The sequence below is a fragment of the Thunnus thynnus genome, chromosome 10, assembly GCF_963924715.1.
Source record: "Thunnus thynnus chromosome 10, fThuThy2.1, whole genome shotgun sequence".
NCBI lineage: Eukaryota > Metazoa > Chordata > Actinopteri > Scombriformes > Scombridae > Thunnus > Thunnus thynnus.
The window spans coordinates 19,751,740-20,040,097 of record NC_089526.1 but is presented as its reverse complement, the minus strand read 5'-3'; the positions used below and the strand labels follow the sequence as shown (position 1 = coordinate 20,040,097).

The 288,358-nt window shown below is 40.0% G+C and overlaps 7 protein-coding genes across 11 annotated transcripts; 1 reads left to right on the top strand and 6 right to left on the bottom strand.

Annotated features, from left to right (window-relative positions):
* Positions 1 to 61,768: 61,768 nt before the first annotated feature.
* ptprub (protein tyrosine phosphatase receptor type Ub) lies at positions 61,769 to 229,341 on the bottom strand. Of its 2 annotated transcripts, XM_067601967.1 has the most exons (30): positions 229,020 to 229,341; positions 184,085 to 184,216; positions 140,854 to 141,125; positions 130,870 to 130,951; positions 123,138 to 123,253; positions 119,532 to 119,706; positions 116,554 to 116,847; positions 110,599 to 110,916; positions 107,938 to 108,047; positions 104,953 to 105,154; positions 103,228 to 103,330; positions 102,866 to 103,139; positions 97,354 to 97,390; positions 93,911 to 94,049; positions 92,905 to 92,928; positions 92,465 to 92,619; positions 91,540 to 91,727; positions 85,077 to 85,149; positions 84,897 to 84,973; positions 80,408 to 80,444; positions 79,391 to 79,488; positions 76,860 to 76,976; positions 75,701 to 75,855; positions 74,467 to 74,602; positions 73,671 to 73,820; positions 71,630 to 71,944; positions 68,369 to 68,494; positions 66,271 to 66,428; positions 64,123 to 64,258; positions 61,769 to 64,005 (listed from the first exon to the last, which is right to left on the bottom strand). In XM_067601967.1, the coding sequence occupies exons 1-30, from the start codon at positions 229,087 to 229,089 to the stop codon at positions 63,943 to 63,945; spliced, it is 4,332 nt and encodes a 1,443-aa protein (XP_067458068.1). In that variant the 5' UTR covers positions 229,090 to 229,341; the 3' UTR covers positions 61,769 to 63,942. The 2 variants fall into 2 exon arrangements, with proteins under 2 accessions (XP_067458068.1, XP_067458069.1); XM_067601968.1 differs by lacking the exon at positions 92,905 to 92,928.
* A 2,925-nt stretch (positions 229,342 to 232,266) lies between these two features.
* LOC137191674 (glucocorticoid modulatory element-binding protein 1-like) lies at positions 232,267 to 240,578 on the bottom strand. Of its 2 annotated transcripts, none has more exons than XM_067601966.1 (10): positions 239,625 to 239,731; positions 238,545 to 238,686; positions 238,230 to 238,288; positions 237,706 to 237,827; positions 237,449 to 237,552; positions 236,693 to 236,877; positions 236,265 to 236,405; positions 234,249 to 234,386; positions 233,872 to 233,988; positions 232,267 to 233,787 (listed from the first exon to the last, which is right to left on the bottom strand). In XM_067601966.1, the coding sequence occupies exons 2-10, from the start codon at positions 238,667 to 238,669 to the stop codon at positions 233,243 to 233,245; spliced, it is 1,536 nt and encodes a 511-aa protein (XP_067458067.1). In that variant the 5' UTR covers positions 238,670 to 238,686; positions 239,625 to 239,731; the 3' UTR covers positions 232,267 to 233,242. The 2 variants fall into 2 exon arrangements, with proteins under 2 accessions (XP_067458067.1, XP_067458066.1); XM_067601965.1 differs by lacking the exon at positions 239,625 to 239,731 and adding an exon at positions 239,894 to 240,578 and having other exon boundaries at positions 232,268 to 233,787.
* Positions 240,579 to 240,725: 147 nt separating this feature from the next.
* On the top strand, positions 240,726 to 251,728 carry si:dkey-34d22.1 (discoidin, CUB and LCCL domain-containing protein 1). 2 transcript variants are annotated; one of them, XM_067601962.1, is made up of 15 exons: positions 240,726 to 240,908; positions 243,647 to 243,868; positions 244,449 to 244,586; positions 245,672 to 245,723; positions 245,813 to 245,885; positions 245,984 to 246,117; positions 246,210 to 246,247; positions 246,423 to 246,614; positions 246,794 to 246,906; positions 247,066 to 247,240; positions 247,340 to 247,432; positions 247,634 to 247,724; positions 247,933 to 247,970; positions 248,056 to 248,163; positions 249,959 to 251,728. In XM_067601962.1, exons 1-15 carry the CDS (start codon positions 240,803 to 240,805, stop codon positions 250,381 to 250,383), a joined length of 1,998 nt encoding a protein of 665 aa, XP_067458063.1. In that variant the 5' UTR covers positions 240,726 to 240,802; the 3' UTR covers positions 250,384 to 251,728. The 2 variants fall into 2 exon arrangements, with proteins under 2 accessions (XP_067458063.1, XP_067458064.1); XM_067601963.1 differs by lacking the exon at positions 247,340 to 247,432.
* Positions 250,700 to 254,421, bottom strand: si:ch211-79k12.2 (uncharacterized protein LOC568844 homolog). The gene is made up of 3 exons (XM_067601964.1): positions 254,088 to 254,421; positions 253,657 to 253,912; positions 250,700 to 253,573 (listed from the first exon to the last, which is right to left on the bottom strand). The coding sequence occupies exons 1-3, from the start codon at positions 254,112 to 254,114 to the stop codon at positions 252,135 to 252,137; spliced, it is 1,722 nt and encodes a 573-aa protein (XP_067458065.1). The 5' UTR covers positions 254,115 to 254,421; the 3' UTR covers positions 250,700 to 252,134.
* A 1,148-nt stretch (positions 254,422 to 255,569) lies between these two features.
* On the bottom strand, positions 255,570 to 262,418 carry wu:fe05a04 (zinc finger protein 572). Its single transcript, XM_067601961.1, has 4 exons — positions 262,036 to 262,418; positions 260,528 to 261,107; positions 259,035 to 259,990; positions 255,570 to 257,191 (listed from the first exon to the last, which is right to left on the bottom strand). The coding sequence occupies exons 2-4, from the start codon at positions 261,096 to 261,098 to the stop codon at positions 256,436 to 256,438; spliced, it is 2,283 nt and encodes a 760-aa protein (XP_067458062.1). The 5' UTR covers positions 261,099 to 261,107; positions 262,036 to 262,418; the 3' UTR covers positions 255,570 to 256,435.
* Positions 262,419 to 265,198: 2,780 nt separating this feature from the next.
* Positions 265,199 to 270,403, bottom strand: LOC137191670 (zinc finger protein 90-like). Its single transcript, XM_067601960.1, has 5 exons — positions 270,268 to 270,403; positions 269,367 to 269,555; positions 267,919 to 268,034; positions 267,282 to 267,425; positions 265,199 to 267,064 (listed from the first exon to the last, which is right to left on the bottom strand). The coding sequence occupies exons 2-5, from the start codon at positions 269,509 to 269,511 to the stop codon at positions 266,222 to 266,224; spliced, it is 1,248 nt and encodes a 415-aa protein (XP_067458061.1). The 5' UTR covers positions 269,512 to 269,555; positions 270,268 to 270,403; the 3' UTR covers positions 265,199 to 266,221.
* A 1,282-nt stretch (positions 270,404 to 271,685) lies between these two features.
* LOC137191669 (uncharacterized) lies at positions 271,686 to 283,193 on the bottom strand. Of its 2 annotated transcripts, none has more exons than XM_067601958.1 (10): positions 283,069 to 283,193; positions 281,957 to 282,480; positions 280,273 to 280,785; positions 276,504 to 280,126; positions 276,149 to 276,419; positions 275,240 to 275,428; positions 275,063 to 275,152; positions 274,362 to 274,548; positions 273,540 to 273,747; positions 271,686 to 273,450 (listed from the first exon to the last, which is right to left on the bottom strand). In XM_067601958.1, the coding sequence occupies exons 2-10, from the start codon at positions 282,441 to 282,443 to the stop codon at positions 272,161 to 272,163; spliced, it is 6,858 nt and encodes a 2,285-aa protein (XP_067458059.1). In that variant the 5' UTR covers positions 282,444 to 282,480; positions 283,069 to 283,193; the 3' UTR covers positions 271,686 to 272,160. The 2 variants fall into 2 exon arrangements, with proteins under 2 accessions (XP_067458059.1, XP_067458060.1); XM_067601959.1 differs by lacking the exon at positions 283,069 to 283,193 and adding an exon at positions 282,664 to 283,022.
* Positions 283,194 to 288,358: the final 5,165 nt, after the last annotated feature.

The following is a 288,358-nucleotide window of genomic DNA, read 5'->3' as shown; positions in this document are numbered from 1 at the left end:
CTATGCAGACCCAAGGGTATAAAAGACTACGCCCTGAGGCTAGAATCCTCAGAGCGACCTGGTGCGTCTTGTATACACTGTTTGCTCTACTTTTTTGCCGGCATTAAAGAACACTTTGCTGCTTGGAACTCTGACCTCTTTTTTTTTTTTTTTTACATCAAAGAGTAGTTTTTGACCTTGTGTTTCTCCAACTGCAACCCATCAATCTGACACGATAGCATCTGAGGTGTGGATGAGAGGTCCTTCAACTCATTCCTGCTTGTTATATTATCACTGGTCAAGTTGACTTTTCACAGCAGGCCAAAGCGACCCCCAGGCCACCGGGAAATGTCCCAGTGCTGTCCGTGTGTGAGTAACTTAACATGACTCCTATATGACTGAAAGCAAACAGGAAACAGTAAAATAAAGCAGATATCTGAAAGTACAAACAGGGACGCAGGAGAAAAACTAACAAACCACAGAGATTCAGTTAGAAGCTACAAAAGTACTGAGAGCTGAGAACATGGAGACTTTTAAAAACATCTTTCTCTCTCTCATCTTTCTCTCTCTCCAGCACAGACATGTATTGTGTTAAAGCTCACTTAAAAAAGAGAAAGAGTAACAGATGTGAAAGAGAGATTGAATAGTATTGGAGAGTGTGGTAGTCATCGCCATTTTGAGTGGTATCAGGTGTCTTGAAAGTGCAGACACTATTTGATCTTCTTCTTAGAGAGCCAAGAAAACATAAAAATTTGGATAACAATACCACCTGTTGTTGAGTCTACAAGGTGATGAAATTGGCTCATGTCAGGCAAGACTTTTTCAGGCTCAATCAAGTTGGAGTTGGAGGTCAGATCTGCAAAAAGATCAGTGTTTACACCTCAGGGCTCCAGGAGTGCTCGGCTTTTACTGAGGCCACAGTGATAGTCAAACCTGCCACTAACTGTAGTATATTGGATAGTCACCATGTGGTCAATTGCTATGTTTACATGGACCCTAATATTCCACTAATTATTGGAATAATAGCCCAATCAGGATCAAAATGCCTCATGTAACCACCTCAATCGGAAGAGACTGGCTTGATCGGCTTGATCGGAAGGAATTTGAGAGGGGTCGTGTAAACCTTTGATAATCCGTTCAATAGGAATATATTAGCGCCAAATAACCATGTAAACCCATAATCTGATTGTTTCTCTCTGGTTGGAATAAATATATTCTTTCTTTCTACATGGGGGTAACATTAGGTGACATGATGGTAGAGAGAGTGTGTGTGTTTGTGTGACAGTGAGCATGAAGTTTATCAGTATACCTTTGAATGTAGCAGTGCAGTGTGTGTACAGTTTAGGCTATTTGTCAGTGAATAAATGCTACAACTCCTCAAGACCCAGGCCAAATTCCTGTGTCCTGCTTGCCACCTGCTGATTAAAGTGAAGGGGGCTACCCCTGAAGTTAATGACAATGGGTTAGCCTAACCTGATCTGACTTAAGGTGGACCAGATATTCTCAGTGCAGTGACAATAAGTGTAGTGACAATAAGCTCCTAAACAGGAGAACGAGAGCAGACAAATGTTTGGCTGCTGATTCTCTGCCTAGTTTTGCTCAGCCCCCCTGTTGTTGGACTGATGGTGGCTGGTGGGAACATTTTGACATATCGCCCTGATGTATTCATCACTTTTGCACATATCACACAGCTGTTCCGTTTAAATGTGTTGGCGCATGTAAACACATGTATGCCTGTAAATGTATTGGAGGACATCACATGTGAAGAGTTGACCTGAAATCTTCAATCGGGAATGATTTCAATCAGAATCGCAGCTACTGCAAAAGCAAAAGCAGGTCATAGTAGACTGCTGTGATGGCTTTCAGTGACTATTACATATCTGCAACAGGAAGTATTGGTTACGATGGATGAATGAAGAGAAAGTATCTCTTACCAACAATGCAACAAAGAGATTTTTTTTTCTTGTTTCAGGAGTAAAACGCCTTGTTTAAATGAATCACTGTGGACTGAAGAACTCTTGACAAGCAGATGATTCACTGCAGCATATAAAGTATGAGGCAGCCAGTCCAATGGTGAACTAGGTTGGTGTAGTTTCTGATTCTGAACATTTTACCTGCAGGTAAGGCGGGGATCTCTGTTGAATCACTTTCTCCAAACCACATCCATAAAACAGTAGCACTCATTAGAAAATACTCAAGAGCCCAGATGCAAGCACTATGATAACTTCATATTACTGTGGTTGACATGTTGTTGAAGTTCTGAAGGGAAACATTAGCTGCTTACTGTCTACTGCATTTCCTGCTGTTTTTCCATGTACCATGATTTTTATCCCAACTCTCCATTCAGTGCAAATATTTAAGGGTTTATCTTTCCAGTCTCTGATCATAAAGCAATCATGCATTGCCTTAAACAAATAAATCATTGTTGTTTGCTAATGAGTCCATCAGAATGCAACAGTAAAGGCAGTAACACCCGGGGCCATGTGTGTTAGAAAGGATGATTAGTACCTCTTCTGATTTTGTACTGTGCTAAAGAGGAAGCCACACCAGCAGTGCTCTGCCTTCAATATAATTAAGGGATAATGGTACAACAGTAATGTCTTACAAGCCAATAATGGAGGCCTTCAGTCGATAAGAATTGATCTGGGAGTCATCTCATTAATGACTGGCACTAAACCTTATGTTGGTTTTGTCTTAGTGAGTCAAAGCAGCCGACTGTTGTCAGAAAGAGAATTATGTTGATACTGTATATTGTTTTTCGCTATAAACAGACAGGAGTGAATCCTTTGTTGCTGCCCTACATGCCAATAAGCATAAAAGGTATTAAGTAAGTAAGTACTGTATATTGTTTGGCCTGGAGATTCAACTTGCACAGTAAATTTAACTGTGTGTTCAAGGGTCTGTTCACCCATTTAGCCACCACCACAATACAGGGGAAGCTAATTAAATTTTTCTCGTGGTGCTCAAAGCATAAAAAATAATCAGTTTCGGATAAACTGTCGCTTTGAAGGGATACTTCGACATTTGTCAGGGTTCTATTACTACTTCCTTATGGTTAGGAGACCTTTGTTGTCATGGTTACAATAACACCCAAATTGTTAAGGTTAGAGGACAAACGTGGTCATGGTAAAAAAAACAAAAAAACAATGTCGACTCATCATTAGAAACAGGAAACAAACAGTGACCCCATATAGAAGTCCTCCCTACACGGACTTTGTTGCTCTATAATAATGTCACTTGATTTCCTCCTTTGCTCCTGTAATAATTCCTACGGCCACTAGAGGACTTTGTTATTTGATCGTAAACATATGTCATAGCTAACCAGCTGCGAGTGCTAGCTCATATTTATAGTAAGAGTTTTACTATCTCAAATTTTTTTTGGCTTATCATGTATGCATTAGTAAACAGGTTTATTATGCAGATGCAGTCTTTATTATGTATGTGCAGTTTTTGAGGATTATTAATGTATTGTGTGGGTGTGTTCTCTTCTCCCAGGGAAACAAATGCTGTAAATTCTTGGACCATGATATCAAAAAATTACATTTCAACCACAGATGGAAATTATGCCAGAAGCAGGACTACAACTAACCTGCATTTGCATACAAATGCACCATGCCATTTTGGCAGAGGCGACCAAGAAGAACCATCATTTAATGATTGCTGTTTGACATATTGTGTGCTTCTATACAACTCACTAATCCTCTGTATTGTAGCTATTGGAGGGTTGTCAGAGCATGGAAAGGCACTGATTAGCTCTCACCTTACACCATTCATAGGTATTTCACAGTGCTTTTAGTATAGCCTTCTTATTAGTTACACAGGAGACCCAAGGTGGTACCTCTCCATGTAAGCTGGTTATTTAACTTGGGGACAAACACCACGACTGCTCTCAAACAAAAACTAAGAACTTGCAAATATAAAAAGACAGACCAATTCACTGCACAGGTTGAACACTCAATCACGTAAACACAAAAAACACAAGAGCCTCAGTCTAAAATTAAACTGTCATAAGGGTAGGTAGAATCACACTCTGCCTACCCGCTTGTATTAAACCTTTAGTCGAGCCTGCAAAATTGGCATTTGGGAGTCACACTGTTAATAACAGTGGGAGTAAAAGAATACGTGAACTTTGACCTGTAACCCAGCTTTTTTTCTAAGTTTTTTCCTATGAATTCCATCAATACAAATGTACATTTAAGTTTTTCTTTGGTAAGTATTCATGTTTTAACAAAATGTTAATAGGTGCATTACATATCTTTATTTCTGTTGGAAAAGAAGTTGCAATGCCAAGGACATAAACACATAATTAAAAAGTAATATTTTTTTACTGAATTAAATCAGAATCATCTTGAGGTTCAAAGTTCATTCTTCACCTTGGAAAGAGTAGTTGAGAAAACAATCTAACCACAAGGTGATAAGCTTTTGACTTTAAGGACTTCTCACCCATTTCATGTGAAAAGCTATCTATGAAAACATCTATACTTCCATGACAACTGGGCAAACACCATCTGCTGATGATCATGTGATCAGCTACTAAATAGACCTTGTGGTGAGTGTTTTCTCAGCTAGAACTGTCTTCTTGTAAAGGATTTGAACATCTAGGCCAAAAAGAGAAAATGTAAATACAGAATAGATAAAAGTATGCTGCATGATGGAAAGAGGAGTTCTGAGTTACATAATTTTATTTATTTTATGTCTTTGCTTGATATTTGCTTTTTGATTCTATGGTTGCTTGTTTGCTTATTTTTGCTGGTTCATTTTACTGTGCAAAAAAAAGTTCTACAGGAAAACTTTCCATGTCTGACCTCATATGCAAGCAATTGTCAGAATTAATAGTCTAAACTACTATAAAACAAACTACAAATTAAAAATGCTATTGCTGACCTTTCTAACTTGTGGGTGCTGCCGCAAAGAGCTTTTGTGACTCACCACACAATCATCTGTACTGTGAGCCTCATCCATGATGAGTGTGCGACTTCTCCCGACTCCGAAAGTGCCCCTGCTTGTCAGCCTAAATGGTCAGGAAATATAAGGCCGCCGATTGAGGCCTGAGAACGTTTCCTCTGAATGGTCACATTAACGCAATGAACCCACAGACACATATTAGAGCAGACAGTAGAACTGCATCGCATCCTCTGTATTATCAGCGAAAGGGCAGCCATCTCTGTCTTCTCAATGTCTTTATCACATGAAATAATAATGTCACTAGAGCAGCGAATAGAATAGAAATATCCAGAGGGCGCAGATGGAGTTGTCACATGGCTAAACAACTCTAACTATGCTACTGACAACACAGAACAACAGGGAGAAGAGATTTAGCCAGACCACTGACTGTTCTTGCGTATAGATTAACAACCGGATATAAATGTCATGAAAAAAATTCTGCTTAGGTGGTGGGGTTGAGATTTTTATATTTTCTTTTGAAGCAGGGGCAGGCTTTAAATCATAAGACTATGACAGAATCTTGGAGTCAGTGATTTCCAGCCATCAGAAGGCCTTTGACTATTCAATAATAGATAAGGCTTAATGGCTTCTGTGCTGCTGCTTCTGGCTGTGTTTGACACATAGTGAGATAATGAATGTAAAAGGGTGCTGGGGACAGGGGTCACATGGTTAACATCCTATTTTGTTGGTGAAAATGTTCCCTTGTTTCCTGGTATCCTGTGACCACCACCTGTCTGTGTTTTCATCTTTCATCTTCTCATCACATGTTCAAAAGAGCTCTATAAAATATTCAATAAGCAAACAATCAATGCTTTAACATTTAAAGTACTAGAGCACCATTTAAACACACAGAATCGAACAATATTCACAAATAAGTAAGCGAGCACTCATAAATTCTCTTCTTGCGTTTTTCTTTTTAGTATTAAATCAATAGCAACAGTCCACTCTCATAAATAAATGTTTCAGGCTGTATCTTTCCCTGCATATGTTCCTTTATTCGTTTTATTTACCAAATACATTTATCATAATATAATATGAGTCTGTACACTAGTCAAGACTGTCTGTATTTCATGGGGAGGCTCTATGCTACAACAAGCAGCAGCAGGAAAGTCTCCTTTCAGCATGAAGAGCTCTGTTCATTTCCTCCTCCAGGTCTAACGGAAAGACTTTGAAAATGGGCAAGATCAGTTTTGGAACCAGCAAAAGTGCAAGTTTCATCACTATAGCTAAGCCTAGTGTCTAGGGCATTTAGAATGAATTTGAGCACAAACTCAGGTAAGTTAGCGTGGTTCCAGACCTCTGCATTGCATTCAAATTGGTCTGGTTTCTGGCGGCTGGTGTTATTGACAATCGGAGGATCGCAGGTTGCATCAAGAATGGGTACATCATCTTCCTGTCTTTCTGAAAAATTGTGACATAAATATAGCGATAAGTCCACACACAGAAATAACAGCAAAACAAAACTAAATCTGATGCAGTTTATATTCACTGATTACTCAGTGTTTGAATAAATATGCAGTACTTTTCACTTACTAAACTTTAACAGGATTTCTGGTTTGGTTGTCTTGTGGATGCTCTTCATGTGGTTTAAAGTTTACATTTACTGGCTTCATGGTTCCTCCTTCAACATAGCCATCAGGTAATTATAATTCAATCTGAGGCTGCACCTCAGCTGGCCAATCAGAGGTGACCCTCACCAGTGTGGGTACCACATGCTTACACATCACCCTCAACATGTAGAATTTGTGTGGATAAATATAATCTGTCTGTCGAGTATTTACACGTAAAACTGTATGTAGGCATGTCATACTATGATAAGTACATGCAGTAGATAGGTCTGTCAATAAATGAAGTCGTCCTTTAAATGTAGTAGGTCACTCCTTTGCGAACAGGTGGTTTTGATGAAACAGTCATCCATTGTCAAATAACCCAAACCTTCTAGATTCACTTGGTTGTGTCACATTTGAACATCTCTTATTTCCAATCTTCTGCTGCAATTGACACAAGTTCTGTGGTTGACTGATTTCACTGCTGGTGCCTTCTGTCTGTGTGTACATGTGATAAGGCAGGTGGTTGTTAAACATGGCTGACATTAGTCAGGAGGTATGTGCTGAGATTGAGGTGAGACAGTATAAACAGATCTCTGTTAATGGGTCCGTCCCTCTGGGTCCACTGTGCACTGAGGCAGAGAGATAGCCACAGACCCTCCTGTCCTCCTGGAACAACAGTGCAGGAAAATTAGAGGCAGATTATTGATGAGCAGCTTTCCTGGCTGTCAGCTCATCCACTGTGACGATTGGGCACATTCTTTATTGAAATTTCATCAAATCTATCTTGCTTTAGTTTTTTAGGTTTCTGTTATCATAGATTGGAATATATAGTGTCAAGAACAGCCAGAGGCACCAACACAAGAGCTTTATAACCAAACATATCTACTAAAACTAAACTACAAATAAAGCCACTCTCTAGCTAACCCTTTGGATTAAAACTGTCTAGTTTTATTTTTCAAAGGGTATTAGAGGCTACTGACAATGTTTGCAAATATCACAAAACTAATTTCCTCAGCACTAATTAGAAAAAATGGGAACCCAAACCATATGTTAAAAGATAACTGCAGCTTTTTTGAACCTGAGCCTTATGTTCCAGTTTTCCTTCCATCATGGCAACTATGATAATAATAATAATACATTTAATTGGTATCACACTTTTCATTTGTAGTGAATCTCAAAGTGCTACAGCATTAAAAACATACAACACACAGCATAAAGAAAATAATAAGAGTTAAGATGAAAAAGTTTTCCTGAATAGAAAGGTGATTGTGTTCAAAACTCCATCAGCTCAAAGTAAAGCAAGCTCCAGTACAGCAGCACCTAAAAAAAGGTTATTAATACAAGACTTTTCAACAACAGAACTCACACACTGCAGCAACATATTTTTAAATGGCTGTGATCAGACAATTAGCATGTTGGCTGTCAATTTCATGCGACACTGAGGTCAAGAAATAGTAAAGTGAAGGAGTTAATTTCTTTAGAATGGCTTTTGTATCAATGTAAGCATTAATGTTGATCTTGAATGCCTTTGAATGCCATCTTTGGTGGATAAAACGTGTTGTGACAAACTTATGCAATTTGTGATGCTTTCCAGAGACAACAGAGCCTGCAGAAAACCTCACAATGCAACTTGTAATTGTCACTGTGAAGTTGATGTGAAATAGATTTCCCAGTTGGTTGTAGCTTGTATTACAACATCTGACATGACATGAGCATGATCTCGGACACAGATAAAACATTAAACATCAACATCATACTGGACACTAAATACTGTATGTTTCATGTGATTAATGATCAAAAACAGAATGAAGGCAGAATCCAGTTCAGAGTGTGTTTTACTGCATTGAAATGATGTGTTCTGATCATACTTTGGTTTCTGTCATCATCAAAATCAAGGATATGGAGGACCTGTATAAATTCAACCAAAATTGTCCTTTTAGAAAAAATTAGTTATGTGGTGTAATTTCATGAAGACTTATGACACCTGTCATGACCACCCTGTGCCATTAGGATCTTTTCCATTTTGCATCTCATAAGTAATAAGTAGTAGTGTGTTAATTTGTCATTATAATAAATATATAACCTCACAGACCACATACAATCAATGAAAGGGCACATAATGTTAAAAGAATCTCACTTAATGCACTGGATAAACTAGAGGGCATGTTTATGTTAAACTTCACTTTAAATGTGTGTTAAACTTCACTTTAAGTGTGTGTGTAACTTCACTTTGAATACTTTGTATACATTAAACTTCTTTTTTTTTTTTTTTTAAATGATCTCTGAGGAGGATCACGAAATAAGGGTATAAAATGACAAGATTGAGCTGTAAAAAAAATAGAGCTAGGGGAAGATCTGGCAGTAATGGTGTAATATGATCCTTAGCAGTTACAAAAAAAAATAAAAAGAGCATAACTGGATGGAACTGGTCATGCCAGATATGACCAGTTCAGGCCAAAACATATTTTAGAGATTTTGGGCCAACAACAGATGATGTAAAGAAATGATAATAGTGTAATTGGCCAAGAACAAAGAGGATGGACACTAGGCGTGACCTATGCCGACCCATGGGTATTTAAGACAACGCCCTGAGTTGCGAAACTCGGAGCATTAGGGTGGTCGATATATGAGCACTGTATTGCTCTCCTTTATTGTCGGGCAGTAACGTACATTTTTGCTGCTCAGTACTCTGACTCCTGATTTTTTTGAACAACAAAGAGAAGTTTGGCCTTGAGTTTTTTCAACTGCGATCCAGCATAATTAGCACGACAGTTACCATCCATTATTACCATTATTTTTTCTTCTGCTCTTTAGCCTTTGTAAATAACAAAGTTACTCTGATCTTCTCTTGACAAATCGTTTACTATTAAACATACTGATGTAAACATGTCATTACAATACATCTAAAAGCATGTTTACTCATGTATGTCATAACAGGTTTTCTGATTACCTGTAATTACTGACTGCTTATTTACCAAGAAGACATTAACCCATCTGCCTATCCTACATCCAAAACCCCCTGATCCATGCTACACACACAACTCCAGATCAATTATGTCATTTACTGTATACTTAAGTCTGGTTGCAAGTACAACCTCTGATAGAGGCAACAGACCCTGGACCTGATGGATCCATAGACCTGCTTACAGTTAGCGAGCGCTCCCATCAATTATTTTAGGCCAGCCCTGTAGGCAGAGCAAATTGAACAGGGGGGCAGTCAGTTTTCACAGGGGAACCGGACTTGAAACATGGTTGGAAACCATATACTTTCACAGGGTAAAAATGCCAAGATCACCATGTGACAAGAGAACCTCTCATATCAAGAATCCTGTGCTTTAATACAAAAACACATTACAAACTTGTTAATTACACAGTCTTAACAGAAAAAGGGTGCACTCAATGTCTGCTTCAGAGTGCATCACAGCATAGCACAAGTATTTTCTAATAATGATGAACAAAAACAAGAAACTGATTCATTAAACCAAAATGCCACAACATAACAAGCCTCAGTTTAAATGGGTTTGTAATCTGTCCTGAGCAGTGTGAGCTAGTGATATGACCAAAATCTTATATCCTGATATAGGTAATTTTATATCCCGATAATGATACGTAACACGATATAGCACACTTTCTGTTAATTCAATGAATAAATAGTTTCTGTTCGGTGTCCCCCAATGCCCCCTGCCCCAGCAACAGGCCCATTTTAGGCACAACAGGTCAACTGTGCAAAGGTGGGAGGGAACGTGGAAGGGAAATTACTGGAGTGTAAAAAAGATATATAAAATATCGGGAAGTTAGGGAAAATTAAAAGCTTCGACTACTGCCAACTAGCCCAGTATACAGACAGTCTCCGTGGACGTTCCACCGACAGCTGAACACGTCTGATAAGAAGTGAGCCAAGGAACAGTGGCGGAGAGAGAGGTACCAAGACTTAAAGAGAGATGAGAGAGGGAGGGAGAGAAATAAGGAGCCTGATGCTTCTTACTTGATAGAACAGCTTGAATAAGCACTCTCACTGCTGTGATAAACAAGTAGAACTTTGACTATAACGCAATATTGTCCTCTTGTTGCCGAGAGGAAACATTTTATAATAGAGATATGGTAAAATAAGTTAGAGATGTCTTCTTGGTTTAATTAACTTAATGAAAGGCAGAATGAGCAGGATTTGTCAGTTGCAGTTTGTAAAAACATTCAAAGTTGGCCCCTCCTTCCCAGCTCAGTGACACCAGAAGTGCTATGCTGCAGTGCAGTGCCGTGTTTTCTTTACGTTTTTATAGAGTTCCGCCCTCACAACATGCGCGCTGATATTGGGTGGGGGCTACACACCCACGGCCCAAAGGTTGATGCCCAGAAACGAACACAAAATAATAAGAACATAAGAAAATACAGGCAGAGGGCAGGGTCTCTGTAGATAGATACACTACCACACACCTCTAGTGGGTCATAAATGATGATTGAGAGGGATAATTTTTGTATGAGTCTATACATTATTTTTTAGGAAAATCCTGGTCATTCTGCCTTTAAGAGGAAGATATGTTGTCTGACTGCGGACGGTGGAGGAGCATTTATACTTTATAAAATATCCAAACACATAAGATCTTAAATATTTGCAATTCTTATTTATATCGATAGCGCCCTGTGGTACAATGTCAGTGTCTGTCTCTAGCACAGATGGCCAGAATGAGAGTCAAATTGCGATCAATGTCAGCTAGTGCCGTGTATTGCTCAATAAAGAATACAGTCCCTGTACTTGTACTCATATCAAATTCAGCCATCAGGGTTTTAACAGAGATCACATTAATACACTCCTGGCTTCCCTGGTGACGTGTTAGCTACAGAATTAATTTCAAGATTTTAAAATTCATACATATCTGGTACCCATCTCAACAGAACTTTTAACCCTGTACTGCTACTGTATTTTAATAATAATTCTAATCATAATACATACAGTAATATTATAATTGAATTATTGTACTGCACAGAATAGCATAACTCTTCATCCATACATATTTGTGGTTCACAAAATGAAATGTTTTATTACGTCTATCAGAAGTCAGAATAACCAATATCCACAAAGTCAGCCCATGGGCCCTCAATGTGGCTGTGGAGATTAGAATGCAAATTAATTAGAGCATTTTTGTTTTGTTTAGTTTAGTTTAGTTTTGTTTTGTTTTGTTTTTTTCACCCTCAGTCTTCACCTGGAAAACTCAGGTTAGCAGAGGTCTGCTTCGTCTTTCCCCCAGTCCCTCTGCAGCTGAGCAAACAAAAGAGTTTTCATTTTAATCAACTAAGTGAATTGTTAAATTCAGCACATGGAAGGGTAAAACTCTGCGGGTAGAATTTGAATATTTTCAATTGGGCTCCCACAGAAATATTTGTGAGCATAGGTGACACACATTACCAAGCTGAACACCCATTATACTCCCTTTTGGGTCGGCACAGCAGGCAAGTGCATTTCAACGTTCAGCACTGAAATAAACAAGAGAAGAAAGAATGAGTTAGGATGGGGTACTCACATCTAAGACAGAGCAGATGATGTTGCCCACTAGTGTTCACGTCTGACTGAGGGTGTTTTGATCTTCATTCTTCCTGAACTGTTTTGTTTTTATTAACCATTTCCCTTTGTGGGTTGTTTTCACAGCTGCACTGTTTTCTTCCTGTCTCCTCTGTTTTCCTGCTGCACTGTGGCCGACATGGAAGAGTGAGCAGTCTCAAAGAAATTACCTTGGATTGCCTCCATGCAAAGAAACCCCTCTTTGCAAGTTTTTGTCTCTGAACAAAAAGGTTCTCACAATTTACTTTACACCAGATATCATCTTTACGTGCCAGAGTTGAGTTGAGTTATTCTGTTGTTTCACAACAAAACCTTTTCTCTTCTTGTGCAGCATTACCTGGTGTTAATGAAGGTTAATTTTCAGCAATTCAAACCTGTTTCCAAACAACAGCTGATTTGACTGTCTCCATGCAGTTCTGGTTATCTCACAGTCTTTTTGTGTACCTGCCAATATCCAGTCTCCTGGTGCCACTGTAAACTTTGCACAGTGCCCTGTACATACTCAGCAATCCATGGTCATCAACCCTGTCCACCTTATTCCTTTGATCTATTGTCTACCTAAATAAACTGTGTCCTGCGACAGCAGAGCTTGTCAATAAGACCAGCAGGCAGGTAAAACGGCACTATTTCTGGTAGACCGGTCTCATAAGGCCACAAATTGAATGAAAGTTAGATCAATTTTTGTGCCACCTTGGGCCCTTACATGTCAACACGTCTAGGAGAGGGGCTTACGAGTCAGCAATATTACAGTGTGTTTCTTACTCAAGGTTATGATCTTATAGTTTTGTAAGTTAGAAAACATTCAGAAAGACCAATCTATCTTGTAGTTTGTGGACAAAAGTAAGTGAAACAAAGCAGTGTGTGAATATCATGCAGGTCACAGCTGCTGTAGGTCTGCAGGTTGCTTTCTTTTGAACCATGCAGTTTGTCCACATTTAGATTGGGTACATCTCAAGTCTCTTATTTCATCTTTCCTTGCTCCTAACTCCTCGCACGAACCGTTCTGGTCCACCATTTTGAAGGTCGTCTCAAAGCTCTTATTTCTGCTTTGAGGAGTGAGGATCAAGGAGGGATCTCTAAGAAGCCATGACCAGGATACATGAGAGGAGTCTTAACGGAAGTCAACACACCTCATTATTGGAAAGCAATTGTTGATTATACTCTGCAGCTGATTGGACTGATCAGATACATCACAACATCACTGCAGTTTAATAAAGGAGTGGAGACAGATAACATTTCAGCTCAAGTGTATCAATCAAGTTTTATACAGTTTATTTGTTTACTGATTTACCATCTAGTCAAAAATCTGTGTTAATTGTCGGTCTGAACAACAAAAGAACCATAAACAACCACCCTGACTCTTATGAAGACACAGTAGTGTTGAAACGTTAGCCTGTTTGCACAATTAAAGGCTGCAAATTAATCAGTGTGCTCCAGTCTCTTCTGTTTTTAGAACCATAAACAACTTTCTCCATTTATTAGAAAGATTTTATTTTCATGATCTGTTATTCCCCCATGAACTTTTATATGGATAAAATTAAAGTAAAGGAGAGTCTGTCTGTCAGCAAGAAACACTTTTCAAACACATTTATATTTTACATAATTTATCGTCATTCCCATTCAGTCACATGTGTGGCTGAAAATTCCTCAGTGTCAGGTTTGATATGAGTTACATCATTTAAATTTTCCCTGAAACATTTAGCCTAATAAATAATTTCTAGTGTTCAAAAGACACTCTAATCATATTCTGGGTTGTTAAATAATGAATTCACAATCAGAATATCAATAAATACAGACGCAAATAATGAATAAGTAATATAAACCCATTCTGCCAGTAGAAAGACACAGTACACAGTATAAATACAGAATGCAAGTTTTTATTCATGTGCAGGTGTTTGTTAAACAGGTAACGGGCTAAGGAGAGAAAACACTGCTGTTCTGACAGTGATAACTGTGCACCTTTATTAGTATCAGCACAGTGCACATGTGTGGACAAACCCCATCAAAAGTTGCTACAGCTTTTAAAGCTGACTGACAGGTGATCCAGCTGAGATCAGCTGCTGCCATCAGCCAAAACGGACGTCATTTCACATGACAATTCAGAAGACATTAATTTCTCTAAAAAAACATTTCCTCGTTTCCTCTCTCCTCGTATGGTTTTTTTTGCATCTCTCCATGCATCCTCGGTGGGAGGGACTAAGACGTAAGGAAAAGATGCAAGTGAGAGAAATGTAGATGCAATTAAGAGACTTGAAATGTACCCATTGTTTTCAGGGCTTGACATTGGCACCCACCTGCTTGCCAAATGGCAGTGGTGTGTAACACAGTCACAGTTACTAGCCACTTTGGCAGGTGGCATTCAGTCATCTATCTATCTATCTATCTATATCTATGTGTGTGTATATATATATATTAGTATCAGGTGCACGGTTGTGGCATGGATGAAACAAGAATGAAACAAACAAAACAAACATGTTGATGATGGCTTCTGGCTGAAACACGTCCGTTTCTGTCCACAATAAATAACAAGAAGATAGATCCATGAGCATCAGTGTTTTGTTTGTTGCATCTGAAATAATAAGCTCATTGCAGTGTGACACTACAACCCTACAACTCCCATGAGCACTACCTACACACAGTGTTTGCTCATTCTATTGGTCCATTCGTGTTTGGCCTATTGCCTTGCGCTTGTGCGACAGTGACCGACAACCTGAATAAGAAGCCCCTGTGGAGAAGCATAGGCTATGATGTGGTGGCACATAACAGACAACACACAAGAGAAAACCTGACAATGAAACCAAAAAGGAAAAAGAGACAAAGAAAGAGAAAAGACTGTTCAACAATAAGTGGAGGTCAGGTCGAGAATGGCTGGTAAATGATCCAGCCAAGAAAATCATGCACTGCACCAATTGTAGGACGTACAGCAGTGAAAAAGTGAAGGGGGTCTCTTGTGGTTGGGACAAGTAATTTAAGAGTTGAAACCATAAAGGACTATGAAGTTTCCATTTGTCATATCTGAAGCATTGCAACAGAATGGGTGAAGACGGCTGGTTCACCACAAGACCGTGTTGCAGTGAAGTCCCTGGTCCTCATGAAGTTGGCCGAGCTTGAGAAGATAGGAAGGCTGTTTCACAACGTACACTCAATAGGCAAGAAAGGTTGACCCTTCACATACCAAGAGTAGATGTGCAGTTGTATTAAACATATATTATTAAACATTGTGCTTGTTAATTAGCTAGCATAAACTCATAAAGTTACCATTAGTCAATTTGTGTTTTCTCAATTTGTGGATGAGAAAAAAAGGCCTGAAAGTTGGAAGTACTTATAGGAACCCAAATAGAGCTAAGAAGTTCATGTTTTTTAATGCTGAGACCGAAAAAATAAACTGAAAAAAGCTTTAGTCACCACAAAGTTCCTGTCAGTAATGAGTAACAGTTCAACAAACAGTGCAGTGAAGAAAGATGAGCTGGTGTATGTCAGGTGGGCAACAGCAAGATGGGCAAGATGGAGGTGTATTTTGTGGGGGTCAAGAAAGGGCTAGACAACCAGTTGCACGGAGACAGATTGCATATTCTAGGCATACATTGCATGTCCCATCAGCTGGAGTTAGCATACTTCGATGCCGTGTCCCACAACAGTCTTGCAAAGGAAAGTTGATGAGTGGCCTCTACTCTTTCTACCACAAGAGCTGCGTGAATAGGTCAAACTTGAGGAGAAGCTTTGAGGAGATTGGCATGAAGTAGCTGATGTCTACAAGGATAGGGGGAACTCGGTGGGTTTCACATTTCCTGCAAGCCCTTGACAACTTTTCTAAAGACTACAAGGGACTCGTGCACCACCTAGACCAGGTATAGTGGGCTAGTAGGAACCAAACAGTTATGGTAATAATATTTCCTATCCACAAATGTAGAAATTTGTCTGTGCTTGACAGGTTGGAGTCTGATGGTAAAGGAGGGTGTTAGTTTAGTGTACTTTACATGTTTATTCATTCATTCTAATAATTCCTTTATATTTTAAAACGTTATTTGTACTAATTACATTCTTTGCATTTATTATGTCAGGCACAGTCACCTGAAGGAGCAGAGGAATGAAACACAGAAGGCAAAGGCCAGAGGACTCTTCCATATTGTGAAGGATGGGGCCATCATCAAATTCTCCTGCGTCCTTCATGACTTGCTGACTCAGCTCAGCAGTCTGTCCCTTATCTCTCTCTCTCTCTTTGTAGACCTGGGCCTATGCTGAAGAAAGTGCTGGGAACAAACTAGTATGAGGATGTCGGCCTAAAGCCATGTGACGACCACTCCCTGAATCAGTCCAAAGACCACCTCATAGACCTGCTCGAAGACAATGGACAGCAGGTTCGGAGAGCCAAGGGCTCCTGCATGTCATGTGGATTACCAACTTCTGATACTGGCCAGAGGTAGACAGAAATGCTGCTGAGTTGGGCTTTTTTTTTGTATACAAAATGACCAGATCACACAAAACTACACTGACTACACTGATCATTTTTATTCTAAGACAGCTTCTACATTTTATTTCTCTGTTGTTGGAGATTTTGGTGACTCTGACGTGCAGGAGCTCATCATGCACTTTGAACCTGCTGTTAAGATCTGGAGTAAAGGTGGTTGAAGTCCTGGACCAGTGGACTGTTCTTAAGTCGAGGCTGTACCAGGACCCCACTGTTCGACAAAACATCTCCTGGCTTGAGGTCAAACAGCAGCTTGGCCAGGACTGCCTGGACATACTCCATCTGGTTGAACTCATCCTTTGTATCCCAGCTTCAACAACCGATTGTGAGCGGGGATTCAGTACCATGAAACTGTTCGTGGACCTGTTGTCACTGACATGTTGATGTGTATGTTTGAATACTGCTGCTAGACCAAATTGTATTTATTTTATTTTATTTATTTGAACTGGATAGGCTGTGAAAGTGAATTGCTCTCTGTGATAAATAAGGTCATCTGAATCTGCAGAGCTCTCTATAAGTTGGTCTCATGTCTGTGGCCCCTTTTGTTGCTTAATTATAAGCCTTCAAACATGCATCAAGGTCAAGGTTCCAAGGTCAGTATTTGAAATCAGGAGCCATGTAGAATCTTCATACTGACATATTTCACTCTCCAGGGTTAGGGAGTCTATTCCATTGCAGGCTGATCAATAGAATTTAGTGTTCAGTGAAATATCGGGATCATACCATTTTCGATGTGCAAGAATGTTTGTTGCTTTGCATCTATGACACTTTGTGTCCTTGTTCTGTTTCATTTACTTAAATAGATTAAACATGACAATTAACTTTTGTCTTTGTTGTTATTTGATAACTAATAAATAAAACAAATTGTATAAGGACAAGTAAAAATTGACTTTGGGCAAGTAGATTCCTGACCCACTTGCCAGAGCAGGCAAGTGAAAAAAAACATTAACATTGAATCCTGTTGGAAATATAAAATTAATATATATATAAAATTAAAATTAAATTAGCAACTTTACATTACACAATCACAGGTTATAAAACACCTTTTCTTAACAGAGATAGTGGCATTTGGATTCTGGTTACGGCAGACCAGTGGCAATCAAAATGGAATGAAGCCCACTGACGCCAGACAGCTGTCTGTCGAACAGTCGAACAGTCAAGTTACACACAACACAATGCTCTTCTGTAGCCTTCCACTATCAAAAACTGACAAAAAAAATCGTTTACTTCCCAGAATCGAAGAAGAAATAATTAAAACTGATGGCCTTAACATTAACCTGTTACCATATTGTTGAGTTATCAAGGAGACTTTTGTGTTTTGTGTTGAGAAATGTTAAAGATATCATTAAAAGAAAACCTTAACATGATAACAGTTAGGAAAATACTTCCAGGTGGGTCCTCCGGTTAGCTAATTGCAAAGCTTCAAATTCTGGATTTCAAATTCAATTCACCCCTGGGGTCCTCTAAAATCTACATTTATATTGAAAGAACATCATCAAACAGTAACATAAAACACAACACAAAGACAAAGACAATGATTCAAACACCATGCGTGTTCAAAATCCATTCGTACCATGCAACTACGTGGTTTCAGTGTCTATAGCAGCGTCTATAGCAACCACCATGGCAACAAAAGAAAGCCTGAAAAAATCTTTGTAATAACTGACAAACTAAACATCATATACATTCACTGAAAGAAGATTATGAAAATAAAATGCACATTTCTTGCTAGAAATATTGTCAAAATGCATTTTAATGCCAATATTATCACAAATATTGCATTTTCCACTGACAACAAAAGGAATGGCAGCCTTTTTTTTGTTTTGTTTTATTTTTTTGTTTGTTTGTTTGTTGAAGCAGACAGAAACTTGACAGTCACATGACGTGAACGCAGGCCAATAGAAAAGAATAGGCCAAAAAAATATAGTCATCTCACAATTTTAGAGATGTTATTGTGACACTAATACGTATTGTGCTGTTGACCAACGTAGCTGTACAAATGTGTAAATGTGCTTTATACAAATTGATGTGAGACTGGGTTGTTAAAGGGGCACATGGCCTGATGTCTATCTATTTAGACTAGGAATATAAACTCTTGATTTAGTTATTTCAAGGTTCAAAATGCTTTTTCCCTTCCTCTTATTTTGTATATTACGTGTGCATGACAGTTATTTGTCCTCTACACAATGAAATCACAGGGGGAACATTAATCATGATAGTGTTGAACATGATGTCTCAGGTGCTAGAGTATCTCAGACCTCAGAGGTCTGATTTTGATTAAATTTGGCCAGATGATGCATTCTGGCACTGTTGTGGAAATTAAAAAGTGACACAAACTGGCTTAATGGGAACAATAAAAATTTTCATTGTGAAATGGCCTTGCTCCACCACGATGCTGCAGGTCAGATTGATATGTTTCTTGCCACACACTCAATTACTCTTAAAGTGACTGGTCCTGTAATTTTTATTCAGTAAACCAATTTTTGGTACAATTTTAATTAGAAATAGAAACAGACTGTGGAACTGTTTCCTCAACCCATCTATCTATTTTCTGTTGTGTTTTTATGTTTATTTCTATTTAGAGTCATGGGTGGCTGAAGTCAGTCCTTAAATGCCTTGAGCAAAATGTGAGGAAAAGCCCCATGTATGTCAGTAATCTATTACAGGACAGTTTTTTCTGATTTTCTTTATGGGGACACTTTAATTAAATGAAATTTTAATTAAACCTGAAGGTCAATCAGTGAGACTAGGTCAAACTACAGAAAGAAGTGGGTATTTTCTGAGTCACTTCAGTATTGCAGTGTTTGAATCAACAGAGTACCACCATATGTGACAACATCTACAGTGTTTGCCATTGCAACTGCCACCATATGAGGGGAAGCGCTGTGAAAACGATGAATAATAAAAGGATTAATTATTTCTCACCCATAGCACCAAGGGAGAATCCCCATATGGAGTTTTCAGTGAATGAATTAAACACACAGATGTTTCAGCATCTGGTTGATCCTTTTGGCATTTGCCAAGGTAGAATACATCACCAAGGGGGACTGTACATGCTCTTTCCCCCTATTTTTCCGTGCACAATTAAGCACTAAAGATCTAGCACTTAGTCGATGCATAAGCAAAGCAAATGCCTGATGAACCCGACCACAGCTCATGTTGGTCTGAATTCTGAATACCGTTGTCTAGACTGTATATAAAGATGGACATAGCAAGGTGTCACACCACCCATTGGTTTGCACTGGAGCCACGTTGAGGCCCACAGTTGCTGCAGTGCTGTTGGCACCATTTTCACTTTGGAGCCAGGACCTTCCAAATAAGGAGTGTGGGATGTTGGATTTCACATTCAGGAAACATGTCTTGCTACATCAGACCGAAGTGAACGCTAGCTTACTGAGAACACCGAGTGGTGCACACTTAGGCTAACATTGAGCTACTTCAGCTAAATTGTGCTAACAGGGCAGGTAATTAAGTAACATTAAACTTACTGAAATACTGCAACAATAGTCCAACTCAGTGCAAGTCCCAGAGCCGGGAAGAGCAGCAGGTGAGCAAGCTGTCGATCACAGCGGCAGACATCAAAGTCTATGTCTTCAAATCTTATTAATGAAGCGATAATTTCCAAAATGACCACCAGCATATTTATGACAGGGCCTGAATTTAGCGATTTAGACCATAATGACTCGTTGGAAAAAATGATTACCTAATATTTTTGAGAGAAGTTGAGACTTTTTGAATGGGAGTCCATTGGAGCCAGGGATTTTTTAGAGGCAGCATCTAGCAGTTGTCAGTGGCATTGCACTTTTAGGTGCGTCTGCATTGGCTTCAGCCTGAAGTCATGGTGGTTGCCACTTGGTTTCACTCAGACATTAGCTTCAAAACAGCTAATTTTTACCACCTGATTTAATTTTCATTGTATTTTCACAAAGTGCGTGACACTATTTATCCTTAGATTTGTTTACTTGAAGCGTAGTGCCAGACAGGCCAATGAGTGAGCTTGAGCGGAGCACTTCTCCTGACCAATGGAAAATTGGTCAGGAGGAAACAAACGTGCATACAAATTTGTAAGCTAGACAGGGTAGTGCATTGGAATTGAGAAGCAGTGTATTCATATTTTGACATATTGAGTTTATAACATAATGAGCTCACAGAGTGACAGTAGAGAAGTAGATTATCTTGCAGGAGTGGATTGTGAAGTTTCTATGGATGTTTTGATACTTTATTTCCACCATGAAAATGGGTCCCTATTGGAATCAATTGCAGCTACTGTACATCCAAGCAGACTACATCCTCAATTCTTCATGAGGGAGCAAACTTTTTACTGTCAGTTTCATCCCCTTTGAAGTTCGAAGGGGGTAAGTGTTTCATGCTTTAAAGATAGATTTTGGATGAAGTATCACTTTAATGTAAAATAACAACAGAACTAATACGCTTACACAAACAAACAGATGCACATACAAGTTGTGCATTTCACAGTACTTCACATGTGTGTGAATCTGTCTGAGAAGGTTCAAAAATGATTCTCACAAACCTCTCCATCTTACTGACTTAAACAAAACTCTCCCAGAGAAAGGCTGTGTCAGTAAATGGGCATGTACAACTTCAACAACAAGATGGCACATTACAAATCTAAGGATTCAGTGCATGACTGCTGAGATGTATGGTGGATTCAAGAAATCTGACATGCCATGTAGAACTGATAGATGAAGGTACAAAAAGACAAGAATGGCATGGTATGATGCTTTAAAGGGAGACAAATTGTTTCCTTTCTTGTCTCTCTTTTGCTAGGAGACATCTCACAGCGACAAAAATTTTGTGAGTGCAGTATGAGAACGATAGCTCGATAGCCTCCGGTATTTGGTTAATGTCCCACACTTGGTCAATGAGGCCCATTTGAGTGAATCATTTATTATAAATGAGATTTGTTTTGTCTCTGTGGTAGTTTTTATAATGTGTAAATTTATGCATTTTTATCTACATACAGCAGTTATCGAAATGTTATACTATACTTTATTTCACAACCTCTGGTGCCAGATGAAATACAGGGGCAGTTGAAGTAGCCCAAACATATACTATTCCCCCTGAAATGTAGTCATTGTCATAATGTGAATTTTTTGATGTTACGACTAACTGTAGCTACAAAGACCTGCCTGGATTAGAAAGAAGTCACTCTTCTATTGCATCGTTTAGACTTAATCTGAATCAATTTTCTCACACCAGTCACATCTTGTGCTCAGCAGACCATGACTTCCTTTAGCTTTTGCAAATGAATTTCTCGATCACTTCAAAGGCGGTTTGCCACAGCAAGAGCAGTACTTTGCAATAGTTGTAGCCTGCCAGCATCAACAACTTCTGTTACAGGCTTACTCACACCCCGTGGTGATACTCTGGAGAAAGTTCTAAGTATTTTAAACTGTTTTGCTCTCTATGTCTCTGAAATACAAAGACAGTTTAAGTGACTGGAAAGAGATTTGCCAATGTACATCTAAGTCAATCCACTGTTTTCAACAGAAATGTGTTTGCATACTTGTAGTACACACTAGTGAACCACATCCATACACAAAACAGTAGCTGTATGAAGAACAACACTGATCTTCTAAAAGCTTCATATGACTCTCTGAGCACGTTTTGCAACGGAAAGTCTGTTAATACTGTATGCATCAGTAGTAGTGATTAGATGCAGAATTATAATTACATAAAATTACTTCTCTGTGATTTCATTTGGTTTAGTCAATATTTTTCAAAATCAATAACCATCTTTTAAAGCAAAAAAGCCAGAGAGCCGAGGCTGTCGGACCTAATCAGAGAGAACGAAGCTTGTAGATGCTGAAGAGACTACAGGGGTGACAATGTTTTTAAAGATTTAAAATAAAAATATGGACTCTGTGAACCTAGTATCTTGCCAGTTTTCTTGGAGATGATTTTTCTCTGCATCCTTACTTTGTCCAGGCCTCCACCATTACAGAAAGCACATTTATTTTTCATTCTATTGTTGACATACTGTCTGGTGATGAGCCATTTTATCTGTTGAGAGATCCTTGAAAAGGAAAAGAAAAGAAAATACACACCCTCAGCATTAGAGAAGTGGTCTTTTCCAGCTGTTCTGTGTTTGGCATCAAGAGATTTTGTTCTTTATGGATTTATTTCATTGTGAGGAAAGGGGCAAAGTTTACTTTCATCTTCAGTACACCATCTCTTCAAAGCACCCACAGCTCTTCAACAGGTCAGATGATTGGCAGGGGACCTGTTTGTTCTCCAACCATAATGTTAGGCTTTGCATTCTTGCAAACACATACATATATGCAGTTTACACTGATAACAGTGGCAGACTGACGATTGAAATTCTTAGTATTTTTTCACATAATGGGTTCTTGATTTCAGACAGTGGTGGACAAAAGCAGACCTCTCATTTCTAGTCGATGACTGTCGATTTTGCCATCTGAAATGTCACTGGCAGATTTTATCAGCAGTAACTAGCTAGCTGATAACGTTAGCTGCATGAGTTACAGTAGTTGAAAACGGTGTATCTGGCTAAGTTTCTATTGGACTTTTAAAACAAGAGCCTGGTAAAATGGGTCTTAAATATCCACTTGGTGGCTAGATACATGATATTGTCCCAGATTAAAGTTTAGGGTACTTACTAGTTGCTCAATACAGGAGACAAGGAAATAAAGAAACAGCATTGTTCCTGTACTGCAGTATAGAGCTAGTTAGCCCCAGTGTTATGATGAAGAACGTAAGATAAACATAGTCCTTGGTTGCTTAGCTCATATATGTGTATATTTTCAAGAGCAGCGTGTCATACCCGTAACACTGAGAGTGTCTGTAACCCACTCCTGGGTAAGTACACCTCGCTCTAGGTTCGGAAAGGAGCTAAGTTTTGAGTGCAATAACCATGAACACAACACAAGTGAATTCAGTTAACTGCAACTTTAGTTTGCCTATGGATAGCAAAACAATGCAACTTGCGTCACATTTACATGGATATGAAAAATAAAACTGGGCCCTTCAAACCAAAGAAAATTGTTTCTATTATGTCGTACATCATACTAGATCATAACAACATTAAAGTAAGCACTGACTGAATGCAAATACTTAAATTGAAAGATATTTCTTACTCGCTAGTTCAACTTCCAAATTCTTAAATGATATTAGAATTATTTTGTTCTAACAAAATATGCTTAGCATATATTGACACAATACAAATACCAGGCATGAAAATAGGATTAAACCGTTTCAGCTTAGCCAATATTTGAGCAAGCAATAAACCACATACAGTATATCTTACACATTAAACATTAAACCTACAAACCTTACTTACTCAGAGAAGCAAAATTGTATTTTTCTGTAGAAACACAGTACCTGTTCCACCAATTGAGTAAACATAACAATTCTGACAAATGCTCTTAGCAGCAACAGTAAAACTAAATTTCGTAGTTCACTTTTTCTTATCAAAAATACTGCTTGACAAACATGAGGAGTAAGTAATTAAGAACTCCACAATAGAAGAAATTCCTGTTTTTTTTCTTAACGTGTTGAATATTACTATGAAACTTACACTTTAAGCTCAAATACATTTCCCTTCAGACACCTGATATTCAGAAACCACAGTTAAGTGCTAGAATGGTGCTTTACGGGTCCAGGTATCATCGGATAATTCGTAATTCATTTGTAATTCAAAAACCAAAAAACGGTAAATCTGTTATTTGTTTCAAAACAAAAAACAAAAAAAACGTTTTTGGTGTCAGAATCAAATAACGTAAAACCAATCAAACCCGCCCATTTTTGGTTTTTGCCAATTCGTTTTATCATTATTCCTTTTTGGATTGAATATTGCACAGGTCTGCGGACATTCAGCCAATTCGTTTTTGCGTTTTTGCGTGAAACCAAAAACGGAAGTCACATAGTTTTTTCCTTTTTTCACTTTAAACATAAAACGAAACACGAAACCACGTGATCTATTCCTTTTTTGTTTCCCAACGAAAATCCAGAAAACCAATTTCAAAAGACCGTGCAATTTTGATTTAGAAATCAAGTATTTTTGTCAGTTTTGTACGATAGCGGAAGCAGCTACATTAGCCTCCCCATGATCCACAGCGACCGTTGCTATGGTGAAGACGCCAGCGACAGCCTTAACATATAGTCAGTATAACATTACGTAGTACGGCAGATTATTGGTTATGATCGGGATCAACGTACTTTACTGTACATTGAACTGTAAAGAAAATAATGTGTGCTATGGCCCGTTTACACACACACACACGGCTGTCGCTGGCGTCTTCACCATAGCAACGGTCGCTGAGGACCATGGGTAGGCTAATGTAGTCGCTTCCGCTAAGATTCACCATGGATGTATTATAAGAGCTGGATAGGGTTCCGCCGTTGAGCCTTGCAGCCAATTTTTCCCAGTGGCCACTCACATTATTGCAGCGAAAAATCCCCTTGCAGCCCAAAAGGCATTTTCCCCATAGACCACCATTGTAAAAGAGATGTCTGTAAAACTGTTGACAGGAAATCTCGAACTGCAAATGATGTCAATTATTAATCTTTCTGTTATGAATTTTTGATCCATGGAGGTGTTATATTTTTTGAAAAACTTTCCTCAAGCCATGAAAAGTGCTTTTAAAAAAAGCGTGACATCATCACAATGATGTCTATGGGCCGAGTGAGAAATCTCAGGCAGGGCCAGCAGGGGGAACACTACTGCTCATATTCAGTGGGCCACACAATGCGGAAGCAGAAATTAGTTAGTTAATAATGTGCTCCTTGGCCATCTTATCTACGGATGTGTTGATACACCAATAAATGCATTTCTTACACTTTTGCTGATGTTTTTAGTTTTGGAAAGGCTAAACAAAAGACACCACCCGCCAAACCCCATGAACACCACTTCCTATTTTCATATTTGAATATTTGCTTGTATAGTCAGCAAATAGTACATTCTAGTTATGGTTAGGTATATCTATATTCATTTATTCTATTTATTTTTATATTTGAGTTAGTCTGCTTACTTACTGTATATAAATCAGCCTTTAATTGTATTTGTTTGTTTTACCTACCTCATAGTTTTTTGTATTTTGTGATTTATGTTAGCCTGGTTGTTTTAACAATGTTATTTCCTTTTCTTGATCTATATGTGGGTGTAGAATTTGAAAGCTTGACAGGCCTGCCCTGCTATGTAGTTACAGTTGGTAAGCTATGATTGGACATTCACTTTGGGGGAGGGGTTTAGCAAACAGCTAATTAATCACAAGTTCAAAACACACTAGTGTCCCATTCATGATTGACATATAATATCGGACTGCTTCATTATTATATAGGAAGATCGGTTACTTTAGTTCTCCCAGGATGATACATCTTTTACCATCCTGATAAACAGCAATACACCATCCCCAGTACATGAATGTGTATCCAGTAAATATTCACCAGTATCAGAATAGAGACATTTGGTTAACAACATGTGTATCACTGATTATCTTTTATTACTGTGTACAAAATGAGTGTTGTAATTTTAAGTGTCTACTCTTTTGTTGGGCAGAAAAGGGTTTATATTTTATTGCAATACATCCAAAAATTAACAAACACATAAAATAAGCCTGAGTAGACAAATTACATGGTTTTCATCAGAACTGCTTCCCCACAGGCATCAGTAAAATCTGCGAGGGAAACTGGATTTGTGCAGTGTAATGTAATTGCCACAATTACCACGTGTTCCTTTGTGTTTTTTGTTGTGTTCAGCAAAAGTGCTTTACCCAGCCATCTGTTTGCTGTTTGTCTGTCTTTCTCTCATTCATACTCTATGTCACCAAGAGTGGCTAATCAGAAAGCTGAAATGTGAACTGAAAAAAATATATCATGTAATTTAACAAAATAAACACTTTTTTTCTAAAATCAGAAAGAGTCTTGCTTAGTGTGAAATGCTGTAGGAGGTAGGCTCTTTGTCGTTGTATGTTTTTTTTTTCTGAATTCCCAATATTCATGAAGATTAACTGAGTAGGAGGTTGTGTCCAGCTACTGTAGAGGCTGTTCAAGGTGAGTAGAAGTTTTTCTCACAGGTTTACCTGAAACAACTTCACAGTACTTTACACCTTTATATAGAGCTGTAAATACTCAATACAAAAACAACATTAAACCCCTTTTTTACAATATATGTCTTTATGATACTATTGGAAAAGACCAATCCTACTGTTGTTGCTTCTTCATGTTGGAGAGAAAAAGTTAGAAAAAAAACATACACATAATAATATCAAACATAGCCAAAATTTATCCTAGCCTTAAGGAAGACCACAACATGTCTAACCCCAATTCTGTCCTTCACCTTAAGACTGAACTCTAATTAAAAAAGAACTTTTAAAAGCAGTTTTTTGTCTCCTCCATGGAAGGTGAGTTTCCACAGTGTGAATGTGTAAACAAGTGCATGCATGTATTATAAGAGCTCGATACCGGATAAAAACAGTGCCCATTCGGTCCTATAAGAATTGTTCGGCTGGCACATACACCAAAAAAAAGTTTCTAGCCTCCAGGTTTCTGTGACCCACTGAATATGCACAGTAGTGTTTCCCCTGCTGGCCCTGCCCACAAGTTCCTGCATGGCCCATAGACTTTACATTGTGCTGATGTCATGGATTTTTAAATCGCTTTTTTCGAGTTTTACAAATATAAAACCTCCAAGGATCGAAAAAGTCATAATAGAAATCACAGTCATAGTCATAACTGACATTGTTTGCAGTTTGAGGTGTCCTATCAACAGTTTTACAGACGTCTCTTTTACTGTGGTGGTCTATAGGGAAAATGCTTTTTGGGCCACAGGGGGATTTTTCATTGCGATACCATGAATGACCATTGGGAAAAATTGGCTGCAAGGCTGATTGGTGGAGCCCTATCCAGCTCTTATTATATATATATAGTGCATCCACACATTTAAGGGACCAGTGGGTAGGATTATAGGAGATCTATTGGCAGGAATGGAATATGATATTAATAATTATGATTTCATTAGTGTATAATCACCTGAAACTAAGAATCGTTGTTTTTGTTACCTTAGAATGAGCCCTTTATATCTACACAGGGAGCGGGTCCTCTTCTATGGAGGCCACCATGTTGTAACGCCATGATTCTACAGTAGCCCTGAACGGACAAACCAAACACTGGCTCTAGAGAGGGCCTTTTGTGTTTTTCGTGGGTTTTGCAGCCACCATAGGTTTTCCTACATGCTTGGAAGGGGAGGGGGAAGGGTATTCAGTTGGTTGCAGTCTGCAGCCTCACCGCTAGATGCCACTAAATCCTACACACTGGTCCTTTAAAACAAGACTGTGTAACTTGCTAAACAAAAGCTAGTTGCACTAATGGAGAAGAGTCATGAAGTAATGTCATATACACAACAATATTTAAAGTTAGCTATAGCCACTGTAAGCTACTGTACTGGTCATACCATATATACTATAGCAGCAAAACATTTGAGTGCACTGAATTGAGTTAAGCGTGCATTTTATTGCTTGTGAATTCTTTTGAATTGCGAATTCAACGTTTATTTTCTAAAGGGAGGGTTGTGTTATTTCTTATTTCAAAACAGTCACACGTTAAACCAGACAAATTAACAATAGTTTAAGGGGGAGTGACTGAAGCAGTGGATTGTTTGTTTATCACATTGTCTGCCCAAACATTTGGTATTCTCCATTTTGTTCATTTTTTGTATTGATAAAATCCAACAGCTCAAATTCTAAAAGGTAATCACTTGATATCAGAGAATATTACCTCTTTGAGGGAACCCTCCTACACCAACCCTGTCACCTAGAAATTATGTTTATACAGAGACAATTTGCAACAGCAAATATGTTTTGAAGCATTATGTTTGCTAATAACATAATGAGGAAATGTTGTTAATTAACATATCTGGCAACTTGCAAAAATGTCAGTACAATGTTCACTGACAACATATTTTATTTGTTTCACCCACACAAGACTCCTAATAATATTTCCACATAACACTACATGGTGTCAGAATATGTCAAAGGAAGTTTTCACCTCCCGAAAACATTGGTTTCTCTCACCCAGAACAATGGGAAAAATGGCACCAGAGGTTTCATTGTTACATGATAGCAATAAAACTAAACAAGGAAGATGGAGAGGTATAGGTGTGTGCACTGCTCTACCTGCTGGGGAAAGAAGCTGAGCAAGTTTATAAAGCGTTGACATTTTTGGAAGAGGATGAGGAAGATCCAAATGATTATGGGACTGTTGTGGCAAAACTGCATAATTATTTTGTGCCAAAGATGAATACAGTTCACGAAAGAGCCCATTTCCAACAGTGCACTCAGAAGCCAGGGGAAATGGCAGAGTACATCAGAAGCCTGCATTAGTTAGCTGAAACCTGTGACCCTGGGCTGGACAAGGCTGTGAAGAAGGAGAAATATGTTCTACCCACTACAGATGACTTCTTACCCAAACTCGCAGGTACAGAGGTGTTTTCTCTTTTGGACGCAGCAAGTGGTTTCTGGCAGATACCAATAGACAATGAGAGTGCCAAACTTATGACATTCATAACCCCCTTTGGTTGGTACTACTTCAACAGACTGCCACTCAGTATCACAAGTGTGCCTGAAATTTTCAACATGAAATGACAGAGCTCCTGAAGGATCATGAAAATGTGGCCATTTACATGGACGATATCCTCATTCAGACACTCCAGAGGAGCATGAGGTGAGGCTCCAGAAAACCCTAGACACTCTCAAGAATGCGGGTTTAAAGTTAAACCATGAGAAATGTCTCCTGTGTCAGCGACGACTCAGCTACCTCGGACATTGCATCAATAGGCATGGCATTCATCCAGATGAGGCCATGGTCAAAGCCATCACTGAGCTGGCGCCACCAAGCAGCGTTACCAACCTGAGAAGAATCCTGGGAATGGTCTACTACCTAGGCAGGTACAAACAGATGAGGATGGACAAAGACAGCTTCCATCATTAAACAGTATGACTCACCAAGGTCATAGAAGTACTACGCAGGAACGTCACCACCTGACACCCGTCCTCGGCACTCCAGAGGCTTCTGGGAAGTGTGGAGAGGGACACATTGAGCATGATGGAGAATCGCCCTCACCTGTTCTTGACACTGATCCACCTCGTGTTACACTTCCAGTCACACCATTGACTCCATCATGCATGACTTCCAGAGGCAGATTTGTTAAGCCACCAGACAGATACAGATAGTACTGTATGTGAAGTAGTTAGTAGTAGTAGTAGACATAACCAGCATCAAGTGGCAGAATAATCCACTGCAGCTATGTTGGTGACTGGTAGTCTACCCAGATCACCTTAGTTTAGGAGGAATTCATGTTAAGAGACTATTTCATCAAAGACTGTTTAAAGTGAAACAACTGTCTTGATAAAGAAAGAACCCAAGAGACTGTTCTGTTTAAAGAAAAACGATACAGAAAGTGTTCTGTTGACAAATGTGTTAGTGGTCAGCCTAATTTGAAAAAAAGGTTTCATACCTGAAGATATAGGTGTAGGTGTAGATATAGGTGAATTCATGTTTTATGGAAACAAGGTTTTGTTTATGGACAGTTTGACTATAAACAGTAACTCATACAGACATGCATACAGCATATAATACATTTTGTAAACATGTCTTAAATGGACTCAAAGAAAGGTTGATGTATTGTAATGGTACTATTTTGTATAGTGCAAGGCGTAGGGATACTAAATGCGTAGGGATACGTCAGCATAACAAGTAACTGGATCTTGCGATTCCAGAATGGTTGTGTGTGTGTGTGTGTGTGTGTGTGTGTGTGTGTGTGTGTGTGTGTGTGTGTGTGTGTGTGTGTGTGTGTGTGCATGTGCAGGTGTAATTGTGTGTGTGCACATATCTTTAATTGCTGTACTTGTGCATCCTGCCTGAAAATGTGTGTGTGTGTGTGTGTTTGTGTGTGTTTATTTTACTGATCATTCAAGATGGTGTGTGTGTGCTGTAGGAATATAATGATTGCATGGGCAGGAGAGATAATATTATCTAGGATGTCCAAAAGACCAGGCAATGTCACTTGGTAGGATAAGTGTGAGCCAGCAATTGAATAGAGGTCCATTATTGCCAGCAGAGGATTTCTGATGATGTTTGTGAAAGCTATTATAACGCAGAAATTGAAAGAGCTGAGAGCTCAATACAGAGTGCTCTCTACCAGCTCCGGCTGTTTATGTAAAGCACTCCCCCACGGTTAGAAAGCGTCCAGTGGTGTCTTACTTTGAAGAGGGGAAGGCGGAAAGAGATAGAGGTAGTGAGAAAGAAAGAATGAAAAAAAGAAAGAAAGAAAGAAAGAAGTGAAAGAGACGTGCGTTTTAGTTTGCAAAGTGCAAATCCAATAACTACAACCTCTCCCAACCTGGCATTAGACTATTGTACTAAACACTCCTAATCAAAGTGAGACATGACCTGTTACTGGCTGCTGTCAGCAGCTCTGTCAGCTCTAGTCCTCTTAAACTTAAGTGGAGCTTTCATTTCTATTGGTCATGGCATTCTGAAAATCTTTTCGCTTTCCTGGTTTCGTTTACACCATTTGAAAAAAATCTCAACCGCAACAACTCATTTAGGCTGTTTTGGGTTCCTGCTAAAAATTTTGGACCCTCTGAACGGCTCACAGAGTCCAGCCTAAACATAGATTTTGCTTCAGGACAAGTGACATGAATAATTTAAAAGGAATTCTTTCATTTACAAAACTAAACAGGAACAGGGGGGGGAAAGTATGTGCATGGGCTCCTTTTTCCTGATACTTGAATAAAAACATTTTGAGGAGTGTGAAACAGTATCCATAAGGAATGGGATAATATATTCCTGGGGGATTTAAGCGACTGCTGGGGGTTTGTATGTACCTGATAAAAGCTACCATGTGGTTGTTTGGTTTCATCTCAAATCTCAGCAGATTCAATTCTCATTTGCTATTCATTCCTGTGTACAGAAACACCTTATGTTTCACCATATTCTCCATTGTGGGTTGTTTATTCTTGATGTCCTGTACTCACTCTCATACACACGTGTATATATATCAACTGCACCTATATGTATATTTGAACCTATAGAGTAAAGATAATGAAAGTATAAGAAAAATAAAGCTGAAACGCTCAGATAAGTGAATTGCCCCTTTTACAGTCCAAGGACATGATCCCTCAACAGCTTCTCACCCACCTAGAAACACTACCAGTTTTATTCAATAGGGCCAAACATTGCTGCCAGGCATTGAACCCAGGTCTTTGTATTGCTTTTGCCCCAGCGCCACCCAGGTGCCGCTGTACTACCTTTACTGACTTTAACTGGAGCTTTAGTTCAGGTTGAATTGAAACGCATACCTTAGAAATTATTTCATACTTCTACAATTTATCAGAGGGTACTGTATGTCTGAGACACATTATGTGCCTGTTATGGTACAGTACATCTGTGAAAAATGTAAATGCTTGAATATGTGCAGGTTGACGGCTTGACTTGAGTACTGATGAAGCAAAAAGCTTCTCTTTTCTTCTCTTCTCTCCTGACATTTATTACACATCAGAAATGTCAAACCTGTGTGTGGTTTTACATTAGACAAATAAGCATCATGGCATGTTGCTGGTAGTCAGGTCCTTCTGTTGCTGTGAGGGAAAATGTGTGGCTTTCACATGATAGGGGTCATATGCAGAACACACACATACAGGACCAGCCTAAAGTTTGGACACACCTTCCCATTCACTTGAATGAGAAAGTCTTCCCAAACCTGGTACTGTATATTGTAAGCACATACACACAATTTTTTTTGTTTTGTTTTGTTTTACTTAAATTCCCACAAGAGCTCATACTCATGCATATTCCTACAACCTCTTGGAGGAAGGGTATTAGTCTCTAGGACACTGAAAGGTATGAATATATACAGCTATGGGTGAATGGGTCCAAGGTCAAAGAAACAGACTGGCTAAATACAGTTGACAGTTTTACATCTCTCTCACTTGAGTCAGGGTGGTGCACTAGGTTGCATGGTGTGACACCCTTTAGTGTGAGGCATGTTATAATCTATATTTCTGTTTTGTATTTTTTCATCTCAACCTCTGCTGCTTTGAGAGATTAAATGTCTTGGCCACGTCCTGCTGTGTGTAGGAATGATATGAATCTGAGAGTTGAATGCAACGACCTGGTGTTGGCTGGCCAGAAGAAACGGACAGCTGACAAAGGAGACTATTTTTAAAAGAGAGCATGGTAGCATCATTACTCCTCAGCCTGTATCTGCCGATTTCTCTTTGAAAGAGTATAATTTCACCCTTGAAACAGTATCCCATGAAACACAAAATGGGAGGCACTCAGGCATGAAGGATGCGCGCATGCAGAGAATACATACAAGTGTGTGTATAGATGAGCACACACATAAAAACACGCGCTTAATCAAGTTTCACCATTTACACAGTACTTGTATAGGCACAGTGCAGAGTAAAGGTCACCTTTATGCTCATTGTGTAGTCTTAAGGCCATGGGTCATTGTCTCTGGGAATGTCATTTGGCAGAGCATTTTATGACACTGTCAGTTGACCTCATAAGCCCCAGGGATGAGACTGAGAGGAAGAACTCATCTTTGTAAAGAAGCTATAAATAAAATCATTGGACTTGTGATATTGTTTCAAACCTCTAGGCTCCTTGCTCACTCTGCTGCTGTGAAGGACAATTTTCTGGCTGTGACAGGTGTTAGAGGATTGTTGCGTACCTTCTAGCAGTCTCAAAGAAGCTCTCAGACCAGCAGGATGCTGTGACTGAGACATTGGCCCCTGATCAGGGTTTTTATCTCATCAGGTAGGGCACAGAGTCTGTTGTACTAATATTCACAACCCCAGCCGTGTGTGCATAATACAATAACTGGGCAGAGTTCCTCCTGATACAGAGGCAGGCAGCTTAAGGTCAGCTAGCAGTTGCTTTCTAGCAACTGCTAGCTGACCTTAATGCTAGCATTAAACTTCATCCCCACATCCAGTTGTTTTTTTCCTTCAATTTGAAAAATTCTTTGGGTTACTGAAACATGGTATATTATTATGTACATGCTTAAAGAATATAGCCTAGTTTGGCTATTTGGAAAATACGCCTACCTGCTTCCATGTCGAGTTAGATGATTAGATTGACACCAGTCTCATGTCTGTACGGTAAATATGCAGCTACTGTACTGCCAACAGACACTTAGCTCAAAGTGACTACACTCATAGTCCCCCATAACACTGTAATGTGTCATTTTTACACTTTGGTTTTTGTATGGATTAAAAGCAACACCCTCTTTAGCACTGTTTACGCAAGCCTCCAGGAAGCAGAAGGCAGCAAAAGTAGGAAATGTTGGGTTTTCATCAGTGTAACTTAATACGACAGCAGACAATAAAGGCAAATATTTTAAAGTACAAACAGGACTGCAGAGAGAAACTAAACTTCAAACCACAGATATTCAGTTAGTTGCTATAAAAGTACTGAGAGCTGAACACAGATAGGAAGTAATGAGCAGGTAATGAGCGTTACCAAACAGATATGCCCTGCTGTAATCTTTGTTGTTGCAGATGTTCATGCTGTCCCCTCACATATTTCAGATCGGATTTTGGCTCTAATATGTACAGATGTATTTGAGAAGTTTATGTTTTGAGTAAAGAACAAGAACAAGAAGCAAAATCTGACTATTATAGTGGGTTGACGTAGCTTCCAGAGCTCAAGGAAGCTTTCTGAAGCTGGCCAATCAGAACAGAGTGGGCTTTAAGGGAGGGGGCAGAGGGGAGAGGAGCTAAAAAGGCCTGTTTCAAATAGAGGCTGAACTGAGGGTAGGGCTGGGCAATATGGCAAAAAATATGATCACGATAATTTTTACATATTGATCAATATCAATATTTATCACAATATACATAATTTGATAATGCTGCCATTTGAAGGGTATCCTGATCATCACTGATGCCTGAAGAAACCAGAGGGTTCATTAGTTAAACTTTAGAATATAGTTTATTAACATAAAAAATAGAGTAACACTGTGTAAACATTTAACTGTGCAAACATGGTTTGGTTTAGAATATATTTTGTGATAAAAAGAATACATTGAATAACATCTAAATGTAAACATTTAACTTTGCAAATATGCTTTATCTGCCTTAACAAAACAGTAAAAGTTAGCCTGCTTGTAACTTATTAAAATAATGTAACTAAAACTAAAAGCTGCATCAAAGGAACTGCATTAAGCTGGTGTAAGTCCTATTTATCAAATCGATTTCAATTTGTACATGTTAACAATGAATCATCCATGAAGGCAAAAGTTAGACACGGAGTTCCACAAGGTTCTGTACTTGGACCAATACTGTTCACCTTGTATATGCTTCCTTTAGGCAATATTATTCGGAAACACAATTTTCATTGCTATGCAGATGATACCCAGGCTGGATTATTGCAATTCCTTATTATCAGGCTGCCCTAACAAGTCTCTAAAGACACTCCAGCTGGTCCAGAATGCAGCTGCACGTGTACTGACAAAAAACAGAAAAAGAGATCATATTTCTACCATCTTAGCTTCACTGCATTGGCTTCCAGTAAAATCCAGAATTGAATTTAAAATCCTTCTCCTCACCTACAAATCTTTTGATGGTGAGGCACCATCATATCTCAAAGAGCTCAAAGTACCCTATTACCCCACTAGAACACTGCACTCCCAGAATGCAGGCTTACTTGTGGTTCCTGTAGTCTCCAAAAGCAGAACGGGAGGCAAAGCCCTCAGCTATCAGGCTCCTCTCCTGTGGAACCATCTTCCAGATTCGGTCCGGGGGACAGACACCCTCTTTACATTTAAGAGTAGGCTTAAAACTTTCCTTTTTGATAAGGCGTATAGTTAGGGCCAACCAAGCTCGCCTTAGACCAGCCCTTAGTTATGCTGCTATGGGCCTACACTGCCAGGGGACTTCCCTTGATGCACTGAGCTCCTCTCTCCTCCTCTCCATATGTATGTATTCAAATACCATTACTGCATGTTACTAACTTGACTTCTTCCCTGGAGTTTGTTGTGCTTTCTCATCCACAGGAAACCCCAGAGACCAGGCTCTGGCCTGTGGCCGTGGGGATGTCCTTCTCCAGCTGTCACTGCTGTTTGTTGTTGCTAGTCATGTATCTATTGTTGTTGTTGTTGTTGTTGTTGTTCTGCTTCTCTGTCCCCTCCCCTTTCTTTCTCTCTCAACCCAACCGGTCAAAGCAGATTGCCACCCACATTCTGCTTGAGGTTTCTTCCCGTTGAAGGGGAGTTTTTCTTTACCACTGTCGCCAAGTGCTTGCTCATGGGGGAATTGTTGGGTCTCTTAATTAAAGAGTACGGTCTAGATCTGCTCTATATGAAAAGTGCCCTGAGATGACTTTTGTTGTGATTTGGCGCTATATAGAATTGAATTGAACTGAATTGAATTGAATTGAATTGTATTGAATTGAATTGAATTACTATCACATCAAATTCCTTTGGCAGGGCAGCAAACCCTCAACAACCCTTCATACACTCAACAATAAGATATTAATTATGTACTGGTTTAACATCTCTCAAATGTTTTAGTGGAAGAAATCTTAGTAAAAAGTGAAAAAATGTAATCCAGTCATTATGCTAAATCTTTTATATATATACAGTATATATTTTGCTGTAACCTCTTCATTTATCGACTACGTTATTTTCTGTATTTAGTTCACATTAGATTTGCTAGTTTTATTTATGAAACAACTCTAGTATTAGTGGGTAACTAGCCTTTTGTTGCTACTCTGTATTCTGCGCGTACTTTGATGTGCAGGCCAAAAACTGCAGACTAACTGGTTGTTGTCACATTCATTTCTGCTGTGTGATATGCTGTTAGATCTATTCATATCCAGTAAAAAATGTCCATTCCAGTCCATATCATCATTATCAACATAAATTTTATTGTGATCCCATAGTGAGGTCATTTTATCGCCCAGCCCTAACTGAGGGGCTGCATAAAGGGTCAGTATTAGATAATTAAGGATTTTTTTAAATTGTAAACCATGCAAAGCTACCTAGTGGGGTCCCAGAATCAAAATATAGAGCTGGAAATGAGCATAATAGGTCCCCTTTAAGTAGTTTAGAGGTGCTGGTAGAGGGACTTATTACCTCTGGACAGAGCTAGGTTAGCTGTTTCCCCTTGTTTCTAGTCTTTGTTCTAAGCTAAGCTGCCAGCAGTTGCTTCATACTCATCACGCGAATGAGCTTATTTAATATCAAACAATTCTGTATTTTTAGCTTCTACAGCTCCATTTGGTTGATGGTACTGTACAATAATGTTCCTTTGAGCATTCACATGAGTACATACATGTCATAAAATGCTACTTTGTGATTACAAATATATTGATGTATTGAGTCTGATTCCATTGTCACCATGATCAGGGTTAATCAAGGTTATGCCATTTTAGGTGTTCGCTCAAAATGGATAATTTATTCACACAAATATTGACATTATAAAAGCATTTTGAATATTAATCCTTTGGCCCTATTTGTTGATGTGTGTGTCTCACTTATGAATTTAGAGCTAGTTTAGAATACAAACCTCTTCTGAATGAAAATATTCTAACACAACCATAAAGTCCATTATGAAACCCAAGTTATAGGTGACAACTGGAGTGAAAAGAGTCAGGCTTTCAGTAGTGTCACACATAGCAATACAACCCACCCTCTTTGACTTTGCAGTTGGTTATGGATATGAGGGTCTGGTGGATGGATCAGGGGTCATTTTGTGTAATAACATCACACTCACATCACAGACCAGACTTTGACAGCAGACGAAATTATGGGGGTTGTCTGTCTCTCACACACTCTTGGCATCAGAACACTCTCCCATTTCCAGAACAGGTCTTCTCAAAAGACTGTTTTTCAGGTAAGCTGTGCTTCAGAGAGTGGTTGAGCCAAAATCACTGTACCTCTCATCTCTGTCAGCTCCACTTGCAGTTGAGAAATATGAGCCTGACTGTTGTTTTTTCAGTTTGTTTGTTTTTTCAATAAATTTTTACAGCATGGTTTTAATTCTGAAACACATTGGAGAAGTAGCGTTAACATATGCTTTAGAAATTCAGGTATTATAAATGTATATAGTCCATACTTGGAGCCATTTGTCCTTCTAAAAATGACTAGGAACACCTGGGTACTCAAGACCAGACTGCTTGAGGATGAGGAAACTCATATTCAACAGATGGATAGCCTCTCTTCCCACAGCATCCAAAGCAGATGGTACAGCAGTGTCAACTCAAGGATTTCAACTTAGGTAGAAAACCAAAGCAGCTGGATTTCATTTGATTATATTTTTCCTAGAAAATCTTTCCTGGCTATTTGGTTGTTTAAACTTGTCTCTCATTCTCATTTATATCACAATTTCTGACATAACCATGCTTCAGTGCTTAGAGATTCATTTCCTAGAGTCGCTGAACTGCTATTTTTTTATAATGCTTTAGTCAGAGAACTAATAAGGCCCCCCTCGTGTTGGCTTTAGCCTACAGGGTACACAAGAACAGCCAGCTGTGGCTGGTAAAATTGGAAGATCAATGGATTTTAACATTTATGCTGCTCCTGTTAATTATTTCCCGATCGTGATGGAGATTTTGTTGGCACAGTTGCAACGAGAGTTGTTTATGTCTTTGGTGAAGAGTCATTATATAGAGGCTCTGGTTAAAGATCTATCTCTTTTTAATTATCTCTCCATTTGTACAGCTCTGGTCACGTAACTACTGCATCATACTGTCAGCTGAGGATGGAGCAAGGTTAATTATGTTTTTACTGCAAGGATATAATATACTGAACTAATTTAAATATGAAATCAAAATAAACTTCAATACTGTACCTTTTGTAATGTGTATTTTTTCTCAATTAAAACGGTAATAACTGGCACTTTGGATATCAATTAATGTCATCTTGTTTTTGTATTACCAATTTTTAGGACACTGCACATATCCAAGAGACAATATCCTCACACTGCCAATGCAGAAAGGCTTTGCTGGTGGTTTTAGTAGCATGTGTGCAAAGACTGTTAGATATGCTGCTTCTGGAGCAGATTTACATGCGTTTAGACCTACTCCATCTGTCCTTGATGGAGTAGGACTAGAGGCTGCCAGAACGTTCTCTCCTGTGTGTGACAATTACTTTCTCCCTTGCTGCATTCCAATAATAAAAAAAAATAACTTGTCAATACTTGTTGACTGGGTTTTATTTTAAAATAATAAAAGTTGTGTTTTATACACAGACTGTAATTGCCACTTTTCAGGACTCTTTAATGGGATTTGATTTGGAGGTCTCGATAACCAAAATCCAAGCTCACACTATTCTTCCAAAAGTAAATGAAAGCTTTGTCACATGAATAGCCAATTAAATATGTGTGATCAAAATAATAGATTGTCGTGGTAGTTGGCCTGAAATTAAAGCATTAATGTTAATATCCCTTCAGATTTCTCCAAAAATACAAAAGAGCAACTACCAGTCATGCTGAGAGATGATGCTAGAATAAAGCTAAAAGCTCCCCTGTTAGTAGCACATAGCACCGTGTGGTGCTAAGTGCCTCTGACTGAGTACATTAAAATCATTTGAGCCTTAATTATCAGGACAAAAATTCTCAAAAGTTACTTTAGCCATAGACACCAGACAAATGTTTATATGTTGTACTGTTTTGCCATTACTGACACATCATGCATCATGGTGGTTAATAGATATTAAATAACTAAAATGCGAACATGTCCAAATATAGGGCATTTGGCTATGACAGAGCAAGAAATCACAGGTGTAATTAATAGTATTAATTAATGGTTTTGTGCATTTTGGCTCAGTTGCATGGCTTACTTGGACATCTAAATAGAACAGAGCCATCATTAATTAATATTATTATAGTATTATATAGTTACAGAGTCAAAATGTGTGCCATAAAGAAAATCTATTGGACAAGAAAATGTTTATCGGATCACTGAGAATACTACACTCTGTAATTTATGTCTTCAGCAATTTGTAGGCAAATAGGCTTACAATATGTCAGGTGCCGAATGCAGCAACAGAGCAAATGTGTAAAACACTTAACTAATTAGGCAGATTCACAATTTTTGTAATAATCTCATGTTAGAAATGAGTGCATCATGAAACATCAGCTTTTTCTTTGGAATGCCATTCTTTATATCTCACTTTAAGATACATCACAGTAAATTTTATCTACTGTCCAATATCAGAAAGTGATCGTAATGTTTATGGAGAGTTTTAAAAACTTTGATAGGTAGGTTTGGTTTCTGGCGGTCAAAAATCATGTTTTAACCTCAGTCCAACCCAATATTTTTAACTGTTTAAAAATGGAAGATGCAACTAAATGTGACAAGTATAACAAAACATTTTTTTCTGAAACCATTACCTGCCTCTATCACTTGCCTTTATTACCAAACTGTGATTTTACTGTGTGTGACAGTTACAGGCAACAAGGTTGTCCAGAGTCAATGTTGTTGTACTTCCTTCAGTGATACAAAAATGATTTCATTTTTCTCTTGTAGTGTTGTTGCTTTATCATCCCACTAAATTAAAATACATGTACATGTAAAATAGCAGCACTCACTCACTTGCTTTTGCTTGGAATAGATTTCTGCTGCTACACTGGGAAGCATTGTTGTGCTTTCGAAACGCTCTGAAAGGTTATGTACTGCACTTTTCTTTTGAGGGCACACCCTCACTTGCCACTCTCCTGTCATGTCTAGTCTGAAATTACAAACAAGGTAGTAATAATAGCTAGAGTTTCCTGTTGTTCACCCCTCTCCCCTGGGGATAACAGTGTAACTGTGTAGCAATTTCCTATGCTAGGACTCTACAATGTCTCTCTCTCATGGTCTGTGCAGAGGCAATGCTTTTCTGTAGCGCAGATTGAGTTCAAGCCCTTAGACTACTAGCAATGATTCAGGCCATCTCTTTATATTTTTCTCTGAAATGAGGAGTCTGCGTGATCGACAGGGTGTTAATAGTAAATGGATCAAACCAGAAATGCTGTCTGTTCAGACTAAAGGAACCAGCAGCTCTACCAGTATATATCCTGACAGCAAAGACACACCTACTCCTTGGCCTTCAACACAAGCTCATAATTCAAGCTGCTGTGGCAGCATTTCTCATCCAGTGAAGCTAAAGAGTGGCAGAGATGAAGCTGTTTAATAATAGTTAAGCTATGAATGATAACAACATTTCCTATATGGATATCATTTAAATGTTTTGGATGCAACATTGACTGTCAGTAGCAATCCTCAGTCTATCACTCTGAATTACTTTTTTGACAGAATTGTGAGCAAAAGATGGGGGAGTACATTAACAATTTGTACTGCATGCACTAACTATACAAACAACACAAACACCAAAATGTAAGCAATCATTGATTTGGGCCAATTGTTTCCATGAAAATATTAAAAATCCCCTCCAGACATGTTTTAAGATGTTTCAAGCTCTATTTTGTATCATAATTTGTGTCTGATATGGTTTTTCCACAAAAAAAGTGTAATTATCTTGTCAAAATCCTTAAAATGACATCTACTTCACCATCATTAAAAATTCCAGAGTCTATGAATATTCAACTAATTAAAAAGTTAAATGCTAGATACAAGATGTCTCCTACTTCACTATAAAGCCTATTCTCAGTGTATGTGCACTGGAGGCTTCAAGTTTTCACATTACACTTGTGTAAGATGAATAATTGGCCACAAATGGCTCCAAACTAGTTGTGATGTCATAAATCATGCTTCTAGGTATAGGTATAGGTATAGGTATAGGTATAGGTATAGGTATAGGTATAAGTATAGGTATAGGTATAGGTATAAGTATAGGTATAGGTTAAGGCTGGTAGCTGGGAACAAGGAGCTAAGGCAGGCTGGGGAAAGCGGAGCAGATCGGAAGTGGAATCTTTGGAGGCTGGGTAAAGCGGGGGACCTGGGCAGGGAAGCAGAGCTGATGAGATGAGGGACAGGAGACAGGAACCGGAGACATGGCAGACGGCACTGCAGGGAACAGGAGAAAACATAAGAACAGGATACAGGTAACAACAAAATCACTAAAGTGAAGTCAGGTGAAAAAAAAGGCTTGAAGCATAGACTAACAAGGTGAGGCTATGATCTGGCAGTGTGGATCTGGCAGGGCTGAGTATAAGTAGAGGTCTTGATTATGCAACTGGTTGCTGCTAGTGGGGCTCTGCTCTGACTTCAGCACACCTGTCTTCACTTACACAGTCACACACACAGGGTGAGAGCCACTGGGACAGTGGCAACAAGTAGAGAGACATGGGAATCTTGACAATCACTATAGTTACCAGCTAATTCCTGTCACTTCTAACATAATTATAACCTTTAATGACTGTTACACACTTATGTATATTATGTGGGCCTAAAATAGTCTTTCAGGCCCACATAATATTCAGGGAATGTGTTAAATCTCAATAATAGGATAATAGGATCTCTGTATTTTTTTTGATGAGGAAAAAAACACAAGCAGCAATTATGGATTTATAAATCATGAAAATGTAATTATTGAGTTGTTTTATTTTCCAATAATCTATAGATGACTTTTATTTATTTATTTATTTTATTCATTTTTATTCATTTATTTATTAGATTAAGTTGATAGGAGTGGCAGTAGTTTTACTGAATTTGCAGTGGTCACAATATAGAAATACTGGTACAAATTGTGACAGAGGGGTGAAATAAAAATCGATTTAGTCACTAAATCTGTAGCTATTTCTTTATTTTCTACTTAATATACTATAAATTAGCATTTTATACCCAAACTGAATACCATTGCATTAGATATAAATATAATATATATTTATATATATTATATATAATAGAATATAAATAAATGTATTTGTAAAAGACTAATTTCAAAGAATATCTTACATGCTATTATAACGTGCACATTTTACTCATAAGGATTTATGTCCATAAATGCAGTTGCACGCTGCAATTTGCAATCTAGAGCAGATAACAGACATCGACTATGTACATTATATCAATGAAACTGTGCAAGTGAATGATTATGTGGGTGCAGATTCGACACAAAATTTTAACAGGAGACTATGTGACTGACAAAAAATCACTAGATAAACGAACCTGGCAATGTTTCAGAATCCATGTGCGAAATCGACTTAAGATCACACTCTCAAGAACACCATTAACATCATGAAGAATTGTGCTCACCAGTACTTCACCCTGAGGAGACACTGGTGCTGTCACACCTCACAGCGAGATTTATCGGCAGCTCCGTGAGAGGGTGTATGATTCCCTCACACCTCTCCCCTGACTCAGGGGTCATTGACAGTGACTTACGTGAGAGGAGACAGAAGTGTCACGGGGAAAATATGTGTGTCAGCTCGCATCAGTTCTGTTCTGCTCCCAATCAAGTCTGAAACAGTAAGAAATCCCTGACAGTGATGCTATGATACCTCCAAAAATCTGCAGGGCTACCACAGATATATATTTTTAAAGATACATGTGTCCATAACAAAGGAAGAATATGCACTTATACTTACTTTATACACTTGCAGAATCTGTTAAATACTAAATAATTAAAAAAGACACTGTATATTGTATAAAGTGTATATACAGATTATTAAATTGATTTGGACATTAGAATATCAAAGACACAGAGGTTTGTTTTTTTAAATATCTAAGCAGTAATTGCATATAACAAAGCACAGTCTGAAGATATTTCAATATGAGAGGATACTTTCAAGATGTTCACAAACACTTTTTCTTTTACCTTTTGCCTTTTGACATGTTTCAGTGTAAATGATGTGATAAAGGATTACCACTCCTTCATGTCAGAACAAGTAACTATGGACATAATTCATTTGCTAAGGCAGACACGTTTGTGGAAATAAATACTACAGCCTTGTGATCCTGCTGTGCTTTATAGTATATTGATCTCTCTGGATATCCAAATATGTTGTCTGCTGTTGCAGTAGTGATTTACACTACCTGTGCATAGTAGGCCATGACAGGATTATTATTGCTGCATAGTCATATATCCAGTTTACCACTTTATACACACATTTACACATTAGTATTGTGGTTGTGCTGACCACTAGCTCTGCAGTGCATCTTAAATGCCATGTCTATATCTGTGTGGCTATTCCATTATTACAAAAGCTTTTGTTGTTGGAATTGTGCAGCATGATAACCTCTTCCGTGACCTCTGTGTTGACAAAGACAATGGTGGACACAGAATACATGGCTGGCATCAGGAGGGTGTAGGTTGACTGACAATTGAAGCTGACTTGGGATCAGCTTAAACTATCTTGCATTGCTTTTGTAGAAAAATGTAGACATTACCTTAACAAAATTTTGGTGCATTTTTACATGTTCATATTCAGTGCACTAACAACCCCCTAATGACAAAAACAACAATAGGCAATAATGATGTCATCTTTCAAAGTCTATGTTTGTCTTAAAGCTTAAAGCAATGTGTACTACACAACCTTTGAAACCCATCACTGAGGTCCCTATAAATGCATCCAGTGCAAGAGAGCTACCCAGACACTAGGTCAGAGATAAATCCTACTCATTTCCTGTGTTGACAGTCTGAGGCTGCTTCCTTGACTTGGTCAAATTAACGGTCCAGAACGTTATTTTCCCATCCAATATGCTGCCATCAATCATTCTGTGTGGCTTCATCACTTTCAAAAATTATGTGTCACTGTTTTCTACAAAGGCAAAGCAACAAATTTAGTCATCAGGCAAAGGCATGATGATAAAATGTATAAGTTTGAGGTTAGAATGAGTGGGAAGTAAAACTTCTAGGTGACAGGTTTGAATCTCTGCCCAAACAGGAATGAAGATGTACTGCACAAAAATCAGTTCTAGGTAGTTAAGGTGTTTTAATGAGAGTGTCAGGAGGTGATCACTGTAGTTCAAAAATAAACTAGGACCTGACCCACATTAAGAAGTCACATCTACAGGTTCCCTCTGATCAACTGACTGACGTGAGTAATTGATGCAGTGTAGCTCAGAGTGCTCTGTGATGTGCAAGCTTACCAAGAAAAGACCTAAATGTTAACCTCACAAAACTGATGAAGTACTTGTAAAGAGAATGCTATTTACATCATCTGTTATATAAAGTGTCACAGGCAAAGTATTAATAGTTTTGGAAAACAGCATCTTGGCAAAAGACTCCAAAAGCTGCTCATCTCTTAAAATACAGGCATAAACAAAAATGAAATTAATTTTGGTTGCAGGAACATTGAGGGTACATTTTACAGGTTTGTTCCCACTACTCAATTATTTTAATTGCAGTATAAAAAAACAAATAAAAATGGCTTTGTATATGAGATATTTGTCAAAGTCGCACTTTATTGGAGAGCATCTTGCATTTGAGATAATAAAAATAGTTTGAATTGAGTGTATTTGTCATAGAATGACATCTAGTCTCATGTAGCATGATAGACAGAGGAGAGGGTATATTATAACTGTAGGCTGACTACTCCTGCGTGAAGTATGAAGTTCCATTGCAAGGCGGGAAATTGCAAGTGCCAGGGAACAGAAGTGAATGACATCAAGGAGGATAGTATGGTAAGGGAGCATGTAAAGCGCATCCTCATTTCACTTCTACGCTGATGCTCTCTCACTGCCTGATCACAGAACAGCAAGGGCAGATGGGAAAGCGGATGGGTGGGGGAATGTGATTTGAGGGCATCAAGAAGCGGAACTGACAGAGACGGATTCACTGCGGCCCAAGCATGGAATTGCTTTTCCTTTCCCCTGGAACTGAGCTGGAAGTGTCTGCGGCTGCAAACAATCTCTAAGCAGCAGCTTTCACAAAGCCCAAGAGCCAGAACCATGAAAGCTTAGAGGCAGGTGAGAAAAAGCTGAACTATTTGGAACAAGAAAAAGCAGGTGGTGAGGAATAACTAAAAGTCAGCTCAGGTCCTCAGAAACTGTTGTGTCAACAGAAAACCTTAATTTGAACATATTGTATTGTTAATTACAATACAATCATTTCCTTATACTATGTAAGGTGAAAAGTGTGCTTTTGTAAATGTGCGTGTATAGAAAGTATATGTATGTTACTGTGCACACAAACTACTGTGTTTATGTGAGAGTGAAAGCCACAGAGGTTTTGTGTTTGTGTTGTTTTTCTGGCAAGTTGCACAGCTAATTACGTAGGTGTTACAGAGCTCCAGGTTGGAAAATTAAGAAGACAGGGGAGTGTTTCACTCTCTCAGTTTGACACAAGGATGAAGGTGTACTATTCAATTTACACCTTAACCTGAGAGAAGGTCCATGTGGAGTTCTGCTGAGTTTCAATCAGGAAAACGGTTACCTCAAAAAGAAAGTTCACAGACATTTTTATTCAGAGCAAAAGACTTACCCTATATATAACAGTCATTGTTATTAATATTATCATTATGAACATTATGAATGAACAGCCCATCAATATTCTATGCCACAATGAGCCACAAGAGAGTGACGTTACAATGAGAAACATCATTAAAACCTATATGCATAAATTGAAATAATACAGATTATTCTCCTAGAATTCAATGTGACAAATAGCTTTTCTTAATGGCCCGAACTCTTGGAGTTAACATTTGTTCTAAGGAGATCACACATGAGCCCCTGTTGTTTCACTCGTAATGGTGCATGTCTGTGAGGAGATGAGGCATTGTCAGGCTGAGAGCTTTGTCCTCACACAACCCACATTTCAGAACTTGATTTTTTTTTTTTTTAATGTGTGTGTGTTTTCAACACTCAGTCACTCCTCATACTGAAAATATACAATCTTTCACGTTGGCTTACCAATGTCAAAATCTTTGACAAGGTAAAAGCAGGTTGGAGTAATTGAACAGCATATTGAGCCATGGCCAGTCTGAACCGCTGAGCACGTCAGAGACTTTTACAGAAGCTGAACCGAGTTTGCCCATAGTCAGGCTGTGGACAGGCATTCATGTGTGAAAGAAAGACACGCAGAGCATTATCCTGTGCCTCTTCTGCCTCTGTTGTCTGACAGGATTCGATGTGTTTGTGTAGAGTGAACCTTCCTCATTTGTCTGTGTGCATTTAATCTGCATCTGAAGCAGCTCCATTGGTGAGGGCTATTACATCCCACTGACAAGACCAAAAGTGAAACTGAGATAAACATCAGCGATGAACTAGTAGTAAATAAATTTGCAAGCCTGTTTTCCCTCTAACATGTTGCATGGACAGTACAGGATTGCCACAATGGATGTCCTCCTCCCACTGACCTAAAGACATGGAATATTCTTTATGGGTAAAATTACTCTGAGACAACAAGAGAAGAAGAATAGCTTTCATCAGGGAGCGATGATAAGAGGATCCCGTATCTCGATATTCTTCCATCCATAATGTATGCATGCATGTGGCCATTCATGATAATTACAGTCAGTTGTTGCCACTTTAGAGACACATGTCAAGCTCAATGCAATATGCAACATGGTTCAATGTTTTCCTATTTTTCAACTCATTCCAGCAGATTAACATCAAACATGCAGTTAGGAATGTCACAGTGCATCAATGAACCGAGCCTTTAGATAGCAATGCTTAGCAATGGACTCAAAGTCCAGTTATTGTTCACACCTGGGAGAGTGTGACTTTCCCTTTCTATTTTTGTGAGTGCACTCACACTCTCACACTGTTTTCTTCTCTTGCATAACTCTCTGTCCCCTCTCATGCTCTCTTCAACCACTCTACAGCCAAACGTATAAGTGAAGCAGCGGTTCTTCAAGTAACAGTGACAACACAAAATAAATATCTATTATACAGGCAATATGGTTGATTTGAATCTATATTGGAGTCCTCTGCATTACTGCTAAAGTCTAAAGTGGCACTGTGACAGGACAGACAGCAGGCTGCCTGTAACAGTATGTAGTGTGAAGGTGGCCTCCAGTGAGGATGCTGTTCTCTCTACTCTGAGTGACACGACAACATCAAAAACATGTCTCCGCAAAGCATGTCATGACCCTGTCACCCAGGTCACACGACACAGCAGACAGCTGACAAGGAGGCGGGCAGGAGCTCCACTCCTCAGACGCTCCAGCAGCTGTCAGAGACTTCCATCTCCATCAGAAGTAGCCTTCTTCTCAACTGACAGAGAACAGGTGAAATATAGTGAGAGAAAAGAAAAGGACAAGGAGGCTAAAAAGGAAAGGGGGAGGTGGGATGATAAAGAGGAAGACAGGAAGTTTACAAAAGGGGAAATAGGTACAGATGGTGGAAGAGAGAGGTGAGGAGACATGAAATGGAAATTGTATGAGCGAGAGTGAAATTGATAAAAGGCAGCAGAGAAAAAAAAGGTAGCAAGACAGTCAAATGCAGGGAAAACATGGCCATGAATTATTCTGTTGTTATCCTGTCTGACAGCAGTCTCCAAAGGCTTTCGTTTTTTACTTTTTTTTTCACAAGGAGGTATTCTTCCGGTACAAGCGAGCAGTCAGACCTGTGGAATGAAATATTAAAGAGTTCATATCTGCATGTGTGTAGATCCGAGGGCTCAGCCTACATGACACGACAGCATAATCCCCAGTGCTCTGTGGTCCAAGAACAGTATTAAATGGAAAAGCCATGGGGAGAGATGAAGAGAAATAGTTCTTTCCTCCCTCTAATTAGGTTTGAAGGTTGTGAAAGACCAGAACATGAGACTGACAGTTGCTCTCTGTAGGCAAGAGACAAGACTCTTAAACCTAGAGACCAATTTGTAGCCAAGTCAGTCAGTCCCACTGTCTCACTGACCTGCAGGGGGATGGGAACACTAAGACCGCTATGTCTCACACGGTTTAGGTACAATCAGAATGAGTGAAAAGACACAGAGTTTTATCAGTTTCATTGAGAAGAACTTCTTAAATTGCAAAAGATAAGGATAAATGTATTATACCAACACAAGTTTTTCTAAAAAAGACAGTACACTACCTGTCCAGCAGACAGCTAACAGACAAAGTTAGCAACTAGCTGGTGAACATAGTGGAGAATTTAGTAGCTAAGGAGCTAGATATTTCCCTCAGTAGTTGGTGGAGACTAAAACAGAGCTAAAAAGAGAGTTTATTGTTAAATATTATTGGCCTTACATTCATAGGTGGCCAGAAACACAACTCCAAATGAATGCTAATGTTGCTCCATATCTGCTGGATGTGTGAATAGGCTAACTGCTTGCTGGGTGATAATATGTCAATGTTGTGTTCAATTCAATTCAATTTCAATTGAATTTTATTTATATAGTGCCAAATCACAACAAAAGTCATCCCAGGTCACTTTTCACATAGAGCAGGTCTAGACCATACTCTTTAATTTACAGAGGTCCAACAATTCCCCCATGAGCAAGCACTTGGCGACAGCAGTAAGGAAAAACTCCCCTTTAAAGGGAAGAAACCTCAAGCAGAACCTGGCTCTAGGTGGGCGTCCATCTGCTTTGACCAGTTGGGTGTTCACAACATGGATGTATAAGAACTGGATACCACACTCCAAAATGGTGCCCATTCACTTGAATGAAAATTGCTCACTGAACGCATAAGCCAAAGAGGTTTTCTAGCTTCTGCGTTGTGCAGCCCGCTGCACAAGTGCATTAGAGTTTCTAGGTTCTGGGAAAGTTGTGTCAATTGACACACATCAATTGATGCCCATAATACACGTCAAGATACAGTTACAGGTGTGAGCCAAGAAGCCAGGAGATTTTACAAGTAAATGGGTCTTGGTCACTGTAACAATTCCTACTGCACTGGTCTCTCGGAAGGAGACTACACTGTAAGAAATGGGGAATAAAATCCACAGCTCTCATTCTGTACAGACATTCGAGTCGAATCGATCAGTCACCCAAAACTGACCCATAGCTATGTTTGAGTAACAGATGCCATCTAGTGGCCGTAGAAATTACCTCCTTGAGACAAGGGCAAGATGGCAGGCTGAGTAGACCCCCTACGGTAACAAGCTTAAAACAGAAAATTCAATTTTAAACCAAGATTTACCCAACAGAACTTTTCAAAACTATATCTGACAACTATCTCTCAATTTTCTGTTGTGTTTTGTAACTTTATGGCATCTAAGTCACCAAAGAAACACGTAAAAGAAACTAAACATCCATGCCATTTAGTCTTTGATTGATTGCTTTGACAAACAAGACCAAAAGCTTGAAGAAATAACGGCCAAAAAAAAAGAAAACTGTGACAGCATTGGATTTAATATGGCGGCGATTGGGGACTGCGAAAAGTCAGTGGAGGACATAACCAAAACCTTGTCATCACTGTCAAAGGAGAATGAGGTACTGAGAGAGAGAACCCAAGAGTTTGAGAGATATAAAAGGCGAATCAACGGATTTAATGAGAGGGAAGGAGAAGACATAAAAGAGGATATCATCCACCTCCTTTGCCAAACAGTACCACATCTGGTGCCAAAAATGGAGGAAGTTGTGGACACTATTTACAGGCTTGGCTGGAGATTGGAGAACAAAACCCATCAAGTCATCATGCAGTTCACAAAACGCATTCACTGCAACAACATCTGGAGAGGATAATTTGAACATTTGTGAGAGGAGCTGCAGATCCACTTTGTGGAAGATCTGACCACTGAAGACAAACTTACACTGTAGCCCATATTTGAGAAGGCAAGAAAAGCAAGGAAGAATGCTGGCTTCAGGGGTCCACTCATCTTTGTGCATGGCAAATGAATTTCTGCAATGACAAGAGAAGGCTGAAAGGACTAAATGATTCTTTGCAATGGGTAAACGCTCGGAACTGTGAAACACTGTTGAAAATTGGTTTGCTATGGCATGGCACTCTACTTTAGCATTTTTTTCACATAGCCAAAATTTCCAGTTCTATTTTTATATCTGAAGTCATTCTAAATTAGATTAAACATCTTTATCCAATGGAGAACATTATGACAGGTGGTGGTATTAATTGATGGATAAATTATCAATAGGCTGAGGTTTGTTGAAGTCAAGCGTCTCTTTAATTCAAACAGAACATATGTTACAGGCACAGAGAGTCTGCAGAGTCTCTGTGGAGAATTCTGAAGAAGAGAAGAATTTCACTGGTATACATTGATGGCCTTGATGCCCTTGGGAGGCACCTTTAGTTGTTTGCAGATTCCTACCAAACAGAGCTCTCCCTTCCACGTGATATCCATATGACTTTGTCCTGCTTTTACCCTCGTGATCCTGCAATCTAATATATATATATATAACCATATATGGTACACAATGTACAGATTTTTCTATCATTTCCCCCCTGTTTATACAATGTGAAACAAATGAATAATATTCAAAAAATAGAAAAATGTGTCATAAGGACTAAAGTAAGTAAGTAGGATTTATGCATACACCACATACACAAGAGTATACCAAATCATTATCAAAACCAACATAAATGAACAGGATTATTAAAGGGTGGTTAATAGTGACTATATGGCTAAATACTACAATCATTATGAAATCAACTTATGGTAGATACTTCTAAATAAAGAATGCACACACTAATGATTATGATTTTGATTATAACAACATAATTGTAATACAAGATTAAATGCAACACATTAGTAAGTTACAACGTTTCCATCAATGTTATCAGTTAATATCACTTCTCACGATCTTCAATCTTAACTTCATATAGAATCCTCCTTTTGTCAACTTACATCACATGTTTAAGAGTAGGATTTGCTCCTGATATCTGGCCTCCTGATACATGATCTCACCCACAGTCCTTCTAATCAGTGCTTTAATGATGGGAATGATGCAATGAGCAATAGCAAGGATTAGAATCAGGAATGGAGTAATTGGAGCCAATAACTTGAGAAAGACAGCATACCATGGACCAGTTACGAACCAGGATCTGTCAAATTTTGAATCATGATCAACAGCGAATTGTCCTTCCGTTTTCATCATTGGCAGGAATGTATGTGCAGCATGAGGCACCTACAAGTGCACACACACCTCCAGTTGCCGCAGTGAGCTGATCCATACAATGCGGTTCTGGAGGGCTACTGCCCTGAGGCCTCGTAACTCCTCTCGTTCAGCCCGCCACTTAGCCAGCGTGGTATTCACAAACCCAGAGAATCTATAGTTCATAGTCTCCATCCTCAGCATTACTTTACCCACCCCTAGAGATCGGAAAAGAGACAGCATGACTTTTTCACCCATGGACCATAATTTATGGTCTTCTGGAACGTTCAAGCCCAGACGATTGGTTAGATCGATTCCCAAGTAAATATAATGACCATCACTATAATGGAAATGTCTCAGCCTTTTGCAATGAATTCAAATTAGGAGATGTTTGGAGAGAAAAGAATGATGATGTACAACAGTTTTCTTGGTTTAAGCCAAATGGTTGTTCAAGATCTAGAATAGATTTCTGATTAGTAAGTAACAGCATTTCCACTAATGTATCAAAAGTATCCATTGATAAGGCCCCTCTATATCTTTAGAACTAAAAACATCAGATATTTTTAAGAGAAATAAGGGATATTTTTATGATCTATATTCGATCAAATAAAAAAGGACAGTAACCTCTTTAACCCTTTATATTCGTCCATATGGAGATTTTTCAAATATAAAATAACAATAATAACATTATTCTATATTTAATCATTTAGCAAAAAATTGCCAATGAGAAGAAAAAAAAGCAGAAAAGAATTAATTAAAGATTTAAATGAGTATTATAATATAACTAATCCACCAAATGAAGAAAAACAAAAAATCATAGAGCTACATAATAAATTAGATTGCATCTTCCAGGCTAAAGCAGAAGGAGCTTGTATCAGATCAAAAGACAAATGGATAGAGGAAGGAGAAAAACACTTCTTACTTGTAAATTAGAAAAAAGAAGATAGGAAAAAATTGAATTACAGCACTACACATCAACAACAAAGAATGCTCTGAACCCAGTATGATAACCAAATAAGTTTTTCACCAATTGAATGACCAAATGAATTCTTTAATATAGAAGAAAGCAATATCCCACAGGTTAATAAAGAATCTATGTAAGTCTCACATATTGATAGAAGAACTGAACAAAGCTATAAGTAAATTAAACTTGAACAAGTCCATAGGCTCAGCTGGCAATTTTTACAAACATGTTTGGAATGATTGAAGGGAACTTTTGTTACAGGTGTTCAAGCTGTTGAAAATCGTGAAACAAGGAGTTATTGTCCTTATTCCAAAACCAGAAAAAGATACAAGACTAGTTGACAACCTTAAGCCTAGTACCCTCCTGAATAATGACTAACTCATGGCTCATATTTTTTCTGTGAGACTGAAGACAATTCTACCCCAAGTTATTAGTACAACTCAGTCTGGGTTTATGAATGAGAGATCAATTCATGACAACATACACCTTATTTTCACCTAGATTGTGAATATTTTATAGAAGATAGTGGTTACATTCTATTTCTAGACTTCAAGAAAGCATTCAATATGATAGAACATCGATTAATAACCCAGACGCTACAGCATTAATGTATGGCCCAAAATGTATAGATATAATACACACTTTCTGTAATAATAGAACTAGTTTGGTTGCCTCACCTTTCTGTACAACAAGCTGTTTTGACTTCAACAAAGGCATAATCCAAGGCTGTCCAATTAGTCCTGGTTTATTTATTTTGTCAACAGAAATGCTAGCTATTTTGCTAAAAATAAAAAATAAAAAAGTCAAAATCTTGGTCATGGTATCAAGATGTTTGAAAAATAATTGAGCCAGTATGCAGATGACACGACAGTTTTTCTAAAAAATGAACATCAAATTCCTACTGCTATACAAACAGTTAGTGTTTTCTCCAAAGCCTCTGGATGCCTCTTAATTTGAATAAATGTGAACTGTTACCAATTAAAAGTGTAATTTTTCCATGTACTCTAAAAACAAGGTACATATATTGTGTGTTAGCAAGTTATGTAACATTACTGTTATGTCTTTAATTTGGCTAGAAATGTATTTTTATCTGCGCTAATGACATTAACTGTTCTTAACTGTGCTAGCCCGCTAGCTAGCGAGTGAACAACATAACAGTAATGGGGACACTTCACCCCTTATGAGTTGGCTGTTTTACCGATAAAGATTAAAAAAAAACCTTTATGAGTGGGACATTTGGACACTTGCTAAGGGAATAGGATAATTTTGTACATTTAATGATAGTTATACACAACAGAATAAGCACTTTGGAAACATTTTGATTTGGGCAATTTAAATTGATATGGTTTTTATTCATATTTATGATATAGAACTGGATGCTATTTTTTAAAATTGCAATCATGGTGCAATGCCTATCCTTAATCATTCTTCAGTTGACAATTGAACTGTTGGTACTTAGACAATTGGTTCTCAAACCTTTTTATGTCAAGGACCCCAAAATTGATACGTAACAAGCTGTGGACTCCCATTTGATAAGATTTTTGTCCAAGGGACCTCTATCTGAGAAGATAGTTGTTAGATATGATTTAGAAGAGAATTCCATAACTGGCTGTACTGTATGTGGGGAGATAACCATGGAGAGTATGAAACCTCTGATCAGAATAGTCATTCTTATACATTGTGCTCACCTCTAGTGAATAGAATATGGTAAAATTGTAATACTCCCCATTTTTATGGGGATAGCCTCAAGGACCCCTGGTGGTCCCTGGACCCCACTTTGAGAACCAATGATCTAAATCACCCCTGAGGCCAATCAGCTCATTTTTGTTTGCTTAATATTCCAGAGGGAAGTTCAACATTTGACTTGTGGGTCCAATAATTCCATCCTAGAGGTGTAAACCACATCAGTGAAGGAGGAGGCCATGTAAGGTTAATAAGCTTTGTTTATTTATTTAATGAATACAATATTTAAGTACCAGCAACTATGACTGAATGATGCTGTCTTATTTCACAGAGGGCAGAATGAGACCTTCACACTGTTGGGGAGAAATTCAAACCTGATCAGCTCTGTGTAGGTAAGGTCTTATAAAGTATGACCCAAGCTATCCAAGCATATTGTAGCAGTGAGCTAAACTTGATTTTGTTGGCAGATGAAAATATTCTTATTTTCTCAGAAAGAAAATAAGAATGTGTTGTTTGTCTTACCTAATGAATACTTTTATGCGAAACACAGTAATGATTGTACAACATGCAGTGCATTAAAAAGACCCAATTTTAGCTCAGTCTCTCAATACATTATAATTGTGCTTCCCACTTTAAGTAGTGGATTTTTGCCTTCCCTTTGTTTGCTGTGATATGCAATATAAGATTAGAGCTGATTAGAGTAGAATCATTTCATTTAAATGAATCATTCTTTCTCTTGATAAAATCAATTTGGTGTGCACAACTCCAAGCTCACCTAAAGGTTCCATTGTTGGGCAAGTAACTGAACCTCATCAGATGAGGACATGACAAGTTTACAGCTTTTCAGTATTGTGTCAGAGTTGTACCTATAGTTTTGGAGGACATAATCAGACATTTACACACCCTGATTAATTTCACAGCATGCAATCTCTTGTAGACAAGATATTACATAATTAAACCAAAGTCTGTTTAATAACAGGTCAGTTCCATATTGGTAATGCCAGCCAAACAGAAAGCTGAAGACTTAAAATACCCCTATCATCAGTATATAAATAAATGTTTTACAAAGACATTTCTTTGATAGAAAAATATTTCCACTCAGTTCAGCTTTTTCGCATGCACCACCCAGTGGTTTCTGCCATGACGTCTGTGGTCACCATGCATCCTCATAGTTGAATTTAGAGAAGATTAAGATATTCCACATGCATCATCTATTTACTGCTCCAGAATTAATGGCACCCATGGCGAATAAAATATCAAGGAAGTATGCTTTATAATACCACTTACCACTACCGATCATCTGAGCATAAACCATAGTTCATTACTGGATCCATCTTTCAGGCGTTTTCACTTCATCCTAAGCAAGAGTGCCTATGATTTTGAAAACACTGTAAGTGGTTGGCGCTTCACAATCCTACCAGCCCATGACTTAACACAGGGATGTTTTCAGTATACAAGAGTTCATTTTTATCTGAAATATCTGTTGCTCAACCTAATGCTCACGGTCAAATAATTTGTCATATGAAGATATTTGCCATTTGGTTTGTATACAAAATGGTTTGTATTTTTTCATTTGCAGCACATACCATAACCACTTTTTAAAATGTTTTTGCTGTTTCCCATGTTGCAGTGATCCCACATCCCTTAAATGTCCCTAGTTTCATTTCTTATCTTTGTTGATGAATTGTATATTGTATTTTGTTTTATTACAATTAAATGTTGCTGAATTTAAATTTTTATAAAATTCTGATATACTGAAAAGCTTGTGTAATAAATTAATAAACATGTATAACAATACATATTAATTTGTCTGTTAATTTGACTATATGTTTCAAATCTAAACTTTAGATGTTGAAGTGCAAGTGCTTATAATATGCAGTATTGTATGTATGTTTTTTGTTAACCTGAATGTTGCAATAAGTGTTTGCCGGAAAAATGTAAAAAAAAAAAAAAAAAATGCTACAAACAAAAACTGGCACCAAACAATAGAAACAGGTGCCACACTTTTTACCACACATTGCTACAACTGTTAGCCAGAATGCTACAAGCAAAATTACAAATTACAAAACTAATTTGCATATGAAATTAAGAGTTTGCTGCTACAACACCAGAGGCTTGTCACAACTGTTTGCCAGGAGGCCTATACTTTTGTAAATGAGGCTTTCTGACAACTGATTCACCAATAAGAAGGTTGTCTTATGCTACCAATAAAGATGCTAATGGATGCTTTCAGACTGAGACACTGAAAATGTGCTTCTTTTTAAGGCTGTTTCATTGTGAATGTACGGTCCTTAAAGACTTAGTATAAAGATTCAGTCAGAAAAAAGATTATTGTGGATTATTGTTAGTCAGGAGTGTCATTTTTTACAGCTTCAGATGTATCATTTGATTTGTTATAAATGTGTAATGCTCCCTCTCTGAGCACAGCCAACTCTGACTGTGTTGAGTGGGCTTGGCCTTCTGTTAATTGAGAGAGATGTCAAGTTAGTATCATAATACATGAAGCTTTCAAATGTAAACAAATTCACAGGACCAGTGTGATTGGTTGCTATGGGAGATTAAAATTGGCGAATCAGTGCTAGCAGCTGATGAATAAATTGTCACAGTTGCTTTGGATGTTTTTGAACCAGTAAAATTAACTAAATTGTAGCAAACAACTCTCATTACTTGTTTGTGGGCTAACTAGCTGATGTCCTTTACAACTGCTGACAACTGACTAATGGGCCAATCGGTAGTTTTCATCTGGCAAAATATTTTCTTTCCACCTGTTTCACAGATGAAAAAACAATTAAGGAACTTAGAAAGATTATCCTGGCAAAACTTTTTTTCACCTGTTCTTAAGTCATAAACACAGAGGAGATCAGACATAGCAAATGGATCACCAGAATTTTTTTTCTCACTTGCCTTTCAAGGCTTCCAAAACGTATTCATAATTATTTGTATGTTTTTTTTTGTTATATACTTTTAATATTCATACACACTGTAATTACTATTAGTATTGTTATTTTCTATACAGACACAATGTTTTGGTGTTCTTGTAGTTGGGGCCCTCTTTGAAGCCCCAGGGGATATCCTTGTCATAACAAAAATGGGAAATATTTTGTTATTTTACACTTCTGCCCTCTGTTTTCGTATCCCCAATAAAAAAGATTAAAAAAACAAAACAAAACAGTGATTTGTGAGTGTTTTGGAAAGCACAGACAAATAATGTTGTCCTGCCGATCACTGCCGATGGTAGCGCCAGATTAGAAACAATCCTATCTGTCATTCTGGAGTGGATGATCAAACAACATATTTGGTTGTTTAATTTGGAGGACTTGTTGGGCTGAGGTGCTAAATGAGGACACTAAAAAGGTGTGAAAGACAAAATGTCGAGAAGTAGTAGTGTTGTGGGCCGTGCTTTCATTGAGGATGCAGAGTACAGTTCTTTCAACTAGCGTGGCATTACTCAGCCGTGGCAGAAGCAAGATAGGTTGCAGATATGGGACTGCATGAACCACAGCATTTAGGGCTCCAGGGACGTCAGGGAGGACTGGGGTTATAGCATGCTGCACTCGGGGGTGTCTGGTGTGGAAGAGAGATGAGGGAGTAGAGGACGACTGTTGTTCTCCCCGAGGTTAATGTAGTACTATCAGTTGCACAGCTGTCCTCTCGTGGCTGCATCTATTTCAATAACAGCTGGAGGAGAAAAGTGAAAATAAGAATGAGAGAATGAGTGAGATAGAAGGATAAGAGAGAGGTAGATCAAGGGAGAAGAGAAGGGCAAACAGAGACAGAGCGAGTACGAAGCTAGAAAGCAATCATGGAAATAAATACTGTGCAGACGAGACAGGACGTCTTACCTTTGTTGTCTTTAAGTGCCTTGAAAGTTGATAGCAGGTTTCATTTTAACCTGAGTCCTGTCTTTGAATTAACAATTTAAAAAAGACAAAGTGCAACATGTGTATTCAGTTGTCACAAATACAGAGGTAGAAATCAACTCATTACAGACTGAACTGTGGACATGTAATTATCTAGTGACTCTGACACAAGTGTTAACAGCTAACAACAGGCTTACAATTTAGTTTATTTACTCCTTTGAATAATAGGTTGTAGCTGCTGTACGCCTGCATTATTGTGTTACTTTTAAAGCAATTAAGAAAAGTGTTTACTTTACTTTACTTTATTGACTACAGTATATTCCTAATGTTTGTATATATTTGTATAGTGTTTGTATATGTATTTTTCTGTACACTAACCTTAAAGGAAATCAAAAAAGACATCTGCTCTTGTTGAAGTTTGTCAAGGATCACAATGAAGTGTGATTGATGTTAGTCATCGCTAGTGGCCCCATTTTTCTGCTCTAAATAAACTGAAGGATAAATCCAGTTGCTAAGCCAGTCCCTCAAAGGGCTGACCTTTTGATAAGCTCATCTCTCAAATTTATGACAGCTTGAAGATGCTTTATTGCCAAAACCTAGAAATGGCTCATGTTGACATAAGATCATTTAGAAGCTTCTCCCCAGAACCCTCAAGGCTCAACATCTCTATGTGCACTAACAACGAGAGATTATCCGTAGAGCAAAATAACTTCAGCCTGTACTTCACCTGAGCTTGTATTGTTATCAAGAGAGGGGTGACAGGCAGAGACATTTTTTTTGTGTGCCTTGATATTTCAACATGGTAACTTCAAAAACTTTATCCTTTGCTTTCCTTGGATTTCACAGCTCCCCTCTGCCCTGTTTTATTTTATGGTGGTCACTTCATACCAACCCTTTTGTTTCTCTCCAGTGGCTTAATTCAGCTGTTGAATTCAAGGCCACAAATTACCATAGGTCAAAGCATTCCAAGTTAAAGGTGTCTGGTGTCTGCGGCGGAGACAAACTACTCGAGTTTGTAACAGCGAAGGGTGAGTGAGATAAAGAGGAAAGGGAAGGTTGAGTCACTCATGTGTCCTTTGAATCTGGTTATCTGTGTCGGGCTCCTTGTTTGCCTGAGTGATCCAGGCTGGAACCATCGCGAGCTCTCTCTCTTTCCCCCCTCATTCATGTGAACCATGACTTTCACTGAACTGAGAGAGCACACTGCTGAGATAAGGGCTCTAGTCAGACCAACTGTGGCAATGGAGCCAGTGAGAAAACATGGTGGACAGAGCCATCTGGCCAGCTCCTCTCTGTCCTTGCTCTACTGAGCACAAAGCTGGAGCCACCTGTCTTGTCTGCTACACTATCCAGCAGAAGTTGAGTACCACCAGGATGGTAAGACAAGATAATGTGTGTCTGTTTGTGTGTTCACATTTCACCTTGTGCGTCTTATAGGGGAAAAAAATGCACAGATGGAGGAAAAGTATTTCTCCTCAGAGGATAGCAGTCTATTTACAAGTCAAGTATCGTTTCTATGAAATCATATAATCTGTCTTTCTCCTCTTTTCTAAAAGGCTCTAAAACTATTTTCATAAAAGGATACGCATCTTGTGTTTCTACTTATCGACTGAGGCTTGGGCAAGGTCATCTGCAAAAGCTTTTGTGACAATATCCTCTCTGAGAATATTGGATGTTATCTGCATCTATTAGCAAAGCATTTGGCATGAAAGAGGAAACATTTAACATTTACTAAGATACACAACTGTGCTTTGAAGCAAAACATTTTGCCAATGTAAAGCTGCCTTCAGCTAGTTATGGTGCAGAACATAGTGCAGACACTTGGCACAGAGGAAAAGCCCAGCGCTGGTATACGTCATTAAAAAGTGCGCAAGGTAGGCAACAAGGATGCTACCAGGGTATGTGAAAAACACTGCTGCCAGTTTCTCCAGATGCCATCAGTTGCAGTCGCAGACCGTTTTGTGTACGATGCATTTGAGTTTATTTCAAATGAAGGCCCCGGCAATTGCATTACTTTTTAGATCATGGTATGTTTTTAATGTTGTGTTAGAGACTTCCAGAATATGAGTTTTTCACCCATCACTCTCTACTTTCCCTGCTTGCATGTGTCGCTTCTGGTTACATCGCATACAGCTGTTACCTCATTGGTTGTGCTTTGAAAGATCAGCAGCAACCGAGTTTAAGTTGAAATAAATTGAACTTTGAGCACAATGTTCGGTGGCAATTTCGAGCGGTGCACCATGCCAAGGATAGCACTTCCACCTAGTTGGGTGCCACCGCCATTGTTTTAAACACAGGCACAGCCAGCACAGAGTGGTTTTACCACTGATCATGAGTGGGCACCTGAAGACCTCCAGGAGTTTTTCAGCCTGTATAAAGTTTCTGTAGCTGTTTGGCAACAACTGAGCAGACTTTCCAGTGCAGTTAACAGCTTTATCTCCCCCTTGTTCACTCCCTGACATCAGCTGACACTACTATAGCTGTTGGACCTCACTGCCATTTTACAGACTCATCAGGGAGACTGGGGCAGAGGCCAACATCCATCGAGCCCGTCAGTGGCAAGACACGAAGCCCTGGGAGAGAAGACAAAACCGGATCTTGGACCAGTGATAAGTTACCTTGCACAGGACAGTCATCACTCCATCAGAATCAAATGATAAGAGTCCAATTACCGGCTAATTTAAACCACCAGTCAAATATGAGCAGTAGAGGATGATGGAGCCTGCCGCAGAGGATTTCATGTTTTAATAGTGTTCTGCAAGTGAAAAAGGAAATTGAAAAATCTTGTATTATTATTAAATAGGGCAGTGTAAATGACCTTATCCATGTCACATTAAATCCATGATGCATTCTTGCTCCTTGCTACTAAAATGACAAATGAATAATCTCATCTGAAGAACACTTACCCACAGACTCTTTCACTTTTCTTCTTATGTTTTTTTGGTGTTGTTTTTTTGAAGGCTAATCAATCTCTCACTCCAAATAATCTATATGGCCTACATTGTACTCAATCCAACAGCAGGGGGTCTTGTCCTCTAATTAATGTGACTTGTCCCTCTGCTAAACACTGGATCGGTTTGCAAGACTGCTGCATTATTCAGCATAGCCGTGGGTGAGAGAGGAAGTCTGTGGTCGGGAGTCACCTTTCTCCAGGCAGAGTGGCAAAGAAGGAGAAATGGAGAAGGATGAAAGAGAAATGAAAGTAATGGAAGAGCAGTTGAGGGGAGGAGGTAGAAAGAAGTTGGGGGCAGGATGTGATGAAAAGGGGATAGGAAAAGAAATAAGGCGAGAGATTAAAAAGAGGGGAGAGATCAAATGGTCGATGTGGTTCAAGGCGAAGGAAACTGTTAACAGACCACATCCGTGTGAGAAACCGCGGGAGGGTCAGAGGCTTATAGACAGGAAGCCCATGTCCACTTGTCAGTTTTCTGCTACTGCTGACAAACCAATCATAAAACCACACAGATTTTTTTTTTTTTGTGCTGTGTATGCATTTTTGACCGAGCATCCAGTGATAAACTGACAACGACACACCTATTTTTTCCCCCTTGTTCTTTTATTGTTGATCGTTGAACAAACCCCTTCCCGACCCAAAATAAATCTTTCTTCTTCCATCTCCCTCATTAAATACACACCTTGCCCCACAAATACAATGGTCAAAAACACAGTAGTCATGTACCATTGGTTCTTACAGAAACACGCAAGCGAAATCAACGGTACTCTCATGGCTGTGGCCACCACTCCGAGAGCAGTCATGAGAAAAAGCTTTGGAATGGTAAAAGTACAATGCACTCGCACAATCGCGGCTGCTGGAAAACACAGTGGCTGAAATAAATGATGTGGATCAGAATATTTTGAAATGAACTAAATGATATGCAAAGCCAAGACAATGAATTCACACATGCTTTGACAGACCTGTTTTACTCAAGAGAGCGCTGGGAAAAACACTCAGGGACACGTTCATACTCTGTTGTTAAAATTTCTGGCAATAAACTCACAAAATGGTCATTTACAGCACATTCAGATTCGTGGTTATGTAGTGGTTACTTACTGTACGTCTTTACTCTGGGCAAACATATAGTATATTATTCACATAGTATTCACATAACATTAATATACATCTGTATGTACACATTCCTTCCACCCTCGAGAAAAAATGTCCAGGCACTTCCTGTTGTACTCCAGCGATCACGTGTCAGATCACCCGACTACACTGTAGCTACTTCATTCTTCATCCTCATCATAAACAAGCTGCTCTAACAGTGAACATGTGGGAGCCTGATGATGTGCGTATACTGTTAGATTCCTCACATTCTGGTGATCCCACATGAACCAGTGAACTGCAAACTCGCAGCACAGTTCGCCTAGCTGCCATTTCTCAGCTTCTGCAGGTTTCAAGGTGTCTCTTCATGTTTATTAGGGCAGACATTGAAGTGATGCCTTTACCGCCCTCCTTGAAAACCTGCATTTTATGGAGTTTCAGGAGATATGATGGAGTATAACATATTTTAAAGGGTAATAATGGAGTGTAGAATAGATATATTTTGCTTCCTGTGTGTGTGTTGGGGTCTTTTTTATGGATGTTTCAAAGCTGACACAGATCATTATGTGTATCACACATGCCAACCTGCCTGAGCGTCTCCCATGGATTCAGGCATTAACAGTTGCAGTGGTCTCCAGGCATTGGCCAGTAGGTGAAAAATAGTGTTTGTCCATAAAGTATGTGATCAATGGATCTGTTGGCAAAAAATTACCACCAATGTGAAAAGCCCAATATGTTCAGTAAGGAGTGGTGATGTAAAATAGCATTGTTTTCCCTTTGCACAATGTTAATTCCCCCTTTCTTTATTTAGATTTATTTTACACCACTAGGAACAACAACTAACCTTCATGTCAAAGTTGTGAAAATGAACCCCCTACCTAAAAGGGTTATAATAAAATTCAAACTGGCATTTCTTGGATCAACAATTTACAGGACAACCAAATTCAGAGGTTTTAAAACAACAAAAGAGTAAAATAGACTAAAACCTGTAACGCAGCACTGGTTTAGACACTTCACTACAGCATTAATGGAACATCATTTTTCACACCACCACGATGGCATGTCAGTACAGTTTTCCCGCTCCTTTTTCTTTCCCACTGGGTATAAAATACAAACAATCACTTTGGAGTGAGAACATTAGCTGATGCAGTACATATTGTATGTTTGTAGCCATATATCAAGATGAAGCAGTAGAACAAAGTAAAGAGAGGATTCAAGTCAGTCAGTGGGATTGGCACTGAGACAGTAATGGGACAGGAATCTCCCGTGGTGGCGCCCACTGCTGTGGTCCCTGGAAACGTCCACCTATAGCACACGTGGTAATCCAACACAAAATATTATGGCAAAATACAACACATTGCACTACTGTACAATTTCTGCATCAAAACTGTTGAGGACTGGGCTGGTCTCTTCTATGCTGTAGGCCTGTTAAAATCTCTTGTTGCTGTTTGTATACCAGTATGACAACCATTTTGATTTATTCAGTGATTTGAATAAATCTATCCTATCGTCAGAGAATAAGGCAGTTTATGGTATGGTAGATAAGTCATGCCACAACCACAGTGGACTGCTGTTGTATGTAGCTCTTAGAGAGAAGAAAATGCTTCCACATATAGATAATGCTGCTGTGACTCTGGAATTTCATCCAGGGCCCTTGCTGTTTGAATGAAACGATGAAACACAGCCAAGGTGAGCCTTCTTCAGAATAGAGTAGGTCCATTTTGTAGCTCATGATATTGTTTTGCTGCTACAGAAACCCTTAGCACAAAAAAGCTTTAGTCCAGAGGCAAAGAGGACCAAGAAAAGCACAAAAAATATCAAAAGAGATAAACATCACCAACAAGGAGGAAATCACAGCTGTACATTAAAGGTTAAAAGTTAGAACCTTGACCATATTTTTTTTCCTTCCATTCCTTTGCAGTCCTTTCAATGCCAAGTCCACAGGTTCGAACATTAAAGTAGAAGGGCCACTAGGTGGCCTTAAATCAAATCTCCAGCGCGTGGGATACCTCCGCCGTGGTAAACATTTAGTTGCTATCTTCCTTCAAAGCAGTCCAAGTACTCCAGGACAAGGTCATAGCAGAATCGATACTGGTCCTGGGGAAAAATACAATACTTCTTAAATTTAAAAAAAAGTGTAAACACAGCAATAATAACAGAAATATTCTTGCCACTTTGAAACACATTGCCTTATATATTTACAGACTCTCTCACCAGGGACTCCACCATGTTGGGTTTGCAGTTGCGTAGTGTTTTGACAGCATAGAAGATGTCCACCATGTTCTGGTACTGGATCATCTCAAGGAGAATGTTGCAGGCACAGAAGGTCCCACTGCGACCACCACCGTTACTGTGGAGGAGAAGAAGTGTTATTTTAAAAAAAACATCTTAGACATACAGTACCAGTAAAAAGTTTGGACACACCTTCCCATTCATTTGTATGAGAAAGTGTGTCCAAACCTTTGACTGGTACTGTATGTCTTATCTTTTTAATTTAATTTCCAATTTGTTTTTTATTGCTGAATGCTGTCTTTTAGTCACACTAGCAACATGCCTCTGGGGATGGCAATGTCAGTCAGTTGCTCAGTTGGTCCACCACTTTGGTCCAGACAGAAACATATATACTATTGGCTGGATTTTAATTGCGATCATGTTGGCATACTGATGTCAGCATTTAGCTCAGTACAGCCCCACAGAGCTGCTAGCGTGGCTATAGACTCTAAGGGGGATGTTTACTGATTAAAATAAATAAATATATAATGATAAATAATAATTACTGTCGGGGGCGCCTTTGCACTTTTTAAATTTTGCAGGGTATTTACTAAGACTTGAAATGTAAATTATATACTGGTTGAAGAGAAGATACTTTTGGATCTGCAAGTATGTGTTCATCCCACAAGAGGAACACTATATGTGAGGAAATATGAGTTAAATATCCTGATGTTGCCAGCTCAACAACAACATCAGTGTTTGAATGAATTATGAAAAATCACTGGGATATATTTGGTAAAACTTTTAAAATACATGTTCTATGAGCCCAAACAAGCAATTTTGATTGGTGCTGTTTTTCTTCAATGTTACCAGCGCAAAATCTCCATGCAGCCCTTAAGTAAACAAGGAGAAACGCAACTCAGCTGTTTAGTGCCTAAAAAGGGGCCGCAAATCCTTAGTAAATATCCCCCTCAGTCTTGTTTATTAAATGTTTTTAATGCATTATGTTATTTAAGCACATTGAAATCACCTTTGTGTTTGAAATGTGCAACATAAATAACCATGCCCTGTTAGACATATAGTAGGTTTAGACCAGTTTTTATTGGTTGAAATTCTATTACACTGCACATACAGCAGTATGTACCACACATGTAATGTATATGTAATAGCAATATATACAGATATGTCTGTTTGTATGATGAATGAATGAGCCTCCTGTTAAAGTGGGTTCTGGAAGGAAACAATACAGTATAAATAGGACAGAATAAGTGTAATCTGATAACCTTGTTCTTATGTTCATGCTACCTTGTTAAAAAACGACATTTGATACCGTTCATATAGCAACATGTGGAACGCTGTAAGGAAGAGAAAATTGAGAAATAACGGCACATCCTGGCATCTCCTCTGAAATATTGTCCCGGTCATCATAAATGAGAGACAATATCAATAAACTACTAGAGGACACTCCACTTCCTCTCCTGAGACGAACCTGGGGAAGGTGGGCGTGGAAGCCTTCACAGCCAATACAAGCAATATTAAGGTAATCTATCGTCGTCAGTGCTTTGGCAGTCCTGGATTTACTGTAGTGAGAACCATCGCATTCTGTATTAAGCCATAATTGATTTGATCTCCATAATCTCTTTCCTGGTTGTCGTGGATAACACTGTATGACAGCACTGAGTGATGTGCTTTTGGATGGGGGCGGTGGGGATGAACGTGTGATGGGTTGGCAACGAGCCGGACGGCCCATTCATATTCATCAGCGAGCGTGCGCTCAGGGGGCTTAGGACAACAGAGGAGTTAGAGCACACAATTTCCATCCAGTGCACTACACCACAACAAAGCACATTAATTTACAATTTGCTATAAGACATTACAAAATACTACCAAGGAAAAGTACTTTTCACTGCATTACATTGTAGCAAACACCACAGAGAAGAGACACACTCACAGTAACTGCTCCGGTGGATAACACCGGTGGTGATGACTGGTCATGATTTAATAAGACTTTAGGTTAAAATGCACCTTTAAATGTCTGTCTTCAACAATTTTAATGTCTAGCCAAGGACTTTTCAGAGAGAGATTAAATGTATTTCTGCCTTGCCTCCGTGTCTTTTAGTTTATCATACATGTTGTTAACAGATTACTCACAGGCAGTGGACAACAGTGCGTCCTTCTCCACACTCCCTTTGCCACTTGTGCACTTGAGCCAGCAGGTTGAGGAAAGCCTTCTTAGAGTCAGGAACGTCACGATATGCCGACCAGCGCAGGAATTGGAACTGACACACCACCAGCTGGCCCTCTTGGAGCTTCAGATGAGACATAAAACATAAAGCACATGGATGAGGAGTGTAGTTAACTGTCATGTGTGGGTGTCACATGCCTGTGCACTCTCTTGTCTGTCATTGTGTGACATTTTCTGGTTGTTTCAGTGTTTCTGTGTGGGCCGCTTAACACCCATGTTTGAGTGCTCCCCGGGCTGCATGCTAGCACTCTCAGCTTTGCTCACTCAGCGGAGTGACTTTGAGAAATATGGGTCTGCAGGTGTAAGTGGGGCCCAAGCTGTGTGTGAGAGGGGTCCCTGTGTGTTCATAACCTTGTCCTGTAGCATCTCACCTAATACGTAGGGACCAGTGGAGAACTATAAGTCATGCAAATTGGGCTGGCAAAGACACCAACGATGCATGGAGGAATTGCCTCAGCAGATGTGGGATTTACAAAATGTACTTTTTTTTTGTACTACTCTCTTACCCACACATACATATGCTTACAATGCACTTCCTTTGACTTTTACTCCCTTCCCTTGTATATCATTGTCACACACAGGAAACGTACACACTAATGCACTGAGAAAAGGGCAGATATAGGGAGAGGTGTGTGTTATTTCTGTGTGATTTGATTTCTCCCATGCTGTGTTAAGCTGCCCTCTCTCCTTGACAGTGTTGTGCACCAAGTAGAAAAAAAGGCGCCATAGGTAGAGAGGGGAATGACAAGGGCAGTCGACAGAGGACGTTAGGATGCCAATCAAGAAAGGAAGTTCTGTCATGCTGCTTACAATGGCAGCAGGGAAATGCCTTGCATACAGATTTCTTCAATAATTGGTTGACAGTGATCCTGAGCAGAATGCATGCATGCGCTTATGCAAATTCCTGGGTGTAAAAACCATACCTGCATACACACACAGCCAACACAATGAAGTGTCTGAAGTCAAAATGAGTGAAGTTTGTGAAGTCAAAATGAAAGAAAAGTCTCCACAGATTTGGAGACTTTTCTTTTTTTTCAGTTGAGAAAAGACCACACTGACATCCCCTGCGCTCCCTCTACCATGACAGAACTGTCAGTGCCTTTATTTAGCCTATTTCACGAGTTGTGCCTAATTCTCAACTTTTTATGAAATACGTGACATGATTTCTGAACAAATCAAAGGTGAAAGAGTATCCTGCAACGGAAAATATGGCATGCACTATGATGATGAAAGGCCTTTCTTTAGTATGCCAACTGGCACTTAAGAGAGGGAAGACGCCTATGTAATGACAAGAAGAAATTGAAAAAGGGATAGACTGACCTTTATTGCATGCATGTCAATGGGCTTCTCTTGCATGTTTTCCATAGAAATGGAAGTTCTTAGAATGTGTATCACTCTTATGGGAACGTCTTACAGAAACACTGGTGGCTCCAGCTCAATTTTCTGGACAGCTGAATATCAAAACAATGTGCTTTGTACCATGCATAATATAGTCTATGAATATGTTTTTTCACTGATCTGCAATTGTGCTCAGTACAAATCTCCAGGCTATATTTTAGTGTATTTATTTTTTGTTTGATAACCTCCTTTCTCCCATGAGGCATACACTCGAGAAGGGCTGCTGTGTATGCATAAGAAAGCAATATAGACAGATAATAATGCAAAGGCACACACTGCGTAGAAATCCAGCATTAAGTGAAGTATTCAGCCTTTGAGTTTGCACATTAACACAAGTTGCATAGAAATTCAAATCATCATCTTAAGATTTCAAGTGATTTTTTTGCAGCCAAGCCTATAGTGCTTTGACTTTGAGGACTTGTATTAGGCTTTTAGATGCACATTACAGGTGGCAGCTCTAAATGTACTGTAGGTAAAATGTCACATCTGAATTAACAGCGAGGACCACAGCTAATGCATTTCTAATGAGGTTCAAGTTATCATTTGTGAAATACCACTGAGTGGAACAACATGTCCTGTGCCGGCTTTGATACCATAATGACTCACCCTTGTGACGTTCTTGACCCGAAACAGACGAGTAATGACATCCTCGTCTGCTGACATGGACAGAAACTCCACTTCCATGGGCCCGTACTGCTGTAAACCAGGCTCCGGCCAGTACTGAACACATGGCTACAGGTAGAATTCAGAGAGAGAGGAGAGATTGTTTTATAAGTGATGAAATGTGGCACGTACAGAACTTGAACTAATGCATTCTTCACCATTGTGACCAGGGAAAATGCCATTTCTCTTCAAACTTGGGATTTTCAAGGACGAGAGGACTTTAAGAAGATAAAATGGTGAAATTATGCAAGAAAATAAGTGTGTGTGTGTGTGTGTGTGTGTGTGTGTGTGTGTGTGTGTGTGTGTGTGTGTGTGTGTTGGGTGGTCTGCATGCATGCACTGTTCTTAAAAAACAGAGCAAAGTCTAGCAGATATGCAGATGCATAGCTATAAAACCAGCAATGGTAAGAGTGGTATCAGTGTAAGCCTTCACTGAACAGGAGGTGTTAGGATGCCACAGCAGTGTTAATAAGGAGAGAGAAGCAGCATGAGGAGGGAGAGAATTAATGTGCTTTGAGAGATTGCAACAAGAGGGAGACAGAGTACTCCAGCGCCGTGAATGAACTCCACAACAGAGTTCATAACAAGATCTTGCAATGAACAACCTAAAGTGGCAATAACTCAATTCTCAGGCGAGACCCAAAAGTGCTGCATTACACTGAAAGAAACAAGATGAAAAACATTTAAAGGGGAGCAGATGAAAAGTTGGGTTGAACAGGGGTACCTGCAATCTGTTTTCTCTTTCTTTTAACCTCCCTCAACAGGGTGTTAGAGCACAAAAACTAATTCGATGAGCACATCATACACAGTGATTAAAGATTAAGAGTATTTATTGACATCCACAGTAACAAACTTGTCAAGGCCATAAACAGTTGTGTTAGTGGTTTTCTGATTTGGACAAACATCTTTTGGTAGGATACTTTCACATTGGTAGGGGTAGACATACTGTGAAAACCGTCAACACTGCTCAACTGTCTGTACCCACGCAGCACATATTTTAGTCATATTTTAGAATAAATAAATGAGAGTAATCAGTCTGGAACAATCATAGATTGGATCACTTTCTATTAGTCAAAACAAATGTCTAGAACATGTCTTGGACCATTTCAGTACATGTTATCACTCAGATTTCAACAATACATCTCTTTTGCTTTTATGCCGATGACTCACAATTGTACCTTTTGTCAAACAAAGTGACTTCAACAAGCTGTCCACCCTACATAATGTTTTAATGTTCTATTTTTTGTAGTAGTGTGTGAAATTGTGGTTCCACTGTTACTAGTTATACTGTATCTCCACCAAAGACACATTTTCCAAGGAACACTGTAAGAATCTTAAGGACAGATTTTACAACAAACTAAGGCAGACCTCGGACAGAAAAAAAGATTAATAATTTAAAGTGAGCACTTGCTTTTCCAGGGCTATGATACGATGCAATACATATTTCACATGCTTAATGATTAAAGTTTGATCATACAAAGCTTGTAAATGTTGCATTTATACCTCAAAACCAACAAAAAGAAACCTAAGATGTGGAGGGAGGGTGATGCAAGCCAGAGACTTTGAGACTCCAGAGATGTTGCATAAGCCATTATCTTAAACATTCATTATCTTCAAGTTTTACAGATGATTTCTGTGATTCATCCATACATGTATTAATTATATAGATATACATGGGATGATATAGAAGTACTTGGACGTGCTCTTGTAAGAGTTGTTAATGATATGTTGATGAAAGCTGAAGTTAGTGAATGCCCTGTGGTGATATGTCTGATCTAAATCCAGTGGTCAACACACTGAAATAAAGTATTCTTATTATTAAATCCCTAGGACTGGAATCAATTGGTTTTCTTTGTCTACCAGGAATTTTCTTGTGTCTATTGATAGGCGCAGGCAGTGTCTCTATGTGGTGTCCCACAAGGATTAATTTTGGGACAAATCCTATTCTCTCATTTCAAGTTTTCCTCAGGCTTCATTATTAACGAGCATTTATTATTTAGACATTTATTTCCATTAAGATGCCAATGATACCCAGTTGTATCTATCCCACATAATTCAGCAACGCTGTCATCTCTACACAACTGTTCATCTGCCATTAAGGGATGGATGTCTGCCAATCTCGTTCAGCTTAATTCCAACAAAACGGAGATCTTAATTATTGGCTACACACGTCGGTAGACAAGTTGTGCCAGCTTTTGGCTCTTTCACATGTATGATGTCCTATCTGCTAAAAATCAGGAAGTTACACTTGATTAGAGTCTGAGTCTGGAGGCTTACAGTATGTTACTCCTGTAGGCTTGTGAAGTCCTGTTTCTCCCAGCTGAGAAATACTTCAAGAATGAAATCATTCCTTTCTTTTACTGACACTGTTTTACATAGTTTAATTTAATCTGCACTTGGATAGTCACAATGTGACCACCAATTACCAACCAGCCTCTTGACAAAATACTCTGAGATGATTATTTTTTTCCATGCCTATACATTTTAAAAGAGACTTTAAGATCTATTGCTGAGTTTTATGGCCCCCTACAGTATGGCACCTGAGCCACTAAGTCCTTTCACCAGCCAAGGCTTTGCCATTGGGACTCCAACCAAATGGAATAGCTTTATGAGAGGAGCTATAACTACTTCAAAATCTCTCCTTAAAATTAATTTTCATTTATGGCATGCATTTAATTATTTGTTTCATTATGTTTTTAATTCAATCTAGATCTCAGTCTTGTGTGATGTTTCTGTTCATTCCATTGCTATAATTAAAGTATTAAAAAAAGGAACAGGGAATATTGCAGTACGGAGAAAGACATATGCTCATGAGAAAAAGTGGGGCGCCAACAAAAAGAACCCTGAGATGTGGCTGGAGGGTAATGCAAGCCTATTCTCCAGAGATGCAACTTGAGGAAGGGAAGGAAAAACTGGGGCGGGTGTTATCTGTTGCCTTGAGATCAATGTGGTCAGGGATCAAAGCCCAACAAAATGGCATGAAGGAACTAATCCCAAGCACAGTAAGATACAGAAACAGTGAGGGGAGGGTATGTCAGGAAAAGTTTCAAGTAAAGTTCAGATAACCTCAAGACTGAAAGTAAAAACTTTCACTGCAATCAGCTGCGCCTGTGTAAGCGAACTCAACATTTTGCTACATCTCTTTTTCCTTATGGTGTCAACAAATCAATGGCAATAAAATAGTACATAACACTTCGACCTTACCCAGGCAGAGTTTGACTGGTTCAGTTGGTTGAGCATGACCACTGCTGTGCAGCCGTAGTCAAAGACCAGCCTCCAAAAGTCTGCCGTGGTGCCCGGAAGAGGGTGAGGGGTCACAATAAAAGCAGCTTGTCGGTGGAAGCTGTCAGCGAGAGCAGCGTTGATGTAATTGTTGCTTTCCCCTTCTGTTGTTACCAGGAAGGCCAGGGCGCGATCAGGTGGCAGCACATCCATGCTGCGGTTCTTCTCTCGGTTTCTGGGCAACAGAGCAATGCTGCATTCTTCTACATCCAGGTGGGGAGTCACCGAGTTTAGCGTCTGCAAATGGAAATATTAAAGAGGTGAGATGAGAGTGAAAGGAGTATTAAATGGAATTGAAGTGAGTGTTGACAAGATGGAAGGCGTGAGGAACGGTGAGACAGCAGAGATGTTGGAGAGGAGGAGGAGGAGGTGGGAAAAAAAGTGAATAATACAGAAGGAAGGAGGACTGGGAGACAGAGAATGCCAAGAATCCAATAATGTTAATTGAAAGAATCTTTAATACTCTGAACATCACGTTGACAAACCGATTTCAAAGAATAAAGAATAAATTAGGCCAACTGCATAATAAAAGGGAGTGTAATGAAGTTTTAGAAGAAAAAAAAAACTCAAAAGGAAATATTGCATACCAATTTTCTTCAATGAACTCTCTGTTCATTTAGCCGTAATCACATTAGACAACATGAAAAAATATTTGGATCATTAATACACAGCATCAATAATAGATCTGTGACTGTGCTGATTGCAGTACTACCGGTTGGCTGTTTGCTGTCTACAGGATGACGGAATATATATAGGCAGAGAGCTCATTGGGCAGTGGGAAGGGTTTCAACAACGATGTCAGACAGATAAGTTTACAAGATCAAAGCAAGGCAAGTAACATTTTCCTTTATGAAGAACTAACAGTTTGTAATCAGAGTGTTGCACCATCTAAAGTACTGTTCCCTAATCATAAACAATACATTCATCATCATTCCTATGTAGTGTATAAGAATAAAACTGTATAAAATTAAAGGAGGAGCTTAAGCCTTTCCAGTATTACTTTGAAATGCTAAACCTGGAATCAATGTGGCTGCTGGTTGAGCACTGCAGCAGGGGGATGGGGGGTGGATGAGGCAGGTAAAGCATGTGGGAACACAGCTGGCTCTTTTCTCCTAATCAACATCTAATAAAATGTTCAGAGACCGCATTCCTACAAACCAGGAGGAGGATTTTTCAATGACAGTCACACAGAATCAAAAGTGAAAGGAAACCTGCAATACACACACACACACACACATACATTTATGGATGCAAACATGGCACACACACATTCATTAGTCTATTCCTTTCTGCACTCTCTGTTGATTTTAAAATGTCTGTGCTTTCAAGTATATTTCCACAACAAAGCAGATGTAGTTACTGTCTATTGTTTATGTAACTCTCTGAATACTAAACAAATATGCAGCAACAACAGAAAATATGCAATTCACATGTATTTGTATATAATGGATCATCAATATGGTGGCCTCCAGGCACGACTTTCATCTGTCTCACTATGCAAAGCATCAGCTTTCAAACATCAAGATCCATTAGCACTATTATCAATAGTAGTATTAGTAGTAGTAAAATCAATTGACAATGTAGTAGAACTAGTAGTAATAGTGGTAGTAATTTACTGTAGATACATGCAAGGGATGTAATCCTTTATCTGTACAGTTTACTTAGTAGTTCTATAGTAGTATTAGTAGTGGTATGAGTGGTAGTATTAGTATTATGTTGTTACTAAAAAAAACTGTAGCAGTAGAAAGTAATAGTAGGCTCTGTTAAGGTAACTGAAGCAATTTTTTGATGATATTTAATAAACTGCATTAAAAATGCAAATGACTGTGTGTGTGTGGGCAGTGTAATTCAGAATACATGGTTGCAAGTTTCATGTTTTAATGGATGCATAATTCAACAAAATGAAACTGCGCTTAAAAATTGATTGAGGTCAGGCTGTTGTACCACCCTGCATGAGACTGACCTGAAACTCTTCCCGTAGTTGGGAGGAATTACTCTGGGAATCAACTCGCAGCATCTCTTTGTACGTGACGGCAAACTCGTTCACTAAGATGGCTGTCTCTCCGCACAAACAGGCCTCCAGAATGGCATCGTGGATGAAGATATACTGCTCCTGCAAGAATAATAGACATGAAGCGTATATGTGAGGGCTGTTGTGGGTTTCAATTAACATGTGAAAGTATGTTATAGAGTTGCAAACAGCTTAACAAAGAACACATATAGATATAAATAAAACAAAAGACAATATGAAGAATGGCTAATTTTCATAACCTGCCTTCTGAATTAAACATGTGCTATAAGGTTGGTAGTGTATCAAAGCTCTTAGAGAATAAATAAATATTTCTAAGTAAACAAACACACACAGTGTGCATTTAATTAAAGCACCCCTGCAAATAACTACAAATGTAATAAACAGCTAAGTCAATGTAGGATTTACATAATAAGGGGTGAATATGCAAATTATCTTCACATCTAAAGAACAGCACGTGCCTACGCAGCATACTGAGAGACAATGTAAGTCTTTTCTCTAAAACTATTGCAATGACCTTTACATGAGTCCCAGAGGGGGAGTATGATAATACACCCCCGTCGCTCTCTGAATTGCCAAACAACAGGAAACAAATGTTAAAAACCTGACTCTTCAGAACTTTTTCAGTGGAAAGAGGTTACCATATTATGGCCAGTGATGTAACCTTCTGAATAATATGAAAAATTCGATTGAATGTGAAGTGGCTTCCATGCTGTGCAGTTGATCTGACCTCTGTCTGGATCATGTTGATGCGTCTTGAGCAGAGGGTTTTGACACAGTTGTAGATATCCACCACGCCTTCACACTCAGCCATATCCAACATGACATCCAGCACGATGTAGCAGCCGGTGCGACCTGCCCCCACACTGGCACACAAACAACATCTTTCATTAGGAATTATGCACTTAAAGTTCACTTAAAGCATTAAATAATCTTGTGTCTGCTCAGGAGCACAAGTTATTGCAATCTATTAGCAGTACATGATTTAAAAGAGTCTCAAGGGAGTGTTAAAGGGAGTGCTACAATGTGTAAGACGAGGGTTATGTAAGTGTGGATTTTGCCCAAGTAGCACTAGTGCTAGTGGCCAAAAGAGAGAGCGCTAACTTACAAGCTGTTCGACTCTACTTTTGTGCATTTTCATGGAAAATTGTATGAGACTGATACATTTTGGAATTAAATGACTAAAAATTAGGTTTATTAATATATACTGCACTGTGTTTGGGCAGCAACTTCTTTAACTGATACTCTCATGAAGCATTTTGAATTCTGAGTTAATGGAAGCTACACTAGCAGCAAAGGAGAAGTTAGAAAATTCTGTTACTGTAGTAGCACAGTAATTAATAAAATGAAGTATCTTGTGAGCTACGTGCAAATAATTACGTTTGGTTTCAAAATCTGAAGAAATAGTTATATTTGCATGTATAGTACCAGTCAAAAGTTTGGACACATTTTCTCATTTAAGTGAATGGGAAGGTGTGTCCAAACTTTTGACTGGTACTATATATCCATAAAGGGTTTAAAACAAGCCAAGTCTTAATTTTGTCCAGGTAGTTTCTCTCATGATCAGCGTTTTTACATTTGACATTTTTGAACTGAGAATTACATTTGAATAATGACATACTGTATTGCTTTCTATATAAAACCTAAAGGGAAAAGAAGAGAAAAAAAACATGTCAGGTTGCTTTTCAAACCTTACACTAGTTTCCCCATGGCTGGGAAAAGTAGTTAGCGTAGCCTAGCATGTAAGGCTACTGAAAAACAGCCTACCAATGCTTCTGGCTGCCTCAGTTAGTCACACAATTCTTACCTTTCATGTCATAGTGGTCCCACGTCTCTAAAACTATTACTATTCTATTACAATATGTTAAATATACTGATTATACTCTATGAATGATTTGTAATAAAACATTTGTTGGTTTGGTTTTGTAACAACAGTTTACAGCAGTTAGTAGGGAACACATTACCTGCAGTGGACCACCACAGGGCCAGCATCAGGAGGTGTAGAGGCTTTCACTCTTCGTATAAAGGCCAACAGTCCAGTAGCGTGATAGGGCACCCCATGCTCAGGCCAGGATGTGAAGTGGAACTGACGGACCTCGTGCTTGGTTGAATATCCTCTCTGTCAACAGAAACACAGCACACATTAGCATTACATGTGAAACGCTACGTTTTTATGGCTTGCATCCTAACCATGGTAGCCTACAGGCCCTTTTCTCATCCAAGACATGCTTCCACCCATTCAGAGATGGCCCCCCTCCGTGATAGATGTGACAGATTTTTCGGTTCAGTGTGAGGACAACCAGGACATTATTTACGTGGGGTGTTAGGTCTTCTAGGACAGTTAGGCCTCTGGGCATCACATGCTTGTAGCAGCTGTAGTGTGACAGACACGCGGAAAGGAATTACTGAGGCTCTCGGAGCTCAGGGAGGGCTGGGAGGTTTCTCCTCTCTACTGGGAGGCTGCTGCAGTCACACAGCAATTTCTTCCTCTGTACAGAGATGACAAAGTAAAGCGCGCAAAGCAAAGATTTGTTGAAGACAGAAATCCAAAAAAAGAAAACAGCTATGAAAAACAAGCTGTCACCAGCTCCCAAATTCTTGCCGATTTGAATAAGCAGCAGCGTGCGTGCCCATGGAGAGCGAATGTGACAGGGTGATGATAATGCTGTGTTTGTGCCACTGTCACTCCAGCGTTGCTCTGAGCCCTTCCAATGAGAGATCCCCCGGGAGATTGACAGCGAGGAGGCCATCAGGGGCAAAACACTGTAACAGCTATGTTGGAAAGACGGCAGGGGCATTCAAATAGCTACTGGTGTTAATTCCTCTCAATTTAACATGTGGCCCTAATGCCCATCAGCAGTAAGTCCTGTCAAGTATCTAATCCCTTCTATTAATATACCATTTCTAATTTTAATTCATACTTTACCAGGTAACAGAAAAACACGGCCATTTATTTGTTTACATCATTGAGTCACAGAAATGTAGGGAACAGAAATAAAGGACGTGCGGTTAGCAGCATCGATTCCTTTGTACCCATTACATTTTTAAAACGAGAGTGTTATGACTTGCATTACCAAATGCAAGAGACAGTAGGCAAAATTTAAATCTTTAAGCTACACTCACCCTCTCCAAGGCAAAGGTGCGAACTGTGTATTCAGCCAGTGTCTCTGTCTTAAGCAGAGTGATCTTGATGTCACCATACATCTCGCTGTCATCAGGCCAGTATTTACAGCACTTCACCTGTTTAAAAATAGTGACACAACCAAGTTAAACCTTGTGTTGACATTTTTGGAAATGCTCCTTCAAAACTGTGAAAGCATGCTGAAGATGCAACATGAAACTACGTAGTCTACTACCATGCTAGCAGCTCCTTGAGGATGTAATATACATGTAATGTACAGCGGTGCTTTAACCTAAATGCTAACGTCAGCATGCTAACATGCTCACAGTGACATCCTGATTGTTTAGCCCATATAATGTTTACCATGTTCACTATTTTAGTAATAAACACAAAGTACAGCTAAGGCTGATGGGAATGCCATTAGTTTTGCAGGTATTTGGTCAAAAATCTAAGCACATTTGGCCTAACTAATGCAGTGTATGGAAAGTTAAGGGATCACCAAAGTCATCACTATTCATCCTGAAGGGGACAAGAATGTCCGTACAGAATTCTGACAATTCATTCAATTTTAGATATTTCAGTCTGGACCAAAGTGGTGGGCCAACTAATCAACATCCCTAGAGCCAAGCGTGTCTAAAAAGTCTGTTTTCAAGTCTGTTCTGACTTGAAATCTTTACAGTTTTTATTTAATGAGTATATAATTATTTTATTAATCTGTTGTTAAACATGAACATCCTGTTCATTTTCTGCTATTAAACAGTGCATGCAGGTGGCTCCGTTCCAGTAGAAATCAGTCAGATCCAGTCAGTGTGGTCTAAGGTCATCACTTAAGTACATAACATAATCATAGCAACAATCAACCAGCTATTTCACAACCCAACTAGATGCTCTGTCATGTTTGCTGATGAACTTGCAAAGAGTTACAGATTAAGTTAAGGTTTGCTGGATAAATCAAGTGTCACCGTTATACCCTTGCTTTGGCCAGTTTTGGATTTCCAAGGATTAAAGGTCCTTTCCATTATCAGAAGTTTAAGCACTGAATTCTGAGTGAAAGCATAATAATCTTACAGGATTAATTCTAAAAATTCATCTGACAGCTAAAGAGATAAGATCATACCTGCGTCATTGTAATTTAGAATTAAGTGGTTATAATAAAAAATATTAAGTACCTCATTTGTTGGTTTAACTAGAACAGATATCCGTGTGAACTTGAAAATGTACAGAGGTAACACTTCAAATGCTGAGGAAGAACAAAAGCAGCATGTTCCTCTGCAGATATTTCATCTCAGAGGGCAAAGAAAAGAAAAGCACAATAATCACATAATGGCGGGAAGCATAATGAGCAGGAGGGTAGCAATCTTTTTCACCAACACCAGGCACAAAAGAGGCAATTTTTTTATTTAATAGAGGTGTTATTTGGATTCAGACACACAGACCAGTCCTCATTTGTTGACTGTTCCCAGAATTGTTGGGATGGAGAACTAAATTGGATGTAGGGCTAGAGCTAGAAAAATGGTGTCATTTTAACCATCCGCTGAGGTAATACGCTTCTCTTGCCTAGACTGAAAAGGATGGGGCACTTTTCGTCAGAACTCATACACTACAGGTATTTATGTGAGGTGGAAAATAAGAATACTACAGTATAGCCATTAAACTTTTGTAGCCATGCAGTGTATATACAAGGACAGCAGCCCTTGATACAGTATATGGCTCAGAATAGTTTTTATAGCACGTTTTATGGACTCTATAATCATTATAATCTTGACATAAATTTCTATAACACGCCATAGCAATTTTGTGATGCTATCATGACAGAAATAAGGGATAATCCATGTAACAATCCTTTAAAATGTTCAAAGAAGAATTTACAACTGAACAATAATGTTGTTTATTTAATCTGTACTAAAATGGTGCAAGTAGGCAGATTTTTTTCACGTTTGGGCAGAGCCAGGGCAGACGTTTCCCCCTTTTCCAGTCTTTGTGCTAAGCTAAGCTGCTAGTGTTAGCTTTATATTCATCATACAGACACGAGAGTGGTATGGTCTTGTCATCTAACTCCCACAGGTAAGCGAACAATCTGATGTCATTATGAGGAGGAAGTAGAGGTAACACTGAAAATGAAGCAATCAGAGCCAGCTGAAGCCCTGGCTTTTGACATTCAGGAGCATTTTTACATATGTTCACCTCGAGTTTTGGACCTTTAACCATGTAAAAAATAGACATTTAATATCATAACAGTATAAAAGTAACAGAAAATCACAAAAAGCATATGTCCTCTTTAAGGTCTCTACTGCAAAAGCATCATGTGATTTGTAGGTTTCAAATACAGTAAATGCGGGACATCTTCCACTGAATGAACAGCTTTTTGGCTGCCATTTAGATGCACAGTAAGATCTTCTGCGATCAACACTTATCAAACACATGAAAGCCTTTCACACACCAAATGTTTCGTTATGGTGAATGTGGGATGTTTCTGAGCACAGGGTGGAGACACGAGAGGGAGAAAGGGGGGTGGGAGGTTCACATCACTTACCCTGCCAACCTCCACCAGCTTAGTGATCATGACGATGCTGAAACAATTTTCCTGCCACACCATCCTCCAAAAATCATAAAGCGTCTCCTGCTTGGGTCCTAGTAGGAGGGAGGGAAGAAATAACAGAGAAAGAGACAAAAAACGACTGCATCAAAGCCTGCCCTCTCAAAAAGGGAGTTCTGTTGTGAAATCTCGTATTATTGTGACCTAAGTGTCCTTCCTCAGACGGCAGGGTACTGATCTCTCAAGATTGTGCTGTCAATAAAGCTATTGGGAATTCCAGGCAGAGGGAAGGGGCGATGGGTAACAAAACAACAGCAGCTGATGATGAAAGCCCGGAGGACCACTCATTGTCATCTGAGGAGGAGATGCTTAGGAAGCAAGATACAACTTTAAAACGAGGATCACGTAGGAGAGAAATGCAGAGAGACAAAAACACTGCTGACATTTTTTTTTCTTTTTTACAAGTTTCATCTGCCTCTCCCTGTCTCGCTTTTGCAGGAGGAAGAGGAGGTGCTGGTGCAAGATAAGCAGAGCAGACCTTGAGTGACTTTGTGATGGGAACTCCCTAGAAACAGATGCTCCTTTGGGTTTAGAAATTTTATACTCACAGAGTCCAACTGTCCATCAGAACCAACTTTGTATTTGAGCAACGGAGGGTGAACTAAAGGCTCTCCCTCCAACAATGAATATAACGCTCCACATGTCACAAAGATTGAGTAGCTATAATTAATGTGTTTAATTATTCACCTCCTCTCATGATTAATTCATTGACATCACTAACACATCCTTCACGGGTTGGTAGTCCTACTATCACCTTTGGATTTGCCAAAGAGATGGTTTTGGCAACGGGCTGTGCATGAGTAGGATAATTGGCTGGATCATCTTCAATTTATTACACCCCAGCAAAAGGTATCATCCAGAATGCACACACACACACACACACACACACAAGACAACTCATACATACACTATAGCCTTGCTATAGTGTGTGTGTGTGTGTGTGTGGATACTCACCCTGAGTGGCGATGAAGTGGTTGGATCGATGGTAGCCCTAAAAAAGAGAAGAAGGATGACATGCTGAGTAAGCCATCTGCACCTCAGGAACAGCTGTATGGGACGGTGTCTCTCTGTCTCACCCTTTTCCTCCCGTCTTCTTTGCATTTCTGCTCTCCCACTGACCCACTCTCTCGGCAACTGTGAGACGTGTTTCCTGTATAATTTTCCACTGCTATCTGACCTATCACTGATTCCAGGCTACATCTGTGCCCTCAAAGACTCCACAGAGAGTTTGGAGGAGTTGAGGCAACACATTGTAAATACTGCATCTTGACAAACCGGTGTTAAATCTATGAAAAAGTGATTCCTTCAGCACTGTTTTTTTTTGTTTTTTTTTTCAGTGGCAAGTCAGGTTAGGTAACTGAACAATGTCTGAATCCCTGTGACAGTCTAATACAGAGATATGATAAAGAAACTAAAGGTGTAGGCTTCTCAATTTCAGGTGTCTGATTTATTTATCAAACTCAACCTCAGAGTGCTGTCCCATAAAAACAAATCAATTTTCATTGAAGATACAATATGTACTACATCCCAGATGATGAAGTTCACAAACCAAAACCACTGAATTCTTCCTGTAGTGCGTCTTCAAAACAAGTCAAACGAGTGGAGGAATATCTTACATAGGTTTCCCATAAATGCATGAAATCATCACCAACATAAAGAATCTTAAAGAGGCAAAATCTGATATGTACAGTATTCTAAGATCTTTAATATCAAAGGATGTGACAGCCTTTGATATTGATGACATATATTTTTTTTATATGGTGGATATGGGGTGAATATGGATGAACAATGAAATGTCACCTCTACAGCCTTAAGGGGAATAAACACATCAGAGACCACCTGGAGGACTTTGAAGGATGGACACTTAAAGGACGAGCAAACTGTTCAAAGGAAGTCCTCCTGAAAATAGGCAGTGCTTACTTTATCTAACCTTGCAGAGCTGAGTGAGACACTCGTTTCAGAGACATCCCTTTATGAAGACATCACCCTGAAAACCACACAGGCATTGTGGTTCACATGTTTTTTTGTCATTTCGAAAGGAGCAGCTGGAAAAGATAACTGATGCCCCAATTACCTTACACGGCTCTGCGGACTGGAGAAGGCAGGGCGGGAATAATCTGAATAAACTCCCAAGCCCACCGGCTCTCATCAAATCAGTGTGATGGGGCAATCCATGCTGATAACAGTTTTTATCTTTTTGCAGAGGGCATCTTCCTAATATGCTGAGTCTGTCCACGCTGCTGATGGATTGCTAAACTGAATTGCACCCAGTCAGATAAATGGGGACATGTTTGAAATGGAGATGGATGACCAGTGCTGTGAGGCCTACTATCCACAATTCCTCTGGCCCCGGCCAAACACTATCAGCATGTATGCTACCACTCCTCCACTTAAGACGGTCGCCATAGCAACTAAACTTCCTGAGTCTTGGCCACTTATGAGAACTAACAAAGACAGCAGGGTCCTCTATCCGGAGAGGACACATCTCCTTGTGTTCATTTAAAATCATTAGCTAAAAGGGCATGTTTTTCTTTTTCCTTTTTTTGTCAAATGTGCACGAACCTGAAACACACTGACCTTTGAGCATTTGTGGATAGAGGATAGTGGAAAGAGAAGAGGGAAGTGGCAAGAGAACAGGGGGGATGAAAGGGTTGCGGGGGGAGGGGAGGGGGATTTAGCGATGGCAGGCAAAAGAACGAGCAGTGAAGTACTTACTTCCCTGTTAATCCGAATCTACAGGGTCCAAGGTCGAGGAAGTGGGGAGGGGAGTAGAAAAAGAAGACATATAGGCTAGTTAATGAAAGACGCTTTTGGTAAATAGCAGTTTTTGGTTACAGACAGGTGGGAGGAGGTGTGTGTGTATATGCATGCGTTTTTTTGTAAGTGCAGCAGTACTGAGGGTTATGTGTTTGAGCGCTCATTGTTCACGGTAACTCATAACTTAGGGGTCAATGTTTCTCAAATGAAAATTACTTTTACTTTCATTTCATGCTTTTTAATTTGTGCCAGGGAATTTTTATCTTAAAGTAAGTAGAAAAAAAAGAAAAATCCTGCTATGTCTCACACAGATATCACGCTGTTAATTGGAAAATGAGACTAACAGCAATAGTCTCTGTATTTTATTGCATGTTGGATTATAGCACAATTGGCAGGACAAATAATTTCACAAGGGCATGTTTATGAAGTAAGTAACAAATGTAATGTGTCGGACTACAGCACTTTTAAAAAGGAGTTGCAATGCATGTAAGTAGTTAATCTTTAAAGCCCCTGAAAACTTGGATCCTGATCTGACGTATTTCTCTATAGCATTAAATATTCATGACTAGGACCACATCAATCAAAGTTAAAGATAAAGGTATTATTTATTAGAGGTTTAACACTCAGCTATTCAGCTTCATTAGGACTGTGTGGGTGTGGTTTGATCATATTTGATTGACAATAGCCTGTCAACATAAGTAAACAACTCCACAACTGTTATTACATTGTTTCAAATGTTGCTCTCTATGATTGTTGCACCAAAATACTGTATATTATATATATTTCCAACTGAACCCTGCCCACTTCAAACCAATGAGAAAAGCAGAGGAAGAAATTGAAATGCCAAAAAATCTCTCATGTGAAATCATCAAAACTTTGGCAGAAAATGTGTTTTTATATAACCCAATTGCTCACAGTACGAGGGTGATTAAGACTCCTTTGAAATAAGTGAGATATTAAAACTACTTTTTTTTTTTTTTTTTACATTAACTACATTTACAGAGGACTAAACTAATTAACAGCATGACGGTGTATGTGTCTGTCTATACATGCATGTGATTTGGGTTTTGTGGCCGTGCTACACCTGTCAGTAAGACCCTGTTACTCTTTAAATGCAGAGGAAATGTAAATTACAAACAGCCATGACGCACTGGACGGCTCTTCATTTGCAACAAACGCAGGGAGCTGTCAAACATATGCAAAGTTCTGCACCTCTTCAACCAAAACACACCGCAGCCAAACAAAGACTCAGGCATTAAGTGACAGAGAAAGAGGAAATGGAGAGCTTGCACTTTCTCACCTCTGTTTTAAAAGTGCAGCAATGTTTCAGAGGGAGGAAAAACTTTTCTATTTAACCTCTAGTGAAATAATCGCATGTTGTCCAAAATATGCTCCACTGTGGTTAAGTAGTTACTATTCAGCTTTCCGGGTTGGCCTACCATGGAGTCACATCACTGACACTGACATCGTAGTGGCTGCTGAGTGGTGTTTTCCCTCTAATGCCTGCACCTCCGTGCCCTAAGTGCTAATGGAGACCCTCACAATAACTACAGTCCTAACAGCAGGCCAGGTTTTTAATGCTCTCTCATTGTAATGAACCCTCTAAAAGCATCTCACCACTGGCTATTCTCTACAGAGAAATAAAAGAGACGAAAAAAGCCCTGTAGTGTCAACATTTTGATGATACAATTTGTCCAAAAAAGGAGGAATCCAAATGAAATCAAATGAGGGCTTATGCACCTAGTAATTTTATCCTCCTAAAAAAATATCTTTCAAATCTATAACTAAATCTATAAAGTTTTTGACAGAAACAGAATCTTTCCACTTCTTATCAACCTCAAACAGGAGTGGGAGTGCATCAGCATGCCTAAAATTCGTACAGCGAACCATATTTACTTTAAAGTAGTCCCAATGAGAGGAGTGCAAAAAAAAATCTTGTAAGATAAAGAAATTGTATCAGATTGGCAGACTTCCCTCGACATAACTCAAATGAGTAGCAAAAGCTGACAACCCCGCTATAGCAAATTCACAACGGGGAGACAAATGCAAACATCTATCTGCAGTATATCTGGCAGCTAAAACTGTATTTACCAACATCTGGTTTGACTTCTTCAATACTACCATCTAAATATGCACTTCTACTGACCGAATAAACACAGCCTCCTCTAGCTTTTATGAATGGGAACACGTATGAATGAGACCTTGTGTGACACATTAGCAACATGTACATGTATTTCATATGATCAGTGAGAATGTTACTGTGGCACTGCATGTGTGGCAGATAGTTAAGGTGAACAGTGGAAAGGATCATCTCCTCCCGGCCCATCCAGAGATTGAATAACATCAATCACGTCTGTTTAATTTAGGGGGATTTGCAGCATCTTACAGAAAGGTTCATCTCCTCTGCAAGGCATTAAATGCATTTAATAAAAGTGATAGCAGAGTAAGTCTGGGTCAGGGATGCAGGGCAGCAATTGACAACCATGACATCTGGCAAAACACTGCTAAGAAGGGTGTTTGATTGGATGAAAGCGTCCAGGTGAAAGTGGGCCAGCAGACTGGTGAGCTTACAGGAATGAGAGAGATGGACTGTGGCTTTGTAGGGTGTGAGAGATTGAGACTCGGTAAAGGTTGACAATTTGTATCCCATGTAGAACAGTGGCAGACAAAAGAGAATTAGACTTACATCGATGTAGTTAGCGTTAATGTAGTCAGAGTTGGGGTCTCCCAAGAGGGGGTGGAGCTTGACTCTGTGACGGTCATCTGAGATGGATAAAAATAAAAGGACAGAGTGTTGAAATAGAAACTTTTCACAATATTTTCTGTTATTTTTTTATACAGGATATAATGCATTCTGATGACTTACATCCCGACAAGGTGTCATGTCTCCCTTTCGTTTTCTCCTTCTTCTTTGTGCAGTCCCAGCCATCAAAGAAGCTCTACAGAGATGAAAAGGACACTTGTTGCAGATTATAGATACTGGGTCCGTCTACATTAAGCACTCAAACATCTTAGATAAACACTAATCACGGTTTCAACACATCTTTTATTTTGTTTTAAGGTTGATAAGGAACATTGTGTTTCATGGCTAGCGTGATAAAAGCCTGTTCTCTCAAGCACGGCTGAGGCTTAGATCAAGAGCCGCTGTATCCAAAGGAGAGGTTTGGTGCTTCATGCATGATATGTAATTAAACAAAACAGTGCCATGAGCATTGTATAGTCCTCATCTGATCCCGAAGCCCTCATGAGTCATGGGCCGTCATTGCACCTATTCTTGTAAGAGCCCTCAGCATTAAAGGTTAGAGTCAAAATATTAACCCAGTGGTTGTATTTCAATTTCTGGGTTAAAATTGTGTCTACACAATCACTGAGAGTATCAATGAGATACATCAAAATAAACCCTGAATTTATTTCCATCACAGCTGAGGCTCATGGAGGTAATGACATAACTCTGAAATCGACCATCTGCTAAACCCCTCTCCCAAACAGTTATTGTCTGATTATAGCTTAGACTCTCATGGCCAGACCTATCTCCACACTTAGTTTTAGCGCTGTGCCAGCGCTAGAGAAAGGTCTGGCGTCTGGCTGCAGCCATTATCATTCTGCTATTTGGGAAAAAAATGCTCTGGCTCGTTTGTATTTCTTTAAACCAATCACAATCATCTTGGGCGGCGCTAAGCCCAGGATGCAGTGACAGTGCCCTTGCAAAATAGTATTGGGGGGGGACTCTCCGCAAAAGAAAACGCCACATAAAACCATAAAAGACATATGTCGACTATGTGATATGACTTGTGGTTGTGCGTGTGGTTGCATGTAGTAGTGTGTAGTTGCGTATAGGTTACTAGCTCGGAGGTTTTTGTTGTTGTTTCCTGTAGCGACGGGGATTTTGAAAACCCTAACACACAGATAGCGGAAGGGGAGGAGAATTCCAACTGAAATAGTCAGCCAATGGCAGGCTTAAACCCACAATCTACATCAGGTGAGTCCGATTATTATAGCTTAGCAACCATATGCATGGCAGGCCTGTCAAGCTTTGGATTTCTCCAAATGCTGAAATGGTTGTTAAATGGGGCTCTAGTGAGAGTCGTACGAATTAAGAATTTGGAGAATGTCATCTTTTTTAGACATTCCAACACACAAAGGCACCTTGCAAACACTCGCACATATGCCACACGTATTGCGACTCCACCTATCTGTTGCATTATCGTTGATTCTAAAAAAAGCAAGTGGGAGAATCAAGCATAAAAGCCTTTTTTAAACTCTGGCCCACAATCCTGGGCCAGAGTTTAAAAATGTAAGCTAAGAATCAATGCCCCCCCTGATCAGTAACTTTTTCAATGCTGCTATATCCAGTATACCAATCCCTGTATGGATATATGACATCTAATTGTATCTGCTCAGGCAGGCTGTTCAGCTGTATTATATCACACATCATACTGAGCAACACATCTTCTCATTCCTCATCATCCACCTGCCTGCACGGATGCACGGGCGAGCACTTACTCTCACACATCGTCATAAGCCACTTTTAAGCGTCCACTGTGGGGCCAAATTAAGCCTGCAAATAGCCCCTTCAGATCCATGAACAAAAACACACACACACACACACGTCTATACCAGTCTTCCCCCTGGGGTTTTCAGCCACTGGGGGAATTTGGTGAAACTCTGCCCAAGTCTGCATGCTGAGCAGAGGATTACAACGCAGTTCTCCCCACAGAGAGCCAAGAACCAGCCAAATCCTGCATGGGATTACACCCTCCTCCTCACTTTTTCCTCCTCTTTCCGTGTGCTCTCTCCTGGGATATATTTCCCGCTCTCTCTCTGAATCCCTCTTTCTCTTTACCTCTATCTACCTCTCTACATCATTTTCTCTCCCTGTCCACCCCTTCCTACTTTTTCCTCCTCCCCCCCCCTTATACTTTTGACACTAGACCTCTGAGCTCTCTTTGTTTCTCTGCACACCTCACACCTCTGCTCAGCCCTCTAGAGAAATGAGAGAAGCAGGGAGAGGAGAAACACAGGAAGAAAAACTGAGAGAGAGTAGCAGTATATTGAAGGGAAACAACACAAGCCTGTGAAAGATTGATTAGAAACCCTCATTGGCAGGGATCAATGAGGTGGGTTTGTTAAGAGGATCACATAAAATGAGTCAAAGGAGATGAAAGAAATTATGACACAGTCAAGTGCAGTGTTGGCCTACTACACTCAGGTGGCACTAACTAATCATGAGGCATTTCCTTTTTCAAAAATTTTAATTACTTGATTTGCAATCAACGTCATATTTTATTATGTGCGTCATTTGTTTCCCTTCAATAACAAGACAACTGTGGACATGCTGTCCTCCAAAAATGTCCCTTTTTAGACCATTGAGTAACTTTTCTGTCACCTTCCTTTGACCTGTAACTTTTGCAATCCAATGAGATTCATTTCTAATTTCAAAAAAGCTAAAAAACAATGATGGGATTAATCTCGCCATGTTAAATCAAAATCCAATCAGAGATATCATACATGATTTATGATAAAAGAATCGAGCAGAATAATCTCCAGAATTATAATAATCCAGAAATAGAATAAACAAGCCTGTTTCAAGCTACCAAAAAGGTGCCATGAGTTAGCTGTTGTTATTTAGAATGAGCGCAGTAATTCAGTAGCCTTTGCAGCAAGTAAACTTTGAATCGATGAGTCCATCATCCTTCCTAACCTCAGCCTCAGGGTGCAAAGTGGTATAATGAAAGTTTCAAGTTCTCCGGTAAAGCTCTGCTGTTGTTTTGTTGCTGTAAGCTTCTGCAGTGGGGATATGACAGTGGTGACAGCAGCTGCCACACGTACAAGCCCCTTTACAACTCATTGTAAATTCTTGATCAATGTTTTTACAAAACTTAGGTATTCTTTGGGGAAATAAACACCTATACTTGCCAGGGGAGGGTAATATTATACTCCTCATCATTGTCCTTCATGATGGAGAGAGAGACTGCATTAAAAAACATACTTCAGCATTGAGAGGGAAAAAAAAAAACACAAAGAGGTGTGTATTGATTTTTTGAGTGGAGTGTGTTTTGCCCGTGAGGGACAGTTTAATGAGTCTACAAGCAGAGTTCCAGAGGGGGAAACTATGAACCAGAGACAAAAGATTCTTTTTCATGAATGCCATTGGCTGTGGGGTGACAGGAATGGACTTCTCCCCAGGATGTGATCTCCACTCTCAGCCACAATTGTTTCACTGGGGAGAGGTAGCAGCAGGGGGATAAGCAATGTTCTGTGAAAGAAATATTTTTGTATTTATGGTTCAATTTGGGACTAACACTCCACCTGCTCATTCTTTTGCAACCCCCCGAAAAGAAAAAAAAAGGCTGATTTGGACCATTTCCATACCAAGTTCCTGGACAATGGGCTGGCCAATTAGAAGTTTGAATTAATGGTAATTTTGTTCCTTATGACTGCCAAGCCAGCAATGCCAAATACTCACTAGAAGATGAGTTTTAAGGATCTGAGCATAAGCAGGATCATTATGGAGCACTGTCAGACCTCTGCTATGAGAGGGCTCCAACTTCTGACCTCCAAATCCAACATGATTGATATTTTTTGATATTTTTACAGTAATATTATGTGACTGTGGCCAACATCAAGAAGGACAGGATACCTTGTAATGTGAGATGTCTTCCTACTAACCAACATCTAGCATGTGCCATTCTTGGCAGTTGCTCTATGCATCAGATTGATGGTTACCTTTGTGAATTATAGAGCATTTATGTTGCCCTATGTACTGCAGAGGGAGGTAAATACTAACATTGCTTCTTAGAAGAGGTTATTTGGAGGTTATAGGGCATGGGAGATCTCTTTCCTCACATTTCTTCTTCCGTACTGTTTTATCTCTCTTCCCTACCCACTCAAGTCTCCCGGGCTCCCCCGCCCTCTTCTCTCTGCTACCCTACAATCTGTTAGCAGTGGACAGGGACTCACTAGCTAGAGCACCTCCTGAGACGTTTAACCTCATCAGGCCTGCCGTCATGACAGAGGTCTTCTATGGACCCAAATGAGGATGATTTATTCATACTTTCAGCAGCAGTGTGATCCAGATGCCTTTTTAACCCTGCTAATTAATTTCAGGGGGTGGTGAGGAGGGTTCATGGATGAAGTCAGAGGAGGATTGATGGGCTCCCACACCACACCACTCTCTGCTCACAAGAACCATTCCATGTTAGCAGTTAGCAGATATTTATTCAACATGTAGTAATTGCACATAATTCTTCTAACTACTAAGGGTGTTTTCACACTTGCATTTTTTAGTCTGGTTAAATTGAACTCTGGTTCGTTTTCCCCCTTGGTGTTATTTGTTTGGGCAGGTGTGAACGCAGTAATTGCACTCAGGTGTGGACCAAAACAACCTCACCAAGACCCTTTAGAGGAGGTGGTCTCGGTTCGGTCTCAAACAAATTCTGGAGCGGTTCATTTGTTGTGGGAACGTGATCTGACCTTGATCAAACCTGGCTGCTATGTGTACTCAGCAAGTTTGAGCGAAACGGCTCCCGTAGCCAGGTGAGCTTTGCATAGTGGGATGCAGATGAGCAAATTTAACAGTTGCTAACAACTACTCAGAGAATGAATTGAGGTCAGGCCTAGACTAGCGCCATGTAGTATGTTGTATTTGGCCAGTGGACCTCCTTCAGGGCCTTCTTCCTGTGTTTATGTTCTTGATCCCACCCCAGACACATCTGACCAATGAGTGAACATTCTCACATGGCTTGTGGTGCTGCATTTTGGCTCCCTTGGATTTTTCTCTGTGTGAACAGACACTGATCCAAAGGGAAAACGCACAAAGTTCACCAACTCATCCACCGATTTGCACCAGAGCTAAGGAACTATAGGTGTGAAAACATCCTAAGAGTTCCCTGAACTACTGGCATCACACAGTTGCAAAATCTTTTTTAGTCATTTTCACCTGCTTTCTTGAGTCCATCTAGAACAATGCTTTCTACCCCAGCAGCCTTTTAACTTGCAAGTTTTCTGTTAATAAGAGTGCCCCTGTTAAAAAGGCATTGAAGTGCAGTATAGTTGTACTGGACTTTATAGTGAAGAGGGAGATAACCTACAAAGTATAGCTTTGTCTTTTGTCTTTGCTACAACCTCCCCTATGGCAACACGCTCTGAGCAGTAAATGAAAGAATGAGATCATGGATACAAGAGGCCAAAATAAGTAGTTTCGACATGGTGGCTGGCCTCACTAGGACAAGGAGCTCAACAAACTTGGGGGACTTTGATGTCCAGATGCTGCTCTTCCATTATGCCATACTGGCATAAAGGAGTAAAATGACACTTAAGGATAGAACCAGGAAATCTTGAGGAGGTTATACCTTCCAGCTGCTATAAAAGCACTTGGACAACCCACAGAAGAAGAATCTTTCCGCTGTAACTTTAACTCAGTTAAGGTGCTATAAAATGGACACATGGATTAACAGTAGGTTATAGGCTTTTGATTATATAATAATTTAATTGATTAATATATTAATACAGTCATTGATTGATTGATTTATTAATATAATATACATATTAATATGATTGATTTGTGAAGCCGGCTATTGTATAACAATGAAAGTCCTATTATTCATACACAGTAACCAGCTGTTTCAGTGAAGATACGGACAATGACCTTGTCCATCATTGAGCAAAATAGCTGGAGCTGCTTTATGTTTAAAAGTCTCTGACTCTATTTCAGTGACATTTCTCAGGTGCTCAAAGGTGTTTCTGCCATAACAGTGTCAGCATGACACTTGTGTTTCCACAGATACTGCACTGAACACAAAAAACCCTCCGTACAGCAAACATTCTTTTCCCCATGGGAACCAAAATGCTAAAACATCACTGACAACCAAGTGTGGAAACAATTTAAACTTAAAATAAGTTACATATACATGATGGTAACTCAATCACTCATTTTCAACATGAATATTTGAGAAAAAGTGAAAAGGCCTCCAACTGTGATATTGGATTATGTATATCAGGGCTTTTTGAATATTCTTGTTCTCTCGCTTGCTGTATTTTGGGAACAAAAGGACCAGTTACAGTCATGCTGTTGAATTTACAGTGAAGGTTGGTTGCTGAAGTCACAGTGTGAATACAGAGATTTTACATTAAACTGTCCTATAGAATAATGGAGTCATAAAAACTCTCTCTTACAATTGTCCAGAGTACTTGACACTGGTGCACCACCAGCAGTACTTTGTATCGCTCTTAATTTCATGTAGTCAGAGTGTAAGGCTGAGGTGTAATAGCTGTCTCTGTTGCCTTATCTTGTAAGCGTGTAGGAGCAGAGTGTAATAGCGCCCTTTCACCTCATACTCCTGTTTAAAGCCATAGCCCTCGGCAGTCTTCATCTGGTTGATGTGCTGGAGAAGGTCAGCCACTCGGACGGCAGGGTGGAGCTGCCCTGTGTGGTAGGGGGAGCCTTTACGTCCACACTGGTGCCTTGGGGAGCCTCCCAGCAGGCTACTGGCCTCGTTCACTGTACTACGAGCATCACCTGCACCAGACACAGTCACATTTGCAATTTTAGTGCGACTGCAGCTGAAAAGTCTTGTATAAGAGAGATTATGATGTAAAACATTAGATAGTTTTTTAAACACTTTGTGCTTAGTTTGGGATGACACGCTTGTGTTATGTGCCAAAATATGCTATCATCACATAATGACTCACTGAATGGTGACACTGACACATACAGTAAACTGCATACTGTAAAGATTACACTTTGATACGGTTTTCTTGGCAAAGATGTCTTCATAATAGATCTTATGTAGATGTGACAGCATCTCTGTCTTGAATGATGTGTGAAGCCAACTAAGATCTGCACCACCTTAAGAGTAAACACATCTGTCTTTTCTTCTCTGTGAGACTGACAATATTAGAAAGAAGATCAAGATGAGAGGTACTGACAAGAATCACAAATCATTTCTTTTGATTTATTCAGATGGGTTAGTTCACTTGTGCAATTCTCATTTTTTTGCAATCTTATGAGATTCCTTGTGTAACACCTGCAGCTGGTGAATAGCGGAGGGTAAGTTGTACTGAAGAATATTTTTCACACCAGATGATAATTATCTCTCAGAATGATTCAGACATTTATGGAGTGAATGAGTGACGGTCAACAAGATTACAAAGTGAGGGATGATAAACGATAAGCTTGAAATTGTAGTGCGCAGTTGTGGTAAGCCGGTAGGTTTACCTACCGACTTACCAGCTTACTGAGTACATTTTTCTTACTGCGTGTGCCGCAGGTGTGTGCATCCATGAAGGAAAGGGCCATTCTTTCATCTTCTTGTAGGGTGCTCTGGTCTGTAAAACTGCGCTCCATGGAGCCCATATGGCTCTTCTCCTGGCGGTAGGTGATGGGCGTTTTATTCATGTTCACTGGCTTCCTATTAATGGATAAAGAAGAGTAGGAAGGAAAAGAATGAGATACACAAAAGATAGACAGACAGAGACAGAGAGAGAGGAAAAAAAACAACTTTATGTTGAGTAAGAAATAACATTGAGATACAGCAGACAAAAAAGAATATGTAAAGATTGAGAGAAACAAAGAGAAAAAAGACAATAAAGCACGGAAAGAGTAAAAAAAACCACTTATGATTGACAGCCAGAGCACAAGCATGTATATGATGGATCACAAAACAATTGAACAGAAAAGAGGTGGAGTCACTTACGGATAGTAAGAGTAGTAGTCCCTTCTGGCAAGAGTGCAGGAGAAGGAGAAAAAAAAATCAAGAGAAAGAAGAGATGTAATATGAAAGCAATGTCAGCTGAAGGCAGAATGCATTGATTACGGTGAAAATGTGAACCATCCTCTTCTGAGCTCGGCTGTGCAGGCGGCCACATGACACAAGCAAGTGTACCAAGCATTTGCTGACAGACCAAACCACAGTGATGCAGAAAATGTGTGTTTCCTTCAATCGAATATGTCTCAGTGTTACACTTCAAGGACCTAACCACGTGGTTTCCTGTCACAGCAAATTTAGCAATCAATTCTCTAGGCGCAAACTTCATGGTAGCTTAGTAGAGCAACACGGCCTAATGTGCAGAGTAGTGGTGACTTCCAAAATCAACATTATTCAATATGACCCAGTATGCTATGTCAGCCATTTAATAATGATTACTGGAGCTCTGAGTAACTTTCCATTTGGCGTGGCAGGTTCTTTAGATTTCAATACATCTTATTTAAGTAAGATGGGTTAAGCATTATTGGAGACTCAGGCAGAGCTACATCTGCAGCTGAAATAAATGCCGAGCAGGAGGTGTAGATGATCTACTGTAGACCTGTGGGATCATTGGCTAATAATCTCTAAAAGCACACCTTTTCCCACCCAATTACCATCTCATTTAAGGGTCAGGCCTCTGCTTGGTGTGCGTAATTAAGTGGCTAATTGAATTGCAACCGCCTTTAATTAAATACTTCACACCTAGATAGGCTCTGCAGATCAGAGTTGTTTGGTCCCTCTGGTACACCATAAGGGAATGAAAACAATGCAGCGCTGACTGTTGGTCCAGCATCTTCCCCAAACAAGCATGACCTTTTAGAAAGTTCAGCAAGTATGAAAAAATAATTACTGAGATGTTCCAAAAGAAAACATGAAGGAAAAACAATGAGGGAGATGCGGTGCGATTTTGCATAATGAGGCATGTTTGTATTCAGGGTTATCAGCGGCCGTTTACCCTTTCTTAATGATGATGATGACGGCACCCAGCAGGAGGATGAGGACTACCAGACCTCCAGCGCACACCCCAAGAATCAGCCCCATCTCCTCCGAGTGTTGGGACACCTCCAGAGCCTTGCGGTGATCTTTGCAGGCCGCTAGAAGCAGGAAAACAGATGCACATTAAAAAAGTATTTCAGTGCTGAAGAAAGGATTAAAGGGAAAGTTTAAAGCAAAGAGTGTGAAAAACTGAATATAGAGATGGGAAAGCAGAAAATCCATAGCTTTGAAGAACTGTTGACTCATACACACAAAACTTCTTTTCTCACAAGTGTAGACGTTTCACATGACAATACAGACATTCACACTTATCCTGACAATTGAGAGGGGATCTGCTGAATCATAATGGTCTTAACGCCAAAGCTACATTTCTATAGCAGTGGTATTTTCAAGAGGTATTTTCAGATAGCTGGCAAAAATGAAAGAGACACACAAATAAAGCGGTGACAGTGACTGTCCGTGTTGCCAGCCCAACAAACCTGCTGTATTCAGTGATACATAACGACAACTTGCGCTTGACAAACAAAATGATTGTCTTGCGAGCAGAATACAAGTTTGATTGTCTGAGAGGTTTTCAATCAGCCTTTTAGACTTCTCAAGATTTATACTGGTGTTTACACAAGAGGAAAATAAGCATTTCGCTACAAAGACTGTAGATTTAGAAGAAAACTTTTTTGAGGCAGTTGCAAATATGCCTGAGTAAGAGTCACATTCATTAGTTACATACAAAAAAGGTTTGTAACATATTGTTCTTTAATCTATTGTTAATCCTGAAATGTTACAATGACACTGCAATGCTAAATTGTTACCTTTTCATATTGCAACTGCACATTTTTATGATATGATACATGCACTAAACTTTGGCCCTTGCAATACTGAATTAGATATTATATTTTTTCGACTAACAAGTCATCCATACGGCCCTACAGTATAATCTCAAGGTGCCCTGGTGTCTGTGAGCCACTGGAAAGGTCGTTATTACAATAGAAGGTTATTCATTTCTCTGGCATAAAGCTTCATACTTATGTAAATGGTGCTGAGAAGTAGATATTTCTTTGCCTTGTTCTAGGGGCCCACTGATCTAGTTTTTTCCTGTGTGTGTCAGCCTGTCCTCCAGGCCTTGACAGCCCTGAAACTAGCCCTTCTGAGCTCATTGGAACAGTACAACCTCATCTCGAGAGCGGTAGAAAGTCAGAGCAGGCCTGGGGATAGAGCTCTATCTTACAGCCTGCTGGGGAGGAATCAGATCTGGGGCAGGGAAAATGAAAACAGAGCCATGTTTTAGCCCAACTATCTGCAGCCGTGGGCACTTTACGGGCGCTTTATAACCCTCATCCCAAATAAAGCTGAAAGTAGGACAATATCGGTTTATTGTTTGGCAGGATTTTTTAATCAATGATGGGTAATATTAGAAAGGAACTACTCTTTCTCAAACTGCTCACGACAGTGGCTTTTTAAGCTGCTATCCCGATGTAACATACTATTCCAAAAATGTGACATTTCTGCGTGTGCTTTTAACTGTATAGAGCATCTGACAGGTCTATTTTATTTTGCAGTTGTGTTGGCAGAGGGTTTAGTCAGACTGTGAATCAAATATGATTTTTATTTATACTTATTTCTTATTTTAGGTGATTCTATTCACACACACAGGGATACACTATCATCCAAAGGACACCTTTGTGTCTGTGAGTTACTGTAACTGAAAATAACAGAAGATTTCCGCCCGTCTGGAGGTGCACTGTTCAAAAACAGCTGCTGCAACAAACTCAGAAGTTGCTATTTATTTTATGCTGTGACTTCATTTCAAATCACATGTACAAGTGAAATACACAGATACTTTATACTGCCTAAAAATGTAGATGAGGAGGTGGAAAATCAATTTTAGTTTTCTGACATTTTGGACAGATAAGGCGGTTTTGCCACATTTAGCCCCGAAATTTCTATTAAGCCAAACATGAGCATGAAATAGATTTCCACATGAATCCATGCACCTGCCAGCTGCCCGATGGTGGAAATTGGCACTTAGAGGAGAAATGGAAGTCTATTGTTGTGTTGAGGCTGCCAGAGGATCCTTAATTAAACTGTCACCTGGGAGTTGAAATGTAATCTCCAGCTTTGTTATCCAAGCCAGAATCATTTGCCTCCACTTTGCTTGTGATGGGCTGCTTGATAATAACGGCTTAGGACCCGATGATGCAGAAGCTATGTTAATGGTAGAGGGATCACCGAGATCACAAACAGCAACAAAAAAAAAAAAAAAACTCTGACCTGTTGCACCTTGAAATTGGAAATAACCCCTGATTTTTTTTCTTATCAATTTGCCTTTCATGGGCTTTTTACATCACCCTGCATTTGGATGATGTAATGCTGGCAATTTTTTAAGCCCTTACTTTCCATTGTAAAGTTTTCTCTCCTCCTTCTTTTGTCTTATCTTTTCTCACTTTTTTTTTTTTTACATATATTATATTCACATTGTATTTTTTTTAAGTTCCCATGTGTATTTCTTTCTGTCTTTCTTTCTTCCTTTCTTCCTTCCTTTCTTTCTTTCACTCCTCTCTTTCTGCTGTGAGAAAGCATAATTAATCAATGCCCAACCGGGTGTTTATGTGGGGCAGATGGAGTGAAACGCTGAGCTGAAATGGCTGGCCTTGCCTTTTGGCTTTATGCTTGAGGAGAGCCTCATCTCTTTTATTTTTCACTTACAAAAAAGGGCCTTCACCAAGAAAAAAAAGACAACCCGCCAAGTCAATTTACTTGCAAGGCTCTGCTTACTGTTACGGTGCTATGATAACTCTAAATACATGATTTTTATTCACCCTGATCTGATAGTGTACTGTGGCAGAGGGACTCTCCTGCCATCAGGGTTTGGAGTCAATTTCCCTGCCCTTTTCATGTCCCTTTGAGTCCAAAAGCTGAGGTACAGAAGTAAGGGGGGGGGGGGATGACAGGGTTTTCTCATATTGATAGGCCAAGGTAGCTCCATCTGCAAGTTTTGATCTGGAGGACCCTTCTGGACCGCACTGAGGTCAGAACCCTTTAGATGTAGCCGTCTAGTGGGCTGCTGATGAGAACAAAGAGACTGCTTTTGATATAGTGTGTCCCAGCGCCTTGCCCCCAACAAACAGGATGAAAGCCTGACCTCTAATCCCTCCCTGCTTGTTGCCCTTTTCTCTGAGGCCCACTGCTAAACAACCAAGACTGTCAGAGAAAATTTGTCCAGATCCCCACCTTTGTACTCGAGGAAGAGGTGAATAACAGTGCAGCACTGTTGAAATTACATTCTTAATTTTTCATCTAACAAATCAGAAAATAGACAATATTGCAAAACACTCAAAAGCTATGATTTACAATTCATTCAAGGTCATGCTGTTTGTAGGAGGAGAAATATTCATGTTAAATTACCTTTGCGAGCGATGCGGATGCAGTTTATTCTGGATTCCTGAAAGAGAAAGACAGCACAGACATCAGAGGGGAGGGTGTCACATCTCTTTGCATAAAAGCGTGCATAAAAAAAGACATGAATACTGAGATGAGACACACATATACCGTATATCACATCGAAAATATGACCACTGCAGATAAAAACACATCATGAGTGACTATTAAAATATGTTTACTCCCCAGATATGGAATGAACACATGAGGTGCACCACATCTGGAACCAGAGTGCTGTCTCGTCTGCACCGCTCTCTATCATTTCTTCCCAATGATTAAAGATTCAAATGTCTAAATGCGAGTGGGCTCTACTACTCTTCTCTAAAACACATAATTTATGTTTGCAAGGGTCAAAAATAAACTACAGGAAGAAGGATTTTCAGTAAAAGGACAAATTACCTCTGAGTTAAGAGTCCTATTGACAACATGAGACTACAAAATATGTCAAATCTGAGAGCTGTTGGTGATGTGTTTGAGAAAGAGATTAGAGATTCATGCTGAGGAAGAAAAGATGAGAATTGAAAGGGGGAGAGCATAATTAAGAGAAGGGTTTCAGACCAGTGCACCACTATGAAAGGGAATTAATTTTATTCAAATTTCAGCTGATGACATCTCAGTGTTATGAAAAGGACCTTTGTCAAACAACACTAATGAGATCCAAGACTCTAATCCAATTCCATCCTGCCACCTCTTGGAGGAGATGCATTATCAAATTAAGATTTACAGATGGTAATTCAGGCATTATGGGACAATTATGCAAATTTGCCCATTCAGAAATGAGCAAAAAGCGCTCTCCTCAAACTCCTGTTAAATTGCTTTTTTAAATTGAAAATCCATTTCAAGCTGACAGACTCTTAAACAAGTTCTTAACCCAATGGTTTGATCTGAAAATACAGACATGAACTGTAGACAAACATGTTTTCTGTCAAACTGTCATTTCCACAAACCAGTGACAAATATTCACTGACTGTTTTTCATTAGAAAATGCTATTTCAGACTTATTTTGTTCTCTTCATTTATATCCCTGTGGTGTATACCATACCAGCATTAAGGACAATTAAGGTTTGTTAAGATTATTATTTCCATCACCTGACATTATGGTTCTCCATTGAAGAGAATGTAATGAAACACAATAAAATGTGATGGAGGTGCCCTTGAACTCCAGAAAGTTGTGTTTTTGTCTAATTTTGCTCAGAATGTGCCCTCAGACCATCATTTCTTTTTACTGTACCTACAGTATGAAACTTAAAGAGGATATATCATGCACATTTCCACGTCTATATTTATATTCTAGGGCTCTACCGGAATATATTTGCATGATTTACCATTCAAAAACTCCTTATTTATCTTATACTGGGCCTTTGTGCAGCCTCTCAGTTCAGCCTCTGTGTGAAACAGGCCTTTTAAGCTCCTGTCTTTTTAAGGCCCCCCTCCTGATGAGCCCACTCTGTTGTGATTGGTTAGCTACTGGAAGCTAATCAATCAGCAACTTCTAGCTGCCTGGGACGCTACGTCAACAAACTATGAAACAAACTATAGTAGTAGGATTTCACTACTTTTTCTTCTTGAGCTGACCGAAATATGCGAGTGGACAAAGCAAGCAACACATGAAAAAACCTTTGCAACAATCATAACAACCAAAGCTATGGAACAGACGGATGTTTATGGGCATGTGCAACAAACTGACATCAGCTCGTCAGCAAGATATAAAAAACCATTGTAAACAGAGCATTCAGGGCAGGTTGAAGCCCTGGCTTTTCACTTGCAGGGAGCATTTCTACATACATTTTCCCTCAATTTTTGTAACGTTGGTCAAGTTTAACATAGATATCCAACATTATAACAATACATTAATAACAGAAAATCACAAAAAGCATATAAGGGCCCCTTTAAATCAGACTGTTGTTTCTTTGTGTGTTGGAGAGTTGAAGTTAAAATAAAGTCATTTTTACAAGCTCAGTATTGAATCCATGTTGAATATGTTGCTTTTTCATCTAAATTTACCTTTCAATGTTCTGAAATTGTGACCATTTTTATGGTGTAATGTGTTCTGAATGTGGTTGAGAACGTGCACTTTAAGTCTCTATCAGGAAAAATATCACCAATTGCATGACTTGATTTTTATTGGTGCTTTAAAATAGAATCTCTCATGATCCTCTACTGTATTCACTCATTTTTAATTAAAAATAATTTATCAACTTATTAATCTACAGTAAGTAAGTTTAAGTCTATCACCAGTTCACATCTACTGCATCTATAGAAATACTGACTGGTGACTTTGAGTTTCTGCGGCACTGACTCATTTATAGGAAATCATCAGAAAAAGCAGATTCATCTAAATACCCCACCCTTTGTAGAAAAAGTGCACATTCAATCATTACAAGATTTGAAAAAATTAGGACACAATACATTTACATCTATTTACAGTAAATGATTTGTTTAAAAAGGCTTGTGTGATGGATAGAAGCTCATTGTATAACATACACATTTGAATCATTGTGTGCCGGCTCAGCACAAGAGTTAATTGGCAAGCTCCAGATTGTGGGACACACATCACACGTCTGGCCGTGTTGTGCCAGTCATGCCAGAGGGGCTGGTGAGTCCTGGCAGCTCTAAACATAAAACACAAATGCCAACATGCAACACAGGGCTCCACAGCACATACTCAAGGTCTTGTATTGTGTGTATGTTTGAAGTTGGGAGATGCAAGTGTAGAGAGTATATATATGACTATGCTGTGGTGGCCTGCAAAGCTACAGTCTGTATCCATAGTTTTTCAAGTACCTATTTAGATGGATCAATCAAAGCAATTACAGAGGCCTGACAGCCACTCTCTAGATAATTAGCATGAGTAAATGTCAAATATTATGGGTCCCCATATACTGTTCAAACTATTCCCACTGCTGCCAGTGTTATAGAGGACGAGATGCAATGTTGTCCCTCCACAAAGACAAACTTAAACAGACCACACAGACCCTGACTTAATGAACCATACAATTAAATGATAAAATGAGCAAGCCAACAACATAGTTTACATTTTAATAAGACATTCAAGGTGCAAATATCTGAAATGACTGCCCGACATGCAAACTTGAAAGGAGATAATAAAGCAGTCTACAACTACCTGTAGTCTTTATCACCACTGCCATATGCAGAAACCCTTATCAGCAACTGTTTTATGCTAGAAATATGTGACTGCTTTCAGAACTGCTTTCCCTGCCAGCTAGCCTTTCGGTTCAAGAGCAGGTACTGTTTTTTTTTTCTTCTAAAATGAGTGGGCATAAGGTAATTATTTTTCCCTTTTCTGTATACAATACAACAACTATAATAAAAATATCCCACAGTACATGCATGTGCTGAATGCATATATGTTTCCGTACAAAATCTAATATAAAATGCTAAAATTCTCTCCTTTTTTTTGGCCTGCATTTTTGTGACAAAGTGAGCTGAGTGCAAAAATGTAAAAGCCCTGAAATGCATAATTGCACTTGGAGGATAAGCAGGAAGACAAAATACAAAGGGAAATACAAAATAGCACAAAACACAGACATTAGACATTGGTGAAACATTTCTGTCAATGCAGGCTGCATGAGCCAAACCTGAACATCTGTTTTGTGTCTTTCATAGACTGTCATTAACACTTGGATGTGACTGCTGACAAAAGACTATAAAGTGAAAAATAATAACTCTGTAATGTTAATAATATCATTCACAGGTAAAAGAGAGCATCAGCATCATAATGTATTATTTATTGGTCTGTTAGTGCTGTGATTGCTGCCATCTCATGCTTTTTTTAAATTTACTTTCTATTTACTTCATGTAATTAGCATTTCTTTTTTTTTTGCTACAGTATTCATGTGTCAGTTCGTGTTGTCATAACCCTGTTGTGACATGTCCTCTGTGCCCTGCTACTGATTGGTTGGATGCCCAGCAACCAGCTGCCCTTCCACCACGCTGATCTGAATTGAACTGAGCAAAACCGCAGCTTTCTATCTGACACCCTGAGCAAATACACTTGCACTGACAAAAGTCTGATGTTTGAAATAAAGCCGAGTCTGTAATTGCGTGTGTGCAGGCGTGAGGGTTTTTTTCTAGAATGTCTTGTGCTGCCATGAAAACTAAGTTGCTGCCCTCCTTGCACACTGGAATTGTGCCCATTTCGACAGTGACTGCTACTGTAAGTATTTTTAGGCAACAGCGGCAGTGTTTGAAAGACCAGGACAGTGTTCGCTGTGTGATTTGGCACTGTGCTCCACTCATTGTGGGTCATGGATGCTGGCCCCCTGCCAGACAAAACAAAACCTAATCCCATCCGCCGGTAAAGCCAGGCCTCCCCTATCTAATCCCATGCTTAGTAGCCTAGTTGTGTGAAGTGCTCACACTGCACTCCCTCCGTGTGTTTCTCCACTGGGTCGGAAAAAGATGCCACTGGTAAGGGTGAGCCACCCAGCTCTGTTCATGGGACTTTATAATACACAGACGACGGGGGAAAAAAAAAAAGTGACGTGATCACAAAGTAGCCAGCAACTGACAGGACCCCAATCAGACCAGTGACCCAGCTTGCATGTATTTATTCCCTGCTGAAGGCTGCGTTACCTACAGCAATGTTTTTCAGTTACATTGCCACAGCATGTGAATATTAAAGCAGCAGCTTTCTACCTCTGATCATATGCACCTGTGCCCAATTATCGTTAAGTAATTGCCTCACCCAGGTAGCAGCTCTTCCTGTAATGGAATTTGGAAAGGTAATGTGGTGTCCTCGGGGTATGACTAGAGACTGGATGGCTTTGTGTGCTCAAGAGCAGCAGCATGAATTGAAACACAACAATGTGGAATAACAAACTGTTTCTCAACACACAGGATCTAAAACCAAGATTCATGAAAAAATAAATGAAAACCCTATTTTTATGTTACCTTGGTCTACACTCACTGCATATTTCCAAAGATACTCAAATGACTGGGTAGAAAGACAGAAGTAAATAAGGACAATAATCAAAGGACAATTGAATGAAGGACATGAGGTAACAGAAATGAATAGGACAGAATAGGAAAAAAGATAGAAAATAAAAGATGAATGAAGAGAAGTGAAGTGCACTGTTGACTCTGAGTAATTCCAGCTAATCACAGCTTTGCTAGCTCTAAGTAATGCATGCAAGTAATTCCCTGTTTCAGACATGCTTTGTTTGCGAAGAATCAAAGTGGTGGGATATAAACATAAATAATTTCCAAGTAGTTACACTGCCAGCTCTAAATGTTTTCATCCAACATCCCCTTTCACAGCATTAATACTGTTTCAAGGGTTGTGAGCCCAGACAATGCCAACTGTCCTACAGCATCAACTATAGCATTAGCAAATACAGATACTCATTAACACCACTCCTCACTGGCTCGGATTTACTTTGAATACTAATGCCTTCAGATAGATGATGAAGTGTTGCCAGGTCTGCTGCACCACTGGCGGGTGTTCACTATCACTCACCCCTCTGAAGTTGCTCATAGCCTGGAAGTAGACAAGGTAGCTTTTGCGGGGGTCCAAAGGGCTGTTCCAATAGCCATTGTAAGTGTGATTGTCACCCACGGTGAAGGGGCTAGCCTCTGGCAAGCTGCTGGGTGGCAGCTCAGCTGTGTAGTAGTGTGGTGTGCCCCGGGCCTGCGCCTCGCCATGGGACATAGGCAGTGGGAAACAATCCTGGAGCCCCAGCTCCCTCTTCACTTTCTTCCCAGTCTCCTCCTCAACCACCACCTGGTATGTACTGGACACAGGGCAGATGTGCACTTTTAATAAGCCATTTTAGGTATAAAACCAGACTGAGATATATACATCTGAAATAATTTTCTCACCTGACAGGTGCTCCTCTCCCTTGGGCAGGGCGCAGCAGCACAGTAATTGTGCTCTCTGTCTCACTCAGGGGGGACGGCATGTCTCCATAATCAAATGTGGGAGCTGAGGACAAGTGAACACATGTAGAAAGTTGAGTTTACATGTCAAAAATCATCAAGGAACACATACACACACACTCTCTGCCTCACCCAGTGCTCATTTAGGCCACCTTAATTCAGTTTAAACACAGTGTCTCCTTTCTCTTTCCACGTAAATATGCTCAGCCCCTTAACATCTCGTGAAACTGACAGACCGTTTTATGTTAACCATCCCTTCCTCCACATGAAATGGGTAACAGTACTAAAACACCCAACACTCATATCCTCATGTTCAGTACACTGTTTGAATTTCTCTCTCTAGTTGTCTTAGATACAAGTCCAATTAAAAGTCATGGGAGTGAGGCTAAATGAATGGGTTTCTCATTTAAAAGGATTTGGCTTAAGTCGTGCTCCTCCCTGGAGATGTGGCAACACATTTCTCTTCAATTAGTGAGGGGAAGGAGAGCAAACTATTCATGAGGAGTCGATGATTATCATATTAAAAAGTGGTTTGTTAATACCACAGCAGAAAGAGAGCTGACATCAATTAAGGTGAGGCATTAAGGAAAACTGAATGTGCATTTGCTGCCATTAAAGGTCTGTTGCGGTTTTGTAGAACTAAAACAGGGTTTGATGGCAGCTGCCAGGTGGAGTCTGTTTGAAGGATGATTGTGTATCAGCCAGGACAGCATACGCATCTGAATGCATATGCGCGTGTGTATGTGTGTGCGTAAATGAGAAAATGTGTGTAGCTGGATACTCTGCGGTGGGTATTGCTTGAAGATGCTGACAGTAGTAGCTGTTGAAGGTGTTCAGTGTTTGCTATCTGTCAGTGCCGATTTGAGAGACGCTCAGTGTAAGTGAATGTTCTGCACTGTGGGCCAGTGGAAGGGGTTGAGGATGATCTGCAAAGACTTTTGGACTCTATCTGCGGTCTGGCTTTTTGCCAGTGTTCTGTCTGACACACAGCCAGCAAGCAGTGATTGTGCACTCAGTCTATAATTAAACAACCTGGGCCCCTCTGTAAAGGGATACAGGCAAAAGGAGTGAAAGAGAGTAAATGTGTGAGCGAGACGAAGGTGGGAGTGGCTGTGTTGTGTGTTCTAAGAGGTGTAATCCCATCCCTTAACAAGCACAAATGCATCATTAAAAGGAAATAGAAACACCAAGGCTGGATTTCTATCACCAGTAATAAGCTGCGAGACTCTCAGAAGTGACATTATGGTCCCAAGGATATACAGCATCTTTCTTTATACACACACAGCAGTGTCCCCTCAGTGGTGTTCCTTTGCTTCCTATGAGTTAATTTATGTCTTGAGGTCTGTGAGATGACAGTGTGTCTCCAGTTTGGAGAGGCAATGGAAAATAGCTCTTACACTCCGGGAGCAGTAGTTTTGCCTCTGCGAGGGAAGAAAGATACCGAGGTCAAAAGAGAGAAAACCCAGATCCTAATTATAGCACACAGTGGGTGAAGTCTAGAGTTGTACCTGCATGCTGCATCTGTGATAGGCAGCGATGGCACAGAGAGCAACTTCTGCAATCAAAGGCTGCCTGTTTCCATTCCTATTTTACGGTTCTAAAGCAGCTTTCACACAGACACGCATGTTCACACCCAAAACTGTAGAGTCAGTCAGTGATTGCTAATACCTGAGATGTTAGTGGTAATTTCAGTGAGAGCAGTCTGGCCAAAGCCCTTGGCTGTACGGGCTCGGACGGAGATTAAGTAAGTAGTTCCTGGGTGGAGGTTGGAGAACATGTGATAGGTCTCATTCTTCAACTTGGACACAGTTCTTCTAGGTCCTGGGACATTGATCCCTGGATCAGACGACTCAATACTCTGGTAACTGATCTGTTGTTGGGGGAGAAGAGAAATGGTTAACAGGTAATAAAAGTCATAAAAACCAGAGTCACCTTAGAGCTGGTTTGTCTTACCACAGAGGTCATTAGATATGTGCACAAATGGCTTTGTCACAAGTAGTAATTCTAATGTTCGATTGATCTGATTCAATGCAAATTAATTTGCTTATCTAAATCAATGCTCTAATTGCTCAATTGGGTTTATAGTTTTAGATGAAAGGGACTTGATTAGTATTGGCGCTGATAAGTCAAAGTCATACAAGCAACCTGGAGTTTTTCTAAAATTATTGTGAGTGATAAATTACTTTCTGACTGAGAAACACATTATTAAGGCCATAGACTGAGGACACAATGCAGGGAAAAGTATATACAAGAGTTTAGATCAATATTCTTAAGTGTTAATGAGTTCGAATAACTCTTATAAACACTCTAAAAATGCTGTTTATAAGTGTCCTTTAGAAGTGAAATCTTTTATAAATTTTTCCTCCAGGGGTGATTTGGCTTGCTTACACAGTGCTCTCATGTGAATTTCCACTTATATTCTTCAGAAAAAGTGGAGAGCTAAATGAGATGACCTTGCTACAATCAGACAAGGGTGTGCATATTAGAATATACATTAGAGTTGTTAGAGATCCACTTCATTTAAGGAATTAACACACACACAATGCTCAATAGCATCTATCACACAGACGCCCAGGCGTGCACGCGTACACCATGCATACTAAAGATGCCACTCAAGCCAAACCAAAGGCACTGCTGATTATCATAAGAGGAGCTTAATGCCTGCTCATGCCTCCTTAGTGTGAAGATAGAATTATGAGCCATCCAGTGTCTAAATACAGACAGACCTCCGTGTTTCCTCTACAAAGGCAGACATAAAAGATGCCCGACAGTGCACAGAGCAGCGAGGAGGGTTTGCAGGACAGCATGGCAGTCGATGGGCTCATGCAGAGTGGTCAATGGTTTAATCTGAGAGAAATGAAGAGGATACAGCTCTGTATAAAGCTTTCTCCGTCAGCTGAGGGAGATCAACACACTACAGAAAAAAAATCCTGTGCTGCCTCCACTTTATATGTCAAACCACAAATCCTATTTAATAATATCCTTGAGGCGACATTGCAAGAGAGGCCAAGGGAAAGAAGGCTTGAGGATGAGTTGGCAGGCCTACTGATGATTTACCACAGACAGAAGGTATACAATAGATACAAAATAATTATCCAGCTAGACAGAGGGCCTACAGTGCAACAGATGCATGCGAGTTATCTATTAATGATGTAGGGCTCTATGGCCTGGAACAAAGGATCAGGGTCATTTTAATGTAAGGCTAATGGTAAAATTCTATGTTGCTTGAGCTTGAATGTTTGTGGTGTCATAAAAATTCAAGTACAAGCAGATCTACTGGCTGTGTGCTGTTTGTGTGGTATTAGAATTAGGGCTAGAGTTAAACAAGTTCACAAGGTGCCAAAACAACACACTGCACCTACAGCTGCTGAAGAACAAAAATGCTGACAAAAGCAATCTCACCACAAGGTCAATTTAGCAGCTGTTCTGAAGCTTTTGATTGTATCGCACCATCTTCCTCAGCAGATGGAGTTTGCCCCCGTTGTCATGGAATTGCAGATGTTAAAATTTCCATTTTTCAGAGCACTTTCAGGACCTCTCATCCATGTTGGCTTATAGTTCAGATAGGGTTTTTTTTTAAATTGAAAAGAAGAAATTTGAATTTCTTTAGCTGACAGTTCGCTAAACCCCACTCCCAAACAGCAACTGTCCAATCATAGCTTAGCAACCATAACTAGGCACAGCAGGCCTGTCAAGCTTTGGATTTCTCCACATGAGACGGTGTACACATGGATGTATTAGAGAGGTGTACATGGGAGAGATACTGGGTATAGAAAGAGTTTGTAGGGTCGTGTTTGTTTGTTATAGCATTCCCCAAATCAAAAACACAAGGTGGGATGTGTAAGGAATCGATTAAAAAGGTGGCTAGTGTGTTTATCTTCTGCAACATAAGCTGCAAACATTAGCATTAGTAGCATTTCTCCAGAGCAAGGCTAAGGGGTAGCATCATTTGCACATTTTGTGGGGTTACAAGTTATATAAAAATGTTGTGTTAGCTGAGCATCTAAATAGGGTTGTGTTACAATTGAGCCTGATCTGACATTTTTCCTCATTATACCTTGTAATACTAAAACTAAATAGCTCTAAACTACAATACATAATGTTTCTTTATTTCAATGTTTTCTACATGGACTATCAGCATGGTGACAATTTCATTTCAACTGGCAAAATCAATGGTTACCAGCCAGAAATGTGAAGTCTGTTTTTGAATCAAGGACTGACTGCTTCAAAAATTACCACAAATTTCAAGAGGTTAATCAGCCACTGTTATCATTATTAACTGCATATGTGCTGCTTGAGAACTGAAAGCTTGACAGGTGTAGCAACAATAACTATGGAGGTCTGGGGCTAGCAAATGGTCAATTCCATGACAACTAGGTAAACTATCTGCAAAGAAAGGTTGTATGAAAAAATAAGAAGACAAATCAAACAGCTACTACATAGACTTTGTGGTCAAGGTCAAGAATGCACTTTCAATCTCAACCTAAGCACTCTGTTCATGTGTTAACTTCTACTGTAATATGATATTAAAACAACTGTATGATAGATGACAAATGTTTAGTTATAGTCAAAATCATATACCGTTCTTGAAATCTTTAACAACTGGCAATTGACAGGACATAGAAATTTAATGAAATGTCTCTCTGTGCTCACCTCATATTGGGTAATAAGGCCGTTGGGCTCGACAGGCTCCTCCCACTTCAGGAAGATCATGTCATCCAGCGGGGTGAAGGTGAGCGACTCTGGTGCTATGCCTCCGGGAACTGTAAGAAATTGTCAGAACAAACATTTGTCGGGGAAATTGAAGTGCTAATCCCATGGTGAACCTCTCCTGTCAATATCACAGAACTGAATGTCACAGTGGCTCAGAACAACGCACCGCATGAGACACTCAGACAGCCAGAGAGCAGGCAGAGAACATCAGATAAGGACACAGTTAATTTATGAACTGCATCAATTATGTAACCACAACACAGACAAAAGAAAGAAAACATAAGAACATTATTATAATTTCATATCAGCCCTCTGTCAAAGTTTGAGGCATATTGATGAATATGTCAGATGCTTGCTGGTAAACTTGTGTCTGAATGGCAGCGAGAGGACTGTGAATGCCTGAACATTCAACTACACTCACTGTGTTAACAGTTTTTTGAGCCATTTGGTTGCAGCCCCAGTCCCCACGGTCTGCGTGAGCGCTGTACAGAGGAAGACTGTTATGTGAGATTCAGGCCTGAGGCTAAAGCATGAGCCAAACAGCTGAGTCGGCTGTTATTTTTGAATTGAGTTAGTCTGGAGGACAGAGTTGCTTATTAAGGCTTTTGGAAAAAGGCTTCATAATTGACGTGTACTGTATGTATATATGCATATATTTATCTCCTATCACTTCAGAAAAACCCTTTCTCTTGTTTTCTCCCTCTCTGATGATCTTTCCCCATCTTTCTCTCTACATATCTCTTTATGAAGAATCTTGTTTGTTTTGATTTTTTCATGGTAGAATTGATTCCTCCCTCAGCTGCCATGCAGACGATGTGCTACGGCACAAAGGAATAATAGGAGATAAGAAATAAGCACAAAATCCTATCTCAGGGTTGCTGGAGTCTCAGATACAATTTTTTTCTCCTTTATGTTATTTTTGTCTTAAAATGAAAAGGATCTTTTGTAATGCTGATCCAGCTTCAGTCAGATGGTCATCCTGTTTGTTTTAATGCATTAGAGGAAGACAGCGGAGCTGGCAAAACTACGCAACACTTAGAAGTGTTAATATAATGATATATTAAGCAAATTCACCACATCTGAAGCAAATCTGATTAAAACATGGATTTGTATATTTTAACCACATATCGTGGCCTCAATATCTGTTGACAAAAATCTTGAAGTGTTAAAAATAACCGTTACAATAGAAGATAGTGTGACAATAAGCTCTGGTTGCGGGCAGGCCTGGATAGTCTCCTTTCTGACATTTCAAATGAGAATAGTTAAACAAGCTGAGGCGAGCTGAGTTTCAAATGACAGTATAGGTGTAAAATTCAGGCCGGCAAAAACAACCTATAGTGACGTTTCATCTAGCAGCTGAAGTAATTATGACCCGGGGAAGTCACAAAGTTCAGATGATGTCAATATAAGGTGACTTAATAAAACATAATTACTTTTTTACAGTGATTTGTAATGGTTTTGGAAGTTGATTTGGTTTGGTTTGGGAGTGCATTGCTACAGCTGCTAGATGACGTAAACTTAACTATAGGTCGTTCCTGCCAGCCTGAATTTTAGACCTATACTGACGGTTTTTCTTTTAATGAGGATGTGTTGTATATTTTAGATGTGCACATGAAGCTGGAGGGCAGCCACATCATTTTTCCAGACTCTTAACTGCAATTTAAAACAGTAAAGTATTGTACATTCTGCATTTAGTAGACATCACACATTGTTGTTACCACTGAAATTCTATATATTGTGGGAGTCAGTACAGTAGTGGAAGTATTTAGATCCTTGACTTGAGTAAATGCTCAAATGCCACAATATATTATATTCCTTTACAAGTAAATGCAAATGCAAAAAGTACTCGTTCTGCAGCAAAATGTCCCCTGTCACTGATATATTGTTATATATTATGCTATTAGATTATTACTGATGCATCTGTTTGTACTGTAAGTAGATTTTTACTGTTGGAGTTGGTCAAGGTGCAGCTAGTTTTGACTATTTCATATACTGTACAGTTAGGTATAGCCCAGTGGTTCCAAACATGGAGGTCATCCCTCCTTCAAAGGCTTACATTATAAATATGAGGGGTTGTGAGATGATTAATGGGTGGGAAAGAAGAAGGACAAAGTTCTGCTACACAAATCTGTATTAATGTTTTTGTACTATACCTCTTTGGGCCTTGAACAATTATGTAAATAACATCAATTCAGACATTTAGAGGGGGTATCACCCTTCTAATAACTCACAGACATCTGACAAGGGGCCCCGAGTAGACACTTTATTTAATCCTTAACAATGTATTGCATTGCACTGCATGTTTTATGTAAAAGCTCAATATGGAAAGTAACTAGTAACTATAGCTGAAAATAAATGTAGTATGGGGTAAAATATACAATATTTTACTCTAGAATTAAGTGGTATAGAAGTTTAGCAAGAAGTGATTGATTCAGTATACAGAAAATCTAACTAAAAAGCATTTTTCTATGTAGGCGAGTAAATGTATTAATGTTCAGGTGATGGTTTCTCATACCATTTTGTAATGCCACTTTTCATTCTTTGTTTTTTCTGTCTTTTCTTTCTACACTATCTTTTCTGTAACCTCCTCCTGGGACTTACTGTCCTCCTCAGTCTGGAAGTTGACCTCTCTGCCCTCTTTCTTCCCCTCTGGGTTGGCCAGTGACAGGCGGACATGGATGCCATGGTAGGGTGGCAGATCACGCAGTGTGAAGCGTGAGGCGTTGTGTTCCACTGCCAGGCACTCTCTCACGGTGGTGTTGTGGCCTCCGCCGCCTCCCGCCGTGGTGTAGCGGTAACACAGGGACACTGAGTAGGTGTGGCAGCGCGTCAGATTGAACGCCAAATTCTCCCACTGCAGGGACAACTGCCTGGGCTGGATATCTGTGGCTGTGAGGCCCCGTAACGCACGCATGGGCTCTGGGAGGGAGGAAGATTGAAGAAAAGGAAGAAAAAAAAGAGATCACTGAGTAATAAAGAAAGAGATGCAGTGATAAAATTTAAAGAAAAATAATGTAATTATCCATTGTAGCAATGTACTTAGAAAAGACCTGAAGGCACTATAGTGAATTTTAGAAAATGAAAACACGGGTAACTTGTTTTACTGTGAAATATTTGATTTCAGACAGAGCACCCAGCAAATGACAAATGTCAGTGATGTCCCAGGACTACCCTGGCAGTTTTTCAGTTGTTCCCCTCCTACATGTCGCCATATTGCCCCGTCACAACATGGAGGTCGTCAGTTTGCTGCCAGCACAACACACACACATCCCCAACGGCAGAGTGGGGACTCATGCCAATTGCGCTAATTAATCGGACAGGCTGTGGGTTGCCGTTGCTCTCCCACCAGTCCCCGCCTCCGTGTCGACTAGCAAATAGACTATCCAGTAGTTCTACTTCTTTGCCCTGAAGTTTAATCTACACACAAAAATGCCAGTGCTACACAAGGGCACTCACTTCCGCTGGTTACTTTTACTGCTGGGTCATTGCAATGGCCTGACGCATATTTTTAGAAGGGACCAAGTTAATTCTGGTCATTGCCGGGTTAACCCTGTCTTTCTCTGACTCAATCTAAAAGAACAACAGCGCTGTCTTTGATATCCCCCTCAAATGTAATGACTAGCTGAGAGATACAGAGAGCCTCTATACACAGAGACACAGACCAGCCAGTGTTCAGGAGGACGTCCGAACTGAAGAGAGCCAGAGTTAAGCCAAGGACATCCTCAGTATCAATGGAGGCATTTATCAGTGGCCATTATTAATATAATCAATGCCTTTTTGTCAAGCAATATGCTACATAATGTATTGTATTGCTTTATGCTTTTAATAGGGCATGTTGAGTAATGGGCCAGGGAGACGGGGAATGACAGCAGAGATATGGGGTACAGGGAGAGATCAGTGGAGTTTGAGGTTACTGGCCAAGGTCTTCATTCCTTCACTGACTCGCACACTCAGTGGGATTCTCACTGCAGCACAGATTAGTGCAGGGAACTTAAATAAGGTGGCTAATGCATCACCGAGCAGGGGCTAATGCACTAAAACAAGAATTATCTAAGAAAATGGATTTGAAGAGTGCTCTCTAGTTCTGCAAGGACACACATATATGCACACATTCACTGTATAAAATAGTCTTATTCACCCTTATCTCTGTATCACTCTCTTTTTATCTCTTTACCTGTCCCACCTACCTATTTTATGTGTATACATGCTCAAGCACTTATATGTAACCATGCAACCATTATCAGATACAACAGCCCTATGCCCACTTTCTTATGCATCTATTACTGCCTGGTGGTAGCAATTCTTTTGAAGTGAAATTTTATGACACTTCCAATCTATACTGAAGGCCTATGCAGTCACCAGCTTTCTCTTTTAATTTGCTGTCTGGCATCTCATACTAGATGGAAATATGACCAGAGCATTGATCTGAACCTCATCCAGACTAATGTGACGGCAGATAAATGGGTGGGCACAGTAATCTCAGTAGAGAAGTAGACTGCACCCAGCAAGAAATGTTAATGTTCCATTGTTCAGTGTGACTGAAGATTGTCTTAATGGTGCAATTGATAGTCTGCACAGTCTGAGAGCTAAATAAAGGGAGGCATTTAACTGCTGAGTTGATGAAAGCACCGCCAAAGAGGCCACAGTGTGCTCATTGTGGGTTTTCTCAAAGTGGACATTTGTGCCAGCCCCTTCCCCTTGCCTCGTCTTATTTGTCTGTGTGCCACGGGCACCCATTCTCTGGCACCCTGTGGCATGAAAACTGCAGTCTCCCCAACATGGCCAAAAGCCCAGAGCACCATGTTGATCCTTGGAGATTGGAAGTTAGAGTGGATGTGACAGGTTCTGCTTTATTAGCTCCCCTAAAACTGTGACATGGGACAGCAGCAGGACAGAGCAGCCGTGGAGGGGATCTGGACTGACTGTGTCAGACAGGAACATCTAAATTTATACAGACATGCACGCCTTTACTCATGTGCAAGCAATAACACAAGCGCACATAAATCCAAACATACCAAATGTGCACATATAGGGAATTCTGGCTCACAGAGTGGAAGACATGATGAACGACATGCCAAGAAAGGCAAAGCACTTGTATTTCTAATGTTCCTAATTTTAGTCAGGCTCCAGTGTTGGCTCCCTCTAACAGACCAAGAGCATTATGGGCAAGGCTTTCCAGAAGGTTCAGTGACCCAGCAGCAGGTGGAAGCCCATTAACGTAGTTTGGGGACCACCTGCAGTACAAATGCTCGCCTCTCCTCTGTGATTCACTTGAGGGTCTTCAAGCTGTGCTAATGCACCGTGCTGATAATCACAGCAATGCCTCATCAAGCACACCTGGATGGCCATCAGAGCCAGGCGGAGACCATGTTCACATTCACGGCCATTAGTTTTACAGCACGTCGGCAAGGCACAGCTTCTGGAGAGGAAATTCACTTTCCTCCTAAATTCCTCTTAAAAGAGGGTCCAAATATCCCTTCTGTTCACTGCATAATTACCACCTCCCTGAAATTACCACAACAACCCCACCATCTATTTTCTCCTGCTTAAACTTAATCAGGCCAACAGCAAGGGGGACGATCAGGATTCAGCGGTGGAATGAGGGGTCAGGAGGAGTAGTGTATAACAGATGGTTTGAAGGTTGGGTCAGGGGAGCTCTGGGAACCAGGTGGTGATTAGAGTCTCCTGGTGGGTCAAGAAGGTGAGATACACCCGGTGGAGAAGGTTTACATTGTTGCAGCTTACTGTAAGTTTATAACACATAGACACACCCAGGTAAGAACTGAGAACATTAAAGAAGCCACACAGGAGTCAATCAGACGCAGCTGCACTACAAAAAAACATCAAATTCAGCTATTTGTCACTCACAGTTTTGCAGCTACTGAGGGAAAAAAATACAAGACACAACAACTGGCAAAATTAATTTCACCTATACTTCTACTGTATTGAACTAGTACTGCATCTAAATGCCCTGTTTAACAGCTCAGCAAACACAGCAGCATTACTTATCCCACACATGGTTGAACAAGCTAATGTCACAGTGGTTGAAATGTAAATACATCATTAAAGGCTGAGTTTCATGACTTTCACAAACACCGATAGCAGCAACTGTGAAAGCAATTTCCGTACGTTGTGAATCCTCTCTCGCTTCAGTTCTCGCACATTTTTTACAGTTTCACTCTCTCTCTCTCTTTGAAAAACTACCTTCTCCCACACACACATCCCACTCCACACCCCCCACCCCCCGGTATTGACTTTCCTGGTTTTTATTGTGATTTTCTGTGTCTCATGAGTTGTGTGAGGGGTGTGCAGGGATTTGGGCAGGCGAAGGGGGGCCTGCGAGCTCACTCATGGTGCCTGATGAATGAGGGATGTCTTTGGCTGTTGGGAGAGGAGAGTGGCTTTAATATGTCATTGGAGAGGGGGCCAGGGAGGCTCTACTGGAGCAGGGTAGGGAGATATGTGAGGGATGGTGCATGGCAGGAAGCGACCGTTGGGCATAGAAAAGAGTGATGACCATGGAAGACACAAATCCACAGACTGCCTTTGGGTAACACAAAGCTCTCCATTTCACCTACCTGTGACTACTACGCACACATTACAGATGCAGGCAGCAGTAATGACTGCCATCTCTGTGTGCATCCGCATTAACACAGCACTCTTTGTGCTCTATATGTGTATATTATATTTAATGGCAAGAATGGGTGTGACCTCCTGGTATCCTGCTTATCTCTCTGGGTGTTCTGTGTCTGCACAGTGACAGATGACAGGGGTGCACAGATGTGAGCAGGCAGTACAAAATGTTCAATTAAATAAATCCTGATGGGAGGCAAACCTTCACCTTGAATGAGTGATTCGAATTGTAAATAATCCATATTTAAATATGTGTGCTGTGACACTTTTTCTGATTGAGTAGAAAAGATAAACAGGGAGAGGGGAGTGAAGTGAAACAGAAAGCAAACTAATATAACTGAAATAATTAGCCACTAATCACCATCTATTTTGATAAATGAATAATTGTTTAAGTCATTTTTTAAGGAAATCTGCTAAACATCTGCTGGTTCTTGGTTCTCACTTGTGAGTATTTGATTTTCTTTGTCATTTATGACAACGAACTGAGTTTCTACCAGTACGATAAAATAAACAATTTGAACTTTCCAAATTCAACTTGAATTTCCACTATTTTCTGACATTTTATAGATGAAAAATTAATGGAAAAAATAACTGTCAGATTAATGCAAAATAATCATTAATTACAGCCCTATAAGTGAATTATGTATGTACAGAGTTTACTGTCTATACTCTGTCCTTCAAATGTTAACTATCCTTCACTGCATACTTGTGTATACTATGATTGATACGTCTCCACCACTGTCACCTACAAATTCTTGTACATTTATTGTACTTGTCGTATGAAATTTCTATCTTCTTTAGTGGATACAGTGCCAAAGATGGCTGCTTTAGGCTAGCCACTATAGTCAGCCAGTTGTTATCTTTTAAATAACCGTCAAAATAATATTGCCATGCTGGCAGCAGAAAGTCTCCCCTTCAGTCTCCTCATCTCCAGAGTTCAGAGAACCCCAGTGATAGCAAAATGTGCCTTTTCTTATGAGATAAGTATATGCAGTGACTAAGTCAGAACTTGTCTATCAGCTCCTCTCTGATTGAATTTTAGCAGATTATCGTGACAGATGCAGCCCCATAATGCAAGACTCTTTGAAGTTACAGTGTGTGGCTGTTGGGCATCAGTACTTTGAGCAGTGGGAAAAATTATCTTTCATGAAATTACTTCATTAATTGCAAAGGAGATATAGTTATAGGTATTATTACTTTTTTTAATCTAGATTGAATGTATAAGCCTTTGCAATTTAGAAAATCACTGTGCAGCGTCCTTTTAGTGAATGAGTACAGATTGAATTAAACACCTATTGCCCCATGCTTGTGATTTCTACTGAACAGCCAAGTGTTCAACACAGTGCACATCCCTTACCCAGGGCTCTAGGGCACTGCATCACCTAAACAGTGTACACCGAAATTTCTCTAAGAACTACACGTTGCAAAATAGCTCCTTTCAGAGCAACATCTATGCCCAGTCAAAAACTGCCATCTCATATTTGGCAAAACAAACATAAAACCCCAAATGGGAATAGAGTGAATTGAGCCAAAGTATAACACTGTTGTAGACAGGGTATCTGTACAAACATGACAACATACTACAAGATTGAGATACAGATACAAATTCCTGGCCTGAAAAGATGTGAGTAATAAGATAAACAATCCTCCATGATCCTGCTTGAAACAAATAACATATAGATAAAGGCTGCATGGTGGGTAGTGTGTTTTCAGCTTGCAGTGCAGCAGCTACTGGCCAGTAAATAAATTGCTCAGCTATATGAAGTGAGTGTGTAGTTCATGATGATGATGATTGAGCGTTGCTACACTCTGAGCTCTACTATCTAACATAGCCTCCAATCATATGATACTATATGAAGACAGTACACTTTCATACCTTAGGGGACTCAACCCAATCCAATGTGTTAGGATCTGGAAGCTCACCTGCACACTTGGTCCTGCTCACTAGGGGAGGTCCAGGAGGACCAGTGCCTCCTTCTCCAGGGCGAGTCAAAAGCACACTGATGTGGTACTCTGTGTCTGGATCCAGATGCCACAGCTTATAGGTGACCATGTTGACTCCATGCACCTCTGACCACGGGGACTGGCTGGCGCGGTACTCAATCTCCTTCCTGATAATGGGGCCATCTCCCAGGATAGAGTTGGTGTTGAGCTGAATGATCAGGTAAGTGGAGCCGGCGCGCAGCAGCTGGGGCGGTGCAATGGGGGATGGAGGTACTGTCAGAGGAAAAGAAAAGTGTTTTTCATTCTCCTGCACAAACACATGTTTGTATTGGTAAAAGCATTTGCTTGCTTGCGGGCCCATAGTGCTGCTGCACAGTCAGGAGGTAAAGTTGTGGTATTAATTTCACTAATCAGTTCTAAGCAAAAAGATTTCTCACTATGCTAAAGCCCACTGAGTCTTAAATGAGTCCCTAGAGACTGCGAGATGTGAGCAGGTCAAACTGCGTTCAAATAGCAGATTAGTCATACCCATTAACAAGGCATTCCGAGCCTTTCATACATTTTAGCAAAGTAGTGAGTGAAAAAACAGGTGTGCACACGGTGCATTGAATGTGTATGATCTTTGTAACTGAGATATTAGGTGCTGCACATCTTTTTCTTCTACTGAGTGTTCTGTCCTCACAGTTGGTCACCACTCCGAAAGAGGAGACTCTGAATCACTGTCGGTAAAGATTGCCAAAGCAAGGATTAATTTCAGTGCCCACCGGTCAAATGTCACTTACTGGCAGATCCAAGCCACTGAACAATTACACGGGCAACAGTGTGAGGGAGGGAAGGGAATGCAAAAGAAATGAGAACAAAGCATGAGAAAAGATCAGAGTTAGATCTGTGGCTGTGACTAATCTGTCATTCCTGCAAAGGCGCCTCTGTCTTTTATGGCCCTCTTCTCTAAGGGATTTCGACATTACCAGCACCTCACCTCTTCTCGCTGCTGCTTCCCTTTGCCTTTCCTTAGCCTGCAGCAGCTCATCTTTGTGCTGTCAATGACTGCATCCATAATGAAAGGCCAAATTTAGGCCACAGGCAAGAAGCCAGTGGGGTGAAATTTAAAACAACTCACTCATGTCCTACACAGTTTAGGTTCACAGTTCTGGAAACTATGCTAGAGGTTTTCCTTCTATTCATTTATTTTGTTTATTTTACACTATTTTTCCTCTCGGTATATTATTAGTATTCTTTTTCATTGTTTTTCTCCAAACACAGAGCTATTCTGAAACTAAACATTGCTCTCAGTGCTACTTTCTGTTTAATTAAGGATTTCTGTGCACTGAGACTTATGCTTTAACAGGCTGTAAATCCCTGAAAACACATCTTCAAATGTGCTCATGCAGGATCAAAATATAACAACTAGAGGGCCACAACAAAAGCCAGAGATGTGCAGTACCTTAAGTAGAAAGATGAAAATGATTTATTCATTGTGTGGACATGTTGCGGTTTTCTATGGGGCAATAAGAGACTTCCATTCTGATTCCTGCATGCAATCTACAGTCCTGAAATGAGTGGATCCAACTCATTAAGGGGATGATTAGGCTCTTCGAGCAGGGCAGTAGGGGGAAAAGGGATTTATGAAAGTCTTGTTAAGGACTCGCTGTCAGCTCCTGTGAAATAGATTGCAGAGTTACAGCCAGTTGACTCGAATATGACTGCCATCACATCATCTACTCATGGCAGAGAATGAGCTGTGCCAAAAATAACGTCTTTGTCCTGATTATAAAAAGTAAGGAACGCCACTACCGCATGAACACAATAATACTTATTTGCTGAGAGTATGAGTACAATAAATGGGATTTCATGGCCTTCTGTCAGAGCATTCACTGACTCCTGGTTTACTGGCAGCTGCTGGTAAAAGGGTTTATTAGCAATTTGGCAAAAGAGCTCCATTGCATTAAGTACCAATCAGTCTGTATCACAATACTCCTCCTAATCGATACTTCTACATCTATGAAAGGGATTAACTTTGTGCCTTAACAAAAGAAAACACTTTCTGCAATCTTCTTTTCTTTTGCCCTTGCATGAGTCTTGTAAAAAGTATTAATATGAGCAGCATACATTACAGTAGAGGACAAGGACAATGAGAATCTTGCTCTTCCTTATTTCTCATTCTCATCTTTCCCTTTGCTGTGGGCTGGAGATTGTTATGCCATCAAACCACCCTACAGCCATATCATTACTATGCTGTCAAAGTGGTGTCAGGCTGTGGGGTTGGAGTGAGTAATGGGAGTAAGGTCACCATCTGTGGTACATGATATGACAGGGGCTGCAGGAGTCCAAGTCAAGTGAACAGCTTTTTGACAGAGAGCTGAAGAGCTGAGTATTGCAGCATGTTTGACAATTCCAGCTCAGAAAAACAACATGTCAGGAAGATTGTACGCGCCGTCCAAAGAGCTTTCATGTGTGTCGCGCGCCATACAATTTGCGATTAAGAAGTTTTGTGGAAATCAATTTGCAAGAGCTGTCTATGATTTCCACCATCATGCTCAAATGTTGTCCTATGGGTAATTTGAAATGTGTTCACACTAGTGACTATCACCATTTGTCATGATCAATTTCATTTTTAATTTCTACTTTGAATCACACGCAGTGATCAACTGTCACCAAAAGGAGCAGAAAATCATACATTATCATAGAAACAGATGGTTGGGATGACAGAAATAGTAGGGGAAGAAAGACAGAAAAAGCACATTAAAGGTGCAGTCTGTAGGATTTAGTGGTGTCAAGTGATGTCGTTGAAGATTGCAACCAACTGATAACCCCCTCCCTCACCCTCCTCTTCCAAGCTTGTAGGAGAACCTACAGTGGCCATGATTATACATTAATGGAGATATAAAGTTCTATATGAATATCCCCCTAAATCTTACACACTGGTCCTTTAAGGGACAAGGAAAACAGAGCTTTACCTTTGACGACGAGTTCAGCAAAGTTTGAAACCCCAGAGCCCTTGGGGGACTGGGTGACACAGCGGTAAAGGTCTTGATCCACTCGCTGGACATTGTCTAGCTGGAAAGATACCACAAAGCGCCGGTGACTCAGGTGCTTGACCGACGCCGTTGTTAAAATGTCCCCATTGTGTCTCTGAAAAGCAGGAAAAGACAGGGTCAGAGAAGACAGCATGGGTTATCATCTCCCTCTCTCTCTCTCTCTCTGTCTGTCTCTCTCTCACACACACACACACACATACACACACTCACACACACACACACACACAGGTACATGTCATCTCAAGCAGTGAATCACGTGCAATAGCTAAATACACAAAAATAGGCTACTAATACCCACACAATTATAGCTGTCTTGTGTACCGGTATGTGCAGTAAATTAAATACAAGCACACGATCATTTTTAAAGTGGTACTCCAGGTATTTATTATTGCACTTCCATAAATTTTGGAGACAAATTAAAAAAACAAATGGTCAAAATCAATGAAGCAGAGGCCAAAATGCCCTGACCTTAAGTCCTTAATTTGAGTCAAGCTCCTGAAACCTTGGATTCTACATTTCCCATATGCAACTCGATATAGTCTCTTTGTTAGACCTTTTTTGCTGGTAAATGCGTGCCTTTCAAATTCCATGCTCCCACTTTGAAATGAAGGCTTCCTGTGAAAAATGTGTATTCTTCCAGCCCCAGCTGAGCCTTTCAGAGCCACAGAAAACATTATACAACCATTTTCACAGGTTGAGACGTTCTCACTACAGCAACAGCAGTAAACTATGCTTTATATATAAAATTAGTGTTCTGTGTTCTGAGGACTTCTAGACTTCTGCGTAACCCTCTTTCAAAGTATGACTACATTCATTAACTGCAAAATTGAGTTAAGAGCGTGGATCTTCCATGAAAGATCACTGCATGTTTGTATAGTTAGTGTGGCTTTTTCATGTTATGCTGACAATAGAGTCAATAACAATTTTTATTTGTATTGTTATTAAAGATTTTTATTTCATTCTTGTCTTTTTTCTTTCCCTTCCGTCCTTCCTTTTTATTGTTTTTGTACTGTATTATGTTAATTAAATCAATGTTAAAGTAATAATTTAGTATGTTGTATATATTGATGTATTTGCTATTTAAAACATCCACTTACACCCACCGCCCACACCTCCCATAAACACACACACACACACACACACACACACACACACACGCACCCGAGCACTCATTACCTAAAGTATTACCTAGCCCTCATATGCAGTTATTGCCCAGTGAACTCCCAAGACACTAAACTAATACTGTAACAAAACACACTTAAATTATTGCTATCTGGGTCAGTTCTTATTAGAGCTCTGTGATTAAAAAGGAGGACTGTCCAATTGTGTGCCATTTAATTAGAATGGCAGGACCATCTCTCTGATTTAATCACACAATATGACATCACAATATGAATCAGACATGCTTTAATAAAAACAAATGAAATCTTGTTAAAATAATAGTGATTATGGGGATATTACATGTCATAATCGTCGTCCCTTGATGCAGCACATCTAAAACCTCACTTGTCCTCGGTGTGCAAGGTTATTGAACCAAAACATTTAACTGCTCAGCCATTAGAATTAGGAGGCCGATGGGCTTAAATGCATTAAGGTTTAATCAGTTTAGTACATAAGCTGGATGAATAGCAGGATGTAGACTTTGTGTTTGGGTGTAATACAGTAGGAAAAGCTATGACACAACTGCATGTTTTAGCATGAAGCACCTGAGAAAGAAGATAAACAAAAGTTTAGGAGTTAGAACAGGAAGTGAGAAAAAAAGGGAGAATGAATGAATGTTGCATGATGCACCTTGCTGTTGCACCGTAAGAGGCATATCTTACATTGTTCCACACCATTAAAACCACTAGCATCCGTCAAGTCCGCATAGTCTCAACAAAATACACTGAATATGACATTTTTTTCTCATGTTTTCAGGCCATTCTCTTTGTGTGAAATGGTGGACATGAATCCTGATACTTGATCTGCCAGTTATAACAGAATCCAATGTATGTGAACATGCTGGGATTAACAAGGAGACCTTTGGGTTATGCTAGGCCATCCCTGCTTCTCTTGTGATTTGGGGCCTTAAAAACCCACAGGCCACACAAAGCTCTGGCCGAGCCTTTGCAAAAACAAACACATAAACACACACCCGCTGATCAGGGTTAAGCAGGCAACAAATCTTGAGACTGCAGAAAAAACTCTCAGTCATACACTCCTGCAGCCTCACTGCATCTCTAATATCTCCTTTTCGCTACCTTCTGTGTGGATTATGGAACAGAGGCAAGGGAAATCAGGATAAATCAAATAAACGTGAGATCACTTCATGTTACGTAAACAATCTGGCTGTAACTAATTGGCGAAGAAATGACAAAACGATCTGTTAATCTGGCAGGCCTGTGCAGCCAAGACTGTGCTGCAGCTGGTACGGCAGACACAATGAACACGAAAGGGCACAACAACAGAAAACAACAATGATGTGAGTTCATATGGAGAAAACACACATGTGGAACAGACAGAACAGACAATGAGACGGTGAGGAGGACAGGAAGAGGTAGAGGAGAGGCAGGGAAATAACATTCCAGAGGCCTGGAGCTCTCATTACAGCAGGCGCCTGTATGGTTATGCCAGCTAATTACCCAAAGCATTTGTCTTCATCCTTGTGTTGTGACCAAATGGGTAGTTTGATAAAGTGCTCAGAGAGGTGGGAATGAGGACACTTCAATTACATAAATCACAGATATCCCAGTGTCAAACAATACAGTCTGTTTGCCTAAGGTCAACCATGATTAACACTGGCTGTGGTGGGTGGTAAGATGTTGGCAAAAGAAGTGAATGTGTGGCTGCGCAGTAATTGCAGAGTGAGATGAAAAAAGAATGGAGCCCTTCAGCACAATGACGTTTACAGCGCTTTTATCAGGGCTACATAAAGACCACAGGGCTATTCCCACCAGAGGTAAGGACTGTATGGTCTATCTGACCTTCACAGAGCAAACCATTCTAGATGAAAAGACAGATAACTAAAACACATTGCATGATTTGAAGAAAAACAGGAGGTGGTAAAGAAAGTTAAGAACACTATGATCCTACTGTATAAGCAATGTCACTTTTCAAAGGCAGTGAAGTGAGGAGGCTTCCAGGCCTTCATGGCCTTCACAGAATTAGAGCATTGTCTACAATCTTTATTTAAACACAAAGACATCTGGGACATTTAATGATTAAAAAACAAAGAAAACTTTGTAGCTGTGGTTATTTATGGTAACTCCGTCTACTTACACATGCAGTTGTGTATGTAGAGTTCAGTTATACAACGTGATTTGTAATGAAGCTGTTAACTTAATGATTTACCTTAAGGGCCCCTAAAATATAAAGGAAGGGTCCATACAAGTGTGAAAACAACCACAACTTGTTTTTCTGTTGTACTGTGTACTGTTGACTGTTTTGGTAAAAAAAAAATGTGAAGGCCTTATTTTGGAGAAAAAATCACACATCTAAGTCAGAGACACAGGTTCCTCTAACTATAAACACCATTAAACCACTGACCTCCAGCAGGAAGTTCTCAGCCTCTGATGCCCTTCCAGCAGCAACACACTGGAAAGTGGCATTTTGCCCAGCATTGACCTCCTCATCGCCTAGCCTGGAGAAGTGCGGCGCCTTATCTAAAGAGACAGACAGGGAGAGAGAAACACAGTGAGATCAAAAGACTCCATTACCTTTCAGCCATGCACAATACCAGTCAGCTACAGTACATATGACAGAAGGCTTTTTGTTGGGTTTTTTTCTTTTTTTTCAAAAATATAAACAGGGATTTCAGTCATTTCTGCTTAAGAGAACGACTAGCTTTGTCCAGTGTTTGATCATTATTAACTGCATATCATTCACCAAGGACATGAAGCATTCATACATGTTCAGTTTGAAATGGCTTTTAACTTGAGGACTTCAATTCATTCATATTCAATTCACTGTGAGTTGTTTTCATGAAAGTTAATGAATAACAATTCAAGATAAGATTGCACTTAGGTCATAATGATGCATGTAACTTTTAGCTTTTGTGCATGTTTGTGTATTTGTAATAACAGTGAGGGATCTGAGTCATTGGTTTCCATTTCCAGAACCTCCATAAGACAACAGTAGTTGTGTGGATATAGTCCATCAATACAATTAAAATATGGAACAAACAAAAGTATTGGATTTTTTTTAATGAGATGAAAATATGTAGCAAAGTGTGTATTAGTGTGTAAATGTATGTTTAGAGGGGTCACTCAGTGTCCATTACCAAAATAACTTGCTAATAGACAACATCAGATTAGAGGCAATCTATAGATGAGCAGAATGTGGGAATGAGTCTGCAGAAGAAAAGCCACAGAGCAAGCATCAGTCCTCCACATTTTGACTAATAATGTCCCAATATGCTGTGCGGAGCTGCCAATGAGTCAGTGTGTGGGAGTAGCCTTCTCTATGGGCAGAAATATGTGTCACTAGAAACTGAATTTGAATCATTTATATTTGAATTTTAATTGCTCAATTTAAATAATTGCATTAAAAAACTGAATTTGAATCACATAATTTGAATTTGCATTGTTTAACTTGAATAACTGCATTGAAAAATTGAATCTGAATAGTATAATTTGAAATTGAATTTATTAGTTTGGAGGATCAGTGAGGTTCAAATACAGTTTCAGAACAACTGAATTCAATTTCATAATATTACATTCAGTTTCAAGTTTATTGGAATTCAGTGCCAAACTAATAAATTCAATTTCAAATTACGCTATTCAGATTCAGTTTTCTTTTTTTTTATTATTAATATCTTTATTAAAAAGTATGGCACATGAGAAGAGGAAACTATATCAGCCTAACAATGACAATCACAGAGCATAGGAACATAACAACAATGTATAATCAAAGTACAGTGCATCTCAATGGATCAAAGAAAAAAAAATTGTCACAACCCAGCTTTAGGAAAATGAATCCTCAACAGTACCTTCAACTGTATGAGTGTGAGACGAGCACAAACTGAGCATGTGAATTTTGTTAAGAGCAACATCTCACCAGTCATCCTCCAGGTTCAAACCCAGTTCATGCTTTCAGGCAGCCTTGAATTTGGTAGCTGGTAAACTGTCATAAGACAGGAGTTTGTGATAAACCTTCAAAATGAGTGACTTTTGAAGGGGATCAGAGCTAAGAAACTCGTCCCACAGTGGACTCGGAGGTGAGGAGGGAAAAGCTGGAAACAAAGATTTAATGCAGTGTCAATTTGAAAGTATTGAAAGAGATTAGAGGATGGGAGATTAAATTTGCTTGATAGTTCTGCAAAGCTATGCAAAAATACCACCCTTATACAGGTCTTCAAAAACTTTTAGGCCTTTATCATGCCATGCAGAGAAGGTGGAGTCTGTAAATGTAAGTTGAAATAAATTATTCCTCAGTGAAGGAGCTAAAGTAGATGTTGAAATAAATTTGAAATGCCTGCTAAATTGGCACCAGATTTTGAGAGTGGAACTTACCACTTGATTATTTGTAAAGCCAGAAGGGTTGGTTGGAATAGAAGAGGCAAGTGAGCCATTAGGGAAGATAACACACATGACTGCGCCTCAACTTACACCATGGCAGATCCGTTGATTTAAACCAAAACAAAATTTTGTGGATGGATGCTGCCCAATAGTTAAGTTGGAAAATTGGCAGAGACAATCCTGCAATGAATTTGCATCTCTGAAGTACTGATTTACAGATTCCGGGTGCCTTTCCGCACCATAAAAAGCCAGAAGTAGCTTGATCAATTGTCTTAAAAAAACGTTTTGACAGGAATAGGGGGAGACATTGGAACATAAACAGGAATTTATGCAAAGAGTCAATTTTAATTCTTCAATCAATGTCAGAGGTAAACTTCCCCAACTTTGAAGGTCAGATTTAATTTTGGACACTAAAGGGGAGAAATTGGTAGAAAAAGGGAGGTAAACATTCTGGTTACATTGATCCCCAGGTACTTCAAGCCAGAGGGGCTCAATTTAAAAGGGATATCAGACTGTTTAAGTTGTAATGCCGGGGCATTGATAGGATAGCATTCACTCTAGGAGATATTTATTTTATAAGCTGACAATGACCCGAATCTTTGAAGGATGGATAAAATTGCTGGTACAGAATGGTTTGGGTCTGAGACATACAACAGTAAATCATCAACGTAAAGTGATAGCTTAAATTCCATGCTCATTGTGATATCCAAGTAAAAATGGAAGAGGACCTCAGAAAGATTGACAAGGGCTCTATTGGTAGTGCAAACAATAAGGTGGATAAAGTACATCCCTGTCACATGCCATCACACAAAGTGAAAAAAACTGGACTGAATGCCCCATACTAGCTTGGGGGGATGTATGTATATCCATGAAATAAATACATTTCCCAGCCCAAATTTACTTAGTACAGTAAGGAAGTAGTCTAATTCAACCTTGTCAAACTCTTTTTCAGCCTGAGATAACTATTTTGGGGGTTGTTGTTGTAGTTTTAGAGTAAATAGAATATTTAAGAGGGTACTGACATTATAGCACAGCTGGTGCCCCTTTATAAATCCAGTTTGTTCATCTGAAACAATAGTTGGGAGAATATTTTCCAAGCGGATGGACGAGAGCCTTAGCAAGGATCTTAGCATCCACATTTTTTAAGGAGAGAGGTCTGTAAGAGCGGCAGAGATTTGGGTCCTTGTCTTTTTTTAGAAGCAGACTTATGAAGGCTTGTCTTAAAGTAGGAGAGAGAGATCCATGCTGCAGTGATTTCTTATGCAATAGTGGGGCCAGTTTAGCCTGAAATCTTTTAAAAATTCAACTGGAAATCCGTCGGGGCCAGGAGCTTTATTATTTTGCATACTTTTCATAGCAAGGGTGATTTCCTCTACAGTTAATGGTGAATCGAGTTCTTTAACAACATCTGGGTTTATCACACGGACATTGAGACCAAGAATTCATTTCAGTGGTGTCAGATGGAGATTCAAACTTACATGAAGAATAAAAAGAGCAAAAGACAGTTAATGGTGGTAGGGTCCCTATGCAATGTGCCTAGTCAATCTTTTATCTGAGGGATCATATGTGAGGCTGCTTGGCGATGTAGTTAGTGAGCCAGGAGTCGGCTTGCCTTACCGCCATGCTGTTAGTATGTGGAGCACAAACATAAAAAAAGGCACTCTGCATCAGTAGTTGAGATGAGATCGAATTCAGTCTGCAAATCAACACAGCCTTTAAGTAAACTGGGGGAGAAGCAAGCAGCAAGTTGTTGGCTAAATTTTCTAATGTTAATAGAGAGCTTTTGCATTTTGGCTTTACAGGTTTTATTCAAAAGTGCAGAGTAGGAGATAATTTGACCATGTAGATACGCTTTTAGTGATTCCCACAGCAGTGAGCAAGAGACAGGTTCAGTCTCATTCTGATTACTAGTAATAAAGTCATCAATTGAGGCAGCAATAAATTTATTGAATTTATCATCTGAGTAAAGCAAGGTATTGAACCTCCATGATGCTGAATACTGGAGTTGTGGGAAAAACTGAATATCTAAAGAAAGAGGGGCATGGTCATAAATAACAGTAGGATAGTAATTAATGGTCATCACTTTGGACATCAGTCTGACATCAATGAAATGATAATCAATCCAAGAGAAAGACTGATGCATCTGTGAAAAGAAGGCATATTCCTTGATGTGGGGGTTGTAGAATCTCCAAGGATCAATGCAACTATTCTGGGACATGAAATCAGAAACTGACAATGGCGGTCAAGGTTCGTGGATTAGGGATTTAGTCTGACCTGGCCCTTGGTATACATATAGGTTTCCTGCAGAAACACTAGGTCAGCTTTGAGTAGTTTCAAATGAGCAAATATCCTTGATCTCTTAATTGGGCGCCCCATACATTAAATATTCCAGCTCACAAACCTCACAGAAGAGCCAATATGTGGAATGAACATGGAGCCCCACCTCTACCCCTCAAAAAAGGAGGGAAAGAAAAGATAACAAAAAGGGAAAACCAACATAAACCACTAGCTGACAGAACAGTCCGAATACCAAAGAACCAAGTCCCCTCCCCCCATAGGACTGGCATCGACCCTATTCCCAAACGATGGAGAACCCAGGGCTAACCCCACAGGGAGTCAGATACCTATCATACATGCTTACGGCTTTTTACCTAATGGTAATAGTTAGGCTTAGGTTTGGGCCCCTGCAAACTTAATGATGAACAGCAAGGCACAAATCAACAAATCCACGTAAAAGTAAAAACCACAGACCGTATATAGAGGTAAAAGTAAAAACCTCAGACTGTATATAAAGAGGTAAAGTAAACCACACACTGTGTATGGAGTAAAGAATTAATAATTGTCTATACTAAATGAGAGGTAACGTGACATCATCAGCATATTTCTTTCTCAGTTCTCTTACTTGCTCAGTGTCCTAATGAATGCTCTGGCATCTTCTGGTGATTTAAACTCCTTCTCAACACTGTTATGTGTAACACTGAGGTGCGCCGGGTACAGCAGTCCAAATTTCATGGAGCTGGCACCGGATGTCAATGAAGCCAGCTCGAGTGTGGGCCATCTTCGCGGTGAGATCGGGAAAGACAGAATGACCATGTCCCCAATCTTGACCCATTGTTGGGCTCAAACTCACCACAGGATATCAACACAGTCCATATGATAATGTAGTCGAGCAATTATGGGGCAATGGTGCTCACCAGGTTTCGGCTTTGGCTGGAGAGTACAATGAGCGTGGTCCATGAGGGGCTCTTTCTCAAGCTTAAAAGCCTCCTTGAGCAGAGTAGAGATAGCCGCTGCAGTGGAGGAGTTGGGTAAATCCTTGGGAATTCCCACCATCCTTATATTGTTGCACCGTGATCTTGCCTCAAGATCACCTACGGTATTCTTCAGAGCATGTACATTGGACTGGATCTTCATAATACTGACAGATAACTCTGATTTCACTGCCTGTAGCTCTGTCTTGATGAATGATAAGTTCTCGCTCAAGGCCACTTGAAGCTTAGTCTTGAAAATAACCACCATCTCATTGCAAAGGGAAGACAGCAGGTCGGCCTTGAAATCGGAGGAGGCTATACCACCTGTTGGTACAGCAGCTCTGTCGCAGAGTCCCGGAGGAGTCGCTACGAAGCGGGGATGCGGCGTGTAGAGCAGGCCACTGTGGTTGTACAGATGAAGTGATGAAGTGAAGTATTGGCTTTTGCAGGCATTTTGGTCAGCAAGAAGTTGAAGTTAAAGTACTGGGTAAAAGTTACACCAAAAAAGTACAAAGCTGTGCCTAGAGTATGATTTTTTAAAGGTTATTGCAGGAGCCCCAAAAATCATTTCCTAATCCATTGATCACTACACTGGAATTCCCAGGCTCAGTTTTTCAATGCAAATTCAAGTTATGTGCTTCAAATTCAGTTTTTTAATGCAATTATTCAAATTGAGCAATTCAAATTCAAATATAAATGATTCCAATTCAGTTTCTAGTGACACATATTTCTGCCCATACCTCTCACCCAACTCCGTGATTAACAATAGAGCAGTGAGAACCAGACCCCTGTAGAGCCAAATCACTGGGTAAACCCCAGCAGCACTGCCTGCCATCTCTGAGAAATGGGGAAGGACACGTCAACATGTCACTCCAGATGACTGACAGGGAGAGATGGCAGAGCAACAGTGAAGCTGAAGCATTAGGGAGAGGCAAATGTTTGGGTCTCACTCATCTCCTGCTTGGTTTTGCACAACACTGTTTTGCTATCTAGCAGAGGGGTAAGATGACAATTTGTTGATCCTGTTTGTGTACAGTAAGTAAGTGCTTGCATTTGTATCCTTTGAGGGACTCTCCCTCCTAAGGTTAATTCATAATTCGTGCCTGAAAGCCAAACAGAAACAAACACCGAAATGAGTGTGAATAGAGAAAAAACAGACCCTACTGTTGGCAAGAACAACGGTGTTATACAGCTAAATGTGTCAGATCTTATCCTCAGGACTCTTTAACATGATAAATATTTCATTGGACTGCAACACTGGCTCCAGAGTCAAAGACTACGACTCGGGAGAATACAACAGAAATGTCAACCAAGCTTTAACCAGAATTCACAAAAAAGAACTTGTTGAACTTTTATTTTATTTATTTTTTTACTATGCGACACTTCCCTTTGCTTTCTTACTCCTTCCCTCGCACTGTTTGCTGGCAAGGAATGGAGGCTGGCCATGTGCCACATCATAAGGCACGCTCAGGTCTTGATGAGAGTCTTAATTATTTAATAGCCACAGTGGGAGCATTCAGAAGATGCCATCTGCTGTCTCAGGGAGAAACAGGGTGGCTGACTGAGTATACATACAGTAGGGGCATGAACCAAACTCACAGCCGGTGTTCATCTAATGAAATCACTGGTGGTATCCTCTGTAACATGACATCCCTGGAAAGTCCATCTCAACTAGGATCCAAACACTCCTGTGTTAACAACGGGGGATATATAAATATTAATGGGGAGATAACGCTGAATCCCCTTGAGAGAAAAATATCCTTCAAGCTTGTGTCAGTTATATAAGTCACTTGAAAGCAGTGTGAACCACGGGTGTTAAATGTGCTATGAGCTGACAAGAGCCCTTGTGTTCAGCAGTGGGTTGTACAGCGAGTGTGTAAGTGACACTGAAAGACTTTGTCCAGGTATTAAGCTCAGGGGTCTTAGTGAATATGTTTTACACGGGGTCCTCCGGGGCTGACAACACACCAAACTGCTACCCTTACTTTTCCATCACTGACACAAAAAGCCCTCCGCTGCAGGGAGCCATTGGTTGCAAAAAACAAGCCCTGAAGAGAAGGCATTTTCATAGAGGCTTTGAAATGTAGTGCTCTTTGTACCTGATGGAAAAACCCCTGTGCACAGAGTGACTTATGACAAAAAGCTACACTACACTTCCAGTCAGGCCAGAGATCATGAAAGCGTAAGAGTCATGAGACAGAGTGTCTGAGATTTCCCTGATTAACAAACATTTTTGGCTGTCAAACTAGGCTGGAGGCGGGTGTGTTTTCGGGTGGAAGAGAGCATTGGCATTTGGGTATCACAGTGTTTTAATAGCACTCCTGTTGTCGCAGGATGCCTCAGGACAACCTGCAGTACTAATATAAAAGGTCAATCAGCCATTGCTCTTCCCCTCATTCTATTTATGTTTCATGCTGCTTTGAAATACATTTTTTCTCAAACCACTAAATCTTTTTTTTCCTCCATCAGCACCTTCTGTAATTGCAATTCATTGTCAAAAGTGGCACTTACAGCAGGGATAGTTGAGCACCATGATGTCATCTATGGCAATGTAGCCCCGCCGCTCCCTGGAAACTGTTGCCTCGATCAGTACCTGCAGAAGTGAAGTGAATATATTATGAGCAGATTTAATTCATAACCAGAGTATCTAAAGTATACACATGTGACTAACCTAATGCACTCAAAGCTGAAGTGAAAGAGCAATTTTCAGAAGAACACTGAGGGCTGAGTGAATTCTATTGCTCTTGTCCCCTTTCAGTGACAGACGCATTAATTACAAACAACCCCATTACCACATCGTTGACATCTGCTGACCCAAAACAAAAGCTTGCAGAAAGACAATAAGAGAAAAACAGAAGCATAAAAATAGAGAGATGGATAAGTTTTGCCTCAGTCCGTGGGGCCAAGAGAAATAATAGCTTTATCAGGAAGCACACAGTGTGGTGCTTGAGTCATGAGCCATTCTACATTCTGGGCGCAGGCTGCTGTGAAGCCATAACAGCAGATAAAACAGCTTGCACAGGGCCATGAGACTCAAGGGAGGACAGACCTCCATACTATCCTATGGAACAATAAGCTGGATGAGTGGTGGGCTCTCATGAAACCTAATCAATATCAAATCACCATCCTCAATAATAGTGAGAGAGTTATGAGAGACAGGGGTGATGTTTGTTTTCGCAGCACCAAGGACAGTCTTTCATCCACTCGTTTGATCGAAGGCCAGCTTTGAGTTATTGTTTCTCATAATCCTCTGACCAAATGATTACAACATGGTTCCTATCACTGGGTCTTGATTTTTACTGAGGCTGCCACACACACACACACACACAGACACTTAAACTATCTTATATCTTCCAAACTACTTTATGAGTGTGTGTCTAATGTCTGTGTTTACACACAGCTGTGGCTGAAATGTGTTATGCAAGATTGGAGCTCATTCTTCTCAAAGTCATATTAAGATGGCTTGTAGTTCCCTCTCCAATGATTTTTGTTGTTGTGACATCACACTAGGGCTGGGCATTTTCTGCATCAGTGCTGATACTAAAACAACTTTTTTGTTTGAGCATTCAAGTTCATTCTCGACCTTGGATACAGCAGTTTGACAAAAAATAAAGGAATAGTGTGACATTATGGGACATACACTTGGTTTCTTGACAAGAGTTAAATGCAGAGTTCTTTCATGTCTGTACGCTAAATGTGAAGCTATCCTCAGCAGCTGATTAGTTTAGCTTAGCACAAAGACTGGAAACAAGGGCAAACATCTAGCCTGGCTCTGTCCAAAGGTAACAAAATCCACCTTTTGTTTAATCTGAACAAAAACCGAGGTGTAAAAACAACCTTTTGATTTTTGTACGGATTCCACTTATTGTCTTTTTCTGAAGATTTCGACCACATCTCAGTCTTCGTCAGTAGATGGATTTTTGAAAAATTATCTATCAAATCTACCAATTCATCTACCAATGAAGCTCCAGAAAAAGCTACTAAGTGAACTTTGAGTTTTGCTACAAAAACATTTTCTTTTTATCAAAAAAAGCCAAACCTTTCAAATGCATCACTCATATTACTAAATTACATCAAGATAGACAATAGTACCTTCTAATCAATTATTTTCTGTGTTGTACAGCCAAATCATGACATTAGGGTAAATTTTTGATACCAGTACCAATATGATACCTGTGCTTATGGTATCATATTAAAACAATAGTTCCCAACACCTCAGTTTGATGTTTTTCTGCAAAACCCTTTTGCTTTTTTAAAAGCAAAGCCAAACTTCTCCAAAGCATCAGCCTTTAAATTTGTCTTAACAAAAAGCAGTCGTACAAGAACTTTGCCCACATGAAGTAGGCTACAATTAGCAACATTATTTAAATCATGAAATATCTCATCAAAAATTAAGTGAGCAAGACTAAAAATACGGACAGACATTAAATGCCAAGTTTCGATATAACAGTTTTTGTGTTGTTTTTTCTTGTTGTTTTGTTTTGTTTTGTTTTGTTTTTTGCTGGGGACACATTTTAGATAGTTTAGTTCAAAACCCAATCCAATTTGACACTTTGATCATCAACACTAGAATCCGCTTGTGTTTGCACATGTAATTTAAGAAGCACAACAACATCTCCAGGACCTCTGGCCCAAATTCCATCCTTCCACAGTCAGCAGGACAGAGATAGTCCACCTCTCCGGACTTAGAAAGGAAGATTACAGCAACAATTGCTGTGAACAACAACCCTGGCCATGCATGACCCCCCAAAGGCACCTACACAGACACATTGTGATGGGATGTGAAGAGATTGGGGTCAGCTGCAAAACTCCAGACAAAATGAGACACAGAAAGCCAGGCATGCGGGGAGGAGAGAGGGGAGGCTAGAAGCTGACAGAAGGAAAGGTGAAGTAGAGAGGGGAGGTGAAAGGGAAGGCAGGAGGAAAGGTCTTGGGCGCTGGGTGTCAGAGCTTGAGAGTGACCCTGCTCTGGCTAGAGCTGGCAACTCTCCTCTGATTCTGAGAGGAACACTAAGGCTAATCTCCTGCCAGAGTCAATTTTCCTGTTTGTTCCAAGATGGTGCTGAAACCTGAGCTGGAACCTGCCACTGCTTTTTAAAAAGGATATTAACATTTCCTGTATTCCTCATGTCCTATTTTTCCCATTTTTTCAGGTGGTCTATTATCTTAAAAGTGTGCACAGGATCATCTTCTCTCACTTCATTCTTTCCATCTTTCATTTTCTCATTGTCTTTCTTTTGCTGTCCATTTATTTTTTTCTTGCTTACTTCTCTCCACCCTCCATCAGTGCACCTGTTTAAACAAACAATATTTATAGCGATGAATATAGCACAATATGCTTCAATACGTGGACCTGAATTAGCTTTTTAAGCACATACTGCCATGCCATTACATCAACATCAAAATTAGCCAGAAACACTGATTGGGCTTAATGGTTTACAAGGAAAAGAAAGAAAAATGTCTTTAAAGTCTAATTGAAGGTGTTATTACTCTCTGCTAAGCTAAAGCACTCAATAAAAGATTGATTGCTTGTTAATCCTCAGTCTTCTTGGCCATTAGGATAGCATTAGCATTTGTTTCAATAAACAACCGTTCCAGATTTTTATTGAAAGCCACTTTCCCAATGAAACTTTCCATATGTGCTTTATTCTAATGAGTGGTTACTTTACTTTCAAAAGATAAAAATGCAGGAATCATCTTCTGAAGAAAAAAATAAAAGTGTGGCAGGCAGTGATTTACGACTGATATAAAATGCACATCACGAGAACATATTACATTATCTGTATTATTGGCTCTTAGAGGCAGTTGTAATGTATACAAATCAAGACAGGATTTATCTGGCCCTATAAACCAGCTTCTACCTTCTACACTCCAGTCAGGAGACAGCATTAGAAACCAAGGGCTTTCACTCGCCACTAGACGCAGTCGTAGATAAATAACACCCTAAATATTCACAGACAAAAGGTCACATGCAAAGTAAATCTGCTAAGGTGGAAAATGCCAAAGGACAGCTGTCTGTGTCTGAGAATATTGTCTAAGTGTAAGGAATTTCAATTTGCTCTATTTCATGAAACCCTTTTCCAAAACCATGGGCTCAGCTTGGAGGACTGTCAGCAGGCTGTACATGGAAAAAGTAGTAGATACTATAAGACAAAGCTGAAACAGGTGCTTTCTCATTTACAAGTCTTTGACGTGCCTCTCACTCGCCAACTTGGGAAAAATCACGAAATAGGTGGTCTTGTTTAAGAGCTAAAGAGGCTAGACTATTATAGTGACTGAAATTATCACGGTTATCAGTATTATCGGTTATCAGTATTATCGCATTATTGTTAAAATATGCTGAAAATGTTCAAAAAGTACTGATACACACCAAAATCATTTCACCAAGTTTTATATTGAAAACCACAAATAAAATTAGCAGCACTAACGTTATGCACTTTTTGTTTGCATAAACATTAAAATAATAACATAGCCAATACCTCATGTAAACATATGAAAACCATATGAAATGTGTATTAACATTAAAGATGGCTCCATGTGGCCATGAGAGGAAACTGCACTTTGCACTGCAGCAAACAGGAATGCTTGTCTCATCTAATGTATGTAAATACTGTATTCCGATTCTCATTAAGCTGCTGCTTTTCATTTTTCGACTTTTCTTGTTGTTCAGCAATGTACAGGAACTCCTCAGCTGCATTAAGACTGAAAGTAGGCCTGTGTAAAACATTAAGGGGCTGTGTTGGTGTGGGCATGTTGTTTAAAGTGTCAGTGAGACAATGAATTACAATCCAGCAAGTCCAGTTGGAGTAACAGATTATTGCATTTAAAGACTGGTCAGAAAAACACTGCACAGCGGTTAATTGTAGTACTCACAGAGTGGGTTTTACAACTCTGGAAAGTTATCACACAGCAACCCTGTTTACTAGCAGGCACATGTGCATTTAGGGTGTTTCCAAATCCACTTTTGCTATTTAAACGGCGGAAAAAATGGTTGATTCACAAGGCGCATGGTTCAAAGGGGTTGTCCATAGTCTCCTAATTAATCATGGATGTGTTTTTGGCGCAACATGCAATAAACCAATCAGAGTGTCATCTCTCATTCCCTTTAAAAGCTGGGTGCGCTTTTACCTTGCAGATTGCTATTATAATGCCGCATTTGCCAAGTAATAAGAAGGAGCGCCTCTCTGCAGAGGAAACGGATCTGCTTGTGCACGAAGTGAAAGTGCACGATCCATAACGAGCTAACTGGCCCCTGCTGCTTCTGGACCCTCCTGTGGCCCCAGACCAGCAGTTTCAGGTCCTGTTCATTCATTTGTTTAGAATGTATTATCGTTTGGTTTTTGAAAAGGTTTATTTTTTTTAATTACAGCTTTGGTTTCTTTAAAATCATTTTGTTCAGTCATGGAGTAACAGGTCAGATCAGCAGGGTTTTAATTGCTGAAAGTATGGAAACCTGATCACTGTACTCTAAAAAATGTTAAAGAATATTTGTGAAATATTGTTCAGAAATTAAATCATTCATTTTAATCATGTAAAGAATCATTAACACAATTATCAGGACTTGATCAGCTCTCCAAGGTGCTGATCCTGCTGCTGGCAGCAGTCTGATCTGTTATTGTCCGTCTGTTTAAATACCTACATGTAATTCCACGATTTGGTCAAATAATTAGACAATTTTATCCATCATTACTGCGATTAGTTAATTTTGATAAATATTATGACTAAGCATTATGACATGTGTTTTTTAAATATGTTGATGTACACAATAATAATCTTTCACATTGTAATCCTTTTATTTGACACACTGCTGCGCGTCCTATGTGTGTAACAAGTGGACGTGTACATGTTGTGCACCCGCCTATGTAGGCGCATATTACTATCTTGATAATGCGCCCTTATAATAACAGTGAAACACTGCGCCATTGACTTCAGACCAGGTTTTTGTTGATCAATAGTGCAATCGCTCTCTGCTGCCTCAAGATAGCAATGCACCAACAATGCGCCTGACCACGCCTCATTTTAAGACCAACACACCCATGGGCGCAAGTGCATTTGCTAAATAAACAACGTGGGCGCTGGACGGGAAAATGACAACAGCGCTGGTCTTAAAATAGCAAAGACACTTGCATTGAGCTTGGTGCCGCTTTGCGCCGGGCGTAAGATAGGGCCCATAATCTTTTTAGTGCAAAATCCCTTGTTATGTTACACCTTGATAGTCTTATGTGGGTTTGTTGCTGGGACACAACTAGCAACAAAACTATAGATAGTAACTAGACAAAGACTCAAGCTAACAGGGGCTGAAGCTTCATATTATCTATGGCTGAAAAAAAGCAGACCGTGGATTTTACAGTGACGAATAACTAAGTGGGGATAAATAATACAAGTAATATCAACATGTGGAAAGGAGGAAAGAAACACAAGAAAAGCCAGTTTGAGGAAGGTTGTTGCAAGTGAGAGACAGTAAAGAGGGGAGGGGGACATGTAGGGCTGGATAACATCTTTAATATTTGATAACAAGGTTCTCCTGGTATTGCAAACACTTCTACCAATACGAGGCAGAGAGAAATATGGCAGTGTACACCAGACACACAAGATCTTCAATCGAGACATCTCAAGGTGATCTTACTCCCTTAGATTTCCACACCAAAATCCATTGAACTCAAAATCCCAATTTCACAACTCTGATAGGAGGAAGTGGTGTGTGTAATCCTTGTCACCCCCTGACATTAATATCAATGGTAACCTGATCAGAGAACATAAGTGAACTCTGGACATGTTGAGAGAAAGACATTAAGTCCTGTATGAATGATGTAATCTTGAAAACTACTCAAGCTATAACTAATCAAGAAAATAATTTTTCAAATCATCAGGCAGGTGAACACATAAGACTGGGTTATTTTGGTTTTCAGCATATTAATCCTCTTAGTTTTGGTGATTATCAGAGAATTGCTCTGACTGATTTTAATTACATCCCACAATGACATTTACAAGACATAAACAGTGACTGTGTATGCTGTAAACAGGGTATTTCATTACACCCAAAATGGTGAGATGAGCAACCTTGAGCGTTATCTCACATCTGTATCTGTGCAGTGCAAAAGGCTGCTGCGCTGACATTTTGTATCCCTGTGCTGTAGGCAAGGAACTGCGAGCTCTAATATGACCTGAAATCTAATAAGGCGGAAAGACCTGCGGATTTGAAAACTGTCTCCAAAATAATGTGTATTCTCCTGGGATTTATTTTACTCCGAGACAATGATAAGAAGGGCCTATTCTCCACCTCTGCTTCAAAAGAGTGCTTTGCTAGTTTAATGACAGGGTAAATCTGCCTGCCTATCACTTAAAATCCAAAGTGATTGTATTAGACTTGCTATGGAGCCAAACCCAAACCTTTTAGTATTTAGAGTCACACAAGCTGCAGCTAACGTGCTTTAGAGCTAAAATTCTCTGCTGAATTTCATGAGAAATGTGCTGCAGCAAACCAGGCTCCAGCTGGTTCCCATTTTTCTCCTTTTTTTTTTTTGTGTTTACCTATCTGTTTTCATTGCACTGTTGCTGGTTAACAACAGAGGATAGCTAGCATTAAGATACTTTAAAAAAAACATTCAGCCTCACACCTCCCCATTCACCCTTTTTCTGTTTTATCTTTGTAACAGAGAGCAGCGACTTGTTGCAAGACAAGACCCTCTGTTATTCCACAATGATGAGGTTTTTGACTGCAGAGGGATGAGCAATGTAAGCCGTGGTATATGTGACTTTGCGGCAGCAGTTTGTTTAGCTTTCTTTACACTGAGAGGCAGTGTGAGGTCATCTGAGTTAAAGATATATGTGGGAGGAAGTGAAGAAAAAAAGCATTGCTTTAATTTCTTGCATGCTGTAGTTAGATACATTTTCTCTCATAGTGCCAGTACCTGGTGACCAAATCCCTAATATTAAAAAATTTAATCCAATTAATTTGAATGCTGTGTTTTCCTCCACATGAGACAAAAGCTAGGCCATTAGCAGTTTAAGCTGTTCTATTAAAAGGCTGTACTCTCAATACTAATTTAAGTGTTAGCCCCATCTCTTTCTCCTGTACTGTTTGTCCTGTCTCCAGTCATCTACTCCTCCTCATAAGCTCATCATAAGCCTCCTTCTCTTAACTGGAGGCTCTTGTTGGCAGCAACAGCACAATTCTGACTCACCTATGAGCCATCAGTGTTTACTGGGATGCTTACAGGAATGTGAGACAAGAAAGTATGCATCTCCACTGGGGAAGAGGAAGGGATGACGTGGAGAACAGACCAGCTAAGCACACAGGCAAATTTAATAGTTCTTGATCAAAGACAGGAAAAGAAAAGGCTGGATAATGCATGTTATTACTGTATTCATGACTTATCTGTCCAGATCTGGTGATACAGCAGAATACTGGTTAGAGAGTCTGTTTTATAACAGAGAGATCACAGCTCAGCTCTAACTGTGTCCATCAGCAGTGAAGCGCTCTTTAGCAAGACACTCAACCATTTTCAGCTCACTCATTTTTAAACATTCAGCATAAGAGCAAAAGCTATTTAATATATTTAATAAGGGTTTTGTAAAAGTAATGACTCACAGTGGAAATGCAATGAAAAGAAAATAATCCAACAGTGAAAACCTCATTATTTGTTGTAAAACTGAACTGATGAACAGTTTCAATGACAGGAGTCCTTGCTAACCTGTTTATGACAGGCAAAGCCTAAGAGAAGGTGTGAATGGCAGTGGCAATACTTAGTACCTATAGTTGCAATACTCTTGTATACTGATTTGTAGCGACTGAAAATACACCCAATTAAGAGCCAAAGTCCGTAGACTCTGTTTCACAAGCATATGTAAAGCAATTTGTTTTCCTCACAGAGGGTTTCTTTCAAAGATCTTTCTAAAAATCGGAAACATGTTCCTTTGGTTTCCTGTCTGTGTGTCATCTAAATAGAGATCTGCTAGACAAAATGAGGATTAGTTTGCCAACAGTTAAAGGAATAGTTCAATATTTTGGAAATTACACTTATTCACATTCTTGCCAAGTTCAATACCACTCTTGTGTCTGTAAGTAGATATGAAGCTAAAGCCAGCAGCCGATCCGTTTAGCTTATCATAAAGACTGGAAGCATGGGGAAACAGCTCGCCTGACTCTGTCGAAAGGTAAAACACATCTGCCTACCAGATCCTCTAAATCTCATTAAATATCACGTATTATCTTCTATGTTTAAACAGTACGAATACCTCTGCCAGGTGACCTCACAGTGAAAACATTCAGGAAGTCACTGCACCAGGACAAGTAATAGTCCAGCACATAATACCTTGTAAAACCACCACTTGTTTTTACATTCAGTCAATATATAAGGTTTTAATTAGTATGTTTTACCATTGCAGCTGTTTCTCCCTGTCTTATGCTAAGTTAAGCATACTGTTTCCTGGATTTAGATTCATGTATTTAACGTACAGATAAAAGAGTGGCAAGAATCCTCTTGTCTAAATCATCATATCATCAAGAAAGCAAATAAGCACATTTCCCAGAATGTCGAACTATTCCTTCCACAACAATATCCCATGAGACTTTGCTAGTGTGCTATAGTGGCTGAGAAATATGGGATACTGTGTCCTTTTGAATTAAACAAAATAATCATCATTTTGGTTAAAATTATTGACAAGGGGTTCAAATATTAGCTGGAAGCATAACAGATACCTATTTATCTTAAAATAATATTTATCTTTACTAAGAATAAAGCTTATAATACTTTATGTCAGTATCAAGCTCATTATGCTTTTGAAGGAAAGCAACAAAACTCTCTAAGTTGTTTTTCTATCAAACCAAGATAGTTTACCTCATTGTCAGATCATTCAATGGTAGAACAGTGTCACCCTACATCTAGCCCCCTGTTTGTACAAAGGACTATTATTTATATAGTGAAGGTCAGATCTTGCAGGGCTGAATAGAATTTAATTAAGTCGGGGGGATTGACAGTTCTTGATAAAATGCACACTACTCAACTTAATTGCTTTCTGACAGCTCTGCAGAGTTAGCAGGAAAAAAGAAATTGGATTAATAGATGGATATCCCTTGTGCTCACCTGACTGTGCCATCTACAGACCAACAGCAGATAGATGCCAGTCAGTGTTTGAATACTGTAAGTAGGCAATAGCATGCAATGCAAATTGTTGGGAGTAAACAGGGCCCAGTGGGTAAAGACCTAGTTAGGCTGGCTACATTCACAAGGGAATCACTGTTAATTCAATTGCAAATGCAAGTAATTAACACAAGATTCACCTCGAGGCTAAAATGAGTGGTGATCAACAGAGCCTTACTGTGTATCATTTTTCAGCTTTACAAGATGGGTCTGCAGATCTTCATCATAAAAATGAAATCTCTTAGCTTGTAAAAACACAACAAGCCTGATGAAGGGGAATAAGGTAAAAAGAAACATCAGTTACATCATCAAATGTAAGAAATTGATTTAAGAGATAAATCTGAGTTTGTACCTGGTATTCATTAGGCCAGAAGGTGCTGACAGCCAACTCCACCTGATGCCACTGCTTCCCATGAGTCCCTGATGTGTTCCACACGGGGCTGCCGAGTGGACCACCGTTGACTCGCACATATGCCCGTAGGGCCCCTGGACTGTGGCCATCGCGACTGTACAGGAAGTAGCTGAATTGGACACAGTGTGTGTCATTTTCACTCAGTGTCTGCAGCAGCAGCTGAGCACGATGACCCACGGCATGTTGGGAGGAGTTCACCAACATATAGGATCCTGAAAGGAGGAGAAGAAGTTATTTATAGTATTCTAACTTTATAGGACACCCTCACAGTTAATTCAATTGCAAATGTAAGTAATTAACACCAGATTCACCTCGAGGCTAAAACAGATCAACAGAGCCTTACTGTGTAGCATTTTTCAGCTTTTCTCTATCTCAAGATAGATGGGTCTATCTATCACTTTTTATCAGTTTGTGACCATTTTCGTATACAGTATGTTACATTTAAGCCAAATAGATAATGTTCTAAAGGTCAGGATGATTTAAAGACAATGAAAGTATATCTTAACTGGTAAGTATCAGCCATTTTAAATCTGAAAATGTAGTAAATTGTGTTTCCTCTGCACCCGCTGCATCATAAACTGACGTCATCTACAAGTCGTGGCAGTGCAGCATGCATTTTAAAAAGTTAACCAACAGCTAAAATGTACAGAGCCTGGGAGGTTACATGGAGAAAAAAAAAATTTTGTATGCATCAATAATTCGTGCACCCAATGTACTTCATGCTACATAGGAGGAAAACACAAAGCCATTCCTAAATGAAACATATACTAAAGCTGTACAGGTTAACAAGGCATCCTCAAAAGTTGGAACTACGGGTTCCTGCTCTAAAATTTACAAATTAACTAATTCATGTGCACAAATTATTAATTTGAGAGCACAAATGATTAAATTGTGTGCGCTAATTTGTTTTTTTCTCCCTGACACTTTCCAGTCTCCATAAAAATGCCTACAGCATTGAATCAAGTTAAATTGGAAAATGAAATAAGTAATTGTGTTCCAATTCCTATTCTTATTAAGTTAAGAAAAATTTCAAATTGGAAAATAATTACTGAGAAAAATATCTATACCCAACATAAGTATGCACCTGCAATTTTGTCACATTTTGGTTAGCTTGAATGGGCAGATATATGGGGCATAGTTTACTTTAATCAGTCTTTATAATGTGATATGTCTAAAGCACAGTTTTTGACTTGTTACTAGATTCATAGATAACTGGTGGAGGTTTGCATGAGCCACTGAGGGATTTGTCTTAACCTCATTCATATGAACCAAAGCAAACATGTCAAAAAAGAACAAATCCGCTTTTAACCATTTTTTATTAAGGAGAATCCACACAAAGAAAAAAGAAAGTATTCTCCAGCAACTCACTGCTGTGTGTGTAACAGTTGATAACACCACAAAAAGTGCCGTGTTGAATAAAAAGACAGAATCGGTGCTGGTGAGGCAGTAGTTCTTGTGAATAGTCTAGAGAGACACGGAGAACGAGTGAGATAGAAAAAATCCACCAGACTGCGAGAGAAACAACCAATGGCAGTTTTCCCTCTGCAAGGTGACGCCTAGGTAGGAAACGAGATTCACAAAACCCCCCAAAGCCTCCTCTAATCAGGATAACATAACCCCATTGCCCTTTGTCTAGCATCTGTCCTGCCTTGAGTCGGTGCCCACTAACGTGATTAGCACAACAATGTTGGGAGACCTTCCTGTGTACTCACATAATCAAGCCTCTTGTCTTTGTACTCCAAGGTCTTTCTGTTCTCAGTCAGAAATGATCCTAGGAGACCAGACAGTCACAGCCTTGGCGCCAGGTGTCCTGAAGACATTTATTCTCCACTCAGATGTAATAGCATGTGAACGCTGAATTGCCAGAGAGAAAGAATTCTTAACATCCCACATAGTCTGCACCTCTAAATTGGAAAACATCCCTGACAAAAGAACACACACTCTGGTCCTCAACATTTCCACACCTTCTAAAAAACTGACTACAAAAACACAAGTACCACAGGTCATAAGTGCAAAACTTATTTGTCCTTCAGGCACAGAGAAAAATAGCTTTTGTGTGTCACTCTATGGACTGCTTGCCAAATAAGACACCTGATGGAGTCATCTGGTTCTTCACCGCCCAGCTACTGAGAAAACACTAATTACCTCTTTAAGTGCAAATAAGACAAAACTCCTAAATTCACAGGCTGATGTTTTACATAATGAGATTGAGATTCACAACCCTTAACCTCAAGCTATAAAGAAAGTTAATCACAGAGGACCACAGACAAGTAGCGATGGTCATTATCTGAAGGGTAGATTGCGGCCTTTACTGCAAGGGCCCGTTGCCCCGCAGCCTACTGTCAACAGTCCCTGATTTGTGTCTTGTCCTGGGCTAGGGATCTCTGCACTCTCATTTCACTTTGCTTAATTAGATCTTTCAGAATCAGTCTCCTCTCCTGCACCCTCCAGGCCCACAAAGGACTCATAAATAGCAAGGGCTGAAGTGCTGCACCCCTACCGTCCTCACTGGTGGTTACATCCTGGATGTGGAAACCTTATTTTATATATAGACATAATTAACACCTTTCTATTGACTCTGCAAGGTGCTCTAATGTCACATGGGGATACATACTTCAGTCACTCTGTTGCCCTTTAACCTCCTTTGAGATTCAAATCAAAGATTGGTGAAGTCATATATATAATAATGTACTATATGTGAGTGCATATGCTGTATGAAAACGTCTATGAATTAAACATTGTGGCAAATTAAATGGAAGTCCTGGACACATTCTGTGCTGTAATCCTGATATACTGTGAGATAATCCCATTCAATATGGACAATGCATTATGCATAATATTAGTTCATGCAATTTGGCAAAATTTCAAAGACGTGCCTCTTTGTGAAGCCAGCAACATGGTTCTTAAGAAAATGTTTGAATCAAAGGGGTGAAAATAATTTTTTTTAAAAAACAAAAAAGAACAAAAAAATGAGAAAGATGTATTTATACTCTACAACGTTTCTAGTTTACTACTACAGAACAACCATTCAGTGGATAGAAAGTATGCCCTTATGTGCTTGATTTCAATGCAGACATAATGTAGAAAAAGAAGATTAAGGGATATTTTCTGTTGTGAAAAAATGTAAATGTAAACTACTTATTTTTGATTATCAATTTATTATTTTTTTACTATAAAATGCCAGAAAATAGTGGAAAATGCCAATAGTAATTGACCAGAGCCCAAGGTATTGTAACCCAACAGACTAAAACCCAGAAAAATTATATTTTTTGTCATTTCTGTGGTAGAAAATGTTTGTTTGTATTTTTTTGTTTAACTTACATAATTTATCGATTATTAAAACTGTTGGCAATTGATTTTCTGATGATCAACTACTTACTTAATCAGCTAATTGTTTCAGTACTAGTTATTTTTCTGCTGTGAACTTTTACTGCCTTTCCCAACAAAATACATACCAAAACAAAACATATAAGAGTAAAAAAAAATATTTGTATCATCCAGGCTTTGATAATATACAACTTTCCCCATATATAATTACATCTGAGCAGGCATGAAGGAGGACATCAGAAGAAAGAAAATCTCTACAGTATGCATTGATTGATTTCAGCATGTTCACTCTCTGACAGGGTGACATGACAGTGTATTTTGGGGGATGATACAAGTCTTTCAGCACTACCACAAGGGGAACTGAAAACCAAATTAGAACCAAATCCAAAATGCCAAGAACCAGGTACTCATTAAGAAATATGAATTTTGGTTCTGCTTATTGGTTCCTAAACATGATAACCTTTTATTATTGCAAACAAAGGCTACATATCTGCAAGAACATGGCTATCTGCCAGGACATGTCTACATCATGCATCAACACAACAGTGTGTCAGTTTGTTTACATGTAGATACAAGCATGCTTGGCTAACATCACATCAATAGTGAAAGACAGACCATGATAAACGCTCAAAAATGTGGCCTCATATTATTGAAGAAAATGATGAGGCAGTGCAATGTGCAATGCATGTGGGAAGCTAATTAGCTGTAAGTAAGGTTGAACATCAAATTTGACCAAACATTTAAGGCGGCACGGCATCAATCTAAAAGAATGTCCAGTGTTTGATTTCTTGCAGTCTCCTAGCCTTAGTGTGTCATCAGTGCACCTAGCACCTCATTAGTACCTCCAGTAGGGCCAGCCACGACACACCTTGTATGCATGTACTGTATTCCTGTTGTCATTAAGCTGTCTCTTTTCTTTTTCAACTTTTTCTTGTTGTTCAGCAACATACAGGAGCTCCTCAGTTGCATTCAGACTAAAAAACAGCCCTGTGTTGGTGTGGGTGTGCCAGTGAGACAATAAAATACAATCCAGCAAGTCCGGTTGGAGTAACAGATTGTTACGTTTAAAGATTTATCAGAAAAACACTGCACAGTAGTTTGTAATAATCACAGACTGGATTTTACAACTATGGAAAGTTATCACACTGCATGCATGTTTACTAGTGCAAAATGCGGAACATGTCTGTGTCTGTGGACCTCTGAAAAAAGTAGGTATGGAACCACGTACGCAAGACCATAGCTATCCGCAGAACGTTGAAAGTGTGAATTTGGCCTTTACAGTGACAGCACACTATGTCATTGAGGGAAAGATAAGACAGCAGGTACTCAAAACAAAAGCAGAATGTTCAGTTAAAAATACTTTGAATTTATTTATTTTAATGAAACAATAAAAATCAAAGTAATTGCTTAAAAGGATAAATATATTTTTGTTATCTCAACATCTGACCTCTTTTTTTTTTTACCACATTGGAATTGAAACTGGGAATTGATAAGAATCAGAATCGATAAGAAGAATCAATAAACAATACCCAACCCTAACTACCACTCAATTTCCTCTCAATCAATATGTCAAGACAAAACATGGATTTCTGATAGTAGAGCAAAAGACAGAAGACCTTGCTTGGGTCAAAGGATCAGCTGTGAAGGGATCTAACACATGGAGAGTGTACTGTATGGTGACAGACTAGTTAATATTAACCAGTCAATTTAGCTTTACCTTGAGATGGGGACACTAACTGACTAACATCTTCAGAAGAAGCTGGGCAGATGAAGAACTTGTTACCTTCCACCAAGTCATTATTGGAAAGTAAATAGGTCAGAGTGACTGTCACTGCCTTGCCCACACAAAGTAACACCATTCTGCCACCCATGAACCCTTTTTACACTAAAATTAACACACATATGCAGGCTTTTTAAACGTGGGTAAACCCGCAAAAATAGGTGATCAACTCCTTTCCAGTAGACGAGTCTGCCTTTCTGTTTTTTTTTCTGGTGTGTCATGTTCAATGTCATGGCTAGCGGCTAATTAGCAAGACTAGCATCATTAGCATAGCTGTGCTGTGTGTAGCCCATAGACTGTATAAAAATAAGGGGTAGCCATGGTGGACGAGACCATATGTTTACAGACATCCATAGATAGAAACAGATGGAAGAGCAGCCAGAAAAGGAGCAAAAATTAGCGTGTCTACCCCGGGTATCATGTTTCCATCACTGCCTATCGGGGCTGGAGCCGATAAACACATGTGACTGCTGCAGAGTCATTTGACCCAGGAATGAATGCTGAGTCTACCCTTTCCCAGTGAAGACAAAAGCCAGATGTTAGTGGGTGTTGGTGGGGTTTTTTGTCCAGTGTGAAAGGCGCTATAGAAATCCTTGGATTTATTTGAAAAGTAATCCTGAACTGAAAGCTGTCAGCCTCTATTATCATCAAGTCTGTGATTGTGCACTTTGAGGAGACTTCTTGTTGTACACAGGAGAGTTCTCCTTGTTCTTCTACCTGCAGTCATTTCAGCTGTGGTCCAGTGACACTTAGGCCTGCATTGTTCAGTTACCTTCCTCTATAAAAGGCCCATCAGGCTTCATTTGAAAACTGCATACTGTCAATGTAATACATCATGAACTTTAGCTCTGATGACAAAATACTGCTTTTTAATACACTGTTGTCACAGAACAAATGCTGTATATTCCTGTATCTTGATCAATTTTGTTATCTGCATTCAGCCTTAATCACATGAAGACATGTGTCATTAGAAAAGTAGAAATGTTTGCTCAGATTTTTAAAACAAGAGTATATTTTTAAGCTCTTAAATGCCAACCTGAACACAAAGTGTAAAATAAAGGATGCTTTGCAGCAGCTGAAGGACATTTAAGTCAATTACAGGAGATTTCTTATCAGATTTCCTTAATATTATTATCTAAGAGATGTTCAGATCTGTCCTGACCTGTGACCTTGTTCTTATTATATATTGATGAACTTTAAGAATCTGGTACTTGTCACTGTAGAATTTAAAACTCTATAATTTAAACTTTAAAAGTTATTTTTTATAAAACATTTTGAAGAAGAATGTTACCACCCAAAATGATTCCCTCCATCTTCAAAAACTTAGACATTCTATTGCTTTTACTGCTTTACTGCTTGAACCCCACCTTTGATATGGGGACTACTCTATTTCAGTTGACTCTCTAGAAAATTAGCTTGTTGTTAAGGTGTTATCTCTGAGCTAGGTTCACTATTGTGCTGGCAGAAGCTTTTCTTTTGTTCTTCGAGAGTTTTTTTCCATATATACCTCGTTCACATGTGGCATTCCCCAAGGGTTATCATTGGGACCACTATTATTTGAGTGTATATGCTGCAAATGCACATGGTATAGTCATGTTTCCTACAGTGGAGGTTCATAACCAAAATGAAATGTTTTTTAACACTCACAGATGTACATAAAGTCCTCCATGTTTTCAACTCCTTGTGCAACTTATCTAGGCTTCACCCAGAGGTAACCTGCTCACCTGCTCAAAATACATTAACCAATCCTTGCCTCCCTTCACAAACTGTAGGTTTTAAAATTGATTTTAAGATTTGACGGATAAACTTCATGGTTCTACATGGTCTGGCTCCCAGCTATATTCTAGATGTACCGTCCCTCATGAGCTACAGCACAATCTAATATTCTCAGGCAGGAGTCTCCTGGTTGTACCAACAAATTGCCTGATTATCAAGAGCCTTTGAAATGTATGCACCTATGCTTTGAAACTCATGCACATCTCAGGCTACAACTTAACTAGTGTGGCCTTTTGAATCACTTTCTAAATCTCACTTTAATCTGACGGTTCTCAGAGTTTTATCAGGTTTCCTTATAAATTCCCAGATTACACCTATCGTGGTATACCAAGCTTTTATTTTGTTGTTTGTTTATTTTATTTTACTTTATTGTTCATTATATTTTTTATCATTTCTTTGATTATCTTGCTTTTTCATCTCATATTATTGTTTTACTGCTAACCTCTTTTTTTCACGTAAGATTTTTTAATATTTATCAAAAAGTAAATGCTTGAAAATAAATAAAGCTAATCAGATCAAACTGTAGTGTTAGTGCTACCATGCATGTCACACACACACACACACAACACGGTACCTTTCATGAATTACACTCCAAAGCACCATGAAATCTGATAAAGTTCCATCCATCCATTGATGCCCCTCCCAAGGGCAAAAGAACATCCATAACAAGATTAGGACTGATCCAACACATCATAATTCATATGGAGCACTGCTGGACTACAACCTGGTCACAGGCTGTAGGTGACATTATCTGTGGCAAGCCACAACGGATGAAGAAAGTAAAGAAGGACAATAAACAGAGGATGGGGCTGGGTTTGTGCAGCACTGATACATTAGGTGGGGTCGCAAACAGCGAGTCAATAAAACACAAACAAGGAAACTGCAAATTAGAGACAGCAGAGTTATTAATATGGAAGATGGTAAAAATAAAATAAGGGAAACAACGCAAAAGCAGAACAGAAAGTGAAAGCATTACTTTTCTATTTATTCTCCCCTGCATAAAATGTACCAAGTCTTTCTCTGTACGACCCATTCAACAAAGCTTTGTTCCTCTGACATCCAAGGCCAGAGTCTAAGTACTCTCAAATAAACAAGAAACAAGAAGGACCAAAGGTCTGAATATAATGGGATCAATGGCTGTGTTAGGGTTTAAGAAGTGTCCTTGATGCTTCTTGCTGTGCCATTACTGTTAGTCTGAGCCCTGGCCAGCTCTCAGCACATTGGCCTCATCTTTTCACCAGGTGCCTTCATTCTGTCCTGTACTCTCTTCTGAGAAGGTCATGTGGGATTTCAGACTCAATCTCTGAGGGTCCTTGTCCCCCAACTGTCTGTTCATTTGCTGCTGTCCGCAATAACCTTCAGCACAAATAAATAAGTTAATAAATAAATAATGGGGAAAGAATGGGGATATGGCCATTGGCCTAAAACGAACATTAATGTTGTCATTTCCCTGATGTTTGGCCTCACTCTGAGAAAACCAGCACACAAATGTAAAATTGCCTCCTCATGTGGTGAAGTTGTTCACAGAGCAATAAGCTCCAGCTTTCACTGGAAGACACTTCAATCACAGACATAAATGCCTTAACGCAAACGCAAGACGTTAATGTGTTTAATAACCATTGTGGTACAAAGTAAATGACAAATAAATATATTTTTTGAACCACACTGGTGTTTTTGCCTGTCTGATTTTATCGATAATTTGAGGGCAGCCTGGAGTTTAGTAAAAAAAAACATCGATGGAGGCTTTGATAAAAGGGAACCCGTTGAGAGGATGGACAAGTTCCCTTCCTAATGGAAGATCTCATACTGGGACAGAGCCATAATAAGACATCACACAGACTTAATCAACTTATCACAATGACACACAATGACAACGTTCATACTAGGAGACTGAGCAGCAGAGTTTCCTGTAAACAGCAGTGATTTTGCCAAGACATCGTCATTCTTTGTCATTACCCATGTCAGCATCCATGTTCATAATGTGTGGGGAATCATTTGCAATACCCTATTTTGAGTTTTCAAAGAATGTTTCCTCTATTTACTACTACAATCATGAAATGCCTGGGTCTAATTTACATTTTGCTCAATTGTGTTCGAGGAATTATTATTCTTACATCTTAAAGCTGCAATAAACGATGTTTTTCTGGGAACAAAGGATCAAATTACTGTGTTTTTATCAACAACAGCAGGCAGCCCTTTTCAGTGAAAAAGCACTTATACACTACCAGCCCAGTGCCAAATGGCAGACAGACAAAGATAGTAACTAGTGAACACTGTGAAGCATTTAGGAGCTAAAGAGACAGATATTTAGCTCAGGAGTTGGTGGAGGCCAAACCAGAGCTAAAAGGAAATTCAATATATTCATCAGGTGGCCTGAAACATGACTACAAATTAATACTAATGTTGATTTGTGTCTGCTGGTGTATAAATATGTTTTGATTGTTTGCTAAGTGTGCCAGATAAGCTTAAAGCAGAAGTTCATTAAATATTAAGCTACAGCTGATAAGCTAAAATGTACATGTAAACTCGACAAGTGTTACAGGAAGTTATGTGTATCCAAGAAGTCACTGTGCCCCAGCAGAAATAGTGCGGCGCGGCACAATACCCCCCATAAAACCACAACGTGCTGTTTTTATACTTTGGTCTTTGTATGCATTAAACAAAAATACATATAATGTGTTTATTTGTGAGCTTTAGAGGTGCTGGTAGGCAGATATTTTTTTTTACCTTTGGACAGAGCTTGCTATTTTCCCCTCTTTGTCAGTCTCTATGCAAAATTAAGCTGCTGGCTGAAGCTTTATATTCACCGTACAGATATAAGAGTCGTATCAATCTTTTCATCTAACTTTCATCAAGAATGCAAATAAGGGTATTTCCAAAAAAGCAGAACAATTTAAAAGGTGACGTCACGTCAGTGTTGTGTTTACAGCTTGTCCAATAATGAATATTACAAGTGTCCATAACACAAACTGTTATACAAGTTTAAAATCCTTTACATTTTGCAAACTCACCACTGTGTTAGACAAAACAAAACAATTCAAAACAGCACTGTTGGCTGCATAGGAGCCTTCTCTATTGCAGCCAGATCAAGCAGCCTACCAGCTTTGCACCAGGCCAAGAAGGACTGACAGGTTTTCCATTCCCAAAGCTGACACACCACCTGAAGTTCGGAACCTAATCCCATTTTCATCCCCTGCTCATTCTATCATGCGCACCTCTGTGATACTCATTCTCTCCCATTCATATCATTTTTCATTATTACCATTGTCATCCATCAAGCCGCTTCTCTCCCACCATTTTCAAATATTCAAAGCAGTATACAGTAGGTATTGACATTTTCTGTTCTTTGAAACAATCCACCCTCTGGCTGTGGTATTTTTCATTGACCAAAGATCAATTTCAAATGACATCTCCTCTGTCATTCATGTCTAAATGTTTATAATGGAACAGTATTCACTTCATCAACTTATCGTTTTTCATTTGCTCACAATCTATCCTATCTGGGGGACTTTAAAGCATTTGAGTTATCTATACCCCGTGTCTTTATTTTAAGGCTTCAGTCTTCTCCAAAGCCCTAATTTAAAATGCAAAAACAGACCAAAAGGTGACAGAATGGAGAGTATTGAATTAGGCTGTATGGTGCCACAGGGCACACTTAACCTTTTTTCCAGTGCTTTTCCTTTGACTATACTCTTAACAACTCATCCTCAATTTCTGCTCTTAACTTTATCTCATTCTACGCAAGAGCTGTGACTGGTTTCTCTGCAGGTCTTTATCGCCTAAAGTAGAAGGCAAGTAGACCATTACATGTGCCTCTGGGGACAGAGTGCTGCATGATGGGTAGAAATGGAGAGTGAGAGAGTAGGGGATGGCTGAGGACTGATGTTCGGGCAGAAAATAAATTAAATAAAAGTGGTGCTTTTGTCAAAGTAGCCTGTGCCTTCCAGCATTTGACAAAGATAAGGCCACGTCAGCATGTGATGTTGTCTTCTTTCCAAGGAGAGGTGGGGAGGGGGAGGGGAGGGCAGAAAGGTGCATTTTCTCAACAGTCTGCTTGCACTGACCTTTTGAATTGTCCTCCAGGCAGTTCAGGATCAACTGCCTGTTTTTCCCAGGAGAGAGGCGGATGAGTGGACACGGAAAAAAAAGAGGGAGGAAGGAAGACGTACACTTTTTGTATGTCTCAGTCTGTTTTTCTTAATATATTCTAACTCTTCAGTCATCCTGTGACTGTACTGAGGAAGAGGAAACAAGGTGTACACACACACACACACACACACACACACACACACACACACACACACACACACACACACACACACACAGGTGTTTCATATGATAATTAGCAATCATCACCTCATACAACTTCCATAAAACACACAAAGGCTGTCTCCAAAATAACTTCCTTGATTACCCTACACTGAGCAGTAAATTGAGATTTTAGACACTTATGAATCATCGTTATTTTTGCATCACCATTGACAGGTGTTATGTTACACAACTGTAATTTCTGCATCTGAGAAATACAGAGCACTGCATTCTGGGATTGTTAGTGGAAGTATACATGTAATGGGCACTACCTTTTTGTTCCTGTTGTTCTTTTGTGAATTTCTGAAGGCACTATATAGAGCATAAATATCACACTTCTCACAATTCCGACAGTAAATATATTGCTCTCTATAGTAAATGTGATTCCAGACACAGTCACAGAGTCTCCACAGTTGTGCTTCTTCTTCATCTCACAAAAAAATTGCTGCACACAAAAAGAATACCTCTAATTATGTGAGACACTTTTCTGAGTAGCTAAACAAAAATTCAACTCCCTGGTGCCTCGGTGACCTAGGGGTTACAGTGATGACCATGAACCACAACGTCCCTGGTTCACATCCAGTCAGGAATCCTAGTTGCATGTCATTCCCCCTCTCTTTCTTATTTCCTGCCATCTCTCTACTGATGGCTGTCAAAACAAAAAACAAATTAGAGAATGTCACTTTCACAACAACTGTCTGTTCTTTCTTTCTGATTGGGAGTGAAAAATGGTTCTTTGTTGTAACAAAGAATCAAAAAAGCACAATCTCTAGTGTCATCTAGTACTATATTTTGGGACCAAAAGTACTCAAATCTTGAGTTAGTCATAATTTTGACTTCCTAAGTCCTACTATAAGCGGGATGTTCCAAGAGCACTTGAAAGCAATAGACCCTCAAAATACCACACCATGTGAGTTCACTGATTAATTCCTCCTCAATGCTTCCAAGTGTGCTAATCAGTAAAATTAGCCATATAGTCCTGCATGTTCTAAACTAAACCATATGCAAATAAGGAAAAAGCATTTCAGAAGTTATAGTGGAACTATGAGTATTTTTGAGTTCAAGCAAAATCAACACAGGAATCACTCCGGATGAGCAAAAACATTTCCTGTAGGTATGGTCACACTGGCAGTCCATCCCAACCACAGACAGACAGACAGACAGACAGACAGAGGTGGTTTCTGCTTAAAAAAAAAACAAAAAAAAAATCTTTCACATACTTGCACAGATCTTGACCATATGACAGAAATTAGTAACTCATTAAAAGAGATTAGTATAGCTTTAACTGCCAAAAATGCAAATGAATAGAATAATTGCACATTTGCCTTTTAATGTAGTCTGGACTTAAAATTCACAAGATCCCCTCAAAACTGAGCAGTTAGCGGATGACAAAGGGGAGCTTCAGCTTTGCTGTTCAGAGAGTGATTGCATGGCAAGATTGTGCAGAAAATAGACCATATGTACTTCAATTAGGTGTGATGCTTAAAAGTTTAACAAATACAACAGGGAGCTCAGGCGTACAGGAAGAGTATCCATGTAGATCCAGACACCTTTTGTTCGCTCTATGACAGTGTGTGTTAGTGTGTACACATGACAACAAGGATAAGGTCAACCCCTCGGGCACTAAGGGTGGTCAGGGATGTAATCAACCATGTGGTCAGGCTATAACCTCTATCACCGATAGACAAACTAGATAACCAAGAGGTCCTGATTCATTTTGTCTCCATTCGATCTGCAAAAAAAAGTTGCACACCAATGAGCCATGCATCACCATAGCAGCCTGGTCAAAGTGCAAGCCCACACTGCTGTTCTGCAGAATGAACATGTTAAAGGACCCTCCAGGCCAGCAAGAAACTGCATTTAGCAGATGGAGAGTGGTGTCATAAATTAACTGCCTGGTGATCAAACAGAAAGAGTTTGTAGTTAAGATATAGAAGGAGTGTTGAAGATAGGATGTTAATGTTCATGTTTATTGCTCCAAAGGTGTTTAATAGCATTTGCTATAAGGGAATTTGATGTACTATGGTTCACATTTGGTAATGTATGCAGGTGACAGACGAGTGTGATATGCCAGACTGTTCTGCTATCTCCCTCTGGAACATAGTGAAGGCCATGAAGCTGAAAAAGACACAGTCTGAACATGTGAAGAAAGAGGCTGGGACCTTGTTGTTGTCCTGCTCGGCTTGGGCTCCAAGGGTGTTGCAGAAATCTATAAACCTCACCCCCAAGTACTCAGCAGCACTTTATCAGCCAGTCATCACCCTCAGAGAAAAACATCACACAGCCCTGACATGCTTTCTCCTCATTGCACAATTAACCAAGAGCCTAACAACAAGAGCCTAGTAACAGCAAATACAATATTGATAAGTGCTGTGCTTGGTTTCACAGGTTTTCTTATATCAGCATCAATCATAATCAATAAAAATGGTATTTTCTTAATTAGCTAAGTGAAATAACTGATAGCTAAAAATTATGTCCATTGACAATTCACTGTTAATGACTTTGCATTACATCTAATTTCTTAAAAGCCATCTACCTTCACAGAATCACATATTCCGTGTATAAAAACATATTCCACTTGTACCTTTTCTGCTGTCTGTCCTCACAGAACACTTCACACAAATTCAGGTACAAAAACAGAATGTGCATGCTCAAATGTTTGTAGAGACACTCATAAGCTAACATTTAACCATATATGTAAGATTCACTGATGAGTATATGTTCAAATGTAATTCAGGTGCAACTCTCAACCAACATTACAGCTCAAGACAATACACATATGGCTTTGTGTCCCTGTCCTACATTTAACGCCTACAGGGTGCTCACACATTCCTCTGTAAAGCCCATTTAGTTTCACTGCAGCATCCAGGCCTCAGGGGCTTCCTCTTAGTTTGTTGTTCCCCTGAGCTATACTGCCTGGACAAAGAACACATTGTCCCCCCTTCATCAAAGTGCAACTATATGCATAAATTAATTTTCAATATTTCCTCAACTGCTGAATGAGTATAACTTTAATTCTCTATGTACAGAACCATTTGACCTTCTCTACCGGGATACTTAAAACATAATCTTGGCCTCAGCCTTGACCTACTCTTTGTCCTGCCTGTCAGCACCCCAGGAGGAAGAAGATAAAATTGAATGAATTAATGGGGCTCCATTAAATTCATTTCCTGTGCGCCCTGTCTCACTCAGAAAGCTAAATTTAACAGTGCTGCAATGGAAAGGCAACCAATCCAAAGCGCTTCCCTGTCTTTATCTGACATAATCTGGGATAGTTTCAAGCCCCAAAAGCACTGAAAATGATTAAATAAGTAAATAAAATGGATGGGTGAATAAATAAATAAATGAATATTACATTTTTCCAGGATGACACTGCAAATCATACCGGTTAATGAGACCTGAGATGGAAATTTTTCTCACTGGACGCAGAGGAGAGGCAGAGATTAGACAATCCACCGACAGGGCTAGTTTTCTGATTAGATTTTCATTAGCTCCTTGTTATCAATGACTGATCCCATTAACATGTCAGCATGGCAACATGCCCCTACGGTAAACCAAGAGACTTACAGCAATGGAGGGAGCAGGCACATAATAACGCACGCCATGGTTTGGTCATCTGTCTTGACACAAAGCTAATGAGCTAGTCACGAGAGGCAATGAATGGCAGCTGGCAAATGCTGTCTTTTCCCAAGCACTTACTGGGAATTATTTATTTAAAAAAAAACATAATTGTCATATTACATGTATGTGAAAGATATTTGTTGTTTCTAAAGCTCCATTCAACGTCGACATTGTTGTGATTTAATTGTATTGCTCTTGGCATACTTCATCCCAGGATATTAGAGTCATCAGTGATAAATCAGCATAAGCCATTCAAGCAACCCTATATACAATCTGCTCGTTTTCCCACACTCTCCGCACGCAAACACACAGTTTGCTCACACACACACATATACAGTGAATGTTAGCATTCGTGTCACAGTGGTGTCAACAGATACAGCTTCAATGGCCTTCAGCATGCTTTTTAGTAATTACTCGGCTTGTTTAAAAGAGCCTTCACCAGTGCCATCAGCAAAGTTGTCCACCCACACTATCCCTCCCAAAACACTTAAGTCCCAATAAACTCTGCCAGCTTTTTCCCTGGCGGATGTTAACACAGTCACAGCTCCAACAATGACAAAACGTCTCTCTGGCTCTCCAGATTTGTATTGTAGGGCCACATCGATGCGTTCGCTAACATTGTGTAGTATTTATTAAGTAGCACTCACTGAATGAGCCATGTGAACAATGGCATTGCCATGTGGCGGCAAGGTGTTGTATAGAAAGAGAGATTGTGTCCACTGCGTCACAGGGAGACTTTCGAGGCTGATGGATGGACAGGTGCCAGGCTTAGCCCAAGACGAGGCCACAGTCTAGTGCCAGATAGATAAATCTGAGGCAGTCACTGATAGGGCGCAGAGTCATCATAATGACAGGCAGGCTGGAGCCAAAGGCAGGAGGCTGCAGTTCTGCCCATCCCAGAGGTGTAATGTGCTTGTGATTAACTGTCAATCCCCCCTGTTTGGTGGGCAGACGTTCTATCTCAGTAAGAACCACTCATCATTGTGACAGCTACTGTATCCCTGACCTTGGCCTCTGAACAAACTGCCGCAGACAATTTATTAGGGATTTCCGGAGATGTAAATAATTAATACAGAACCATTAGAAATTACTTTTATCTGAAACACATATACATAGGGTTGGGAATCGAGAACTGGTTCCAAGTCAGAACCGGTTCCAAAATTCCGATTCTAAACAAATCATTAAGAAATTTTAATTTCGATTCTGCTATCAGTTCCTAAATGTGATATAACCCTTTAATATTGCAAACAAAGGCTACATATCTGCAAGGACATGGTTATCTGCCAGAATCTGTCTATGTCACACATCAACGCAACAGCATGCAGATACCCGTAGCAGGGTAAAAAAAGAAAAGACACCTGTAGCAGGCAGGTGGAGTGTGTCCCACCCGCAGCTCAGTGGCAGGCTGGGTAAGGTGCACTGTCATTGGGCCACTGCAGGCAGCAGAGCCTGTGGTTGCGACTGGAGACTGCATCGCTGCCCTCCCGACTCAAACAGCCACTAGTTTAAGTGCATACAAGCTAGCACGTCACATCAGTAGTGAAAGATGGATTGCGGTAAACATTCAAAAATGTGGCTTCACTTTATTAAAGAAAACCACGACAAGGCAAAGTGTAATGCATGTGGGAAGCTAAGTAGCTGTAAGTTAGGTTGCACTACAGATATTTTAAGCTGTTGCTTTTCTTTTTTGACTTTTTCTTGTTGTCCAGCAACATACAACTCTTCAGCTGCATTCAGACTAAAAACAGCCCTATGTAAAACAACAAGGGGTTGTGTTGGTGTGGTTGTGTTGTTTAAAGTGCTGGTGAGACAATGAAATATGATCCAGCCAGTCCGGTTGTAGTGATAAATTATTGCATTTAAAGGCTTATCAGAAAAACACAGCACAGCAGTTTGTAATAATCACAGAATGGATTTTACAACTCTGGAAAGTTATCATGTTGCAACCCTGTTTACTAGTGCACATGTGAAATGCTTCTGTGTGAATTGGCCTTTACAGTGACAGCACACTATGTCATTGAGGGAAAGATGAGACAGAAAGTACTCAAAACACAAGCAGAGTGTTCAGTAAAGTTTACTTATCTTAATGAAACAATAAAAGTCAAAGGAAAGCTTAAAATAATAGAGATATTTTTATTATCTAAACTTTTGACCTGTTTTTTTTTCCATATTGGAATCGAAACTGGGAATTGATAAGCAGAATCGGAATCAGTATCAGAATCGATAAAATTCAAACAATACCCAGCTCTACATATACTGTACGTGCATTCAATCACAGTAATAGAGATGCAGGAACAGTACAGTCCATCATAGCACCCAGGAGGAGGCAGGATAATCTACCCTGTCCTTTTTCGTGGAGGACCATTTGACATGTCACAGTAGGAAAAGCACAGGTGTAAATGATAAAATTAACGATGGCTGAATTCCATTTAGCTGCTTCAGTTTCAGGGTCCTGATATTGCTCTCACACTGTCATTGTTTACTAGGACACTTAAATAAAATGCAGTCCATTTTTAATGTTAATAGTAACATCTGTGCTTTTCTTACTGTGAAAAGTCAAAATGTCTGCTGAGAGAAATGCCTGTTAATTGATTTTTTATCAAGTATGAATCCCATACAGCCCCTTCAATCTACAGACTACCTAGCTACGTTTAGCTTACATCTCGCTCCAAAACAATGTCAACGTTACATGGTCCCTATGAAAATTTAAAAACATGTTGCTCGTAAACATTTAAAATTGTTTTTTCATTGATGTGAGTCCCACAAATAGAATGTCATTCATCTTTATTGTACTGAGGTGAAGGCAAAATGTCAGGGACAGGTATCTTGAAAATTGGGCAAGTAAAATTAAAACATCCAATCCACATGGCTAGAAACCACTAAAAGTACACTTTTTAACTGTGTTCCATTGAAGTGTCCCAGTAAGCCATGTATGATACCATAAATGTGATGCATTCATTAATAATAATACCTGAGATTTTCTTGCATTTGACATGTCAAAATGTTTGTTGAGTGTTAAGTGTTACTTGATTAATCCTCATGGGGAAATGTATCCTATACATTTGACCAATCTTAAACACCGCGCATGAGCTTTACTCCTCACACCCGACATGCAGTTGTTTTGGTGTGGGATGAAGCCCACTGGGATAAAATCAAAACACACAAAAAAAGAGAAGAGTTATGAACTCTGGGCCTTCTTACAGTGATAGAACAGCACTTACCACTGAGCTGCAGTGCTGCCAGTTAACAGAAGCCAAGGACAGCCATTTAGGAAATATGTTCCTGCATATGCAAAGCCAGAGGAACTCAGTATTCATACTGTAGTATTCTCAAGATATTTTATGCAAATTAATGAATGCAGCAAAGTGCCATAAGCACTGCTCAGTGACTGTGGTTGTCGCTCGATGAGAAATGCCTGTTGTTTGAAAACAAACACCTGCTGTGTGTCTCGATGGTTGTGTGGCAACGTAATGGAAGACAATGGAAGCAGTGACTACTAATTACACAACATGTTTAAAACGATAATAAGGGTTTAAATTTGCATGTATAAAACCAAACAGTATAGAATATAAACATGATTTAGCTGCTTTTGTGATAATGTTACTCATCTATGGAAATAAATGAGCATACACTCACTGAGCCTTTATTTTCAGCACACAGCCTTGGGTACGCAACTATGCGCACCAAATACAATGAGGAGTGATTAAAACAGACACAGGGCAAACAAATGTGGACTCAATATTCCTCCCGACTTTTTCCTCCCTTCACTGCATGTAATCTGTTGCCCTTTACCTACCAGTTCCTTTTTTAATATTCCTCTCCCAAGATTAAATTCTGTTTTTAAGTCTTACTCTGTTACTCTCTCTTCTTTCTATGTACCTTGAGGGAATTAATTAGAGCTGGTCACAGATGAGGGGCTAGGCAGGGTCAAGTAGTGGGATGTGTGCCCTCCAGCATGGTGCTAGCCTCTCAAACTGAACTGATCCAGAGCAAGTTACAACCAGGCTGAATAGTACATTCAATGCATGGTGAAACAGTTATTTACTTTATCTGCATTTTGATGATAAAGTGTGTTCTTGTAAATGGAGAAATATAAAAAGAAAACAATCACTGCTGAACATTGCATTCCTCTTGGTATTCTGTGGATCCGTTTTCTGTTGTCAGCAAACCACAAGGGAATGTCATACACGCAAAGTTTTCAAAGTGATAAATGTACAGAATGACGGTGTAGCCATCTCCAGAATTATTGAAAAGGCGCTGTAGTTTTTCCAAAGCTCACTTTAAGATAATCAATAAATCACAGCACACCAAACCTTTTTTTTTTTGTTTTTTTTTTCCAAAACTCTCCTAGTTTTCAAATCTCAACAGACAACTCAGACTCCACTTCTCGTTGCCAGGGCTTTTATCTGCACCTCTTGCTTAAAAAGGATCAGAAACTGTCAACTGCCAAACTCTGAAGAGCAGCAGCATGGCCATTAGGCAACCATGGAGACTGCTGTGCTCGCTTTCAGAGGGTTTGCGAGAGAGCAGCTCTGAAAAGCACTGCCAAGCCCCAGCCTAAGGGAGCTCCTGCAAGCTCAGGGCCCTATTTCTGCCTCTACATCCAGGCTGCATTCATCAGCCAGTCTGTCTGCAATCAACAATAGAGCCAAATGGACAGAAACCGAAGGACCCATCAGCTGGCTCTACAGTGTATATGCAGCCAAGAAGTACAGTGCTCAGAAATAACTTTGTTAAGCCATGAAGACCTTAATTTCACAGTTTTGAACAGGTGCACAGGCGGAGATCTACCTACTAGCTGCTAGTGGTTTGTTTTTAATGTATTTTTATCCAGAGAAGGTTTGCTGACCATAATGTGCTTTTTTGAAGTACATTCACACACACATACCATATGTACTTATTTACTTTCACACCATGACCCTTATTCACACATGCACAGCACAACCACTGTCTACTATTGACCAAATTCTCACATGGTCCAGCTGAGGAGAGTTGTTTTGCCTCTTCAGTCGGGAGACTTTCTTACCACAAGAACATTTCCAGGACTTCTCAAGGACATTTAACAAACTACATTCTATACTCTTTCATGTAGTCAATCAATTTAAAGAGAGCAGTTCATGCTCAAGAAACAGTATTTCATGATCGTATAATGTGGCAATATTTGTATAATTTTGCAAATGTCATTCAGGTTTTCATTGTTTTAACATCTTCAAACTTTATACAGTACCGGTCAAAAGTTTGGACACATCATCAAGTATGTCCAAGAGATGAGCGAGGCAGAGTAAATCTGATCTGTTTCTGATTACCATGGTGAAACATGCATGAGTCTGTTTTGTCAGTGTACCTGACAAGCACAAAGAGAGCTGAGAATATGCCCACTTATGTCATGTAGACGTGTTTTCTGAACAATTAATGTGGTTAATTTAAGGACAGTGAGGCGAAGATTTGGCACACATGCTTGTGATTTGCCCATCAACTTTTGTGGGTCATAATGACAGCAGATTTATATTTCCTCAAGGGTCTTACCATATGCTCAGGTGCATAATAAGCTACAATTGTATGCAAAAGTTTGGGGACCCCTTGACAAATAACATATTTTGGTCATTTTTTTAATTGAAAAGATGTAAACACAGTCTGTCTTGGATATGGAAAAAATATATATTCAACAAACATAAATGCATAGTTACTTTTATGTCATAAATTGAACAAAAAATGTAAAAATAAAAATATTATTGTGGCATGTGAATGGGCACCCTTTTTACAAGGTCTCAGACCATAACCAGCTCGTCAGGCCTGAGGCATGTCAACAGATGTCATTAGGAAGTGTCAGCTGGTGCCAATTTCAAAGCTTTACAAATACTCTGATTCTTCAAACCTTGTGCAAACACTCAGCAACCATGGGTTCCTCTAAACAGCTGTGTAAGACTCTGAAAATGAAAGTTATTGATGCCCACAATGCAGGGGAAGGCTACAAAAAACCTGCAGGAAGATTCAGCAGACTCAGGAGTGGTGGTGCATCGTTCCACTGTGCACAATGCTTGCACAAACAAGACCTTCAAATGAAAGAGTCAGTAGAAGAAAACCTTACCTGCGTCCCCATCATAAAATCCAACATCAGAAGTATGCAACGGAACATCTACAGAAGCCTGATGTGTTTTGGAAACAAGTGCTGTGGACTGATGAAGTTAAAATAGAACTCTTTGGCCACAATGAGTAAAGGTATGTTTAGAGAAAAAGTGGAGCAGCATTTCATGAAAAGAACACCTTGTCAACTGTTAAGCATGGGGGTGGATCTATCATGCTTTGGGGCTGTGTTGCAGCCAGCGGCACAGGAGACATTGCACGGGTGGAGAGAAGAATGGATTCCACTAAATACCAGGAAATTCTGGAAGCAAACATTAAACCATCTGTAAAAAAAGCTGAAGCTGAAAAGAGGATAGCTTCTACAACAGAATAATGATCCTAAACATACCTCGAAATCCACCATGGCCTACCGCAAGAGACGCAAACTGAAGGTTTTGAAATGGCCATCACATTCCCTGACTTAAACATAATTGAAAATCTGTGGGTAGATCTTAAACGAGCTGTGCATGCAAGACAGCCCCAGAATATTGCAGAACTAGAAGCCTTCTGCGAGGATGAATGGAAGAAAATCCCAAATACAAGAAATGAAAGACTTTTATCTGGCTACAAAAAGCTGTGATATCTGCCAGAGGGGGTATTACTAAGTACTGACTATGTAGGGTGCCCAAACTTTTGCACATATCACAATGATGTTTTTAGTTTTAGTTTCATTTTTTAGTTTTAGATTTTATTTTTTTAATTCTTTCAATTTATAACATAAGGACTAACTATGCATTAATATTGGCTGAAAATATTTTTTTTTTTTCCATATCCTAGAGAGGCTGTGTTTACATCTTTTCAATTAAGAAATCACCAAAATATGTTGTTTGTCAAGGGGTGCCCACAGGGCCCTGACAAACACAAACACCCTCAGTTAACTGCTTTTTATCACGATTTGACCACAGATTCTGCTGACATACTGCGCTTTCCAGCGATCCTTCAGCTGAATTCAGCTATAGCCTTTTGCTCGACTTTAAAATAGCGCCAGTCCCAAGGTAGATGGCTTAGTAATAACCAAAACAAAGATTCTCAGCCATCTGCTTGCTGCTGGTGTGCGTTGCGCTTAAAGAGCTGGAGGTCTTATGAGACCAAATGCCAAGCGTGCCTGGGAACAAAGAGAGCAGACAGTACATTTCTTTTTTTAAGGTTTTTTTGGGGGGCATTTATGTCTTTATTAGATAATGGGCAGTGAAGAGGCAGACAGGAAACATGGGGAGAGAGAGATGTGTATGACATGCAACAAAGGTCCCTGGCTGGAATCGAACCAGGCACGTTGCAGTTATTTGGCATGCGCAGTAACCATTCGGCTATCAGGGCGCTGCAGACTGTACATTTCTGTGTTGCTGCGACCTACCAAGCCTCCCAGGGTGCGAGGTCTGTGTGAGATGAAGGCGAGCAGAGCTGCAGGAAAGGAGGAAAAAAAGGAGGAGCCCGAAGCCAGCAGCATTAGAGAAGAGCCTTTGAACTGGGGAGTGGGCTAAACCTTCACGCTTAAGACGTCAGAGGGAGGATTTACAGCTGCACCCTGCCACTGTAAACAACCAGGCCTGGACCATGTGGCCATCAACACACACACACACATACACACAAAAACACAGACATATATGCATATATGCAGGGTTCTACTATTCTAACAGACACACACACACTGTATATACAGATACTCGTGCATGCACAAACAACAGACACAGTAATTACACTGTGCCAACACACACGCTGAAATGTGGGAGCTGACTTAAGCCTTTCCTCATTCGCTACGTCTTTGAAGTGCTCCTCTGCTCTTCTTGGTAGTGTAAGGAGGTTCGACCCACTAAAGCCCGTGGAAACAGGATTAGTCTAGCCCCGCTTTCTAATTAATTGTCGGGATGTTTGGCTAATAAATCTTGGTTATCTGGTCCTCTAATCGTAGCGGGAGATAGCATGACTCTGACCCAGCCGCTGGAATTTTGAACAGTCTGTGCTTTCTGTAATCAAGCTCCGAGAAATGCGTAGGGAATATGTGCTTCATTTTGCTCCTCTCCTAATTCAATTAAAAAAGATAGACCAGCGCATTGTGGAAATTGTTGTGCATCGTTAGATTAGGCTCTAATTGGCTAGCTGTATTCTTCAGCAACTTTTGGCTGTGTGTGTGTTTTTTTGTTGTTGTTTTTTTTTTTTTTAACTTTTCTTGACACAGTTTAAGAGAGGACAGAATTATGAGGGTGAGCAGTAACTCTCCAAAAAATGTTTGTCTCACTGCAGAGCACCTGAGGTTCAACTGTGTAGATACACACTGTAGCATACTGTAGATGGAATGTCTTGAGGCTGACATACTAGCAGACATTTGAGTAAGAAAAGACGCCCTCACACCCAGAGGCGCATATGCCAACAGCAATGAGCACAAGTTGTGATAACAGTAGCCAGTGTTGGGCTGCTCATGCCCTGCCACAGACAGCTTGCCTCTCCAGAGAATTGCAGCCAAGATCTTAGTCTAGCACTCCGAGTGTCTGCATCTACAATGTACCAACCAGAGCTCAGGAACAGAACTGCCATGTCATCTCATTCTCAATATCCTGCTACAGCTGGGTGTGAAATAAAACTAAAAGAAGTAGGCAGGGATGGAATATTAGAATAATTAAAAAGTTGTGGGGAAAAAAGCAGAGTGAGCAAATGAGTTACTTATAAGCTGCAAGGAGCAGAGATAAAGGTGCAAATGTTTAGTTTGAGGACAGGCTTGATTCCACCGGGTGCATCTTCGTCATGTCCCGGCTCCAATGTGGCCGCTGGAGCTGATCGCGGCCGCTGCCTGTGATCCCACCAGATGTGTTGCAGCGCATTTCAGAAGCGTCCGAGAAGCGTCTCTCCATTCCGCTAAACATACGCGCCTAGTCTATTTTTGACAGAAGCCGCGTCATGCTGCACGGAGCAGATGAGCAGGAGCAGGAAGTCAGATCCAGGAACGGCATAGAGCATCTGGTCAATTTTCAAAATATTTATATATCATTACTACATCAAAATTACATTATAACCGGTGGCACCAGGCTAGAAGTCAACCAGTCAGAGGATATTTGTCACCATGGACGACGAGAGGTTCATCTTGGAAGTGGAAAATCACAAGATTTTATGACACCACTGCTGCCATCACTGCCCCGGTCCCTGACTTCCTCTCCAGGTAACATCAGTGGGGTGGCTCTCTTCTTTCTGTCTCTGTCGGAGCAAAACACTCCGCTCCTGAAACGCTCCTGCCGGTGGGGTATGACGCCGTGCAGAGCACAAAACTGCGTCGCAGACTGAACGCGACGCAGCTGTGCCCAGTGGAACCGAGGCATGAGAGCGATGAAAGAGAAAATGCATGTGAGTCTGTGAGTGTGTGTAAAAATAGGTGCATGTGATCCTGGGCTGGGATGACTCCTCTGCTCCCAAAGAGGCCTCAAATAAGGTTAAGTGATGAGCAAATCCCCCAGCTGTTTGTTGGAGCCGTGTAAGGGGCATCCAGCTGCGAATCACAGACTGTCCCTGCCACCTCAAAGAGAACACATCAGAAGATGAGAGAAGTGCCTTTTGCCATGTTCATCAGAAAGACTTTGAAACATTATGTTTCCCACAAGCTGGATTTTGAAATTCCCTGTTTTCTCAGCAATGAAAAACATTACAAGCTAAGCTTATAAAAGAATATGAGTTTCCACTGAAGTTATGATTATGGCTTTTTCTATTGCTCCCTTTAGAGAGCATGGCCCTTAGCAAGGTGACAAGGAAGCAGCCCACATAGCAGTGGGAGCTGGAACTTCATAATTGTACTGTCACAATAAAACTGATGCAGCGCTTCCAGATTCCAGTTTATGGCATCGCCTCAAAACTCACATAAACTGACAGAAAAGCGGCTGATTCTCCAAGCATGGCTGCCTCGTGTTTCCTTACATAAATCAATTACTCTACATTCAAAACAGACTGTATGCATTCATGATGGAGTGGCTGTGCATTCATGCACCCATGCCAATTTCATTCACGCATGTGTTGCGTTTGTGTGGCGCCAATTTACAGCGCATGCCATCGTCCTCCTTCCTATCGTCTGATATTAATATCTAAGCAAATGCTGTCAGACAGCTCCTAGTAGAGAACCCCCAGCAGTCATTAGCTGTAACAACCTGGGAGTGTTCCTTGGAGGGACATGCTCTTCAAGGCGATTACAAACAACACAGAGAATGCTGGGTGCATGATGCCACAATCGAGCTACCTCGCCGGCGTTTCTGATGTTTTTGCTATGCTATAAATATTCTGAGCTTTTTTTTTCTTCCAGAGCAATTGTGAGGCTTCAAGCTGTGGCTAGTGGAGGCATCTGCAGCCACATTTTGATCATGATCGCACAAGACAGTCGCTGTTTTATGCCATTCACACTCTATAATTGCAGTCAATATTTCTGAAGGTTGGAGGTACCGAGCAGATTTGATGGAGGCAGTAAAAACAGTAATGACTGAGGCTGTGAAAGAGGAATCGAATGTAGTAATCCTACAGATGCCACAAAAGCACACACAGGGCACTTCTCAAAATGAGTATCTCTCATTTCAGATGCTGCTGTAACCCCTATCCTCTTTATCCCCAAACTCTCCATCTAGCCTGACATTTACAGTCATGACTGAAAAATGTTCTATCTGCTCCACATCCCATGTTAGAGCGGCTCCTTTGTTTTTTGCCAATATAATCTCAGACATATTACCATCCTCCAGTTACACTCTCCAATGACAGTGAGGAATCCCCATGTAAGAAAAGCCTTCCCGGTCTAATTCTTCTGTTCTGTGTTTGGAGGAGATGAAGACAAAAAGTAGGGTCTACATCTCAAGAATAGCTTGTCAAAATATGTCAAAAGAGGTTGAATTATCACTACAATGGAGAACATTTACTTATCTTTTCAATTAAGTAAAATGGTGTTCCTGACATCACTATTTTTTTTAAGTGCTTGCAGGCTGTGAATTATAAAAGAAAGCGGAGAATTTGAAAGATTGGTCCATTTATCAGCTTGGCTACATGATGAAACTGGATACCAAAATCATCCAAGTGTCAGTGGTCGATTATGCGCTCCATTGCCTCATGTTAACTCTTTTGCATAGTGGACATTTTGTTAAGTGATCAAATGGAGCTAGCATGAGCCACAGGAAGGAGACACTTTTTCAGCACAATGTTGGCTAGTAGGTTTATATTTTTTTTAAATAAAGCAAAATTATGCAGAGTGGATATATATAGTTTACAGTAGGTTTAAGATTATATCAGGCAGGAATTATCATATGATATTCACTTTACACTCATAAAAATGTATTTCATTGGTTTCTGACTTTGAGGGAGAACAAGATATTTTCTTGACATTTGTCTTTGTGTAACCTGAATAAAGGTACAATTTCTACTGAGAGCAGCAACCAGAGGATGAAAACAAGTCAACGCATTGTGATACTTAAAATAGTATATACAGTATATATATACTGTATATATAAAATAGTTGTCATTCAACTATTTGAGGAATACAAAATTGTGGAAAGTAACTCAACACTGTACCTACGTACACTTTTGAGGTACTTGTACTTTACTTGAATGCTAACATTGCGTGCTACTTTATACTTTTACTTTTGTAGTTACTGTTCTTTAAAGAAAATTTAACATACAAAATATATGATCAGTGTATAAAATAGGATATACTGTTATAGATAAACTACCCAACAGAATATAAAGTAGATGCAATTAGCTCCACCTCAACCAGATAAATGTTTAAATGATGATGATGCATCAGCCATAATAGTCCAGTTATGCCATCTGATTTGTGTAAATTATGAATGGAGGACTTTTACTTATAATGGAGTATTTTTTTGTGTGGCATTGCTACTTTTACTTAAGGAAAATATCTCAATATTTTTTCCACCACTGGGAATACATACAGTGCATGCTAAAATATAATCTTAAAATAATTTCAATCACGTTATTTCAACATTTTTATATTTCAGCCTACTGTAAGTTGATACTTACCCTGTGCAAATATTCAAATTAATTTTTATGGCCATCTCAAATAACACGTTTTACTGACTGACCATGACTTTGGTAAAAGTAAGAAGTCACTTATACACATAAGTCTATACAAACAGGACAGGATGAGGCACAAAACAATTTATTTTAAATAAAAAGTCAATGGCTCCACTGCAGCTCATTCGTCTTTGTTTTTAGTCGACTGTGGTGTCTCCTCTTCATCCAAGCCCTTCATACACTAATAACTCATTTGAGAAGCAATAAGCTTTTCATATAGTATGTGTTAATGGAGAATAATAAAGTCTGGTGAAGCTTGAGAAGGTAATTATCGACAGTCTGGTTAAAAGCACAGAGATGGACAGCATACTAAACAGATTGGCACATAAGAAACAGAGACAGAACAGACATTTTATGTCACTCCAAACATTTTGAGATCAATACAGTTTAAAATATCCTTTTTTACAGGATCTCAGAGTATGTTTTATTTAGTCCTATTCTCACATATTCCTCCTTTCCTCCTTAGGAGAAGAATAGTAAAGAGAATCATTAAGAATAGGAAGGATAAAAGATGTAATACAGACTATTTATATCCAGGCAGCCCAGGCCAATCCGCGTAAAAGACAGGCAACAAATGCAGGGAGAGCCATGGACCCCTGAGACCTAATATAATATATTACTTATTGTGTATAATTCAAATAGCCATCCATCCCCAGTTAGTCATTCTGCTTGCATCAGGCCTTTCACATTCATTATCATATCAGTTAACACAATTTAATGCAAATGGCTCCACCCAGAAGCAGTGCCTACATATCAATTACTGACAGTGTGGTGCACGACAAGAGTTATTATGGTAACACTGCTGAATTAAATTGCACCTGAGAGGAAGTATGTGAATGAGAATGGCAGGACGCAATGAAACATTAAGAGGGAATGTGAGAAAGAGGAATAAAATGTTTTGTCCCCACTCCTTCATTCTCTGAAGGACCCTCTTGGCACTTCATGAGTCTCTAACCAGATGCCGACTCGAGAGGATCCTACATCTCAAATCAATGTTATTCCAACAAATGGAGATGAAATAATCTACACTGAGAGCCCCTCCTGGCAACTGCCACCCACTGCGTCTACAGAGAAAATACACCGAAATCATTAAGTCTCACAGCAGAGGATCAATGACTGCATACAAATTCTGCTCATGCCATTTGCAGGGATGTTTATCTCTGCCATTATCTATCTTTTTTCACCCTGATTATGATAAAGATACTTAAAGCATATACCGAAGTTTCACTCCTAAATGATATATCCATCATCTACACAGCCAAAGTGACTGCTGATATAAATATGGAGCAAATAGTTCCATTTTAAAAGGATTTAATACTCAAACAATGTGGGTTTCAAAGCTGAAATAAATATTTTCAGTTGTTATCAGATGTTTTATGGTTGTGCAATTTATAGGGTGAGGGTGCATGGTTACGTAGATGCTTTGTAATTGCTGTTGCATTTTGTGAATTCTTCAAGGTGCAACCAGTTGTCCCGGTGGGACCTATGAAGTATGAACTAGGGTCCCCAAGGGACACAGGGCACTGCATTTATAAGCAGATGGTGATGGCTTCACATTCCCACACAAGAACACCACAACATTTTATTTCCCCTTAGAAAAGCTGTCAACCTCACAATGAAAATAAAGCACACACTGAAGAATAATGCCATTCAAATAGCAAGTCAGCATAATAATAAGTGCAACATTTTGATCCTGTAGCAAAATGAGTTTAGTGTTATGAGGGTGTGTTTCTGTCTAGAATTTTAATAAACCAGGGTGACTCAAGTTTTGAACTTACTTTTTTCATTAAAGAGCTGCTGCACTTTGACATAGGTTACATAAACATTAGCTTTGGTCTATGTAGGATTTTTCTTTGGTGGCACACTTTGAGCTAAAACCTATCTGCTGATAATGCATATAATAAGGGACAGTAGCTTCCTCTCTTATTATTCTTTCTAGAGCTGCAACGATTAGTTGATTAATCAATTAATCAATAAGTTGACCAACATAAAATTAATTGGCAAATATTCTCATAATCAATTAATTGTTTTGAGTCATTTTTTATTTTTTTTAAAAAAAGTCAAATTCTCTAGTTCCAGCCTCTATGACAGTAAACTGAATACCTTTGGTTTTCAGTTTGTGGACTGTTGGTTGGGACAAAACAAGACATTTTACATTGCATCTTGGGCTTTGGAAATCAGTGATCGACATTTTTCATCTTATTCTGACATTTTTTAAACCAAACAACTAATCGATTAATCAAGAAAATAATCAACATAATCGAATAATTGTTAGTTGCAGCTCTAATTCTTCCTAAAACATGCAATTGATGCAGTATTCTGCTATGCACCTATCTGGCAAGCTGTTTTTCACTTCCATGCCTTTTTTCTATTTTATTTTTTCTGCTCAGAGGGGTGTTTTCATCTTGATAAAGCCAACATGTCATCATTCTCAACAAAATTTGGTGTGTCCTATTCAGTCCTGCAGCATCATTATTAACAGGCGTCACTGGCAGTTAGTTTTATCCATACTTACTAGGGATGGGGGGCCTCCTCTGAATTTGTGCTATTGGTTAGCTGTATGATTACTGTTGGGACGGGCAGTAGTGCGTTTGGTTATTAGCAATAATTCATAATTATCTATGATAATTATGAATTATCACAGATAATTATTAATTATTTTAATAATTAATAATTATAATAATAATAACAACTGTTGGATCTGTGAGGAGCACAGTTAGTTATTAACAATTATCAGTGATAATTGATTAATTATAAAATTAATAGAATTATTAATATGTATTAACAAATACGGGGCACCACCTGGAAACCGGGACCAATAACCAAACAAGGTAGTCTCATAAATGGGAGTTCACCTAGAATGTTAATATCTGAGAGATAAACATTCAAGGGTGAACAAAGAAGGTTGAATTCGAGCTGACTCCTTCAATCAGCCACTTTTAACAATATGTTAGACACAATAATGACAAAAGAACTTCTCTTTAAAGATATAACAGTGTTTATTAACTTAGCAAAATTAACAAAGTTAACAAATGCTTCATTCAATAAACAACTATTCTAAAATCTAACTCTACCAAACAAAACACAAACAGCTATGTACAGGGTTGGACACATGCAGGGGAATGCATGTGTGTGTGAGTGGGTGTGAGAGTGTGTGTGTCAAGATGGCGACTTGGCCTGACGTGATGACGTCGTTGGTCTGCGACACGGACGTGACTATGGGAGGAAAAACACACGTGTCTGATGGCGGATAAGGGAAGACAAAGCAAAGTTTTGTCCAACGTTATCTGACCATCAGATTTGCAAAAAGATGTCGGTGCATGTGTTACTTGCAAGAGAGGGAGAAGAAGGAGGGAAAGCGATTGTGAGGGGAAGAGAAGCGGTTCCTTTGTCCACAGACAGCATGCTTATGGACGGCAGTCTGTAACGCACGTTGTCTGGTTTCTGATCGACAAAGCAACTTACTTTCTCACTCACGATGGCACAAACACAGCGGTAGTCCCGAGTGGGACAAACACAAAACAGTTTAGCGTGGTGAACACAACTAAACAGGCAGCAGACTTAAAATACTCCTGAGGGTAAAGCAGAGAAAAATGGACTCAGCGGTCCGTCAACTCACACAACAAAACAATAGCAATAAAGCTAAAAAGCTAAATGCTAAACAACAGCAACTGATGCTGAAAAGAACACACAACTAACACTGCCTCTGCCCAGACTTATGCCTCTTACTTGGTCGCTTCAGAAAGCGAGCAGGGTGTGTGTGAAGTCCGTCTTTCTGTCCAGTTCTGTCCTTGGCTCGGATGCAGACAGTGGCTGTTCTCGCGCTGTGGCGAATCTCCGGCGAGCTGGCTGATTCTTGGCGGCGTGGCAGAGAAAACAGCAGAGTCGACTCGGTGAAGAAGAGCGGGGCAGAGAAGTTCCATGTCTTCCTGAAGAAACTCCGTTTCTTCCTTCTCGAGGGAATTTGAGGACGCTGGTTGCAGCAGCGGTCTCTCTTGGATCCAGGAATGTTTTCGGGTGAACACGGGCGAAGTCTCGTCTCGTCCAGCGAGGGGAGACTTCAATGAGGGGAAAACACGTGCGTGGGGTACCCCCTTTAGTCAAACTGACTCACAGAGGAACAGAAGTTACCCCTAGCTCAGCGACATGGGAAAGGGCGTGTTCTTCAGGGCACGTTCAGTTTTTAAAGGTGCGGTGATGTCGTGGCTGCGTCATCAGGACGCTCCGCTGTGCAGGAGCGTCTCCGCCAATGAGGGACTGTATGTTGATTGTTCCCTGCTGAGGTGTGAAAATCCCAAAGCATCCTTGGAAATGGAGTTTGCAATGGACTCCCATTGTCTGTAAGCAGCATTTTGGCGCTATTCCTTTGTCTCGGGGGAAACAAAGGAAAAAGCACCTCGTGGTCAGTCCTCACAGGTTACATGTAGGCCTTCTCTGTGTGACCTCGTGGTTTGAGGCCCAACATTACGGTATGTAATTATATCAAGAAACAGGACAGAACATTGATACTGGAGAACTCTACAAAGCCCTGGACTGTGTTAAATGAAAATGCTTTTCAGTTTTGCAAGTACTTGTTTGAGTTTGGGGTGAAAGTGTCGTCATGGCTACAAAAGCCTCAACTAATTTTTGGTTTTGAATCCCAATCTTTGGCATAAAAGTTCAACAGGAATCAATCCCATCCACCGCCGTGACTGCCAAATACTTACCATGTTACGTAAATTACAGACTGCATCCTGCATTGGCCCTGAATGTTGGACACTGGACATGAACTGTGCACTGCAGAATTAAAAAAGGTGCACCAAGGCTAACAACTGCAGAGATGCACGCTATTTATCTGCTTAATGTCCTGCTGGTCATCAGTTCAAGTACAAGTTCCTTACTTACAGCAAAACATAAATACAGACAGGCAACAAGAAGCAACATTTCAGCAGATCTGACCGATGCTCTTGCTCTGCTTTTATGCATTTCAAATTATTTATTTTGACCAAACCTCTGGCAGTGATATTGACCTTGTGGCCAATAGTCACATCCAGCCCACAGTTGTTCATGAAGTAATTCACAAAGTATACGTTCTAGCTCCAGTATTTTTGTCCACATAGAAACAGCAGACATAAAGGTCTATTTTTACTCAAAAAATATATCAGTCACACAGGGTAGATTAGATACCACATGCTCATAGATTGCTGATGTTTAGACGAAACTGTTTTCAAGATACAGTAGTCATCAATCAATGTTATTCTTTATTCCAAACTGTTTAGTTTATAATTAATTGCAAAAGAGAAAAGTTTCTCGTATAAAAGTAAGTAAGACTTGGGGCTGCCTTCCTTAACTGTTCAGCTTTGAGCTGTCAAAAATTTGAACATTCTATAAATTAATGAAATCTCATCAAAGTAACAAATCTGGATGCATCTTGTTCAAACATTTCATAAGTCTGTGTTCAAGTACTTGCAAAAGATAACTGACACTTTTCCCTCCACTAAAACTGATGCAGCCCCGAATGGTCCATGAATGAGTTGCTGTGGATATTCTGCAAATTTTCTCTTCCATTCCTAATTTATATGTATTGAGAAGCCTAAAGGCAAGCCTACATGTATATACAAACAGAATTTTAAGAAATACTTGGAATCTATCTGCTGTGGTTTCAAACACTTGCCAAGGCCCACATGCCTGTGATCTGTGAGCATTCAGAAAGAGCTGTGGAGCAAAGTGTGGGCACAGAGGAGAAGAGGAGTGTGCAGATGTTGGGAAATATCCAAATACACATATTCAAACTATCCACACCAAGTATAAAGCTTACTCCAATCTCCACATCACCAAATTTGTCAGAAGCAATGAAATACATTCTTGTTTTGGTTCTAGGGATGTCAGTCAGTTGGTCAGTCCCCCCTTTTGTTCAAGAGTGAAATATCCCAACAATTATTGGATTGATTGCCATGAAATTTTGTACAGATATTCATGGTCCCCAAAGGATGACTCCAACTGATTTTGATCATCCCTTGACTTTTTGCCACTGTAGCACCACTATAAGTTGGATGGATGACCATAAAATTTGGTACAGATATCCATGCTCCCCTAAGGTTGAATTATTATAACTTTGGTGTTCTCTTAACTTTTTATCTAGTGCCATCATCAGGTCAAAATAGTTCAATGGTTTATGACAAAATACCAGCAAAGAAACCTTCAGGCATTGATAATGATTTGATCTTGCCATGAATTGTGGATGTAATGACATCATGTAACTAATTATGTATCTATATACGCCTTGCCCTTTGTCACATTGACCATATGCCTAATGAAGACCCAGTAGGGTCAAACATTGCCTTTTTCAGCCCAATAAAATGTATATCTATAATTCAGTGTGTGTGCAGACACTCCCTACTTTTTCCTTCAAAATACCTGCAAAAATAATGACATTTCCATTGCCTTTGTGTTTAATGCTAAATAACTGATGGTTAGCTGATTGTGCCTGAGTGCTGCCTCACAGAGCTGTGAACATGGTCGTAGACTCTAAAGGCCCTATTTTAACTTGCTTGGCGCTGTTTAATTTGGATCAACCTCCCACCTGTTTGCGTCTCTTCTCCCATCTGTGTGCACCATGCATGTAGTGCTGGGCACCAGCACTACATGCATGGTACAACACAGACAGGCAAAATTTTACATTTCAGAAAATACCAAACCGTCGGAGCGCTGCTTTCGCTGGCCGTTCTGATACCACAAAAATGGGGCCATTAGTCTTGTCAGATTACATATTTCACAATGATTTGATAAAACCAAGGACTGTGGAATTTTCTCAATCAACATAAGAGAATCTAATTATTTAAATCAAGTAAGAATACAAAACAGTGACACTGTATTTAAGTAACAAAGTTTTTTTTCCCCAACAGAAAATATGCACAACACTGCTCACATGCGAATGTTTTAACCCCTCCAGTTTAGTTTGCTTTACTGATTAAAGAGCAACATAAGCAATAAAGCAGCCACAATAAATCTAGCTCCTCCAGTCTGTCAAATACAGCCAATTATATGTGAGCAAAATCTCCCAATTTATGCTACAAAGATCCTACAGCTTCATTGCAGTTATCACCCACATGATCCCTTTTCATGAGCTGAACCATTATGATTCGAGTGACCGGCCACTTCATCTCACCTGAGTTAAGATGATTCACCTAGAAAGTCTATTTGGCTGCTATCCTGAGTGTGCTTCCTGAGCCTCAATTATGTTGTTAAACCAGCAACCTTAAACATAAAAGCCCTCTAGCCATCCCTCTAAAGCGACACTAATTAGACGGCAACTACAGCCAAAGGGGAGCTGCATTACCATACCTACCTATCACTTGGGTGTCTGTGTGTGTGGGTGAGCAAAATATAAAGAACAAAAGAACTGGTCTCAGAGTATACTCCAGTAAGACTGCAGGCTTCAGTGACTGGCACAACTTCCTACTCTGGAAGCTGCTCCCAAATGTGTCTCTATCATTCACGTTAATTATTCCTCTTACCTTGTTGAGAAGGGAGCTCATGACTTCTTCCCTGAATAACAATTCAATTAATTTGTTATACTTAACGGCTTAGGTGTAGTGACCGGCAAGGAGACTGAGCTTTAAGACATTTATATAAAACACTGATGATCAATAAATATGATATTTGCTTTGAGGTAATGAGCCGGAAGATATTATCCCTGGGAACCACTGGTGTCCAGTCCTGAGCCATGGAAAACTCTGTAGGTTTTCATTCCAACCAAATTCTACAGCTGCTGATTTCACTAATTAGTTCCTCCCTCTCTGACTGAAGGTGTGTTAATTAGTTAAATCAGCTGGTGGAACGTTTGGTTAGAATGAAAGCTTGGAGACTCTGCAAAGACACCTGATATGACTCTCTTCAAGGGAACAATTGTGCTCTGTAACCCAAGTCAAATGATAAATATATCTCTCTAGCAAGAAGTTAAAAGATTCCGCCTCTCTTCGTGAACAAAAGATGCACCATCCCTGGAAAATAAACAACAGTCCACTTTATCTCATGTCTTATTTCATTTATCATTGCATGGCTTCAACCTTGAAACCAAACTTTCCCATAAAGCTGATACTTACATTACTTAAGCCATTGCATGACATTTTATTAAGGTTTGTTCAACCATGACTTCAAGCTACAATTATTTGGTCGCCCTTTCAGCTCTCAATAATGTTTTTTTTCAAAAACATGAACAGAAGAATAGTTTCTCACTAGAGAGAAACTGTATCAAACAGGTGAGGAAAGGTCTAGCTTTCTGAAAAACAAGTTCATCAGCTACAGTCATGTGACAAGCAATGACATAGAAATGAGATAGAGCTGAATGATTCATTCTTGTTATATCGAAATCGCGATTTGAACTGCAATTTTAAAATCACAAGAGCCGTGATTTTACTTATGACTAACAAAATTAACAGTGTCTAAATAAGCTGTAACAAGCTTAATTACTCTCGTAATAACAATTTAATTGTTGCCATTCAATTTACTCAGTGAGTTGGCAAAACAACAAACAAGAAATCTCGGCATTTGCCTGGATAATATGCTCTCACCATACGACTGTTTCTCCATTTTGGTCAAAGATTGTTTTGCGGGGGAAGAAATACCCCTCTGTGTAATTTGGGATGTGTCTTTTTGCTGTTCATGACAGATGCTGTGGTAATCCTTTTTTGTACATAAAAAATCTAGGTACTTGTCCAGCGTCTTAGCTAGCAGGAAGCTCAGCAGTTGTCAAGGGTAAATGACAGACACCTGGTGAAGAGAGTTGTCAGAATCTCTCAGTTTAACTTTTTGATACATTATATAATCACATAAGTTTAACACATAAAAAGCTCTGAACTGAGAACCTCAAATTTAAGAGCTGTGAAGTAGTCAGTCTGTGAAGCTAACATTAACATTAACCTAAATGGCTACAGTGCAACGCTGTCAACTCCATCATTGGGGGTGATTTATTTATTTACCAGCAGCTTGTCATTGCTAGCTATGCAGTTCCTATTATTTAAATATTATTAAGTAATGTCAAGTATAACACTAATGCAATATTTAATAAAATGTGAGCTAAATCTGTCAATGTTTCTTCAGAAAACTAGGCAATCTTACTTAGAAGTGACTTTTGTCTGACCGACTGATTTAAAAAAAGAAAAGAAATAAAAAAGAAACCTGAGATAAGTTTGTGTGATCCTGTTTGGTACAATCATGTAAACCACATGGCCTGTAGTTTAATAGAAAATAAATGCAATTTAAATCACAATTGCAATATTGGTCAGAAAAATTGCAATTATTTCCTTACACTGTTTGCAAAAAGGTTCCACCATCTTGTTTTAATCTTATATAATCTGACAGATACTGAGAGACTGGTACAGTATTTAAAAAATAATGTACAGCAAACATCTTAGTGATTCAATGCATTTATGTTGTTTAATACAATACAAATGAGTTTCATGAAATAGCTCTTACCTGTCAAGCAAAACAGCAAAATTACATGCTATAAAGTATATTATCTGTCTAAAAATGCACAGTCGGAGGAGCAAAACTAACTGAATTTTGAATTCACAATAAATGGAGACCTTTTTAAATGGAATAATATACTGTATATTTGGTGAATGCAGACTGCCAGAGGGGAAAGGGGAGGAGGGCCATGGCGTAATAGAGTATTAAACCACAGTGAGGATGGCTGGTCAGCTCTGATAACAACACCTTTTCCACAGCAGATGTATCTGTCTCCTTGCTCTGCCTCATCCTTTCACAGACGCAGATGAATCTCAGGTCACTGTCAATGACACACAGACACACTAGCGTGCAGCTGGTCTGCGGGTTGTGGCTAAGGCCAGGCAGGGGTGAGAGGTGACAAATAGTTGAGACCAGAAGATATGACATCGTCCTCCACAGCTAACTGGAAGAGGATACTGGAGATACAGATGGAGGACTGTCTGTGTGTTAGCCATGTTAAGGTTGTTACATTGAACCAGCTGCTACAGTATGTGCCGATTGACCAGGCTGCAACCCCAAGACAATGCTCAAATCCATGTTTCACGTGAGTCTTAACCTTCCTCTGACCTGACATCCCATTCCACTTTATTGTCCATTCAGAATGTCTGTGGGTATTTATGTAAGAATCTTTTGTGCCACTAGCTAATAAAACAACCAATCAATTGACTCTGTAGCTTGTTGCAATACACAAATAAAGCTGCATTTTAGTCTGCTACAGCAAATTTACAAAAAGAGAGAGAGAGACAGAGAGAGAGAGATTTGCAAGATTAGCATGCAACACAGGTTGAAAAAAGAAGCAGTAGCATATTTCAGTACTGTCAGACAATTTCTGTATGACTCAGCTGGAAACTAAAGCCCCAGTTTCTGCACATCCAAGAGACACTGTTTGTATGGCTGCTGAGGTGGACAAGTGAGCATGGTGTGTGTGCTCAGTGGCACTTCAACAAGAACGAAACAGTCTGCTGAACAAGGTATTCAACCAGAAACTTTTCAGCATCTTACATATATCAATCACTACTACACTTACAACTATCTAAACTTAATGTTTTCTGATAGCCCATGTCCACCTCACTTTTACTGGTGCTCATGAACCACTTTCTGAATTTCTGGCCCTACACTAGATAGTACTTTCTAATGGCCAATTCCTCAGCAGATTCTCACCACTTTCAAGACAGGCGCTCTGGACTTTTCAATCTCCTTTTCCACATGTGCATGTCTCCTTTTCATCCACTGAAACATTAGCACCATGCAACAGTAAATCCAGCACAACATGACTCTGTGTAGTTGTCCTCATGTCTGAAAATGAAAAAAAAATCGCAAACAATGCTGACCTTTTTTAAAAATCTGTTATTGGACTAATTTGCCTACTCTTCACGGTTCTTCAGATGCAGTGAAAATGCAAATAGAAATGTCCAAAAGGGACTTTTACTTCCTGGGCTTAGTTAATGTGGCACCTTAGTATTTGGAACTATTTGGTCGAAATGGGTAATAAGACTATTAAGGGAGTTCTTGCTGTTGTATGCAGCAGCTTAGTCCATTTATTTCGGTCAAAAATACAGACAAATGTTTGTGTGTCCTGTAGTTAAAATTACAATAAAATAATGAAGACAGTGTTGTATTTTGAAAGCTATCAGCAGTAGATGCATGTAGGCTGTACGTAAGCTGGGACTGCATTGCCTTGAAGTCAGTGGAAGCTTCTATCACTGTTAGTATCTCTGCCTCCTCCATTGTGCATTCTTTGATGTTTGACTGTTGAAAGTTGATGTCCATTTGCTTCTGATGACCGCAGAAGAACTGGCTGTTTATTGTAGATGTCTAACTTTCAAACTTCATTGTAGTTATCTGTAAACTCTCTAGACATCATGTCATCCACTTTTGACCTGAATTCTGCAAAAATAAGAGAACTATACAGCACCTAACAAGGTGAACAAAGAAAGCAAGATACATTGCCATTAGCTGTTTTTTAAGCTTGATGAAGTATTTAATGGATTTTTCCTTTAAGACTACTCCGATACACTTTAATGGATATCGCAGAAGACCCATAACTTTTCACACTAATGAATCTGCCTTACAGAAAACAAGGTACACTTGACATGCCGACACATTCTTCTTCACAAGGTCATCATCCTGCAACACTGACTTGTTCATTAAAAATAGAAAAAAAATTGAAGATTATCGATAGCAAGACATCTTCGATCTAATTCAAAATAAAGGAGAATGTGATAAAAAAGGGCCATTCTTATTAAGATCTCACCACATTCTCTCTTCTTTTTATTTTTTCAACACTCTTTCCACTTTCATGGGAACGGTCGTCTCTAATTTCTCCTGGGAGCCACAAGCTGCTGCTATCTCAGCTGTGTTTACTAATCTTCCCTCGACACCAATTTCTCAGCCCCACAAAGTTAATACTGGTCCAATGTAAATAGCCTTATCTCATAAACTCTTGTTATCCCCCACCTTGGCTGCCCAATGTGATACATGGTTAGGAGTCAACACAGGGGGATTAAGTCAGAACAGGAAAAAAAGAGAAAAACACTTCCTGTGCCAGTATCTGCAGTAAGGTTATAGACTTTAAATAACACAGTGAAAATGTCAAGGTCCACCTAACAAAGGCATACCACTGTCACTAAACAATGACACCAATCAAAATGATAACATGAGTCACACACTGTTTCAGGTGTGGAACTGGCAGATGAGCAGATAATAAATTAAACTGAATTTGTCTCCTGGTCCTCAGAGCTGATCGATATAGAGTTGATGCTCAGGACTTCTTGCCGTCTCATTATGTGCAGATTACAGTACCTGCCTCATTCCACCTGTGCAAGTCTGCTCCTCCGAAGGCCCCTAATCACTGCAAATAGCATGGCTGTAAGTGTAATTTTTACTGGTACTGGCAGGTTTGAATCCAAAAAAGGGTTAGGGTTCAGTTTACTTGGTCAACAGGCAAGGTCAATACTGGGGCATCAGTCACTCAGACAAACAAATCCAACAAGGGGCAGGCAGGAAATATAAGGTTGAGAAAGCAGTCAAGCAGGGTGAAAACAGGAACAAAGAATACTGGAAAGGTTGGTGAAACACACAAGTCAATCTAAGACTAATGAGGGAATGAGCTGAGGGAGACTGCTGGGGAAAACTAGGTGAAGGAATGAGGTGACTGCATGGCAAAAGGGAGTGGTAGGATCTGAAATGACAGGAGACTTAGTGACATGGCATGAGAACAAAACCAGATGTAAATAACTAAGTGTTAGTGGGATTCATGACAGCAACCCCTGGAAAACTGCAGGGACACTGGTGAGACCAAAAGGCATAACTAGGTACTCATAATGTCTGCTAGGAGTATTAAAGGCCGTCCTCCACTCGTCCCCCTCTCTGATCCTCACCAGATGATAAGCAGTGGGAGTGGGTACCTGTTTTTGAAGGTGATGTCATCAAGTCCTTGTAGTCGATGCAAGGGCATAGATATTTGTCATTCGTGCCCACGAAGAAAAACCCAGCTCCAGCATGAGACAAGGAAGGACAAATGATCCCTGCTGCCAGGGAATAATTGATATATTTCTCCATAGTTTTGGTTTCGGGAGCAGACAAGGAGAAAAGCCGACCTTTAGGGGGGACAAGACCTGGGAGGAGGTAAATGGCACATACGAGGTCATACGATGCGGCAGCAATGAGCCCAGGCCCTGTTGAGTACCTCCTTGAGGTCCAGGTACTCATTGGGAACTCTGCAAAGATCTGGATACTCAGAGGGAACAGGCAGAATGGAAGCAGATGACAGGGCAAATCTGAGACAGACAGCATGACAGTGAATACTCCACTGCAGAATAGTTCCCGAAGCCTAGTCCATGTGTGGGTTATGTCCCCAAAGACAGGGGTACCCTAAGACAACAGACTGTTGTGGTGCATGGATAGGGTGAAAAGTGAGTGTTGCAGTGGTGTGCAGTGGTTGGCATTGGCACCAGAGTCAATGAGGACCCTGACCATGTGGGTCTCTCCAGAGCAGCAAAGTTGTGCAAGAAGCAGAGGTCAAGAGGGCATTTCAAAGTTCATGGTTAAACTTACCAGTGCCCTCTGGATGACTGGTGGGTCATGTCTTTCACTTGACAGGAAGAGGCAAAATGGCTGTCCTGGCTGCAGTACAGGCAATTGTTCTCCCTAAGGCGGCACTGTCGTTCCACTGTGGAGAGACAGGTACAGCTGAGCTGCATGGGCTCTGGAAAGTCATTGGGAGCACCAGAAACCGGTTCAGGAGAGAACCCTGGAGGATGGGATGACTGGTGAAGCGGAGCCTGCGGAATAGCTGACAGAACTCTCTCTCTCCTATGTTCCTGAAGAAGGTTGTCAATGTGGATGGCAAGAGTGACAAGTGCATCAAGGTCCACTGGGAGATTTCAGGCTGCAAATTCATCCTTTATGCAGAGAGTCCATTGTAGAAGTTGTCAAAGAGTGAAGGAGTGTTCTAATAGCTCTCCACCCCCATGGTATGAAACTTGATGGGGTAGTTGGACATGGACCACCCTCCCTGCACCAGGTTGAACAAACCTCAAGCTGCCTCCCTCCTGGGAGTAATGTGATCAAAGACCTTCTGGAAATCAGTAGAGAAGAACTTGACTGTTTATCCACATAATGCCTATTTGGAAATTTGCTCCAACGTTTTTGGAGATGTGAGGAGCCACTGGCTGGATGAGACCAGCTGGTCATCTCAGCCACTAGCAGCCCAACTCCTGAGATGATCGGCCGGTCAACGTCTGTCGTCATCCCATAATCTGATGAAATGATCTGTACAGCTCTTTGATAATTTACAGCTGGCTCTAATGTCTCTGTTGAATTTTGATATATGACATAATTCCTTTTGGAAGATAAATGTTGGTCTCACAGATTAAATCTAACAATTGTGGCTGCCTCATTGGTTTGTCTGAATGTAAAGTGAAGCTTAATGTTTTTGCTGGACAGAACAACAGCGCTGCCTCTGGGGCCCCATATGTATAAATATCACTACATTTCAATAAAAATAAATGTATTATAATGAACAGATCGGTCTATATTAAATTTTATTTTATTAAGGTACATAACAGTTTGGATTTTTATTATAGCTACATTACAGACTGAATAACATAACATACTGCATCTCTCTGTCAATTAGGTTTTTTTGTGAGAAAAAAGTGTTAGTGGAACTTTGAGTTGAGATTATTTTGTCATAGTATAGTCAGGTAGTTGTGTTGAAGCGTCCTCCCGTCCTCAGAAGTTTTTACTCCTAAGTCAAACTTGCCAAGTCCAAACTAGCAAGTACACAAGTCCGAGCTTGGCATGCTTGGTATTGAGAAAGGCCCAGTGACATGGCATGAGAACAAAAACCCAGATGAAAATAACTATGAGTTAGTGGGATTCGTGACAGTAAGCTTTAATTAAACCCAAAGGGAAAAGTATTAATTATCCCAATGCCTGCCGTGAATTGGCTGGTGGCTGCGGGTGGATTCTTACACTGAATGCTGATGACATGGAGGTAAATGAGGTGCAGTTTAGGGTTAAGGACTGAATTTGGGATTTATCAAGTTCAGAATTCAATATGGATACATGCCTGAAGGCAGGGAGGATTTTTAGTCCTGTATATCATAAATCAAGTATGCAGCTTTTAAAAATAACACCATTTATCCCTGCAGGACGTTTTTGACCATTTTCAAAGGCTACTTGAGTTGATATTTTGCAGAAGGATGGAGTGCTCCCTGCGGCTAACAATTATTCCTTTAAAATCCAAATCTACTAGATTGTATCCTCTTGATTACACCGTATCTTGTCATCTTTACATCTGTTCCTCTTAACTTATCTATCTTTATATCTGCCACATTAAGTGTCTGTTCTGTTTCCAAATTAGGTGTCTGTCCTTTCCTCCAAGCTTGTAATATTGCTGCTGCTATTATATGGGCAAGCTCTCATGCACAATGAATGATTAAATGTATGTTTTTGGCATGGATTGGTTGAAATCTCATTATCATACAATAGATTGATTGATTGGTTACAGCAGAGAGAGAAGTCGGTATCTTAATCATATTGCAAGTTTCTACCATAGAAGTGCTTCAGCAGAAAGCCCACTGCTGCCACTGATATTTTTGCCGAGGAGCTGAAACAGCACTCTTCTCTTTGTCAGTTCCCTGTAGGTATTTGTTAATGCAGAGATGGAGGAGCGCCTTATAAACTATGCATGTCATCTCCCTCTGGCAACCACCAGTAGAGAGGATGATGGCAGGAAAATGCTGGTTTCCATTAGTCCTGTGAGGCTGGTTAACATAAAATTATCCTTGGGGTTAGCAGGAAGCAGACAAAACTGGGGTGAGTGCTTCATTAAAGCTGATGCATAATGGACGCCGGACATCTATAAAGGCTGATTTGCACACAGTCACACTTTTCTGATATGTTGACGACATCGATTCAAACACAAGTCCATTTATTTCCCCAGACTTGAGAACAATTTAAAGAGCAACAGAAGCATGCATGACAACTGCTGATACGTGACACAAAAATAGTTTCTGGTCTTGTGCCACATGAACGCTTACTTCATGTATTTCAGTGTAGGATTTACAGCGTGACAAACTGTTGGTCAGCTCTGTCCATTCAAAGATCTGCAAATCGACAGACATCTAACTATACACAAAATAGTTGCCATCTGAAGAAGTAGTCAAGTACAACTACAAGAACAACTACAAAACTACTCACCCCGCAGGAGGTCAGAGCTGGCATAAGGTGAACTGTATGTCCGAAACAGCAGCCAGTCAAAGTCATCCTCCTCCCCTTGGGTGAAGTCACACAGATTGGGGTCTGAATCCTCCTCAAACGTGCAGCCAGCAGCTGGAAAAAAATAAAAATAAATCAATGTCAGTCACTGAAAGAAACAACAATTACGGTTTTACCGTTAAGTTGTAAGAAGGTAGATTCATCTTACCAATGGCTTTCATTATCTATTTGTTTATTATTTTATTTATTCAAATTGCTCATTTTGTCAGACCAACAATCCAAAACCATAATACTAAGAAAATAAATATTCTCATTTGAGAAGGTGGAACCAGAGAATGTTTGAAATTTTTGAAAAACAATTAATCAGTTATCAAAAATGTTAGTCAACTACCCATTAAATCCAGAGCCTTAGTTTGTCACAAGTTGATGTGGGCTGTATTTCTTTTCCTTCCAAATCTCTTCCCATTATAGAAACTAGGAGAAATATCATATAAGAAAGATGTTCTTATATCTTGCACTTCCTGTTCACTTTGAACCATACACCAATCTTACAGCTGTCCACAATGAAACGTGCACTGCAGCCACACCGACCACTTCTATACCCTTTAACACTAAAGCAATGACCTGTGTTTGCTATTGATGTGAATGTATCAACACAACTGAGCCGACCAGGCTTTGCACTGCTGCTCCTAACCCAGGTTTTACAAAAGTCTGCTGCTGCTCGGCTGCACAAGGGTTACTGTAATAACATGAGTGTTATGGATTAATATATAGTAGTTCCTTAGAGTAGACACTGATGGTAACTCGTGGCCTTCTCAGACATATATTTGGATCTTTGCATTTGCAAAGATAATTCAATATGAATGTAGAGTGTGAGTGTGAGTAATTGTGTAATAAATTTACACCAGATCAGAACTGCAATGTTGTAAATGTAAAACAGCACTACAAACTCAACAATATCAGCACATAAATTCATTCAAGGTCTATGCCTTTTAACTTTCTGTGTCAGGTACCTGTGACCAACAGTCTGGTTTGAATGGTCAGATGCAGGCTGAACACTAGTTCATTATCATACATGGGGGTTTGTGTTCAAATTGCATTAAATGAAATGTTTTCACATGTGCACAATGTCTCTCAAACCAACAATAAATCAAGCAATGAGCTGTAATTACTTTAGACTCACACAAAAGAACACAATCCCTGGCAAAAGCAGTAATTGCCCCTGCATCTGAGGAGAATTACCCCTCCCATAAAACATGCACAAACAAGACTACATATCCCAAAGCCCATTCACAAAGGCACATACAAAGAGTAATAACATTTGGGGAAAGCAGGCACCCTGGGGAATGTAGTGATTATCATAATACCTCACAACCTGCTATTCCATGCGCCAAAAAGCTATTTTTTTCAAATTATATTTAATAGCTATGGCTTTAATGGCCCTTGGGTCCTGAATAATGTGCTTCAGTCGTTGCTCTCTGCATCTGTTGCCATATTTCACATTAGTCCATCGGTGTGAGAATTACAGTCTAACAGTGGGCAGTTTGAACAGCCCAATCATAAGACCGGAGCCTGTGTCAGTAATAATTGGAGCAGGACAGCACGAGACACGACATGCTAATGATAGGAATAACCATGAGCAGGTCCTGAAGGTGACCCTTGTCGTCTACAGCTTTATTACTGCTCATTCTTTTCTCTAATCTGCCATTAAACAAATGGTCTCAATATGACAGGCTGCAGACAAAAAAAGCAGCTGGCTTCAGCATAGTGGGGACACATAATTCTCATTTTTACTACTGATGTATAAGATAGCCACACCTTCCAATCGTTAAGAGGTTATTGCGATTGTTTGATATGTTTCAAGTCATCAAAAATGGAGGACACAAATCGGTTCTTTGATAGGGCTGAGTATCATTTCTTTTTTTTTTATTTCAATGGCAGTAAAGAGTTCTGGTACCAATATCGAAACAAGGCTTTTGTCAATACCTTAGTTTAAATATGCCAAGCTTTTCAACATGTCAGTGTTAATGTTGTCCTAAAACAAATTGTGCAACTTTCTCTAGATAAAATTTAAGTTTAAAAACAGCACAGTATCCCAATTTGCTGATTTAGATCAGGAAATATCTCAATAAAGAAAAAGACTAAGAGTGTACAGTCAAGCTAACAAAAAAAAAGAGAAGGCAAAGCTTCACACTCATTACTCTGATGCATTCATTATTATTTATTGTTATATAATTGTTCTCAACCTCATGGCCACAATCTTACTTTAGTGTGTTAGCATTTTAACATTTGCTTATTATCGCTCAAGAGAAAGTGCTGCTGAGGCTGAAGGGAATTTTTCAGGTATTTGGTCATTAAAAAAAAAGCATTGGATGATCAAATTAATCCTGAGGGGGGTATGAATGTATTTACCAATGGCAATATACAAAATTTGTTGAGAAACCATAAATGGCCAGTTTAGGAACCAATAAATGTCTGTACAAAATGTCTGGCCAATCAAGAAGTAAATGTTTAGATATTTCATTGAGTAAGTGGAAACTTTGAGCTGCTGGTGGTGCTAACTGAAAAGTCAAGTGATCACCAAAAGCATTAGGATTCATCCTAATGAATGTCTGTACAAAATTTCATGACCATCCGAACAACAACGCCATCCCTGGAGCCATGGCGCTTGCATGGGCAATAAAAACAAACTGAGACTGCGAACTCACTTAAGCATTCAATGCACTGGATGCTACAGACACAGTTCAGTCAGTACTCAAGAACAGTATCAAGGTTCAACCTATAGTATACTCTCTGATAACAAAGATGTGCCAGGTTCTTGCTCTTTCAGTTTAAAAGGTTACAGTTGGTCCAAGGTGCTGAACTTTCTCCAAGTGGTGTATTCACTGCAGCACAAACACACTCAGGGTGCCCTTTCCTATACAGCCAACCAATTACACTCTTGCATCTCCAGTGATAATACGATAACACAGAAGCGTTTCAACCATCGTGTAAGTTTGATCCATTGGGTGATAGTGGCATCCAACCAGCAAAGGAGGGAGTGTGGGTTTCTCCCTCTAGGTTTGATTTATTGCCCCATGCTGGGCTGTTACTGCACAGATCTGCTGCTGGGGCCAAGGGTTAATTGTCCCACACTGGGGTCTATTTCTAATGGAACAACCAGAGATATGGGACCTGACACATCAAAACGTTGGCACTATATTATTCCCTGCTGCTTCAGTAAATGAAGCCTGTAGACTCCTCCCTACAAAAGCCTCATCATCCAGAAGAAGGAAGCCGGGATCCGAGGCCAGCACTGCCCGGGAATGTCATCTCCTCAGAACACACCAGCAGAGATCCAGATCATCTATCATGACAAAAAACACTCCCTCCTTTGCTCTTTCTGGAGGACCAATGGGTGTGTGTGGTGTCAGTGGTCATTTTTTACCTGAATAATTGCAGCACTATTTAGTGCAATGACCAGCGCAAAATCAGACACTGCCAAGATTTTGCAGTTAAGATATGTTTTGTGTTTGTTCATTCTGCTGTTAGCTGATATAAATCAACCTCCATTTTAAACATATGTAGACTTTTATGTAGGTGTTACTACATTGTTCATAAAGAAACTAGTTATAGGAATCATATGATATATAGATATATTAATAGAACAGATAATTGCACGATAGAAGTGACACATCTACTTGTCAGGCTAAAAAAAACATGGTGTGTCATTTAAAAGATAAACTGAAGAATTTTTTAGATATATTTTTAAGTCAGGAAGCACTAATTCCAACATATTGAAACTGCTCACTAGTACCAAATCAGCCTGTTGTATAGCACAGCACTGTAGAGTGAACAAAATGGAGAAGGAACAAGATAGGAAGCTTCTGAAGATGATGAGGGGGGTGATTTGCACACTCTGGTGAAAGAAATGTCTGTCACTTGGTTTTTACCTCTTTGTTACACACTAATCTCGCTGCTAACAAAGTCTTTACACTTGATGTGGAGAGAATCAACACAGATTGTGTCATAAATAAATTAATACATAACCTCTCCAACTTTATACGACAACCAAAATAACTTCAGATTTACACCGTTGCCGTTTCCAAAAGCAGAACTGATGAGCCACGCTCTGTCTGAGGATGGTTGCAGTAGCTCCTCTTTGATTTCATAAGGATATAAAAGAAGGTGGCAACTTGTTTACCAGACACTCCAATTTGCCGCCACATTCGTAGGGATACGTAAAAATGTTCCTTAGTTTTATACGTGCAGTTAATCAAGGCTGCGAGTCTCACTCTGCTCATATCAGTTGTTAGCGTCACATGTAGTCTTTCATATTAGATGTACTATCTCATCTTCTGTTTACTTGTATAATCCCCTGCCTTGCTATCTAATTAGGCTGTCAGCTATGCACAGTGAATATTGTCAGAGTCTCTGCTTATCCCCTTTATTTGCATATGTTTTAAGCATAAGGACGCTGGCCTAAGCTTATTTAAGGTGCAGCTACTCGAACAACTTTCCACTTGAATAAATCAAACACAGCAAAATAGGGAGAGGATCAAATCAAAGAAGTGGCTGAGCCCTATAACCCATAGTCTCAACAATAGTTAAGGTGTTGTTGATATTTCAAATTAGAGCCACAGTCAAGAAAGACCTCCTAAATCAAGAGTGGGCCGCGATCAAAGTGTAATCTCAAAATGTGCCCTTTTTCTTCTCTAATATCTCAAAGAAAAAGAATGATATGTTATTAAATACAGAAAGCAATCCTTTGATCTGAAACACTGCAGTTAATCTTTTCACTGGCTTCTAAAAGATTCAGTGCAGCGAGTGAGCAGAATAAAACAGCTGAGCCCAACACCACAGAACAGTACTTGTACAGATTGTAAATTAGCAGTACTTGTTTGAGTACCCAATTGTCATATCAGCCACTCACAGAGGTAGTGAAAAGCTGTATGGGAGAATGGTGGTGTAAATTATCTCAAGAGATGCGATTTGGAGGTGCTACAGTATGTACATGGCTCAAAATTCTGGGCTCCTTGACAACAGCTCACTAGTGGGATGAAACAACAATCTTTAGTCTTTCACGTGTTACAGGATCCCTGTCCACCTCTGGGCCACAAGGTCCCTCCCCACCCATACAGAAGAAAGAAGAGAGGGATGCAGAAGATGATATGAAAATGCAAAAATATTAATTATCTGCAGTTAGAGGTGGGCAACAAGGTTTAAATCCTTTATCATGGAATATATACAGTATATTGATAGTACTGCAAAGCTGGTTATGGAAATGTTTTATTAAAATTTTACCTGAACATAATATGACGCTTCAGCTGTCTGAGTTATCTTCCACAGTTAGTCATTTTAGTAAAATATTCCCTCTTTGTGTCTCAACAGACAGTGTTTTTCTGTTCAGCTACAGTGGATCGTAATAAAAAGAGGGACTTTGGCACTAAAGTAACAGTAATTTTGAAAGATACTGACTTGACTAATTTAGACATCTGAAGCTTCATATTAGCTACAAATAAACTGTTAAATACATTTTTGCACAGAAGGAGGACTGTGGATTTTGAACCTCATCACTTACATTTGAAGCACATTTGGAAGGGATCTTCTAATGGCCAGTATGAACAGGAGGAATGATTACAGCAGGAAAAACGTGTCACTGTTGGCCTAATAACAATTTAATACAATTTTAAAGCAATGGCTACCATGATATAAATAGCATAATGTATAAATAGTTTCAATCTATTTTCAACTCTACAGTATCAAATAAGTGAAAAGTTAACTGCAGTAAGCATACACAGAATGTACCCGTGCTTTGTGTCCACTTTAGAAAGTTTACTAATTACTGGAGTAACTTTCAAATTGACTGTTGTCAGCAGAGTCCTTCATGGTACCTTCAAATACAGCAGCATAATCAGTGAAGAGCTGTTTTAGACTAAATGGTGGACTCAGTGACTGAACGGATGTTTCCGCACATTAAGGTTTAATCTTCTTTAGTAATTTTCAACCGAGACCTTATTTACTTTGGCTTCACTGTAGAGCTTTATATAGCTCTGTATGCACTACCTGATGCAAAAAAAGATAACTAAATTCATGTGAATGTTTTTGCCAGTCAGCAGCTTGCATTAACCAAATATGCACTGAACAGAGCATCTGAGAATATGAGGGGTATGAACAGTATTTGAGCAGCAAGTTTCAGGTATTAATGAAGAAGAATTTTAATGTGAGCAAGACCCATCACACTGTGGGTGTGACTGTTCTAATACACGCCCACATTGCAAAATATCTGCACTGCCAGCACAAAACTCTGTCAAATTAATATAAATGTTCTTTTTTAAATAGTACAAATTTAATTTTGTTGAAATAGTGGAAATTGTAAGAACTTTGGGCCACCAGACAGTGGTTGGCATTGTACATGAGAGTTTCACATCCAGTTACAGATGAAAATAAAAAATCAGACAATGTAGGGAAGCAAGAGTTACAACTACACACAGCTGTGCTCATGTGGCTTTGAAAGTAAAAAACAATCTAGTCCTTATTGTCTCATCCTTATTGAGACTGCCAATTTCAAGACAGAGACCAAAACACTTATAGCCCAGTTTCTCATTTATAATAAAAAAAATAGTAAAAATAATTATGTGTGTGCTCAGAGAAGCCATTCACAGCCTTTGCTTTAATGTCAACTCCGGTCTCTGCCCTTAATTATCCAGCAGTCAGGACGGAGTAATGAACACCAGAAACTGTGATGTCACCTGGGAAATGCAGCGTGGTGATGAGGCACTGATGCTCGTCGTGTCATCGTCAACAAAATGGGAAGCAAACCGTGGTGGGAACACAGCCTGTACCTGAGAGCTCCACTCCAAACAGAAAGCCTCATATCAAGTCAGGTGTGACTGAGTGTCTGGCTGGTAGGGATCCAGGTGGGAATGGGTGAGTAATACCGGAGGCAGTTACGGGGGGAGGAGAGCGGTTGATTTGCATTGCAGTGAGTGTGGCCCGATGCATCAGCAGGAGACAGGTATATTTATTCTCTACAGAGGCTCTCCTCCACAGCACTCCCCTGGCTGCTTCTGAAAGCCATCCATCCCACACCTGAATACGCAATGAAATCATCTCTCTGCCTCCCCAGGCATTAATAACTCAACCCCGGTGGCTAGATGGGCCCGGTCACACAGGGAGGCCCAGGAAGCAGATTGAGAAAAGAAAGGGTTGGAGATGGTGATCAGGTAGAGTAGAGGTGCTGAGCTTTGGGAAGACTACGCAAAAATACGCTGTAACAGAGCATCAGAAGGAGGATAAGAAAATAAATTCAAAAGTTACACAATTTTCCCTTTTTTGTCTTCTGAGCGTGAACAATGACACAACTGTATTCAACTTGAATCCTGAGATACTAGTCAGCTCTATTCATCTTGAAATTAATTTTGCTTTCACTTTAAAAGACCAGTACAATATGTCATCCTCGACGGCGGGTTGATAATAAAAGTATCTCAGATGTAAGAGTAAGAGTCAAAAAATATTATTCTTCCAATATCAGCCATCTCTGTGCTATTCTGAGGGCAACACAATGGGAAAACAAGAACACTAAGACAAAAGCAATCTGAGCTTGTTGTCTCCTTTTTCTCCTTCTCTGAGAGAGAGAGAGAGAAAAAGAAAACATCAATTATTCCACTTCCAGGTTCCTGTGGGTTTAGGGTAGAGGGTGGAAGAAATCTCAGCTAACACTGCTGATAAGGAGTTAGGTTTAATTATCATACTTTTTTTCAAAATGTGGTTCTATTTTGAGTTGATGTCTTTTCTTTGGTAAGACTGGATAGCAACCATCACCAATTTGAGATGCATTTCTCTTCAAATGCACAGAAGCAAAAGACGTGGGTACAGGTGGATCATGACAGCACAGCAAATCTAAATGCTCATGTAAGTAATCACTTTCATTAGCAGGAGGAAATCTTATGTCTGGTGGCTTACTTTTAAACATCTGTTTCAATTTAGAGTCTAGTTACATAAATGCTCGTTCAGATTTGAAAGACAAATTTGGAGAGACTTTATAAAGGAACTAATTTGCAAATGTAAGTTCAAAGCAAGTGAAGAGTATCCACAGTGTGTCTGCATAGTGGAGGAGGCCCTTGACATGGTGAAGTACCATCAGACACATGTCTCTTGGCTAGAGCACACTTTTTACTCCAGTTAGGGGGCTAAGACGCAGCAGCAGAGGAGTTCTTAGGAAAATTAGTGACTATGTATTGAGATTTGCAATTAAAGGACAATTCCACCTGTGATCCTTTCCCGGTTTGTCAAATGGAAACGCCCACCCAGCTGTTAGCAAAAAGCTGTGATGTGAGTTAGAGCCAGAGCACTTGGGAAAATAGCATTTTGACACTAAAACATATGTACTTTGACCAAAATTTGAATTTTCAGATAGTAATACATGTGGAACACTACTGGGAAGCTACAGAATGATATAAAAACCTCAAAAAATATTGTACCCACCCTTTAAGCATTTAACCAAATGCTGCATTTTATTTTGTTTAACACAGAAGGGTGGCTGTGTGATGGATGTTTTTCACCATTTTCACCATTTTAAAATACCTTAACAATTACAAGCTTTTACAAATGAAACAATAATGAAGTTTGTTAAAGAGGACCTATTATGCTTTTTCAAATGTCAGTCATAATGTTACAATGTCGGATGTTCATATTAAATGTGGCCAAAGTGTCAAATAATGAGGTAAACATATGTAGAAGTAATCTTTGTGAGTAAAAAGCAACAGCGTCAGACTGCTCAGAAATCTTAAGTTTTTCTAGTTTCAGCTCGAGCCGACGTCAGCTTGTGATGGAGTTCTATGGTTATATGGCTTCTTTGTATCTATTTTCTAACCTGGTTATTTTACATTTAAAAATCATTTGCAAATAGCTAATTTTCAAAAAGATCTACATAACAACACGTGCAAACACTATTTTTTTACCCAGTGATGCAGCTGCAACATGTGTGAAAGCTGTATTTATCTCCATGCCATCAATGTCATATGCACATTTTTGTTTAAATTATTTTAAACCTGTTCAGTAACAGTAAGAGTAATAATTCCTCAAATAAAGGATAATGGAGCTTGATGGAGCCTGATCCAGAGTATTTTCTGTCTGTGAAAAAACACGATCATCCAACACGTCTTAAAAAGCCACCTATAAAAAAGGAGATAAATATTACAGTATAACATTCCTCCGTTACGCTGTAATTAATGTCTTTAATTTCAATAATATATCCTGACCTAATGATCTCTAATCCATCTTAGCATTACGAATCATATTTTTATTACATTCTTTACACTGCTATGTAATCCAAATGTGCCTAAGAGGTGATTATGATGTGTCAAACAAAACACATTGTAAATACATTACTCACTTGCACCTTGAGGTCCTCAGATAAATGGGATAAAGTGATCGGGGTTGAAGTTGTGTGCAACTGAAGAGAGTGAAACTATAACGATTCCCACCTGTTATCACTTAAGCTGTTGCAACAACTGAAAAGCTAAAGTAAATATTTGTTTCATTTGGTCATCTTTTTGTTTTGTTTCATACAGTCAGAAAACCACTTCCTGGTTCAGAGATGGGTCATTCTCATTTGATTTTTATCAAACCGCCTGCAGTGCCAGCATGCACTGTGACTACTATCATATGAGACACAACCTTCAGGGTTTATTTACATGTCAGGAGGACAGCATCTGCATTTAATGTCCACAATTATTCAGATCATACAATCTCCCACATAAACTATGTACATGTTAAACTACTTCTCTTATTTTCCAACCCAAGTGACCTCAGCCAGTTGCATGCAACCCCTGACCAGCTGAGCCAACTCCATTTGACTGTGCATCCTAATCAAACTGCCTGTAGCATCCTGATACGCCAGGGAAAAAAAAAACACAACTGGTGTCTATCAACTCTGCTAAACCATATACCCCGTAGCAGCTTCACCGCTCTGCTGCCTGTCAATTCTACTAACACAAAGGCAGCCAATCGCTGTCTCCACAACCTGCAGCCTTTCAATTCCACTAACCCACATATAGGATCACACGAAGGGAGGGGAGTGGGAGAGGAGCATTTCAATGAGTATTTCAGTTCACTACGTCTTTCTGTCTCTCTCTTTCTCCCTCACAAACCATTGTTCTGCTTGTGCATGTAGCAGGAGACGTGTGCGCTCTTTTCTTTCTCTTCTCCTTTCTACATTTGGCATCAATAAGAAGGAGACAAAGGCCAGATAATTTTACCCTTTTTAAAGGGTAAAATCCAATTCTGCTAAGAATGTTAAAACCGCTCTAATGTTTTGCAAAAGCCAAGTCTTTTTTTACTGCCTTGAGATCCTTTCCCAAATGCCAGGAAAATCAAACAAAGTCATACCGTTTAAAATTTCTCTTCAAAACAACAACAACAAAAAATGAAGCAGCTGTACACTTTGTGAACTTGAATTTGCACATCCCACTTTAAAAAGGCGAGGATATCAGTCATCTCACTTTTTAAACAAAGTATCTGGAAACATACCTTTAAGTGGTGTTTTGGTGAGACAAACTTGCAGTTTGTAGCTTTAAAGGATGTGACCTATTCATTGGAGAGTGTATTATCCTGAAGCAAAAGAGCTACATTTCTGGGAAACTAATCTCTGATCTGGAACAAGTTTACTGAGTTGATTCAACTGAGAAACATGACCTTTGTCCAGTGGTTTTCAAAATGTTGCTGTAAGCACTTCAGAACCCAGATCATCCCAAAACTTCGCACTTTTCACCAGCAAGACACCACCAATGCCCCAGGCACACATGGTTGACACAGAATACTGATTTTGTGGAATATGCTCGTGTTGCTTGGTGCAAAAATCCAGAAGGGATTCGTATGTGACACACTCGAAAACATTATGTAAACATCATAAATTAAGAACGCATTCACACGTAAGCATTTCTTCTAAACCAGCCAAGATTTTAATAGTTTCATCAGCAGATTACAGTAAGGCTGAAGTGTAGCTTTGTATCTGCTGAACCTGTGCCTATTTAGAGCATATTTTAAAGCCACTGAGGACTTTCAATTTAAAAGTTTCTACAACATTAAATATAAAGTTTAAATTAGGAAAACAACATTGTTAGTTATTATTTATAGGAGTTTAACAGTTTTAACAGTCAAAAAGCAGCTAAACCACTTAATCAGGTATGGTTCGATCACATTTGATTGGTGCACAAAAATGCATGACATCACCTTTTTCTAAATGAGCCTCACCCCCTAGAAACTAGTGAAAAGCAATCTCTTGCAAAATAACCAAAACTACTTACACTTTGGCAGAAAAAAATGGGCTCATGTAGGATTCTATTGCTCATAGTAAGAAAATAGGTGTTCAGTACCTGTTCTAACCCACATGTAAAGCTAGTGTAATGCTAACTGACAGAGCAACAGCCTGTGCAAATCTATCACATTATTAAAAGCAAGAAATCTGCATGACAGCAAATGTCACAACATCAAACACAGTGTTGTTCAGTGTTTAAAAAAACATGCAGCTAATTAATTAGTCCGCACGATAGTGTTCACTTGTCATAAATTAAGAAGTATTCAAATAAGTCTGATGGCTCTCCGCAACTAAGCAGACAAGACAAGCAGACAAGGGGCATAATCCCATGTATGCCTGACATTTTAAGGGATTATCAGTGAAGACAGGTGCTGCCACATCTGCCTGACTGGCCAAGAAGTCATTTAAATCAACTTAAAGAGAAGCTATTGTATCTAGGATTTGTGCAGGGATGGGGGCCTAATGGCATTGACATCACCCTTGTCACAGGTGTGTCAGGATGGGAAAGTCTCGGCAATAAGCAGGTGAATGAAAATATGAAGTCACCAAACACTAACGCAAAGAGGGAAACAATCCACTGAGATACAACATTGTCAGTGCTCTATATTTTACAATCAGGGCATGAACGGAACAATAACAAAGTTTGGACCATACAATAGTTAAGATCTTGGCTGTGTCCAAAATCTCCCCCTATTAACTAGTTTGTCACCCTCTGCCATTTTATTTTAGCTTCCACATTCTGTGTATAAAATTTAAGCACCATAGTTCCCTCAAATATTCCCACAATAAAATAAAAATGTGTTCTGCATTTTATACATGCATGAATGACCATTGTGTGACTTTACACCTGTCAGTAAGGACACAAAAGTGTCTCGATTTACTGTTCACATTAGAGTACTAACTAAACTAATGAGTATGTATTATATGACAAGTAGTTAATGAGTGGACAAAGAAGTGATTTTGGACACAGCTCTTTAATTCAGGTAACAAAAAAGAATATAAAGGAAAATAAAGAAAAGCCACAAACACACCTGTTTATGTGTGAACTGATACTGAGGGACCAGCTTCAGTTGTCAGATTCCTGTAAAAACAGACAACCTGGTACTCCAGATGGCTCTGTGCACTCAGTAACTGTCCTACAGGGCAACTTCTGAACATCCATGCCAATCTGAATAACAATGACATGTCAATGTCAACAAGTACAGCACTGAAAACGAATGAAAGGAAAACAGAAAAATGAAACGCTTCTGCCTCCTTGTAGGGCAAAAAGTCAAACTCAACTAAAGAGATGCTTATTCACCTTTTAACAGTTTCCTCCTCTGCTTCCAGCTTCCACCTGCTCTGCCACTCTTTCTGGGCTACCACCCAGGCAACCGTCAATGCCCACCTGATCATCTCTTAGTATCTGGGCAGCTCTTATGGGCACACGGTCCTTTGGCCTGCTGTGGACCTACTTCCTTGTGCAGCTGCCACCTGCCCAGTCGCGTGGTGTTTTGCATCAATCTCACAGTGGCTGCATGGAGCCAAGTGGCCAGTCCAGTGTGAGCTCATATATGCATGCCTGTGCCCGCATGTGTGCCCGTGCTTCTGTCTGTATGCATTCATTTGTATGTTTGATGCTGCAGAGAGATGCGGCGCAGACAGGCCGTCACTCAAACAAAGATGGACGTGTAGAGACATGGGAATAGACACCCAGCAATCACACATGAGGATGTGCTTTCACACTCAATCCGAGGAGAGATAGCCATAGAGCTACCAAATAAATCTGCATTCTGTCTGCCCCAACACACACACATACACACACACACACACCACACACACTTTTTGTTTATTCCTATTCCTTCCTCCATTCTTAAGAGGTGAAGCAAGGAAGTGATTAAACCGCCCTCAAATCTAAGAGGGTTCTGTTAAATGTCACTGCTTGCATATGTGGCTTTTAACTGTTATTGGTTTAGTGTGCAGCCACCTAACCTGCCCTGAAGTGGAACTCCTAGACTGCTATGTTGAGGTCTGAAAGAGCCAGACTGAAAGACTAGACTTTGTTAGTTCAGCTGGTCCCTGGAGCAAACATGGAATGTGTAAAATCAGACTGAAGTCCAGTATTGGACACCTAAGGAGACCACTGACACTCCATATCAATCTTTTTTAGTGATGATGAGTTCCAGACACAAAATGAAAAAAATACGAGTATAATTTAGAAGCCGGGGCTGATTTTGGGTCACGCTGTATATTTTCAAACATAATAAAGACGCGTGTACGAGTGTTTCCACTGGTCTCCTGGGGACTAATCAGCGAGATTCTGACAGAGCGTTTGCTGTCAACACCATGTGAGGGGAGAGAGAGAGGAGAGGAGAGGAGAGGATTGGAGCGCAGAGAGCTGGCTGGATTCATCAGCGACGAGGGGAGATGAGAACCATGTTCCAGCCATGTTAGGCCAAGTGAAGACAGCAGGAACAATACGCTTTGTTTAAAGTGATTAGCCATGCTTCAGTTGCAACACTTTGAAGACAGACTCAAAGCTCTCTGGGTGGAAAATACCATTTTTAAACAAATCTACATTTCAATTCTGTCCCTATGGTTTAGAGCCATACATGTGAATATTCAATTCACACCTGGTGAAATTGCATAGACAAGCAAAATATCATAAAGCAAACCTATTGTTAATCAAACCAAATACCAATCATAGTAAGGTGATAATGACATGAAAATTACTAACACAAAATGAGAAACACAAACTTTAATGCAATATTTGTTTTTTACTTTAGCGCGCTGTAAATAAAGGTATGAAACCTGAGTGTGTATATTACAGTTAGGGATTGAGAGTGAAAGAGAGAAAGATCAGAGGGAGAGGCGCTGCCTATTGGACCTCAGCCAACCAGTAGGGGACAGTGTTTAAGGTGAGAAGTCCTGGGAGGAACAGAGAGACGGAAGGCTGCCAAGACTTGCTGTTAGAAAGCTAATTAAACTATTGGCCCATTGTGAGGGAGGTGAGGGTTGAAGAATGAGCTCAAGCTCACCCCAAGAAGCACCTCTTCAGCTCCAGCGCGGCTGCACTCACTGAGGCAAATTTTCCACTGAGTCATACAAACAGGCCTTTCGATAACTCCGCTCTGTCTCCGTGCCGATCACCCGTCATCTCTTCCTTAGGTTCAGAATTAGCCCTCGCCAAGAAAAAGCAATTCCAGGAATCCCTATACTGCTTCAATCACTGTGCCCAGTGTGAACTGTGATGGATTCCTCATGTGTGCTGACGTTAAAAAGGAAAACACAATGCACCACCACACAAGAAATTTGGCACGAAATCAATGGCTATGCTTACAGTGCACTGACAACCAGCAGTGCTGTCTGTGGCAGACATCTGTGTTTTTATACTCTGGTTTGGACAATGAAAGTGGGAGCATCTACCATCAACTCTGCATGACAGCAGTGGCTGTTTTGAACAAGTGGCACAAAAGGCTAGAGATGAAATGATTTGATGACTTGGCTACTTCTTTCATTTATTTTGCTACATACTATGAAATGATATTGAAATTTAGCACTGAAATACAGTTACTTTTGAACTTTGAACAGTCATGTTACTGTTAAGGGAAAATTCTAGGAGCTCAGCACATTTGTTAGACCTTTCTGCACAACATCAAATTCAACATGAAAACACTCAGAAAATACAGAGAATGGTCCCTTTGGGCCCTGCAAAGCATTGGTTCCTTTACATTCCCTTTAAATCATGTAATTCTGCTGTAGAAGACAACTTATGAGATCCAAGAAAAATTCTAAGAAATCTGCAGAATCAGTATATTCTACTGGCAAATGCAAAGGGTCGGCTCTGGAAGATGGTGAGCAAGGGGTTCATTTGTTATATATGGCTGCTGGCGAGAAGAATAAGGGCCGTACACACTAATGTGGACTCTGACTGCACATCCAAATTCCTCAAAACATTTTCCTCTTTGACTGACTTACACAGGTGGTCCAAAAAAGTGTCCTGAATAAAAACAAGACAAGAGTTGCAGTTTCTTATTGATTTGTAATTATTGTTTCTCTTTGAATTTGTCACGTGAAATTAATGTACAGAGCAAACAATATACAATCCATACTCCATATAGTAAAACATGACCCTGAAATCATGCACATGAGCTCCATGATTTGTCTTAACATTAGAGCAACAAATATTTCTTAGATACTCCATGCCTGTGGCAAACTTTCTGATCAGCTGTGTTAATGCAGGGTATAACCCTGAACATTAACACAACCAACATAAGAGCATGTCGAGCCTTCAGATACATCTGCATCCTGCTGTGCCTCAGTTGCAATTCTGCCCCAGTTGGTCAGCCTTGCTGATGGAAGACCCTACGGGCTACTTCCAATTTCTCCTCCTATATTCAGCCACAGTTGTAGAACTCATGCAGTGGGAACTAGAGGTCATGCTGGCGCAGATGGCTGTGAGCTCAGACTCGCTGAGAATTGCGAAGAGACACTGGGAGGTCTACAGATGTCGAGCAATTTTACTTCTATGCTGAGACAAGATGATGTTTTATCAGCCTGGACTGAACTCATATCACTTTCAATTGATGTTTCCACTTAACAAGCTATGATAAAGCACCAGCTTAAGCTTTGCATATGAGACATGTCTTTATTTCAGTCTGCAATTACCAATTTATCTGTACGTATACATTTTTTATTTTACAGCTTGAATTCATCTAAGATGACCTAGTTCTCTGAGTACTCATAACTCGCTTTGAGTGTCGACAACCATAGACATCAAACACCAAATGAAATGCCCACAATCAAATATGTAGCTTATCTTATCATCCTAATCATAGAAATATGACTTGTATGGCATTTATCTTCCAAAGCCAATCATTTCAAATTACACTTGTTACATCTACCCCATTTTTTTCTCAAATCATCAAGTTATCTTGCGATAAAGAACAAAACTCTGCATTTTTCTTCATGTATTAAAAGACTGTGTTATTTGAGACAATATCAGTGGCTGAGCAGAATAATTATGCTTCAAAATCCAGCAGTGTTTTTGCAAGCAAAAGTGAATCAGAACTCTCTTTGCCACACCTCAGCTTAAAAGAAGGATCATTTTCCACAGGCCATAAATGCACCTCAAATACATTTTCATGGTGGCACGTTGTGAAAGGTTTTAGCTGCTTTCAAAGACCAATGTGATTTAGCAAAAGGTCAGAAAATAATCCAATCCTTTCATGAGGTGTCTACGTGCAGCTTTTTTTTTTTTTTACTATTTTATAAGTACTGCACTTTTTGTGTAATAATATCTTCTATGAAGGTGCAAACTTGTCTCTATAAAGGTCTTGAAAGGGCCTCGAGCTTCAAAACATTGTCATTCTGTAATCCTCCAGAGGGTGTCTCAGTTTCTAATTTGCATTTTGTAGTGCAATCATGCAATTTGTGCACCGGTCTTCACAATCAAATCTATACTTTTAGAGATGAGTTTTAAGCATTTTTCAAACATAACAACGTACTAACAGCATCTGAGGAGCCATTTCTTCATACTGGGTCTTTTATAGCCTCATTAAACAGCCAAAGTAAAATGAGTTAAGGGTCTTAATCAGGGATCAAGTAGTTTTAGACCTCTCACTGAGAAGATTAAAGGAGGAAATACCAGGGGACACCTGGCATTAGGCTGGAGTGGGTGCTGAGCTGGTTTTTATGAGGCTTCTTTCTCTAATATCCTCCACCCGCCATCCGATTCTCTTCCGTATAGGTGGAGAGTTCCTGCTGGTAAACTTCACATTTTCTCAGCATGCATCTGTCTGGCTTATGTTCAGGAAGGTGTTCAGAAAGATCCATTTTTCTTCTAATTATAAAATCTAATTATGTCGAAATTGGACTGCTATTGTTATGTCTGGCAAGTTCTATAAAATTGCAATTTCTCTCTGAATGCAGGTGTTGATGGATTGTGTGTCTTTCATGAATGCAGGAATCATTCGTAGTGTTTGTGTTTATGGTTTATGTACAGTGTGTGCATCTCTATCCCTTATTGTTCAAAATTATATGTGTGCGTTGTCTGGGGATGTAATTAGTTGTCATTATTGATTATTGGTTGTGATCATTCAACCATCACATCAAAATTTCATTCAGCTGAAAGTGTGAAAGCGGCACAACTTTGATATTTGGACCAGAAACTGTAAAATATCTTGGCCTTATTATCAAAACTAGGGATGCACCTATACGATACTGATACTGGATATTGGTCTGATTCTGACTCAAATAGCTGGATCAGGTATCAGTGACAATGGGGCCGATCTGAGGCCGATCTGTTCAGTACATTTCTACGTCTACGTGCCTGTACTATGTCATGCTTCAGCAGTGCCCCGGTACATCCAGCCTTCAGTCTGTCCAGTGGCTCCTCTAGTCCGGAGCTCCAGAGGATCCCTCCGGCCGTGTGCAGTGTGTTGTGTGCTGAGCTCTCGCTCGTGGGGCTCGCGACCTTCCCATAGCTAGTGCCCAGCCCTCATAACAGAGCCAGTGTTGGGATGAGCTGACCGGGTGCCGGTACTGATAGTTAAAAACACTGTATGAATACTTTGTCTCAGTTATATGTTTACACTGTGCTGGGTCACCATGCGGCTGAGAAGGCTGCCATTAAACCTGCGAGGTAAAGTAGTTTTCCACCTATCATAAATCTAATGGCGCATCCAGCCAGACTCCATTCATAAATCCAAGGTTTAAGGGGACTCAGCTGTAGGCCAACATTGTCTCCTGCCACATAACGATTTAAGGTGTTTTCTGTGTTCATCAGGTACTCCATTCAGTTGCTGGTGCATGATTATTTATTATTTTAGTAATAAATAACAATTCACTAAATTTATATCTATATACTGTATTTATTTGTTACATTTTGTTTTACATAGTTTGGAAAGCAATGTTTAAGTCAAGCCTGATGTTGCCTTACACTTAAAAGAATGATCCCTTCCACACAATGAGGCATACAGCTTATTAATTAAACATTGGTATCGGATTGGTACTGAAAAAGTTGGATCAGTGCATCCCTAATCAGAACCAACAGTGACAGAAAGAAGTCCAATAACTTCCAAAGGGTTATCTCTCAAGGTTAATTGCTCCATGAAGTCTGGGAATATATCTTGTAGAGCATGTCTTAACATCACATTAATTTGCTTCAACATATATACAAGACTTGAGGATGAACCTACAGATGAACCCTGGCTCGCTAGCTGAAGATTTAAGAGGGCTCTGCAACATATCACTAAAAATACCTTCACTGTGGTAGTCATGAAAGCAAAAGGATTTCCTGTCAGAATCTCTCTAACAAGCTTTTTGAGGAGACAACTGCTCAGATTGGTGAAAACAAGCACTGATTGGATGCCATCACAGGCAGTGTGAGCCTCCATTTTATCAGTGCTGCATGCAGAAGGATGCAGAGTGATAGGATCCCAATGTGATGTCTGGGACTGAGATGTTTCCATCATGATGTCCTCTGACAACATAATTATGCATTGTATCTCGCTTCGCACGGCTCGCCAAACCACATCAGCTGCAGCTTAGAATCCAGCATCCCAGCAGCAACAGTGGAGCTGAGGGAGAGAGCGGAGGGACGGGGGAGGGAAGAGAGGGGGGGATGAAGCTCGGAGCCTGAAGCTAAGCAAATGGAATGCAAAGGCAGTAGATTGGAGACCAGACGCAGAGGGGGCTGAATAGGGATGTCGGCGGAGCGCCAGTGGTCTTTCACTTTGCATCAACGTCAGATTAAGGGAACTGGCAAGACGAGCAGGAAGTAAGGCACCGAGGGGCAAGGGTGGCAAAAGTGTGGGGAGCAAGAGAGGAGAGTGTTAATCCTGAAGCCAGTGCTGCCACAGTGCTGCACATAACTGGAAGGCCATTTTTAGGGACTAGAAAGATGATGAAAGTTGATGTGGAGAAATCTCCCTTCACATGGGAGGATTAGGACTGCACTAAAAACCAATACAGTATAATTAAGTGACATTATTTTTCAATCACGATGAAGCAGAAGTCATATATCCAGCAACACTGGACCAGGAATCCATTAGTTTTAACCATATTAAAGCTAAGAGTCAATACCTGGAGACTTGAGTCATCCCTTGCAATTACTGAAAAGTACTCTAGTTTGAGATTTTTTATGGATGTTTTAATTTTGTTGCATAGGAGCTCCTACAAAGAGAACAATGGATGACTGTGAAACTGAAAGTGACCCACTGTGTGTGTTCCTGCACAGGATATACTTGCGTAACAATTCTCCACTATTCCTTTAATGTGCGGATTAGACAACAAGTCATCCAGAATACAATATGTTGTATGTAATTGCCCTCCACAACAATACATAAAAACTGATCTGATGCCCCTGCATTATCTGCAGGATGACATCATTTTTTCAGTGCCTTCCATTCCATCAGTATTTTCTCATTTAACATGGCTTTGGTTACGGTTTGGTTAGTTTAGTTAGTTACCTAGGGTTAGAGTTAGGGTTAGAGATTAGAGTTTGATTTAAAATCACTACTTCGTTAATATTAGGGACCTACACCTTCATGATTAAATGAAAAAATAACAGTCAGAAGCAACCAACATTGATTGGCAGTAGAAAACAGTAAGCAAACACCAGTCACCGTGTCAAAGTCCAACGCTTTGTTGACCTATAAAACCACCTTTTCCTCCTCCCCTTTGTGCTTCTTAAACAACATCATGCTACTTCCTCTTTTGGAAATAGCGAGGCTATGTGGCAGTATTTACAGTCATTGTAATGCTAGAAATCTCTGAATGAAAGCAATAATGCAGAAAAAGCAAGCAGCGAACAGTCAAAATGATATTCAATGCTCTGCAGTCACCACCTGCAACTAACACCTGAGTGTCAAATATTTCACTGTTCACAAATGTGTTTTTATCTTGCTCTTTCTCGCTGAATTTTGTCACAGAAATTGATTCATTCAGTAATAGTTTCATGAAACTTGCTGCCATGAAATGTCACCAAATGGTAGAATATTTCAGAGGTAATATCCACGATGTTAGTGTGTGATAGTGTAATAGTGGAGACACTCCTCTGGGTAATCATGGGCCTCCCACTGTACTAAAGTATGTTGCCTCTACTGGGTTCTAGATTTTCCAACACTTTGTCTTAAAGACTAAAGAAAAAAAAATCTCAGACAAAAGAAAGTAGACTCTACAAAGCCAAATGGAACACAAATCCTGACAAATAAAGATAGTACATCAGTTTTGCTTCTTTATCCTTCCCAGATGAGATAGCCAGGTATCGCCACACCAAGAAGCAATTTATCCCCTATGATCCATGTGGCCACTTCACCGAGGTCATTATTGTGGAAGTGCTGGTGCCCCTTCAGCCCAGCCGCAGCCAATAAGGGATGCTAGGTAAAAGGGGCGGGGGCTCAAAAGTGGCTCCTTAAATCTCCACCTCCATTAATCACACTTTGCGCACCCGCGGCCCACCGAGCAGTGTGACAGTGACAGCACTGAGAATGATTAATACTTAATGCAGCGTTTAAGAGAATGATTTATGCCATCTGTTAGTGGATGACATGCTGCAGAAGTTGGCTTCACCACTCACACACGCTTGTCAGCAAGGATTAGGAGAATGATACATAACTTAATCTCAGGAGCAGGAGGTCACCTCCAAAATTAGGCTGATTTTAGACCATAAACACAAGGGGGAGAAGTGGGTGTGAAGGGAGGATATACGGGGATGGATGTGCATAACCTCAGCATCAAATTAATTGGAGCTGGCCAGGAGCAGTCCACAACTAAGCAGGCATTGCATTCATCCGGTTTTAACCCCTTCGCATGCAGCAGCACAGTGGTGGGTCAGGCATTACAAACTCATTCTTTGCAGCCAAACCATCTATGCATCCATTTCCTGCTGCTTATCTGGGTCTAGGTCACAGGGGCAGCAGGCTAAGGCTATCCCCAACCATGTCCTCCAGCTCTACTGAGGGATCCTGAGGCAATCCAAATTGGATATGTATGTTAATCCTCCAGGGTGTTCTGGGTCTACCCTTGGGTCCTCAGTTGGACATACCCTGAACATCTCCTAATCAGATGCCCAAACTGACTTAGCTGACTTCCTTTGAATGTGAAGGATCAGCAGTTCAACTCAAAGCTCCTCTCTGATTATCTAGCCCCTCACCATATCTCTAAACATTAGTCCCGCAATGCGAAATAAACTCATTTCATCCATTGTATCCATGATCTCATTCTTTCCATCACTATGACCGTAAGTGAGGGTTGGAACATCAATTGTCAGGCCAATTTATAGATTCAGGGCCAGCTCCCTCTTCACCATGACAGTTTGGTATAATGTCAGCATCACTGCCAATGCTGCACCAATTTGCATGTCAATCTCAAACGGTCAGAACTTTATTTTAAATTCTAGTGGCAATCCCAAATATGTCAGGCTGAAATTTGAGGATTGGGTAATAACTTTAGCACTTGTCTTCATTTTCACTCGTGAGTAAATTTGTCTGTTTGTTGTAAACTTCTACAATCATCTGACCACTTGTGTTTGTTCCCTTGCTGGACATATTTCTAATTGATTTCAACTTGTTTTGAGATCTCAGAAATCACTTTGGTGAGTATAATGGCATCATGACATAAAAAGAATGGCTAGACCTAAACTAGGCAATAAAATAGTTGTAATAAACACTAGCTGTTATTTAAGGGGAAAATAAACCAGCAAGAATCCTGGATGTCAAGGGCTTAAAAGGTCAAGTTCTCTAGACTCACACTACTGCACAGTTAACTACAGGTACCTTTTAATCTGAAGACTTGATTGCAAATGAGCAGCGTTATGTCTGCCTGCCTTCCCTCACTCCCTTCCTCTATATTCCCTCTGTAATATTTACATATTCAAACAAACTGTCAAAGCCCCAAAACAAACAATTTGTTATCCACCAGAGTTTGCATGGTTAAAAATAATCTGCATCTCATCTGCATAAAAAGTATCAGTCTTTCGTCAAAGATTATTGGCTTTCCCTGCTCTCCTTCTCCCCCTCTCTGTTCTTCACAGAGCTATCAGATGACAAGGTGAACACAAGGGTAATCAGTTTGGTCCCTGCTTTGAATCAGTCTACTCTGGAAGGTTACACTCTCATATCTTGTTTGATGTTCCTGCTGAGAGTTAATCGACAAAATCAGTCCTTCAACAACACTCCGATCTTTACTACACCCAATACACAGCCTGTCCAAAACTTCACTTCAGATTAACGTCAGCATTGCGCTTTCAAAAATTCAGCCACTGTTTCATAATCATGATCAAAAAGAACAATGTGCCCTTTGGTATTACTGTTCTTAACTCAACCAGACCCCACTGGGGACAAGAGAGGGGATGTTTGTCAGTCATGGGCAAGCACAGGCTTGCCTATCAGCAGAGTGGTTTACCTACAGTGGTGTCCATGAGCGTGGGAGCCAAGTTTGATGCTTTGATTAAAATGTACTGAACACTCCAACATGACGCAAGAAGATTCAACACAACTTCATTTTTTATCATTTAGAGCCACTTCTTTTACAGTATTCCCACCAATTACTAAAGGAAAGGTACAAAATGCAAATTCAAAGTCAAAAACAGTCGGTGATTTGTTAGAAGATTCTTTATCCAATTAATCTAGAGAGACTTTAAATTGCTACCCTCCGCACCTAAGGTTGTTAGCTAAAATGTGGAGCTGTCTGAATTTAGATACATTACAACTATTTATAAGTGTAGAAGACTTAGTTTCCCTTGACCTACTTAACTTTGCTTTTAAATGCACCTTTGCTCTTGCCATTGCGAGTGCCTCCCGTCTACAAATAGAAAAGGAAATGAGAAAATAAATTACAAGGTACTTGGTGAGGCTGTAAGTAGTGCGATTTTTATGAGAGCGAATCACACCACAAGAACGGACAGGAGGATTAATTTCATTCAAGCAGAGAAATGTCAACCAATGGTAACCTCGAATGTCTCATTTTCCCAATCACAAGCAATAGTTATATCTCATTGGTGTCCAATCACATGCTTAACTTTTTTCCTTTTTACCAACTAGAGGAGTAGATTCAGACAACATCAAGGTAAATCTGCAGACAGCGCAGTAAAGCAGCTACTCCACCTTTAGTGACATGTCTTCCTATATGAACCCTAAAGATGTGAGTATTGTAAAACGACGAGGCGCAGCAGTCTGTAGCAACCTCACTCATACATGATTGATTGGTTGATACACAGTGGTAAATCAAAGAGCGGGGTGCCTTTTCAATCACAGCTGAAGTCTTTGAACATAAATAACAGCTACCATCTTGCCTGTAGCAGTTTCGGCTCACTACGAACACAAGCGTCAAGTCATCATGCACAGGGAAAAGTCTGTTTTAGAGGGAGACAGAATTCTTCACAAATGTAAATTTATGTACACCCATTTGACACTTTCCACTCTTGATTGGTTTGTGTTTTGCCTCCTTCTCTTTCCTACCCATTATCAGAGATGATTAGCATTATTTCCAGGCCCAGTTGGGCAATGAAGAAGACTACTGGGTGGAACAGGTCCTTGAAAGCGCCACTAAAACTAACTAGTAACCTGTCCACCACCAGATAGACAGCTGGTAATCCCTGTCTCCTGTTGACAACAAAGAGCGACTGCAGCCATTCACCTGAGACCTCAACCCATCACAGGCCTGCAGGGGTACAGTAATAACAACTCTGCTAACTGCACATTCAAGAGGGAGCTTTCTCCAGAGGCAATTAGTACTGAAGAGCATGTCTGTTCTTTTCCTGTCTGTAATTTTAGGAATTGCTATCAAAATTACAGAGCCCTGGAGAAATTACTGTAGAGCTTAACAGTGATTTAGTCATGCTCTTGAATTAAAAAAAATCATTGCCACATTTACAGCATTATTTTTGATATTTGTCCCTGCATTAAATTTGCTTTTCTGTTCTACTTTGAGTGAAGCATTAATGCACACCTTTTCGAGAGCAGTATCTCACAATTTAGGAAAATGACAGTCTGCCAATTTGGCCATTAATGGACCCATCAGTTCTGAAAACACAGCCAAGAAAAAATACTTCCAAACAGTTCCAATAACTCTGGATGTTTGTTTTTTTTTTATTTATATTTTTGACAATGTTTTCAGGATCTTTGCCAGTCCTTTAAGCATAAAAGAGAAAACGAATCAAGAGCAATCCCTTTTTTGGCAGGATTGCATCTTCTAAAGCAGCAAGAAGGCATTCATGCACAAGTTACACAGAAACATATATAGATAACAATGATAAACATTCTTTAAGCTTAGTATTGTGTATTTACAAGCTTATTCAGCTTTGAGAGGCTTTGCCACTCCGTCCTTTGAGTGTTGAGCGCTGAGTGAAGAACCTTTGACTACAAATGGATTCAAGGACAGAAAGCATGATGTATGTACTGTAGGAGTGACACCTCTACCTACTGCTAATGAGAAGTGAAATATACAAGAAGAGTTAATGGGCAACGGTTTTGTACACATATTTGCATACTCAATTAAGCTATTATCATGTCAAAAGAGGCCCAAATTCCCTCAAAATGTTCTTCATCTTTTATGTATCACCATTTGCATATCCCCTTGCTTCCCATAAAACTGATTCACAGTTTGTATTGAGTCGGTTATCGCTTCATTGCCTCAAACTGGGTCATCATATCTCCAGGCACAATTACAGCCAAAACCTCAGCGAGACAAATTTGCTGTCAGTTGCCGTGCCACTTTTATGTATGAACAGCAAGCTGTAAGCGGGACAGGCGGGGATAAAAAACTGGAAGAGGGCGGAGAGGAAGTGTTGTGGATCATGCAGCAGGCCTAACAGGTCGATAGGAGACAAACGTATGTCTAATAAGCCAATGATGAACCCAGAGCAGTCCCTCTTGTGGGGGCCAAGCCTGCTGCTAACAAATGTGTTATTGACTTCACACAGACTCAAGCAACCGGTCATAAAACTACACTCTGTATCTGAGAGGGAGGAAGAGTGTGAGAGATGAGACGTGAGAGACTTCCGCGGCGGGTTAAATTATCGATCATACAATCCTGTTTATACCCTCCAGCTAATGATGACCAGGGCATAATTAACATGCAACAGCGTGACAGTCTGAGCACTGGAGAAATCATTAGAACAATTCAACCTACGTACTGTGGAGATATGTTTGAGGAAAAATTCTTATAACCTTCAATACAATTAGAAACACTGCAATGTTATACAAAATAGAAAATCAATTGTCATAACAAGCTATCTGATCCAAGTTTATAACCGCTTGCATTATTGAATACAGTACGTGGCAACTTTTTAATAGCTAATACACTGAAGTGACTATTTTCATTATCAATTTATCTGCTGAGTTTTTTTTTGATTAATTGTTTGGCCTATAAAGCATCAGAAACAGTGAAAAATGCCTACTGCAGTTTCAAAGAGTGCAAGGTATTAATATATTAAGATATATATATAAAGATTGTAACTTAAGACAAGGAGATACAGCAAATCCACACATTTGAGAAGCTGGAACCAACATCTTTGCTTACTATATAGTTGTTGATTAATTTTCTGTCAATAGACAAATCAATTTATTGACTAATGTTTTAGCTCAGCATTAAAGGACAGACAGATACTGTTGACAAAAATTACTCTTTTATGAATTTACATTACACTGACTTATCAATAAGTGGTATTGTAGTTTATAAATGTGTACGTAAATGAGATCAGATAATGAGGATAAAATGGCAAAATTGCTTCCAGTCAGATTATTAATGTGTTGGCTGCAAATAGAATTATAAAGTGCACTACCCAGTATAGTGCTTCCTAGAGGGATATCACGTACCACCAACAATAAGTCAGGACCACATTAAAGCCATTTCATCTGCAGTTATTCATCAAAGTGATTCAGTAATATTAACTACCGCTATGCAGTTGCATGCTGTGCATTATGGATATGACTTATGGAGCTCTGAGGCTGAATTATAGTCACATGCCATCGAGTCCAGTGAGTCAGACTGCAATGGGCCCCGCTGTACTTCACCTGCTTGTGTGTGTGTGAGTGTGTGTGTGTGTTTATACATAATGCTGTATGGGTCTAATTAGGAAGGAAAGGTACAGCTTATCATTCACCTTTTTCATTAATTTCTCCCCCTTAGTAGTGATTCCTGCTACTTTGGTTTAACATCACTGCCTTAAATCTGTATTGAAGTCCCTTCACAAAAACATATAAACTGCTGTGTCTGCACAGACTGGATAATGAGATTAATTTACAGTACTGCTTGGTAAACACTCCTGGCCTTGTGTTTATTTTATTTAAATTTAATTAGCTGTTAAAAGAGTAATACATGTACTAGCTCAGTGCCTATTATATATATAAACTAATAGATGCTAAAACTAACTATCAGGTTAGCTGCAGTTTCAGTTAAAGCTTCACAAATCAATATTTTCATATTTACAATGGATTAAATGATTCCTTATAGTGTAAGGGTCGCTCATAGTGACTGAACCACAGAGAATTATCACCTCTCTCTATTCTAAGCTCTATGGAGCTTTTTAACATCTTTTAGCTCATTGCTTTGGTTTTGTAACCTGCAAATATTGGCTCACTCTCTCCACTCTGGTGTGTAATTGCCTTGTTATCTGTGTCGGTATGTATGTATACATTAAAGCCCAACCAATATATCGGTCAGCCTATATCATCACAGACATATCGGTATCAGCGTATATGTTATCTGATATGCTCTGATTTCTTTTTTTTTAAGTTATATAGGCAGCATTTTATGTATATTTGATCCTTTTTCTTACTTCAAGTTTAATATATACACATGTTTTTTTGCTCTGTGTTTTTTATTCATAGTTATTTATAATTATTAAATTGAAGAAAATGAAGGTTACTGTTTCAGTGCACTGATATCATTTTATAATATAAAGTTTATTGTTAAACTGTAAAATATCATGCCTCCCTTACATATCTATGTCACAAGTGTTTAAGAACCACATTTGAGGGCTCACTGCAAAAAAAAAAGTGTGTTTATGTATATTTTCTGTATATATAAGATTATTGGCTGATACATCAATATTTTTTTACTCCCTAATATCAGTATCAGCATCAGCCCCAAAAATCCAGTATCAGTCGGGCTCCGGTATACATGTATATAAATATGTGCGAATGCATGTGCATGTACATATATATGACCTATTTGTCTCTGATTGTAGACTGAAATACATTTCAATTTCAATTAAATAAATTAAAACTAACTTATCATAATCTATAAAAATATGTATGAACACACAACCACCATGCCATAAAGTGCGTGGCTGTGTGTGTGTGTGTGTGTGTGTGTGTCTTGAATGTTTGTAGGTCAACTAAATTGCTTCAGTATTCTTGGATGAGCTTGGTCATGTGTTTCAGTGCAGTTAGGATCTCTGCATGTCTGTCCATGTATGTGTGCATATGTAAATGTACATGTATTATGATTACCATGAGGATTCATTGATTCATACTATTGATCATTCTGGAAATTTGTGTATACCCATATGCTTATTGTACATAAAAATATCCACACTATGATTGTTAACCACTATGATTGTCTCGTTATTGTTTTATTAGTTTTAATATTAGTTATTATTTTCACACGTAACACATATACATCTGTCTTTGTCTTTTTATGTTAGCATACAATACATATATAGAGATATGAGCTCGCTTCCATGCTGTGTGGGTTAGCAGGAGGTGAGGTGGAGTATATGATAAATGTCCTGTTTGGTGCTGACAGAGCACGTCCTGGAAAGCTATACAGTCCCAGGGGCTGGAGTCTAATCACAGTGGTTTCTCTGGAGCCCTTCTGCCTCTGAATGACAAACAACTGTGACCCCCACTCAGGAGAAAAAACACAAACAGGCGGCGCTTAAAACGCTGATTTAATTTCTACTGTCCCAAAATCTTAACGATCAAGTTGAGTCACATCGAGTTTGTCTGTAAAGCCCTTGAACAAACAGGTTTATGACAAGGCGGGGAGAGAAGAGAGACACTGATAAAACAATAAAACTGGTCTCTGATTATTCAGCGCAGTCACGGCACATCCTGACAGTTGATAATTAATTCAGGCAGGGATTCAAAAGTATTTGAATAGTTCTAAGAAAAAAGTAATGATTCTTTTCAGCTTTTCATTACCTGGAATTTAATCACCTATAACAACCAGGGTAATGAATGTATATGGAAGCTTCATTAAGACCATCGTGACGTGTTTTGAGAGTTTTCCACGCTTATCCTCTGGACAATATTTGCATTTGTGTTCAGAGCTGATACTGTGTGTAGACACAGTTCTGTTTAACAAAACATTAATTATGTAAACTCAACAAAAGAAAAGCTGGTTCCCCTGGCCTTGATTTTCCCCTCTGCCTCTAATTCTCTTCCTCTACATCCATCCCTCCATCCCGCAAATCACACACAACGCACACGCTCAGACACACACAAAGCGCAGTGAGGCAGAACGCATCTGGCTACACAGCCCGTCAATCTCATGCTGCTGTGTGGCCTTGCTGCGGGACGGCACCGGCTCTGCCCGGTCTTGCTGCCGGTGTTGATTTGAGGCTTCGCACAGGACAGCATGAGATCTCACAGAGCAAGTGCGGGAAATATACGAGGAGAGGGCAAGATGGAGGGGAAGGAGGAGAAGGAAAGACAGTGGGAGATGTAAAAAGAGTGAGAGATAGAAGAAGAGAGGCGAGGAAGGAAAGGGGAAAAACTGTAGGAGAGGCAGACTGAGAGACAGGAGAGGGATCTGGAAGATGCTGAGATTTTCAGCTCCAGCAGTACTAAACACATGCATATGAAAAGCGCCGGTTGCGGCTATTGCTGTGAGACTCCTGAAAAAACTTGTGTGAAGCGTGCCACTGTTTTGCTACCAAAAATGAAACATTTTCAACTCCTGGCGCTCTGTGCTGTGGGTGCTAAACACATGCAAAGTTCTTTCCACTGCCAAGAACATGCCATAGCACATTTGAAAAAGTGAAAAAAAAGAGGCAACCGTGTAAATAGAGGCCCCCTGTGAACATGTAACCTCTGGGTGTGTGTGTGTGTGTGTGTGTGTGTGTGTGTTGGGGGGAGGAGGGAGTATGGTGTCAAATGAATAGATCAGGTCGAGTGGAGCAGTGCATGAAAAGAAAGCATGACAAACAGAGCCAAAGCTTGACGAGTCATAATAGCATTACTCCCTCTTCTAACCCCCTGTGTGCTCATTCCTCCTCAAGGTAAGAATGACTTTTGCTGAGCACGCTGCAGCGAGAGGAGAGTTAAAAGAAGCTGTGAGACCAAGTGGAGAATGCACAGTGCAGCTGGGAAACCTCGAGCAGATACTAGAGGATATCTTCATACTAATCCAGCTCCTTCGGGCACAAACCGAACACACCGCTGTGCTTGAGCACAAATGATGAGTGCTACACCATCACTGAGATATTTCTAACTATCAACGTGTGTGTAAAAGACAGAAAGCCAGAAAAACAGTGTGTATGTGCTGGTGTGTGTCATGACATGCCTCCTCATTGTTATACTGTATATCCCATTGTGGCGACATGTAAGTTTGTATTACAACAGTGAGATTATCATGATGTTATAAAAATTTCTAATACAATCTATAGGATCATTTTAATACTCAAGAGGAATCATATATATGACTTTTTTTATTACTTTTAATAGTATTTTTATTGTTATACTATTTCTTCTTTGTGTTGTTTTGTATGTGTTTTAGTGACAACTAGCTTAGGCTATAAAAGTTGTGGTATGTGGTGTTAGTCAATGCTGTAATTGTCCCTATTAAATTAAATATCATACCATAAATGAGTCATTTGGGTTTTATTTTTTAGATTAATAAATTAATTATTTAGCCTATAAAATAGTCCAAAATAGTGAAAATAACCATCACAAGGTCCCAGAGCCAGTGACATCTTCATATTTTTGTTTGTTTGTTTCAAAAGATATTTAATTCACGCTGATATCAAGAAAATCAGGCAATTCTAACATTTGCTAAGGTAGACTTGGGGTTTTTTTTTTTTTGCACTTTTGCTTGACAAAATAAATAATCAGTTACTAAAACTGTCAATTGAAAAATTAAGATACTTTATGACACTGACAAAAATATCCTGTGAATCCAGTGGTGCCATAAAGCAGTCCTGCTCATGGGTGACTTATCTCTGGTTGTATTGCTCGAAATGGAGCAATACAACCACAGATAAGAAAGAGATACTGTAGCTTCCTCAGTAGAAACCGTATTACAAATCTCTACTGGCTGACAAATCTCTCGTTTCGTAGTATATATCATCATATCGCCAAACCCTAATATCCCATATCTCTGCCAGAGATGCAGCTCATACTCCAGTCGCATTACCAGCCAAAAGGCCATTTGTCCAATCTACTGTAGGAACCCTCTCTGTATCCCTGCTCTTAATATGACCCTATTTGCAGACAGTAGAAAAAAGCCAATCCGGATCATATGACTATTCCTAGCTCGGTTCCAGTGGGAGAGCATTATGGCTTTAACATTATTTTTCATGATCTAGATGATTTTATCAAAGGCCATGGAAAGAGGGCAGTGTTTCTCCAGCTCTGAAAAGGTGGCATGGAAAATGGGACCTGCGACAGGAAGCTCTCCACCCTGCCTTCTGCTAGAGGCCAAAACACCATGAGCACAGTGGCTGCTGAGATAATCATATAGCATGGTGTGTTATGAGCTTTCATGTTGATATAACCACTAATGATCCACCTGAGTGAGTGCCTTTGTCTGAGTTTGCTGGTGCCTGGTGGCTCCACCGTAAACGTGCGCCACACACAGTGTCATGATAACAGTAATGACTGAAGGAATTCAGAAAGCTGTAATTTTCCTGAAATTATATTCTGCGCTCATAAACATATATGTGTCCATGTGCTCATTTACCCTGCAGCACCAGAATCTGTCACTGCTATCTTTTCTGGGTGATGACAGATGAAAGTAAAATTAGCTCCAAAACATCTAGAAAATTGGACACTCTTCGGGCAATCATTTCCATGACAACTTCATTTTCATAAGCGTCGTGTTTTGTCTCTCTTAAAGCCAGAGGTTGCAGTCAGCTCGGTTTTCCTCATTTCCTGAAAACATTTTATCAAAGCAGCAGCTCGGCAGAATCCCAGTGAATCTGGCCTGTCAGCTTGAGACTGACAATAACAGGGCAGCTGTCGGCAGGATATGTGAGATGGTGCATTTTCTATCCCTCGTTCCCTCCTCTCATCTCCATGTGTCTGCATCTCTCCGGCTTCACCTGCCCCCCCCCCCCCCCCCCCCCCTCTCATACTTCCTCACCTTGACCAGGATCCTGTGCATGACTGGGGAGCTGACAAGCCTGAGCATGTGTGTGTGTGTGTGTGTGAGAGAGAGAGTGTGTGTGTGTGTGTGTGTGTGTGTGTGTGTTCTGAAGCATTTGTAGGTCAGAAAAAATAGCCTCACTGGGAGTCTGACAGAGGGCTTAGGAAAACTTTTTAGTCAGGACTGGCACCTCGCTTGTGAATGGTATATTATAGCAGTCTGTGTGAAAAATGCAGAATACGCAGAATCTACACACACACACACACACACACATACACACACACAGAGGTAAAAAATGTTCTCCCTCAACAGGTGCGTACAGACACAAAGCCATTACAATGTATTACAGGATGAGAGGTGAGGACTATTCATGAAAGTGGCCTTCACAACAACTCCCTCAAGAGATTTTAAGTGTTTAATCTGAAGCATGCAGCATCATGCGGAAGGCTTAGACAGTTCTAATCTAACAGGCCCAAAGAAACAGAAAGCCACTATTTTCTGTTCAGGGCTCCAAAAAAAAGCCATGAAGATGTGGTGTGCAATTGTGTCAATAAACTGCTTCCTGTGAATGATACAACCTGCAATGTATCTTGCTAATTTTATCTGTAAACCAACGCTACTCCCGTCACCTAATGTAGAGAGTAAAGTCAAGAGGTGCTGCGGATCAATTCGGGTTAAAAGAGGTTAATGTTGTTTGCCCTCTGAGTAATGAAAGGGCACGTGTGTGACTATGCATGACTGCAAATGTTTGCGCACATTGTCTGTAACAGATATGTTGACAGATATTGTAGATAGTCGAAGTGGGAAGTGAAGTGGGAAAAAACTGATAGGTAAGCTTTGTGGTAATGTGTCAGGAATGTTAAAACAAATAACAGGACAGGGGTAAGACAATGGGAGCTGTGTGATAAATGTGTGTGTGTGTGTGTGTGTGTGTGTGTGTGTGTGTGTGTGCATGTGTGTGTGCATGTGTGTGTGTGCGTGTGTACATGTACAGGCAGGCATTAAAGCAAGGAAGAGTGTGACTTCCATCAGCCAAATTACAGAAAGGAGTTTCTAGACCAGTACCTGCTCATTACCTGAAGATGAGTCACTTTGCAAATTACAGAGCAGCCACATGTCCCAGGTGTATTAAATGACCCTCCTTCTCTCCCTCGTTTGATTACACACACACACACACACAAGCACACACACACAGATGTACACACCACTAACCCCCCCCCCCCCAAGAAAAAAAAAACATGCACAGATTTTAGTTCCAGGTGTGACATTTGTACTCTGCACCACTGTCGCCATCACGACTTGGTTAGTATAATCAAGTTAATCTGTACAGCGGGAACTGGCTAATGAAGTTACCTTCTCCCACTGCCCCAGGCTGGGAAATTATGTCTCTGTCAGGGGCCTTTTAACCTCCGCATGCGTGCATGTTTCCCCCCACTGCCTGCAGAAACACACACCTTCACACACCGGCTTAATGAGTGCCTGGGGAGGCAGGCACTCACACACACTCAAAGACAGGTCTGCTTTGAGCTTGTGCTTCTCCGCCAGCCTCAAATACTGAACCCTTCCCAAATACACTGAGCATACTGTAAATCCCCGAGAAGCCCTAAGGCTGAGAGGACAAGGACAAAGACAGAGAGGAAACACAGCCTGGTGTAACACTCAGAGGGAATGATGGAGCAATGAAGAAATTAAGAACAGAGAGCAACCTTGAAAAAGGAAGGATGTGAAAGAAATGTCTTTCAGAAAGCTCAATAAAATTTACTCATACTTCATGTCCAACTCATGACAAGAATCACAGGACCTCCTCAAGATAGGGAACTGTTAGAAGCTATTTTTGAAAATTGCATTTTTGTAAATAAGTACACTTAAAGACAAAAAACTGGGGATATGCTGAGCTGTTCAGTAGGATTGGGACCTAAACAATCATGGAATTTTCAATCAAGCGATACTGGCCATACCTAATTTTATGATCGAGACATCGCTGAATAAACCTAAGTACAATGTTTCATGAAAGAAGCAACAACAGCTGCAAGAAAGCAGATGCTGTCCATGTTTGTCTTTCAGTAATTCAGACTCAACACTTTCTACAGCTGCTTCACAATAAAAACCCTCCAGGAAAACAAACAGGTGGTGGTTGATTACTCTGAATCAGAACTGCAGAAATCACTGGAAAAGCTTAGAATAAGGCCAAGTCTAACTTTTGATAGATTTTGTTGTTTTTTAGCCCTATCATCACATTAAGTATTGCTTTAGCTTCATGTTTAGCCTTGTGTAAGGTGTAGATGAAATTTCCATACCACTTTTTTAATAAGACACTGTTTATAAATGATTCCACTGTAAGTAGCAGCTTTCTTAATGGTTAATAAATCAATTAGTCATACTTTATTTAACCATTAGTAAGACCAAGTATTGGGTTGCCAGATTGTGAAAAAAAATCTCTCTGGGTGGCTTTTATCCTCTTCTAGCAGGATCTTTGCTTTGTCTTTTTAGTTCTTTAATTTATCAGGAAAAGCTTAAAACTATTATTATCTTTTAACATTAAAAACTCTTTATTAAAGACTAACAAATATTTGTAACTGAAGACAAAGGGGATTTTTCACAACCTGGCAACTCAGATGTTTGGGTATTAATGGTTTGTACCGCATCTAGAAAGCATTAGTTAACAATTTATTGGCCATTAATAAGCTTTTAGTCACAGTTCATGAAGCCATTATTATAAAAAAGCGTTATCAAGAATTTAAACCTATTTTTTACAGTAGTTGAGTAAGAACACACAATACTGTAACCACCAAAGAAAACCACATTTTCCTCTCAATAAAACCTCCTCTCAACCTCACCTTTCACCCAATTTCTCCCATTATTAATTCCTACCGGAACATATCAACCACAGGGGCACTGCAGCCACAGACATTTATTGAAACTAAAGAAACTAAACTAAACTAAATCTTTCTTCCCCATCTCTAAGGGGAAAGACAGACGGACAGACCCATCTTAAATCCTTCAGCCGGAGCTTGTGGCGCCACAGGGACTCACTGGACTGGGATAAATCCTCAGTTCCATGGCCTCAGCATTGAATGAGCCCGATCCCCCAAGAGCACATGTGCCTAACCAAGCCAACAGACAACCAGTGAAGCGAGGAACCCTCCTCTGAGAGGTAAAACCTAGTTAATTCATCTGCCATAATGACAGTCTGAGCCACTGCTGCATGTCTCCAAGCCACAGATGAGTCCCAATCAAAAGTCGTCTCCAGCTTTCATCGACAGATAAGGGCTAACAGAATCAGACACTGGCTCTTTATTCTGGCTCAGAAAAAGGAATTAAGAAGTCAAGTTGTCTGGGAGGAGTTTTTCCCCTTTTGCTGTTCCAGTCAGGAGTGAATAAAGCCAAGTTAGCCAGACAAACACATTCCTGTCTGCTTCTTGTCCTGGCAGCGCTACTTCAGACGTGACTGAGTTAGCCCTCCATGCTGTGCAGTCCCTCTGATGGGATTAGCTCTTAAAGACTGTGGAAAACAATTCCCTGCTCCCTCTCAATAAGGTCAAAATAAAGCATTGGTGTGTCACATCATGCACTGATAAGTCAGCCAACTATCCACCTGCAGGAATGTTTTCTAATATATCAGGAGCTTATACAAGGGATAAAGGCACAGGTCTGTTGTGGATAAGAGTAATGCAACAAATTAGGTGGGCCATTTGATGTAACCTTTCTGTGTTTGGAAGAACCTCCTCCCTACAATGTTAATATTCCCACTGGCCTGGTTCCACATCCTTTCTAAAGGGCAACAAATGGCTCCACTTATGGAGGTGGTGCAGAGGCTGCGAGCATCAGGTTACCTCTGCATGTGGATCACAATAAAAGGGACTGGACTAACAGGAAAGAAGCTATCTTACCACTCATTGTTTCACATGCTAAACACAGGCTATCCATTTCAGCAACCATGTTTCCTAAAGTAGAGGAGGGCCAGGACCCCAAGGGTATCAGGCTTTTCGTTCTGCCTTACAGCTCGTTCGCTCAGTTAATGAGAACATTAATTACATTCCACAAAAAATATCTCAAAAACAGCAAGAGCGTGTGTGCGCATTCACAAGAGAGATGAACAATCATGCATGTTTCGTTTCAAAGGTGCTGGTGTAAGGCAAATACTTCTGAACAGTGCTAAAATACCTCAGGGAGGTGTACAGCAAAATATTACCATTTTCTAATTAGGTTGAGACAAATTATAAAAGTTTGAATGTGTGAGCAAGGAAGATAAAGCAGGAAGGTGGAGTGCAGCACACTATGGGTAAACAAAGCTATCTGCAGTAAAGCCTATTAGTGCAGAGCGAGGGATCTCAGCATCAACAGGGTTCCATTGTCAGTTGTCTTATTGTCACATGACACCACTGCTAAGCAGAGTAATACCCATATTAACCACCATTCTCCTAATGCCTTTTCTCCTGTCCCCTGTGATCAGCCTACTTCCAGCCATAATCCCAGCCTAAGCTGATTCTTAATTACCCTGGCTGTCCGAGCAGACAAAGGCCAGGCCCGACCTGCTCTGAGGTCTCTGACACACTGTGTACTCCAACTACTCTCTGAACACATCATGGCTGCAAAGCCTGTTTCTATAGCAAATCCCTGCTGTTTGATCTTTGCAGTGCAATGTATTTATCATCAGAAGAATATGTCCTAAGCACGGTATGCTAATTTGTTCATTTGCATTTTCACACTGTGCAAGAATAAAGCAAACAAAAGCCCCATAATCCACATGGCTGTGATTTATGGAAGTTCAAAATGGCCAAAGGAGTTCAGCAAATATTTACATATAATCAGGTGGGAACAATCACCAATCTGCCCCTTCCACAAATACAAAACACACACCTGAGCGCTCGCCAGTGTGAATACAGACTCCCACATAAACACCCACACGCATACAGAAACACACACACACAGTAAGGCCAAGCAATAATTATCTGTATCTGAATTAAGCTCTTTGTTAGCAGCACCCTGTGGGCTCCCTGGACATTCTTGCATATTTCTGGCTTTGTGCTACTGCAAGACACGCAACAGTGCTCTGCTTTTGGCTACAGAAGGTTCATGCTATTTGAAAATGGCATGATAGTTTCCATCCACATTAGCCTTTCCAGGCCATTCCCTAAAAGATTGCCATTCACATCAAAATGCCAAAAACAACAGAGAGGCCTTGAAATCTCCTCTACTGGGCAGGCCTCTTGAGCCAGAAGCTTTACAGTAGATCACATCACAATCATGGCGTCAGCATTTGTGAAACGTTCCTTTCTCCCAGGTCCACATATCAAAGTGAGACCAGCGTTTGAAGAACCCTCGTTTCCAAAAAGGTCAATTTGCAGCGCCAGCTTGGCGTGAATGGTGGGCCGAAAAACAGATGAATTTTTAAATGTATCCATATTAGTGTGGACATGGCCTTCATCTAGCTTTGAAAGGAAACTCGAAAGACTCTGAGTCATTTCAGTGCCCACCTCAATCCACCCATAAGCCCCTCATCTCTTAGGGCAATCACCACCCCATTCCCATCGTGGCCTCACCCAGCGGGCTGAGTCAGACAGGCAGCACAGGAACAAACAAAGGTTTTTCAAACTTTCATGACGAGCTGTCTCCCAGGAACACCAGGCAGCTGAGCAATCGCCGGCCCAGAAGGACCCAGGAGGACCATGGGGGGACTATAGAGGGCCAGATTGCCCCGAAGGAAGGTTTGTCAGGGCCATCCTACCTAATCTTCCTCAGGTGAAAGGCAGATCACCTCTCTGGGTCACCAACAGACCTAAACATCAAAGCCATGTACTGGCATTGTGATGAACTGTGTTGCACCTGTTTCTGAGCAACACAATAATAGCACAGCAATCTGAGGGGAAAGGGCACATATTTTCTTAGTCGGGAGCTATCTCTCTTCATTAGTGTCCTGGCAGAACTGACTCACACACTGTCTAAATACACTAGACAGCGAATACAGTTTCTTCCCCTTTCCTTAAGGCAATTATACCACCTTGTCAAAAGAAATGAACAACAGGCTCTGTTTTCAATGAATCGGCTCTTAATGAGTGGCTTGAATCATGCATACTGCATCCCCTGACATGAGGGAAAAAGGTAAAGCGGGGCAAACCCTGAACTGCTTGCCCTGAAATGTCTGACAACGATACAAAGTGTAACAGCCAAGGGAGAAAGGGATGTTGTTTTATGAAAAGGTACTCGCAATCCCCTGAGCAACTGCTGAAATAGAGGCATGTCAAAGTAAGGAGGATTGTGATGGGAGGTCATGGAGGATCGAAAGGAGAGCTTCAAGAGGAAGAAGACAAGAAGAAGAAGCTGACTGTGACAGGCTGTGTCTGAGAAATCAATAGGCTCTGCTTTTGTTCTGTCTCATTTCAACACCTGAATCAGAACAGTGTCCACTGCCGGACAAGTTCCCAAACTCTCTTTACCAACATCACTCGACAAAAGCTTTTATATCAAACTGGCGTTCAGAAGCCAGCGTGCTAGTATACTATGCTCTCCTACACCGACTGCATTTACATTTAAACGTGATACTGTTACAGTACAATGCCCCTGCAGTCCAGAGTGGAATAAGGATTGCATGTATTCTGCAATATTAACAAAAATTACAAAACTGCCAGACTACTGTGTAATTTTCCCCGCATGGAACTGTGATGAAACTGCATGCAACATTCACATCTCTGTTGTAAAAAAATCCACCCAACTCCAGGTTGGCTGATGTTTTCACTTCAACTAAAAATTTCATGGACGCCATGAAACATCTTGAACTCCTTGAAAACCCACATAAATGCTATCCAGCCAAAAACAAGGTCTGTCCACATCATGTTATCATTATTATTAATGAGACTGCTTTTAAATCAAGCACCTCATACGTGTTATATCAACAGGTTTGAAATAATTTCGCTGACTGATTTACAGCCAGCTGGCACCTGTGCTACCACAGCTGCCATGACCTACCCATAACCCACCAGCAACAGCAGCTGTCACAGCTGAGTGTCACCGCTGCGCCATGAGACTGTGCTGTACAGAAAGAGAGACAAAATGCCTTCAATTCAATAGCAAAAAAGGACAAGTGATGCAAGGTAGAAGCTGTATAACTGAACAGATACGGCTTTTTTTTTTTTTTTAAAGAGCTCAGTTTTAGTTAGATTTCATGCTGTGAAGGCTTCAAATACTGTGCTCTTTTAAATCAGCACACTAGACAATATCCATGCTCTGTTACACTTTAATGCTCTTCAATTTCCACTGTCCTAATAAAGTTTATGGGAAACAGAGTCAGTCTAATCAGTATGAGATCCATCAGGGTGATAAGTGTTTGGGTTCATGGTTGGGTCTCTGTAAGGATATTTCTTCACCCAAAGGGACTGGCCAAACCAGATATACCACTGTCCCTAGAGGGAAGGCATTGTGGCACAAAAAAAAAAAAAAAAAAAAAACCTGCATCCATTATACCAGCAGGGGAAAAAAATGTCCCTGAAGAGAGTGTTTTGACTTTTAGAGTGTCAGCGGTTCATATTTCACTGGGGGTATAACATGCAGAGAACTACAGGCAGCTCAACAACAGGTCAGATGTTGACACTGCCATCCTGGCCAAACTCTGAACTCTGACTCCGCCATTCCTTAAACACAACACCGCGACAGAAGGCCTGAAGAATGTGGCCATACATTTGTTGACACAGAGAAAGGTAAAGAACTAAAACACAGCCAGTGGGCTAAATATAAACTGCTCAGGAGGCTCGCTTTCCTCCGGGTAGGGATAAGGACCAGCCAACGCTCGCAGCAGCAGCCTTGTAGACCCACTTTTCGCAGTCTGCAGCTCAGTACCTCAGGGAGGAAAACACAAACACTGAAACGGCTGCAACTCACAACCCTGCTTATTTCTTTGTCGGATAATTACACATCTGTGTCTGTGCTCAAGCTATGCAGTCTCTCTCTCTCTCTTCATATCCAGGCTATAAACACTGGCCCATCTGTGTTCAATGACAAATTTCCATGTCCATTATTCAAGTAAAACATATGCTTTTAAATGATAATGAGTATAATAGTCCTGTCATTTTAGACCAGTACATCAACAGGATATTTTGCAGCTTATTTGTAATACATACAGCCTTCTTATGGTAATGAGACACTCTGGCTCACTCTTTCATGTTTGAGAGGATTTCTACTTTTTCCTGTCCTTTGCTCTGCACAATACTTCTAACATTCCACTAACAAACCCAGCTACTTGTATTACGTCATGCAAGTCCAGGCTGGCTGGCTGGCTGGCTGGCTGGCTGGCTTGCTGACTAGCTGGGTGGCTGGCTGGCTGGCTATTTCACACTCCTACATCAAACTTGCTGGCCACAGGCAGGATGCCACTTTGATCAAATTTAAGTAAAATGGACTTGCCGGAGTTTGAAAGATCAATACCACATTAATAACACCTGGCTGAGGGAGCTGAGAAGCCAACACTCCGGCTGTTACTGTGGAGTAGAAAGGAAGAGACAGGCCAAGGCAGGCCACTGACTGTAAATCTCTCAGTCTTGGCATCTCTTCCAGGGTGCTGGAAGGTGTCACAGTAACCCTGAAGAGTACATAGTGGCGACAGCTCCAGACCCTGCTAGCATCAGTGTCAGGCCTGAGTCACTTCTCAGCATGGCAAGACTTCAGAGCCTGATTTCCTGCGCTTGTAGGCAATGATGCTAATGAACAAGGATGCTGATTAACATGCATACACACAAAAATGTAAAAGCACCACATTCATAAGGTATACTGTGTTTTCATCACCCGTATGCTAAAACATCCACTGCAGATGACACAGAGTGCAAGTTTTAAATTAAATTAGTAAGTGGTCTTTTGGTACATCGCTTGCAAAAGAGATGGAATATGCTTAAATTATATTTGAAGAGCCTGTCCAAAAACAGCACAAAAATGCAGTGACCATGAGAGGAAAAGTAAAAGATTCTTTGCCAAATGTTCAGTCAAACATGGAATGGAAGAACAAGAGTGTGAGCATTTAGTCAAAGTGTTTGAGGAAGTAAGTAATACAGGGCATAACTATCATCTTTTTCACCTTAATGCTAATGAAAACATGCATTGGTGAGCTGTTGTCATGCTAATTTTCCATGTTTCTCATTTGCTAATGTTTCATGGTCGTTTAACTCTTTTCTAAAGACAGAAATTCATTTCTTGGTCTCCCACTTGTTGTTCCTGCAGATTCCTGACCCCTGACACTTACAATAAAGGAGACCTTGACAGGATAATACGTGTCATAATTATCTCTAATCTGCCCAGTTTCCCTCCGAGTGGTTCCTTTCAGAGCTCTTTGTTGGCCTGCAGAATTGGCCACAAAGACATGATATGAGGGAGCGAGGGAGCGCAGGCGCACGGTGGAGAGCTGGGCTCAGTGGCAGAGGAGGCACACTGCTTAAGCTTTTGGGCATCACCCTGTACTCAAATGCAACAACCTGCTCTTTCTCTGCCTCAAAAACATGACTCCCAACCTGTACTTAACCTTTCTGAAGAGCAAACAATCCTCCGCTTGAGTAGGCCGCAACTCACTCCTTAAACAAAAAAGAAAAACAGTTGGGACCTTTTTGCAGAGAATTCAGAAACAGAACAGTAACATGTGATAATTAAAACGAGGACAGCAAAATGCTTAGCGGGATAATTTAAGCAAAACAATCTCTGCAGACTCAGCACAGCACAAACTGAGGTGAGATGCATCGCAACAAAGTGAGAAATGAGACCAGCTCAAGACAGAGGAGGCCCCAGATTGGACACGGCAATGAGGACCAATCATGGCATCACTTGGCATCCTTGAACACTTATAGTACATGGATATATTTCATCTTCTAGACTCGTGAGATGAGTGTGGGCTGGCTCCCTTCCACACAGCCCCACATTACAATAGATCAGAGACAGAAACGAGAAGAGACAGCCCACAGAGCAGAGGACTCCTCTCATAAGCACCCTGTTTAATCACACACACATTAGTGCTGAGGGCAGAGCGTCCGGCAGAGCCGAAAACAAAACATCCTGACGCTCCATCTGAATAAATCCCTTTGTCATTCTCAGCTCCTCTCTCTCCCTTTTTCTTTCCGCCCAGATCCCCACCCTCCTTGTTGCAAAGTTTTCCATCTGCTCTCTGAATTACCGCCCATGATCCCGCAAAGATGGAAATCAACCAGCCTTTTCAGGAGAGGAGACAGTCTGATCTAGGCCCAATCCCCCCCCCCCCCCCCCCCCGCTCCCTCACCCTCTATCCACAGATGGTGGCCTGGCTCCTGCAGGGAACACTTCCACTTTGTGGATTTTGCTGCAAGTCTGTGGTCCAAGGCAACATTTTCTACATAATTGTTCCATTTTTTTTCCCCACCTGGCTACAATAATTCAAAAATGCATTTTTCAAACTCTTTTTTCCCCCCATTCAAATAGATGCCCTATTGTAGTGAATACATCTGATGGACTCTCAAGAATCAAAATGTAACAGCTACAAATAGCTGCAGTGAGATTAAACATACAACCATTATGATTACCCTTTGCAATAAATTGGTACAGCAAGCACGTTTAAATTGTGTACGGACAACTGTAGCCATGTAAAAAATAGATTTGTCTTCTTTTAAGTATCCTGTTTAGTCTCTTTAGTGCCTCCCTTCTGATCTGCTTGCTACATATATCAGTGTCACCTGTTAATATCTGCTCTATCTTCTAATATCTTTTTCTGTTCATACATGCTGGTGGTCCTGCAGTATATATAATGTTTCCCAGTGCTGCTGGTGTCGATGCAGTGTAAACTTGAAGCCCTTAAGTATTATTCATTCCATGCCATGCTTTAACTAGACAGTCTGGGCTCCACAGTCCTTTTCATCTCACTCCAAGTGTTATCTTATTCACTGAAATAAGCAAAAAGGATATATTCTGCCTTAACTTGAGATCAAACTGGGAAATGATACATGAGACACGGGATAATTACACCACTCAGTCGACAACATTTGCTGCTAATAGAGGAGACAGATGGTAAGTGAGCATCCATTCTATTTCCACAACAGAAGAGGAAAAGAGTGTCAGAATGGGCTTTACACCATAAAAAAAAAAAAAAAGAAAAAACCACACCCAGAACTGGACTGGACTTTCATGTTCATAACCTCTTTGTATCTGAGCAAATATGTGAATATGATTTTTTTTTTTTTTTTTACTCCTCTTATCACCCACACTGCAGTCAGTCCAGTGCAGCAGAGAGCCTCCATATTTCATAGCCTCTAATAATTTCACTTCCCCTGAACTGACAGCCTGGACCGACCGCAGCAGGAGGAAGAGTTATGGAAAATATGGATTTGATCGGGTGGAAAAAGGCAAGAAATCCCCAACGGAGCGCAGAGCTTTAACTGTTATTAAGCATTCAAGGTTAAGGTGTGGTCCTCACACAATCAGAGCCATAAACGAAGAGTGTTAATCAAAGGAGACATTCTGAGGATTGTGGGAGTCAAGGCTGCGTTTATGCTCCTCCTATAGGATGAAGCATGAGGGAAGTCAGGCCAGGTGATCAGTCATGTAGAGGAGAAGCCACAGAAATTGGCAGTGTTGAAAATTGGCAGTGTTGACTATTAGCAGCTAATGGGAAGGTAAAAGCGCAGATGGCAAGGCTCGCAACACTCCAGTTAACTAACTAAAAAACCGACGCTGTGTAAATTTTTGTTGACAGACACTCTCACACAGCCTTAGTGAAGCGTCGCTGTTCCATTCAGCTCTTTTAATTACCTGTGTGTGATTTAATCCTTCATATGTCTCAGCCCATTCCTCTTAATGATCTGCTCCATTCAGCTCGTGACAATACACATTCTGCTCGCAGGGTTTTGTTTGTTTTTTTTGGCTGTTGTTGTTACTTCTTTCACTTATATTAATAAGTTTTCACATTTCTCGTCATATAGTAGCACAGGCAGGGAAATATATTAGTCACATTTAAATTTGAAAAATATCCAGTCACTGTGGTGTCACCATAACAAGGCTTTTTGTACACGCGTGTGACAAGCACTGTGTGGTATTATTATATGGTGTTAAAACAGCCTGCAGTGTTAATATTACTGCAATATTACAATGGTTTTATGATCTACATGGGTAAGATTGTGAATGTGTGAGTGTGTGTGAGTGTGTGTGAGTGTGTGTGTCAAAAAGACTAGCACAGGCCCAAGTCCAAAGTATATCATAATAATTACACAGCATAAATGGTAAGAATTCAGTAACTAAAAGCAGATTTTAAACCATGAAGGTCTGTGTTAAATTCACATCAAAGATATTTATTTTGACCACTCCTTGTGTCTCTCTTTCCATTTCTCTGTCTCGCTCTGATAAGTGGCTGATTTCAGTTTTCATTTATCTTTCTGGAACACTACTGCAAAAATGACATGCGGGGGGAAAAGACAGAGTATACAGCTGGGAAACAATTTGAGAAATTGCATAACTATGATAATTTTTTATCTGAAAAACACATTCTCATCATACTACAATCCAGCTTGTTTGCTCACAAAACAGAAAAGAGGACTTTTACAGAGGGAAATCCTTCTCTACAAACCAATTAACATGAAATATGTCATTTCCCTCATCTTAGATGATTCACACATCGCCACAGTTAAAAGCTCCATCCTGTAATAGTATTACGAGGATATGATTTTAAGCATTACAAATCTAATCAGAATGTAAACTTTCAAGGAGTCACACAGCCAATAATACGCAACCCAACACCAGTATGGAGCAGCTCCAGGTTTTAGTCTCTGGATGTCATCACAGATTGGTTCAGGCTGTTGGGATTTGGGAGATCCGTGCTCACACATATTGATTGAATTGTCTTAAGGTATTTGGAGTGTAGAGGATGTTCAGTTTGAATGAACTGATTTCTAACTTTGGCTCACAAATGTCAAACACCTTTTAAGCTACCTGGCGCCTTTAAATATGCGTGAGCAATAACAAATACCAGAAGCAGCTTAGCGCAGTAAATTGTGTTGTTTGGGGAAATAGGAGCTTTCCACAGAACACCCAGACGCAGTATATATCCTAATAACACACATTATTCGGCAGGAACACTGGCTCTGAGAAAAGTTAATTCTCCCTTTTACAAAGTTAATATGGAATTTGTTTTTATATTCTGCTGAAAGCATTAATATTGTTCCATTTGTAAGTCACGGGAAGCAGCAGTAAACCGCAGATAAAGGTGTTTGGGAACAGAGGCGCAAAGTTGGCATCCTCACCAGACTCGCTCCGCTTTTGCTTTCAGTGGAGTTTCATCCAAATGTAAAAACTTTGCAACTGCGTTTAGGAGATCGAGATGAATATGAGCCTTACCTGTTGGCCCCTCGATGCCATCGGCGTAGATCTGAACAGTCAAAATCAACAGAAAGGCGCAGGTGTTCATCGTGAAGCGCTTTTAGTCCACTTTAAACGTGCAGAAGAAATCATTTCATTCAGTCCTTGGGGTCCGGGTGCGCAAGTTGTAGAGCCGAGCCCATCTATTCCTCCAATTCTCAGTGAGTGGAGTTTCGGAGACACTGAGAGAGACAGGGCAGAGCTAGTTCTGCAAACTGACGTCAGGGTAAACAGTTCAGGGGAGAGATTTCTTTCTCAAACCCACTTTCCTTCCCAGCCTCCACGACTCCACAAGGACGCAAAGTATGAGCCGGGCGACTCCAAGCGGCCAAATTCAGCAACAACAATGTGGTGTTCAAACGTCGGCTAAGCAAAACCCCAGACTGTGTGTGTGTATGATCTTGTACTTCTGTCTTTGTGAGGACCAACGGGAGTTTTTTAGACCTTGAGCGTGGGGACATTTTTTGGAAAAGGTGGATATTTTGGCTCATCGCTTCTTCACAGCTATTTGAGATTCATGACTTTTTTTAGGGTTAAAATTGGTAAGGATAGATTTAGGGCTTGGAAATATATTAATAACCATGCATATTCACACTGAAGGGACTAATCTCCATTTTTAGGACAAAAAGCCTGTCCCCACGAGGTAAACCATTACATTTTAGGATCAAGACTTGGTTTTCATCATGATAATGGTTAGGGTTAGGGTGGGTTAGGGTAAGGGTTGGGGTTGCATTCACTTATGTACAATAAATAAATGAATAATGTTCTTCTAAATAATATTAAAAAAAAACGTGTGTGTGTTTGTGTGTGCAGATGCCTTTTTTTTTTAATCTCACTGGGCCGTTTCTGGTACAAACTCCGACCTTGTGGGGACCAGTAGTCCACATGGGGACCAAAGTTCAGTCCTAATGAGGCAAAACATCATTTCTGAGAAAGAGAGTTCGGCTGTCCACAATGAATGGAAGTCAATGCAATGTCCTAACAAGTATAGCTGCGCAAACTTGCGCGTGTGTGTGGCTATGACTTAAGTCACTTTCAGGGACACACACCAGACTCAAGACCAGCTGATTGGGGACAGCTTGTGCAATTGGTGACAAAAGACGTGTCCCCAGTTGGTAAAATGCTGATTTTTGGGTGGGAGGTTAGAGTTAGGTTAGGTGTAGACAAATAGTGGTTATGTTTAGCATAAGTCTTCAAGAAATGAATGTTAGTCTATGTAAATATCCCAAAAGTGATTTAAGTAAACCTGTGTGTGTGTGTGTGTGTGTGTGTGTGTGTGTGTGTGTGTGTGTGTGGACACAATGACAAGGTGCTAATATATTTCTCTTCCTTTTCATCCATTTGGCTTAATTTTAATGAGGAATTTCTTAATCTTCACTCCTGACCCAGCCTCCCCTGCACCCAGCAGCACAGGTACAGGATTATCAGTCTGACAACAATGGCTACAGGTTGAGAAAATACTCATTATTAAGACCAGCTAAATGCCCTCGTACTGCATATGGGCTATATTTTTATAACACCTGCAATTTCCCATTTCTGCATGAACAATGATATATCCATTCTTGTGTTAAACTCATTTTAAAATATCAGTTATCTGAGACCCAATTAATCCAGCTATGTATAGTGTATACTAAGAAAATTATGTTTTGTCGTATTAGCTGCTGAGTTTAGTCATATTTTCACATGCATATTCACACAGGACAGACAGATAAGCATGCCTTCATGCCTCCTCATGACAGGTGGAAAGCATATTTTTCCATAAATTTGATAGTCTGTCATGTTGTGTGCATTGAATTTGTATTTGAGGAGGTTACTTTTTTTTTTCCTCTGCTCACAGCTGGCCATGCTTGTTGGAGAATACGTGTCAGAAATCACTCTTGGATTTTATGCAAAGTGCAAAGTTAAATGTCAACATGTAACACAGGTGTAAAAGCTGCACAGAAAGACTTGAAAAACCACTCTGACTTTGACATGGATAAATATTTGCCAGTGTCTCTGGCGGTCCTATATAATGTGTAAAAGTGTTATAGTATTCGGTTATGAATTCTTTACACTACTAGTTGTATGCTGCAAGGTGTTTTCTTGTACTTAATTACAGCATTTCATGGCTCTTGAGATTCATCTTTGAAATGAAACATCTTGCACAAGTGCTGATGTTGCACACACCCCTGCATGAACTAAGCTGGTGTTAAAACATGGCTGGGCTGGCACATTTTTCTAGGGCCCCGGGAAGCCCAATTGGATCAAGATGCCATTATGCAGGCTATTCATCATTCATTTTGTTGTTGTGTGTGAACATTAAAGATGTGGATTCAATTACAGGGCGCCAACAGACACATGTAAGGCTTCCAACATGAGGGCACATCTCAGCCTCTAATGTTGTTAGCCCTGAATGACAGATGACAGATGGATTGCTCAGCAAATTACTTAATTTAACCAAAAGACTGCAACATATGTCAGGCTAACACCTGTAATTACACCTGCTTGATGCATGGCAGCCATTTTGTAGCCTGGTATTCAAGACACAGAGTAGCAATCTATTTAAACTAGGGAATACTTTGGCCTGACCCCATGATAGTTCAATTTGCAGTAAACTTAACAGGATGTAGCAAAATACTGTTCATATTCAACAACAGGATGGGTGTCAGCGGGGATGCTGACAGCTGCACTGCGATAAAAGTCATTTCATCGAGCATTTTTATCAGCTGCCACTCATAACCCCTGACAAACAACTACATCTGTGCATGCAATGTTGAGCATGAATTTATAATAACATATTACAGTTCTGAGGGAGGCTGACAAAGGCTGGTTATCAAACCATCAATGTCTGTCACACAGCTTTGGCATGCAGTGTGGTCCTTAAAAGGTAAATTAACAGTGAATTACACGGGGCAGAAAATTGCGGCTATGCTGCTTTCTGTGGGTTGAAACTTTAAAGCATGGTGCATTTACACACACTCACCAAACAGTGATGTCGCAAGAGGCAGTTTTCCATCAATCGCCATGAAGAAAATTCTAATTTGACATCAGTGATTGTTGTGTGACTGTGAGGTCAACACAAAGAGCAGTATAGCAGCAGTTTTCTCCACTGAGTGATTAAATGTTGAATTATCCTTTAAATTCATTTCTATGAGTGAAGTAGGTAATCATATAACATCAGAGAAAAAAACAGTTCAGACTGCACCAATTGGCTTTCATGTTAGCTGAACTTGACTGTGAGAAAAACAAGATAAATTAAACATCATTAAGTGTCTAGGCGACACTTGACATAAATGAAAAATAACGATGTATGAATTGACTTTTGCGAACTTAGCTTAAACACTGTTAATGTTAAAACTTCAAACATAAAGGATTTTATTTTTAAAATGTGTTCATTATTGTACAGGGTCATTCTGGACCGTTAGTGCACTTCTCACCACACTTTGATGTGTATAACATATTTTCCAGCTTTATAAGTTTTCTATAGTAAAAGGAAGGGGAAAAATAAATTCACAAGTTTACATATTTGCAGCACATGTTAATAAACAGCACCCTGTTTAAAGCAACAGCACATTTCAACAGTCACAATAATTACTAAATATATGGTTTTCATTGTCAAAAATTAAGAATCATCTATTCTTCAGGCAGTGAGTGTCCGGTGCATAGATCTCTAAAAATATAAGCCTGAGTGAAATATATATATAAATCCAAATGATATAAAATTCAACACACAATTGTAACTCACAAAAAAGTATTTTCTATTACAAATATCATTAGAAACTTAATTATAAAAGTATAAGGTAAAACTTGTCACAAACACCAGAAAAAATTGACAACTACTTGTACACAAAGGAAAATGCTGTCACCAAAGACCATTGAAGAATCAAAAACTAGATTTACAGACATCTAAAAGGAGTATTAAAACTGAAATTTAGAAATATATACTCAGAGTACTGTGTCATGGTTCTTGCAGTAGACAAGCAAGAATTGAGTGTTTTGAGATTGTTGGAATCTTATAAAAGTGTGTCCAAAATGGTCATCTAAAATGTGCAAAAGAAAATAGCCTTTAACACCACTGCAAGTAACTGCAGTATATAAAAATGAAAGTACAGTTTGACAAAGTAATAATGTTTTTTAATCGTTTCCTCTCTTTGAGGCTTATTTTAGTCTTCAGGCACATTCCCTCACTTGGTCCTACAGCATCTCCTTTGGGATCATCTCTCTCACTTAATTTTATGTTTCTTTGATGCCTTTTTTCCCAAAACCAACTTTTCAGTATCATACAAGCTCTCTGTCTCCTCTAGTACCTCATTTCTAAGGTGAGGGTCTTCTTGAATCATAACAGTTCTCTGTTTAGGCTCTTTGTGGATCCCTGAGGTTTTCTCTTTCTTCACCATTTCTTGTCCCAGCCTGTGAACCTTCTCCCGCTTCCCCGTCTCACAGAGCTCATGCTCCATCTCCAGAGTGGTACTTCGGTCGTCCCTGTCCATCCTGCCACCTGCAGCATGATGACGCTGGCCACCAGAGGCGGAGAAGTGGGTGAAGTGCCGAGGGTTCATGGTGATCTGAGCGAAAGATGCCGCAGATAAACCCAAAACAGACCGAGGCTGGATCACAGGGCTGGTGATGACAGGTGACAGCAAGTTTTGAGTTTGGCTGTTTGACGGGTTGTGACGTTGAGGTCGAAGGTGTTTCAGGGATGCGTGTTTATGGGAGGCATTTTTAACACAAGCCTGCTTCCTCCGTTCCTCAAAGATCTCATCCAACTCTAAGGAGAAACAGGATAGTCGTTAACACAATCCAGCAGGATATTACTGTTTGTACTGTATGTTTCCTTCAACAGCTTTCTCACCATGAACACCATCATGGATTTTATTCTCTTCATCCTGGATGCGCTTCTGGTCCAGAGCTTGCTTCACTGAGTCTAAAATCCCAAACATCTCACACAGGGAATTAAGTATGATGGCATCTGACAAAACAAAACAATCAAAAGTCAGCTACAGTACAAGGCTTGAATGATTAATATTATTCTTTATCAATTTGTCCAGAACAAATTGTGCAGGATTAGAAATCAATGCTCATGAATTTCCTTCTCAAACCAAATTTGGCTTGTACAGCCTTTATTGAAAATCATTTTTAAATTTGATTTGCTTTTTTTTTCTTGACTTATCAAATCAAAACAATTCTTTCAATTCTTTTCACAGCCCAGTGGTTCAGCGGGGGTCTCACCTGTCTCCTGCAGGTTGGCCTTCTCGCTGCGAACCTCCACTCCTTTAAGAGTGGCTAATAATTCAGTCTGGAGACTGGACAGGACCTCTCCCATCAGCCCAGAGTCCGACACACCCTTCCACAGGCTCAGTATTCCATCTAGACACAGTCAGATAGGCAGGACATTATTATGATATGTGGGGAGCTCTGTGTATATTTGTCTTTTCATTGTATGAGGGGGGGGATTTAAAAATGACAGTGACAGCAAAAGAGGAGAAAGTATAGGTAAGATCATAGAGGTGATTTGTGTATGTATGTGAGAGTATGCATTCTTATGTGCGCCGGGGAGTTGGACAGTAAAAGAGATTTGACACAATGAGTAGAAAAGCAAAATAAATAAGAAATGCAGGATAAAGGAGAAGGTGAAGGGAAGCAGGGAAAAGTCTGGGAATGAGATTTGAAGAGAGTCAAAGGACTGACAGAGAGAGTGATAAAGCGAAGAGGAAAACATAGGAGGGGATGTCAGGGTTGGAGAAACAATAGAATAAGGATATGAGGACATAGAGGTAATGGAAGGGTGCAGTACTTGGAAAGAGGATGTTAAATGGGTGATAGAGGTAAAGAGGAAAGAGAAGGAAAATCGGTTAGAAAATCGGTGGTCTAAGATTGGAGGAAAACTGAAAAATGACTTGGCATCTGTACAAAATTGAGCCAAATATAAGCTGAGTATATCTGAATGATAAAATGTCAGAGGTGCTTGATATCTTATCTTGCAAGAAACGCGTCCACTCACACGTTTGCTTAAATGTCTGTCGAGATAAATGCAATATGCCAGATGAAAATATATCCAAATCCCATGTGCAGCTATCTGAAGCTAAATTCATCTATTCCCCCATGTCTGGAACGTGTAATGGAAAGAAGCACATTTCTGGAGATAGAAGAGTGTAGTTATAGGCTGTTTACTGAGAGTCGTTTATTTGTTTCAGGCCCTAATGCAGTTTGTGCAGTGAGGCACTGCAATTTGCCATTCACACAATGATCCATAGAGGCTATTTTACCTACTGTGGTCCCGCTGGAACAATGCCTAATCAGGTCACCTTTAAAACCCCTTAAATCAAAGTTTAGATCCTGGCAAGAAAAAGCCGCACTTAGAAATGTCAGCTGCGTCAGATGGTAATATAAAGGGACATGACTCTCCCTGCCACTGGTCAGCAACTTTTTAAGGCCAGTCTGCAGGAATGGCAGAACATCCCGCAACTGCAGATTCAGAGGTTCATTGACTCAGTGAATCAGAGGTGTCAAACAGCAGCAGCTGCAAGAGGGATGACGCAAACCACTGAAGGACTGTAGGACGACTGATAGTAATAATAATAGTTGTTAGAGTTTTCCTGTTTGTTTTAGCCATGGTAATGGCGTGGCTCTAGGGATAGCAATGTCAGTCTGTCGGTTGTTCCGCTACATTGGACCAGACTAAAAATACCTCAAAAACCATTGTACGGATTGCCATGAAATTTGGTACAAATATTCATGGTGCTGAGAAGATGAATCCTATTGATGTTGGTGATCCGCTGACTTTGACATGTTTGGTTTGAACCGAAATATCTCTTGGTCGGATCGTTGTGAAATTTGGTACATGCGTTCATGGTCTCTAGAAGATGAAATATTAGTTGATTTTTTTTTAAATTTTAATTTGCTCAGTACTTTTGAGTTAATTCAGTTTATGACCAAATACCTGCAAAACTAATTCACATTCCCACCAGCCTCAGCTGTATGTTGTGTGTAGGGCTGAATCAATGCTAACACATGAAACTAAGATGGTAAACATTATACCTGCTAAACATCAGCATGTTAGCATTGCCATTGTGAGCATGTTAGCATGCTGATGTGAGCATTTAGCCTCACAGAGCCGCTAGCATGGCTGTATTCTGTAAGTCTAGTTTATACAATGAAAGTTGAAATTTCAGCCTGAATGCTGCATTTCTTTTATAAGTTTTTCTTTCCCTGCCTAGTTTTCACAAACATCTGTATATCCTTTACCAGGTGTGTCAGCCCTCTTTCTCTTTGCAGCATGTCCATTGGCTGCTGTGGGCCGGGCTGGACCAGGGCTCCACTCTGCTGTTGTACTAAACTTATCTTCCAAGGGCTCCTCTACCTCTGCTGCATCATGTACAACCTCTCCTGAAATGAAAGAAAAAAAAACATATATTGTAAATAAAGGGCATAAACATCTCATATTACAAGTGAACGTGAGTAGGCAGAGGGAAGACTGATAAGCCAATCCAGTTGTTTCTCTCTTTTTCTTCAGTTGTGTGAGAAATAACTCATGTTTCAGTATTGAAGATAAATTATATCCAGGTGGTTTCTTAAATTTATTGTCTGCATCATCTCAATGGTACAACAGAACAAGAAGCCTAAACATATGTGAGAGAGAACGCAGCATACTTTAAATGCCAACTGAAATCTACCTGTCAGGGGAGGCACCTGTCCTCCAAGAGGGTCAAGAGCCAGACACGATGGGCTCGGCTGCACTGACGTCCCTGGAGGAAGCCGCGTGCTGTTGATCAGCACATCAAATTTAGTGCTGCGGCAGGTGTTGCTGCACACGGTCTCATGCTGGTAGAAATCTATCTGGCCGGAGTCCATCATTTTTCTGCATGGGGAGAAGCAACTTTAAAAAAAATTCTACCAGAGTATCCAAGAAAATATTTTGTTACACTGCTGCTGAGAGGTGTTTAAGTATGGATTGGATTTGTTGAACAAGCGCAATAGCTTCCTGGAGGTTTGCTTGACACAAAGGCCTCAAGAGGAGTAAAGATGAAAAGAAAAGATATTGCCTATTGAGTTGGTGTATTGACTCACACTAACAACAAGTGCAAACACGATAAAGGGGTGAGAAGTATCACTCAGCAGCTTGATGACATGTTATTTGATGCCGCTGCCATAATAATGCTGCTTACCGACTACTTAAGGAATGTACTGGCAACACAGCACAGACAGACAGACACAAACTCAACACAAGTGCAAATTATAGAAGTGAAATGTGCTGTTATGGCATTAGATTGAGCAGTTTTAAGTCTGACTCTTTAACCCACAATGCAACAGAGTACAGTGAAGGAAGGTCGTCCACACTGACAGTTAACCTGCATTAGTCTCACTATCAGCTATGACAAAGAGGAAAAACACACAGACAAATGGTGTTTATTTTACTTTCATCAGTCTACCTGAGCATAACCCCTCCCAGTCTGATGGCCCTTTTCCAGTCCTTCAGGGTGGCTTTTCCTGCCAAGTTAACAAACTGCTTTGGACTGATGAGTTGGTCATTAAACTGTAAACAAAAGACAACAAAGAATGTGCTCCTGTAAATACATAAAGAGAGGAAGAAGACTAAAGTGGCAGATAAAATCTGACGATTCTACAGTATTAATACATTTATAATTCCCCACCATTTGATCACACTAAACATATGGCATGGACTTACTTTGACACATCTAACGTTGATTCCGGGACACACAAACTTCTTAAACAGTAACACAGCTCTGCTTGCTCCACAGGTGATGGGGTAGCCATACTCGACCTCCTCTCCTTCTGCTTTACTGTCATCTAAAGATTACAGGCCAAAAACATAAATCACAGTCACCTGCAGCAATGCTACAGTATGCACTGTGTTTCTGTACATTGCAAAACAGTTCACATCAAAGTTCATTAAAGTAAAATCAGGAGAGCGTGATTGTTTTGTGCACTGCATTCACAAAAATTCCCCCCTGGGTGCTGATGAAAGCAGGAATCATGCGGCAACAAAATCATCATCAGTCAATCATCGCACCCCAGGAGGCTCATATGAATATTCTTCAGTAATTTGTGTTTGTTAAATAGCGTAGCTTGAAGTATAACATGAGAGGTTGATCATCAAAGTGCATAATATAATTGCTGTATTAAATAAGTTGTTGATTTGACATGTATTTTTGTGTAAGAAGTGAAGGGAAATGTCTCAGTGTTACTTACCGTGGTGAGTCTCTATGGCCAAGACTGTAGTGCTGGTGTCAACACTGTCGTCATTTACCCTGCAGAGGGCAACAGATTGTCACATATGAAAGAATAATCATTTCTTGCTTGCAGAGAGTTGAACAGCTCTCAATTTATCTGAAAAATACTTGTTGATAAATATTGTATTTCTAACCACTGTGTGCTTTTCTCTGTCCCTTCATAACTTACTGCTGTATTATTTTTTTTACTTGCACTAGTCTTAAATTGAATATAAAAAGCATTGATGTAAAATGATTTCATAAGATTTGCTTAATATGATAACCTCCATATTACCCGTGCAAGATGGGCTGCAGGTGCAGGATGACTTGAGTCTTATGGTTGTTGCCACTGGACTCCCCCTCCTCTTCCTTCACCATCATGAGATCCCCTGAAGACACAGTGACCTCAGCACCCGCCATCACCCCTCCTCACTGAGCTGCACGCACACAGGGCCAACCACGCATGTTAGCATCCAGATCACACACATGCATGCAGTGATGCTATTTAATGCACACACAAGTCAATGAAAGCCTCCCCCAACAGTGTCTTCTGGCATGCAACTGTCATAGAGATTAATCCATACTGGGCTTAAAATGACATAATCCTCACATGAGCGGGCCTTGTTTCTTATATCAGTTTAGAGAATATACATTACCGTATAGATGATGGGACAAAAGTCTATACTTTTAGCTAAAACTTGGGGTGTTGGGCCTTAATTGTAAAGTTGGCACGGCAGTAGACTAGCCACGTTGGTTTCAACAGGTGAAACTGCTCTGTCATAAACGTTTTTCATTTATTTAGACTGAAATTATTAAAATCAAATCATATCACTACTATGTTATGCAACCTTGTTGCATTTGGATCACTATTTTTTTACCACAAATATGATACCACAAAAAGACCTGTTCTGGCATGGCTGAACCATGCTACAAAGCAAATTTCAATTGATTTACTTCGCTAGAGAGTGTTAATTGTTTGTGTTTTTGTAATCAAATCTACCAAGATAAATAATGAAGTACAATGTAATAGCCTTTCCTTAATGCACTGGCAATGCGTGTGAATGTATAAGAATGCACATACAGCACATAAACTCAGTGTGGATGGGTCAAATGTGAATAAACTGTTCACTATACAACAATCTGTCGTTACGAATTAGAAAAAGGGAAATGTAAAATGTCATGTAAACATTACAGCCTACTGACTGCACTAATTAAAATATGATTCCTCCCACAACACTTTCTTTCAGTCCCACACAAGCAGCAGCTAAAGCGTCAAATACATTGAGCGACAATATCAACAGCACAGAGAGAAATGAAGGAGAAATTAAATTACAAACTGTCTATTATTCCGAGTTTGAGAAACAAAATAAGCAACCTTTCCATACAAAGAGAAGATTACAAATTGGTCAACATGTCCACACTATCAGCAGCCTTTGTTGGATCACCAACTCCGACACGGACAGTTGCGTGCCTTTCTCACACTCCCTCACCACTCAAACTGACGTCTGTCGGTGCGGCAGCACGCACACCACACAACAACGGTGCGACGGCACGCGCGCCATAGAGAGCGCACAAAACCCCACCTGGTCTACACCCAAACTCTAAAAACACACTTTAAATCAACATTATCATAGTTTTACTCACCGTTTTACAACAGGGGACAATTCATCCTCCGCTTGTCAGAGAGGTACACGAGCATGCGCCGTGCTGCTCTTATACTTCCTGCAGTGAAGGCAGCATTTGCCTGAGAAGCATCTGTCCCGCTGTCACGAGAAGCGGTTAGTTCGCACGCGATGTGCAAATCGGTCAAACTGCTCTTATGTGAGACTGCACGGCTTGGGTTTGAGCGCCTCTGAGCCATGGCAGTAAATGGTGCTGACAGATTTCAAGACTCATAAAAATGTTTTTTCACCTCAAACTGAATAGTGATAATGTTGTTTTTTTTAATGGACGGCTTCCTCGTGGTAGGTTATACGCTAAACACACACTTAGTTTTCTCATTTATAACTCATATGAGGCCTAATTGGGTCGGTTTTATTCATGCAATAAACGCTCCTCAAATCAATGTTGTGTTTTTGTTGTTGCCTGTATTTCACCAGAAGGGGGCAGGGTTTGCTCTTAGTTGGAGAGAAGAAATGTTAAGTGTGTCGATAACTCACATAGACAAGATATTGTGATGAAGTACATTGACATTTAAACGCAGCGTTTCAACCCTATGACACGGTGAATTAATTAAATAGTCTCTGTATAACAATATAGCTGTCTGAGATCCAGGTTCAGTGTTGCCGTCTATGTAAAGAAAGTAAACCATTAGTGTGACCGCCACCGGCTGGTCTCAGATCAGCCTACTCCTTCAGAACACCCTCCCTAATATGGGAAAGGAATGTTTGGGATTCGTTGATTGACACTCTTGAGGAACCAATAGGAAGTCGAGTCTGCGCCTGCGGCCAATAGTAAATATCCAGTACTTTGTACTATAACTTTTTGTGAGACGCCAGATCCTCGAGCCAGCCGGGCTTGCACCTTACTTTTCTACGCTCGGCTCTGGAAAACATGCTTGCAAGGAGCAAAAACAGCTGGGATGCTGTGAAGTCTCTTATCGCCGGGTTCTGGATCATTTTCAGCGTCTGTTACGTGTTAGGTGCTCACGGCCAGGAGGGTAAGATAAAACCCTATTTTGTTGACGCTTTTGTTAAGATACCAATTGTGACGTGAGACTTTATTTCAGAAATCTTGTTTGCATACTATTGTCACTATTTGCACCTAAGGAAGAGATTAATTTTTAACTGTATGCTCTTATTAAAGCAGGCAGACTTGCGTCAATAAGCAGCAATGACCAGCAGGCTTTAAAACATCTTGTACATCTTACTGTCCATAAAAAACGTACTCATTATTTACATCCTGTCATTATATAGTTACTGATCTACAGATTTCACCATTGCTTAGGCCTGTAACGTATAATCTGTTTTGACATGCTATTACAACATTTATATCACATTTATATTTATATCACATGTAAGAAATTTACATAGTCTGTGTGTTTAAGCCAGTGGCTACATAATGTATAAAATTGAGTAGGTGTATAGAGGTCGGCTATGTGATGACATGGTAGCATTCTTAACATGACTCTTCCCTTGTGCATGTTTACCTACTGATACTCAGCTATCAGCTTACCTTTCCCACAGGGTTTTTTTCAACACAGCAGTCAAGTCCATGTGCAGTATGAATCACTGTGGCCGTACATACACACAGACAAACAGAAAAAACTATTTATTGCCCTCCAGACACTGACTGTTAACACTCAGCTGCGCCACAAATCTGTTTTTGTTGTTTCTGCCTGTCTCTGGGGCTTTGGTTTCCTCACATCAGAAGATGATTAAGTCCAGGGTCAATTATTTATTCTGAATCACTTTGTCCTAGCTGGAAAATATGCAAAGAGCTTTGGTGGGGCCTAGGCGCAGGGGAAATAGTTTTGCCTCGGTGTTGTAACTTTGTGATTGACACAATAGACAGGATAAGGCAATGTAGTGACAGGTAGCACAGGTGAACATCCTGTCTGCTAGTGTGGACCTGTAAGGACCTGCCAGCAAAGCCTCGAGTGGAAAACATGTTCCTGGGGTGATTTTTGATAGACTGTCTGCTACCCTGCCACCCACTTCACTTTTCCGTAATTCACCTTTGAAATGTTCTAAACTGGCCAGAACGGGCCAAGCACATATCCTTTTCTGTATGAAAGTAGAAACAGACCAGCCTGGAGACAGACGTTAAGTGAAAGGGTTCAGTGAGCAGGGGAAGATTACCGGCCACCCAGAACTTCCTGAGCATTGCTGTCTCTGCGGCCTTCGACCGGAAGGTGACAGATCCATGCTCTGCTGCCCACGGCTACAGTATGTCGCTGTGGCATTTCCAGGGAATCCTTAGGGGACTTGAGGAGGGGCAATAACATTCAATGTTTTATGGGATTAGGAGCTGAAGAGCAGCTGGGAAGTGTAATGTGTGACACAGGGTGAGCACAAGGTTATCCTCCAGTTTCCCCTCAACAAATCTTCAGGACCCTTATATGCGAGACAAGCACTATGGATGATGTGTGGACTTAGATGGTTACCTGAGCCTTATTCGTGTTTTGACCATTCTTGGAACACGTCAGCACTTGACATTTTGGGGGTAGGTTTGGAGCTGCCGCCCCCACAGCACTTATCTCTGAGTGACCACTGGGATATGTGACTTATTTACGTTGTACGACCCACAGGGATGTTTAGAGGGTCTAAATATTGGTGTTTTCTGTTCCAGTCCAAGTGTTGCGTCAGAAACCGCAGGTCAGAGGATGTAATGAGTCAACATTCAAGAAAACAATATTCAAAAGGAAACAAATTCAATAAACTTGAAAGAAATTCACACATTTTTTAACCTTTTTCTTAATTTTTCTCTCAAGAATAGCATCTTGTAATATGCAGCAAAAAATACATATGATCTAAGATTAGCTCCTTTTGAAATATATCCTGTTTACAGGAGCTGAGCACTTCCCTCATCCGCAGTTGTGTCATCCCACAGCTACGATCAGAGCAGTATAAACATGCTCTGGTCTGCTGTAACTGTTCAGAAGAGACATTTATTACTCATCTTTCCTGAATAGGGAGTATTAACAAAGCCCTTAATATTCTGTGTAGGAGAATTAATGGCAAAACTGTCTGCGGTTATGTGATTTCGCTTAAAGCTGCTCAGCTGCTGCTTCTTACAGCTGTTTTAGAAGTGAAACATAATAGGAAAAAATATATGTTGATATCCAAAAGCTGCATGAGAAATAAATACTTAGTTAGTCTGAACCTGTAAACAGGATTTGCAGTACAATGCAGAGCCTAAATGGTTAGTTGATTGACTGAAATACATAGGCAAAAGTTTTGATAATCTAATAATTGTTTAAAAAGTCTTTTTTGTTGTTGTTTTTTTAAAAAATGACAATAATTCACTTGTTCCAGCTCATCAAATGAGTTTTTGCTGGTTTTCTTAGTTGTCTGTAATATTAAACTAAATACTTTTGAATTTTGGATTGTTCAGACAAAACAAGAAATTTGAATATGTTAAATTTTAAATTTACTCTATTACATGGGGTGATTGTTTTTTAAAATATACAATTTTGAACTTTGGCTTTCCCTCACATTTTTAGGCATCATTGAAAAACTGTATATATATCACCAGGAAGTTATCAAGCGACACAAAACCTGAGGAGTGACTCTTAACTTCACTTTCAAAAAGCAGAATAGATGAACAGCAAGAGGCCTTTGGAATTAAATCTCACCTAAACATGTTCTACAAGTTGATGTTGACTTTACCTTGTGAACTGTCAGCTTTTTTACACCCACAGCTTCCTCCTCACTGTCCTTGTACATATTATTTCAGGTGATGGCTGTGGACATACACAGCTGGGACCAGAGTCTGGCACCTTGGCCTCTCAGAACTATCCAGGCACCTACCCCAGCAACACCTGGTGTAAATGGAGGATTCGTGTGCCAGAAGGGCGAACGCTGCGACTACTGTTTGGGGATTTTGATGTTGAGAGCAGTCCGGACTGCAGCAATGGCTCTTTTACTATCATAGATAAGAACGGAGGAACCAGCCTGGGTAAGCAGCCAGCACCTTGCAGTCAAGTTGATCAACATGCCTTCTGGACCATATGGTAGTCTCTTGATTCCTCCCTTAAATACCCACTGATGGACTTTTTATATGCAACGTCATTACTGACATTCTCTTAGCCATGATTGTGGAGTACACACAAGGCATGCCAATCTACCAAAAAATTGACACAAGAGGCAAACACAGTTTTGCAACATGTGCATCTTCCAACCAGGTGTATGTCAAGTTGTGTCTCAAGGGTATAAAAATTTGACAACACACCAAATGAGGGTTGAGAAATTCAGGAGATATAAATATTCTGTTTGGCTGCCTATTGTGTTTATTACTGGATTCCACAGGACCTGTCTCATGATTTTAATTTTGCTTTCTCTTGCGGGGTAGCTGTTCTTACAAGTAGTTTTTCCACGTGACAGCATACACAGCTGGTATGGAATACAGACTTTATATGAAAGCATTAGTGGTGTGAGAATGACTTAAAATATATTTGTGCAGGTATGCATCAGAAAACAACATGTATTTGTGTTTCTGTGCTTTTAAAAATGTAGTTTGTGGGTTTGCATGTTCACAGGTCCACTGTGTGGGAGGCTTAATGCATCACAGAAGAATGTGACACTTAATAGCAATGAAGTGATAATAACTTTCAAGTCAGGCCCACACCACTCTGGACGAGGGTTTCTTCTGTCTTACGCCACGAACCAGTATCCAGGTAATTGTCTGATAACTATTTGTGTAGTTATAATAAGTATATGAATTCTGTATATTACCAGCTATTATTACAGTTGCATTGTTATTGTAGCTGGGCATGTAGAACACATAGCTAGGAAATGTGTGATTTGTAGTTGGAGTCGGAACTTCTAAAAGCTGCTCATTTACAAGCGTCCGCTGGTGTCTGTGTGTGAATATTTGTCCTTGTGTATGTGCAGTTGTGTGTTTGTGTGTGTGGGTTGTGTATGTGAGTGCATGAGTCACTGCTTATTGGCATTCACCCTTCATCGCTATCTTTGCTCCGGCGTGTTTGCTCAGAAAGCAAGAGTCAGACTCCTTCTCTCAGGCTGAATGGAGTGAGGCCTCAGGCTTCAGTCTGGATCCTTTTTCACTCCCCCTCCTCTTCATCAGCTAAGGCACACTGAGATTGAGTCCACATATGGACCATATTTTCTTTCTGCCTATGCAACAATGGATTATAAAATGTAAATGGCTGCATTAATATAATACGTGTACACACATTTATTTAGGGATTGAAATCCAAGCTTAATGTTTCTGGATGATACAGATTCAACCACAAAAAGATATGAAGGTTCCCTCTGTATATCATATAAATAACTATCTGGACTTGTTTACTCTGATTGTTGGTCTATACTTAGAGATAGCTTCCTTTTGTCTGGATGAGGTCATCTGTACTGTGCACTATGTATCATAGTTTCCTGTTTTTACTGAGTTGTTTATGAAATCTGGTAATGTCTGGAGCTAAGCCCGTGTTCAGACATACAAACCACTGTCTGTTAACTGCGATCACACGAGGAGCATTCGCTGTACTCGTGAACTGTGACAAAGTCACTATAACAAAGGGCTTAGTCACATCAACAGTGATGACCGCCTATCCCCTGATATAGCACATACAGAATCTGTGTTTGTGTGTGGTGACTGAAAGGCGGGGCGGTATTATGTAAGCCTGATATACTACGCCCCACACTATACTGTTTTAATCCAGCTTTTTATACTATTTAAGAGTTTAAATAAGTTATCAGGAGTCTTCACTTTAACCTCTGTATATCTGTTTTGCTGTTACAGATCTCATTTCTTGTTTACAACGAGGATCTCATTTTAGCTTGCAGCGTTTTAGGTTAGTGGTTGACCTGTACATTTCTCATAATAAAATGTTTCAACTGCAATCTGCAAGTGTATCTCACATGTTATTCTGCTGTTTCTCAGTGTGTACTGCCCTGCTGGATGCAAGAATGCCACAGGCGATGTTTGGGGAAGTTATGAAGAGGGTTACAGAGATGTAAGTTCATTTTGCTAGACTAGAGAAATGATCAGCACTGGTTGTTGATTAAAATAATGACTGAAAGTGCTCTGCATTGTTTGTCCCTTCTGCCACAGACCTCAGTCCTGTGCAAGTCTGTAGTACATGCTGGAGCTGCATCTGACAGTCTGGGAGGCCGTGTCACTGTGACTCGTGAGAGAAGTCTTAAACTCTATGAATCCACCTTCGCCAATGGCATCCTGTCTAAAATGTGTGTTTGCTGTTGCTGCTATTGCATTCAAGACATAAAAAAAATTTGATTATACTATGTAGATGTTCTGATCTTTCAACATCTTTTGACAGGGGATCATTATCTGAAAAGAAGCTGCTCTTCACCGAAGGTACGAGCCAGAGCCCATTTAGTACACATAACATATTATTTACATTCCTGCTGTGGTGTTTTAAACTTTAGAGAAGTCACTTTTGCCTCCTTCCAGAGTCACTGTATATAAAACATTTCAGATTACTTAATTAACCGCTTTCATGAGTCCATCCTTTCCTTTGGTCTTTGAACAGAATGTAAAAACATCCTGGATGTTTCTGGTTTAAATGCCTCATCTTTCGGGGAGAAAAACAGCCAAGAGCACAAAAGTTCCTGGTCTTCCCAAAACATGGATTCTGGCCATAAGTTCTTATCCTGGGCAGCAGACAGTAATGATCCGAACCCTTGGGTGGAGCTGGAGCTTAGTGATAGAAAAACCATCACAGGTAGGTCAAAAGTGTAACGTTAAAAATCAAATTTGTGTGTAAATTATGCTCATTTGGCTATAAATTAATTACCACATTTCAACTAATTGTATCAGTTGAGCTTCAGTGTGCAATTTTGTTTGCTCTTAATTTGATTTAGTTTATCATGAACTAAAAACAACGTGGTCTGTTTTTTTCAGGAATAATAACAACAGGCTCAAATGAGTTCTACATAGAATCCTACATTCTTCTTTTCAGCAAGGACAGAAAAAATTGGAAGCTTTACAAAGGTGCTCTCAGCAAAGAAAAAAAGGTAGGTGTTGTGCTGCATTCACTAATGTTCAGCTGATGTTTCTTGATGAGTGCGCAACATGTCTGAACTGATGTGGCAACTGAGTGAAGCAGTAAAACGTTATTTATAAGCTCTTCATTGTTCTCTGTTAATAAGTAACATGACGGTTACGTTTCCCAGGTGTTTCAGGCATATTCTGACGGCAACTTCAGGGTGCTAAACAGCCTGTTTCCTTCCGTGGTGGCTCGGTATGTTCGGTTACAGCCGCTGAGCTGGCACGGCCGAGCTTTTGCTCAGGTCAAAGTCTTGGGCTGTCCTGTTGCCAAGGTCACACCAAGGTCCCAATCACCTGAAGGTGGGTAATCTTACTCTGCTTATAAGATGGGTCTAGCAGTGTGAACTCATGTCTGTATTCCTGACACTATGATGTCCTGTCCTGCTACTTATCTCATAGAATCTCCATCCATCAAAGTTAACATGGGCACACCGCGCCCCAGCCCCTCTCCCACTCCCACAGAGGGACCAGTTTTAGTTGAAACAAAACTGAGTATGCACTTATATTACCTTCTCATTTTGTGTGTTTACATCAAGAATCCATTTATTTTTCAAAGAATACGTGCCAAATAGTAAAAAACAAATGTTATATGTGCTTCTCTTTCATTCAACATTGTTTAGATTGCAATAAACTGCTTTACACTCCTGACACTTTTACAACTGTTTACCTATTCAAACACTTATGACCCTGTAGGCTCCAGTCAGTCCATCATAGTAGCAGTGGGAGTGGTCCTGGGACTGATAATGTGTGGCAGTTTGATGGCTGGAGTCTGGTGGAAGAGAAGGTACTGTATCTTAGTAATATACTTATGAAACAGATTTATGACACATGTTTATCAGAAGATATTGCTTCGTTCACGCCCAAGTGATTTTGGTTGCTAGTAGAGATACAGTTGTTGATGATAATGCTCCAGTAGCCATTGGATGCTTTAGAAATGGTATCTAGTTTGTACAATACTCTAATGAATTGTGCCCATCTCCTTCTCAATGTAGGAAAAAAGATTCACAAATGAAGTGCTCCTTGCCAACAAGTAAGTTAACTTCTTATTGACCATTTTTCAGTATTTTCCAATCCTCTGTTAAAAAGCTCCTGACTATGTGTTTGTTGTCTTGTAGGTTGTCAGAGTTTCCAGGCAAAGAGTCTCCCCTGCCCCCAGTCAGAGCTTATCTCCTACCCTGTGGAGCGAAATGTCCATGACGCTCTCCCTACCCCCCCTCTTAATAGTGAGCATTCATACTGTAGAAATATTTTTACTTTTAACCAGAACACTGCTTCGCCTCAGTCTTTCTATCATCTGTTGTTGCCTTTTTGTTCCTCTTTTTTTGTTGCCCATTCAGTATTTACTGGTCATCTGAAATTCTGAGTTCTGCCTTCCCTCTTCCATCATTCCCGCTCTGAACAGTCTCTGGCTTCAGTGGTCAGTTTGAGGAGTTCATGCCAGGCTTCACAGGCTAACAGCTCTCTCCACGGGCTGTCCATTCTTTCCCCTGGCTCAGCCCATCACCCGGTTGCAGTATAAACATTCCTTTCTTTGGTCCACGGAGCCTCTCTGAAAGAGACCCTTTAATTGGAGCTCGATAAAGGCTGCTCAGCCCCCCCCCCCCCCTACCAGTCCCCTCTCTGCCTCCCCCATCCCCTCCCCCAGTGAGGGGGCCCTTCACTGAGAGGTTCAGTGATAAACAGGACAGAGGGTCAATGCTAAGACAATCAAAGCCCTCACTAAAGCTCGTCTAATTAAAATAGCTCTGAGTCTGAGGCTGCTGGGGCTCTTGAGTAGGGTCCAGGCCTCCCACACCATAACCTCTCCTGCTGGGGTGAAGAGGAGGGTCTGGTGGGGTCTGAGTGCTGCACTGTCAGCCCCCATCCCTGTGATTAGAGAAGACATTGTTGGTGGCCAGGCAGCTGATGGAGGGCCTGGTATGAGATGGCTATTGAGTGCAAAAGCAGCATCTCTCAGACATTGCAGGATAAGATGCAAATGAGCAAAGATTTTCTCCCATTAATGAAAAGATACTGCTACTTCATTCAATGTTTTTTTCTTTCATCACAGCAATGGAGGAATAGTACCAATGTAGCAATGCTTTGTTGTTTTGTGATATATCCCGGCCTATATTGACTGATCCTGATGCCAATATGCATTTTGTACATGTTCTTACAATATAGGAAGAAAACAGGTTGACGTTTACTGACATGCCTATTTTAAAGGTATTTTATGGCAATTAAATGGTTTTAAGATAATACTTTCATCCTGATTTTATTTAACAATTACTGAAACATTACAGGGTAAACTCACTGAGAAGGAGCCCTCTGTAACCAGAGTACCTTATTTACAGGAATATACACATAAGTGTAGCAGGTAGTTGTTAAACATAATTATATGATAACACACAACTTTGCAACCAAAAGTTAAAAATAGTGATGGCTACAGGGATAACAAGGACAGAGAGATCCATTAAATCAGTCACATTCAGCCGGTGGAAACTTGCAGTATATGTTTGCCAAGTCCAAGAATATTCTGAAGGTTATTCCATCTTTAAAGGTTTGACATTTGACATTTTGGGAAATACACTTGTTTGCTGTCTTGTGGAGAATTAGAGGAGAAGATTGATACCAAACACTCATATGTTTCCATTAATTTAAGGCTACAGCCATTGGCCAGTTAGCTTAGCTTAGCACAAAGACTGGAAAGAGGGGGAAACAACTTGTCTGGCAAAATCTGCCTACCAGCAGCTCTAAAGCTCAACAATGAACAAATTATATCTTGTTTGTTTAAACCGTATAAAAATCAAAGTGTAAAAATGACAATTAGCCGTTTTTAAGGGGTTATGTGCCGAACTATTTCTTGGCTGGTACCAGTAACTTCCTGTAGTCTTTGCCTGTTGCCTGGCAACTGCTCAGAGCTGACAGTGCCTATAGAAATGACAGTACCACAAATTGGCCAAACAGAAAATCAAATGAATAGAAATACAGTCTCTGGTTCTGGTTTTGACTCATTTTTAAACTAATTTATCTTTCCAGACTATGCCGCGCCAGCTATTGGACAGAAGGTTGGGTCAACATTTAGGCCTTCCTCAGATGAGGGCTACACCGTTCCCTTCACCTTCAACCATTACGACACCCCTGGCATCCTCCCAGAGTACGCCGAGCCACTTCCCCCTGAGCCTGAATACGCCACCCCATTCTGTGAGCAGCCCTCTGAGTCCCTCCTGCCAACTTCAGCAGGGGTCGCTCACAGCAATATACACGGCCCTCCAAAGCCAGTATCTAGCACTGGTGCCAGGACAACATGCAGCCACAGCCATGCTCAGTATGACTGCCCTTCACACAGGGTACTGTCCAATGGCTACTGCACCCCTGCCCTTCATGCCAACGGGCCACGACCAGTCAGTATTGTCTATGCAGAGCCCAAGTCTTTTGACTTTTTACTACGCAGCCACACATAGGCACAGAGGCTTTGTGAACACAGCAAGCTCAGACATGGAGAAAAAAAAGACTCCTGAGCTAAACTGTTTGTTGGGACCAGAGGACCACTTGGATTGATCTCAGTTGGATGCTAATCTGACTGTACTAATGTGAGCAGCAAGTAATGTTCCCAAATCTGAGAGGTCACTTGGGACCACTATGCATATATGAGGGTACACTACTCAAGAGTACACCATGAGAGAGCCATAAGAGCACAAATACTTGCTTTAAAGAAGTATCTAGTAGTACAGTTTTCTTTTAATTATCTTATGTTGCACAAAGAAAATACAGGTCCAACAGTGTTCCAGAGATATTGTTTATTCATGAAATGTTCAATCACATGCTGCACTTTCAGACAACACATACAACTAACAATGTATGCTTTGGTCTAATTATCATGTTAATGGAGAAAAAGTGAATAGGGTATGTTAATTGTCATCACAATATGACATTTTATTTACAATATATAAATTTAACATGTTTTGTTGAGAAACATGTAAGAAGCACTATAAATGGTACACTGTTAACACAGTGGTTGATATTGTTGCTATGATTATATTTAACCACTAGGGGGCTCTGTTGAGCCTTAAACGTTTGGATTGTGTCAAACAGTATTTGTGTGCTGGTTCTTACTCCTCAGATAACTTTCGCACATTTCTAACATACATAGTATAATAACAAATACTGGTTAAAAATAAATTGTGTTTTTTATTATACAAAGAAAGGCACAACAGGGAGACTTTTCCCTCACACGGACTAAATCCCTTTCGATTCCACCTACTGCAGTGCCCTGGAGCAAGACATAGATACCTCAACCAAACTCCAGAGCTGTTGTCATGGTGTTTCCCACCAGTCCATAAAATAATTACATCACTATTATAAAACCTTCCTGTTACTTGTTAGACTTCTGTTACTGCATGGCAACTTTCCCACAACTGAAAAACACTTAAGTAAAATTAACTCCCCACTTAAATGTCTCACTTAACTTTAAATGTCAAAAATCCTTTGGATTCTCTGCCACTGATTATTTTACTTCATTGAAATAAACCAATATGAAATTGCTGACACACTGATCATCCTAAAAGAAAAATACAAAACAGTTTTGTATTTATAAAATTGTACTTTTTCCTGGTACAAGGTCTTTTGTATAAGGGTCTACGGCAGTGGTTGTCTTTCATTATATCTGAAAATGTAACTAACAGACCCACAGAATGTTTGTAAATGCCTCGTGGTGTCACATTTGACAATTAATTTGCTGTAATACAAGGGGGAATACCTCTTCCACAGCTGAATAAGGCACAATAAAACAACTGTGTTAAGAAAAAAGTGGGCCTGGAGTGTGATTTCAGCAGCAAGGTGTTTAAGGTCATTTTGATATAGACTTAAAGCTAAATCTGCACAGATTAGACAACTCACTAACAGAAACCAGTCAAAGTAATCCGAGATATTAACTCCTATCAAATCAGTTTTTCATCAATTAGATGCTAAAAAAGTGTATATATATACAGAATTTCTCCTGAAAATCCTTTAAGCTGTTAGAAATTAAATTTGCAATTTAAAAATTTGGATTTCAGTCTATACAATAGCTTGAAAGGTAGTGCAATACTTTTAAGTAACACTTAACTAAAGAATATATTTTTACACATAATTTAAACACCTACATTTTATGTTAATACAAACATTTTTTACTTTTGTGATGTTCAGCCTGCTGTAATGTTCCAGCAACATCAATTTACTCTCCACTGTTTGTGCTCAACTCTTTCCTCTGTCCCCCCTCCTCCTGTCTCCCCTCAGAGGAGTAGTGAACTAAGGTCTGGTGTCTGTTCCTGGAGGGAGCATCCTTAAAACGCAGGCCACAGTCCTCACATGCATACAGCAGCCCTTCTCTGTTACCGCCTGGGTTTGCTCCCTCTGACTGAGACTTGCTCTCATCTCCACCGAGCAGGGCAGTTGACAATGGAGGTTCTCTGGAAGTTAGAGCTGTATGCGAGTTGCTATCTGAGCTATTAGGTGTGTTTAGCCCTGTGCTGGCGGGAGGAAAAGTCCTGGGACGTCCAGGCGGACAACCACGACCTGCTGATCCCCGATATGCACCCCCAGCTTCTCCAGCATGTTCAGGGGCCAGCCCGTGGACTGTGCGGTAGTGGAAGCGGATCCCAGAGCGGTTGGCGAAGCCTTTTCCACAGACACTGCAGATAAAGGGCCTCTCACCTGTGTGGATGCGGGTATGGATCTTCAGGGCTCCAGATTGGGTGAAACATTTCCCACACTGGCTACAGCGGTAGGGCTTCTCTCCTGTGTGGGTCCTCTGGTGGGCCCGGACTCCTGCCAGATGGGGAAACCCCCTGCCGCAGAAGCCACAGGAGTATGGCCTCTCACCTGTGTGAATCCGTCTGTGGATCTTCAGAGCCCCTGACTGGCTAAAACTCTTCCCGCACTCGGAGCAGGTGTACGGCCGGGCGCCAGTGTGCACGTTGAGGTGGATACGGAGATTGCTGTGTGAGTTGAAGGCCCTGCCGCACTCTGTGCAGAGAAAGCCGGAGGGTTTGTGAGCGTGCTCGGTGCGCTGGTGCTGCAGCAGTTGGGAGGGTCTGGAAAAAGAGGCAGAGCAGTGCATGCAAGGGTGCAGCGACAACAGAGTCGTCACTGTCCTGCCTCTCTCCTCCTGAGTGCAGGCAGGAAAGGAATGCTGGCAAGACAAGCAGGGGAAAGGAGCAGAGAGCTGAGGGCAGGGAAGACAGGAGCTTATAGGGCAGTGGTGGTGATGAAAATGATGATGGGCATGGGTGTGAGAAAAAGGGGAGTCTGTGCCTTCCTGGTGGCTCAGAATCTGGGTGCAGGGTTGTAAGCCGCGGCGGCAGCACAAGCAGGGAAACATGGTGAGGTGGTTCAAGGAACCTGAGGACACTCTGGATGGAGGAGTTTCAGAGTTCCGGTCTGGGTTCTGAGTCCTAGGGCTGGATGGCCTGGTATCTAGCTCAGCTGTGGTCGTGCTGCTTGGTTCGTTGTTCATGTTTAAGTTCAGTGGAGCAGCACTGCTAAGGTCTTTGGGATGGCGCACTGCATCTGAGCGCGGCGATGAGGACGGAGGTTGTCTGGGTTGTAGAGTCTCAAAGGAAGGAGAAGAACTGGAGTAAGGGCAGCCAGGGCAGGTGCAGGCATGATGCACATCTACACATGATAGGAAAACAATTACAGTAGTTAGAATTTTTGGAAGAAAATGATTAATATATATATATATTTGAAGCCCTCACCTTCTCTCCCATCTCTGGCCTCTCCCTTCCTCTGTGCTGCCCCAGGCTGGACCTGACGGCCTGGCTCTGCCTCTGTCTTGTCCCGAGCAGGTCGAGCTAGTTGAAAAGGTTCATGTGAAGCACCTTTGAACCCCACAGCCTCTGTTCCAGCCACGCCCCACGCTGGGTTTACCACATCTGGCTGGTCCTTCGAGGTGCTTCCAGATGTGATAAGGTCGCCAATGAACTGATGCATCTCCATCCAGGAGCAAGCATGCTGCAAGAAGTGTAAAGCATGAGTGCAGAGTCTACATATAAGCTACACAGAAAGACCGCACGAGCTGTATCGATAAACAAAGGTCCTGACAATCAATTAACCGCTTCATGACTTAAGCTAACAACACTGGTTCTTCTGAAAAATCGACTGACAAATAACGGAATCGCCTACTTACAATGTCGCTACACTTGTCTTTGTCCATGAATTAAAACAAACGCTGGTGTTGGCGCCACATCGACGACTTAGCTTTATATCAGCTTTTTTAATAATTCAGACACTGCAGTTAAAAACAATGAAAGTAAACAAACAAAGCACGTTTTTCATTACATAATTATTTCTCTAATGTAGCCCACTCCCGTGGTCGTGCCTAGATGGTAACCCCAGACTAGTGAAAGTCTCGCGAGAGTGTTCATTTTGACCCAAACCATGATCTTTCCCTAACCCTAATAAAGTGTTTGTTTGTTTTTTGTGACTAAACCTAACCAGACCTGAACTACAGCGTTGCCACATAATAAACATAATTATTTTGTATAATGTGCACAATGAAAAAACAACGTGTACAAATCTCGCGTGAGTTTCGCAAATGTAGGGTAACCATCTACACACGACCCACTGCCGTTGGCGATATTTTTTTCCCAGGATGGCGAAGTCATGACCCGCCCTACTCTGCCTCTGATTGGCTGTCCTAACCAATCTAACTCCGCACGCCTAAACCTAACCAACCCAACCAACGGAGGAAACGAGTACTAGCCAATCAGAGGTAGAGTAGGGCGGGCCATGACTTCGCTGTCCTAGGGGAAAAAAATTGGCCTCCCGCTAAAACATTTCGTCACCATGGATGTATGTTCGTCACATGGATGTATTATAAGAGCTCTTATTGTACATCCATGGGATGTACCTATCAGGTATTGTATTTCCGGGTTTTTAAATCATGTGACTGGAGTTGTCCCCCCCCCCCCCCCCCCCCCCACACACACACACACACGACCTTTCTTTCTTATGGAACCCAAACACATCATGACAATAAAGAAATAAATCATTATTAGCAGCATTATTACTGTCAATAAATATATGAATATCTTGCCAAAATTCTCTTTACAACAAACCAGAAATAAGTGTTTCAGACTATTCTATTAGTCTTCCAGTTTATATTGATTTTCCACTATGAAAAAGCAGCTAATTTCCCAAAAAATTCATTTATATTTTGATTTCAGTTATGTAATCACTACAACTGGACCATTATCACATTCACTAAACTCACCACAGAAATACCACAAGCATATAGTCAATCCCATGCAGGCTGTTTGACTGAGCTTTCCGTTAGGATGTTCCTGATTGAGTAATAATTATGATATCCTGAACATGATGGGAGAGAAGTGTTGATTCTAACTGGTTCTCAGTAAAATACTCACCTGAGTCTGTGGATGTGTAGCTGTGTTTGGATTTTCCTGTTCAAGGACAGCAATGTTTACACATACAAGGTGTTAAATGGTCATTGTGATTAGTGGTACAATACTGTAGATCTCTGTTCATGATTTCAAGTGGCCAAAGTTGAGATTCAACCGTAAAGATGATGTAAACACAGGATATATGGTATAGGATTCCTCCCTCATGCATACACGCACACACACACACACACACACACACACACACAGTCTGTTGTCAACAAGATATTTACTGAGCTTGCATCGATAACAAATTTTGCAACCTTTATAAAAAAAACATCAACATATACCTGCAGACTGTAAAGATTCACCAAATGTAAATCACATGATTACAGAATGTCATGTTATGGATCAGTATCATGATTTGCATCCATTTTTAACATACTATAAAAAGATCAGGTGGCTATAAACAAATATGCACATTATTATAGAAATCCAGTGTTTTCATTTAACTTAACACATATTATAGCTAGAAAAGAATTTCATTTCTCCACACAATAACAAGGACGTAAAGGGTAGAAATCAGGAATAGTTTTAATGCAGTGAAAAATCCTGCATGATATTGCATAAGGTTTATAACTATTACAGTACCATTTTGCTCCATTGGCCCAAACAACAAGCTTTAGCCAAAATGCAAATCAAACAAAAGCCATAACGTACCAGAGCTTGGAATGTTCTCTTTAAATTACAGAAAAACCCAAATCTTTCTTACTCTAAACCACAATCACACAGACAACTGCTAGAAACACTAGATTTCTTCAAGAGCAAGTGGAAAAAGTAGAAAACATCTGCTTTGTCATATAAGGGTATAATGGTAGATGTACTGCCTAGACAGAACTATATACATCATTCGTTAGTATATCGTTCTGGCTGTAGAGTATCACCTCCATTTTTGTTTTTGTGGTCACAGGTACAGGTCAAAAGAGTAAGTGTGTCATTTGCAGATGGAGTTTTATTCTCTTTTCTTCTTCACTGTATTTCATTTCTCCATATCAGCACAGGCAGGGTGTGAAACATCAACCTCCATCTTCTTTTCTTTCTCTGGCCTCCGGTCTGTCGGCTGGCGTGATCTGGACCGCTACACGTCAAAATCAGAACCAGGAGACTGAGGCTCTTTCTTAATGTCCATTATTAGTCCAGAGGATGTCGTATTATTATTAAGAGGGGAAATATCAATTTTCACCTGCTTCATGATAGTATATGTATCTGCCTCTTTTTTAAGTTTTTTAACAATAGCTTTGCTGTCAGAGTTTTTTAATTCATGTCTTTCAGTGCCGTTAGCCTCTCCTGAGATTTCAAATTCTTCTGGCTCACTTTTAATAGGAAGATGAGGAACATCACTCTTAGCTGACTTAGATGAGTTACAGTTCTTAGACAAGTCCAGAGGTGAGTCGCATTCTCGATCTCGTTTAATCCCAGTTACCAAATTCAGAGGGACATTCACTCTCTCAGCCTTCACTCTATGGTGTTCATGACTTGAGAGAGGTGGGCGAGCCGCTTGATGCTTGACTTGGATATCTGGAACTGGTAGTGTCCGAGGGATTATAGATGGGACTGTCAGGCTATTGGTTTGAGTTGGACAGACAGGGAGAAACAGGACAAGTTTAACACCAGGCGGCGGCTGTTTGTCAAGGGTTAACTTCCATAACCCGTCTGATGGACCAGAGCCCGTTTTGGATACACCCCCTGTCACAGGGCCTGGACTAGCAGAGTCCTTAAGAGGTGCTGCAGGCACTGTGGCTGTGCTTGCTGGATTTGATGAGTCTGGCTTTGTGTTGAGCTTTTCTGTCTCAGATGAGGAACTCTTTGAGGTCTGCTGTTTCTTGGGAGCACTCTAAAATGGGAAAGACAACATTCACTCAATTAATTATACAGAACAGAAGAGCGACATGCCAGTAAGATCAACATGGAGAGACTTAGTTTTACCTCAAGCAGTTTTTTATCATGGTAGGGCAGTTCATTTACCAACCTGTACCCAGAATTAGATCCAGGTCTGGTGAGGGTCTGGAATAAGCTGCCTGATGACCTGAGGTCCATCACAACTGTGTCCACATTCAAAAGTAAACTCAAAACTTTCCTATTCTCCCAGGCTTACGGTTAATTACTGCATGTGCGTTTGTGTGTACAGTTGGTTAGATGTGCGGCTATGTAATAGGGCAGGGGTTCTATTTGATTATGTTTTGGGGATTTTTAATTGCTGTGTGGTACGTTTAATGTACGTTGGGTGTATGCTTCATTGATTAACTTTCTTCATTTTACTCGTGATTATATTCTTATATTTATGTTGCTTATAATAATAATAATAATAATAATAATAATAATAATAATAATAATAATAAAACATTTTATTTATGTCACCCAAGGACACAAATCATGTTCATCATTATGTTACCTACATGCTCATGTTAATGCCTATATTTTCATATTTTGTTTTTCAATGTAAAGCACATTGAGCTTACTTGTAATGAAATGTGCTATATAAATAAAATTGCCATTACCATTTACCAACAGGAGTGGTTGGAACCAATTTCTTGCATTTAAATAAATACGCAAAATGATTAATCAATTATCATTATCATTGGCAATTGCAGTTGGAGCTCTAGAAGCTCCCAAATCCAAAATTTATTAAAAGCCATTCAAAGAAAATCAGAAAGGAAAAAAAGTCTGAAAATCAAAACTAAACCCTGTCACTGAGAGTGTTCACATGCATACTAGTATGCATTTTGTGTTGCAGATGTAATCATCATATTCTGGATTATATCATTCCGGTTGTGAGAAACATGGATTAACTAGCTGGAGTACTCAGATAGAAACTGGGCATTTGAACACCTTAACCAGGTTTCTGATCATTCTCTGTTGGAACAGAAATGAGTAGCTGAACTGTTGACAAAATCAAGACTGCAAGATATATACAGAGATATGAATAACAACATTGAGCCAAAAAAAAAAAAAAAAAAAAAATTTCCAGCGCACATCAGGATACTAGGATTGACACGTTTTATTAACAGATTATATTAAAAACAAAAAGCAGCAAGCTACGCGTTTTGCATGTTGCTTCATCAGATTTGCTCTGTGATAATGGAATCTATTAATAAAACGTGTCAATCCTAGTATCCTGGTGTGCGCTGGAAGATTTGATTTTTCAATTTACTGTGGTTTCCCCTAAACTAGCTGGCACCCGGGGGAGAAGCACTGCGCGTAAACATCATATCTTGAATAATGATCCAAACTGGGATACAAATATGCATATAAAATAAACACACTCACTGTAAAACAGATCATGGGAATCTGGGAGATTCTTGTATCTAAATGTTGCTCTCGTTTCTTCTTGGATGTTGGGGTTTCATAAAGCGTTTACATGCACCATCAAATAAAAGGACCTGCTCTCACGTGCACTGCACTGCTACATGACAATAAATTCAGATTAATACATTGGCTTCATTCATTGTTGTGGATCACCTGCAGGATCAAGTCATTTTCATATCTCTGCCATTTGATTTACATATAGATTTACATATCTCAGTGGATTTTCATCATGCTAAACTGAAACTAACAGCTGCGTGAAAGTAGGGAAAAATGAGCACTTTAAACAATTGCTTGCAGCGCTGTTAAGAATTATGTTATTTGTATTGAATGAGCAAACAAGCAAACATTGGTCCATACTGTCCCACACTCACCGCAGGTGTTTGTCCACACTTCTTAAGGTGGCTGTCGTAGTTCTGCTGGTGAGGAAAGCCCAGTCCGCAGCTCTGACAAAGGCAGGGCGACTTGCCAGCGTGACCGCCCATGTGGGACATTAGCAGCAAGGCCGACCGAAACCCCTTACCACATTCGGCACATTTCAGCACTCTCTGGTGAGCCCCGGCATGTTTCTTCAGCTCTTCCGAGGTGTCAAATCTCTGCCCGCACTCCAAACATCGGATCTCATCTCCTTTAGGTTCCTGATTGCCCCAGCAGCCCGTGTCCTTTTTGTGTTGCTGGAAGTCCTCCTGACTGAGGAATTCTCTTAGACACGCCACACAGTGAATGCGTTGAGGCTCGCACTTGTGTTGGCGGTAAAGTTTTGCCAGGCGGAAGTGGCTGCGGCATCGCATGCAGGTGTAAGGCAACAAACCCAGATGGGAGAAGCTGTGTTTTAGGAGAGCGTTCTTCTTGGTAAAGGTCTTTGTGCAGTCTGTGCATTTAAAATTGCGATGGCAAGTCCTCCTCCGGTGGCGCGCGAGGGATTTTGGAGAGGTGAAATTGCGGCCACATACTTCACAATTAACGCCCAGCAAACATTTGTGTAACTGCACGTGATGTTCGCATGCCTTCAGGGAAGTAAACACACGTTTGCATAGGTCACACTCATAAAACTGGTCCTCGAAGTGAGTTCTTGACAGGTGGTCTTTCAAGGCTTCTTGTGAGGCAAAGCTCATCAGACAGACGCGGCACTGGAGACGTGCCACTTTATTCTGGGCATGTGTGCGCAGGTGGACGCGGTAGTTGTAAATCTGACAGAAGCGCTTCCCGCACTCAGCACAGCAGTACGGACGTGCCCCCGTGTGCAGGTTCATGTGGTCTTGGAGCTTGAATTTGGAGGATAGCTGTAGATCACAGACATTGCAGCAGTAGTCGCCGGAATGACTTGACTCTGGAAAACAGAAGCCAATTGATTTGAGTTATATTACGACTGAAGATGTGCACTTGGCGAGAAAAAAAACTGAAGAAAAAGTGCTAAATTTATATATATATATATATAATATGTATAATGAGCCTGAAATGGACTAATGTATCAGCATACATTGTTATCACATGATAGAAGTTTTAGTTCAGTTTTAGGGCAGCAGAATGGTGCAGTGGTTAGCACTGTCGCCTCACAGCAAGACGGTTCTGGGTTCGAACCCACAGGCCAGCTGGGAACTTTTTGTGTGGAGTTTGCATATTCAATAAAATATCAGAAAATAACAAAAAATGCCCATTACAATTGCCAAAAAGAGACATATTACTTCTTTTGTCCATCCAACAGTCCAAATCCAAAGATGTTCAATTAACAATGATATAAAAGCAGCAAATCCCCACATTTGAAAGGCTGGAAATGGAGAATGTTTGGCATGGCTTACTGTTTCAGCACTTAAGTAAATAAACACACTACTTCATGCTTATGAGCTTCAAAGCAAATAAGTCATACCATTGTTAGGCCCTTCCTCTTCCTCCTCTTCCTCATCAACCTCCTCTTCCTCGTACACCTCTGAAACATCACTGCCATCCGAGTCACTCTCCACATCCTGCTGTGCCTCTGTTGAATTCTCCTGTGCTTCCTCTCCATCATCTTCCTGTTGGGTTATCAGCAGCGGACTGTCCCTGTCGTCCGGGCCAGCATCATGTTCTGTGGGCTCTGACGATTCTGGAGGTGCAGAGCCTTTGACAGCTTGTTTGTCTTGTAGACTCTGTGAAGGATCTGGAGGTTTACATAGTACCGCCTCTGACAGAGCTGATGCACATACCATAGCGTTTTGTTCATTGAGTGAAGTCTGTTTTGCTGCACCTGCTTCTTTACCAGCAGCTGATTGCTGGCCTCTGACCAGCAGTTTTTCTTTGTGTGCGTTTGGAAAGGAAGTGTGAGAGTGACTGGGTGATAGTGAGTCATCAGATGATGTGGAAAGACACGGTGTCTCTATCACTGAAGTCTCCTGCGACTGCAGGATGTCTGGAAATCCCAACTCTGTCAGCTGGATATCAATGGTGTACTCTATGGACATGGCTGCTAGCTGAGGAGACAGCATGAAGCACAGGAAGAGGAGTTAGATGTTGAATCAACATTTAATGACATTTTTAACCTTAATCCTACTGACTGGGATACCCACAGACCCCAGAGGTATATTTTTTGTCATATCTCATAGGTGCTTTATTCTATCATTCTTATTTTTCATGACTTTGTTGATCACTATGTTCAATATGTTTGGGGCGGGGGTGCTCTGTCACTCATTTTGAAGGCTTGGTGGAAAGATTGTACATGGGATAAAAGCTGCAATTTGTATCAAAGAAAAGTATATATTTACGTTTTACACAATATGCAAATTAACTGTAACTTTCCTAAAATTATAATAGTTTTTCTCCCAGATGACATTAATTTCGAGTATCTAACTTCCGCATCGTGACGTATTTCCGAGTGACGCAGGACGGATAGGCGGGACATAACGTTGGGAGGAATTTGATTTGACCGTTGAAAAGTGGGCGTGTCTATTAGCTCTGTGCCGCCAAAACATGAACATTGATTGATGGGTGGATGTCATGATATTATTGGTTGAAATGGGTGGGTTCAAGTCTACGTAAGCACACGTCATATTTAGCTTTTCAGGAAGAAAACATGATTGATTTTGGTATAAGAATACAAAGAATTTGATTTTTTGTCTTTTTTTGTAATATATTGTTAAATTGGTGCACAATAAGACCGGAGGTATGATCTAAAAAGGTTAAAGAGGCAGTTTTCATTTCGTCCCGACATCACTACTAATGTTTTGAGAAGAAATGAGTTAACATTTTGCTATGACTGGTGTTTTTTACAGCAGTTTATTCGGTGGGTAGTCCTTGTATGCTAAATATGATAGGATAAAGGTTAAAAAGATTTAAGACCTTAAAGTGTGTGTATTAAAAAATGGACAGACAATCTTGCCACAAATAAATATTTCGCCTTACCTGTCGAGCGATTACATCTGTGGCAGTTCTTCTGGGCCTCCGTTTTCCTCTATCCTTTATTTTTTATTGAGGGCAGTAAACAACTTGTCCATGGAAATTGAAATTATGACACACCTCGACGCACAGCTGCTGCTCACTTTGCTCACCTGGCATGAGGAACTGATGATGTCAAAGCGTAGTTTCTCAACGACAAGACAACTGGAAATACTGTCCGTGTTAACTTGGCATGCCGGAGCGAATGAAAGGAACAATTAGTATAATGAAGCTAATGACTAACCTCCACGACGTGAACACTGAGCGATTACAATTAGCCGATTAGCTAGCTACAGTACGTAACCCGATGATAAAGGGTGAATTGAAAAAAAAAAGAAAAAGGAAAACAAATGAAGCACCACAATGGGAGGAACTCGCTGTGGACGCCAGAGCACAACTAGTGTCTCGGGGTGGTATTACATGTTATCACACAGGTGTCCCGTGGTGTCAGAAGTATTTAGATTAAAGATCACCTCCAGCCATATTTTAAGATGTATATAAAATACAATACTGTTAATAATAATGTGTGTCTCAAATGGTTTTTCCACAAAATAGTTCAATTATCTTGTTAAAGTCCTAAAATGACATCTACTCTTTCTTCCTCCCTCTAAAAACTAGTACGCATTTTAGTAAACTAGAATCTAGAAATATGCAAATATTGTTCATTTCAGAAGTTTAACTGCTGGACACAAGATGTTTCCTGCTTCACTGTAAAGTCTATTCTCAGTGTTTGTGCACTGGAGGTTTCAAGTTTCCACATCACACTTGTGTAAATTGAATGTTGAATCAGGATTGGCTTCCAAACAATTTGTGATGTTACAAATCCTGCTCGCACACCTGCACCTTGAAATCAGATTTTCAGTGAGCACAGAGAAACTTTCTGTCTTCAGATGAATGTGAAAACAAATTCTGCACAGTGAAGCTCAAACCTTCTATTGCAGAAACAAGAAGAAAAACATATTTTTGAGTGGAGGGAGACTTTAAGTACATACATAATATCAATGAAATACACTGAAAAAATAAAATATTTAATATTATATTATATGTAATATTATTGAATTACATTAATGACATTGATGTGTAAGCAACATTTTAATGTTATAGTTTGTCAATGTGGAGCCAGTTTTAAGTACTTTATATATTACTGGGTTGTTTAATCTATACAAATGCATCATATGTTATAAACTGATTATGTGTTAAATATCCGCATAGTACGGAGTTAACTTAAGTTTTAAAAATAAATGCTGTAAAGAAAAATATACAATACTTCTTCCTGAAATATAGTGGAAATTAAGTAAAAAGTAGCAGAACATAGAAATAGATTTGTACTAAAGTACAGAACATGAATGAAAGTTACTTTTTACCCCACAATGTTTCGCTGATGTGTTAACACAACCAGGCACTTGAATTTAGATACCACAAAACAAACTGTCGTAATATATCTCTAGACCTCAATTTGAAGAAGTTTCTGCAGATGTCCCAAATCAGCTCAAGAGAAAACTTCTCTTTGGTGTCCAAAAAGAATCATCAGGAGTCAGAGCTCAGAGCAGCAAAATATTCTGTAATGCCGGCAATAAAGGAGAGCAGTTTGAAGTGCACAAAGGTTCACCAAAAACAGTTGTAAGGGCCAGTGCCCCTTCTTTTATATTGTTTGGCTTGCATAGGTCATGCCTCTTGTCCTACCCCTTCATACTGGCCAATTACACAATTAGAAAAGTCTTTATATCAGCTATTGTAGGCCTGAAATCCCAGGTTAGGTTTTATGTAGGCCTGGACATGTTTTGTTTATCCAGACATGTCCAGATACATCCCCTTTTATTTTATAAAGGCTGTTCAGGTTTAGTTTACACTATTATTTCCATATTCTTCCTTTTTGCCTTAATTTTTTAAGTTATTCCTGCCTTTTTTCACCCCTATTTCTTAATTCTCTCTTGAGGTTATTTTTTAAAAAATAATGAAGTTTAATACAAACACACTTAGAATTTCATCAAGTGCACTGAGTGTGATTATCTTCAACATATTACGTGCCCTTACATCAATCACAAGATTTTGTGAGGTGTAAATATAATATTGGTGTAATTCTTCATAATAAAAACAATTCAACATACTTCTGCTCAAAGCTTATCATATTAATAATCATCATTTTGCATTGCATTTTGTTTCCTTCAGCACATCACAAGTCTTTAAAATTATACCACAAAACCAAATTCAATTCATTTTAAAATGGCTGAGGTTATTATCATCACATATGTAGATGTCTGCAAAGATTCTCAGTCATCCAGGTCATGATTATCCAAGGACAGCTGAAGCAAGGATCACGTATTTAATCATCCATTTAATAATTTAACACAAAAAAATCTGTAAAATCTTTGGGTCAGGATTGTTACAGCCTGTTTTGTGTTTGTTTTGCCATCCTGCAACACAGAGACAATAAAAACACAACTAAAGGAGGTTCGAAAAGCTGACCACCACTTCATTATTTCCAACTCTCTTCCATATTTTCCATTTGAGAGCACATAAAAATGTTGTATTTTCTTACATTCTTTCTATTTTATGATAGTTACGCAACATATCACGATGCCAAATTCCTCGTATTTGCAAACCTACTTTGCAATAAACCTATTTCAGATTCTGAAAAACTCCCTATTTATCTGGCAATAACATATTCAAGCATTACATTAATATATAAATACTGCAGATAAGACACAACATGTCCCAAAATATACAAGTTCACACTAAGGTTGGTAAGTTTGGACAAAATGTTGGAGTTACACTTTATTACCCAACAGTTCTAATGGTGCAGCTGCTCAGTGTTAACGGTTCACACCAATCAGAGCTTCTCACTGAACTAGCTAACATCTGGATATATATCAAAACACCTGAAGTACTTCTTTCCTTACAAATAACCTGCAAAATTCTCTTCTTCAGTTTTTAAAATTTCTGTTGTTGCTAAGCAGAAACAGCCTATTTCAACAATGAATATTAACAAATTGCGCACTAATGTTATATCCTTATGGCATCCATTGTGTTTAGTTCCGAGAATACAAATCATGTAATCAACACACAGAACACAACTCCAAATATCTGTGTGGTTTTGATTTAGAAGAGACAACAAAGACAAAAAAGCAAGTTATTTCTTCAGAAGCCTCCCTTGGGATAGCATGTTTTATTACATGTTTGCACTGTCCAGACACATTGCAGTGGGGAGAGAAACAATCCAATCAGTGAATGACACTTCATATACACAGTTCCTTATAGGACTCGAAGGCATTTAAGAGCCGTGAGTTCCGTTCAAGAAATGTCTAAGACATGATTTATTCTAATTAGTGAAAAAATAAAAAGGAGTAAATTTTACCATAAGAGAAATCAGGATTATAGTGGATCATTCCTGCCCACATGCCAAACACTCCACATTGAATCTGGAGCCCTCAGCCCAACAAATCTTAAGCAGAACATAATCGTGTTATTTTAAAATTCTTCCTCAATGAGACTTAATTTAGAAAGGAACATAATCAAAATATTAAGTGTAAAAAATACACAATATGAACCAGAAGCTGTACATAACACATTTCTTTTGACAAACTGTCTAAACATTCAAAACATTGTATCTCTACTAGGCATCTAATTTGCTTCAAAATATGTACTCATCCAATCTGTTTAGGAAAAACAAGAAGAAAAAAAAAACATTTTCACCACAAACTGAATTTAAAAACTCAAGACACCAAGTAATAAAATCACACCACACGCATTTCATGCTTAAAAAAAAAAAAAAGAAATAAATCATTTAAAATGTTAATCAAAACTGTTTTACGTTTTTACAAATAAACTATGTTTTATGACAAAGGCTGTAATAGATGGGTTTAACAACATTTGGTTAGTCAATTTAGGAGATGTGTCCATTGTCCAAAAATTCAATAACTCATAATCAAACTCAACAATTCTGTAATGTTAAAGGTCACAACTTTAAATCCAAAACTTGCTAAAATGTCATTTTCAAAACCATTCCAAAGTCATCTGAAACCATCATCTGGAGAATCAGATATCCAATGTTAAAAGAAAAAGGACAATTTCTGACTAAAATCTTCAAAAAAAAAAAAAAAAAAAAAAAAAAACCCAAAAAACATACATTTTCTGTCAGGTCCCCATGCCTCAATTATCTCTTTGAACTTGGGTTTTCCGGCTTTTCGTCTGGGTGGCTTTTCTGGTGAGCTTTCAAGGTACGCTCCCGGCCAAAGCTCTTCCCACAGGTTGGGCAGGCAAAGCGGCCGACGGCGTGAGCCCGGGACATGTGGGCGTCTAGCTGCTCAGGACGGGCAAAGCTCTCTTCACATTCTTCGCAGGGATGGGCTTTCCGCGGGGTGTGTTTCTCTTTCTTGTGAGCACGAAGCTGAACCAAGCCAGGGAATGTGAGGTCACATTCGGGACAGGGGTGCTGCCGGGACACTACAGACTCTACTTTAGGTTTCTTCTCCTTTCCTGAAGCTTCAGTGTCATCTTCAGGGCTCTTCTTGTCTTCTGTTTCAGACTTTGCTGCTGCTTTAGAAGGACGGCCACGCTTTGCTCCACCTGCTTTTCCTTTTTCCTCTGCAGGGGTTTCTGCTGACTCCAACACGCTGCTGGCATTCACCGCCTCCTCAGATGCTTCTGCCTCATCCTTCTTTTTCCGCTTTCCCTTTTTCTCAGCACCTGCTGGGTCTTCAGTTTTGGAAGGCCGTCCGCGTTTCTTGACAGATGAAGCGCTGCCGTTGCACTGCTGACCTTCAGGGTACTTCTCCTGGTGTGCTACCAGCTCTGGTTCTGTCTCAAAGCCCTGACCGCACTTCTTACAGCGATGGGTTTTCGTGGCGTCCTCCGGCTGCTCGGTAGTGTCTACCTCTGGGCGAGGATGCTGGGTCAGGCGATGAGTGCGCAGCAGCCCAGCACTCCTGAAGGTTTCATTGCAATCTTTACATACCAACTGCCTCTCTGGACACACCTGTCTTCTATGCGCTGTGAGCTGGGAAGACGAGAAATAAAAAGTTATACAAAAATCTAAGTGCAAACAAGAATGTGCTCAATACTTAAAGCAAGACAGTTAATTTGGAATGAGAGAAGAGAATTTCAAATATTCAAACATGCGGCCCAACTATGTTTTTTACATTGACAGTTTTAGTTTGAATACTGCATTTGAGTTATTAACATGTATCAGCATTTACTCTAACAGTTTTACTCACTTCAGAGAATGTTTTAAAGCTCTCCTTGCAGTGGACACATTTAAAGGGCTTGTCATCCTTGCTGTGTGTTGGCTGGTGTTGTGTCAGTTCCTCGGATGACAGAAATGTGCGGTCGCACACATAGCATGTGAACAATGTGTTTCCCTGTGAATACATTAAAGAAGAATCAAAGTTAAAGCAATTCAAGAAGAAGAAATGTGTGCAAGTTCATTCACTTTGTGACTTTCTTCACTAAAGATAATTGATGAGTAGAAGTTTGTCTTTGTGTTATTGAAAACGAAACACAGTAATATGGCGCCAAATGTTGATACTACATGTATAATCTGCATTCTCTTGAGTGTACTCAATAGGCAAATACCAACTATGAATTTACAAAAAAAACAAAAACAAAAAAACCTACAGATACACAAGCTATACCAAGTACATACAAATAGCAGGTCATTTGGGCTGTTTGTGATAATAACTGGCTCAGTTTCTTACTTTGGAATACCATTAATGTTACAGCAATATACAGGAAACATGCTTATGTAACTACTTGCATATTGTCAAGCATAGCAAATTAGAAAGGGGGGTGAAAGATAAGACAGAGCAAGAAGGAGAGAGATGATAAAATCATATGGTTCTAGAGAAAGCTTACCTGCTGAAGCTGCTGCTTATACTCTTCCCGATGGCTCTTCTTCATGTGCCTTTCCTTGGCTTTGGCACTGCAAAATGTGATGAAGCACTGGAAACACTGAAGATTTTCATGCTGGTCTGGGAGGACAGGAGAAAGAAAGGCAAGTTTTTGAGTTGCTGTCACCAACAGAGCTTCAATGATACATTGATTAGTTGCAAACTATTAAATTAATTGCCACCTTGTGATAATCAATCGTTATGAGTCATTTTAAAGTAAAAAAAAAAAAGTCTAAATTCTCTGAAAAGGAGAAAGGCAAGAGAAAGATAAGAGAGAGACAAAAAAATAAAAATAAAATACAAATATACAATGTGCAATATAATGTATATTTGTATATATGTACATATATGTTCCATCTCTCTCTCATACCTTCCCTCTCTTCTTTTTTTTTTTTTTTTTTTTACAATTTTTAATATTTATTTCCATAATCTAATTGGAACTAGAGCTCAAAGAAGCCAAATGTCACTGCCTTCAAGGCTGCCAACTGCTGTGTTGCTGTGCATGTGACAATAAAAGCTCTTGAATATTGATTCCAGTCTTTAGTCTTCGATGACAGTAAATTGATAATCTTTTTGTTGTGGACAAAACAAGACATTTGAAGAGGCTGATGATATATGGACTAAATCCATATACATTTACGATGATAAAGACTGAATATGTTACTGAGAATTATGTTGTATATAATTTGTCTAAAAAGCAAACATCTCAACGCACCCAGCTGAGATCTGCTATTTTACCATTGACTGTTGGAACTGGACAGTATGTTAATGTAGGAGAAGAAAGGCAGATTTATCCAATGTGCTGTGTAAATGATATAGAAAATGAGTTCAATTTTGTTTTCTACTGTCCTTTTTATGGGGAACTGTGCAATGCTTTGTTTAGTGAGATAAAAACAAAATAACGGTTTTATAATTATGGATGACGCAAAAAGACTGAGTTGGCTGTTCACATATGAAGCTGTTCACATATTAGCCAGTTAACTTAGAAAAAGTCTGGGAGAAGGGAAAAAAAGCCCTTTATCGAGAATATTTATAGATATGTTTAATGTCTTTTCTGTGAACAGTCCATTTGAGACTTTTGTTTTCATTTTTTTTTATGTGTGTTTCTTCTTCCACTTGTCTCTATATATGCTTTGTATATGTATTACCGGTCGATGTATGTTTTGTAAAATAGTGGTGTCTTGTAATCCCATGTGGGATGGGTGTGTGTTTGGCATGACACAGAAATAAAAACTAAAACTAAAACTAAACTTAAGACGTTAACTTAGGCTCTGGAAAACAGTGGTCAACATTTTTCACCATTTTCTGACCTTTTATGGACCAAACAACAAATCAATTAAACAAGAAAATAATTGACAGATTACGCAATAATGAAAATAATTTTTAGTTGCAAGTGACTACTGTGCTACTTACAGGATTGAACGGAGGGTGCAGGAGGTCCATTCAAAGTGATAGGTTTATATGGTTCGGCTGGCTTTTCAGGGGGAGCTTCTGGAGGTGGATCTGGCAGTCCCCGTCCTAACACGATCTCCTCTATGTTCAAAATCTCAGAGTCCATCCTGGGATAGTGGGTGGTCTAAACAGGCACTCACAACAATTTTCCTGGATTCAATTAAAGTGCAAGACAGAAAAAAGGTCAGAAATGAAAGAAAGATTACATACCACGAGGGATAACAGCTGGAGTACGTTATAACACTGTTATGATACCACAGATATCACCGATACCGTAAGAATCAGTTATGTTTAACAAACAACATACAAATAATCTGCTCTACTGACTGAAGTGAAGCAAATCACATAATATTATTCACACGAACCATACAGTGTTTAATCTATGGGTTGTTCAACTATTTGTTCAGCTTCCCCACCGGAACCACTCAAGTTTCAGCTCATCTTGCTTCGCGTTATACTGCTTTTTGAGGCCGCTAGCTTAGCCTAACTAGCTCAATGTAGGCTTGCGGGCATCCAGCTTTCAGTTTGCCTAATAAAATGCGTTCTTGCTGTTAAACTGGAATCGTTTGCAAAAAGAAAAAAAGTAACAGCCTTATGCCCATGGCTGTGCACTTAAGCTACCATTAATCGTAATAAAGCAGCAGTAAATCGAGCGGGCTAACGCTCGCCAGCTAGCTACGGGTAGCTCGTTAGCGCTAAAAACACTGGCTGCCATTCAAAGAGAATCTAAGACTTTTCACATATCAAGTTTTATATCATTGTTTGGCGCTTGCATACATCTGATATGAATGTGCGTCAATATCTACACCTAAAGTAAAGTGTTTAAATAAGAAATGTGAAACTGAGTAGACGTTTACGTTACCTCTAGCCGCTGTTTGAGTGTAGTTTGACTGAGAGAGTTGACCTCACAGACGTACAGTGTGTAGATCTGGTAGTGACAGCCGTTGGTACAACTAAGATGGCTGCCGTAGAGTACCCAGTGCTGTTGTTGATTCATGCATAGGCAAAACACTCAAATATATTTAAAAAATCAGTCAGCAAAGTCGCTCCGTCGTTGATACAGAGCAGCACTTTTCATCACAGTAAAACACGAATCTTTTTTTTCTTCTTTTTTTCATGGAAAAGAATCACTTCAACTAAACTGGCATCATTATCACAGATGTTTTCAAAATGTTACCATACTTATGATACACTGCACTAATTAACTGACAAAATAGGATAAAACAGAACGTGCGCGCGTTTATGTGAACAAGGATTTGAATTATGCTGCTTTTCTATTCAGTCCGGTTCTATAGTTGATCCCGTCACGTGACCCAAAACAACTGTATTGAAAAGAAATTGTAATTTTCAATAACTTGTACTGTAATTGTTTTGTTACTCTCCTCCCACACAGTCTCATGCACTCCTTTATATTACATCTTCGACTGTATACCAAACAAGACAAGCTAGCATACCCTGGTATAAAATGGTGACCCAACAAAATTTAAATTGTAAGTTTGTTTTTTTTTCAAAATCTCGTTTGTCTTTCATTTCATACCACCTGTTGTTCATATGCTCTCTACTCCTCTGCAGTATTTGTCAGCTCATATCACTGTATTATAACATACCTAATATGACTGTTGTAGTCAGTTAATTACATTTTAACATATGAAAGCACAATCCAGCGCCTTGACATGTACAGCACACAACATTGTGCACTTGGTTTGCACTTACTGTATGTAAAGCAAATCACTAGGTACAGTCATGTTATAGTGTATATTTAATACATATTACAATTGTTACAGCCGAGTATAGCTCTGCCTGTAACTGTTTTTTCTGTTCTGTAACACTGCAATGTATACATATGTATGTTTATCTATCCTTATTTATAACTGATGTAGTTTTAATAGTGAAAAGCAATGAAGCACACAATTACCAAACCAAAGGGGAATAAGTGTTCATGAACTATCATCTATCAATACTCATCATCTATGAATATTTTTTCCATATTCAGTCCATCTAGGCCATTTTCACAGAGGATATTTTGACATGTCACAGTAGGAAAAGCAGAGGTTAAATAATAAAATTCATGATGGCTGGATTTGATTTATCTGCTTCAGTTTCAGGGTCCTGGTATTGTGAAAGCTGGCTCACTGTCCTGGCTTACTGGGAACTTGAATAGAGCTGGGCCATTGTTAATGTAATTGGTAACACCTGTGCTTTCACTACTATGACAAGTCAAACTGTCAAAAAGAAACATTTGCAAACATTGTCGGAAGTCTTTAAAGAATGAACACATACAATTTTAAACCTGTCTTTTATTGTTTTCTGAAATTGAAATAAATAATGTTTAAATTCATAGAGCCAAAAACAAGCTCCTCATGGAATGTGAACTAGGTCAGGCTAAAATAAAAAATAAAAAAAACATCATGGTGGCTGCAATGTAAAAATAATAATTTTCACTTTTTTTTGCAGCACAAAGTGTATGGCTATGACTCTTTTCACATTTCTTTCTGAAGGCAAATTCATTTTTACACCTGCTCAATGACATCACAAGCCACATCACAATGCATTTGTTTTTTTTATACTGCAGCATAATTATCCTACAAAAGTGTGACACTGCCAGTGAAAGGCATCATGGAAAAGTTGTAAGGACAGAGATGATACTACTTTTTGATTAGCTGGGTTTACATTTAGATTCATCACCAAAAGCACAGTTACATTCCGAATCAGAAAGCAAGACGTTAACAATAAAGGGTCAAATCTGTTGTGAATGTTATTGTTTTCCCAAACTTCCTTGATTATGGAAATTTAAAAAGCAGTTGTGGTTGCGTGAGATGCAAAGAAAGACACAGCACTTAAGGCATAGCACTCGAGATGTTCTCTGACAGTCCCCAAAGCGACACCTACCACCTTCTCCCTCCCCGAGCTGCTCAGGCCAGTGGCCCAAACCATCGTACCGTGTGGCTGCATCTGGCAGAGGACTTTCCTCTAATAGGCTGGGATTGGGGGTTTCATATGTTGCATGAGCTTTCTCTGTGGGGGGTTGAGGGGGAACTGAGTCCTGGGTGTCTGAGCTGCTGGAGAGGATCAAAGCCTTGGACACCTCCAATCTGAAGGCCATGAGCGTCAAAGGTGCAGATGCTGCCCTGTGATCCTGTCTGTACAGGAGCCAAGAGTTGACCAAAGCCAGATCTGTGAGGTACCAGAGCACTGCCTGAGGCCAGCAAGTTGGAGCTGAGGCAGTGAGAGGGATAGAGTAGAGGTTTTGCAAATCTCTGTTGAGACGAGCCGACATCTGGGCCTTCTCAAAGTTGTCAATGAGTGAGGCCATGTTTCTCTGACCATTTCCAGCAGTAGAAAGTATAAAGCCACAGTGTGATCTGCGTAACATCAGCTTCCCATTTGAGCTTACAAACTCATCCCCAATCTGTCCTCTTTCTCCCCCCACCCTGCCTGCACCATGAATCCCAGCGACTAACAGGCGTTCGAGCATCGCAGGGGTGGAGAGTTCCTGCTTGCAAAGAAACACCATACTGCCTTTTGGAACCATTTTTTCCACGGCATCTTCTTTGTCTGAGAGATCCAGTTTAAGATCCACATGTAAGAGCAAACCCCCAAATCCAATTAATGTAGTACAGTAGAGAGACAGCTTGTTATTGTGCATCTTGCCAGTCAAAGGAAGTGAATACTGATCAACTGCAGAATCACCCTCTCGTCTTAACGACTGGCAGCCTTCAAGGAAACGGCACAATAATGGCTGAACCTTCCACAGGGGATCCATCTGTGTTTTTGAACTGTTCGGGACATTCGGTGTATTCCCTTGGCACTGCCTGTCACCATGCTGAGAAATTTCACTTTGCCTGCTTGAGAGAGTTTTACCTTGATGTACATTTTGATAGTCACTATCATTTCTTTCTTCCCCAGTGTTTCTGTCGACTGGAGTCTTTGCAGGAGAAGCTAGTTTCAACACGCCTGACAGCTCAAGGAACCGGGAAAGTGGCATGGCTTCAGCAATCAAGGGCACCTTAGTAAAGTCCTCCCAGTAAAGCTTGGGACAGGGAAACTGAGAGAAAGAGGCCAAATAAATGAAAACATTAGTGGTTTTGCAACAGAGCCAAGTAAACAAGAAATGGATTACACAGAAACACAAACCTTCAAAGTTCCCATTGCAATGTGGATCCCGACAAACTGTGCCACCTCTCTGGCTGTGACAGGGTTAGGCATGTGGGACATTTCGTCTGTGCAGTGGGCGATTTCCATCCAAGTATCCCAACCAAAATACTTGGAAAAGTAATCAATGGGCTCTTTGATCTTGTTTTCCAGTCTTGGTGCTTGGAGCTGGCTGGATGAAGTTGGCAAACTAGAGAATAAGTAAAAAAAAAAAAAAAAAAACATCTGTCAGTGCTGCAAAAAGTAAAACAATGAACATGTCAGCAATGACTGTGAAGTAGGTTTACATGGGCACTAACTTTTAATAAAGTGTTTGTCATATATCATTCCTTATAATCCAGACTCTTCCATTAAACATCCTATTTAAGAACCTTTAAAGTTACAAAAACTGTTATTTTCGTACAGTATGGCAGTAAATTGAAGGTATGTGAATCTTTCAATGTGAGTATTATTTAAACTCAAACCCACCAGCATGCAATGCTTAACTGCATTTCTTGCGCACTTCTGTAATTCTGGATACCATTTAACATTTCAGAAACTTTAAGGGATTGACTACAAATTAAGACAAAGTTGGGTGAGGCTGAATGTTGCTTGTCTGCACAGCATGTAAATAAACTGTATTATTAATGCATTATTAAACTTTTTTCATCTTGTAACCAGCAGTGCATGAAAAAATATCAATTCATTGAGATTTATACATATATCCAGTATTATTGAATTCTAATCAAATACTACAAAACAGTTTTTAATGTTTTAATTTTTTCTTTTAGTAGTTTACGGTGAGGAAATGAAGATGCACTTTACTTTTGTGATGTTTCATCTGGTGGTTGTGAGCTGTTGGTTTGGTTCTTGTAGAAATAGGCCATTGCTTCTGCTTCTGAGTCAATGTGAGGATTAGACAGTTCAAAACTTCCCACGTCCTCCTCATCAGAACTGTGGAGAAGAAAGCTCTGCAGGTCTGGTGGATGCTGCCACTCAGCGTCTGCTTCAGCTGAAAGATCAATTATAATATAGTCATCTATATTCAACAATTTTGATAAATAGCTTTTAGTTACGCAGTGGAGTGTTATTTTACCAGTAGAAGTGGAATCAAACAATGTTTCTACAAAAGGGTCCCTGTAAGGTTGCATTTGTTCTTCTGCACACGCATGAGGACACACATGCATGTGGACGAACATGTGGGCGACACAGTACACATTACTGCCAATTCTTTCACACTATTCCACTGATCTACAGGTGGTACTGATGTGCCAAGAAATGCAGCAATGTCACAGCAAATGCAGGGAAGAATGAAACTGCTAGACCACAAACATGGGTGTAAACAATGCAGGATTTAAAAAACATCACCTTTGCAAATGCTTCATAAGGAAGGAAATGCATTCAACACATTTGTTAGAACTCAAGGACAAACACAGGAAAGCAACACAATGTTAATAGTCAGTTTAAAGAAAACTCCACAGGGCTCCTTTAATAAAGTAGTTAAAGTATTGGTCACTCTAACACACCTTCTCCGTCTGCAAAGTCATCAGCTGATTCTGGCATTAGTCCTCTCACTCTCGTATCCTGGTAGTCTTGTGCGGCATGGTTCCCTTCATCTGTTGTTAACAGACTCAACAGTGAAAAAACGGTCTTCCTATAATCTTTGGTACGCTGGGAAACAACTGAAAACGACAAGAACTCACGTAAATTACAATCCGCTGTTTGATCTTCTGTCTGTTGGGCATCAATGGATGCCTCCGTGGTTAAACTTCTATTGTTAGTTTGAGCAGCTCCCAGCAGAACCTCCCTCTCTTCCTCCTTCACTGGGTAGAAGATACACTGGTTGGCGTTGAAGTCAGGGGTGACACAACATGTCTCCCCAATCTCCATTACTGAAAGCAAAACACCAAAAACATTATTCATCCATCTCTGACAACTTAAGCCCCAAGAAGTCTTACAGATGGTCAACAGGGTGCACACAGAAAGCCTATTAATCATTACCATTCTGCTAGATAATATAAATAATCTGTTCAGAAACCAAACCACTTAAATGAGGGATTTAAACTGCATAATTCTGTTGATTGTATCTATTCTATAATATACAGTGGATTAAAGGAATAGTTCAACATTTTGGGATATCACTCTCATGTCTATGGGTTATGGAGCCAGAGCCAGGAAGTCATTAGCTTAGCTTAGCGTAAAGACTAGAGGCAGCTAGCCTGGCTGCCTCTGAGCTTCAAAAATTAATCTAGCAGCACCTCTAAAACTCACTTATTAACATGATGCATCTCAGTAAACATGTCAAATTGTGGTTTTAAAGGGAGTTATGTTGTGCAATAATTTCTTGTCAAACAGTTTATCCATCTGGCCAGTACCTCTATGGAGCATATCTGCCAGTTGCCTGGCAACCACACCATAACCACAAGAGTCTGAAGAAGTCACTGTGCCTGGTTGTTGTTCGTCAAGAAATACTCTGAAGCATGTAACTCCCCTAAAAACCAGGCTAGTTGTTTCCCACTGCTTCCAGTCTTTATGCTGAGCTAAAATAATCCCCTTCTGGAAACGCTGAGGTATTACTTTAAAATTTAGCAACAGTACACACTAGTGCTTACATGGACTGGCGGTGTTTTCAATGTTTATTTGCTCCACATTCCATCGGATGTGTCTGCAGCCCTGTGTGGCCTGAGCGTCATTCAGCATGAGGCTGCTCTCCTCCTTCACCAGAACAGTCCTTATGTCATGGTGGGGCTGTGGCTGCACACTTGCACTTTGTCTATTTTGACAAGTGGGTGCAACCAGAGGTAGATCTGAGATGTTCTCCTCAACCTTGATATCCTGGCTCCCAAAGCCCTGTACCTCATTCTCTGCAATGCAGTCCAAACCCTGGAATTAAAATAACTTTTTAAGGACTCCTATCTTGAATAGATTATAACCGTATGGTATTTGTTAGTACAATTAGTATCTCACCTGTCTTTGATTGTTACTCACTGTCATCAAGCATTGCTCCTTATCAGCTGTAACTCTTTGGCTAGAGGTGAGGAACTTCTCAAGTATGATGCCTGGAGACTGGTCAGTCTCCCCGTTGCGCTCCTCTCCTCCTAGCAGTCCTCTTTCATTCATTACCTCCTCAACATTCGTGGTAACAGACTCCAGCTCAAACACGACTTGCTCTTCAGGAGATTTCTCTAATGTAGAGTGCATGGAAGGCAGAGATGTGGCGGGAGAAGTACTTTTGTTGGCATCAAATTCAGGACTGATCTCTGGCTGTGAAGTCTGTGTGCAGGTCTCACCTTCATTCATTTCTGAATCAGAGGTGTTGGCACGTTTTTCAAAAACTACCAGACAATCATCCTGTTCTTTCTCTGATTCTGTTTCTCTGACAGCATCTGCAGCCAAATTTCTCCTTGATATCATACCCCTCTTTAGACGTCCTGTTCCTTTCCTCCTACCCCTTGAAGCATTCCTTGTTGCAGCTCCTTTGCCTCCTTCTTTTTTCTTCTGGACTAACACCTCTTCCTCCTCTTCCTTGATCTCTACTTGCTGAGTGGCGCATGACACAGTCTGAGAAGTTGGAATTTTTTCAGTTTTTTCATTATCAACTTGATCAGGACGTATGAGTGTTTCAGTGCTTCCAGTGTCAGCATTACAGGTTCCATTTAATTCATTTTGGGAAACACTGTCTTGAGGTGAGGCTAGATCATCTCTTTCATTCTGCTCCCCAACAGTGATTAAATCTACCTCAAGAAGTAAATCCTCCTTGATGTCTTCATCTGTGGTAGCCTGGACTTCAGATTCTGAGCTGGGATTCTTCAGGGTACCTTCTTCTCTCTTGTCCTCATCTGGCACCAAAGGCTCTCCTGCCTCAGGACTCTTCATCTGGGTAGAGGTATTTAAAGGGGATTCAGATGAGAAATTGGGACTATTTTTCATTTGATCAGATAGTGAGGGAACATCTGGAAAGGGAAGAGACTGACTATCTCTTCCACTTTTGTCTCCACCCTTGTCTTCATAACCACTCACTTCAACATCGGTAGGTGGGACAGGTAAAGATGGAGATGGAATCAAAGCAGGAAAAGAGACACTTCGGTCTCTGTCTTCTAATGCCATCTCCCCCATCTCAGGCTCAGTATCCCAATCTGTAGCAGTAGTCATCACCCCAATGACCCTATCATGCTGCTTTGGAAGCTGATTAAGATCTAACCTGGAGACCCCTTCAAAGATGTTCCCATTGGTGTAAGTGAGACCAGGACTCTCCACGATATGCACCGTCGCCTTGTGCTTCTGAAGGGATGAGACTTCACTAAATCTCTCTCCACAGTCCTTACACTCTAAGGCACGCTTGGAATGAGAGGACGTTATCACTCCTTCGGTCTCCACTTTAGAGGAGGTTTTCCGTTTCCGGGTGGTCTTTGGCTTGATGGGCAGAGTTTCAGGTGGTTGATGTTGGACCTGTAGAGAGGACAGCAACGAAAGAGCTTTCTGGTTCTTTTTGGGTCTCCCTCCTTTTTTCTTACCTTCAGTTGTGAGATTATTTGACGTTTGGGAATCATGAAGTGAAGCCTCTTGTGTCTGCCCCGGTGCCTGTGAAGGGTCTAACTTGTAAACTTTCAGCTGGGGCTGTTTATGACCTTTCAGCAGAAGGAGAGAATCTTGTGTTATATGTGGGCCAGGTATGTCTGCTGAGATGGTGCTTGTTTTTGTACAAATTTTTGCACCCTTTTTCTTTCGCTCTTTACTTGTCATCTTCCCATCCTTTGCATTATTGGACTGACCTTTTTGCATTATTTTTGATTGTTTTTTCTTTTTAAATACAGGTGAGCCTACAGCCTTGTTCTCACTTATGGGCCGAACATCCTCCATGGCCACAGCCACATCTTCTTGCTTTTTCATTTTATTTTTTCTTGTATCCTCTTTTATTTGAGGTATGTGTGGGTCCTGGGTAGGTGAAGGTGATTTTATGTCAGTTGTCAATACTGAATGCCCTGCTTTCTTGTCTTTTTTCCCTTTTCTTCCCTTCTTCTGAGAGGACACCTTTTTCTCTGAGAGATTTGTTGTTTTACCTCTTATAGCTTCTTCCTGGGTTGACTGGCTTTGCTGTGATTGCTTCTTCTGTTTTTTATTTTTCCTCTCTTTACTTTGTGGACCAAATTTAACAACAAGATGAGATTTTTTTGTTCTTTGGCGTTTGGCAGGTTTGGCACCACTTAGTAAATCCTCATTTTGTATGGACCCTATGAGTTCTTGCATATACCCTTGAAAGATAAATGCTTTGGCTGGCTTTCTTTTCCGTACTTTCACCAGTTCTTGGGCTGACATTACATTTACTGGTAACTCTGAGATCTGTGGCACCTCCTTGGTCTCCAATTGTGATGAGACCATCTCTTTAGCAAAAGTGTCCTCTACTTCAGACAAGTTCTCCACCTGTTGCTGACCCTCCTTGCATTCTACCAGCAGTTCCTCAGATGGTTCTTGTGCAGTCTTCTCAGGTGGCTCTCGTGGTGTGGCACTGTCTGTCACTGAGTGGGCCTGATCTAGACTTACCGTTTGCATCTGTGAATCTGCCCCTTCTTTGGGATTAGTTTCAGATTCATTTGGAGTTTGTGTAAGTGTGTCTGATGGAACAAAAGGGCAAGCAGGAAGCTCCTGTTGTTCTGTTTGTAAAGGTGTCATTTCCAGCTCAACTGTAGGCATGAATGTTGGGACTGACAAGCTGGTCTCCTGCTTGCCTTCTACAGTTTGATCAGGAGTCTTCTCCAGCTCAGTAGTTGGTACCAATAAGGTGGATGGGATTTCATTTGGTTGCACATTTTGGGATTGTTCCAGCTCCACAGTTGGTATCAAGGTGGGGGTAAGTTCTAATATGACAGTTTGCTCAAGGTTTTGTTTGAGCTCATCTCCCTCATTATGACAAACCATTTGATCCATGGGAACAGCCTGAATTGCATTAATCTCAGGCTGTTGAAGAATCTGATGCACCATCTCTCCCTCAGGTCTCTCTGTTTGTTCACTCTGAACAAGCGTTAGCTCAATATTTTCCACTGCTGCTATGTGGGAACCTAACGAGGGGTTTTCCAACTGTCCATCTGGCGTAATAGGCTCAAGTATAATTGTTTGTTCCATTGGATCACACGAGTTGTTTGAAAAATCCAGTTCTATAGTCTTTGGTCCTGTCTGTTTCAGTCCTGTGAAATCTATCTGGGGTGGATTCAGAGTTACTGGTTCTGAAAGTTCTGATATCTGCTGCACTTCCAGTGGTGGGGCATGAGGTGGCACCTGCCCCAGTATGACAACCTGGTTCACTTTCTGCACATTTCCCAAAGATTCAATAAGTCTGCGAATCTGCTCTGTGTCGATATCAGCATCAACCTTTTGGAGAGGTCCATTGGGCTCCACCTGTAGTAATGCTGGTTGGCAAATAGATATGGGAGTTATGATTGGAGTACTTAGTTTCACTTGCTGCCCAGCTGGAAGGGTCTTACTGGATTCTGCAGGTGACAAATTGTGCTTGGTTTTCATGTGATGTAGCCGTGTTTTGGTAGTCTTGAAAGTGGCCTTGCATACAGGACAGGGGTACTTGATTGTAGAAGCACCTAGAGAGAATAAAGGAAGAAAGTTGTGATGTACTGTAGTATACCATAAAAAGCACATTTCCTGCAACACGAAAGACATATGGTAGAATTTTTAATAAATTCATATGAAAATTACAATTTAAAAAAAGCTTAACTATTTTTCTTACCATCATTTTTCTTCAGCTGCGCTTTGCCTGTGGAGTTGCCCCGATCTCCTTCAGCTCCCTCTGGCAAATGTGACACCATATGTTTCTGCAACGCTTTGGACATGCTAAACCTCTTCCCACACTCCTTGCAAACATACGGTCTCTCTCCAGTGTGTGTGCGCCGATGGTACTTCAGCAATGTCAAGGTTTTGCATGGTTTGCCACAGTCCGTGCAGGCATAACCATCCTGGCCAAAATGAATTTTTTTATGGAGGGTGAGCCCTGACGACTTGTTGAAGGCCTGGCTACAGATTGGACACTTGAAGGGTTTCTTCTCTGTGTGGGCTTTCTGATGGGCCATGAGCTCGGTGGAGTTTGTGAAGTGGCGGTCGCAAACGTAGCAGGCAAAGAGCGCATTCCTCAGTATGCATTGCTCATATTCTGCTGGGTGGCTCAACTTCAGGTGACGCTCTTTGCTCTTGTGATCACTGAAGATTATGTGGCACTCGATGCACTGCAGGGAGAGCTGAGACGCTAGAGGGAAACAGGGCAGCAAAGAAGGAAAGTTTACATCTAACATGCATCAGCATTCTCAGAACAGAGACACATATTCATAGAAAGCATAAAGGCTATAGAGGAAAAAGAATACTGTGCTTCTGGAGTAATTGTAGTTTTATCCATGTGGGTCACTAGTGGCCTGGAGAGTTAATAAAACCAGAAAGTCTCCTTATTATAAACACACAGCTAATAGAAGTTTGTCTGGGCATTATAATTAATAAAAGGAGACTGATGATAACGGCCAAATAATTGCCCATTCCTGATGCTAACATGCACTAGTGCAGTAGCATGGGAAAGTGGTTAACAGGACACAGATCATTAATAATGCTCCTTTCCCCAGTGTGATTATGCATGGATGATTTACCTCTTCCGCAACTTCCACTAAGCTTCAAGATAATACTGCATTCATATACTGTCACACACTAGAGATATAAAGGTGGAATAATGTGGACACCTTCAAGGCTGATATAAATATTAATATTTAAGAGTTTTTAAAAACCAATAATAATATATTGGCTGAAAGCCATTTTTTAATTTCAGTTATATTTTTTAAGGAACTATAATCACAATATGTACTGAGCAGGGCATGTTGCAGTTAAAAAATAAACTTGTCAGTGCTCTCTGGTGGACAAATTATTTAATGGCGACAATGTTCCTAAATTAAACATATTTTGCAATGTCTCTACAGTAATTTTTTGTTACTTATCGGCCAAGATATATGTCGATATATCTACAATAATATCAGCATACAGTATATATCAACGTAGACAATTTATTGTTCTAGCTCTAACTTGCAGTGTTTTGTCTAGCTGCTATTGATCTCCAGAAACTATTCATTGTTTAGTTTAACAACACTGGACACTATATCAGTTTGGTAAAATAAACCTTGCTAGCTTGTTGAAGTGGCATTTGTTTGCCGCCATGAAAACATGCTATCACATCCCATCTCCCTAACTAAGAAATGGGAGTTAAAGTGTTGTTATACTTTAGAATAATGTTATACTTGTTATACTTGTTATACTTTAGAGAGTGTGTAATCCTGAATTCTAACTATTAATCAAACACAGAAAAGGTCTCTCAATCCGAGCCTGTTTCAGAGAGGTATAAGAGCAAACAGAATTACATACATGAAAGCTTCATTACTTACATGTAAGCGGAATAACCAGCGGCTTTGACATGTCCATCTTCAGAGGATCTATCATGGCCTTCTTGGATGGAACATATTTCCTACCATCACGAACAACTTTATCCTGTTTCTTTGCCTCTTGCACCTCACATCCAGGATTTGTATTTGTATCAGATGCTGGTTCTGTGGGGGCATTTGGCTTTGAACCTGAGTCCGTCTCCATCTCTCTGGTGTTGCCAGAGGGCTTAGCCAGTGACTGAACAGCAGACTTATTCACTGCTGTTTGTGTGACTGCCACACTTGCAGGTGTTTCTGATGTTTGTTCATTCCCATGTGATGTGATGACTGTTTGATTCTCAGCAAGAGCAGCTGATTTACACCCATCTTTTTGTGCATCTGGTTCACTTAGTGCTGGCTGAGCCCCATCAGTCTCGCTGTCCAGTGGTTGCTCCGTGGTTGCTGTGGTCACAGGATTTGGCCCGCTGTTCATCTGGGTTGGATTCTGCATGGCTCTTAGCTTCTCAAACGCACTTGTTCAGATGTCTCTGTGAATCAGGTCCCCCATAGAAACGCAGAATGACTGTTAATTGCACAGGTAACAACACATATAAAAGCAGGTACTGAAAAAAAATATACAGTGCGATATAAACCAAACACTTTCCTCTGTATCATTCAGAATAATTGAACTATTCACATATGTCGATTTTTAAAAAGCAGTGAATACATACATCTTTGTTATCCACATGGCGACAGCTGGGAGAGCAGAGAATGAATGGGCTTAAAACATTTGTATTACAAAGGAAGACCGATGGACATGGAGGGCAGCCGCAGGAGGTTGTAATATAACCCAAATTCAACACTTTAATGTGCGTTAATAGAGTGCTGGGACAGACTTTTAACATGCTGATAATTTTCTTGAACAGTCCCTCCATAATAACCACAGACACACAGATAATGGTAGCCTGGTTAGCCTAAATTCACTAATTTGCGGTAAAATCAGGCTGCAAATCTTTGCAATTGCGCCCTGCTACGGCGCCACAGACGCTAATTATTGACTCATTTGCAGCGTTCAGCCGATCACACACACGGCCGTATATCTGTACGTATGCAGGAGGATGTAGAGATAAAGTTACCTGGGCTGACTCGTCCACCCAAACATTTTCGCGTCGTTCCGCACAAAGCCAACACAGAGGAGATGCAGACATCATGACGTCACGTCTGACGAGCCGCGCAGTGGACTCATGGGAACTGTGGTTTCTACTAGTCAGCCGTCCACTCATCCAACAGCTGCCTGGTACAACTACCAACACAACCAGACTACAAAGTAAGGCTGAATGATTTTTGAAAAAACATATAATTGAGATTATTAGGGACCGAGCCCAAAAGGCAGGAGACTACTGTAAAACAGTAGTCCTCGCGTAAGGGCGAGGACCCTATTATTTTTTGTGTGTTTGTTTGTTTGTTTGTTTGTTTGCTTGTTTCTTTCTTTCTTTCTTTCTTTCTTTCTTTCTTTCTTTCTTTCTTTCTTTCTTTCAAAAACTCACCAAATTTGGCACGCACATCAGGTCTTCAAAACTTTCACATCTGGCAACACTTGAACTTCACTCAGTGCTTACACCTAAACTAAAACTTCTACTTCTAACTACAGTTTCAACAGGTTTTTTCTGTTTTCATCTTTTCCAGCTCAAATGTTCACTTACATTTCTTTCAGTTTCAGTTTACCAACATTAAACGTATCACGTGTCCAAATTGCACCAAATTGAACACTGCGCTCCCTTTGTTCCCTGGCCTTACAACTGCTTAGTATGGAATCGATTTAATGAGAGGTTCAAAAGATACTCGTAGGACATACAGACAGACAGAGGTTCCTTCCTTTACTAGATAGACAAGTGCAGTGCCTGCTCAAAACACGCTTCTTCGGAATGGGCCGATTGCTTATTATATCTTGAGAACCGCATGTATATGTATCAACTGACAAACGTATCAATTAAAACGATAATGATTTAATAAATTAAATAGTTTTAATGCAGAGACTTCAATAGTGAGACTAAACTGAGGTTGAAACGTAGAGGCCGTTTATGACCTTCCATTGGTTGATTCTGCTGACAATCAAATGTGTCTGCGCTCCTATTGGCTAGTTTTACTGCCTCCACCTCTGTTTTTCTCTCCTGTGTGCGTTTCTTCTTCTCTCTTAAGTGGTTTAACTGAGTGGGGTCTTTGTCCTGTACACTTCCCAAGTGTGAAGTTGAGTCAGATACAATAATAATTACACAATAAGCAAGTTTCAAGTCTGCTATTTGATTTTCATACGGTGCAGAAAATGAATAAAAACCAAATGGAACAATAAAAAAGCTGTACTCAAAGTAAACTTGATTTGCAGTAAAAGGACTAAAACATGCTAAATCACTGGTGTGGTTCTTTAATACCTTTACAACATGGACATTACTGTTATTAATTGTAGTGTTTTCCAAGGCAAACATTTAGAAGATAAGGCTTAAGTTTTTAACCATGAGAAAATGCATATCAGCTGTTATTTTCAGATGCAAGATTAATCTATATTTTGCTAGTGAGTATTTACAGCAGCAGGATGGTGTATGTGAGATTGACTCAAAATAAACAATTTAGTGGCTTATTGATGTGATTTTAATAATTTTTGGACAACAGTGGAGGTCTATGGCACAGAGGATATACAGGCTTTGGATACACACAATAGCCTACTTGTTGGTAGGATGAACCTTTCAGTTTTGGTTTCCTCATGGTATTTATTGACAAAAAGAAAAATACAGAATATCACCAGCCTTCTCTTTTAAACCTATATATTTACAATAATTTACATTTCTGAATGGTATATAGTATTATATTTATAATTATTTTGTGTGTTAGAGGAAACTTGACCAAGTATGGTTTTAAAGATGTAGATTCTGTAAATTATCTGCTGGGAAATGTCAATTACCAGCAATATCTGCTGTTAATGTCAATATTAGATTGACATTAACACCAGATTTATAAAAATCTACATTTCATAGGTTGAAAGTGGCTCAACTTGTCATCTGCTGCTGAATTCAGCCCCAAAAAGGTGCTGACGGAGAGTCGACCATTTGTGAGGTTTATATGTCATGAAATTTATATAAATGGTAGGATGATAACACCCGCCTCCCCCAACCCCGTGCTCATTTTCAAATATATGCTGATTGAGATAGCTTTAGCTTCAGGAGCTAACGGCAGTTAATAGCGGTGCTGGCATGCTGGAGGGGGTCTCTCCGTCTGTGACTGTCGGAGGAGGAGGAGCTGCTGGTAGCCACAGAAACATCAGAAATCCTCCTCACATCTCATCCTGCAGCTCTTCAACTCTGGCTGTTTGTTCCTGCGGTTATCAGCTGGTAAAGTCTTATTTAAAAATGTGCAACTGGAGTTCCAATGAAAGTCTGCCTGAACCTGTCTGCTGTGGAGCAGAGCTGCTGAGTTGCAGTAAGTCAGGTTCAGTAACAGCTCAGGTCACTCTGCAGTTTTACATTTAAAAAAAAGATTTTACCAGCTGAGAACTGCAGCAACAAACAGCCGGAAAGTTAAACAGCTATGGGACAAAATGTGAGATGACATTTAGCTCATTTAAATGTCATTGCACTTTGTGCTTGTCTTCCTGTCATTACTATTATATGTCGCTGAGCAACTTCTGGCATCCTGCCCATGGATGTATTATCAGAGCTGGATACCGGACAAAAAATGGTACCCATTCAGTCCAATAAGAATTGCTCAGCTGGCTCATACACGAAAAAAAGTTTCTAGCTTCCAGGTTTGCTACCGTGTTCGGCCCACCAAATATGTGCAGTAATGTTTCTGGGGGGAGGGAGGTTTCCACAGGAGTTGCTGCCACAGCGGACCAAAAAGAGGGACTTCTGGAGGAGAGAGAGGCTTCTTCAGAGGTTTCTGCCATAGAGGACCGAAAAAAGGCACCTCTGGAGGAGACTGAGGCTTCTTTGGAGGCTTCTGCCACAGAAGACCAAAAAGAGGGAGCCCTGGAGGAGAGGGAGATTTCTCCAGACGTTTCTGTCACAGAGGACTAAAAAGATGGGAGACCAAAGAGAGGCACTTCTGGAGGAGGGAGGTTTCTGCCACAGAAGATCAAAAAGAGGCACTCCTGAGGGGGGGGGGGGGGGGGGTTCTCCAGTTGCTGCCACAGAGGACCAAAAACAGGCAGAGAGGAGAGAGAGGCTTCTTCTGAGGTTTCTGCCACAGAGGACCAAAAAGAGGGACTTCTGGAGGAGAGGAAGGCTTCTTCAAAGGTTTCTGCCACAGACCAAAAAGAGGGACCTGGGAGGGAGGGAGGCTTCTGCCACAGAAGACCAAAAAGAGGGTTACCCCTTACAATGTAAAACAATGGGGGAGGCATGGACTATGTGTCAAACAGAGGCTTCTGACATCTAAACTATAAGTCTGACCACTTTCAAACCTGTGTCAATGGATTCACCACGAAATTTCCTACTACAAAACATGATTGTTAATGTAAGATTTGGCCAAAGTAATGGGATTTATGTGGAGATTTCACAAGAAGTGCACTCCTCTCCAACTGCTCCTCATTATGTGACTCCCTCAGTGCTGTGAAACATTCTGCAATACACACTCATTATAAAATAACAGGAGGAGCAAGAAAAGACTTTAAAACTCAGACTCTAATATCTAAACAGTAAAAGATAGAAAACACATGTAAATTCAAGATTTGTAAGTCAAAGTCTCGTGACTCATTTAAAGTTCAAATGAAGTTTGTATCTAAAACGATGTGGAAGCAGTAAATGTTCAAAAAGGTGTGGGTTCACTCACACTCTCCATTCAAATATATGAGTATTTTTCTGTGTCCAGCTGCAGTTACTTATTGTCTCTACACACCTGACAGTACACATGTCAATCAAACTTTGACCGGGTCATGTGGGTTGACATGTCTCACCCTGCAGAAAATTCTCATCCTCACACTGTTGAGATTTGAAGTTTCGCCATGACAGAGGAAGTTGCTATAACTTTATTGTAAATGCTCCAGTCTGCACCAAACTTTACATGTTTGATAAGACTCCCATCCTGAACACATGTACATGACAATATTCCATCATTGATGCAAACTGGCTGAATAGCACCCCCCACAAAATTCCAGCGAAGCAGCCCCAGCAGCAGTCAAAATAGTGGACAAAGGAAGTGATGTTTATCTTCTTCTTGCCCTGTCTGAAAACAGACCACGTCTGAAGACATCTACATGCCTGTGACAGAAGCCTTTCGATTGCACTGCAGCCTGCTGTGCACGGAGGCGTTAGGGCCTGTTCATTGCTGCTTGCACATTTAATTTTGTCTGATAATGCCATTGCAACATGATTTGCGATATTAATATATTAATAATCATTTTTAATTAATTACTCTCATTTTAATTAAAAAAACATATTAAAATGATTTTGGTGTGATTTTTGTGGGGATCTGTACCAAACAAAGATGTTGTCTTAAGTCTGTAGAATATTTTATGTAGGCCAGGACAATATCTAATTTAAAAATGGTATTTTGACCCACATTTCGCCTTTAACAAATACTGCATCTCCTGCAATTTGAAAATTGCAGTGGGCCATATTATGATTTTGATAAAAATTTCAGTCAATTGTCCAGCCCTACTAAAAATAACATTTTTTACATATACTTAACCATGTAAACCAAGTTAGAAACTAATTATTTTATCTATATTTTACACTGAGGGTTAAGTATGGGGTAATTTTGTGATGTAAATTCAACAGACTACAGCTGAAGAAAATAATTTGCTTTCAGCTATATACTTTTCAGCACGATTAACAGTGGTAAGAAGCAGAGTTGTAGACTTAAGTTGAGCTTGATTTAAAAAGTTTTGGTAAGAAGTGAGGTCAATGTATTTCTATGTATCTTCAAAGTGTAGAGGTGTTGAGGTCTTAACTAAGCTTATTAGTTAAGTTAACTTTTGAGATTTCTATTGCCCACAAATTCTCCTTCACCTGAGTCTCAGCTTTGTCTATTCAAGTCTTTATGCAAAAATTAAAAAAAGAAGTTAGTTTACTAAGGCTGAACGTCAAACTAATGTGACAAGATAGAACTGAATAAATCCTTCAGTTGGCCAGTTGGTGGTGCTATTGCATCATATGATCTTCACTGTGTGTACAAGTGTAAAATCTCATCACTACAGTACTTGTAATATACATCAACTAACACTAAAAAGTCAATGAGCAGACTATACTAATCCATTAATTCAAAAAATGTTCATATATCAGTATTTTTCATAAGATATGCAGGCATTTACATACTTAAATACTGTATTGCAGGAAAACAGGATTTTAAACCTCTGTTCTGTTGTCCACTCAATAACATTCATATCCCATAAATAAAAAACAGAACACTTTAATATTAGAAACAGCTCTGTATAGC

Excerpts from the sequence above, each read along its gene's own strand:
- wu:fe05a04 (XM_067601961.1), bottom strand. The coding sequence starts at position 261,098 with ATGTCCATAGAGTACACCATTGATATCCAGCTGACAGAGTTGGGATTT. Across the intron at positions 259,991-260,527 it reads AGAGGAAGGGCCTAACAATG|AGTCAAGTCATTCCGGCGAC; the intron begins GTATGACTTATT and ends TCTGTTTTCCAG. Across the intron at positions 257,192-259,034 it reads AGTGTGGACAAACACCTGCG|AGTGCTCCCAAGAAACAGCA; the intron begins GTGAGTGTGGGA and ends TTCCCATTTTAG.
- LOC137191670 (XM_067601960.1), bottom strand. The coding sequence starts at position 269,511 with ATGGACTCTGAGATTTTGAACATAGAGGAGATCGTGTTAGGACGGGGA. Across the intron at positions 267,426-267,918 it reads ATAAGCAGCAGCTTCAGCAG|GGAAACACATTGTTCACATG; the intron begins GTAAGCTTTCTC and ends ATGTATTCACAG. Across the intron at positions 267,065-267,281 it reads GCTTTAAAACATTCTCTGAA|CTCACAGCGCATAGAAGACA; the intron begins GTGAGTAAAACT and ends TCGTCTTCCCAG.
- LOC137191669 (XM_067601958.1), bottom strand. The coding sequence starts at position 282,443 with ATGCAGAATCCAACCCAGATGAACAGCGGGCCAAATCCTGTGACCACA. Across the intron at positions 275,429-276,148 it reads TGAAAACACCGCCAGTCCAT|TAATGGAGATTGGGGAGACA; the intron begins GTAAGCACTAGT and ends TTTTGCTTTCAG. Across the intron at positions 274,549-275,062 it reads TGACTTTGCAGACGGAGAAG|CTGAAGCAGACGCTGAGTGG; the intron begins GTGTGTTAGAGT and ends TTGATCTTTCAG.
- si:ch211-79k12.2 (XM_067601964.1), bottom strand. The coding sequence starts at position 254,114 with ATGGACAAAGACAAGTGTAGCGACATT. Across the intron at positions 253,913-254,087 it reads AAGACAAGTGTAGCGACATT|CATGCTTGCTCCTGGATGGA; the intron begins GTAAGTAGGCGA and ends CACTTCTTGCAG. Across the intron at positions 253,574-253,656 it reads GGCCAGAGATGGGAGAGAAG|ATGTGCATCATGCCTGCACC; the intron begins GTGAGGGCTTCA and ends TATCATGTGTAG.
- LOC137191674 (XM_067601965.1), bottom strand. The coding sequence starts at position 238,669 with ATGGCGGGTGCTGAGGTCACTGTGTCTTCAGGGGATCTCATGATGGTG. Across the intron at positions 234,387-236,264 it reads AAAGAGGGCTGACACACCTG|ATGGAATACTGAGCCTGTGG; the intron begins GTAAAGGATATA and ends GACTGTGTCTAG. Across the intron at positions 233,788-233,871 it reads AATCCATGATGGTGTTCATG|AGTTGGATGAGATCTTTGAG; the intron begins GTGAGAAAGCTG and ends GTTTCTCCTTAG.
- ptprub (XM_067601967.1), bottom strand. The coding sequence starts at position 229,089 with ATGAACACCTGCGCCTTTCTGTTGATTTTGACTGTTCAGATCTACGCC. Across the intron at positions 116,848-119,531 it reads TGCTGAACTCGTCGTCAAAG|TACCTCCATCCCCCATTGCA; the intron begins GTAAAGCTCTGT and ends TTCCTCTGACAG. Across the intron at positions 79,489-80,407 it reads CCACTTCATCGCCACTCAGG|GACCCAAGCAGGAGACGCTT; the intron begins GTGAGTATCCAC and ends CCCTCCTACTAG.
- si:dkey-34d22.1 (XM_067601962.1), top strand. The coding sequence starts at position 240,803 with ATGCTTGCAAGGAGCAAAAACAGCTGGGATGCTGTGAAGTCTCTTATC. Across the intron at positions 246,248-246,422 it reads GAAGCTGCTCTTCACCGAAG|AATGTAAAAACATCCTGGAT; the intron begins GTACGAGCCAGA and ends GTCTTTGAACAG. Across the intron at positions 247,241-247,339 it reads AAGGTCCCAATCACCTGAAG|AATCTCCATCCATCAAAGTT; the intron begins GTGGGTAATCTT and ends CTTATCTCATAG.